The sequence below is a fragment of the Colias philodice genome, chromosome 9, assembly GCF_061535455.1.
Source record: "Colias philodice isolate Cphi_HAF_F1 chromosome 9, ilColPhil1 Martin Lab GWU primary, whole genome shotgun sequence".
Taxonomy (NCBI): Eukaryota; Metazoa; Arthropoda; class Insecta; order Lepidoptera; family Pieridae; genus Colias; species Colias philodice.
This window is the reverse complement of record NC_143094.1, coordinates 10,560,567-10,819,687: the sequence shown is the minus strand read 5'-3', so window position 1 is coordinate 10,819,687 and position 259,121 is coordinate 10,560,567. Positions and strand designations below refer to the sequence as shown.

General features: G+C 34.1%; 6 protein-coding genes and 1 long non-coding RNA gene across 9 annotated transcripts; 3 read left to right on the top strand and 4 right to left on the bottom strand.

The window, feature by feature from the left end:
* Positions 1 to 10,905: 10,905 nt before the first annotated feature.
* Positions 10,906 to 30,681, bottom strand: LOC149486122 (integrin alpha-PS3-like). Its single transcript, XM_089699454.1, has 25 exons — positions 30,607 to 30,681; positions 29,759 to 29,897; positions 28,759 to 28,859; positions 28,109 to 28,176; positions 27,904 to 27,955; positions 27,183 to 27,293; positions 26,512 to 26,592; positions 25,775 to 25,867; positions 24,610 to 24,695; positions 23,753 to 23,962; positions 22,466 to 22,565; positions 21,864 to 22,037; positions 20,974 to 21,071; positions 20,179 to 20,266; positions 19,523 to 19,665; positions 18,966 to 19,174; positions 17,966 to 18,182; positions 17,157 to 17,317; positions 16,755 to 16,836; positions 13,649 to 13,744; positions 13,236 to 13,386; positions 12,801 to 12,882; positions 12,299 to 12,410; positions 11,679 to 11,750; positions 10,906 to 11,055 (listed from the first exon to the last, which is right to left on the bottom strand). Exons 1-25 carry the CDS (start codon positions 30,650 to 30,652, stop codon positions 10,954 to 10,956), a joined length of 2,874 nt encoding a protein of 957 aa, XP_089555580.1. The 5' UTR covers positions 30,653 to 30,681; the 3' UTR covers positions 10,906 to 10,953.
* Positions 30,682 to 32,407: 1,726 nt separating this feature from the next.
* LOC149486121 (uncharacterized) lies at positions 32,408 to 51,350 on the top strand. Its single transcript, XM_089699457.1, has 26 exons — positions 32,408 to 32,500; positions 33,547 to 33,702; positions 34,223 to 34,357; positions 34,447 to 34,511; positions 34,778 to 34,946; positions 35,274 to 35,450; positions 35,771 to 35,856; positions 36,102 to 36,335; positions 36,467 to 36,572; positions 36,906 to 37,124; positions 37,564 to 37,661; positions 37,965 to 38,046; positions 38,688 to 38,809; positions 39,099 to 39,171; positions 39,549 to 39,669; positions 39,929 to 40,043; positions 40,717 to 40,794; positions 42,353 to 42,522; positions 43,008 to 43,089; positions 44,379 to 44,459; positions 44,973 to 45,102; positions 45,203 to 45,281; positions 45,854 to 45,977; positions 48,465 to 48,521; positions 49,187 to 49,255; positions 50,918 to 51,350. The coding sequence occupies exons 1-26, from the start codon at positions 32,497 to 32,499 to the stop codon at positions 51,017 to 51,019; spliced, it is 2,934 nt and encodes a 977-aa protein (XP_089555583.1). The 5' UTR covers positions 32,408 to 32,496; the 3' UTR covers positions 51,020 to 51,350.
* Positions 51,351 to 53,823: 2,473 nt separating this feature from the next.
* Positions 53,824 to 74,684, bottom strand: LOC149486120 (zinc carboxypeptidase-like). Its single transcript, XM_089698753.1, has 9 exons — positions 74,541 to 74,684; positions 74,086 to 74,216; positions 73,577 to 73,652; positions 72,403 to 72,568; positions 56,388 to 56,548; positions 55,999 to 56,086; positions 55,430 to 55,632; positions 54,476 to 54,563; positions 53,824 to 54,058 (listed from the first exon to the last, which is right to left on the bottom strand). Exons 1-9 carry the CDS (start codon positions 74,682 to 74,684, stop codon positions 53,874 to 53,876), a joined length of 1,242 nt encoding a protein of 413 aa, XP_089554879.1. The 3' UTR covers positions 53,824 to 53,873.
* Positions 74,685 to 95,336: 20,652 nt separating this feature from the next.
* On the top strand, positions 95,337 to 111,486 carry LOC149486119 (integrin alpha-5-like). The gene is made up of 25 exons (XM_089699453.1): positions 95,337 to 95,411; positions 95,554 to 95,707; positions 96,102 to 96,202; positions 97,107 to 97,171; positions 97,239 to 97,269; positions 97,516 to 97,590; positions 97,852 to 97,929; positions 98,069 to 98,158; positions 98,331 to 98,419; positions 99,948 to 100,148; positions 101,354 to 101,453; positions 101,768 to 101,947; positions 103,221 to 103,318; positions 103,417 to 103,498; positions 103,667 to 103,806; positions 104,963 to 105,165; positions 105,715 to 105,916; positions 106,190 to 106,350; positions 106,746 to 106,824; positions 108,677 to 108,772; positions 108,877 to 109,027; positions 109,619 to 109,694; positions 110,129 to 110,240; positions 110,790 to 110,861; positions 111,331 to 111,486. Exons 1-25 carry the CDS (start codon positions 95,405 to 95,407, stop codon positions 111,430 to 111,432), a joined length of 2,745 nt encoding a protein of 914 aa, XP_089555579.1. The 5' UTR covers positions 95,337 to 95,404; the 3' UTR covers positions 111,433 to 111,486.
* A 584-nt stretch (positions 111,487 to 112,070) lies between these two features.
* On the bottom strand, positions 112,071 to 223,175 carry nmo (serine/threonine-protein kinase nemo). 3 transcript variants are annotated; one of them, XR_016316101.1, is made up of 10 exons: positions 222,621 to 223,175; positions 165,228 to 165,357; positions 162,912 to 162,967; positions 137,142 to 137,248; positions 127,282 to 127,450; positions 121,223 to 121,349; positions 119,322 to 119,492; positions 118,764 to 118,983; positions 118,159 to 118,306; positions 112,071 to 116,265 (listed from the first exon to the last, which is right to left on the bottom strand). XR_016316101.1 is itself a non-coding variant. In XM_089699459.1 (10 exons), exons 1-10 carry the CDS (start codon positions 222,815 to 222,817, stop codon positions 116,211 to 116,213), a joined length of 1,326 nt encoding a protein of 441 aa, XP_089555585.1. In that variant the 5' UTR covers positions 222,818 to 223,175; the 3' UTR covers positions 112,071 to 116,210. The 3 variants fall into 3 exon arrangements, 2 of the variants coding, with proteins under 2 accessions (XP_089555585.1, XP_089555586.1); XM_089699459.1 differs by having other exon boundaries at positions 118,213 to 118,306; XM_089699460.1 differs by lacking the exon at positions 112,071 to 116,265 and adding an exon at positions 116,294 to 117,426 and having other exon boundaries at positions 118,213 to 118,306.
* Positions 174,777 to 176,676, top strand: LOC149486118 (uncharacterized). Its single transcript, XR_016316030.1, has 3 exons — positions 174,777 to 175,351; positions 175,464 to 175,525; positions 175,600 to 176,676. It is a non-coding gene; the product is annotated as an uncharacterized LOC149486118 (long non-coding RNA).
* Positions 223,176 to 227,406: 4,231 nt separating the features above from the next.
* Positions 227,407 to 239,734, bottom strand: LOC149486116 (ubiquitin-protein ligase E3B). Its single transcript, XM_089699452.1, has 19 exons — positions 239,318 to 239,734; positions 238,854 to 239,090; positions 237,832 to 238,084; positions 237,183 to 237,371; positions 236,684 to 236,875; positions 235,883 to 236,208; positions 235,434 to 235,558; positions 235,031 to 235,202; positions 233,736 to 233,854; positions 233,289 to 233,461; positions 232,943 to 233,023; positions 232,441 to 232,639; positions 231,279 to 231,442; positions 230,901 to 231,047; positions 230,485 to 230,600; positions 229,893 to 230,022; positions 229,117 to 229,281; positions 228,484 to 228,595; positions 227,407 to 228,248 (listed from the first exon to the last, which is right to left on the bottom strand). Exons 1-19 carry the CDS (start codon positions 239,476 to 239,478, stop codon positions 228,076 to 228,078), a joined length of 3,234 nt encoding a protein of 1,077 aa, XP_089555578.1. The 5' UTR covers positions 239,479 to 239,734; the 3' UTR covers positions 227,407 to 228,075.
* Positions 239,735 to 259,121: the final 19,387 nt, after the last annotated feature.

Sequence of the window (259,121 nt, the reverse complement as noted above, 5' to 3'; positions counted from 1 at the left end):
CAAAAGCTCGTTATGTCGCCACTGCTCATTTACATTGTCGTTTACATAATACATATTAATATGTATGGGCTTACATCTGCCAGTCATATTATCCGCTAACATTATTTTACACTAGATTTCCGCCTGCGGCTTCGCCCGTGTTTTCAAAGGAAAACCCGCATAGCTCCCATTCCCGTGGGATTTCCGGGATAAAACCTATCCTATGTGTTAATCCAAGTTACCTTCTATATGTGTACTAAATTTCATTGTTATCGGTTCAGTAGTTTATGCGTGAAAACCATACATACATACATACAAACCTTTCCTCTTTATAATATTAGTATAGATAAATACAGGGTGTAATCGTTAAGTGTGCACAGGCGATTATTCCGTAACTATTACAGATATCAAAAAACTTTAAACTGATATCGAAAGTACTTAACCTAATGAGTAAAATGGCCATAATAAATTTTTAAAAATAATACGAGAAATATCTAAAAAATTAACTTTAAACCCTCCCATACATTTAGTATGAGATATGAATATCCCATGTACATGGGTTGATCCAAAAGTAATGATAATCAATATTAAACAAGGTCATTACAGTTAAAATAATTATGTATTTCTCTAGATAGTCTTCTAACTAGATAATATACTTCGATATTTTTTTTTCCTTAACTTAGAAAAAAAAAACTTTGACTTCATCTACAAAAACCCCTCAAAATCGGCCATCACTTCGCTGTCGTCTTAAAATTTCTTGTATCGACGGTGTTTCTTGTGCCGAGGTAAGAGATAGAATTAACTAGGAGCTAGATCTTACAAACAGGGTGGGTGTTCAAGCATTTTCAATGCCGATTTTTGATTGGCAGCCATCGCAACTGACGCTTTGTGATCTGGTGCGTTGTCTTGGTGAACCAACATTCAAGTCGAAGTTTGCCATGTCTCTTTTTCTTACTAACCTACCCGCAATCTTTTAATTTGGTCTGTGTAGTAAGAGCCCTGTGTAGTAGTGGCTACCTTCTTAAAATATTCCACATTTCTTCAGCGTCCCAAAAAACTACTGCTTTAATCTATCCCACTAATTTTCACTTTGAAAATCTTCACCGTCACTTTGGAAGCTCGCATCCAGGCCATTGATTGTTTTTTGGTTTCAGCATAAACATGGTGAACCCAGGTAACGCCCATGGTCACAAATCGTGACAAAAAATTATCCTGATCTCATTAAAAATTTAGAAATTCACACTCTAAATGTCGAATCGTTGTTTCTTCTTTTCGTCGGGAAACATTCTGGCTCGCACTGTTCACATTAAAATTAATGTTAATACTTGGAAACGTGGCCTGTAGATATAATTTTTTTGTGATAACTTAGTGATTACATGAGCAAGCATAAAACATTTATTTTATATTTTTATGTGCACAGGAAATACCCAATTATCATTACTTTTGGATCAACCTATACATTTAATATGAAAGATTTTAGCTTTTTTTTTGTTTTTTTGGTTTTCTGCTTTAATTACTTCGCAAATTTGGAGGGAAGTTCATTTAGAAACTGTAAATAGACCTCCTCATTGTATTGCACAATAAGGACGTCACTTCGAAAATCTACTATGAATACAAAATGTATGGGAAATAAATTGTATGGGAGCGTTTAATGTAACATTTTTGGTTATTTCTCGTTTTATTTTTAAAAATTTATTATGGCCATTTTACTCATTAGGTTAAGTACTTTCGATATCAGTTTAAAGTTTTTTGATATCTGCAATAGTTACGGAATAATCGCTTGTGCACACTTAACGATTACACCCTGTATAATTGGTTACAAGATATCAATCCTGACAATCTTCACTTCTCAGGAACACATTTCTACATATATATTTTATAAAATAAATACATGGATTTTATACAAATAAACCAGTTATAGATTCAGTTACACAGATGAAAAATTACACAAACGATGTAAATTTTTTTCTCGAATATTTTACGTAAAGTCGAGCTCCAGTTACATTTGCCGACGATTGTTATTCGCGTAATAAGAAAAATACGTTTCCTCCCGACCTATTCAGAAAAGTTACCCGAAAGAGAAATTTTTGAGAATTTCACACTAGAATGACGGTAGAATAATAGAAGGAGCATATTTCCATATTTATGAGGGAACAGTAACTAAGTTTGTATTAAACGTTATTGTTTAAGGTTCGTCAAGGCTCTTCGCTGTTTATCAAATTATGGTACATCCTTCGCATTCGAAGTGATTTGCATACAATTTGGCCTTTTTCATGGAGTGTTATTGAAGTGAATTGAAAATAGTTTTTAGAGGAAAAATAGAAATTTATTATTCATGGAAAATATTTTAAATTTCAGTTTATTTTTTGTGTCAAATGTAAGAAACTAATAGCTTCTTTATTATACATATACCTACCAGCGACAAGCTATGTGAAACGACTATGATTAGTAAGAAGCATGTAAGTTTATTAAATAATCTTGATTTGAACTAAAAAAAAACATAAATAATAATAATGTTAAATCTAAATTAAAATTGCATTTTATAAACAACCTGTATAATTTGTAGATGTAATTGTCTTTACCTTGTCGCGAGCACACGAGCGCGCTGTGCATCAAATTTGTCGTGGATGGATTGCTTTGCATGCCGGACAAATCTTTGTGGTTTTTGGCATGTTCAATTATGTTAAATGTATTTTTTATTGATAAATAAATTTAAAAAAAGTAGGTTCCAAATAATAGCAAGTAGGTATTTAATATGACGATAAATTCATTGTAAATATTCATCAATGGAATAAGAAGTAATAATGTATTTGAAAGATTTCCAGAGAAGTGTTTATATTACAAGTTAGTGTTTAAATTCTTCGAATAATTTATTTTCGTTGCACGTTTCAGTCATATCGGTTATTCACCTTTTGTGATAACGAACTAAAAATCACGAAATCCTTCTGTATAAATTTCTGGGGATTTATTAAATATTAACTAATAAAAGCAGCAATTATTTTCAAACATCATTAATAATTATAAATAAAGAAAATTCTATAAACTAAGTACCTACCTTTCTGTAGAGATAAACGCTAGATCATTTGGTTTATAACAGTGAAAGAAACAGGGCTTCTTACCTACCTTGCTGGCTAGTTACTTCCTAAGAAACCCTTTCAACTAAGTTTATCAGATATTAGATATGTCTGCACCCGACTCTGAACACTATCCGCTTTATTAATGTAAAACTAGTCTCAAACACACCGACTAAAACATACAACAATTTATACAGTTCAACGATTATTTTCCAGAATATTCTAGAACATACTTGAATTCTATACTATTTCGTAAACATTGTATAAAGTTCAACGGTTATTTTCCAGAATATTCTAGAACATTCTAGAACGATATTCTCATACATTCCATTGATAGTGTAGGTGAAGACGCCAGCAGTCCACCGCATCCGATGTCTATTGATGCTATAGAAATGTTTCCTTTCAATACAAAGTACATGTTAGGATCACAGCTATCAATGCTTTAACTTTTGAATTTTAAAGCTAGAAACGTTCACAGGCTTAAAATATCAGTTCTTTTGCGTGTATTTGATATACAATGCGATGGGATTTGTGTATTTTATACATATTTTTTACACCTAGTGATAATGAGATACTATGTGACAATACAATAAATTATTGTGCTTGAAGTATTTGTAAATGAAGTCAATTGAAATGTAGATATTTCAAAGTAGAGCAATATCGAAGTACTGAAATTGTTTTGAAAAATTCAAATTAAAATCAAACACGCCTTTACATTGATAATATCAAATGCGACTCTAAAAGATAATGCATAAAATAGACAATATTACGTAGTAAGTATCTTTAGATATAAGCTATATGTATACATATAGATATATTATAAACATAAATACTCATGTGCCACAGTTTTATTTTTCATTTATGCGTACAATAGACTTCATCATATGCATAAAACGTAACACAATATTTCTATAAAGATACACAAAGCAACCACTTATGTATATTATCTTCGAAATATACTTTTAAAGGCAAAAGCTGCCATATTTTTTACTCGGATCACGAAATATATCCGATACGCCTATCCCTTAGAGAAATACGGTATCTCATGAGCAAATACAAATTTTACCCAAATATAACGATATTTGGGTAACATTCGTCGCGTTGTATGACTGTATAATGATCAAACAATACATTTCCGTATTGAGTTCTCGTTTAATTAAGAGTTTGTTTGTGTTGGAAATTATAAATTTTTATATAGTAACGATTACAAATAGTATTGTTTACATGATATCAAGATCGGAGTGTGCGGAAATGAGGATTTCTTATAATTAAGTATTATAAAGTTTTGAGTTTGTTTGTTTGAACGCGCTAATCTCAGGAACTACTGGTCCTATTTGAAAAATTCGTTCTGTGTTAGATAGCCCATTTATCGAAGAAGCTATATAGTATATGGTCCGGGAGCCAGCAGCAGATTTTATGACCAAGTTCCTCTCAAGCGGTAATTAGTAAAATGCATCAAAGTATAGTATTATGAAGCCTCGTGAACGTCAGCTGGAGCTCGGTTGGGGGGAAGAGCGGTTGTAGCCTCCCGTATCAGCTGACGGTTTTTCCACCAAGATACAGCCAGCTGACATATATATTTATCCACAGTTACATATAAGCTATCATCAGGTAAATTTTTGTTTGAGAGGAAATAACGGAAAATAAATTTTTCTTTAAATTTAACTTTCATGTTCGAGACACCAGCTGACGTATAATACACCATGTTGTAACCAGCTGACTATTTTTTTTCGTTGAGATATTGGGTTAGCTACAATTTGACAAATTTTTAGCTGAGAGGAAATGAATGAATGAATGTATTTTTTTCCCTATGTGCGTGGGAGGCTACAACCGCTCACCCCCCCAACCGTGCGCCAGCTGACGTTCACGAGGCTTTATAATACTATACTCTCATGCGTCTGACGAATTATCTCTTGAGAGGAAATAGTTAACCAAATTTGCACCTGGCTCCCTAACCAATATATACTATCACCCTAAGACCAACAGGAGCGGAGCACTGCGGGTGAAACCGCGGGGCACAGCTAGTAATGTATATACCGCCTCTGTTACCGGATCCTTATAAACTTTTTTTAAGTTCTATTTATTTTTTATTTTTTAACAAACCTTGTCCTGTCACACACAAAAAGTATTATCCAATTTGGAGCAGACGTTCACAAGTATGCATGTATATTTCGGCTTTTTGTAAGTATTATCACAGATAATATTATAATACTTTATTATGTAACAGCAAACGAATGTTTCTTTCAAGGAAAATGCTAATACCCAAGCAAACTTATTGGAAATAAACTTCGTAGGTAATTAAAGATGTATTGCCTATCGCTAGGGGATCGATTGGATTCATAAAGAATTAATGCCTTGGAACTAACGCGAGGTGTGATAATTGAGGAAAATAAGACATATTTAGTAGGGAAAAGTTTCACATTTCTTCGTGGCTTTGGTTAATTATAAGCGTATTTTCCTTATTTTTTGACATATAGTCGAGTTATTTATATCCAAAAATTTATATCATACAGATATGATGCTGATAAGAATAGATAAGTTATGAGTCATTATAAAAATATGTTTATTTCAAAACTGTTCACTGGCGCCGAATTTTCCGAGTTGGTATTGAGCAAAAATAGCAAATGACTCAAAGTATAATGTAAATTCCTATTGATAAAATAACTTTACTCAATCCAGAGATTAATAATACAAACTCACAAAACTGTTTATAATAATAGTAAATATCATTTCAATTATTTAATTTTAGCTTTATCTGCTGCAGGCAGGAAGGCAAGGAAGGAAGTGCCAAACAAACTACGTAGAAAATTGTTTCAACATTGTCAATGGAGAGGGATCTTGAACGTGGTCAATCCATATGTGAACAATTAATTTATAATTTTTTATTGAAGAAACAGTTACCTATCTAGAATCTAGATGGATAAGCTAATTTTTAAAGCTAGCAGCATTTTTATCATAAGGTCAAAGTATAAACAAAGATTTTAATTACAAAGATTTAATTTATATTATGTACATATAAATTTGAAATACCTTTACAAATATATTCCTATTAGATCTTTATTTAATTAAAGAAAACATAGAATTACTGTAGGCGTACCCTTAATGAAACTTAGCTCCAAAGAAATATCAAATTTAGTACCTTTCATCTTATTTTGTGTCAAATTATTCCTTAGCTCTAATTTTAATTATTTATTTGCCAGAGTATTGTATACACTATACACGTGTATCATTTTCGTTGATTATAAAGAAACCACATATCAAGTTGCTTTTACCTGTGTGACATTTATAAAATTATTTATAGTATACTTACGTAGGATTACGAATATATTATGGGATAAAAAAACATATAAATTGCTACCTATTTATAAATATGTTTAAGCACAGGTTTAAGTATCACTTTTAAAATGCTGTCCCTATGTATGCTTAGACCTTTAAACTAGGCAACGGATTTTGATGCGGTTTCTTTTATAGATTGGCTGATTCAAAAAGAAGGTTATAGTACCTATATAATAATTTATAAAGTTTTAGATAAAGCGGGCGAAACCGCGGGCGGAAAGCTAGTACAGAATAAAACAGAAAATATAAGCATTAGATTGCGATTTAACTCGAATAATTTGTACAAATCAAGCACAAAGCTAAGTCACGTTAAAACAAATTAACAATGACACAATCAGTGGTTTAATATAATTATATACGAGGAATTTTCACCAAAATGTTGATGTGGCCGACTAAATTAATTTAACTTGGCAACTATCGATCTTATATGCTAAACTAGCCGCTCCGCGCGGTTTCACCCCCGTGGCTCCTCTCCTGTTAGTCGTAGCGTGATGGTATATAGCCTATAGCCTTCCTCAATAAATGAGCTATCTAACACCGAAAGAATTTTTCAAATCGGACCAGTAGTTCCCGAGATTAGCGCGTTCAAACAAACAAACAAACAAACAAACTCTTCAGCTTTATAATATTAGTATAGATAAAGAAATTAAAACGTCGATATATTTAGCTCCACCTGCATGTTAGTATAAACTCGTTACCGACTCCTTTACTCGAATTTGACCCACTTTTAACGGACATATTTAATTCAAACTTTCTACACTTATCAAGGACCGGTGACAATACAATAGTTTCATGAAAAATAAATAGTGATAAAATTGTTTTTTTTCTTTTAGTTGCGTGAATCGCCTACCGCTTTTTAGTTTTTTATTTTTTTTTTTATTTAATTTTAGACTTGAGATTTTGTTCCACATAACCGTGTAGTTTGAGCTAACTTTAATTCATTTTTGCTTCTTCCAACCATTCTTCCGTGTAAGCCTACAGTATTTTGAATTTTTGAATTAATTTGATATCACTACATAGTATACCTAAAACAAAGTCGCTTTCTCTGTCCCTATGTCAATATGTATGCTTAAATATTTAAAACTACGCAACGGATTTTGATGCGGTTTTTTGTAATAGAGTGATTCAAGAGGAAGGTTTAAGTATATAATTTATTAGGTTTTAGACAAAGCGGGCGAAGCCGCGGGCGGAAAGCTAGTCGGATATAAACGGAGATTATAACTTAGAAGACATTAAAAAGTGGTAAAGACGATAATGAAATTTTAAGCGTGCGTATCCTGAATCTACTAAAATCTGGATCATCCATGAATATTTTACAGAAAGCTTTACCTACAAATACCTATTATAAAGGTTTCTTACGTAGTAAATCAAGATTTTAATATCATAGAGCACTCCATATAATAAATAAAAAAAATGTGTGCATGTACTAGTGTACACACGTAAGAAGTGAAACTTCTTTAAGACCTTATTTTTCAAAAAATAATTTACTATATGCAGCTTTACAGAAATACTTCAATCACGCGTATAAGGGGTAAAAACAAGATGGCGCGTAACGAAAAAATGTTACACTAAATTTTTTTCCAACCCCGATAAAGAAGTTTCACTTCAATAATAAATAAATAAATATATCAGGACAATTTTCACACAAGGCACAATCTGATCCCTTAATAAGCTTTCGCTTGTATATGTATGCTATATAATTTTAAAATAAATACTTTATATACCTAAGTATTTATTTAAAAATTACCTCATGTGTTACCTCAGGTGTTAATTACCATATAGGTAATTAAGACCCAGACAGAGAGCAAACATCTATGTGCATCACACAAATATTTGCCCCGTGTGGGAATCGAACCTGACTTGGAAGGCAGGGCCACTACCAACCAAGCCAACCGGTCAGTCAAATTTTTATAAATTACTAGCGGTCCGCTCCGGCTTCGCCCGTGGTACATATGAAAAATAGATGTTGGCCGATTCTCAGACTTACCCGATATGCACAGAAAATTTCATGAGAATCGGTCCACCCGTTTCGGAGGAGTATGCAGACTAACATTGTGACACGAGAATTTTATATATAAGAGAATTATAAGTTATAATAATTTCATAAAGTATATAAGAAATAGTGCGATTTTAATAACTACCTTTTCCATTACATACAAAATATATTGTTACTTAAACGTTATAAATTCCACGTGATAATATATTGTCTCTATTTTTAAGTTTTTAAATTTTAAGAAACTTTGGACAATTCTCCACGCGGGGCTTCTTGTGATTTGTGACCAACTTAAATTAATTTCAACTTTACAGTGTTTGGGAGTTTGTTAATAAATTATGCTTTAATAACTGCTTTTTGGTAACAGAGATAAAACAATTATATTTGTAACATTAAGTGAATTAAAAAGTTGTTTCCATTAACTCATTATTATCGTTAAACAAAAATATAAATGGCAAGTTGACACCGGAATAATGGTGTCGATTCCGTTTAAAAATTAAACTGGCAAAACAATAGTCAAATAAGTGGGTATTATAATCAAATTCTACTAAAAATATACATAAGTTCGCTGTGGATATAGTTAAAATAAAATATTTGAATTCCCCACTTCATTGCTTATTTTAATGATATTTCATTACTTACCAAAATAAGATTATATTAAAAAATGCACAATTACCTTATTAATATACAGATAAAATATATAAATTATAATAAATGATAATAAATTCCCTCAATTTCTATTTTTATTTATAAAAAATGACATGCAAAAGATACATTAAATACAGCTAAAATAAAGCAAATGTAGAACCGCGAATAAAATATAGTTTTGTCATTGACATTGATGCGAGTGTCACACGTGTAGACACAGCTTAAAATATTTTATATACCGTTTATTATTTCAAAATTCACTCACGAACAACTCTAAAAATAACTTCTGTTAAAATGATTAAATGCGAACACTTTTTTTAAACATCGAATTTAAATTTTTATATCAACACAGAAAGGAAGTTTTTGATAATTCTATTATGAAAATGGGAGGTCCGGTGTTCGATCCTCAACGAAAACATTATGTTAAATTATATCTCACCTGTTTAGCTGTTTACTTAACTATCTAGTGAAATATGTAGTTACGAAATCATCTGTGTAATGTAGAGCACACAGACTGAAATCAACTAATTTTTTTTTCCTCATTTAGATGTTTGAAAGGCATCTTCTTTATACCTTATCGTGTGTAATTCACTCTTTAGATATAATCTATACTAATATTATTAAGCTGAAGAGTTTGTTTGTTTGTTTGTTTGAACGCGCTAATCTCAGGAACTACTGGTCCGATTAGAAAAATGATATCGGTGTTAGATAGCCCATTTATTGAGGAAGGTTATAGGCTATATATATCATCACGGTAAGACCAACAGCTAGTAAAGTATAAGTATACAGTAAAATAATTTCTTATTAATCCATACTTAATATTATAAATGCGAAAGTAACTCTGTCTGTCTGTCTGTTACTCAATCACGCCTAAACTACTGACCCAATTTGCATGAAATTTGGTATGGAGATATTTTGATACCCGAGAAAGGACATAGGCTATCTTTTATTGCGAAATATGTACCACGGGCGAAGCCGGGGCGGACCTCTAGTACACTATAAACCTCAAAGTCCGTAATTTCTAAAGTTATTAAGCTAACAAAATCCATCACAAAAATATAAAAACAGCATCGCTAGTTAAGAAGCTCGATGCAATATTCTTAAAGTTTTATTCATTAATTTTCTTTTGAACAATGTTGTGTTATACCGCGCTGGCTTTGTTTTGTGCGCAACTTTTAATAAACTAGTTTATGTTGGATTCATTTAGTTTATTACTTATTAAAAATGTACGTAGTGAGACAATATATCACGGGTGTTAGTGGCAGCCTGCGACTTTGACTATGTTTTTTTAAATTGAATGTAGGTCTTCCGTACAAATTATGTTTCCTTGAGGTTATGATGAAGGTAAAGATAACTAACTATTCCGGACTAAAAATTCAATAATTTGACTTGATTCCTTTCTTTTACTTGCCTAATACTAGGAAAACACTAGATTTTGACCAATAACTTGCTTGAAATGATATAGTAAAAGCTTAGGTAAAATTTATTACCTAAGTATAAGTAATTAGGTATCAGCTCAAACCGGAATGCCTCGAGATTAGAACTTTAATTTTAATTTTAAGTATCAAGTAGATAAAATTGAACTTAGTAGCATCAATACTGTGTCTGTTACTGTTGATAAAACATATAACTCAAACTCAAACATTTATTTATTCAATTAGACTTCTTCGAGAAGCACTTTTGAAACGCCATATTTATTACATATTTTTAACATTTACCACCGATTCGGAAAGCAGTATCTATGGAGAAGAATCGGCAAGAAACTCCACAGTTGCTCTTTTTAATAATGTCAGTATAACAATAATTTAATTACAAAATATGTAACTGTGATATATGACAAAGAACTAAAGGAATAGAAAAAGCACGATAGAATTATGAAATAAAAAAAAATGTCATTACATAAATATTTTATTAAAACTAAATCTATGAAGAATGTTCTTTATTTTCCTGATCATTTTCTTCATGTTGCATCAAGATATCATGATCTCCTGTGTTCATTCTAGAAGCACGCATTGATTGTCGTAACTGTAACATAAAATTATAATCAAATTTGTTACTTAATAAATTTCTAACTATTGTAATTACTAGTTATTTGTTTTATTATATCAAAAAATGTTTTGAAGGTCGGTAAGGTAAAGCTCAAAAGCAGACACTATTTGCTCATTTAAAAGAGTATTTTGATCATACAATGTCTACCGCTTTACATGTTTCAAAGAATTCATACTATTATTAAAAACGCGAAAATATGTGTTCTTCTTTATTTATAACTAGGTTTCCGCCCGTGGCTTCGCCCGCGCAGTCAAAGAAAAACCCGTTCCCGTGGGATTTCGGGGATTGCGTCATTTTTCCGGGATAAAAAGTAGCCTATGTCCTTTCTCGGGTATCAAAATATCTCCATACCAAATTTCATGCAAATTGGTTCAGTAGTTTAGGCGTGATTGAGTAACAGACAGACAGACAGACAGAGTTACTTTCGCATTTATAATATTAGTATGGATTTAAATATGCTCTCAAGATAAAACAATTGTACCTATCGATTTTTTTTTAATTTGAAATTAAATTAGTTTGAGATCTAACTCTCTTTTTTTTATAAATAGCATAAAATATAAGCAAAGCCTGGAGTGACTACATAGTCTTATAATTCTTACCATACTCCGTCTATGGTACTCTTTCTTCAATATTTTCAGTTCACCTTTTTTCTTTCGCCGCAGAAAACCGCACTGTGCCGGGAACAGAGATTAATTAATATTGTCATCGTTATAAGATATTGAACATTTAATTAACAATTTGATGAAATACCGCACTGCTTTTAATTTAAAATAAATTTTGTCTTCTGCGTTATATATGACAGAATTGTTTTACAATACGCGATGCTGTTTATTGGGATAATTAATTTAAAGAATGTGTAATCATTATAAATGAAGTACGTTGAATTTTAATAAACCATTTAGATTTTATAAATGTGTGAGTACTGAGTAAGTATATGAAATAAAATGAGATATTTAATATTTTGTTCAGTTCTTGAGATATCATTACAAATAATGGAAGCCTTATCTTAAATTTTATGATCTACGTTGATAAGAAAATGTTTATTGACTGAACATTCATTAAATGGATACTAAAATATTACTACAGAAAAGATTTCGGACCATATATTAGTATTAAAATTTCAGTTCATATAGTATAGGTAATAACGTATTAGAAGAATTTAGTTTTGTTGTAACAATATAGGAGATAATATTATTTTTAATCATTTTATAGAGCTTACCTTATAGAGCACATACGCTATAATACCAAGCAAGATCAAACTAAATACAACAGCAAGGATAATAATCCACAGAGCTACAGACGGCGTTTGACAGAGTAATATGGTCTCGAGCCTGAAAATAATGTTTAATACATAAATTCAATTATTATCTGCCTTTTATAAAGATTCAAAAGGAAAAAAAGGAGCGAATGTGCCGAGCAAACGTGACAGAAGTGAAACTACTTTGACAAGATTCCAAGATACCATAATACTCGCCTTACTCCACGACGTGACGGTATTGCCATGACGCGACCTTGAAATTTTACTCTCAAGGCGCCTAAAGAAGTTTTAATTTAAAAAAATTATGATTATATTGATTTCTTGTAATTTAGATAACTTCCAAAAAAGATGACTTGGCCAGAGCCAACTTGTTTGTATAAAGTAGGTATATTACGTTTTTTGGGAACTCGTATCAGGACAAATTATTATAAAATACAACATTTGCAATTATAAATTTCCTTACCCTATACTTAGCCATGAACTGTGTACATCTATCAAATGTATTGCAGTTGATATTGATATGTTTTTAACATCATTCGATTCTTCTGTAAGGAAAGAAGATAATTATTAAAAATGATAACTAATTTAAAATAGACAATAGATATATAATAATTCATTTTAGAGATTAATTTTGTCCATCAAATATTTTTTTGTCGTTTAAATCATGTAAATGATGACAAAGAAAAATGAAAAAAGAGCGTGTGTGCCGACCCGAGCACACGACGTGTCAGAAGTGAAACTTCTTTGGTAAGATTCAGTGATACCAAAATCGTCGCCTTACTCTATGACGTGACGGTATTTCCAAGACGCGTCTTTGAAATTTTACTCTCAACGCGCCTAAAGAACATTCACTTAAAACATAAAAAAGACCTTAAAAATGTGGATATATTTCACTAACCAAAAGATCCAATTTTCGTCACGATACTGATATATATCGTTATTTTCTGATTCGGTCTCATATCACCAATATTGCAAATAAATTTGTTCTCATAGTTTGAATTACTTCCTTCACTTACAGGACATTCAATGGCACCCCATTCGGGATACGCCTAGAAAATTACAAGAAAAGCGGGAAATGTATTCTTTTATCTTCAAATTAAAGACTGTTTAACTGATTTTAAACGTGATTTATTCATCATATTAATTAACCCGATATTTCGAACACTACAACGAGACGGGGAAACATAGTTAAACAATCAACATACAAAAAAGGTTGTTTGTGAACAACATTTTAACTTATTTCACTTTGTAACCAATCTTCACCAAAACTAATTACTTATATGAATAAATATTGAAAAATAATTAGCTTACATATATTGTAGTGTTGAGGAAATCGATGTAGAAACTATTATTGAATACAATCTCGCTTTGCATCCCCACCCAATTTGTTTTTCCTCTATTCGTTATCTGAAAAAAAAACAGATTTAAAAAAATTAAACAATGAAGTATAAACACAAACTGTATACATAAAAATAAATATTTATATCTGTATGTTCTGTATAGAATTACAAACTATACATCTGATAATGTGATAATCTTCAGCAAAACTGTCTTATCGCTTACGACCAATTTTGGCGTATTACCCGTGGTCCCCCCGCTATGTCCCACTGTGGGTCTACGGGTAATAATTTTTCCCCGTGGACCCACTGCTATAGTTTAAACTAGAATATCTTTGAACTGTCATTTTCAGTGGGACCACGGGTAATTAATCTCATAATTTCTTTCCCCGTAGTCCCAATGTAGAAGTATACACCAGTTGGGTATTTACAAGCATTTTTATCCCCACTTTTGCCATTTATTACACATATTTGGTCTACGAGCTATTGTTTTACCTGATAGAAAATTGAATATAAATCTATAAATTACTCATTAAATTTTTAATTTTTAAAATATTTTTTTAACCCTGAATGCATTTTCTAATGGACTGTCCTTTTTTGTTTGAAAATTGGATAAATATATTAATATTGTAACTAATCAATGTGAATGATTATAATAAAAAAATAATTAGAAATAAAACCAAATTTTTATTATTTTTATAATTTTATTTTAATTTATCCGAACAAACGGATATTCCAAAATAAAAAATCACATATTCGTAACCGTTATAGAACTCGATATAATTTTATTGATTTTATTAGAGCAATGAAAAAACATTTAGCCCTTCTGAATTGTATACATTCCATAGTAATACCATCTTACAATATAGTCCATACTTTATTAATAGCTTTCCGCCAGCGGTTTCGCCCAAAGAAAAATCCGCATAGTTTCCGTTCCCGTGGGATTTCCGGGATAAAACCTATCCTATGTCCTTCCTTAGGTCTCAAGCCAAATTTTGTACTTTTTGAGTTTAGCCCGGACATACATACAGACAAAAATTCTAAAAACTATATTTTTGGCTTCGGTATCTATCTTAGATCACGCCCCAAGTATTCTTTTAAAAAATATTAAAATATGTACAGTTTTGACTTTCCTATGAATTTTTATATGTATGTATAGATTCTTCTTAAACACGCGTAGAAAGTGTGAGCAACAAATTGTAATGTTTGAAAAGATTTTCATCGCAATTTTTCCAACGCATTGCCAACCGTTATATCGCCTGCAATAAGCTCCTTTAAAACTTTTCCTATAAAATCGTCATTCTCAACGGCGATGCTAGATCTTGATTTTACTCGGGAATTATTTTGGAAGGTAGTCAATTTCTTTAATTCATTTAACAGTCTTAATAGGTTAGTTTTCTTTTTGTTCAAATTTTTATTAATTTTTGCGTGCCAGGATTCGGAAACATTATTTGTGCGGTGTCTGTTTGCAAAAACACTGAGAACATTAGAGACATCCCTTGTCAGCCATTGAGATTCAACATAGCGTAAAAACTTTTGGATTTTCTTATTATCTGTGTGATTGTATTGTAATCTTATGTAGTCCCAGCCACTATGGAGATAGTCTTTGGGAAGTAATGCTATTGCGCTAACCAAACCAACTAATCTTTTTGCTGGTTTTGATTTTCTTAGCCCAAACATTTTCTTCCCTTTTCTCCACATAGCTTGGGACCAGTGATAATAACAACCAACAACACTAATATCGGGAAATAGGATTTTAATAGCATTAAGTGCAGCAAGCTCAAAATCACAATGGTATTTTATAGGTTCAAAATTGGGAAATTGCGATTTAATTAAGTGAAAAAGCGTCACATATGTTTCGCTAGTTTTATCGCTAAGCAAAGCATATAGCAAGGGCCTAACGTTGGTTGTAGTACTTGTACTCCCAAATTCACCGTGAATGATAAATAATTGAGCAAAAGGAGATGGAGTACACTTGAAAGTTGCGTCGCCAAATATTTCTTTTACGTTATTAATAAAGTGTCTATATTCTTCCATACAAAAGATTATTATTTTGGTGTGCCCATCGAAGTAATCTGCCACTACATATTGCGAGTGCTGCTGTGGTATCTGCACTTCTTCAAGAAATTTAAAATTTAATTTAATCATGCCTGTAGATTTGTTTCGAGCGTTGTAAATACTGTGTTTGGCATTTTGAAATTTGGGTAGTGGCATAATAAGATTATACCCTTTCTGTTGCCAGTTATTTAAGGCCTCATCATAAATTTCGGGTATAGGCCTATCGGTGTTATGTGCAACTTCTCTTATTTCATTAATTGCAAGGGCGGTTTCGTTTTGAAGTAATTTCGGGACACATTTGTGTGTGCGTTCCTTGATAACCTCCATTCTCTGTAAGATTGTAAATAAACTTAAACTCAAATACATTTAACTAGACTTCCTTCATAAGCGCTTTTACAACAGGTTAAAAATGCAGTTTCTACAAAGAGGCGGACATAAACTCTTTTAAAACTATGTAAACTTTACATTTTAATTTTTCATAATGATGATTCCAAAGCCCTATACTTAAGTGACAACATTTCAATAATATATATGATATTTAAATAGAGGAAAATTAAGATTATATACAAGAATATTAATAACAATAGGAATAGAAAATATATTACGTCATCATTCACAGTAACAGAACCACGACATTTTTCCTTTCGTTTATTGATGCAGGTCCATAAAGATTTTCTATTATATATAAGGTTGACGTTAAAACACAGGACGATCAACCGGCCAATATAAAAAAAATAATCATCGTGCAAAGAGATTCTAATAATAATCCAACCTCTATAATGTTCAAACTTCAAAGCATGACAGCGGGGGACCACGGGTAAAAAATTCTTTTATTTCATTTACCCGTAGTCCCACTCTATAGTAGTGGGTCCACGGGGAAAAATTATTCCCCGTAGACCCACAGTGGGTCATAGCGGGGGGACCACGGGTAATACGCCCCAATTTTCACCACTGTACAGGTAAAGCCGGGGTCGATAGCTTGTTAATACTATAAATATTAATAAAACTTGATAGGTACTTACAGTATAAACGTGTTCAAATTTCTTCTCAATCGTGTTTAACTCGTCTACAGTTGTATTAATCATATTATTTGGATTTGTTACTCTGTAAATTTAGAAAATATGTCTCATCTTTTTTTCAGACCAATTATCTACTAGTAGGTAAAACCTCTATTTTTTATTATTTTTCAGGTGACTTTATGGACACTTTTTTATTTTTAATAATAAATATTGCATGTGCTTTGTGTATGCATATAAAGCATATAATATATGTTTGTTACTATAAGAATAAACTTCTATTTTGAATACATAGAAATACAAAGCGTTTTATGTAAAAAAATATAAATCTTAATAATCTAACACACAGAACAGAAATAAAAATATATTTATAAAATACATAATATTATATTATGTAAATAAAATTACCCATTCAACTGAATATTAGAGTCGGGATACAACATAACAGTGTTTTCATAATATTGTTTTTCAGAAGCGTTGCCGCAGTGACTGTACACTTCGTTGATTATTTTTATGTACTTATCCTTACTATTCAATAGTCCTGTTTCTATTACAAAATCTTCTATATTCTGTAATAATTTTTAATAAATTATTTTTAAGCGAAAATATTTACAGTTTAACGATGCCTTAAACTCATGCATGACTATAATTTCAATAGCAGCTTCGCCTGTGTTCTTCGGATCGGATTTCCAGGATAAAATCCTTCCTCAGGGCTCAAATAATCTCTATTCCAAATTTTATCCAAATCGGTTCCATGGTTTAGGCGTGAAGAAAGGACAGACAGAGTAGCTTGCGCATTTTATAATATTAGTTAGATTTTTAATGTAATGTTTACAAAAAGAGAAGGGAGAAGGGATATAATATGTATAACCCAAATAGGTTGTCTCTAACACAGACTTATTCCTAGTTTAGGCGAATACCTTATCTAATCGACGCGGTTGGCGCAGTGGTAAAGTAACTGCCTACTGAGCCGACGATCCCGGGTTCGATCCCCGGTCAGGGCAAATATTTGTGTGATTAACTTAATTATTTGTTCTTGGGTCTGGGTGTTATTATCTATATATGTATTTATTAAATATTATATTTATCGTCGCCTAGTACCCACAACACAAGCCTTAATTGAGCTTACTGTGGGACTAGGTCGATTTGTGTAATAATGTCTAATAATAAAAAAAAAAATCGATTGACGATTTTAAATTATTTATTTCTATACATACCCAAATATCACCGCTCTGCAAAGGTAAACGGGGTTTGCAGATAAAGATCGTATCGTCCTTACTACAACTTCGGGGATGAGTCAGAACATTGGCCCCTTTAATCTGTATGTGAGTACAGGACGAATACGCCGGGTCACCTTTATTTTGTAAAGAAATAGCGAAATTTTCCCTTTCACTACTCCCTAGCCAATATTCAAATGTTGATGAATTGAGTGATCTGAAAATAAATTGAATTGTAATAGAAATTAGAATTGTTTCGGTTTGATTGTTTTATGGAAAACATCGTTTTATTAAAAATGTTTCAAAATTCTCATCGTTTTAGGTAAAATTTTTAAGTAAATTTAAACCACACCCCGGACACTCCATACAAAATTATCGTTTTGACAGTCACACTGTAGAGACTGCAAATGTGTGTGTTAACGCTTTATGGTTGGCACATTTGTGACTAGCGTAAAAAAAAATTCGCGTTTTTCTGATGAAATACATCCGTAAACAGCACAATATCTAACCATTTTCTACGAAAAACGATAATCACAAATCCAAAATAATAAAATTACTTTAAGTCAATTTGATTAATGTTGTCAATCTTCGTTGCGTATCGTCCTTGCAGAAAAATATGGCCCATTTTAATCACGATCGCGCGGGGTGAGGTAAGTTTAATTTTGGCGGGAGGCGGAGAGTGTCCGTTCTGTAGCGTTTAGCTACTATTAGGTATTCTGTGCTTAAACTTAACTGAAAGGTTCCTCATTTGTTTAGAGACTAATAAAAATAATTACAAAATTATATTGATGCATAACCCAAAACTGTACTAATTATAATTGCCTTAAATTTATCAAGTATGAAACGATTTTTAGCCTTCAACTAAACAATATTTCTCATTGCAACTCATAATATGATATAATTATTAATAAGATTTAAATTAATAAGACAACAATTTAAAACCGTCTATTTGTCTAGAACATCACTGGTCTATCTATGTTAGTACCAGCACAATACTTACTTCATAGAAGACGTAACTGTAGGCACAAGGTTGGGCACACAAACAGATTTAGCAGCTCCACACGTCGATACCGACTCCTTGCCTCGTATTGACAACCGACTTCTCTCGCTCAAGAGAACTCGCGTTGGATCATAATTTGCGTACTCTTCGGGACTATTTAGAAGAGCTGCTGTTATATTGTACTCGATCACTTGGAAGAACTCACTTTTCTGTAAATATAGGGCTTATAGGTGACTGAATTATTTTAATACTAAGATTACAAGTTTTTCATGACTGAACGGTTTTGAAACCAAGACACTTACAAAATTTACCGTAATTGCAATAGTTAAATAATTAATTAAACTAATACACATCTTTTTGTCTTCTAAAGACGAAGTATTAAGAATAAAATATGCAGATCTAGTAGGAGAGTATCTTGTTTATAAATAAATAAATCCTTTATTTTTGCCTTAACAACTTATTACTATTAGAAAGAAAGAACGAAAGAAAAGAACGTCTAGTTTTGAAATTTTGTCTTCTACAGAATTACTTAAGAATTTTGATATATAAAGACTCACCGGTATTTTCACTTGCACTCCCAGTTTGCGACAATAAAACGGTTCTGTTTTATTCAAAGCTACAACGTAAGAAAAAATACCGTTGTCGGTTCCCTCTTTTAACTTCGAATATATAGTCGATAATTCAATTTTGATTTCTACAGCTGTGAACGAACATAATGAAATTGGTAAGGTTTTTCATCAAAAATTTTATTAATAATTCACGGTATTGGCGCTCATTGTTTTTTATTACTGTTATCGATGGTTTATAATAATAAGCATGTTTTTCTTTGAACTTAGCTATCTATAATCTAAATATCAGTAATAATATATTTTATAGATTTAATTGAGATTGGGATATCTCAACATTTTTTTCAGACATGACTGTGTAATTGTGTATTTCCCTTCTTTGTATAACATTAATCTATACAAAGTCTTCATGATAATCAAATTACCTATACATATATTCAATAATTGTATTAAAAACTAGCGGTCCACCCCGGCTTCGCCCGTGGTACATAATATTTACGTTTTCTCTACATAAGAACCATCCTCGTACTTCAAGGAATATAATAAAAAAAGAATTATCGAAATCGGTTCAGCCGTTCTCGAGTTATGCGCTTACCAACACATTTTGCGATTCATTTTTATATATAAAGATAAGAAGATTAAATTACCTGCATCAATTTCCTTTGGCTTTTCAGGATACGTTACATCCAAGCATACTTCCATGTCAAAGTTTTCCAATTTATCAGCATGCGCAAACTAGAAAATAAGAAAAGAGTCACAAACTAAACATTACAATAAAAAAGCAATTATATTATTAGAACTAGCTGTTGCCCGCAGCTTCGCCTGCGTGGAAATAATTTTTCATGGTACAAACTTCTATCCCCTGTTTTACCCCTTTAGGGGATGAATTTTCTAAAATCCTTTCTTAGGGGACGCCTACGTTATGACCTGCATGCCAAATTTCAGCCCGATACGTCCTGTGGTTTGGGCTGTGCGTTGATAGATCACTATATCAGTCACCTTTGAGTTTTATATATATATAGATATGATCGTAACAACATGGAATGTAAATTAAATAGCTTTCAATAATCTATACTTATATTATAAAGCTGAAGAGTTTGTTTGTTTGAACGCGCTAATCTCAGGAACTACTGATCTCCGATTTGAAAAATTATTTCGGTGTTAGCCCATTTATCGAGGGAGGCTATAGGCTATAATATATCATCACGCTAAGACCGAAGGAGCAACGCGGGTAAAACCGCGGGGCACAGTTAGTAAACTTATAAATTGCGTAATTATACAATCAATGAATTTAATGTAGGTCGTAATGTCTCTAGTAAATTTGAAGGGATTTTAAAGGGAGAGTCGAAATTATGACAATGGATGAAATTCAATTATTAATGTAATGATAATTGCTTCATATAATTTTAATCGTAAAAGCGTATAGAGTATTTTTTTTTTACCTGAAAGCTTGGAAGTATTGCTCTTAATTGGACTGTCACAGAAGCCATGCATTGAAAAAGAAACACGCTGTTACTGTACGGAGCTCCGATGGATAAATCTACAAATTAAGGAACTTTAATTAAGTCAATTAATTGCAATTTATCTTAACACCAAATTGTAATTCATTAATCAATTATATTAATTAGAGCAATGGAGAAAGTGTTAAGATCACTTATATATACCATAACTGAAAGAGAAATAATGGTTTTAATAATAAATCCATACTAATATTATAAATGCAAAAGTAACTCTGTCTGTCTGTCTGTTACTCAATTGACGCCTTAACTACTGAACCAATTTGCATGAAATTTGGTATAGAGATATTTTGATACCCGAGAAAGGACATAGGCTACTTTTTATCCCGGGAAAATGACGCAATCCCGGAAATCCCACGGGAACGGGAACTATGCGGGTTTTTCTTTGACTGCGCGGGTGAAGCTGCGGGTGGAAAGCTAGTAAAGTATATAAAAAAGTGAAGTCCTAATGGGGTAAAGGGCAGATGATGAGATTATACATCTGTTTCACTGATCCATTTCCTTTAGGGACAAGTAGGTGATCAGCCTTCTATGTCCTGCCAGAACGAGACATTTTTTTTTCTTCGTCTCCACCGGGAATCGAACCCAGGACCCCTCGGTGCTACGCTCACGCGTCAACCACTGTACCATGGAGGCGGTCAAAGCATTATAATAAATAAATAAAATCTATGGTCTATATTAACACGGCGCGGCGTCCCTAAAAAAGCATTAAGAATAGGTAACATGTTTTTTTGCTTGAGTCTGTTCATACTAATTTAACTTTAAAAGTGCCATAAAATTCCTCTTATACACTGATGAATAAGAATCAAGCTTACCATTGCATCCGTTTTCTTGATTTTCAACGGGTGTCATACTGAAGCCAAACGAGCGAAATCCTTCTGGCTTTATCCTAACCCGATAGGTAGTTGGTTGATTCAAGAGCGAATGGCCTGAATAAATATACACAGCCCCCGCGCCGTTGTCTTCGTATGGAGCTGCTATTGCCACTTCTGAAGAATAAACATTCGAAACATCGGGAAAAGAATATAATGAATAAATCGCGTTTAAAATCTGTTAAAAGGTCTGTAATTTCTAAACATTCAGAAAGTCAAGAATATAAATTATATTCCTTGGAATGTGTGGAGAAATATGTCCAGCTGACAGAAGGTAGGTATTAAAGTAATAAGAGTTGATTCGATCGTAGTAGAATGTATACAAGTATATATAACTATGGTGATGTAAAATTATGAATTGTGTGTAAATCCCAATTATGTATTTTGGGATTTAGCTTACTTTTAATTTACATAGTTTATGTTTTGATAGGTAGCTACTAGCTAGTTAAAATAATAATATTGTAATTTTATAAAATCAACTCCTAAAATTCTATAAGATAATGTTCTTGTTAATATAGATGTTGATTTTTCCTTGTTTTACTTACCATCTTTTCCATCTCCATCCATATCACCCAAATTAAGTATCGAATTGCCAAAATAGCCTCCGGGTTCCGTAGCTTTTATTATCTTCTTAAAAACTAATCTCTGCAAAACAAATAAATACCTACTGATATAAACAACCAATTTTTCTTTGACAATCATAATGATACTAGCTTTCGCCCACGACTTTGTACGTGCATCCCCGTTTTTCCCCGTTCCCGCAAGAATTTCGGTAAATCCTTTCTTAGCGGATGCCTACGTCCTAACATCTACCTGCATGCCAAATTTCAGCCCGATACGTCCAGTGGTTTGGGCTGTGCGTTGATAGATCACTATATCAGTCACCTTTGAGTTATATATATATATATATATATATATATATATATATATATATATATATATATATATATATATATATATATATATATATATATATATATATATATATAGAGATTACCGAGTTCAATAAATACGATAACAATAATTCTGTCTATATTTTCTCTTGTATACCCTACAATAAATCGTATCATCCGATGCCCTTAAAAGTAATATTCCCTGATTTGTACTATTTGTTAATAACTTCAAATAATATAAACGCGATATTAATAAGTAATATAGAGAGACTTAGAGTACTCTATCCAACGCAAAATTCGTTTGAACTGTCCCTGTAATTCTTGATGAAACCAACAAACTCAAATCCAACGCAAAATTCGTTTGAACTGTCCCTATAATTCTTGATGAAACCAACAAACTCAAACATTTCTTTTATAATATTAAGTAAAGTCCTCGATAAATGGGCTATATTACACCGAATTTTTTTTCAAATCGGACCAGTAGTTCCTGAGATTAGCGCGTTCATACAAAAGAATAAACTCTTCGGTATTATAATCTGTAGTATACTAATATTATAAAACCCATTTATCGAGGAAGGCAACCCATTTATCATCACGCTTTTTTTTATAGTGGGGAAATCTTCCAAAGATACCCACGGCCCCCGGGGATGGAGCCAAGGGTTATGTCGGATTATTACCGACTAAAACCCCACTGTGTTCCGTCGAGCCGCGCAGTTAGCCGGGGCCGCGGGTACTCTTAGAAATCGTCCACGACCCTGGCAGCGGACGCCCGGTTACGGGCCCACCTCCGATGTATCATCACGCTTAGACAAACAGAAGCGGAGCCACGCGGGTGAAACGGTGGGGCGCAGCTGGTATTAATATGTATATTAATAGTATAGATAGCTAGCTACTAGTTATTATTCTGTGGTATAGATATTAACTAATCATTTTACTCACATTAGCGTTATAGTCTGAATCGGGTACATAAACATACACTGCTCCTGCGTCATTACGATCTATATTCTCAGCATATGTTGGAGCACCAATGAGTAGCGAATCATAGTTAACGTTCAACCTTAGAGCACATAGCGCGGCACCAAACATGATACCCACTTGGTCGTTTATTATCGTCTGAATGTTGGTGTATTTCTTGTTGAAGAAAAATACCTGAAATTACGTAATTACGTTTATTGTAAGAAATGTAAAATCGAAGGAAACATTGTTTCTCTCGTTTCTCTATTGTTCAAGTAAATTGTTTTAACTATTTTGATTGTTAAAATTTTCCGATGGCCCATATCTTTCTTTTTGATTTTCGTTATGATTTCCATAATTTCCATATTTTATCACCCCAGTACTAAATGAAAATTTAAACCAAAAATAAACAATATACATATGTATACACTTTGTCCGATTATAAGTTTTATAGAAAAGTGTAGGTACTTAGGAATTTTCAATAGAAAGAAATCTATTATGATCATAGCAGTTTCTAAACTCTGATTTGATATTCAGATTTGACTTATATTGATAACTAGGTTTCCGCCCGCGGCTTCGCTCGCGTAGTTAAAAAAAAACACCCGCAGAGTTCCCGTGGGATTTCCGGGATAAAAAGTAGCCTATGTCCTTTTTCGAGTATCAAAATATCTCCATACCAAATTTCATCAAAATTGGTTCAGTAGTTTAGGCGTGATTGAGTAACAGACAGACAGACAGAGTTACTTTCGCATTTATAATATTAGTATGGATGTAATTTTCTAAAGGACGAACCGCAACTTCCTGAAATTTCGTATTCATATCTTTGTCAAGGAAAATCTTACCTTTCCAATTCCGATATCTCCAAACGTTGAACTTATTGCAAACAACGATTCATTTGTAAAGAATCTTCCAGTTGTTATGCCATAACCTGAAAAACTTATTGAAATGATTATTAAATTTTAAATATGGTTCTAAGGGTTATCATTCTTAAAATTTTAGAAATACCCACATCATGTTTAAAATTATCTCTAGGTACATAAAGAAGAAAAGCCGGTTGAAGTATCTATTTAAAAACCATAACAGTTTCATAAATAAATCCAAGGAAAGTCCGCAAATTTCATTCATCGTTAATATTTTTAAGACAAAATTTATAAAAACAATAAGACAACCTTGCGATGGGCCATATTGTTATTAAAATTCATTTGAATTTTATTTTTATTATTTTATTTTTAGGTTTTAAAAATTGTTATGAAATCAGTCTTGTCTACCATGCTAAATAGTGTCAATTTTTACCATCCGAAAAGAATTCTGCGCGGATTGTAATTATTAGTTATTGGATCATGATGAGGGGTGAATAAACGAGGCTAAATTCCCCATTCATCTTTACGCAAACTATTCTTAAGTACGAGTAATACATACAAGTAACCTCATACAAATTAAAATATTTTCTTGATATATAAAAAATTATATATAATTATATATTGACTGACCGTTTGGCTTGGCTGCCTTCCAGGCCAGAGGTCGTGGATTCGATTCCCACCTGAGGCAAATATTTATGTAATGAACATAGATAATTTATTTAGAATATAAGATGAACAAGTTAATTATCTATATAAGTATTTATTTAAAATTATATATGTACTAGGTTTCCGCCCGCTGCTTGGCCCGCGCAGTCAAAGAAAAACCCGCATAGTTCCCGTTCCCGTGGGATTTCCGGGATTACATCATTTTCCCAGGATAAAAAGTAGCCTATGTAGTAGTCTCGGGTATCAAAATATCTCCATACCAAATTTCATGAAAATGGGTTCAGTAGTTTAGGCGTGATTGAGTAACAGACAGAGTTACTTTCGCATTTATAATATTATATATATATGTATGTTTATCAGCCATCTGGTTTCCATAACACAAGCGAAAGCTTAGTATGGGATTAGATCGTGCCGTGTGTGAAAATTGTCCTGAAATATTTAAAATACTTATTTATTTTATTTTAAATTTAGATATTCATACCATAATTGTGATCAACTGCATCCCTTGGCTGTGTTTTCGATATTAGTTTAGGATTGTCTGCACTTAGAGGATTTTTATAAATTAACACTTGACCTGCAATTTTTAATCAGAGTAGTATGATAGACATTTCTTAGACATACATTGGTAATATAACTAGTTTTCTGAAATACTTCTTAAAGCTATTTTAATTTGAACAATAGCGAATGTAGCACCCTGTATTTGTGATGTATACAATGCATAGTGAGGGAAGAGGCCCGCTTTCAGCTTTGACGTTCTACAAATAGGGAAACGAACCGAATGTGCCAACCAGCTTATGTGTATAGCAGATTGTTCAATATGCAACAAACTTACCTAGAATTGTATAAGATGTCCTGTATTGAATTTTGTAGCGTCAAATTAAATATTATATAGAAAACTAACTGTCCCGGAAAACTTTTTTCGTACTCTTGTCACAGGGGTAAGAAAAATAGATTTTGGCTGATTCTTAGATCTATCCAATAGGCATATATAAGACTTCATGGGAATAGGTCCAGCCGTTTTGGAGGAGTAGGTACGGAAACTTACATTGTGAGACGAGAATTTTATAAATATAGAGATTATAAGTTTTGATTATATATTATTTATCTCTTTAAAAGAAACACGAAAGGAGTCGAATAAAATTGAGTAAATTATATGTTTTATTTGTCTAGCAACACGTCTTTTAGAAACAATTAAAATAATCATAATTTTGTGTATACCTCGTTGGATAGGACTTCCCAAAATAACTTCCATTTCCTTGTCTAATTGAATTTCCCAACCAAATGAGTCCATTCTGTACTCTGAAAAATAAATATTTAAATGAAACAAGAATACAGGATTCCAATAATTGAAAGGCATTGTATTTGTGATTTTGAATTGACATTTATTTGTTTGCACTTTTGCTACGTCTTTATGTAATTAAGTAATGAGTATAAAATATAAATAAATAATAATAAATAAATTATTTTTTAATTCCAGATATTCATCCATATTTGTGTTAGTGTCTATGTTATTAATACGTATTATAAAATTACATTCAATACAATTAAATTCATACAATTAAAAAACATTAAATTCATACATATAAAAAAATATTTTTTGTCACATAGTGGAATATTATAGTGGACGATATATTTTAAAATTGCTATGGAAATACTTTGGCTTTCTTGCTCGTAGTTTTTGCCCTATAGACTCTAGAGGAAAAATCAGTAGAATTTTCTAGAATATTGTCTTCTCGGTAAAGAAAACAGTATAGATATAGCTTAAATGATACTTACAGAATACTGCTATGCCTAGATTATCTAGTTTCTGCAGACCCTAGATACCAGCCAAATTCCATAAAACTATAGCTTTTAATAATCATTAAGATAAGTATGCCAAATATACGTACCAAATTTGTTACCAAACGTTGCTCTGTCTTTTGTTTGAACACTTTTCAATCTGTGCATATCAGCATTAACAGCTTGTATGAAGCATATCCCCAAAGTGGCCATAGATCTCTCTATGTTTTGGAAAAAATACCTTTTTTAAAAGCAATATACCTTCTAGAAAAATGATTGAAAAATAAGGGTGTGAATTTATAATTTAAGCCGCCTAACCAATACATGCAATTTTACAAATCTTGTTTCGTAGTACTTACACTAAGTACTACGAATCATGACCAAATAGTACAGCATTACAAACATTCTTATTTCAATTAAGGGCCGATTTTTCAATGCTTGGATAGAACATATCCGTCCAATAAAGTATTACACGATAATATTAAAATGTCACGTAAACTGTCATTTAAAACAGGCAATTAGAATACGTTTTTAAAATGGTAGTTTTATACATTATTCGACGAATAAGTTTTATCCAAGCATTGAAAAATCGGCCCTAAGAATGTTTTTAGTAGCTAATGTTAGGGTGCTTTTCCACAAATAATGTGCGAGGATGTGTATTAAGGAATATAATATTTGTAAATAACCAATAGTATCGATTCCAACGCTAAACGCTTCAAACTTCAAAATAAATGAAGCGATATGATTGGTTCAACAAAAACACATTCATCAAATATTATTGGTGCTTCCCTTAGAGTGAAAAAAAAACTTGACAGCTTATTCTTTCTTTACCTTTATCTTTCCATGATGGATACTTCATTTCCATATATCGTGGTGCGCATGTCTGAAAAATTATTAATGTTATGAAAAATCGGAAACAACATCACAATATATTTTAAGAGAGATAAAATACATTATGAACAATTATTTCAAACCGAAAGCATAATTACTCTATGTACAATTTATATTTTATAAATAAAAAAAAACATATATTTACCACAAAGAAAGCGTTCGTAGCCCTCACAGTCGCACCAAGCCAGAGGTTTTGTTTCGTAGAAATGTTCACTAAAAATAAACAACCAAATGAACAAAATCGTATAAAATATAATAAGAAAACCATTAAAAGTGGATTCGAAACAGAATGAGAACAGAATTATCATAGATTTTACGGAAATCCTTCTGATATTATAAATGCGAAAGTTTATGAGGATGGTTGGATGAATGGATGAATGTTTGTTACTTTTTTACGCAATTACTACTGGACCGATTACATTAAAATTTGGTTTGTCGGTAGCTGAACACCCAGAATAAGACATTGGCTACTTTTTATCCCGGAAATCACACAAGAACGGGAACTATATGGGTTTTTCTTTGAAAACGCGGGCGACGCCTCGGCCGGAAATCTAGTAATTAACTAGTGGTCCGCCCCGGCTTCGCCCGGGGTACCTACATGTTTAAACTATCCTATCTCTCAAGTTGGATCGAACTACACATGGTCTGGGAATTTTATTATAATCGGTTAAGTGGTTTAGCAGTCCATTGAGGACAAACATTGTGACACGAGATTTATATACATATATTAACTTATTAAGATAACGGATAATAGGCCAAATACGGTATAAAATATCTGAAATATGTACTACTTACTTTTTTCTATAATGTTAAATGAGATTTTAGTCATATTTCCATTTTCATCCATGGTAAATACTTTTCCAATGTGGTCTGCTCTTGGAGCACTTATAAACAACCTGAAAGATAACTTTATTGTTTATTTTAATAACTTCATTCCATCAGGCCCCGGAATCACAGACACAATAGAAAGGGCGGGGGCACACGATGCGTTGCGGCGGCGGTGCGGCGCCGGAGCGGTGTCGCTGCGTCGTCTTACATAGAAATATCTGTGGCATGTCACACGATGCGCTCCGGCGCCGCACCGGACTTGCAACCACCAAGACGAGGCGGGGAGGGGTGAATGCGGTGCGACGTCGGAGCGGCACCGCTCAGTTATTTTGCATCACAAGGAAGGACACGCTGTGCAACGCTGCTACGACGCCGCTGCGACATACTGACACGGTGAAATCTTTGCGGTGCGGCGCCGCAACGCATCGTGTGCCCCCGCTCAAAATCTATTGTTTCGCGGCCGGATCTGGCCGTTCGGGGCTCAATGGGTTATCTCACATTATTGTTTATTTTAATAATAGTAGAATATGTTAACTAATAATCCATATACCTACATTTAAAACTTCCACACTACCAAAACCATACCAAAAGAACTCATCGTCGGTACGGTCATAAAATTAATTATTCTAATATTTTTCCGGTTATTATGTAATGCGGTTTAAATACATTCAAATAAGAATATTATTGCCCCATGGAATGTTATAGATTCTATATAGATGATCAATAACACCCTCAATAATTAATCAGTGTCTATAAAAGTATCGGAAAGTAAACAATCTATACTTCTATACTAATATTATAAAGAACGCGCTAATCTCAGGAAATTCTGGTCCGGTTTGAAAAATTATTTCGGTTTTAGATAGCCCATTTATCGAGGAAGGCTATATATCATCAGGCTAAGACCAACAGGGTTAAACCGCGGGGCATAGCCAAGTACTATATAAAACATAACATTCCTTATTGTTACCTTTTGGTAGAAGCTTGGTAAGCTATACTGTATCCAAAAAGAGCATCTTCCTTCAATGGTATTTGCGGACGGAACTGTTTCATAGATGGAATGTGGTAGAAACAATGAACCATCGATATTATAGCTAAAAGAATTATATCTGAAACACATGAAATAATTATAGGTAAGCTTACATCATTGCTTTGCCAGGTTTTCATAGAGATAGAAAAAATATAAAATATAGTCAGGACTGTGTGCAAATAGAGAATTAGTATAAGTATATTATCTTATATTTTCCGCAGGTTTAAAATTGAATGTGTAAGTAGTTTTCTTTTCAAATTAATAATTATTGTAAGTATTATATTTTCATATTGTACCTACCTAAACATTACGTATAACAATTTCTTAATAATATGTGGTAACATGTAAAAAATTACACAACAAAATATGTATATTAATATGTAACATTTCGCGCTTTTCATAGTTCATTAAAATTAATAATCTTTAATGATTTTTTATTTTCTTCCTTATAGAACTTAATCACAGCTTTTTAGTAATTTCCTTTATAATTCAAAGCTCTTTTATTAAACACTAGCGGTCCGCCCCGGCTTCGCCCGTGGTACATATATATGTTTTCTCTACGTAAGAACCATCCTGGTACTTAAAGGAATATAATAAAAAAAGAATTATCGAAATCGGTCCACCCGTTCTCGAGTTATGCGCTTACCAACACATTTTGCGATTCATTTTTATATATAAGAGATTACTAAGGAACGAATCCTTTGTTTGCGCCTTAATTTATAAACATAAAGTACATTTCACATAGAAATAGAATTATAGCGTTTTTTATAAGAATTCACAGTACTCACTCAGTTTCGTCATTTTTCTATATAAGTATAAAATGCGTAAAAGCATCCAAAATGTTTCACATCACGTAAATAATTGACGTACATGAGGAAACATTTAAGTTGATATTGTTTTGAAGCAATGTTCTATAATTTATATGGTATTTTCCTTGTAATATTGATAACTAATCCTAACATAATTAAAGCATGAGATTCCACAGTAATAAAATTAATATTAGGATTGAGGAAGTAAGTATCACCATTAAATATATCTGATTTGTGTATATTTAAATTAAACAAAAATCTATATATATATAAAACTCAATGGTGACTGATATAGTGATCTATCAACGCACAGCCCAAACCACTGGACGTATCGGGCTGAAATTTGGCATGCAGGTAGATGTTAGGACGTAGGCATCCGCTAAGAAAGGATTTCCCGAAATTCTTGCGGGAACGGGGAAAAACGGGGATGCACGTACAAAGTCGTGGGCGGAAGCTAGTCATAGTATAAAATAACTTTATACTATGCAAAAAGCGCAGAATTTTGCGCACAGAATCCGCAAATTAAATAAATCAATTATATTTTATTTTATCCCTAATTATTATTAATATAGATACAATGAGGACTGGAAAAATTATTTACCTAGCTTAAATTTTGTAGTATGTACATTAAATATTATTTTTATGACATTATTGAATTATTTTAAAGTAGGTACATATACACAATAATTATTATAAATTACCGACATTTTAAACAGTAGCATATTATAAACTGCCATTTGGAAATCTCTCGAGTTAAGCGGGTGATCCACTGGCGAGCCGACGAGCCGACGGTTTAGATCGTTGACTCGTTGGCTCGTCGACTCGCGTTGGTGATCCATTAGCGTACCAAACAGTTTACTCTCATCGTTGGCGAAGTCATGGCGTGTTACTTGGGGGTACTTTTAAATCAGGAGAAAGAACAAAAAAAGAAGAAAAGACGCAGATATTGAATGGTGTTTTTAATATCAGATATTGTACCGTTGGGATCATTTTTTTGGTAGATCTCTAAAAGTTTATTGTACGCGGAAGTTTTTAGCAATTTATTTTTATAGTCTCTGCTGATGTACTTCCATAGACAATCATGTTCCTAAAAACATTTTATAAATTCCGACACAAACTCGCGACGAAACGAGCGTAAATCCATTTTTGTAGCTAGACGCAGCGCGTGCGGTCTACACGAAAGTCGCAAAAAGACTGTAGGCTCGCCGGCTCGCCTGATCCACTGGCGGTTTTCTGGACCGCGGACTTAGAATTTCAAGCATGCACAACGAGCCAGCGAGCAAATTCGCCGTTCTTTAAGTCCGCAGACTTTTATTCACGCTCCATTGGCGGTTTAGACCTTTGGCTCGCGAGTTCGTTAGCGTACCAGCGGTTTTGCTCGCCAGTGGATCACCCGCTTCAGATTATATGAAATCTAACGGTTTTTAATATGTAACAGTGACATTAAATATATTATTTTGTATATTCAGGACCAATTTTCTATACTAATCGACTTTGAAGAAATCACTGCATAGTATAAAACCATAAAACAAAGTCGCTTTCTCTGTCCCTATGTCCCTTTGTATGCTTAAATCTTTAAAACTACGCAACGGGTTTTGATGCATTTTTTTTAATAGATAGAGTGATTGAAGAGGAAGCTTTTAGTATATAATTTATTAGGTTTTAGACAAAGCGGGCGAAGCCGCGGGCGGTAAGCTAGTAATTTCTAAATTGAACTTCCCTAATTCAACTTTGAAATGCTTGAAGTATAACGTCACACGAGGAATAAATTTAATAAAATGTTATTTTGCATTGTTATTTCAAATATAACAGTTGCCTTTAATATTGTGTTGTATTTTCCTGTGCTATTTAAAAAAAAATATATTTATTATGAGTAAGTATGCGTGGAATTTCTTCTTCTATTTCTTTTTTCATCTTCATTGATAACATCTGATAGAACATTTAAATGCTAATAGTTTTGGACCTAATTTAATATTTGATAAACTGTTTCATTGATGTACTTTATTTTTAATAGTTATTTAGTATGATTTGTTATCCTTATGCATTGATCGTATATTTTTTGCAATATGTAGGTACTATTTCCATATACACTAGTTTTAAATATATTATATTTAGTCTGTGTTAGTTCATTGCTTTAGTTCATTGACCCTCAAAATCCCAATGCTGCGGTCTGCCTGAAATAGATATAACTACTAGTCAACTGATAGGCTAGCAAATTCTTTTAATTTTTTATAATATTTTAAATTTAGTTTTTTACTTTTTTTGGAATTATCGGACTACACGGCGACGCTATATAGTTTATATTTAATTTTAAAGTATTAATCTACTTGTGCTACTGTACCTATATCGTCTTGTTCCATCTCAATTATTGTCCATATTTACTTAACCAATGAGTAAATACTCAAAGTTAATTAACTGACAACTATCTGGATGTCCTTGTTTGTTATTGCAGGAATATAATTAGGTATACATTCGATATACACATACGTCTAACGAGTGTTTTTTTCCCAATGTATAAAGTTCTATACATCTTAAACAAAATCTTTGAAATTGATGATGAAAGTTATTTGAAGACGAATTAAAGTTATTTCATTGCGATAATTACAGTTTAAATGTTGAGATAAGATATAAGTAAAGATTAAGTAAGTTAAATGTTGATATAAGTAAAGGGACTGAAAGTTAAGTTAAGAAAGGACGTTTATACTTCAAAAATATTAGACAAAATGAAGGTAGTTTAATATTTTTTAATGTTGTGTTTTAGTACAAAGTCCCGATCAGAATTTTTGCCAGAAAAGTGCAACAAACAGACATACCAGCATTTTATTGATATTAGTATGTGTTTTTATGATAACACTACACTATTCAATAAATAATAATCCTTAGATTAATAATCTATGTCACAAATTCTATGCTTTTTAGGGCTGTCATCAGTCAGATATATAATCTTTATTGGAATGCAATGCATCTCAGCTTTTTTCTTCCATGAGCCATCGTATGTAGTGTTCTTACCTGAACATAAGAAAACATTTGACTTCGGATTTTCTCTTGCGTATTTGGAGAAAAACAGAACGTTAGGTAAGTCATTCATCGATTTTCTGGTATAATCTAATATCTACCACATGTTTTAAAAATTTGAAAATGAACACTCGGTCTTGTATTGATAATAATTGATATTCAACATGTCAATACTAAACTTCCGTGTGGCTTTTGTTCATAATCGTACCCAAATTACAACTCCATGTTTTACCAATGTATTCGTCTTTTGTCAATTTGGTCTGCAATGCTCAATCATAATGGTACGTTTAGACGCGTGGCAAGCAGCCTGGCAAGCAGCCTGGTAAGCAGCCTGGTAAGCAGCCTGGCAAGCAGCCTGGCAAGCAGCCCGTCAAGTAGCCCGGCAGGCAGCCCCAAACAAATAAACACGGGCGCATGCACAAACAACATGTTTACATGCTTGTGCTCGTTGAATGTCACTTTGAACGCAAGCGTCTGAACCCACCATAATTTAATGATCAAGATGAACATTAAAGAAAATCATGAATCCAGATCAGACAATATTTTTTAAGAAAGGTCCTTAATTATTTTTTATTTTTAGTATCCGGGGCTCCACATGCCGATATTAATGGCGCTGTCTATTATTGTCCTGTCGAGGAAAGCGTACACAAAGATTCAGTTATTTGCTCAAAAAATGAAATAAATATTGACATTTTAGCGCAGAATTATAGCAGAGGTAAGTAAAGGGACTGAAAGTTACGTTTATACTTCAAAAATATTAGACAAAATGAAGGTAGTTTAATATTTTTTAATGTTGTGTTTTAGTACAAAGTCCCGATCAGAATTTTTGCCTTGGTGCTTCATTGGCCGTGTCAGATTCGTATGTTTTCGTAAGTACCTATTATTTATTTAGTATCTGAGAAATTGTTTATGTATTTTTTACGATAAAATATTTTTTTTATTTAAAGTCGCTATCTTACTGAAACATTTATTTTCAAAATTAACGCGTCAAACAATTATTATTATGCGTAGCAATCCTAAGTAATAGTTATTTTAATAATATCAAACAACTGTACACTTGCTTTTCTTACATCTTTATAATTACCTTTTAGATTCATTACTTATGAAAATAATAAAAATACTATTTTTATTTCAGACATGTGCACCTCTATGGTCAAAGGAGGTCACCACGCTCAATAACACGCAAAAATATGGTGCATTTGGCACGTGTTTTATATCAGATGAAAGTTCTAGAAGGTATAAGGGCTTGCTTGAACAATATGAGAGGAGAGACTTTAATAATGTCGAAATATCACCGACGTTTGGTAAGATTTTTTATAACTATGTTTTTAAAAAAATAAACGAAATAAGGGTCAGAAAATTGTGTTGTTAATAACGTAGTCTCCCCAATCTGTACCCGTTATATATCTTTTAAAATAAATAGCTTTCACTTCCTATATTGATTCTATCAACAGTTAATAATTTTGAATTAGTTAAAATTTATAAATTCGTGTGACTTGATTATTAATAAAAGGAACATGAAAAAAGCAAAACAAAATATCCTTATAGCACAGATAAAAGTATACTTATAGCTTACGAACTTCTAAAGTTATTGTTTTCATGTATTTACATTGTTCTTGATTTATTTTCAGACAACATATATGGGGGTGTTGGATGGAGTACTCTAGTGGACAAAGAAAACGATTTAATCATAATCGCCAAACCAGCTCTGATAAGCAGTATCAGTTATATGTCTGCTTCAAAATTGGAAACATACGCAAAGGTCGTACCGCTTCATGTATCTGGTCTTCTCGAGTACTTGTATAAAGGTAAGCCTTTTTATTTTTATAGGAATTGTAAACAAATTACATTTTTATAAAGATATACAATATACATCAAAGAATGCTGTTGTTACGGGCCGTCAATTGAACTAGTAAATCGGAAGGTAAATGAAAGATACGGTTTGAATCTAGAGGGTATTCATCAGGGAGAAACTTCAATACCTCATTTAGTATTAATATAACGTAATTTTTTACCAATCTGGGTTGTACTAAAAAAGCTTAATTTAATTTAGAGAATTTCAATACATTCGATCCTTTCCTCCTTCTGATCTACAATTCTGATACAAAATCTGATTTTTATTTTTCAGGGCGTGCGTTTGCGGCTGGTACCTACTTCAGTAACTTTACCACATTATATGCCTTTAGCATGGAAAAGAATAAACGAACTGGGGCTGTTAGTAATGATTTACTTTAAAATTTTAGATGTAGACTAATAGCAGTATATTTATCTTACATTCTGGATAGCTTTTTATGTAAATAACTAACAAGTCAACTGTTTCAAAACAAATACAAAGAATGGCTGTAATTTAATTTTAACTTTTAAGATCTTCGACAGTTTTTAAATCAGTAATAGCAATTTATCATTTAACAAAGATATTTTCACAATACACATTAAAACGAGACTCACATCTTTAACAGGTAGGCTTCCTCCAGTACGACAAAAAATCAGAAAAATTAAGAGTACTCACAAAAAGGAACCGTACCGTATTATTCGAGAACAGGGTGGTTGGAGCCATGTTTGGTGCTGCCCTTCACAGTGTGGACATGACTGGTGATAAATTCTCAGAGCTGGTGGTTGGAGCTCCTGGAGAACCCTGCTGGGAGAATGGCCTTGAAGTTGGCGCTATATACATTTACTTGGGAGGTGATAAGGTAAGTCATAACTTTGTTAGTTATGTGGTTTTATATGCCCAAAAAACATTTTCCAATCTTCACAATCATACAAACTTTCAATAGAATTAATAGTATTGTATAGCATAAACAATAATAGCAATTTATTCCAGGCGAAATCAAAAAGAGAAGCAACTCTTCGCATTTGTGGAAATGAAGACAATTCCCGTCTCGGTACAGCTGTAAGTTCACTCGATTTAAACGAAGATAACTATCCAGGTAACTAAATTTCTTATACTTCTTACAATACGGAATGCCACTATTTATCTACATATCTATCTATTTATCTATGTCTTCTCATATTATAATGCTGAAGAGTTTGTTTGTAAGCGCTTTCAGTTTAATAGCCCATTTATCGAAGATGGCTTATGCTGTATATTATGATCACGCCAAGTCCAATTGGAGCCGACCAATGCGGGTAAAACCGCGGGGCATAGCTAGTATAACATAGTCTTAAATTCTTAATGTCTAGGATTCATTGAAAAACGCCTTGGAAAGCACACAAAGGAGTCTACATTAAAAACAAAAAGTGAAATATATAAACATTTTCAGAAATATTCATAAGCGCACCATATGAAGAAAATGGATACGGAGTTCTTTACGTTTTATCTGGTTATGAAATTTACAAGAAATATTTGAAAACACATCGAAGTTCTCAAAAAGTATTCGTCTCCGAACTGACATACGTCCAAAGAATTAGCAACAATCGCTTCTCTAATTTTGGATATAGTCTCCAAGCATTACCCGACTTCAATAGAGAAGGGGCAAATGGTATCGTATTTTTATAAGAAATTATCTTAACAGAATTAAACATGCTTTCAGTACGAATAATATACTTACTTTTTACTTTATTTTTGTAGTGAAACTTCTTTATCGGGGTTGGAAAAAAATTTAGTGTAACATTTTTCCGTTACGCGCCATCTTTTTCTTATCCCTACCACGCGTGATTCGATGTATTTCTGTAAAGTTGCATATATGTAGTAAATTATTTTTTGAAAAATAAGGCCATAAAGAAGTTTCACTTCTTACGTGTGTACACTTGTACACGCACACATTTTTATACCTATTCAAGTGTAGTTTGAAAAATACAAAATCTGTACGATACGAAGTTCTATAAAATAAAAACATTCCTATAACGTAAATATTTTATCATGCTTCTAGCAATTCCTCTATCTGTGTAGTATTAATCTAAATCCTAAATGATTTTCAGCTTTAGCGATTGGAAGTCCGACGAGCGAACGTGTTATCCTGTACCGAAGTATTCCATTTATAACTGTGACGGTCTCAGCTAAACTTTTGGGCAAAGAGGTATAATATTATAAGTTTAAAGGTATAGATAGATTATGAGTGCTCTAGAAGTGACTAAATGTGGCTAATTGGCTTCAATTTACTTAGCTATCTTTCTTATTCCCGATATAATTTAATCATGCTTTCTTGCTTTAACTTCTAATCGTGTGTGCGTTAGTGTGCCGTTTGTGAAGATCGAATGTTGTGTTCGTATCCTCTCTACCTACATCTCTTTATTTACAATACCATCGGGTATAATATTCTATTTCATAAAGAAACACGAACATATTCATATTTTTCAAACAATATTAATTTATTTTGCAGACGGTACACGAATTAGATACAAATTTCACCGTCCGTGTGGAAACAAGAGTGACATACCCAAAAAGAGTTAATATTAAAGCAAGTGAGTATTCGAATAATTTCGTTATCATTAACACTTTTGTATTCAATAAAGGTTCCACTGGTTGTAATTGGCTAAACAAATATTTCTCCTGATTATTTATTGTGTATTTTTTTTTATAAATACGTTTATTTTAAGCATTTTTAAGTGTCTCTTGGCTGATGATTAGTTTCAGTTATTTTTGAAAGTATTATTTCCTTAGTAGCTGCGCTCCGCGGTTTCACCCGCGTGGCTCCGGTCCTGTTGCTCTTAGCGTGATGATATATAGCCTATAGCCTTCCTCGATGAATGGGCTATCTAGCACCGAAAGAATTTTTCAAATCGGACCAGTAGTTCCTGAGATTAGTGCGTTCAAACAAACAAACAAACTTTTCAGCTTTATAATATTAGTATCCTACTACTATTATAAAGGCGAAAGTTTTTAAGTATGGATGTATGGATGTTTGTTACTCTTTCACGCAAATACTACTGAACCGATTACAATGAAATTTAGCACACATATATAGGGTAACTTGGATTAACACATAGGATAGGTTTTATCCCGGAAATCCCACGGGAACGGGAACTATGCGGGTTTTTCTTTGAAAACGCGGGCGAAGCCGCGGGCGGAAAGCTAGTAGATAATATAATCGTTCTTCTTTCAGAATTGCTACAATCTGTAAGTCTAACTGCGAATGCTGCTAAGTCTTTTGATTCTGATGACTTCGTAATCAATCTATCCAATTCCAATCAGACTGTTTTCACAAATGACGTAACAGTTACTTTGGTAAGTCAAAAGTCCTTTGGATAAATTAAATAATTATAAAATAATCTTTTATTATCGCTACTTTAATTAGATATACATAGTTATTTAGATTTCTATGGATATAGTATTTCGGCGATGACGTCATGGTAACAATGTGTCCGGATGAAATTATTTCTTTTTCCCATCTCGAGTGACGTAAAAACAGTTATTATATATACTTTTTTATAATAATTATAGATTTTTAACGGATTTAAAACACGAATTTAACCACTTTCGTTGTGGGTTCTGAAATGATTTATTTAAATTTCAGTATGACCAGCAACCGGGACTTTTTAAATTTCAAGCAGAAGTTAAAATTGATGAAGCAACTTTACATAAGAAAGGTGAATATTAAAAAAATGGTTGTTGAATTCAATTTATTCATTTATTTATGAAAATTAATTTGAATCAAGGATCAACAAAATTTGTGGGTAGTTAGAAGTGGGATCGATTTGTAACATGGCTGAAAAGTTAATAAACGCTTTCCTCGGCTGTAATATAAAAAATTAACATATATAAGTCTGTTAATAAATCAATAAAGAATTTATGAATATATAGTATAATAGTAGACTAATTAATACGAAAAAAATTTTAATAAGTTACAATCATGCAGTAATGTGGGTAGTCTTTAAACATCCTTCCATGTAATCACAAACAAACACGTTCCATAGCATGGTTAGAAATAATAAAATATATTTTACATAATTCTTTTTTTTTTCAGTTTTTGACAGCGCATTGGTGAGTTTCAGTGAGCAAAGCAAGACGAAAACCGTTCTCGATATAACACGAATAAGTAACGCCAGTGAACCTAATTTATCCATCGTCTACGATTGGTCTGGCCGGTTAGTTTTTATTTTTTTGTTTGTCCTTACTGTACTTCTATATATTTATATATATAAGTTATAAGTTAAGCTTGTCATGTCTGTATAATCTTTGTAGGTATACAGAATAATTTTGAATCAAGTTACAACTACTTATCTACACCTAAAATATTACGCATGCGTAATTTTTTGCGAAATAAAGATTTTTTTGTCGAACCTAAGATATCATATACTTAGATAGCGTTGTCTAAAACACAATTTTTATTAATATTTATCACAGAGAAGAGCAATACGTGCTGGGGTCATCAACGTCAGAGGTCATGACAGTTGTAGTACAGAATGATGGAACAAATTCGGATTGGTCTTGCGCATGGATACGAGTTTCTGGTGCCCCCGTACGTATCTAATCTTTTTTTACTAATATTAGTAGTATTGTACAGGGTTTCCCAAGAATGGTAGATAGTTACGTACCAACGTGCGTCCTCTCGCCCAGAAAATTCTTCACCAAACGACTCGCGATCTAAGCCATTTTTTTTGTAGGTACGTCAAATTGGCACAACAGGTACCTAAAGTATAAACAATAACAATGATTATTTTATAAAATTAAAGCTTTTGTTTGTTTGGTTGGACGCGTTTATCTCAGAAATTACTGCTATTTTAAAACAGCGCTGTTTAATACAAAGCCTAGGCTATAAATGAACTGTTTAACCAGTTGGCTGCGATATTCAAACATTTAATTAACCTGTTTTTGTTTTATTTAGAACTTGCCAGAAAAACAATATTGGATTAGACAATGAAATTCTATTTTAATAGACGTAACAAAGCAATAATCTGATATGGGTATAATCTCTTAATTCCTTAGACTAATTAGGAAACGCTTATAGATATACAAGAGTATTATAAAAACGTTATTTGGATTTATTTTAACAACGAATATAGAAATAGTAGAATTACCTAGTGAATTGAAATAAACTCAATTTATAATACCACAGGAAACATTTTAAATTATTGATTAACTATTTATTATAATTAATTGCTTCCTTGGCCATAATTATTTATTTTTCTCAGGTTACATTACTAGAGTGTGATCAACCTCAAGATTCGTGGTACAAATGTAATTTCTTTAATCTAGACAGACGTGAAAAGGTAAGTTGAATATAATAATACTAGCGGTCCGCCGCGGCTTCGCCCGTGGTACATATTTCGCAATAAAAGGTAGCCTATGTTCTTTCTCAGGGTCTAAAGATTATCTGTGCCAAATTTCATCAAAATCGGTCCAGTAGTTTATGCGTGAAAACCATACATACATACATACATACAAACCTTTCCTCTTTATAATATTAGTATAGATTAATTTCTCCTCGCATTCATATGAGTATTAATTTCATTTTCGATGGTTTTAATACATTTTATTTATGAGCTCAAAAGAAGACGAGCGGGCCAAGACCACGCTCGCTGTGCTGTTTTAAAAATTTTGATACTAAAAATAAATATATTTTATACATTGAGATACTATTACTACGTATGGAGACGACACCGCCTACATCACTGTTCCGCTCAACATAGGTCAAATGGCCTCTCTGCACTCAGTCGCTTTAGCGCGATGGTCGCGTTCATGTCTTGTTTGTTATATAAAGCAAAAAACCATGAAACTCATCAAATATGCCCTCGATTGTGTAACGATATTGCACTAATAATTCAAGTAATGCGGCAAAGTACAAAGAAATAACTTTTCATCGGTAATTAACAAGATAATCATTTTTAAAACTTGGTTCGTGCAAAATTTTTGGCGGGCGCCATTTTGCGTCATTTGTCATAGACTCAAAATTTAAGAAATGGTATTTGGTATGAAAGATGTTTAATTAGTCATATTATATGACGTAAATTTTTATAGTGGAAAATAATAATTTTACACATTTAGAAAATATTGTACTGTGGATATTATGTGAAAAAAGGTTAAAACATGAAAATATGAAAATAAATTAGTTACCAACGTATCAATTTTTTTGTTACATTGATTGATTAATATATTTATGGGCGGATGGCCATAATCATCAGAATCACCCATATCTTCAGTAAATTATAATGTTGGTGGAAACAAATGAATCATCGATGTTACAACAAATGTTATGTAATCGCACAAATCTATGCGCTAGTAATTAGGGAATCACTTGATCAATCGCTTTTAATTAGTTTTGAAACAACAATACACAAGATTACTCGGAACAATAGCGATTCGTCGCAAACGTGGTGCTCTAGCCGTTCTTCGTTTGTAACCAAGCAACGTCTCCAGCCGACCATCGACGCGACGCTCCGCTAGATCGACAGTTGTCAAATCTCGTTCCGATGTAATTCTCATCAGCCAGTAATACTTCTACCATCCAGTAATACTCCTACATATTTATTAGATTAATTATAATTTTTTTTTTACATTAATTGTTCATAATTGGTAATAGGCAAAATATTTACGAAGTTTCGCCTCTATGGCGGTGAGTCGATGACATCACTAGCCGCCCCGCGCCGCCGCGCTTGGCGCACAGATTTTCTTCGTGGTGTCTCCTCTATACGTAGTAATAATAGCTCAATGATTTTATATGGACTAATTGCCTGGTTTTATTAATGATATAACTTTATTTGTGCAGAAAATGATAAAATTTTCGTCATATTGATTAATACTTAATTAATAAATAAATAATTCTCCCAGCGTCTATTAGATATTATCTTGGATATGAGCACATTATCAAACAAAGATGAAAAACTGCAAGTTGAAGTATTGCTGTTCAATACATGTGAATCGTCACGAAGCAATGCCACATCGAGCAGTTTCAAGGAAATAAAATATAAACTTAATCCTAGTGATATAATCGTTGATGGGTAAGTAAGAATGAAGAAAACAAATTGTTTAGTAATAATATCTTAATAAAAAAAAGTTTATTTTAGTTTGTCTAGTAATTCTAAAATAAGAACGTGTGTGCCGAGTACAGGTGTCAGAAGAGAAACTTATTTGGCAAGATTCAAAGATAACTTCAAATTTTACCCTCAACGCGCCTAAAAAAGTTTCACTTCAATAGTTAATACAGTTTAAAATTTAAATAATAAAAAAAAATATTAAATATATAAGTGTTATTTAAATCACTACATAGTATAAAACAAAGTCGCTTTCTCTGTCCCTATTTCCCTATGTCCCTTTGTATGCTTAAATCTTTAAATCTACGCAACGGATTTTGATGCGGTTTTTTTTAATAGATAGAGTGATTCAAGAGGAAGGTTTTAGTATATACTTATAAGGTTTTAGATAAAGCGGGCGAAGCCGCGGGCGGTAAGCTAGTAAATTATATTTTATTTCTATGAATTTACAGAATGTATCAAGACCAAAACATAACGGCCAGTAAAATACAAAGTGAGGACGATACTGACATCGAAACTTCAGTTTTATATGTGGTAAGATATTCTATCAAATACATTTACTTTTAATTATCAATGATAATATTTTATTTTTAGCCCAAAATTTATCCAAATTTAATGTAAGGATAACCTGATACTGAGTCCACCTCTTTATAAGTTAGAATACAGGTTAATGAATGAGCATGAGAGTCAATGAGCGAAACTAAGGCCCTGGAGAGTAACCATGACGTCCTAAAGCATTAATTTCCAGTTTTAAAAAATGACCTATAATGTAGCTTCATCACTTTCCCATACTGGAATTAATACTGCTACAATACGTCATTTGTAAACCCCCTGTATTAGGTAAAGACAAACAAAAGACAGATTGTTTTGTCCATATAAACTCGATCACTAGAAATGCATCTTACCCTCACAAAAGGATAAAGGATTTCACACAAGCCTGATTCAAGCGGGGAATGAACCATAATGTTTATCTGAAAGCCTATTCATTGGAGGGTTATCAGTACTTATTCAGGTTATTTAAATTAATCGATTTAAAATTGAGTGTAGTTAATAGTTATAGCTCTCAGTACTTATGGGTCAAATAAAACAGAGCATTTTGCACGCCTCATAAGCGAAGCGTTGAGGTGGGTACTACTGTCACTTCGCGCAAAACATCTGATTTTTCAAACTTAAAATGTCTTTATGTATCATACATTCCACTTGTAAGATAAATAAAATACATACACACACATATTAAGAAAAAACACTATTTTTAACATTCATGATATTTTTGATGTCATTTTTGTTATTTAAACTAGTTAAAAAACAGTTTAAAAAAGTTCTGTCTTGGACGTCCGTGTGTCTGTATGTGCGGAGGATTTTCTTGTTAACACGATAGCGACCGAAATACTTTACTAATCGAGTCTTTTTTTTTCTCTTACGCTTGAGTATGCTCAGGAATAGAACCCTTTCATTTTTCAGGGTCTGATTCGATGTGGTTTAATTGTTATTAAATAAACAAAAATAATAATTAATAAATAATTATTAAAAAAAAATTATGAGGCGTGCACTTTTGGATTTTCCAAACTTTATTTTAACACTACAAAGGTAGAAAGAACTAAAATGCAGTGGAATTGAGAACTCAAACCTTTATGACGTCGGTTAAACAACAACGAAAATATAAAAAAAATGTTTACCAAAGATATTCCGTAAATCTACAAAGCGCTCTTTTATACGATATAATTTCAACGAAACGATACTTCACGAAAAAATACACATCAGAAATCTCTTTGAATACGTAAACGATATTATTTGATTTATAATAATACATTTTTCACTCACAGATAACAAACAATGGCTCAGTGTTGTGGGAATCTGTTACCGCCCAATTCTCTGTAAATCCAATATTTATGGACAATTTTACGGTAAGTGTGTTATTATATTCTTTACTGAGATCTGAATTAAGGGACAAGGGTATATGTGTAGAATTTGTCTGAAAGAGAAGGCTATACGATATTTTTTTTTTATTTTTTCAAAATATAACAATTGTCAAATAATAAAAATAGTTTGGCCGTCCACACAATGGGCAGCGTTGGCCTAACAAGCTACTACTGCGATTATGAATAAACATCTACAATGACAGCCAATCATAAACATTTAGGTCTTCTACACTATCGTGATTGCCTCTGCTCGCCCAACGGTGCCCATTGTGTGGAGGGATAAGACGAAACCATTGGGATGTTACATTCCATAAACTGTAATAAAATGATGGTCCTTCATATAGAGGTATAATGTGTGGGAAATTGAATTTAGAGTCTTATTGTATCCCATAATTATTAAAAAAAATATGAGAGTTATATTTGCGTTATTTACATTCACATCAAAAAAATCCTACACGTTTTATTTAGCAATCGTTAATGCATTTTTTTTATTTCTAGATAATTTCTCGATCTATAAATTGTGAGCTTGATAAAGAAACGAATCTCTCATACAGCTGCGTTTTAGATTTAAAACCAAAAAACAATGTTAAGATTGTCGCTTCAACAAAAATTCCGAAGAAAAATATAAGTGAGTAACAATATTATACATAAAAAAATGTTTGCATTATTTTTTTAAATATTTATGATGTCCTTTTATTATCTGTGCTATATGCAATTTTAATTTTCAGTGAACCTTTTTAAAAATAACCGCATATTTGTCGAAACTGTACTAAAATTGTCGCTAAATGGAAATATTGTAACGAAAACGTGAGTACACAAATGTATTACTTACTACATATTTGGGACTAGCTTTCCGCCTGCGGCTTCGCCCGCGTTTTCAAAGAAAAACCCGCATAGTTCCCGTTCCCGTGGGATTTCCGGGATAAAACCTAGCCTATGTTACTCGTGGATAATGTAGCTTTCGAATGGTGAAAGAATTTTTAAAATCGGTCCAGTAGTTTATGAGCCTATTCATTACAATCAAACAAACAAACAAACAAACAAAGTTTTCCTCTTTATAATATTAGTGTAGATAAATTATATTAATAATTATTAAATTATTGTTACCTTTCTAATGGCGCAGACATTCGCACCATTTCCACTATTAATAACAATTATTCTCTCTCCTTAGAAAAAATCTTACAATATTGTTAATATGAAACCTCCAGATATATTATTTCAATTACAATTAAAAGAAAAGCAAAAACTTCGATTCTATATTAATTATGAATGATAAATATTTAAAATCAAATTTAAACAAAGCACCATTTTTTTCTACAAAGTTTATTCACCTCTTGACTGTTCCATTTTTAAAATCGTAATTTTTTTTTTTATTTCAGCTTGAATACAACACTTTTTTATCAGAACGACATAACATTCGGCCAAAATAGAAACCTCGTAATATTGATTGCGAGTATTTTAGCTGCCTTACTGTTAATTGTCGTTATTTTTGGACTGTATAAGGTATGTGATTTTTATAATCTATTAACCATGGACGTATAAAAAAAGACGGACGGTATATCGCCTAAGTGACATATCACACTAGCGGATTGCGAGCGGTTTCAAAGCGGAGCGGGTGCGCAACGAATACGTTGCGGTTGCGCAGCGAATTCGTTGCGGACGCGTGGCAGATGCGCAACGTTTACGTCGCAGTCATGTACACTCATTAACAAAATGGAATCCGTGCTGGTTGTTACTTATAACTTGTGATAGTATAATAATTATGAGATCATTATTTTTTACGAGTTTCATAACATGTTAATGTTTAGGGTATTGTTTTATCTATTAAATCTTGGTCGAAATGCAATCAGATAACTTAATTGCTCATTAAGAAAGTTCATTAGTGAAATAAATGTTAAAGCTCCTTAACTAAAACAGGGCTATCTTATTATTAGATAAATAGCAGTGAATAGAAAATTTTATCAAGCAACCAGCAACTCACTATCACTTTGCTCATAATTAGGTTCACAAAATCTCTTTATAACATACGTTGCTATGGGAGAGATTATACTGGTCAGTCGTTACATACTTTTGGAATGTATGGTACATTCTAAAAGTCCTAGTAATTCAATTTTATAGCACCTTTTTTTAACAACTCCAGTTGTTATTACATCTTTAGTTAACTGTTAAGTAAGTGCATTTCCACAGTACGGTTAAAAAATTGAGTGCTACAGAAACGATGGAAATATTGAATGGAAGTTAGGCAAGGCGGAAGGGCTGGCTTTTGTGCGAGAGTATACAAAATGACGCGTCCGCAACGAATTCGCTGCGCAACCGCGGCGTGTTCGTTGCGCGCCCGCAACGTATTCGTTGCGCACCCGCTCCGCTTTGAAACCGCTCGCAATCCGCTAGTGTGATATGGCACTAAACATTGAGTGAAGCCTAGTAATGGCGGCGAAACATCCGTGTGTGTATGCCATGTTGCCATGGCAACAGCTGTCCTGATGACAATGGCGGCTGTATTTTTTTCTATAAATTTTATCGTAATAATTTTGTAATTAAAACATAAAAGAAATAACTTGCTTCCCTGTGGAATGTAATCCCTTGTGTTTTGTTATTTAAAATTGCACTGTTGCGACACCATTTAACCACGCAAGACGGCATTTTAAATATTTTTTGTGAAACAGTGACGCAGTTAATCAGTCGGTAGTTCACGACGTAATGGCGGCCGACTAGCTTACTATGGTGAGAGTGTGTGCGTGTTTATTGTCTTTACACGATCGCTAGCTTACTATGGTGGCTTCACGTTGTTTGTTCGTAATATGGCGTCCGTCTTTTTTTATACGTCCATGCTATTAACCATGAAAATTTAATGTAGTTTATTTACATTTTAAACCCTGGAATAATTCGTCGAACAATTTGAAATTTGATGTATATTGTTAAGAAGCTAGATAATTTACAATCATTTCAAATAAATAAATACCTACTATATAGTTAATTTTATTTTAATAAACGTAAAATAATTGAATCTATAATAAATATAACTTAAAAAAACTCCTTTTACTTTACATAGAAGATCGACATGGTAAGTATAAATGAAAATCTTTATTTCAGAGTACAAACCTTGTAGTAAATTTTGTCAAAAATAAACTTGCTTCTAGACAAGAAAGGTAGGAAAGGGATAATGTAATAGGATTTTGACCCGCATATTTCGTTCTAGCGATGAACGAAGTAGTGATGAACAAAATTCGACTTTTTTTAATGTATGAAGTATTTGAATAGAGTAAAATAAATAAAATGAAGTACACAAAAGATGTAAAATTAATATTTTTTTTTATTATTGGTTTTAGGTATTTGTAATATTGATGTAGGTAGGTATATTTTTGTCAGTTTATTTTTATCTGCATAAACATGAATAAAATTAGTTTAAAATAAGTTATAAAATCGCTTGTGAAGTGATTTGAAACATTCTCATAAAAATATATATATTCTTACAATTCGATTTATGGGTTCACTGAAAATGCACTCAGACCAAATGCTTGCGAATGAAGGAAAACAGGCATTTTCGTAATAGATTCAGAAAATATTTTCACAATTTATAAAATAAAAAAGACAGATTCTGGAATAAGTACATAAATTATAACTTTATTTAATAGTTATATTATGTCTAAGGTGATCTTGACGTTCATAATATTTGTTTTATCTTTATCTACAACTAGCTGCGCCCCGCGGATTCACCCGCGTGGCTCCGCTCCTGTTGGTCTTAGCGTGATGATATTATATAATAATAGCCTAATGTCTTCCTTAAAATTGGGCTATCTAACACAAATAATTTTTCAAATTCCTGGTATTAGCACGTTCAAACAAACAAACAAACTTCAGGTTTATAACAATGTACCTACCTACTTATTATGACTACTTAACTATTAAATTATGTATTTACTGATTTGCACAGCGAATCTCAAATGAAATGTATTTTTCAACAACAATGATTTTAAATTTCACTTTCAGGCTGGATTTTTCAAGAGAGCTAACAAAAAGAAGTTGAACGACTTACGGGCGAGTGTTGTAAGTTACCTATTATTAATTATTATTATCTGCATCAGTACGTAATCTTTTTTACCTTAGCTTAATAGCAATCTACAATCTACATATTTCTGTAGAGTATTATATTCTTGTCATTTTTTTATCTTATATCTATTATTTAGAGTTCCGTCAAGAGTCAAGATCCTTTTTCTCAGGAACGCGTGAAAATACCAAGCTGATTTTTAAAAGTAAATTAGGAACCTACTAGTCCTCTTAAGCTTACTAATAGTTCTTATGATTTGTTTCCTAATTTCTTCCAAATAACTTAAAGATATCTATCTATTCATAAAGACAATAATATTATGTATTACGCAGCATTAAATAATTTAATCATTTCATACGAAGAACAAATACTAATATGTGCAAATCGTTAATTAAACCAATCAGTTGGGATTATCAAGCAATTTTACGTCTAGAAATTTCGAGAAACTCATTAATACTTACACGCTGAATCGACTAAATTTGTACCTCGTAAATTTTCTGTATAAGGTTTATTCAAAATTTTGTTTTAAGAATTATAATGGTATTGGAAGCTCAAACGATTCAAAAATGGTCACAAATAATTCAATTCGCCCATTTTAGTTTTATAACACGTATAATTTACTTTATCTAGTTACTAACTCTTTTTCTTTATTTCATAATTTCAGAAAAGACCTCTTCCACCTCTGAGTGCCGGTACCTCAAATTCACAGCAGACTAACAGTAGCGGAGATGATGTAAGTTTAAATACTTTTGTTGTAGAATTTTAATACATACCTAAATAACTTCTTCCAATAAGTATCTATGCATAGCGGTCGTAGATATAAATATATAAACAGATAAATATTTAAGAACAATTTTCACACATGGCACGATCTGATCCCATACTAAGCTTTCGCTTGTTATGGAAACCAGAAGGCAGATTGTTGTTATCTTGTTGGTATAGTCAATAAAAACCCAGGTGCACGTTTTACAAGAAAAACTTTATTAAGATGAAAAATATACGTGTTACACGAGCAATGTCCGCAGAGAAAAGGAAGTACAAAACAAAATGTTGCCATTACATAAAAAGTGACCACAGATTATTGAAGGCGCAAATTTATTACAACACAGATAAACATACATATTATATAATTATAAATAAATACTTATATAGATAATCAACACCTAGACACAGAACATGTATGTTCATCACACAAATATTTACCCCGGGTGGGAAACGAACTCCAACGAAGCCAACCGGTCAGTCAATATATAGGTATATAAGTTTAAAAAATATCTATATATTTATTAAACTGTGGTGATTGAGTTTGAGATCGATTATTTCCATGTATGAAGATTTATCTATATATTATATCGTGTTTAAATCTATACTTTAATTATTGACTGACCGGTTGGCTTGGTTGGTAGTGGCCCTGCCGTCCAAGCCAGAGGTCGTGGGTTCGATTCCCACCCGGGGCAAATATTTGTGTCATGAACATAGATGTTTGCTCTGTGTCTGGGTGTTAATTATCTATATAAGTATTTATTTAAAAATTATATATGTATGTTTATCAGCCATCTGGTTTCCATAACACAAGCGAAAGCTTAGTATGGGTCAGATCGTGCCGTGTGTGAAAATTGTCCTGAAATATTTATATTTTATTTTATATTTTTTATATTTTATACCTATGCCATATTATGTACTACAAAAAACGAGACTATAATATATTCCAGGTAAATGCAATACTTTCAATAATATTTTCCAGAAAGCAGCCGATCGCAAGAGTAAAATTGAATCGATGCGTGAAGATTCAGACTTAGTGTAAGTGTTTTGAAATTAAATACTTTATAGCGGATGAAAATGATTCTATTTATTCATTTATAATACAATAGATAACTCATAATTCTATTAAAATTATATTAACAATCGTTAATTATATGAGAAATTACGTTTATAACGATTTCCATATGCCACGGTACATACAACATTTTAGTATTAAGGTCCTGATTGCCTCTTGAACACTTTAAAACCGTTAAAAAGCGTTTAATTTCAAAATAACTTGCACAAAAATAATAATTAAAAAGCATCAAACGCTGCCTATAAGATAAGCTTGTATATCAACTTGAAATTCTGAGTAATTTCTGTAATTTTACATTGACATTTTCGGTTTAGTTTTGATTTTGGATAATTAAAACAACGTAATTCTTGTATATTATGTATATTCTATTTGGATTTATATACATATTATATAATTATTGAAATTCCTTTCTTAAAAAGTTAAAAGCTTCCTTCTGCAGTAGCATAAAAAGGTATCGAAACTATGAATTCCGCCCTAGTATCGTTTCCAAATTGCTTCAGTGTGTCCTTTTTGGTACATTAACTATATTTATTTTTTTAACAAATATTTTCTCTTTAGACAGAGTTTGCAGTGATTGAGGCGGTAGAAGAATATATGATGGTGGACTTTAATCAGACTGAAACGCAAGATAAAGCCACGCTTATTGGAGAAGACCAATAGTTTTCTAGATACAGTCAAAAACCTCTACCTAACGTTTCGAAGAGATCGCTGTTTTAGCGATAAGGCCAGCATTTTGCGTGTATTTAACTGACTTCAAAAAAAAGGAAGAGGTTCAATTCAGCCAGTTTTTTTTTTGTATTGTTTGTGTCCTTTCGTATTGTTTTAGTTACTGGTGTGAATAAAGTTAAAATATATTTGCGTAATATTGTAGGTATACCTAAGTACTAAAATGGTCAGGTTGTGAAAATTTTACAAATCTTGACTTGGTCGTATTTTTACTCAGTATTATTTTATCTTAAGCTTATTATACTGTACTTTTAGTAAGATAGATTTATTTTATAATACCTAATATTAAAAGTAAAAGCTTAATACAATCTATACCATCTATATTTTAAACCCATTCATCCCATATAAAATGTACAGGGTGTCCCACTATCAGTAAACTAAGCGCGAAGGTTCTTGTAGACTTGCATACACTGATCACGTAAAAAATACATAAACAACAAAATTACGCCAAAAAATTTTTGCCAAATTTTTCCTTAAAATTCATGTTTTCTTCTCTAGCTTCGCACAGCCGGCATACACCGCTTCGCTAATCTGAGCATTTTGTCTATAAAAACATAATCTTAAACGATAGCTCACGTGCGGGTGGCAAAGTTGGCGGGTTGCTTGTTAGGGGTGTACACAAAGAGTTAAGAATTCAACTGTTTGAAAAAAAAATGCATCTGGAATTTTATAAGTATTTTTTAAGTACTCAGCGTGTGCAAAACTATAACCTCCATAGTCCATTGAGCTTAGCATACAAACGGTAGGACACTCTGTATATCTCGATGAGTATAATAATCTACGATTGTTGGATTGGACACACGCGTCCATTCATCAAAAATAAACCATATCTCTATTTATAGATGCGGGCGGAAGGTTACTACCTTCCGCCCGCGGTTTTGCCCGCGTGGTGTTTTGATAAAAGGTAGCCTATGTTCTTTCTCAGGGTCTTAAGATTGTCTGTGCCAAATTTCATCAAAATCGGTTGAGAGGTTTAAGCGGGAAAGCGTAACAGACAGACAGAGTTACTTTCACATTTATAATATTAATAGGGATAGCAAAAGGACACATTTGGATACATTTGTATTGTGCATATTAAATGATATATTGTACTTCCCGTATTATAAAATGATGGTCAATAAATATAAAACAATGGAACAGCAGTGGAATGAAACAATCAGTAAATAGGTATGACGTCACGATATTCAGAATATTTATTGGAACGGCATAATACCTTTTCCTTGTACATCTGTTTTCTGTCCCTAAGAGGTTTGCTAATGTACAGTGTGTGAAACAGCGTAATTGGTTTGAGTAAATGTTATTAACAGCTCACATGTAATTCTGAGAATCTTATCGTGTTGTTGCAAATTGCCATCAAAACAAACGAAGATAATATAAGAGCTTTTAGACTATTTATTTTGTACTATTGATCTTATATAAATAATTTAATGATATTAAATCATTAATTTATAGTTGCAGTTATTTAATATGTTGCCATTTCGTAGGTACATCCTCCGTAGCTTGTGTTTAAGCAGTATTATTTCCAGTATGGAAAACTGACAGCACTATATCTAGTTCGTCTAGCGCCATCTTTTGCCTATTCTGCAAATAATACTGCTATAACACATCATGGTAACCCCTGAGGTATGTTAAAACATAAAATTAAAATAACTACAATATATCAATGGAGAATGTTCACTAATTTTGATTATTAGCACTCCATATTCTCTGTCAAAAATAAATAATACTAGTGAAAAAATTACTTCGATACGTCAATTAGTTTCCGATTTAGAAGTAAAACAAGTTGTAAACGCCCGGTGATGGTGTGACGTCACACCACAACACGCTCAATCTGGCTCACTCAGTCCGCTAGCGATCGCGCGCCCGTGCCGTCGAAATTATAATTAAATACTTTTAAAAATGTCCAATCCAAATACCAGAAAATCATGTGTTGTTCCTAAATGTAAAAATACAACTACCAATTCGCCGGATAAGTTGTTTTTTATAGTTGCAAAGGACGTAAACTACATATTATAATATTTTGAGAACATTGCAGCTGTTTTGCGTTATCCTTTGTTTTCTATACAAGTTTTAATCTATACTAGACTGTGCTTCTGCTCTGCTCGTATGGGCTAAGTATAGGTAGATGGCTAGTAAGATTTTTTCTTGTTTTAAGTTGAGAATGATATGGAGAACTATACTAAAATATAAGTTGGTCGGGGGAAGAATTAAACAAAAACAGGGTATAGTTCCACACAAATTCAAATGTCAACAGGAAAATGAAGATAAACCTCAGAGATCAGCAGTGCAAAAACGCAATCGTATAGAATATTTTGAGAAACTATTAAATAAAGATGAAACTTTGGCATGACTGTTATTTTATTAAACGAATAATAATTACTATTATTGGACTATTAACGAAATTCGCGGACGAAAACCCATCAAAATACTGCGCAAGCTATAACACCTACTACAGCGCTGCCGACTTGATACTAAGCGCGGAGGCGCGGCCGCGCGGTGCGTTGTGACGTGACGTCACAAGCGGTCACGTGACTATTAGCGGGACTCGATATTTTTCGAAACTTTGAATGCGTATAAAATCAAAACTACTTGGTATTTTTGACTACGACAAAAACTAGTGTATTTGTATACATACAGGCTTTACTGAGACACAATTTCAAGGGATTTGGCATACCTAGTAACATTCTTCATTATTTCACTCTATAACTACAGGAATAATAAGTCAAATAAAAAACGGATCACATTTAAACTATATATTACTCTTAGAACACAACCCCACCCCATTCATTTAAAAGTACCCTAGTTCCTGAGCACCATCAGCGAGGCCCATCATCATCAGGGTCACCTCATCTCCCTGCTCGCTGATCCTCTCCGCCGGCCAGTGGAAGGAGGACCCCCGGAGCTCGTAGGTATACACCAGCCTGGTGTTGAGGGCATGACGCACCCAGTCCATACTACCACCCGAGGCTTTATCTATAAGACATTTCCGTAATAAAATATTTCAATGAGTGGTGAAGCTCGAGAGAGATTATAATATCGCCAGTTTAAGAAAACAAGAATTGTAAAACAAGAATTGTAAATAAATAAAATTAAAGGTAAGAAACTGTATTCATAAATTTTATTCGAAGGTAAGAAAGAGGAAATGAGTCTGTCTGCTGACAATGCTGACATCTACATGACATCTACCACTTAACTAGTTGGAATCTACAAATTATTTCATAATATAAAATGCACAAAATTAAACTGACAAAAGAAGAAATCTTTCGTCAGAACCACACAAAACCAATTAAAATTCAATAAACACACAGAACCAATTAAAATTCACCAAATTCATTTTTATATGAAAGAAAATGAACAGAGATGTAACGCTAATTACAATTGAAAACTTACACAAAGTGGCGGCTGCTGTGTCAGGCCCGTCATACAAATCGCTGTTAATTCTACTTCCGTATTCAATAGATTTTCTGCCTATCTGCACCTAAAAGAAAGAATGAATCTATTCAGAACTGCGATCATTTTGAATTAAATTTACAAGTCGTAATATGTAAGTTCGAATCGCTTTTCAACTACTAATAATAGTGTTATATTATCTTTTAATATAACTAAATAGTTAGTTGTCTTGATTTCATAGAATTTATTTGATAGCTAATTTGTATGTAATATACTCGTATGTAGGTACGTCATATTATTTATATAATTCTATTATATAAATAATATAATATTCTATTATATAAATAATATGACGTACACACACATGCCCATGGTAGAATTCTCTCTGATTTATACTTTTACTTATTTCAATTGAGAAAAGAATCATCATTACCTGCATTGAATTTTAAAATAATTTGGAAAATCCAAAAGAGCACGCCTCATAATTTTTTTTTAATAAATATTTATTAATTATTATTTTTGTTTATTTAATAACAATTAAACCACATCGAATCAGACCCTGAAAAATGAAAGGGTTCTATTCCTGAGCATACTCAAGCGTAAGAGAAAAAAAAAGACTCGATTAGTAAAGTATTTCGGTCGCTATCGTGTTAACAAGAAAAAGGATCCGCACATACAGACACACGGACGTCCAAGACAGAACTTTTTTAAACTGTTTTTTAACTAGTTTAAATAACAAAAATGACATCAAAAATATCATGAACGTTAAAAATAGTGTTTTTTCTTAATATGTGTGTGTATGTATTATCTTACAAGTGCAATGTATGATACATAAAGACATTTTAAGTTTGAAAAATCAGATGTTTTGCGCGAAGTGACAGTAGTACCCACCTCAACGCTTCGCTTATGAGGCGTGCAAAAGAATTTACAAAGTACGTTAAGATAAGATCTTACCAATTCATCATAATTATCAACGTGCTCAAAAGAGTCGGAATATGGCACTAATAAAACAGATGCGTAGGAGTGGAAAGCCACATAGAACAATAAATTGTCTATGGTTGAAATGTACTTGGACAAGGATCTGGTTTCGACCTCAGAAAATGGGCGGGAACCGGCATACAGCTGATAGTCGCAGGGTTTTGTTGATGACGAGTGTTCTAGAAAAATCAAGAAATATAAAAAGGTAAAAGATAATTTAGAAGTTGTAATGTCCTCGAGATTTGCATTACGTAACACACAGATTTTAACTAACTCATTGTCTTTATTGTAATATATATCTCACTAAGCATTATATGTATATGCCAGTAGAAAAAAAGACAAGAAAGGCTGAAATTCCACAAATAAGAGCTAAGCTAAGCTAAGAGTAATTTTAAAATGATCAACTATTTCAGTATTTTTATTTATTAAGAATTGAGTTTCCTTCCATCCATTTGTAAAATTTAACTATAATAAAGACTTGTCAGTATGAAGTACTTCTATTATTCTATATTTAGACAAAAAAAATACAGAAAAAGTGAACTTACGTCCCCAGTTATAATCCCAGTTACGGTTGGGGTCAGCACCTCGGCACCCGTTTAACGAGCGAGACCGTGTCTTTCTCCAATATCTATCCTAGAAGTACATTTTCAATAACCATTACTATAATTATTCTATTTGCTTTTCATAAATTTAAACCATCATAATCATAATCTATTTCCAAAATATAATTACGTACGGTTACCCCAGCTGCAGCGGCCAGTCCCTAATTAATGAAATCAGTAAACATTTATGTTGGACTCCCCGCGGTTTAATCCGCATTGCAACTCTTCAGCTTTATAATATTAGTATAGATTAGTTACCCCACTTAACACAAAATCATTCTCAGGCCTTACAATAAACAACGACAACAATTTCCCATACATCAATCACTTACAACAGTATAGCTGTAATGGTATCCGTCAGGATTAACCGTGGGGAAGATGCGCCAGTCGAACTGATCCCGAAGTCTTGTTACATTGGGATCGCGACTCGTGAGTAGTTGATTGATGAAGTAGGTCGTCACTGCTGGGGCTATCCATTCACGCGCGTGGATGCCTGTAATATGAAGGTGTGAATGGGCGTCACAGAGTTAGGTGATTTATGTTTTAAAATAAATAATAGTTTAAAAAAACTAAAAAACACGCTTTTTATAGAAAACCGAACTAAAAAATAGAAAATAAATTTAAATGAATTTAAATTAAGAAAATAGTGTTAAAAATTTCAATGAATATAAATTAATAATAGTGTGAGTAAAAAAAATATTTTATTTAAAAAAAAGCGTGGGGTGCTTCTTAAGATACTATCGAAATGATAATCACTCTACTCATATCTGCCAATAAAATATCTATAACCATTGACACCATGCACCCCTGCCTTGCCTTGCCTGCCTGCCTTGTTAGTTAAAGGAATCAAGATATTTTGCATATAACTATAATTGTCGAGATAACATATGATTTTTAATTTTTTTATAAAACTATTATTTGATTTGTAGAATTAAAATTCTCTTTAGTATACAAAAATTTTTCAATATTAGAGAAAACGGCTAATATAAAGATAATTATTGTAAATAAAAATGAACATCGAGTCCTGGCTTATCGACTGTAGAGAAAAATTATAGAAAATTTTAATTATTTTCTTACTTTATCGACTATAATCGATGAAAATTATATAAATTAACAAGAAACATATTTTGCAAATTGAAAAATGGAATAATTTTATCAAATTAGTGTATTGTCATCGGTCCTCAATAAATCTCCAAAGATTGAACGAAATCTGGCCGTTTAAAGTGGGTCAAAATCGCGCCCAAAGAAGTCGGTTACAAACAAACATAGAAAACGGCTAAAGATAATTTGTGTTGCGTGTTCGTGTTCGTGTTCGTGTTTGAGTTTGAGTTTGAGTTTGAGTTCGTGTTCGTGTTCGTGTTTGTGTTTGAGTTTGAGTTTGTTTGAAATTGTTTGAGTTTGAGTTTGTGTTTGAGTTCGTGTTTGTTCGTGTTCGTGTTCGTGTTCGTGTTTGAGTTTGAGTTTGTTTAAAATTGTTTGAGTTTGAGTTTGTGTTTGAGTTCGTGTTCGTGTTCGTGTTCATGTTCGTGTTCGTGTTCGTGTTCGTGTTCGTGTTCGTGTTCGTGTTCGTGTTCGTGTTCGTGTTCGTGTTCGTGTTCGTGTTCGTGTTCGTGTTCGTGTTCGTGTTCGTGTTCGTGTTCGTGTTCGTGTTCGTGTTCGTGTTCGTGTTCGTGTTCGTGTTCGTGTTCGTGTTCGTGTTCGTGTTCGTGTTCGTTGTTCGTTGTTCGTTGTTCGTTGTTCGTTGTTCGTTGTTCGTTGTTCGTTGTTCGTTGTTCGTTGTTCGTTGTTCGTTGTTCGTTGTTCGTTGTTCGTTGTTCGTTGTTCGTTGTTCGTTGTTCGTTGTTCGTTGTTCGTTGTTCGTTGTTCGTTGTTCGTTGTTCGTTGTTCGTTGATCGTTGTTCGTTGTTCGTTGTTCGTTGTTCGTTGTTCGTTGTTCGTTGTTCGTTGTTCGTTGTTCGTTGTTCGTTGTTCGTTGTTCGATGTTCGTTGTTCGTGTTTGTGTTTGTGTTTGTGTTCGAATTAAAATTCGAGTTTGTGTTTGAGTTCGTGTTCGTGTTCGTGTTCGTGTTCGTATTCGTGTTCGTTGTTCGTTGTTCGTTGTTCGTTGTTCGTTGTTCGTTGTTCGTTGTTCGTTGTTCGTTGTTCGTTGTTCGTTGTTCGTTGTTCGTTGTTCGTTGTTCGTTGTTCGTTGTTCGCTGTTCGCTGTTCGCTGTTCGCTGTTCGCTGTTCGCTGTTCGCTGTTCGCTGTTCGCTGTTCGCTGTTCGCTGTTCGCTGTTCGCTGTTCGCTGTTCGCTGTTCGCTGTTCGCTGTTCGCTGTTCGCTGTTCGCTGTTCGCTGTTCGCTGTTCGCTGTTCGCTGTTCGCTGTTCGCTGTTCGCTGTTCGCTGTTCGCTGTTCGCTGTTCGCTGTTCGCTGTTCGCTGTTCGCTGTTCGCTGTTCGCTGTTCGCTGTTCGCTGTTCGCTGTTCGCTGTTCGCTGTTCGCTGTTCGCTGTTCGCTGTTCGCTGTTCGCTGTTCGCTGTTCGCTGTTCGCTGTTCGCTGTTCGCTGTTCGCTGTTCGCTGTTCGCTGTTCGCTGTTCGCTGTTCGCTGTTCGCTGTTCGCTGTTCGCTGTTCGCTGTTCGTTGTTCGTTGTTCGTTGTTCGTTGTTCGTTGTTCGTTGTTCGATGTTCGTTGTTCGTGTTTGTGTTTGTGTTTGTGTTTGTGTTTGTGTTCGAATTAAAATTCGAGTTTGTGTTTGAGTTCGTGTTCGTGTTCGTGTTCGTGTTCGTATTCGTGTTCGTTGTTCGTTGTTCGTTTTTCGTTGTTCGTTGTTCGTTGTTCGTTGTTCGCTGTTCGCTGTTCGCTGTTCGCTGTTCGCTGTTCGCTGTTCGCTGTTCGCTGTTCGCTGTTCGCTGTTCGCTGTTCGCTGTTCGCTGTTCGCTGTTCGCTGTTCGCTGTTCGCTGTTCGCTGTTCGCTGTTCGCTGTTCGCTGTTCGCTGTTCGCTGTTCGCTGTTCGCTGTTCGCTGTTCGCTGTTCGCTGTTCGCTGTTCGCTGTTCGCTGTTCGCTGTTCGCTGTTCGCTGTTCGCTGTTCGCTGTTCGCTGTTCGCTGTTCGCTGTTCGCTGTTCGCTGTTCGCTGTTCGCTGTTCGCTGTTCGCTGTTCGCTGTTCGCTGTTCGCTGTTCGCTGTTCGCTGTTCGCTGTTCGCTGTTCGCTGTTCGCTGTTCGCTGTTCGCTGTTCGCTGTTCGCTGTTCGCTGTTCGCTGTTCGCTGTTCGCTGTTCGCTGTTCGCTGTTCGCTGTTCGCTGTTCGCTGTTCGCTGTTCGCTGTTCGCTGTTCGCTGTTCGCTGTTCGCTGTTCGCTGTTCGCTGTTCGCTGTTCGCTGTTCGCTGTTCGCTGTTCGCTGTTCGCTGTTCGCTGTTCGCTGTTCGCTGTTCGCTGTTCGCTGTTCGCTGTTCGCTGTTCGCTGTTCGTGTTTGTGTTTGTATTTGTGTTTGTGTTCGAATTAAAATTCGAGTTTGTGTTTGAGTTCGTGTTCGTGTTCGTGTTCGTGTTCGTATTCGTGTTCGTTGTTCGTTGTTCGTTGTTCGTTGTTCGTTGTTCGTTGTTCGTTTTTCGTTTTTCGTTTTTCGTTTTTCGTTGTTCGTTGTTCGTTGTTGTTCGTTGTTCGTTGTTCGTTGTTCGTTGTTCGCTGTTCGCTGTTCGCTGTTCGCTGTTCGCTGTTCGCTGTTCGCTGTTCGCTGTTCGCTGTTCGCTGTTCGCTGTTCGCTGTTCGCTGTTCGCTGTTCGCTGTTCGCTGTTCGCTGTTCGCTGTTCGCTGTTCGCTGTTCGCTGTTCGCTGTTCGCTGTTCGCTGTTCGCTGTTCGCTGTTCGCTGTTCGCTGTTCGCTGTTCGCTGTTCGCTGTTCGCTGTTCGCTGTTCGCTGTTCGCTGTTCGCTGTTCGCTGTTCGCTGTTCGCTGTTCGCTGTTCGCTGTTCGCTGTTCGCTGTTCGCTGTTCGCTGTTCGCTGTTCGCTGTTCGCTGTTCGCTGTTCGCTGTTCGCTGTTCGCTGTTCGCTGTTCGCTGTTCGCTGTTCGCTGTTCGCTGTTCGCTGTTCGCTGTTCGCTGTTCGCTGTTCGCTGTTCGCTGTTCGCTGTTCGCTGTTCGCTGTTCGCTGTTCGCTGTTCGCTGTTCGCTGTTCGCTGTTCGCTGTTCGCTGTTCGCTGTTCGCTGTTCGCTGTTCGCTGTTCGCTGTTCGCTGTTCGCTGTTCGCTGTTCGCTGTTCGCTGTTCGCTGTTCGCTGTTCGCTGTTCGCTGTTCGCTGTTCGTGTTTGTGTTTGTATTTGTGTTTGTGTTCGAATTAAAATTCGAGTTTGTGTTTGAGTTCGTGTTCGTGTTCGTGTTCGTGTTCGTATTCGTGTTCGTTGTTCGTTGTTCGTTGTTCGTTGTTCGTTGTTCGTTGTTCGTTGTTCGTTGTTCGTTGTTCGTTGTTCGTTGTTCGTTGTTCGTTGTTCGTTGTTCGTTGTTCGTTGTTCGTTGTTCGTTGTTCGTTGTTCGTTGTTCGTTGTTCGTTGTTCGTTGTTCGTTGTTCGTTGTACGTTGTTCGTGTTCGTGTTTGTGTTCGTGTTCGTGTTCGTGTTCGTGTTCGTGTTCTTCTTCGTGTTCGTGTTCGTGTTCGTGTTCGTGTTCGTTGTTCGTTGTTCGTTGTTCGTTGTTCGTTGTTCTGTAGTGGTATTGTATCTTACTTCCCATGTTGCCACCACCGCTGCTAAGCTCAGCTCAGCTGCATATGCAGTTCGAAGAATAAGGCATCTCACCGATGAAGATACGGCTAGATTGGTTTATTTTAGTTACTTTCATAGCATTATGTCCTATGGAATTCTACTATGGGGCAGGGCTGCAGATATAGAAACTATATTTATATTACAGAAAAGAGCCATACGCTCTATATATAATTTACGTGCTCGGGACTCACTAAGAGATCTCTTTAAGAATATTGGTATCCTCACTGTACCATCACAGTATATATTTAATAATGTTTTACATGTACACAAAAACGCGGACTTACACACAAAAGTAGGAGATAGACACTGTTATGGCACAAGGAATAGAAATAAAATTGAAATGCCATTTTATAGGTTAGCTAAAGTTAAAAATTCATTTATGGGCCAAGGTATACGTTTTTACAATAGAATTCCTCATAGTATTAAAGAATTTAGTAGTGTTAAATTTAAAACTTATTTAAAAAATGTATTAGTTCAGAGAGCCTACTACAGCATTAAGGAATATATGGAAGATGAAAATCCATGGAGGGTTGTCGCGTAAGAATAACAGGACAGTTCTTTGGCATATTATGATAATATATAATATTATGTAGTTAGATGTAAGTAACATGTAATGTAAAATTATATTGTATATGGACATGACTTTAAAAGAGCAACTATGGAGTTTCTTGCCGGTTCTTCTCCATAGATGCTGCTTTCCGAATCGGTGGTAAATTTAAAGAATGTAATGACGATTCAAAAGTGCTTCTGGAAGAAGTCTAATTGAATAAATAAATGTTTGAGTTTGAGTTTGAGTTTGAGTTTACTAAGACAGAATAAATCATAAGTTCAACCGAGACGGTCGTATTATTTCATTTGCACCAGCTCCCCTCACCTCATGGCGACCCTGCCATACCGTGGCGTGGGCGAGTGTCGGGTGACCGGCGACTCGGCGAATTTCGCCAACGCGGCGGATTCCTGTGTGCCTCGGTGCTCGTAGATAGCCAAGTTTACAGTTGTCGTTATAAAAACTTTGACTTTAGTGCGTCACTTTGGAGCCGAGTGGTGACAAACGTGTGTAAAGAGACAGTAAAAGTGCTTGAACATAGTGGGAAAATCGTACTCAAAAACCGAAGACAAGGAAATCCAGATAAACCAAAATGCGGCAGGTTCCAACAAGGCACAAATTTTCGAAGAAAATGACGTCCAACACCAGATCGTAACAAATAACATTCTACTAGCTGTAATTTTAGTCGTGGTTATTGCTACCGTGATCTACTTCTTGCTAACCAAGTGGAGGCGCAGTGAAAGGAAGTGGATGCAGAGGAAAATGCAGCAGCAGTTTTTCTTGCGAATGCGGCAACGGCTGTCCGGAAGATTCGGCGGAGCAGACGAGGGAGCTGACCCAGCCTGATGACAGAAGCTAAAATAAAAGTGCGCGGCCCCTTCCCCAAATTATTTTAATTAATTTTGTTTCGTTCGTCCAAATTATTTTTAACGTAATTTTGCCCTCTTGCCCCTGTGAAAATCCTCCTCTTTCTTTTTTTTTTTTTCGTATATAATACGTGCAATCTTGGAGCATCGATCTTCACTTTCAAGAAAAGAAAATGAACAATTTTATTTAAGTGACTTTAAGTGACATAGTTAGTTTATGGAACATAATTTGGAAATAATTCTGAGTAAGTTGAATGACATAAGTAGTAATTTAAGAAAATTAGGTCCTACTAGAAGGGAAAAATATGCATGTAATGTTAAGAAAAAAATTTTAGAAGCTGATGAATTATATTTAGAGTATAACAATATAATTAATATTTTTAAAAGTAATTTAGAACTTTCAGAATATGTCTTTGAAATATTAATAGACCGTATAGAATTAGCATATAAGCAAATTTTAACATATAAAATTAGTACTAGTGAAAACACAGTTGCAAATTCCATCACACACTCCCACTCGCACACTCCATCTCTGCTAGATCTATTTCTAACTTCCTCTCCAGACAATTACAAAGTGAGCGTCGCAGCCCCTCTTGGATCCTCCGATCATTGTCTTATACAGAGTACAGTGCCCCTCACATATCAATCTCGGTCTCGCCCAGCTACTACCCGACGTGTCTGGCACTATGGGTCGGCGGACTGGGATGGGATGCGCACGTTCTTTTCCTCCTACCCATGGAGACAGGTCTGCTTTGCAGATGAGGATCCCGATGCTTGTGCTGACTGTGTCGCTGATGTTGTGCTACAGGGCATGGAGCTTTTCATCCCGAACTCTGTGGTACCTGTCGGCGGCAAGTCACAGCCCTGGTTTGGGCAATCTTGCAGAAAAGCATCTCGAACGAAGCAAGATTGTTATCGAAATTTGGCAGAAGCTCTTGCTGCGCAAGATCCTCAAGCTAAGCATCTCAAGAAACTGTACAACTCTGCCTCCAGATCACTAAAGAGGAAAATTGCTGAAGCAAAGTCAAGCTTCATCAACAGAATTGGTAAAAAGCTGACACATTACCCTTCAGGCACACGGGCTTTTTGGTCTCTTGCTAAGGCTATCCTGGGAAACTTCTGCCGGTCGTCACTTCCACCACTACGCAGGGCCGACGACTCTTTAGCTCACACAGCTAAAGAAAAAGCTGATACTTTGGCGACTCTTTTCGCATTAAATTCGTCGCTGGATGATGAGGGAAAAACACCACCGTCCATCTCAGACTGCAATAGCACGATGCCCGAAGTGAAATTCACGCAATCTGCAGTGCGTAAAGCACTTCGTTCTCTTATCATTCATAAGTCAAATGGGCCTGACGGCATCCCTGCTGTAGTTCTAAAGACCTGCGCTCCCGAGCTGGCTCCGGTCTTAACACATCTCTTTCGATACTCATATGCCACTGGTATTGTCCCTAGATCCTGGAAGACCTCCTTGATACATCCGATCCCTAAGAAAGGCACACGCTCCGATCCATCTAACTATAGGCCAATTGCAGTCACCTCCTTATTCTCTAAAGTGATGGAGTCCATCATTAACAGTCAGCTCTTGCGATATCTTGAGGACAACCAACTGTTAAGTGACCATCAATATGGCTTTCGTCATGGTCGCTCTGCAGGTGACCTCTTAGCATTTCTGACTCACCGATGGGCAAAAACAGTGGAGAATAAGGGGGAAGCGCTGGCTGTAAGTTTAGATGTAGCGAAGGCCTTTGATCGGGTGTGGCACAGGGGGCTCCTTTCCAAACTTCCATCTTATGGACTACCGGAGAGGTTATGCAATTGGGTAGCTAGCTTTCTCCAGGCACGTAGCATCCAAGTCGTCGTCGACGGAGCATGCTCTGCATCTATGCCTATTAGCGCTGGTGTCCCACAAGGCTGTGTGTTGTCGCCTACGTTGTTCCTTCTGCATTTCAATGATATGTTGCGAATACGTAGCATTCATTGTTATGCGGACGACAGCACTGGTGACACGCATTATGCCGGCCAAGCAAAAACCTCTCTGGAACTAACAAACCAGCATCGAAACGAGCTTGTATCGAACATTGAGCATACACTCGAGGAAATTTCTGCGTGGGGCCAATCCAACCTTGTCGAGTTCAACCCAGGGAAGACACAGGTCTGTGCATTTACAACAAAGAAAAGTCCCTTTGTCGTACCACTTACCTTCCAGAACAGTCCCCTGACTATCAAACCAAGCATCAGCATTCTCGGCGTTGAGATTACGTCTGACGTGCAGTTCCGTGGATTCTTGGAGGACAAAGCCAAGATTGCTTCGAAGAAGTTAGGGGTGCTCGCCAGAGCGAGACGGTACTTCACACCCGCCCACCTATTGCAACTTTATAAAGCTCAAGTCCGGCCCCATATGGAGTACTGCTCGCACCTCTGGGCCGGAGCACCCCAATACCAGCTCGTACCACTAGACCGCGTTCAGCGTCGAGCAATCCGCATCATTGACGACACCGAGATTGCCAAATCGCTTGATGCTTTGTCGCTGCGGAGAGACGTCTCCTCTCTCTGTGTGTTTTACAAAATTTATAATGGGGAATGTTCTGAGGAACTCTTCGACTTGATTCCAGCCGCCGATTTCCACAACCGCACATCGCGTCACAAGCTAAAGTATCATCCTCACCATCTGGATGCATGGCGCTCTACCACAGTGCGATTCTCCCGTAATTTTTTGCCTAGAACAACATCGTTGTGGAACGAATTACCATCTGAGGTGTTTCCAAGCGTCTTTGACAAAGAAACCTTCAAAAAAAGGGCATACAAATTTCTTAAAGGCCGGCAACACATTCGCGGTGCCCCTGACAACGCGAATGCTTATGGGCGGCGGGCATCACTTTCCATCAGGTGACCCGCCTGCTCGCTTGCCCGCTTAAGTATAAAAAAAAAAAAAAAAAAAATAGTCGAAATATTTGTTCAGTACAAGTCGAAAATCCCCAAGATGTAGAATCTCAGGACCGGAGTCAGTTTTTTCGGACCTAAACAATATAATATTTTAACTTGTGACAATAACGTAAAATATATATACTTAAATATAGGTACTCAAAAGTGTTCATGGTTATTAGACACAGGCGCTTCATTATCAGCGATTCGTAGTAACTCTTTATCGGAACGTATACCAATACATCGAGACCCTATAGTTATAAATGGTATAGGCGGTAAAACTTATTCAGAAGGTTATGTTTATTTAACTTTACAAGCATCCGATGGAACTAATTTTGAACATAAGTTTTATTTATTTGACAGTTTGCCTTGTAAATCAGATGGAATAATTGGGTTAGATTTTCTTAATAATTTTAATTCTACTATTGACTTAGAAAAAAATATTTTAATCTTAAATAGTGAAAAACAAAGTTTGTTGCCTTTATATACTTCACCTAAACTGTGTACCGATTATATATCAATACCAGCGAGATGTGAATCTATTCATTACATAAAATTAAATTCAGATGTGAGAGAAGATTGTGTGATTATACCGAAAGAGTTACAAGAAAATTTATTTTTAGCTGGATTAATAGTAAAACCTAAAAATAACATAATTCCTATTAGATTATTGAATACTAGTGAAAAAGAAATAGTCATTTCTGTATTTGAGCCCGAATTAGTATCTTTAAATTATTATAATATATGTTCATTTGACAAGTGTACTTCTAATTCCACACGTGCAAAAATATTGTTGCAATCTTTGAAACTTGATCACTTAGGTACAAGTGAACGGCATAGCATAGAAAGCATTTGTTCGAAGTATGCTGACATATTTCATTTGCCCGGCGATAAACTTACTACCACGAACTTAGGTGAACAAACAATTCAATTGAAACAAAATGTAAATCCGGTATATGTTAAACCATACAGATTGCCACATAGTTTAAAACCAGAAATAGAGAAACAAATTAAACAAATGTTAGATGATGATGTAATTGAACCATCTCAAAGTGAATGGTCCAGTCCGATTTTATTGGTACCTAAAAAATCAGATAGTAAAAATAATAAAAATTGGCGTTTAGTGATTGATTACAGAAAATTAAACGAGATAACACAAGATGACAAATTTCCACTTCCAAACATTACAGAAATTTTAGATTCGTTGTCTGGTGCTATTTATTATTCACATTTAGATCTTAGTCAATCTTATTATCAGTGTTCATTAAAACCAGATTCAAGACCAATTACAGCGTTTACTACCAGTACAGGACAATATCAAATGAAACGCCTACCAATGGGATTGAAGACAAGTCCCAGTGCTTTCTCTAGAGTCATGTCTATAGCTATGTCTGGACTAAACTTTATAAATTGTTTTATCTACTTAGATGATCTTATTTGCTTTGGTAGAAATTTAGAGTCCCATAACAAAAATTTAATCGAAATTTTTGAACGTTTACGTCAAGTGAATCTTAAACTGAATCCAAGTAAATGTCAATTTTTAAAAACTGAATTATTATACTTAGGTCATACTATATCGGCTGATGGCATTCGACCTGACAAAGAAAAAATTAAGTGTATTCAAAATTATCCTAGACCGACGAATATTGATGAAGTCAAACGTTTTGTTGCTATGTGTAACTATTACAGAAAGTTCATAGAAAATTTTGCAGATATAACTAATTGTTTAAATAAATTATGTAGAAAAAATATTAAATTTGATTGGACGGAACAGTGCGAAAACTCATTTAAAATTTTGAAAAATGCTCTTATTTCACCACCTATTCTACAATATCCAGATTTTTCTAACGAATTCGTATTGCAAACAGATGCTTCTGGAACGGCGATAGGTTCAGTACTTTGTAACAGTAATATGAAACCAGTAGCTTATGCTAGTAGACCTTTGAATAAAGCAGAGTTAAATTACCCTACTATTCAGAAAGAACTTCTTGCTATTGTCTGGAGTGTTAAATATTTTCGACCATATCTATACGGACGTAGTTTTACTATAGTAACTGACCATAAGCCACTAATTTATCTATTTGGAATGAAGGATCCATCAAGTAGACTTTTAAAATTTCGTTTAGCATTAGAAGAGTATAATTTCAAAATATCTTATGTTAAAGGCAAAGAAAATGTACTAGCAGATGCTTTGTCACGAATTGTTGTAACGTCAGAAGATTTAAAGGGTATGAATGATAAAATAGTAGCTGTAACAACAAGAGCTCAAGCTAGAAAAATGAAAGAGATGAATGAACACAAGAATGAAAGTGGTAATGATAGTGAGAAAAGCGGTGTACCAAGTATCAACTCTAACGATTGGCCTGATCAACCAAAAGTTGTGGAGATACTTAGGATACCGAACGGATCAGTTGAGTTATGTTTGATTGAGGGAGAATTGTTAAAGAAAATGAGAAAAAATAAAAGCATAGATGTCGAATCTGAATGCTTCGCATTTGTTGCTAATAAAAAAGTATTATATGTAAATCTCGATTTTAAAGCACAATACACGCGAGACGTTTTTGTGGAAAAATTGAGAAAATTATGTGAAAAATTAGAAATAAAAGAGATTTGTATGATAAAAAGTGAAGATAACGCGTTATTCATTAAAAATATGATAGAAGAAATAAAGAGTATTAAAAAGTGGTCCGGACCACGCATTTGTATTTTAAGAGGAATAAAAAGAATAGATAATGACGAAGAAAAACAATTTATCTTAAATGACTTTCATTTGCTACCAACAAGCGGACATGCTGGGGTACGCAGAATGATTAATAATATAAAACGTAAATTCTACTGGCCAGGAATTGAAAATGACGTCAAAAATTTTGTTCATAAATGTGAGAAGTGTCAAAAAATGAAACACTCTAGGTATATAAGAGAACCGATGGTTATAACAACCACGGCAAGTTTTGCTTTTGAAAAAGTATTTTTAGATATAGTGGGTCCCTTAGATTTAGATTTAGAACATAATAAATATATCTTAACAATTCAGTGCGAGTTAAGCAAATTTGTCGAGGCTTATCCTCTTAGAAGTAAAGATACGGTAAGTGTAGCTAGGAGTTTTGTGAACAATTTCATTTTAAGGTTTGGCATTCCAAAAGTCATCACTACAGATCGTGGAACAGAGTTCATTTCGGAGACGATGGAAGAGGTATGTAAATTACTTAACAAAGAAAAACTTAGCTCTACAGCATACCATCACCAAACTATTGGTTCACTTGAAAATACGCATAAACATCTAGGTTCATTTTTACGTATACAATGCGATAGTCACCCTGAAACATGGAGCCACTGGCTACCATTTTGGTGTTTCTCGTACAATAATACTGTTCATTCAAGTACAAAATATGCCCCATATGAATTAGTTTTTGGCAAACCGTGCGAAATTCCCAGTAGAATTTCTTCTAATATAGAACCATTGTATAATCCAGATAACTATAGTTTAGAGTTAAGATACAGGTTGCAAGTAGCTAATAGAGACGCAAGAGAAAATTTGTTAAAGTGTAAAGAAAACCGAAAGCTGAAGTATGATAAGAATGTTAATAAAGTAAAATACAATCCAAACGATTTATTATTAGTGAAAAATGAGACAGGAAATAAATTAGAAACTTTGTATAATGGTCCATATATTGTAATAGAAGAACAGGAACCAAATGTGAAAATTATGAAAAATGGGAAAATTGATGTTGTTCACAAAGATAGAACGAAACCTTTTGTTAAGGATAATTAATGTTATCGTACGTACTACGTGTTACGTATTAAGAAAATTTAAGTTACTTATTGTTAATTAATTAATATTATAATTAAAAAAAAATAATTTGTATTAATTACTTTTTTTTCGTTATTTTGCCCCGGAGGTGTAGTGGTATTGTATCTTACTAAGACAGAATAAATCATAAGTTCAACCGAGACGGTCGTATTATTTCATTTACACCAGCTCCCCTCACCTCAGTTCGTTGTTCGTTGTTCGTTGTTCGTTGTTCGTTGTTCGTTGTTCGTTGTTCGTTGTTCGTTGTTCGTTGTTCGTTGTTCGTTGTTCGCTGTTCGCTGTTCGCTGTTCGCTGTTCGCTGTTCGCTGTTCGCTGTTCGCTGTTCGCTGTTCGCTGTTCGCTGTTCGCTGTTCGCTGTTCGCTGTTCGCTGTTCGCTGTTCGCTGTTCGCTGTTCGCTGTTCGCTGTTCGCTGTTCGCTGTTCGCTGTTCGCTGTTCGCTGTTCGCTGTTCGCTGTTCGCTGTTCGCTGTTCGCTGTTCGCTGTTCGCTGTTCGCTGTTCGCTGTTCGCTGTTCGCTGTTCGCTGTTCGCTGTTCGCTGTTCGCTGTTCGCTGTTCGCTGTTCGCTGTTCGCTGTTCGCTGTTCGCTGTTCGCTGTTCGCTGTTCGCTGTTCGCTGTTCGCTGTTCGCTGTTCGCTGTTCGCTGTTCGCTGTTCGCTGTTCGCTGTTCGCTGTTCGCTGTTCGCTGTTCGCTGTTCGCTGTTCGCTGTTCGCTGTTCGCTGTTCGCTGTTCGCTGTTCGCTGTTCGCTGTTCGCTGTTCGCTGTTCGCTGTTCGCTGTTCGCTGTTCGCTGTTCGCTGTTCGCTGTTCGCTGTTCGCTGTTCGCTGTTCGCTGTTCGCTGTTCGCTGTTCGCTGTTCGCTGTTCGCTGTTCGCTGTTCGCTGTTCGCTGTTCGCTGTTCGCTGTTCGCTGTTCGCTGTTCGCTGTTCGCTGTTCGCTGTTCGCTGTTCGCTGTTCGCTGTTCGCTGTTCGCTGTTCGCTGTTCGCTGTTCGCTGTTCGCTGTTCGCTGTTCGCTGTTCGTGTTTGTGTTTGTGTTCGAATTAAAATTCGATTTTGTGTTTGAGTTCGTGTTCGTGTTCGTGTTCGTGTTCGTATTCGTGTTCGTTGTTCGTTGTTCGTTGTTCGTTGTTCGTTGTTCGTTTTTCGTTTTTCGTTGTTCGTTGTTCGTTGTTGTTCGTTGTTCGTTGTTCGTTGTTCGTTGTTCGTTGTTCGTTGTTCGTTGTTCGTTGTTCGTTGTTCGTTGTTCGTTGTTCGTTGTTCGTTGTTTGTTGTTCGATGTACGTTGTTCGTGTTTGTGTTTGTGTTTGTGTTTGTGTTCGAATTAAAATTCGAGTTTGTGTTTGAGTTCGTGTTCGTGTTCGTGTTCGTGTTCGTATTCGTGTTCGTTGTTCGTTGTTCGTTGTTCGTTGTTCGTTGTTCGTTGTTCGTTGTTCGTTGTACGTTGTTCGTTGTTCGTTGTTCGTTGTTCGTTGTTCGTTGTGCGTTGTTCGTTGTTCGTTGTTCGTTGTTCGTTGTTCGTTGTTCGTTGTTCGTTGTTCGTTGTTCGTTGTTCGTTGTTCGTTGTTCGTTGTTCGTTGTTCGTTGTTTGTTGTTCGATGTTCGTTGTTCGTGTTTGTGTTTGTGTTTGTGTTTGTGTTCGAATTAAAATTCGAGTTTGTGTTTGAGTTCGTGTTCGTGTTCGTGTTCGTGTTCGTATTCGTGTTCGTTGTTCGTTGTTCGTTGTTCGTTGTTCGTTGTTCGTTGTTCGTTGTTCGTTGTTCGTTGTTCGTTGTTCGTTGTTCGTTGTTCGTTGTTCGTTGTTCGTTGTTCGTTGTTCGTTGTTCGTTGTTCGTTGTTCGTTGTTCGTTGTTCGTTGTTCGTTGTTCGTTGTTCGTTGTTCGTTGTTCGTTGTTCGTTGTTCGTTGTTCGTTGTTCGTTGTTCGTTGTTCGTTGTTCGTTGTTCGTTGTTCGTTGATCGTTGTTCGTTTTTCGTTGTTCGTTGTTCGTTGTTCGTTGTTCGTTGTTCGTTTTTCGTTGTTCGTTGTTTGTGTTTGTTTGTGTTTGTTTGTGTTTGTTTGTGTTTGTGTGTTTGTGTTTGTGTTCGTGTTTGTGTTCGTGTTCGTGTTCGTGTTCGTGTTCGTGTTCGTGTTCGTGTTCGTGTTCGTGTTCGTGTTCGTGTTCGTGTTCGTGTTCGTGTTCGTGTTCGTGTTCGTGTTCGTGTTCGTGTTCGTGTTCGTGTTCGTGTTCGTGTTCGTGTTCGTGTTCGTGTTCGTGTTCGTGTTCGTGTTCGTGTTCGTGTTCGTGTTCGTGTTCGTGTTCGTGTTCGTGTTCGTGTTCGTGTTCGTGTTCGTGTTCGTGTTCGTGTGTTTGTGTTTGGGTTTGTGTTCGTGTTCGTGTTCGTGTTTGAGTTAGAGTTTGTTTGAGTTTGAGTTTGAGTTTGAGTTCGTGTTCGTGTTCGTGTTCGTGTTCGTGTTCGTGTTCGTGTTCGTGTTATTGGAAATAAAAATTAACATCGAGTCCTACCTTATCGACTGTAGAAAAAAATTATAGAAAATTTTAATTATTTTCTTACCTTATCGACTATAGATGAAAATGATACAAATAATTAACAAAAATCATATTTTGCAAATTGAAAAATGGAATAATTTTATCAGATTAGTGTATTGTCATCGGTCCTCAATAAATCTACAAAGTTTGAACGAAATCTGGCCGTTTAAAGTGGGTCAAAATCGCGCCCAAAGAAGTCGGTTACAAACAAACATACAAACATACAGGTGAAGCTAATAAAAAGCGTGTAATGAGATTTATACAACTAATATTATTGGCTATGTACATGTTATATTAGTTGTATAAATGAAGCTTATGTATCAGAATAAAACAAAAGGTATAGATAGTTGTACACATACTTGGTTACGCCCAAGGTTTCGCCTGCGAGTGAAAACGGGCAGCACAATTATATTTTAAACTTTGTGAAGGAGTTTTAGGTAATACAGCGCATAGCTCATTTCATTCAGATTGTCAATTAAACGGCGCTGTTTTATGTTTAATAAACAGCCTAGGCCTTGGTGAATAAATATCGCGTTTTATATTTGTGTACCTAACTAAATTATTTAACTTTTAAGTTAACAATACCAACACTGATATAAAACTGTAACACCAATAATAATAGTTAAAAAAAACTAAAAAACACGCTTTTTATAGAAAACCGAAAACTAAAAAATAGAAAATTTTATCAAATTAGTGTATTGTCATCGGTCCTCAATAAATCTACAAAGTTTGAACGAAATCTGGCCGTTTAAAGTGGGTCAAAATCGCGCCCAAAGAAGTCGGTTACAAACAAACATACAGGTGAAGCTAATATAAAGCGTGTAAAAAGACAGAGTAAAGGTATACAAAACTTGATGCTTATTAAATTTATATGTAGGTACCCACTACACTATATTATTAATATATTAATATGTACATCACGAAACTCACCAGATTCAATAAAAAACACGGGTTTCCCAGTCTCCCGCTGTTCCTTCTCGTAACGAGTATTTATACGGAGTCCCAATATTTTGCGCCCCTCATAACTTTCGCCTGCTTCTATTACTTCTGTCCATTCGCTGAACGATTTGCTTGTGTCGTAAATGTATTTGTGAATCTAAGAAAAAAATAAAAATATATTTTTTTAATTTTCCTTATATATACTATATTATAAGGATAATATAGGTAACAGCGCGCCTACTATAATATCATCTTATAATGTGAAATCGTGAAAGAGCAACTATGGAGTTTCTTGCCGGTTCTTCTCCATAGATACTGCGCTTTCCGAATCGGTGGTTAATGTTAAAAATATGTTATGGAGATTCAAAAGTGCTTCCAGAAGAAGCGAATTTAATAAATACATGTTTGAGTTTGAGTTTAAAAAATACTAGAGATTGATTTAATCAGGCAAGTGTATAAAAGCAACAATGTAAATCTGACTTAACTCAGTTACATTTTATAATTAAAAGGTTTTGTACGTAAAATAAAAGTATCAAAGGTAGTATAGAAAATATTTTAACGTTAGAAAATTGTACCTAGTTCCTAAGTTAGGTTCCTAAGTTTTATCCCGATAAGCTGCTTATCCAAATCACATTAAAAAAATATATAAACTAAAATAGGTATTTTGGAGTATTCAGAGGCTTACTCTCGACACTCGACAGTATCGAGATCTAATTCAATCGAGTTCAATTCGAATGAAATATATTGAATATTCGAGATGGCTACTATTGAAAACTTGGACAGCCCACGTTCGTGCTTTGGTTTAAGATGAAATTAATCTCGAAAATTTAGCTCTACTTCAATAAAACGATTTGATATGGATGTAAATCTCGAATTGGGTGTAAAGTAAAAATTTTAGATCGAGTATGAACTATGAATCAACATTGTAATCGATTTGAAAACAAAATCGAATTTCGGTAGCGGTAGTAGGTACCTAAGGCTTTTTTTCGAAATTTTCGAAATTCGAAATTAGGATATCTTAGATAATATATTATCTCTATTTTATGAAGTTGCTTTTGATTATTTTAGTGACGAAAAAATTTATTAAATATGTCTAAATTAGCATACTTTACAAAATACCGCTCATGTGCAGTAAGAATTAAGATAAATATAAAAGTGAACTTACGTCGTCGACGTCATAGTACGCATCCCACGAGAATTTATTAAAACGACGATGTGGTACTTTTTCCGACTGAATTATTCTGGAAATTTAGAAATACTTAGGCTATATTTGGCATTTCGTTTTATACGCCTAAACACTTAAATTTTCATAATGTCAGAGGTCACGTTTATTTTTAACCGTGTTAATAAACCTATTAAGTATATTCTCGGTATCCTAAATTTATTTAGAAATTAAAAACAAAAATATATTACGTATACATATAACATCCTTTTATATAGTGTAATATATAAGCTTGGTATCCTACAACAAAATCTTATTACAACTCGCAGTAAGTAGAAACAAAATAATAATTTATCTGCCAGACCATTAACTTTACGTCATCGAAAATCATTTGGAATTCTCAGTCACCAAAAATATAGGAAATTTGTTCCTTGATTCCATTACGATAAAGTATCAGTACAAAACACAAGACAATTAAACATAACTTTATTATAATTATGTTTTCAACTTACTCCGAAACGTCGCGATGCAAAAGTTTCACTCTCAAATTCTCCTCTGTAGCGATCGCTTCTAAAACAGACGCTAAATGGGGAGACAAAATTATTTCCGATGAGTTTCTTGAATCTGAATGTATTAAAGACTCCTGAAATATGATAAAGTATAAACAAATTATTCCTATAATTTTCATACATTGTGAAATGTAGAGTTTTTGAGAAAAGTAAGAAATTATCGAATCTTTGATTATTACCATAGACAAATATATATTTGTCCATGTTATTACTATAGATACCTACTCGTATATTTAAAGAAAAAACTTACATTTTCCCTACGTGTTTATGAAATATCCGCTTTTAAAATTTCATGAAATAAGAGTTTTATAGCAATTTATATACCTATTCAAATAAGATGTGTATATAATGAAGACAACACCTACAATAATTGCACAGTTAATTTACAAACAACTTACATCTTTTTGCAAAAGCAGATTTTTCAAATGCTCCAGTCCCTCCCGGGGCCCTTGCACTTCATAATGCTTATAATATTTATAATTCTTTGACGTTTCCGAAAAAACTGGTGCAACAACCAAACAATACACCAATAGTAAATACATTTTCACAACAATGTTACATTTGTTCAAATAATCGCATTTATATAAAGAAATTATCAAGTACCACACTTAGGTTATGTTTGGAATTCTCTCATCATTAAGGTATATAATCCACTTCAAGAGATAACAGTTTAATATTAGCAAGCGATTGTTTATTTTGCAATCAATGAATTTGGAACATCGTACAGGTAAACAATTCTGGACAAGTGAGATTAAGAAATTGAAACTATAAAATTGATATATTTCCAAACAACAGAGTTTCTTGGCGGCCATTCTCTGAAAAAAAAAACTCTTCGAATTCCGACAGTAAAAAAATTATTTTAGTATGACGCAAAAGCGCTGTTAAAAGAAGTCAAGTTGAATAAATAAATGTTTGAACTTACGTTCGATTCGCATAAGAATTTTGCACATCTAGTCGACCTATAAGGTGACGTGTGTGTCTCAAATATCGGTTCGAAGTATAGCCTTCTGATAGACCTGAATAATAGGCTTTCGTTGTCTCCCTCAGAATACGAAACCCCAAACTAACTAGTCTATTTTAGTAACTTTTACAGGTAAATTCCAGAATTTAGTAAAATAAGGTAAGTAAATACTTTTTGTTATTTTTACGTTCATCTCGTACTAAAAACCACTAAAAACTTATAAAAATTATGATGAACTACAAAAATCTGTTATTGTCTTCTTTGCCACAAAATATATTATCGACGCGTATAAGTTCGCAAGCTTAAGCTGTTAACAATTTTTTAAGTGCGTTTGTTTAAATGTCAGAAATATTTTCAATAAATTCATTTGTTAAGGTATACATTTGTTGTATATACCTACATAGTAAATGCCGTAATATATCACGTAAATACTGTAAATACATAGTAAGTGTGTATTATCTTGAAATTCCACTCATAAGTTAAATAAATATATTTTATAGTCGGAAAATTTTATATTCCTCATTTAACTTTATATCAGTCAATTTGTTAAATGTCAATTTGTTTCATTCTTATCAAGAAAATATGCAAACAAAGTCGTGTTTACAAGCTAGTGTCATTAAAAGTGCATCTAATATTTTCATCACATAATGCTTAAAGGCCTTGAACTCAAATACTTACCTACTAGTGCGGGTGTTTAATATTTACAGATACAAATGTGTAAACAGTGTCTATGTCACCATTATCGTATGAATCGTAAAATTGCACCTTATAAGATACTAGCTTTCCGCCCGCGGCTTCGCCCGCTTTGTCTAAAACATAATAAATTATATACTAAAACCTTCCTCTTGAATCACTGTATCTAATAAAAAAAACCGCATCAAAATCTGTTGCGTAGTTTTAAAGATTTAAGCATACATAGGGACATAGGGAAATAGGGACAGAGAAAGCGACTTTGTTTTATTTCAAACTAGCGACCCGCCCCGGCTTCGCACGGGTGCAATGCTGATACTAAATACACTACAGAAAAATTGTGAACGTTGTATAGGTATAAAAATATAGCGGCCCGCTCCGGCCTCCGGCATCGCACGGGTATAAAATACATAGCCGGGCGGCCGCAAACGCTACGTCCTGCAATTTTTAAATCTGTAATATCTTCGAAAATATTCACTTAAATCATACGGTGTATAGGGCCATATAGATCTATATTAAATGAACAATGTATCCATGGTATTTAATTGGTTAAGGATTAATGCTGTATTGGTTAAAATCGCTTCGAAAATTAGCCATTATTTGTCGTAAAAAGTAAATGACAAAAAAAAGTTATTGTGGGTTATCCATAAGAGATAGACATATACCATCGCGGACTTTTCTGTAGACCTTTTCAATGTGTATAATACTTAGTACATTATTTTGATAAAACTCGTAGGGTTCAGCCTGCGTTTGCAATGTAAGCGGAATAAATGTAATTTTTTACGACATCACATTAGAAACCTCAAAAATAACAGTACTTCTCCACTACTTAATGGATCTTATTATACATATAAACCTTCCTCTTGAATCACTCTATCTATTAAAAAAAACCGCATCAAAATCCGTTGCGTAGTTTCAAAGATTTAAGCGTACAAAGGGACATAGGGACATAGGGACATAGGGACAGGGAAAGCGACTTTGTTTTATACTATGTAGTGATAGTGACTAGCTTTCAGCGAGCGGCTTCGCCAGCGTAGTCAAGAAAAAGCCGCATGATTCACGTTCCCGTGGGATTTACGGGTTATATATATTTCCTATCCTATATTTTTAATTAAACATAGCCAAAATTGGCTTCGGTATTTATTAAAGATCTGATCACGCCCCAAGTATTATTAAAAAAAATTCACTGTGCAGTTCGACTCGCTTTTCATACGATTTTATTGTATGTATGTATTGTATAGATAATAAAGAAATTATTTGGTATTTATGGTCATTTTATGTTGTTGCGTAAATTTTCATTACTTGCGTATTACTACAAAATACCTAATCCGTTACATAGAATTAGTGCACAAACATTATAAATATGTATAGGTATATAAATAAATAAATATAAATAAATAATATAGTAAATAATAAATATAGTAAATAATATATGTATAATAAATAATTTTAAATTAAATAATTGCCTTGGCATTCGCGTGTAGATGATTTAATGGATATTTGGATGAATAGATTCATTTCATACATTATTTCCATATTTGTATTAATTATTTATTTCAGTCGCAGAAAGTTTTTCAATCAAACTTAACATAAATTTTATCGTTGAGTAGTGAGCTAAATTGGTAATTTTCCAAACGACATTTGCAGGTTTGCAGATTTTTTAAATATATTGAATGTATTCTCCGAAACTCAATTAATCTCAATTATATAAAACCACAGAGTTAGCTAATTGTTTGAAGTTTCAAAAGTACTTTTGAATGAAGCGAAATTGGATGAATATTTGAATTTGAGTTTGAGTTGGAAGGATAGGAACGTTACAACAATGCTAACATATCGTCAGGTAATAATTAATTGACTCTCTAAGTTTTTTGATTGATTTCTTCGGTCATAGACCCACAATTTTAGATCTTAGTCTGTCGGTCTATATTAATATAGTTAAAAAAGAACTTAAAAAACGCTCATGAAATTATTGTATTGTTACCGATAAGTGTACAAAGTTTGAATTAATTCTGTCCGTTCAAAAAGTGACAAAATTGACTCAGGAGTCGGTAACAAGCATATTGATGAAGGTAATAAAAGGTTGAAAAATATATATATATCACTCACAAAAGTCAGTAAATGATTTCAGAATAATCGACTACAAATTGTAAAGCAATAATATAATATACAAGGATTAACGAACGTAAGCGAATAACATTTAAACTTGAAAACAAACATTTTCGTGATCTTAAAAGGAAAGTTCGGCATCGGTATCGCTAGTATACCTACTCGTATTGTGATTTTAAACGAATTCTCGAAGTTTCCAAACTTTGACTCTTAACTCTCCATTAATTCTTGTTTCATGTAAATACGTTAAGATTTATCTGCTGACCTTGTAACTATTGTTATCGTTAATTTAAAATAATTTAACGGCCGTCTAAGGACTTTAATTTTACTTCTTTTTTAATTGATTTGTTTGTAGTTTTCATTAATTTACACGACATTTAATCAAATTACAAAATATTCGGATTTTTTACTTATTTTTCTGAATTATAAATTTCTCAAGTATTTAAAGTAAATACTCCAAACCTTTTAGCACAATGGCAATTTCAAAGCAGATAAAACAAACTGGCAACTGTTAAACTTAAATATAAAATGTTACATCCTCTTTAAATATTCTAATTTATAAGACAAAACGTGTTTTAGGTACCAATAAACGAACCGTATAAACTTATCTAATGTTCAAATAATATCTGCCACGAAGTTCAGAATTTTAAAATGCCTACTATTTTCAAGCCCAATCAGGATCAATACGCCCACTGAACCAATCTTTTTGAAATTTGCCATGCCATTTATAATGCTTATCTTACGAAAGTAAACACAGATTTTGGATGTTGAATGCCTCTTGGCATCTGACTCTGGCATATCCATCTTACTGAATATCCTAAATCCTCATCATTAACGAAGAAAGATAGTTTTTCTTGCCTGAATTTATATCAGTATTAGGATGAAAATATTTCTATTAAAAGTCCTAGGTAGTTTATATGATTGAGTGATTGTAATGTAGGTAATATAATTATTTTCCTCAAGGCCTAAAACATTTTTAAATAAAAGAGATTATGTTTGATAAAACAGCAATAACGATAAATAATTAATTAAGTACAGAAGAGACGAGAAGCGTAGTTACCTTAAAAATGTCAATGTTTCAGTCATTTTAACACCACGAGATATACACATAAAATATACGAGAAAATCCTTCAAAGCTGAATTCCAAAACTTAAAGGATGGTTACAATGACTTGCGCTTGTGTCATAAGACCAATCCCGTCGAGTCAGGATTCCTTACTCTATACCAGTGACGTAGCCAGGTAACCAAGGGCCCTGGGCAAATATAACGAAATAGTAGTGAAGTCCCGTGTTCCCTAGCGGGGTAAGGGGCAGATGCCCGTGGGTTTTGTTTATTTTGTGCCCAAAAAGTAAAGACGTCGTTTATTGCAAGTTTTCGTCTATATTAATCAATTGTTGTCTGTTTTCAATCAGGTAAGTGTTAATCTTCCAGATAATTATTGTACTTTTGATATGTAGAGAGGTTCTGGGTATAACTCTTACGATTTTTTTATAACCTCACTTTTGTTCTAAAATTCCGGGTTGGGGTTAGTTGAGCTATAGTTGCTCAACTTACCCCACGACTCAAACAACTGGAAATAGTACGACCATACCCAAAGGCTGGCCCTAAAAAAGCAGCTAAAACTAACAGAAGAAAGAGGAAAGCTGCAATACTAACAGACACTCCCGAAAAGAACGCTTTAGAAGAACAGCAAAATAAAACCACAAAAAAAATTAAGAAGCCAAAGAAGAACATGGGTAAGAAAAGGAAGAAGGGTGTCTGTAAAAAAATACTCCAGTCAAGTGAAGAAAGTGATGATAATGATTATTCCTGTCTGATTTGTTGCGAAGGCTATGCTGAAAGTTTACCAGGAGAAAATTGGATCCAGTGTCAAGCTTGCAGGGAATGGGCACATACAAAATGTGTTCCAGGTGCTGGTCTTACTTTCGTTTGTGTCAATTGCAACAGTGACAATGACGATTAAGTTGCTAAGATCTTATTAATATATTTTTTTAAGATATTAAGTGACATATCACACTAGCGGATTGCGAGCGGTTTCAAAGCGGAGCGGGTGCGCAACGAATACGTTGCGGGCGCGCAACGAACACGCCGCGGTTGCGCAGCGAATTCGTTTCGGACGCGTGGCAGATGCGCAACGTTTACGTCGCAGTCATGTACACTCATTAACAAAATGGAATCCGTGCTGGTTGTTACTTAAAACTTGTGATAGTATAATGATTATGAGATCATTATTTTTTACGAGTTTCATAACATGTTAATGTTTAGGGTATTTTTTTATCCATTAAATCTTGGTCGAAATGCAATCAGATAACTTAATTGCTCATAAAGAAAGTTCATTAGTGAAATAAATGTTAAAGCTCCTTAACTAAAACAGGTCTATCTTATTATTAGGTAAATAGGTAGCAGTGAGTAGAAAATTTTATCAAGCAACCAGCAACTCACTAGTCCTAGTAATTCAATTTTATAGCACCTTTTTTAACAACTCCAGTTGTTACTATTACATCTTTAGTTAAGTAAGTGCATTTCCACAGTACGGTTAAAAAATTGAGTGCTACAGAAACGATGGAAATATTGAATGGAAGTTAGGCAAGGCGGAAGAGCTGGCTTTTGTGCGAGAGTATACAAAATGGCGTCGACGCTTCTATTCCGCGACGTGTTCGCTGCGCATCCGCGGCGTGTTCGTTGCGCGCCCGCAACGTATTCGTTGCGCACCCGCTCCGCTTTGAAACCGCTCGCAATCCGCTAGTGTGATATGTCACTTAAGTCTGATTTTAAACAGAAAGACTGAATCTAATCCTAAAGTTAGTCTTAAGATACGTTGATGTTTTGTTTATTCTATTTTCAGTTAATTATCCAAAGAAAATTATTTTAAGTTTTGTTTTTCTGTCACTAAAAGACTATAAATAAAGAACTGATTGTCGAACACATATTTCACTTCTCTAGTCAACATTGAACCCATGGTTTGGTTAGACATTCTTAGTGCTCAACTTGCCCCATACCCTTGCTCAACTTACCTCACCTATGGGGTACATTGAGCGTACTTGACTTTCTGCATTTAAACAGCTGTAGCTCTTAAATTCGACTTGTTACAAAAAATTACTATGGACACTTTTGCTAAGGGATAAATTACTAATCCATCAAGCCGCATAACGACTCATTAAGACTTATTATTGAGGAGCTATATCCGCTCAAGTGAAAAATTGCTCAACTAGCCCCGCCCTACCCTACATCTGTTTCAATGATCGCGATTTTCTTTAGGCACAAGTAGGAGATCAGCCTTCTGTGTCCTGCCAGACCGCGACATTTTTATTTTCTTAGCCTCCACCGGGAATCGAACCCAGTACCCCTTGGTACTACGCTCACGCATCAACTACTGTTCTCTCAATGACCTCTTAAAATGCTATCACCTAATTCGCAACATGTTATATTTCTTTTGAAAATTAGGAACATTTTTCGAATGTTCAATTCGAACAACATTTTCTGGTAGGATTCGAGGGCCCCCTGAGCTCGAGAGCCCTGGGGCATTGCCCTATCTGATCCTTGCGTAGCTACACTACTGCTATACTTTGGCTAAAGAGTCAGAAGCCGCGAGTCACAACTATAAATTCAATTTCTAACTGTAAGCAAACTAAGGCAGAGGTAAGTTCGCTCTATAGATTGGCATAACTTTAAGGAATGTCCTTAATCGAATTAAATTTAGTATATAATATTTCTTCAGAGAAATTGAGAGAGAAATGAGAGATTAATAAAGGCATATTTTCGGACGCTTCACGTAAAACCACCTCGTTCCAAATCATGAAACCAAAGACTATGGTTACGGAAATTAAAACAAATAACGCGGGGGTTGTGTTTAAAATTTCTTTTTAATATAATATTTTGTCTTGAATTCGAGGCCCAGCTTACAAAAAACGATCTTGAATGCATAAGTATATTATGAAGAATGCATTAACCATTGCAGACAGGTTTTTACAACAAGAAAATTGATTTAAAACAAAAATGTACATGGCTAATAACTTACACTAATTTTAATAAATCACACAGCAAACAGTACAAGATTGTATTAAAATCATGAGATGAACTTACATACCTAAAAACGCCCAGACCATACGAAAATATAATAGAAAACGTGACAATAAAATTAATTCGAATGCTACAAAGGGCTCGGCCTGAATTCCCGCAATTTGTATTCAAAGACACGTCGCTCCGGTCTGTTCGTAAAAATCTTAATAAAAGGTTTCAAGGTGTTTAAATTTGGTAATAACGCCTCAGTTAGTTTCTGAAATTATGTCTGTCTAATTTGCTTTCATAACGTTCTTAATATAATAATTTAGTATGATTTATGCATTAAACTAAAATATATTTCTAATAAACTAGTTTTTAAGCCTCACAGTAGCAAAGAAATATCACACAGTATTAAGTGCGTAAACTTTTGAATTAATAATACTTATCGATTCTTATTCAAGATATGGGAAGTACCTATCTGGATATTTAATAGATTATTAATTGTATTCAGATCCTTTAGAAATTCGAATATTGAATTTTACTTCAATACAAAAAGTACTATAATTTCACATATATATACATTCCTAATAAATCGCTAGACTTCCTTGAGCAATAATTCGTAAAATTCCTGCTAAAGACTGAATTCACATCACAGTGTTTGAGTACACTTAATTATTTACAGAAAAGAATTAGGTTTTTGTATCTTTTCTTTCATTGTTCACTTCACAATGTGACGCAATAAACAATCATTCAAAATGAAGCTAAAACATTGTTAATAAAGAATAAATGGACATCTTCTCGAATCTTATAGGTTCAGTAATGACTTGGTGTATAAAGCGCTGCTCTGTTTTCATAATATATTTCCATAATATTTTCTCCACGCGCCATCTTTTTTGTTTTATTTTACGCTCGGGAGATCTTGATTCAAATTGCTCGGAGACAGTTTTTTACGTTTCGTGAAAATTTTGTTTAATCCAAGAAAACTTGCGGGTTTATTCAGAGTGGAGTAAAGTAAAGTAATGAAATAATTTTCAATTTTAAAAAATGTAACTACTTATAGTCGGAATTTTAGAGCCTTATGGCTTAATACTATACTTAACATTTTGTAAAAAATATGATAATTAACTTCTAGAATTAAGTAAATATAATAAATAGAAGTAAAGAATTTGGTGGCTGGATATTTGAGCAAAAATAATCGATAATCATTCATCTCTACTATTAAAAGAACCGACAAGAAAAACTATTAACTAACAAAAACTGTAAGTAAGTAGGTACTGTAAACCAGAAATATCAGATAAACTGCATTTTTTGCTAAATGAAAAACCTCTACCGATACGATGTGTATGCATTTCAGTCATGAACGTGAATATTCATCGAATTCTTGTTATAAAACCTTACAAAATCCTCTCATATTGACTGGTTAATAAATTCCAAACAGAAAGAAACAATACAAAGTATTAACTTCATCATAGAGGTGTATGAAGTCACTTTAACTCGGTTTAGCGTCACCTTCTTGTGCGTTCATTAGAGAATTCCGTTTTATCTTAGATAATCATGTCTAATTAAACGTAGAATTATGCTGAATGTCTTTTTCTACAATTCATTTTAGTATTTCGGTTTGATACTGATTTTCATAAAGATATAATTTATTTAGACTTTAGACTCTACATAAGTATTTAATAGGTAGGTAAATCTAAAGTTGAGAGGATTATGTACATAATATCTAAGATACAGATAGATATAGATTGAGTACTGAAATTATGTGGTAATATTAATCATTAATCAATGTTCTAACATGCCTCAGTTTGATGATGAGCAAATTAGATGTAAATTATAAAAATAATAGAAACAATACATATTGACTGTTTGAATGATTCTGCATATTATTATAATATACTTAATTATACATTTTCAAATAAAGAACATATGTTCTAGTATAATCTATAACCTATCTATTATTAGTTTATGCTTTTATTGCAATTTATACCCTTATAGATATTACCATGGTATTACCTAACAAAACGAATCACAGTCTATGCTAACCAAACTATTTATAGACAAGGGATACAAACAATCAATCTGCAAACGCTTAACCGCGTTCCAACATTTCACTTTGCCTTTAAAGAATCTTTGAAAGGTATTAATTTCACAAAGGCGTTGGGAATAAAGGCAAAGAACGTTTATTTAGCTTGCGGGTGTATTGTGGGATATCCCGAAATACCGATAGCGAAACATTTTGAGCGTTAAAATGGACGTCCTTTGAAGCAAGGGAATCCATTGTTTTGGAAATTAAATACAAATTTGCGACTGCTTTAATAAGTTTTCATGCTTACAAAGCTGTATAGACGTAGCTACGTAAAAATAAGCTTATAATAAATAAACTTTGGCCAAACTTTATTGTATGTTTGGTACCTATTGGTATCAAAATGTGCCTTTTTTTTTACGTGAGGAAATTCATCATGAATACCGACTGCTTCGGGGGCAGCAGCACGGTTATGTCAGACTCCTACTGACTAAAACCTCACGGTGGCCTACTTCCGCGCAAGTAAAGAGGGGATCCCGGGATCTCCGGTGGGAACGCTCACGGTACCCCTCGCGCGCCTGCCATTGGCAATTCACTCGTTTGTAGTCGCGACTACCCCACGCATCAAAATGCCTGGATTATATATTAGGAACTAGATAGAAGATACCAATTCAATGACATTGAAGTAAACCCTTATCATCAGTTGATATTAAGAGTATATTCATGTTACTACTCCCTTATCATCAGTTGATATTAAGAGTATTCAATATTCATTTTACTACTATTTATTTATTTATTTATTTATTTCTTTGTAATCATACAGCATTACAATAAGTAACAATTTTTAATATATTAGTACAGAACTAAGAGCCAATTAAGATTACTACTTAGTTAAGTTAATTTTTTAAATGACATATTATCAGAAAAGAGTGTATTACATGTTTTGGTGAATTATATAATATCTTAGGAAAGGTTAATGAATAACAGTTAAATCTGAAATCTCCCTTTGTGTGCGTGTGTGTATGTGTGTGTGAGTGTTAGTGTGATGTGAATGTGTGGTTGTCTGGACTTGCATGTTAGTACTAAAGCCGAATTGTATGTGAATTTTGTTAATTTCTTTTATAAATCTTTGCTTTGATAAAAGGAAAACATCTAGTTCTCTATAGTCTTTATTGTATATATGAGAAATTCGACACATAATTCGATTCTTTGCGTAATTACTACTAGAATTAGGAGTGTAAAATAATGCTGTGTGACGAGTTCTAAACTGAGGGGTGTTGAAATACACTAGTTCTAGGAGTTCCGAAGAATCAATTCTTTCATTGCATAAAGCATGAAGAAATAATAAGTCATTTTTAATACGTCTAAGTTGTAATGGTTCTAATTTAAAATATAAGCAAACATCCGTATATGTGTTGAAGCAGTGTTTAGCTTTAAAACACAAAAACCTTAAAAACCTTTTTTGGATAGATTCTATTCTATTTACGTGTTTAGCGTAATATGGAGACCAAATATTTGAGGCATAATCGAGTATACTCCTGACAAATGTAGAATACAAAACTTTGATACAACTAATATTTTTGAAACTTTTACAAGTGCGTTTGATAAACCCAAGTTGTTTAAGCGCCTTATTCACGACTACGTCCATATGCTGTGTCATACTTAATTTTTGATCGATAATTACACCAAGATCTTTCACCCAGTTGACTTCTTTTATTGGATCGTCATTTAATGTATATGTGAATGAAATGGGTGCCTTTTTTCTAGTAATTGATATTTTTTGGCATTTTTTAATATTGACAGTAATTCTATTTTTTCTATAATAGGCTTCTAAATTAGTAAGGTCGCTTTGAATATTTTTACAATCATTAATAGATTCAACAGCAAGATAGATTTTTTTATCATCCGCATACATTAGATATTTAGAGTGGATACTAGGTATATTTAGTGCTCCAAATTATGAAATTTATGACTGATAACAAAAGAAGCAAATGTTTTAATAGAAAATCGTAATAAATGACCACATTGAAACTGATACCACAGTATTACAATATTATTTCCTACAGTAAGGAATCGCCTTTGATGTCGCGCGATGCCGCCGCCAGCGTAGGTACTTACGCTGCCACACGAAAATACGCTAGGGTTGCAACAAATGGGAAATAAAACAATTTTGATTATTAATATTATGATGAAATCATTTATTCATATGTACATTCAAAATAATTGCGATTATTAAATCTGGTGTAATTATTTGTTCATAAATATATAATTACAGATATTGCACTGCTAAATATTATTTACGTGGACACTTTATTTTTGGATGTTCTTAATTGTATATTATACCATTTAACTAAGTAATGCATTCGCATTGGGATGTACAATCTGATTAGAAAATAATGAGGACAACATATACATAGCTTTGATTTTAATTCAACAGATACAATTATTTTTTTATTTTTATTTTATTTTATTAGTTTCCAAACAGCTTATACAACAATATAACAAACAAATTATTCAAGTACAATTAATAACGTTCTATGTATAAGCCTATTCTATGGATACACAAATGTTTAGAGTGTGAAAGATGTAAAAACAATTAAAAATACTGTTACCACAACAATAAAAAAAAAATACAATAAAAGATATACAGGCTAACAAGATTCGACATAAATCCGTATGCTTCAGGTGCTACGCAGAGCAGTAAGTACTAGGCGACGAAAACTGGCTAGACTATTTGAAAAAATGTCAATAGTGTTATCTTTATTAACTATTTCGTTATATAGTCGGCATAACCTATATACTGGGTTATTATAAGAAATATATAAGCGAGTGGCGGGTATATAGAAGGGTTTAGCGTTCCGAGTGACACGAGCGTTACAATATAAAGAGAATTTACAAAGCATATCAGTGTGAATTAGGTTATTGATAATTTTATACATATAAGTTAAATCAATGAATTTACGTCGCATTTCAAGTGAATCCAAATTGAAATATTTAAGCCGAATGTCATAGGTGGGCAAGGATCTTCTAAGGTGTTCACGATTGCATAGAGAACGTAAAAATCGTTTTTGTACCGATTCGAGCTTGTCGATATGTGTTTTGTAGAATGGAGACCACACTGAGGAGCCATATTCAAGGGTGCTACGGACCAGAGATTTATAAAGAATTAGGGCACTATTTTTATTTTTAAAAGATCTGGACATTCGTAATATAAAGCCTAAATTTTGATTGGCTTTTTTGACAGTAGATTCGACATGATCGATAAATGATAAACTTTTATCGAATGTCACCCCTAGATCTCGTATGAATTCTTTACGACCTAAGATAATATTTGAAATTTGATACGAAAAGTTAATACTGTTTACTTTATTAGTAAATGTGACAACATGACACTTAGAGGTATTTAATTTCATTAAATTTCTCTTACACCAGGCATGAGGAGCAATTAAGTCTTCTTGAAGCAACTGACAGTCAGCAATATTATCGACTTTTCTATATAGTTTCAGATCATCCGCATAAAGTAGACATTTACTACCTATATTAAATCGTAAGGGTGCATCATTTATAAAAACCGCGAACAAAAGAGGGCCAAGATGGGAACCTTGGGGAACACCGGAAGGAACAGAATAGGGTTCAGATAGGTAGCCGTTGAGAGCAACTATTTGAGTGCGGTTTTTAATGTACGAGATGATCCAACGCAATAAGTTCCCATGTATGCCACAAATCATCAGCTTTTTAATCAGGAGCTCATGGTTGACTTTATCGAACGCCTTCTGAAAGTCGGTGTAAATGACATCCACTTGTCCTTTGTTGTCCAAAGTTTCTAGGAGATAGTCAGCATATTCAGTTAAATTAGATGTTGTTGATTTACGCGCGACAAATCCATGTTGTTCAGAAATAAGTAAAGGTTTAACAAAATTGTAAATTTGATTGTAAATAACACGTTCAAATATTTTAGCAAAGCAATTTAGTATGCAGATAGGTCTGTAATTACAACAGTCCGATCTATCGCCGGATTTGAATATTGGAATTACGTGAGCGATCTTCCAAAAGTCAGGAAAGATGCCTGTAGATAGAGATCTATTAAAAATTATATAAAGTGGTAAGGTGAGTTCGTTATAGCAAGATTTAACAAAATGAGATGGAATACCGTCCGGTCCAGGACCCTTGTTCGGATCCAATTGTTTAAGAAGTTTTTTAACATCATGCGCTTCAATTACTACTTTGTTAAGACAATTAGACCAATTGTTGTGGATGGGATCCTCAACAATGGCATTATTTTCATATACAGAATGGAAATATTTAGCAAAAGTTTGACAGATATCACTACCCTTAGTAGCAACAATGTTATTATATTTAACTAGTTGGGGAAAACTTGAACATTTATTTTTACTCTTTACGTAATTCCAGAATAATTTAATGTTACCTTTATGTAGACACGATTCAACATCTTTTAAATAATTGTTATAACACTCCTTCATCATCTTTTTAGACCTTTTACGCAAAAGAGAGAAAGTGTCATAATCACGTGGGTTTTTATACATTTTAAATTTATGATGAAATTTCTCTTTTTCCCGTAGGCATTTGATTAGAGAGTTACTAAACCAAATAGGTATTGATGAATTTCTTTGTTGCTTATAAGGTGTATTATTTTTAATGATGAGATTTAGAGTGTCATAAAACTGTGTCAGATTTTCATTTATATCCGCGGAGGAAAGGAGAACCTTCCAATCAATATTCCTAAGTTCATCTTTACATTTATTTATATCACATTTTCTAAAATTTAAGATTTTATTATTCTTACATGGTTCGAGGGACGGGACGCGAATGTCATTCACACACACTTCAAAAGGTGGATGATGAACGTCCATTTTACTAAGTGCGATTGAGGGTTCAAGTGATACCGGAATCAAACGGGCAAAAAATAAATCCAGAGTGCGATTATTGTCATTTTTGATAAAATTGTACTGGTTAAGGTTGCCATAAGTCATCAAGTCTAAAATTAAGTTGACTTTAACGTCATTAAACAAAGGTCTAGGAGTAGCAGTTTTCGTCGCGTTACAATTAATCCAATCTAAGTTAGGAGTATTGAAATCCCCCAGTAAAATAAAAGAATCATCGGATCCTGACAAAATCTCAGTAGTATTATTATAGAAAGCTTTCAGTTTATCAATGGAAAGATCCGGTGGTAAGTACACTAGACATATTTTTATAATTTTGCTAATGTGTTTATTTTTAAAGTTAATTAAGCTTAGCCAAATACATTCCACATTAGTTTCCCATTCGAAAACTCTATTAACTATGTAATCTTTTTTTACTGCAATTAAAACACCTCCACCAGAAATTTTATGACTAGTGCACTTATCCCGATCTCTCCTGAAAATTCTATAGCGATTATCCAATATTTCACTATCTTTAATTGAAGGATCAAGATTAGTTTCTGTTAAACAGATAATATCGTAATTGCAGTTTAATACATTTAAAAAGAAATCCTGAAGCTTACTTCTAATTCTGTTTACATTCTGGTAAAAAATTAGCATAATGCAGCGGTTTAAAAAAAAAAAAAAATAATAATAAAAATTAAATGTAGATGCAGATAATTATGTAAAGACTAAGGCAGATTTTTAATCTTATCTAGACTATTAATGATTACAGCTGGAGAATGTTCGTTTTTTCTCATATAGACCTTCCCAAACTTAACCCACACGAACTTGTAATCAAGTGTCTTAGAAGCTTGTCTAGCCTCCATGAAAATATGTCTCATTTCTGGTGTGAGATTTTCAGCTACATAAACTTGTTTAACTTCACCTACAACACCGAGGTCAAGCGAGTTCAATACATTCCTGGAGTTAGATTTGTTGTAGCGATGCACTGCTGATAATATCATATCGCGATGCCTAGGAGTCATCAATGTAACCAAAATAGTGCGCGGGCGGTCGGTACTTTTCACCCGTTTGGCCACACGATAGCAAGAAATAACAGCATCGTTGGGAAGCGAGACAGATATTTTATCCAACAAGTTAGACACAATTGAATTTAAGTTCTCATCCTTTTTTTCAGGGACGCCATGTAATTCAAAATTATGTCTTCTGGATATTTGTTCCAATTGGTTCACCTTATTTTGAAGAGTTTTCAAATTATTGTCAATAGTAGAAGTACTGACTTTTAATTCAGTTGTAGTTAATGTCTGTGACGAGGAATCAGCTTGCATATCGTCGAACTTCTTCGAGAGAAATTCTAGTGAGCTTTCATGTTCAACTAGTTTGTTTTTAATGTCCACAATTGAGTTCTTCGTACACTTCAGAGCGGCCTCATTACGATTGCTTATATCTTTTAATTTACTGGAGCATTCCATTACAGAGTCTAGATCGGTGCGAAGTGACTGAAAGCACTTTTTCATTTCGATTATTTCAGATTGTAAACAATCAAGAGCCCCACTGAAAGTGTCTTTTCTGAAATTAATACAATCTTTCTGAAATATTGTTTCCTTCTGGGATTTCAATGTAGATTTACATCCGTAAACGGAACAGTTTTTGCGCGTCATAATAGAATATGTAAGTACCTATGTATAATAAAATTATTACACAAAAAATACGACTGCGTCGTCCTTTCGCGATAGTTAATGCAAACTCAGCGTGATTGCATTAAGCGGCCCGCGTCGCCCGACCCCCCGCCAGTTCCCCTCCGTTTCTCTGCACAAGTACATTCGTCGCCATACTGTAGGATGGTAATACTGTGCTGATACTGCATATTGAAAGAGATTTTATTTGCGTCCAAAGCTACTAAATCTGCTGGCTATAAAACGACCCAATCATTTATATAAGACCTAAGGCCTTCTGGAAAGATCTCCAGATACTATCGGACAATTTATTGTACTTTTCCCAATTTATTACCTATTATTAGCATATAATATATAATATACTTCTTATTTGAAGAGTGAACACTTTTTTTAGGTAATGGAAACTGTAAACTGTAAACTTTTTTAAATGAAAAACTCTCTATTAATTAGTTTTTTTTTATGGAAAAATAATCTCGAAACAGGATATAGATTTTTTTAATTGAAAACATTCTAAAAGTTATTTTTGGTGGTACATAATCGGAGTTCACCTCCAAAATCAGTGCAGAAATTGTAATTACAAAAATATTGATTTTCACTGAATGTTTATGAACGTATCTAAATATACACTGTAGGTTCATTAATTAAAATAATTAGGTATGTTTTAATTAACACAGATAACAATATACTTTGACTGTTAGAGTAAATTTTCCTCATCATCATGACAAAAATTATTTGTTTTGATATATATACTAATATGGAGTTTATTTTACCTTGATTACTTCCCTGACCTAGTAATAAATCTTATAATAGAGTCAAAAGCACTAAACTCGCGTTTTACGTGTTTTTTTGAAGTGAAACTTGGGTTGGAAATAAATTTAGTGTAACATTTTTTCGTTACGCGTGCGACATTTTTCCGTTACGCGCCATCTTTTTCTTATCCCTACCAAGCGTGATTCGACGTATTTCTGTAAAGTTGCATTTAGTAAATTATTTTTTGAAAAATAAGGTCATAAAGAAGTTTCACTTCTTACGTGTGTACAGTAGTGCACGCACACATTTTTTTTTCTTATTTCGGTCTAGATATTATGGTCTCTAAAATTATTATTCTAAGGAAATTCGACAAGTCATAAAATTTTGTTTAATTGCTTTTGTGTTATGACACACTTAACACATCACTATTATTAAGGCTGCAGTCTAGCAAAATTGCGTTTTCAACAAGTTATTTGACAATTTTTTCCCGGCTAATGAAATGATAAACTGAATTTTTTTTTCTTGTTTATCAATTAGTGTTATATACGCAATGCGCGTGAATTTTTTCACATTTATAAAGTTACTTTATGTTACCTTAATCAGGCCTTCAAGATAAGTCTCTTTCCCCCAAAGACATTTCGAGCTAAGTTTGTGCACTCACTACGTTGCAACCGATTACAATTTACACAATCTGATCAGCGCATTATTATCCTTATATAGTCGTTATTAAAAACTGCTGAATACAATTGCCGAAAAACGTATGATTTTCTTAATTAGAACGTTATAAATTCATTAAATTTCCCATTTTTTGCCTTACAAAATCTATTGATAAATACTTCTAAAAGTTATTTTTTCCATTAATTTATTCGAGTTGGTTGAAGACCAATGAGTATTAATCCTTTAAAAAATTTTTTTTTTGAATTTTGATAATTCTTAAATATTAAAAAAATATTTAAAATAATTAGGAAAAATCCTAGCGAATTTCTTTAGTCGCGCTCCTTGGGCCGGAGCGTTCTGACGTGTGCTCTACGCTCGATTTTCCTTCATACCGAAGTGAAAGTTGCTCTACTTCATTAAATTTAATATTTTTGTTAATTGATTATTTTTATCTTAGTTTTGTGCAAATATTCGTATTTTTAAACATTTGATTTCGATATGGAAAATAAACGAAAAAAATACGCGTGTAACTACTAGAAAAAAAATTATCTTCGAACATAAAGTTAATGAAACCAAATAGATTGCAAAGGTGATTGGCAACAATTTCTTTATTTTACGGGGTGTCAGTAAAGGGATTAAAACTAAAGTAAGGTCATAAATTTTCTTATAATATAATTTTTTTGAAGTTCCAAAAATGTTTATTTTTCGTTTGAGAAATACGAAATATAATATAAACTTGTATTGAGAACTTGAACTTCCCAAGTTCATCCGGGGAAATCCCCATACGGGGAAAATGATTTGTTTACTCCAAAATTGATCCGAGGTGTTTGAATTTTTTCTTCTAGTCATTTTCAACGTAGCGGCATGTTGTTTGATTATTAATTTTGTAACTTAAATACAGGATGTTGGTTTTATATTCTTATCTTACAGACGCGCTGACAAATTTAGTCCGCCATTTCTAGTTTAGTCTACCAACTCTAAGTACCAATATTAAAACGAATGGATTATCATCACATCATCAAAACTCAGATGTAATGGAAGATCACAATAACATAGAAAATTCAGTGGGTGTTGAGAACTAAACAAACAGAAGTAACAGAGACGCGAAGAATAAAAAAAGAGGACGAAAACGATAATTCGTTGATGCTTTCCCTTTTCGACGTATTGTTAGGGTACATCACCAATCTGCAAAAAACTGATGATTCCCAATTGCTGATTAAAAATGAAAAACAAATAATCGACAACAGTGGTGAAAATTTGCTGATCACAATGAAACATCCTTCAGTGGTAGCAGATTTACTCATTTCAAATGTATCGGTGAACAGCGTAAAGGAGAGGAGGACAGGAAAACATTATGAATGTGGATGGTGGATTGTATACAGGGTGTAATCGATAAGTATGTGCAGGCGATTATGACGTTATTATTGCAGGTATCAAAAAACTTAAAACTGATATCGAAATTACTTTACCTAATGAGCAAAATGACAATAATAACTTTTTAAAAGTATAACGAGAAATATCTAAAAAATTTACTTTATACACTCCCATATCAAAAAGGGAAAATGGGACTAGTAGAAGTTAAATGTCTAATTCCGGCAAAAGACATGAATGCGGAAGATGCGGTTAAAAAAAAATTAATATTTGAAATACAATGCAAAAAATAACACTTTTGTCATAGATAAGAATCATGACTATTTTTTCTAAATTCAGGGACAACTAAACGTTGCAGAAGCAGAAGTCTGCTTATTTGCTGTTTGGACTGGAGTGAATAATTCGTTAAAAATAGAATATATAAAAAAGTATGTAACGTTTAGGCAAAATAAAATGGATGGACCATTATCAAGATTTTACATAAATTGCCTACTGTCAGAATTGATTGATTCGAGACTTCAGCATTCGATGCCCATCAAGGACCCATCCTATATCATTCAAGCGATTGAAAAAAAAGAGATAAATCCAGTGCAACCGATAAAACATCAGAATGCTAGCAAAAGATTTATTAGGTTTATCAATATAAATCTATATATTACACATAATATAATAAATCTGTAGAAGACGCGAAGACTGACATCCGCGCGGACGGAGTCGCGGGCGGAAGCTAGTCAGAAATAAATATCTTTTGTTTTCATTTGCGTATTTTTCTATTTTATAATTTTTTAACACAAACATTACATTTTTTTTATTATATACAAAATTTGTTTATCCGTTTTATTAGTTAAACTGAACAACTTTCACTAAGAAACTTAGGTCGAAAAAAATGTATAGAGTTATGCATTTTGTATGGAAAGCTTATTTTTTTTTTATATTTCGTCCAAATTTCTTTGTAAAAGTTGATCAGTTATATAAACATGAAGTTGAAGATATCAATAGAAAGTATTCGCAAATTTTGTGTACTGATAAAAAAAAATCACCCGGTGTAATTTTCACGAAAATTGTTTCAAATTGTCATTTTTGGTACTTATTACGAATATTAAATTATGCATACGAATGATTTAATTTTTAAAAATTAAGTGGAGCAACTTTCCCTTAGTACATTTGTATTATTTACATATAGGATGACAGGATGCATTTGTTTGCACTACTAGACCAAGCCCTTAAACAAAAATAAATAAATAAAATCATTGTTTAGTAGGTAATTTTCGTGAAACATCCTGTTATTTCGACTGTCTGTACTTTGGTCTAAACTTATACTTGATAACTTCACGAATTCTCTTACAAATAAGTCAGAACTAGGTACTTATTTATATTATTAATATTGATGTCATTGCCAACGAAATGTGTCGAAATAAATACAGTGCCGGCGTTAAGAGCCAAAATAACAAATATTTAAAACTAGCTGTGTTCCGCGGTTTCACCCGCGTGGCTTTCTGTCTGGTCCTGGTCCTGGTCTTATCGTGATGATATATATATAGCCTTCCTTGATAAAGGGGCTATCTAACAGCGAAACAATTTTCAAATCGGACCAGTACCTAGTTCCTGAGATTAGCGCGTTCAAACAAACAAAGTCTTCAGCTTTATAATATTAGTATAGATTTTAGATAATAAAATATACATGTGTTAATGTCAATAAAAAAAATAAACTTTAATTTATAAAAAAAATCTTGGAAAAATGTATTTATAAATATCATATACTAGCTTTCCGCCCACGACTTCGCCCGCTTTGTGCTTTAAAGTTTAAGCTATCCTATCTCTCAAGTTGGATCGAACTGCACATGGTGTGCGATCTTTATTATAATCGGTTAAGTGGTTTAGGAGTCCATTGAGGACAAACATTGTGACACGAGATTTATATATATTAAGATGTATAAGCAAAATAACAATGACACAATTTAAGGACATCAAATTAATGTATGTACTTAAATCATCTTCCCTTACGCCTGCACTGGTAATTCCGTTAAGGAAAATATTAATAAACTAAATACCTAATTACTTCAGTTCTATATAAGGATTAATACAAATAAGCGAAGAATAAGTTATTATAAAACCATAATAAAACATTATTAAGCTTTTTAAGATGAAATGTAAGTTTTCTTTCTACTTGTACCGTAAATAATAATAACTCTATATTATTTAAAAGTGCACTAAGATATATAATATTATATTATAATATTTATTATTTAATAAAGTGCACTAAAATTATGACTATTGTGTATCTATTTTCAGCCATATTATTATATTTAGTGTCATGTATATTTATACAAATCAACGGATACTTTCACAAGCCCAGTGTACGTATTCTATCTCCACCAAAGGAAATGACATTACCAGCAGACTCTCTCTTTGGATACAGTATTGCATACCAGAAGAGTATGAGACAGTAAGTGTTATTTTATTTCGTCTTAAAGACTTTGGTGTAGAGCTTGTGTATTTTTTTTAATTATGTCTCCTCTATGAGATAACAATATTTATGTTACTAATATTAATGTCGATTTAATTTCTAAATTTTAAAATTTTAATTGAGAAAACAATTAATACAGAATATTATGATTTTTCTTTATTATGATATGAATTAGCTATATCCAATAACGAAATATGTATTGGCGTAAAAAAAAGATTACACACTATGACGTAAAAATTACTTATCCATCAGTTATACAATTTTATTATTTAAATTGATCGTATTTAAAATTGTAGGTATGTATTAATCGTATTTCTAAATTAAACCTACCTAAATTTGACCGATTACTAATATTTTTCACTATGTATTCCAGTTTAATAATAAGTGCACCAACAGCAGATAACATTGGGCAAATATTTAGAGCCGAATTAGATGATGGGGTTGTAAGACCACTACCTGTTCCTCTGACACATGGTAATTTGTTTCATTGTTATTATTTGAAATTATAATTTAGCGTACGTACATAACTTAGTTACTTCTCCTTTGAAAATCCATACTAATATTATAAATGCGAAAGTAACTCTGTCTGTCTGTCTGTTACTCAATCACGCCTTAACTACTGAACCAATTTGCATGAAATTTTGTATAGAGATATTTTGATACTCGAGAAAGGACATAGGATAGGTTTTATCCCGGAAATCCTACGGGAACGGGTTTTTCTTTGAAAACACGGGCGAAGCCGCGGGCGGAAAGCTAGTATACCATACAGCTTTTAGCATGAAACTAAATAATTAAAACCAATGATATTGAATAAGATAGAGACCCTGGATTTAATAGAATATAATAAATAAGTAAATAATAAAAAAATATTTCAGGACAATTTTCTCACACGGCAAAAACTGAACCCATACTAAGCTTTCACTAGTGTAATGGAAACCAGATGGCTCATAAACATACATATAACATAACATACAGGGTGTAATCGTTAAGTGTGCACAGGCGATTATTCCGTAGATATCAAAAAACTTTAAACTGATATCGATATGATATCTAATGAGTAAAATGACAATAATAACATTTAAAAAATAAAACGAGAAATATCCAAAAAAGTTACAATAAACACTCCCATACATTTAGTAGTACACAAATATTTGATCCGGGTGGGATTCGAAGCCTTGGCCTCTGGCTTGGTAGGCAGGCCCACTACCAACCAACCTTTTAAATAAATAACTTTTAATAAACATATTCGTCATTACAAAGTTACGTCGAACTGAAAAAGTAACATCTGTAAAAAAGTCAAGCTGAATATACAATTTTTATTTATAATATAAATATAATTGAGTAATATAGTATAATTTCGCCATCAATTTTGTTACAGATTACAGCAGCCAAGACTACTATTGGTTGGGAGCTAGCGTTCAAACGAATTCTACGAATTTTATAGTGAGTCAATATTAACCTTCACGAAGTACAATTTTTATGAGGTTCTAATTCTTAATATATATTTCAGACCTGTGCTCCTCGATCAACCGACTATTTAAGTAAGTTTGTTTTCTTTATAATAAGTTCAGACTTCAGAAGCATTACAGAACAAATTTATTCATTCATAATTATTAATATTTTTAATTTGTTTATTAATATTTTGGCGATATAGTAATTATTATTAAGGGAAGGGATGGCTCTCTACACAGGCTATGCCTATGCTATGCAAGAGAGACAGAGCCTTATATCTAAAATTTTACAACAAAAGATCAAATAAAGATTTTTTTCTAATTGTTGTTTTTTAGATACTCGGATAAGCAAGTGTATCTTTGAGTCACAAAACCAAATGTACTTCGTAACTCTTCAGCCATCCGCTAAAAGTGAGTACAAACAATTTTATTAAAAACTTTAATGAAACTTCTTATTGATCCGATTTAAATCCTTTTCTATTTATTTTTTGCGACGATGGACGTTTAAGAAAGAGGACAAAGTAGTTTTTATTAACATAACTGTTAAGTTATATATGTATGGAATGACACATGAGCTATAAAAATACCTGATTTTGTACGCGGGGAAACCGAGTGGCAAAACTAGTTAATATAATTATAATGTTTTTACCTATTAATAATTATTATTTTTAGACACAGGTCTTGATAGCTACGGCTGGAGCATTTATATGGACGAAGATATAATATACGTAAACAATCCTGTTTTATACGGTTAGTAAACAAATACATATTTGGATTAAATGAACTTTTCTGAACACAATGAATTAATTAATTTTTTATTATTTTTGTAATAATTTTAACTGCTCCATATTTATACAACGCTTTAGTAACCAAGAACATTTTGTTATAGGTAACATACTAGCTCTTTCCATTGAAGAAAATAGTTTTTTCCAACAGATGTACCGACTCTATGATATCGAAGAAACGGCTCTTAATTTTGGTAAGTTTTGACGGGAAAAGATATAAGTAGATACTATTAATATATTTTATACCTATTTAAAACAACGTTTCGTTCTGTTACGTTTTTTTTTAATAATTAAGTTTTTTAATAAAATTAAGTTTTTTTGTAGTATTTTTTCCATTTTGTATCTAGTATAACCTTTGTTTTTTAGGGTACAGTATAGTAAATGGTAAATTCTTCTCAAACGAATTTTCGTCACTTGCAGTAAGCTCTACGTATGGAGAATACGGTCAAGGAAAGGTATGACTTTAATTAATTATTTCATCACCACATAGTATAAAACAATTTTTTTATCATACACTAGCGCTTCGCGGTTTCACCGGCGGTGGCTCCACTTCTGTTGGTCTTAGTATGGTCATAAACCTTCCTCGATAAATGGGCTATCCAACACCGAAAGAATTTTTCAAATCGAACCAGTAGTTCCTGAGATTAGAACATTCAAACAAACAAACTCTTCAGCTTTATAATATTAGTATAGATTTACTTCCGTTAACCCTTATTTCGACAGAGAAGGTGATAGTAAACTTATTAAAATTTTATTGTATAACCTAGTTTCCATGGTTTTTCTAAACCTCCAAAAAATGAAAAAAAAAATCTACCCCCCACCCTTATGGAGAAAAGCGATGTCCGCCACACCGGACATTATCGAATCTTAGTAAAAATGACTTGTCCGTCCTAGCGGACTTAATCGAATACGTGAAAGAAGTTGCATAGTATAAAGTAAAAGAATATTATAGTAAAAGAGCCTTTATTTTTTATAAAAGTACAAAGAAACTGTGAAAAAAAGTAATCTAAAGGTGAACGTACTACGGGAGGATCTTCAACTACTGCAGTATCTTCTATCTGGGCTCTATACAAAAAGGTACTCTGTTTCCATTTGTAAGAGAGGGAAAGCTTTTGAATTTGCTTGGGTCTCTTTTTTGTCACAACTGATGGTTCTCTGAGTCTTCTTTTTCTATGCACAGGTGTTGGCAACGAGGGTAAAGACGATATAGAAGGTAAGTTTGCAAAATTGAGTTCCTGCGACTGGTTCGGGAAAACTTGCTCTATATTTGGACTCAAAGGCGTCGGGAAGTCGTATGTAAAGGTTAGGTAGATAAGAAGTATCTAACAAGTTGATAGGTACTGAGAATAGATGTAATGTTTTGGTAATACCGACAACTCAAATCTTTTACCTTTCATACCATATTTCGACAAGGTCCGCCGTGACGGACAAGCTGTAAGACACAATAAATACAGGTGTTTCGACGAAGTCCGGTGTGGCGGACAAGTGAAAAACTCGATAATTATTAAGAATAACGTAAGCAAAAGCTATGAAATCGTATTATTTGAACGTTAGTAGACTAAATTCACAAAAAACAAATAAAAAAATCTACGCAACATAGGCAAAAAATAATATTTTTTAATAAATTACTTGAAAGACTTTCTTAGTGCGCAGTTTCGCCGACATTTTTTCGCCAACTGTCAATCTCTGGGTTATTACACGCAAAATTTATTTTTCTACTAAAATTTGATCGACCTCCCAATAGCTTAGTAGTTTTTTTGTTGCAAAAATAGAATTAGACGGGGCGGTGGATTTTTTTAAAGTACTTGTCCGGTGGTACGGACAAATTCGAAATAAGGGTTAATAAACATATAAAAGCACAGAATAGTTAATAGTACGGGTTGGTTCATACAATCCATGCTAAAATTTTATACAAGTTTTATAAAAGTTTTGCTATGTTAAAACTTAAACGTTACATGTTATATGTTTTGTCGCGTCTTCCAGATATTTTTCTTCGAAGGCATTTTAGAAGTGTGGTTGATCTCTGACGGCGAAGTGGGGTCGATGTTTGGCGCGGTCCTGGCAGTAGCCAACCTCGGAGGACCACGGTCGTCCTTGCTGGTTGGCGCGCCGACACACACGACCAAGACAAGAAGCTATGATGTTGGGGCCGTGTATTTGTATACACCGGAGTATCGTACAGACGTAAGTAGCGTATTATATTACATTATCTGCGGTAAACCTAAATATGTAGTATAAATATAGATAGTATTATTGTGAAAGATTAATGATATATTATGTATAGGTATGACCGCCTCCTTAGTACAGTGGTTGACGCGTGAGCGTAGAACCGAGGGGTCCTGGGTTCGATTCCCGGTGGAGACGAAGAAAAAAAAATGTCTCGGTCTGGCAGGACACAGAAGGCTGATCACCTACTTGTCCCTAAAGAAAATCGATCAGTGAAACAGATGTATGAATAATGCGTCTGCCCCTTACCCCACTAGGGGACACGGGACTTCACTTTTACACTTTTTATGTATAGGTACAGTGATTTTTTATTTTCAAAAATTTGCTGTTACATATAAAGAATATTTGTGTGTAGCACGCGTACGTTAATAAGAATTTTTTTTTAATATTTTCTTCGTTGGAGATTAATATAAAAGCACTATCACTACAGGGAAAATAAATTTGATTCCTATTGATGAGATGTCAATTCTAAGATAAGAAATACGATCCTGTATTTTTGTTGAATAAATAATGCATTCCAAAAAATAACTTTGATGGCTAGTTACAAGATAAACTAAATATAAAATAGCTGAAGTTTATACGTATTGGAAAGTAGGGAACCTCTTGAACTCAAGGGATCTAGCGTTAGAGTTGAGAGCCTATTGAATGGCCGAGAAAAATCATACTCCATTCAAGACGTATGAAAATCAAAGATATTGATATTATGTTACAGAATATGAAGGTTTTTTTGACGGCAACACGTAAAAGATAATTCTTATTACAACATGGGTTGGAATGTAAGTTGTTGTATATAATAGTAAATATTGTATTGCCTAGAAGTCTTCGGAATTTTATTATTTAGCAGTTGATTAAAACCAGGATAACATAGATAGTGATGTTACGTTTCCATTATTGATGTTAGATAAATGTGTCTATTAGAAGCTGTATTTGTTTAATTACAAATTCTTGACGTTGAATCTTCTGCTTCTTCCAATTTTTATAAGAAAATTTAACTAGATAACTTTTTAGTAGCGCAAAAAAATCATGCTAAGATCAATATGAGCGAAGCAATGAGTAGATAATGTTTAAAAATGCCGGAAAACCGCTTAATACCGACACAAAAACGTAATCGTGGGTTAATTAACAACACAGTAACATATTTGATATATTTGTAATGATTTCAGATATTGAAGTTACATAGAATTATAACAGGAGTGTCGAATGCAGGCTACTTCGGAGCAGCAATAGCTAGTGTAGGAGATATGGACGACGACGGACTTGATGGTATGGTTTCAATATAAATAATGCCGATGATTTTCAAATTTTAAAAACGTGTTTTTAATGTATGTCTTAATAATAAAGAAATACAGAAGTGGCCCTTATTTTGAGCACATAATATTACTTATATTAAAGTTACTTTACGATGTAATATAACATACATTACCTATTACAAAAAAAATCTTATGACATGAAAATCTATCTATGATGTCAAGTCATATTATCAAACCCTTCACAGGCTTTACCGATTTTTGTGAAATGTTTGTATTCCTAATCTTCAGGACTGTCCTAGTTATAATTATAAATTTCTTAACAAACAGAAGTGGCGATCTCAGCTCCATATGAAAACGATGGGAAAGGCGCAGTATACATATACACTGGCGCAGGTTTACTCGCCGGCCACTCGTGGGCGCAAAGGATAGAACCACCTGCAGACACCATGTACACTTTTGGTTTGAGTCTCTCTGCGTTAGATGATTTTACATTGAACGGGTGTGATGGTATGTTTTAAAATTTTACTTACCTACCATATTATTAATTTATAAATGCTTTATAGTGAAATACTGAAAATTAATACAATAATTTTTGAGACTTTCTTACCCAACCTAAGCTACGTAGTTAATTTAAAATTCTAAAAATAAACTAGCAAAATGAAGCTAGATGTTATAAAAACAAGACATCCAATTTTATAAAAATTCAAGTATCTAGAATAGACTACAGGCCCATGTTGAAAAATTTATGGGTCATTTGAACCACCATGTGACCTATCTAGAACGATATAAGAGCATAAAATAATAAGATTCAGCACTATGCTGCCACTTGTAATCTGTCCACCTGAGTGCAGATGAGAATTCGAAAGTACAGGTACCTAGAGATTTTTTCAATGTTGACCATAAATTTTTCAACACGGCTTACCTTCCAGTAACTTTATTAATCAAGTCAATATTTTATATGTGCGTGGTTTAAATATGATAAAGACAAAGTAGATGATTTCTATCGAAAATAAAGTTATAAAAATAATTTGGAAAATCCAAAAGTGCACGCCTCATAATTTTTTTTTAATAAATATTTATTAATTATTATTTTTGTTTATTTAATAACAATTAAACCACATCGAATCAGACCCTGAAAAATGAAAGGGTTCTATTCCTGAGCATACTCAAGCGTAAGAGAAAAAAAAAGACTCGATTAGTAAAGTATTTCGGTCGCTATCGTGTTAACAAGAAAAAGGATCCGCACATACAGACACACGGACGTCCAAGACAGAACTTTTTTAAACTGTTTTTTAACTAGTTTAAATAACAAAAATGACATCAAAAATATCATGAACGTTAAAAATAGTGTTTTTTCTTAATATGTGTGTGTATGTATTATCTTACAAGTGCAATGTATGATACATAAAGACATTTTAAGTTTGAAAAATCAGATGTTTTGCGCGAAGTGACAGTAGTACCCACCTCAACGCTTCGCATATGAGGCGTGCAATATACGTGTGACAAGAGAATTTAAAACACTATATATAAATTTAATTTATCAATGATGTAAGTATATTTTATTCCGCTGCATTTTTATGAGTTTTTTTATTTATTTATTTTTAATTTTAAATGCTCTACGTAGCGTAGCACGTAGCACGTGCAGCGTAGGTAAATTTCATAAAAATGATATATTTGTCATATTGCTTATATTGTGTGTGTTTAATTGAATATTTTTTCTTCTTCTTTCTTATTATGCCGTCTAAAAAGGATATGATATGGATATGCCCTTTCTGTTAAGGTTTGGCGATTGGAGCCCCTCGTAGTAATATGGTTGCACTATATAGAGGCATACCATTAATAACAGTCGTCTTATCTACAAACTATACACTTGCAAAGGTAATATATTAAATGATGTATGAAGGTTAGGTATATGATGTAATCATAGAAGATGAATTTAAATTTTAAAAATATTAATTGTGTTATTTTTTTTTCAGAGACCTAAAGATGCAAATTCCTTTGACATTGAAGTTAAATTAAATGTGAACTATTCTCGTAATTTGGGACGAATTGACGCTGGTGGGTGATATTTTTTTATATAGAAATCCCAATTACTCTAACTAAATATAATAAAATCATAGGGTTAAATCAGATATATAATATAAGAGTCACTCTTATTTTGAACAAGCCAAAAAAGAAACTATATTCAAGATTGTTCAGATTTCAAATTTTATTTTATTATTTTAGTTCTAGCAGTGAAAGTAGAGATAATGCACCCAAATGCAAAGTTAGCAGATGCGGGCGCGGACGGAACATACACATATAACGTGGCTTTGGCTTCTAATGACACTGAGATGTCGAGAAGAATCAAAATCTTAACTCCAGCTGTAAGTACATATATCATTAGCATACTTCTAATTTCCTAAAACCTTTGTATTGTATTATATGATAGAAAATAAAGATATTTTGATAATTTGAAAAAATAAAATACGTGTTGTATTTCATTTTTATCAAATGTGACGTAATGTTGGAAATGTTTCATTAATAATTTATTTGACATCATATAAATTAAGCGGCACCTATATTACCATACATGGTAACCTCATTAATAATTCTTACTTAATTTCATAATGTCCAATTGACGCATCGTAGATATAAGCTCTCACTGGAAATGGATGCCTATTAATTTAATTCAATTTAAAAATTAGATACATAACTAGAGGTAAACATCCTTCATTTTCTTGTCTTAAGGCCGTGTACGCGGTCCGTGCGCTGTTTGGCTCAAATATGTGATTTTTCAAACCAGATTGTCCATCAACCACTTATCTTACAAACATATGAATTACTAATAATTTTAGGAAATTTTATTGTCTATGTAGTTAGTTAAGAGTTTTTTTCAATTAATACAGTATTTCTGAATACCATCAAGATAACTGAGCCGATGATTGCTTGATTTCACTTTTAGTGTCAATTTCGAAGCTAAAAATATCTGAAATTGCTCACAGATCTAACACACAATTATTTTTAACTAACTGCAAAAATCCTTATTAAAATAGTTAGTTAAAAGATTTTTTTATTTTGGACTCCTAACTTACGAAATTAAAATCCGAACAATGTGAATTTTTTTAGAAATTATAGTCGACAAAATGATTATTTTCACCAAGATATTTGACTTTATTGAATATAATTTATACATATTGCAATAAAAGAATGTCTTACTTATAAGATAAAATTTAAAAAATCAACTAAGGTACCTCTATTATTTTTCTACAATTTTTTTTAAAGTACTATAAAACACTGCGCGCGACCCGATTAAAATCAGTCGGCAGCGAGCCTTTCCAGAGAGAGGACATGTTGCTCGTCGCTCTCCTGTGGACCTATGCTGTTCATAGTAAAAGGATAGCGCAAGCCGCGATCTATCGTAATAGATCGCGGAGTTTTTGACTTGCGTTAAATAGAATATGCGCTCTTAAACTTTACGCGCGTCTCTTTAAAATTAAATCGTTTAAAAGTCATTCATTTCTAAATAGAGGTTCTTAACAGGAAGGTGACTACGAGCAAGTGATATCTTACAAAGTATCAGCTGAACTGGTCAACGATCCAATGTCAGCGAAGCACTACAGAACATCTCAAGTGATGCTGAGTGATCGCAGCATCCTCCTCTCACTAGGATCTATATGGGCGGCAGACTGCGGCAGTATGGAATGCAACCCGAAGCTTACTGCAAAATTGACGTCATCGATGCCGTAAGATGCCTTACAGACATTATAAATGCAACTTGCAAGTGTTTATTTGTGTTTTTAGTTCTGACAATTTGTAGATGATTTTTAGTTTTAGAATACACGTCGTACAGAGCGATTCTAAGGTATAATTTTCGTGTCTGGATAATATAGGTTAGAGAGTGGTATAGGCTACTTTTTACTGCGGTGAAACATCTCACTCCCATGGGAATTTCCTTTGACTGTGTGGACGAAAAGCTACTTAGAATAGAAAGATAGATAATATAGATAATTATTAGTAATTTTTCAGTGATTTAATGCTAAAAACTATTAACATAGGTATGTATAAGTACAAATTTGTTCTAGTTAAGTGTTATCAATAATATTTTTTTAAAGCATTTTCGAACTGATAATATCTCTACCTCTAAGCTCTACCGACATTAAAATAATTTCTTCGGTGCAGTTTACTACTCCTTTCTAGCCTTTTATCATTGTGGGCTTTCGGCTACAGAAATAATACAGAAATAAAATATGAATATGAAATAATGAACATTTATACGATTCGTAATTTAACAGGAAAACCTATACACCTTGGACATCAGACAACGAGACAGTATCGATATATCTTCACAATGACGGCGAAACTGCGTACTCAGCGTGTGTCAAGTTACGGGTACATACTGCTCGTATACTCCAACCTTCGTCTAGTTGTGTAAGAATGGATGACGATGTTCTCATTTGTAAGCCGAAGACGCTCCTGCGAAATGGTGATTTCTGGGTATGTCTTGAAATGTTTGATTATTATTTTTTTTTTATTCTATGAAGACATGTGAATTGTTTTCTCTTTATGATAGCCACATTTTAACACTAGTAAATCAATTTCTCATAAAAATAGACTTTAGTATATTATTATTAAAAATTTATCTATCTCAGATTTCTCATTTAGTATTTTTTTTTTAATTTGTAAGTAGGTAGGTAATGTAGATATGTTAAAAGAGTCATTTATAAAAGATACTTTAAATTATGGTACATATATTTTTAACTATTCCAGAATATCACCAACATTTATTTGGAGACAAGCGACTTGACGAGCAATGATAAAACCATTCAGATCGATTACGATGTGTACAACCACTGCAACAAGGACGAGAAAACGCATTACGAAGAAGTATTCGTTCTCGAGTCAGTTAGTACTGGGATCATTGTACAAAGGTACCTTTTATGAATTTGATTTTGTTATTATGTAGCCACAATCACTCTCAAAATAAGTCAAAAAAACTTTAGTTATGCGTACGTACCTGTATCAGGTTTTATTACGAACGTATGCAGACTGAAAATTAGGTATTGTCGTATTGTGCATTTTCCAGCATATTTCAGTTAAATAATAAGCTTCCTCCTGTTAAGTATGACTATCGGATATTAACTAAGACTTATTATGATTATGATTTAATTATTATCATGCGCGATTTTACGTAAATAAAATATGTATATAAATTTAAATTTTTCGAATTGTGAGAGTACCTAGATATTAAATGTTTAATTGATTTCGTATACTTAATATGTACTTGTAAGTATTTATATACATACCTATCTTTTTGCTTTACCAGAGCTTCAAACATCGAAGGGGCAGTTAATATAACGAAGTTGGAAATTGAAGAGGGGAAGCGCCTACAACACTCATATACGGTAAGCGTCTGTCGTTTTATATTATTATTACGTAATTTAAATGTTTAACGTGTCCAGAATATAAATTGGGTGAAGAATTTTGTAGTGAAATTAGGTCATGCTTGCGGAAAAATAAAGTTATTGCTTCGAAAAAATATTATTATAAATTGTCTGTTATCACTTAGTCGGTAGGTACCTAGGTATTATTTTATCAAATAGGTAAGGAGCGGTGGCTAACTGAATTTACGTAATGGTTAGGATCTCAGTTTTCGAAAGTCGAAAGATCGGGACTAGAGGATGTTATTTTTCAACTTAGCTACACAGTAGGGTAGGGCGAGGCTAGTTGAGCATAGGGGCAAGTTGGGCAATCGAAATATCTCGCAAACTATTCACCATACGTATAGGCATCGTATGGCGGAAAGAAGGAGTCGCGGGAGGGGTAATCACCACGCGATCACTAGCGGCGGCTGGACGAACGAGTGAAGCGCCCGTGGGTTTTGTTTATTTTGTGCCCAAAAAGTAAAAACGTCGTTTATTGCAAGTTTTCGTCTATATTAATCAATTGTTGTCTGTTTTCAATCAGGTAAGTGTTAATCTTCCAGATAATTATTGTACTTTTGATATGTAGAGAGGTTCTGGGTATAACTCTTACAATTTTTTTATAACCTCACTTTTGTTCTAAAATTCCGGGTTGGGGTTAGTTGAGCTATAGTTGCTCAACTTACCCCACGACTCAAACAACTGGAAATAGTACGACCATACCCAAAGGCTGGCCCTAAAAAAGCAGCTAAAACTAACAGAAGAAAGAGGAAAGCTGCAATACTAACAGACATTCCCGAAAAGAACGCTTAAGAAGAACAGCAAAATAAAACCACAAAAAAAAATTAAGAAGCCAAGGAAGAACATGGGTAAGAAAAGGAAGAAGGGTGTCTGTAAAAAAATACTCCAGTCAAGTGAAGAAAGTGATGATAATGATTATTCCTGTCTGATTTGTTGCGAAGGCTATGCTGAAAGTTTACCAGGAGAAAATTGGATCCAGTGTCAAGCTTGCAGGGAATGGGCACATACAAAATGTGTTCCAGGTGCTGGTCTTACTTTCGTTTGTGTCAATTGCAACAGTGACAATTAAGTTGCTAAGATCTTATTAATATATTTTTTTAAGATATTTAAGTCTGATTTTAAACAGAAAGACTGAATCTAATCCTAAAGTTAGTCTTAAGATACGTTGATGTTTTGTTTATTCTATTTTCAATTAATTATCCAAAGAAAATTATTTTAAGTTTTGTTTTTCTGTCACTAAAAGACTATAAATAAAGAACTGATTGTCGAACACATATTTCACTTCTCTAGTCAACATTGAACCCATGGTTTGGTTAGACATTCTTAGTGCTCAACTTGCCCCATACCCTTGCTCAACTTACCTCACCTATGGGGTACATTGAGCGTACTTGACTTTCTGCATTTAAACAGCTGTAGCTCTTAAATTCGACTTGTTACAAAAATATTACTATGGTCACTTTTGCTAAGGGATAAATTACTAATCCATCAAGCCGCATAACGACTCATTGAGACTTATTATTGAGGAGCTATATCCGCTCCAGTGAAAAATTGCTCAACTAGCCCCGCCCTACCCTATCAAAAATCACACCTTCTTAATCGGTGAAATAAAACATCGTGTGATAATCGCTTATTATAATATCCAAAGTTCGACGGCATGTCAGCAAACCCGATTTTGGCCAGAGTAGTGTATTATGGCCTGATACCTCATAGGAGAAGCCATAAAGCTGACTTCCATTTGGTCGTTGATATCAATTAGGTACCTACTAATCGATTCATTTTAATCTTAATAACCCAAAAATCAATATTGTTACAGATCAGTAATTTAGGACCAACAAACTGGGTTTCCGTTAAATGTGAAGTAGTATTACCGAGAAGAAAATATTTAGAAGTTATGGAAAATCCAATTGAGGTAAAATATTTTAACTATTATTACAATAATAATAACGAGTTTTACCTGGTTCTTTTATCTCTTTATTTAAGCATGAAACTACAATAAATATTACAATATTTCAGATAAATACCGAGAAATCTGTAATAAAATGTGACGTAAATGCGAATGAAGGTACTGAAGATGTTATAAAAGCATTGTGTAATATTGGAGACCTGCGGAGGAATAAAGCGACTAAAATTTTCATAAGCATGTTTGTTCTGCCAAAAGGATTAGGTATGAGAACCTTTTAAGGAAAATAAAAATTTTTCGATGCGATGGTTAAAAGCCCAACCAACAAGAATTATTACTTAGCCCCCATTTATTACCTTTACCATAGGTAATATATATAATACCAGTATTATATTATCTATGATAATATTATACTAGTACAGTATATTATTATTAGTCTGTGCTAGTACCTATATCTGTATAATATACCTAATTAAAGGAAAATTTAATTACCTACATATACGGTTAAATGGTGGGTTGAATATGAAACTAGTTTTTCTTTCTTCCTTGGTTTGGAAGCTTTCTATGTACATAAACCAAGTTTAGTACCTAGTAGTAGATTTGTAGTACATAATTTTAACTTAAATTTGTTTTCCCTTTAATTAAATAAATGTGCTCATATAACCTGCGTCTGTATGGTTCGTTAAATAATACCTAACGTCAGCGCTTTTACATGAATATTAAAATTAATAAAAAAGCTCTATTTTGTCTCAAAAAAGCTCTATTTGGTGTCTAGGGGTCTATGCAATTATTGTTAACCTATGTTTCTGTAGATTCTTGATTAAAAATACTGTTATTAAATTTATTATTTCTCAGAAAACATAATATATAAAGAAAACGTGGAATTAACGACTAAAATAACTTTGATGTTTAATGAGCCAGAAACTTACAGGTAAGCGAAAAATTATTTGAAGTTTTTAAATATTAATATGTATGTAGTTTATAAATTTATAATGCTTACATGCCTAAATATAAAAAAAATGTGTGCGTGTACTAGTGTACACACGTAAGAAGTGAAACTTCTTTATGACCTTAAAAATGTCACGAGTATGGCGTAACGCAAAAATGTCACGCGTACGGCGTAACGCAAAAATGTTACACAAAATTTTTGTCCAACCCCGATAAAGAAGTTTCACTTCAATAAATATTCATAAGTATACATAATATAGGCTGTACCTACGTACTTACTTATCTGAATAGTTACTATCCTTAAAAATCCCTAATATAATAGTCGGTCTAGTAAATAATAAATATACATAAATCTAGTTCTTAATAATAAGGACAGTGACATTTACAAATTTGTAAATTTAATTATATATTTTTCAGCATAACAAACACGCTCTGCTACTACCGTGAAACTGTATCATTCTGGATCATATTACTGGCCATTCTATTTGGTCTGATTATAATAATCATTATAGGCTATGTACTTTATAGGGTAAGTAACTATGCAAATAGATTTATATCTTATATATAAAATTCTCGTGTCACAATGTTAGTCTGCATACTCCTCCGAAACGGGTGGACCGATTCACATGAAATTTTCTGTGCATATCGGGTAAGTCTGAGAATCGGCCAACATCTATTTTTCATATGTACCACGGGCGAAGCCGGGGCGGACCTCTAGTATATGTATATAAATTGAATGAATGAGATTTTGTGCTCCAATCTCCATAGTCTATCATAGTATGTTAGAGAAATTTTTGAAGTGAAACTTCTTTATCGGGGGTGGACAAAAATTGAGTGAACAATTTTGCGTTACGCCGTACGCGTGACATTTTTGCGTTACGCCGTACGCGTGACATTTTTGCGTTACGCCATACTCGTGACATTTTTAAGGTCATAAAGAAGTTTCACTACTTACGTGTGTACTCTAGTACACGCATACATTTTTTTTTTATCTGGTAATATATACCTAATTATAGTCTTTTATTTTTTTAAGTAGATAGGTAGGGTCTTTATTTTGATATACCTAAAATCGTTCCAGTGTGGTTTCCTGCAAAGGAAGAAGAAGCAACGTCTTGACAATCTAAAGAAGTCCATCAGAAAGCAAAACTCAGTAAGTACTAAGTACCAATATGTTTTCAACGCGCAGTCATTTTCTACTGAAGAAAGCTTTACAAAAGCAATTAAAATCTAGCGTTTGAATCTATCTATTTAAAATAATTTAACATAAACGAAAATAAAAATGTGTGACGGAAGAGAATGAAACTAAAAACTTTACTTTACTGTATTCCAAGAGCTATCTCGATTTTTAACTAGATGGCAGTAGTTGCCATATAAATCAGTGACTCGTTTGCAATTCAATCTTGCGATAATAATTAAATGCACTAGGTATTACATTATACCGATATTATGTTTAAATTTATTATTAATAGTTAACAGTGCCATTGTATCAAACAGATATAGTAAATTTATTTATCAGGAGTTTTAACTGTCATACTATTTTAGCTTTTCCGATAAAAATATCTCTAAATCCAAGGTACCTCTTAAATTTCTCAAATTTATATCTTGAACATTATTTACAGGACAGACAAAAGGTCAGAACATCAGGCGCAGAAAGCATTCAATGTGACGAAGAATATTTAGTGCCCGAAGAAGATTCGGTACAACATCATACTGATGAATAATTTTTAAGGGTTATTTGTGTTTTTGGATTTAAATTCAGATCTCAATCTTTGTTATATGCTTATATTTGTATACGTAGTATATTATTATTAGTCTGTGCTTATATTATGAATGTGTGCTTGTGTGCTTATTAACTGAATATTATTAAAAAAAAAATACAAAACTATTTTGAATTTACTTAGTTATTTTTTACTTCTATCAAAGCCCATTAAAAAGTATGTATTATAATTTATAATTAAAGCTGTATACCAGATGACTTTTTTAGCTAAAAATACTTTGCCATAAAATATTAGAAACTATAAATTTATAAAGAATAAAAAAAAATCGATCACAAGGTGGGACTCGAACCCGCATCCTTTCACGCCATTCCCGGGCGGATGCCTAAGTCCTAACCAACTCAGTCACCCGTGACCCGTGATTAGAAACTATATTTTCTATTCTTAACTGTATCTAGTAAGGTAGTTTTGTATATTCGTGTAATTTTGTAATTCGAAGACTAAATGTATATTTCTGTTATGTAATCCCAAAAAAGTGTTCAGCAATTTTACGTCAACTTTAAACTTTAACATAAAAAAAGTTTGCCTGTACCCCACCCTGTAATCAACATCTAAAATAGGAAGGCAATAAATAAAACAAAATATAATTATGCAATAGTTTTATTGTTAGAACGGGTCCAATGGTGGAGCTACGCCCGCTACACTACCGCTACACAGATAACTACCAACTCTCACTGCTCATCTCTTACCTTCCCGGAAGTCTCATTTACACATCATTTACACTCAATTAACACTACAATTACATTTATTAGAGTAGATATTAAGCACGTCACGTTTTAATGCTCTTACTCCCGGTACCTATGTAGCTTCACAATCTAATACATTTATACTCTGCATTACAAATCTAGTTAGAAAAATGTACCTTATTGTTACTGTGTTACGGTCTATACTTGTTTGACACACTAAAGCTGTATTCACATTGAGCGACGAAATGAAATGATATTTTCTAACTAGGTTTGTACTGAGCGACACATATTGGCTAGTACACGAAATAGTCGACTGAGTACAAGTGAGACATTGCTATTATCCGTGTGTCCGGTACAAGACGCTAAAAAATTATTACAATAGTTTTGGCAGTTCGCAACAATGGTAAAATGCAACTAACTCGACAGTAATACAAATATATTTACAATCGTCCTGTCACCTTCCAACTAAATCACAATCCTAAAAGTGTGACGTAACTAATCGAATATAGGAAATCGATAGGTCCCTATCGCAAATAAAAGCAACTCCGACTATTTGTCTAACTTCCGCAAAATGACATTGGATGGTTCCTTATAAAAATTCTCATAATACATTCAAATTTCAAACGCTTTATAATCTTCATTTTTTGTTTCGTTTGTAACACGACAAATTTATAAAAGCTCCTCAAAATTTGAGTATATTTCGAGCATTTAGAAATTAAGTATTCCTACTTTATCACGGAACCACTGTCACTTGCGGAAAGGGCCGATACACAGAATGCATTTACAGAATCAAAATCGACGCCAGATGACGCTACTTATGCTCCTGTGTGAAACGGCCCTATACATAAGGGCATTACGTACAATTAATATACAGCCATTTTGAATAATTCTAAAATTAGATCAACTTAAACACGTCTATCAGTGCACGAATATATTTACAACACGACTGGTAAGTGAAAATAAAACGTCTTAAATACGAAAAAATCTTACTAACTTCCGGACAACTGTATTTTTGAGACACGTAATATCGACTGTTTTCATTCTGTATTCGAGTCTAAGTCACATGTCTCAAACATTCAGCCGAGCGGGGATTTTTTTTTTATCATTTTATAATTATAAGAAGAATCTTAAGTAATAGAAATTAAAGTAAAAATATGCGACTAAGAGCAGAGGCAGTTTGTTATTAACATAAAATCTAAAGTCTTATCTTTTTACTGTCTAATATTTACATGAATCGTGCCTCGCTTGCCTCTGTAAGCATTCAAGTGATAAAACTTACGGCTACAAGAAAAAAATAAATGACTGACCAACATACAAACTAATACGTCAATTCGTGCCGAGTTTTTATGTAATCGCCGCTAGGTGGAGCCACATGTTCGTGAACTACCCTCCAGTAGCAATTACACACAAAATCAGCTCATTACCTAAACTAAAGATCACTTGTGTGCTAAATGGAAAGAAACGTGTACTTAAAACAACAAACGAGATCTCTAACAGTCTGGAAACGAATTATTTACAATTACACATTAGTAATAATATGTAGAATTAAAAGCGTGTTGAAATACGAATCGAATTCACTTATATGTACAGCAGTTATCGATTATCTAAAACTATTTCGGGTAATAGTCCTCGACTGGGAGAGCGGTCGAAGTTTCCAGGCGTTTCTCGAAGCTTCGACCGCTTTTTGTATACTATTTGGAAGCGACTACGTACAATCTATATACAGGTCATACGCGGCAGCATGGAGGCTGTATTTTTGATCACAGTAACAGTTATCTGTATAAGGCAAGGTGGGGTCCGTTGTCCAATACACTATTATGACGCACGTGCACGCATTTTGCGTACTTTCTTTTTTTTACTTTAAATTTACAGGAATATATCTAGAATGTTTTTTTCTGTTTCAAGTTTCTGTCAACACGTGTGATAATAGTATTTTGGGCAGACTCTATTTTGTACCATCTAGGCGTTTATCTGTACTAATACGCAAAATATAAATTGAAACAGACATTACATCTTTAAAATTATTGCGTATTCGAACAGAAAACCCGCCAACCTATTGGATTTCTATATCGGTTTACATCCCATACCAAACTAATTAATACTACACAATTTATTTACACATTTTTTTAATTATTTTTTAATCAGTAATATAGTTTTGAACTAGATTAAGGCTACGTCCGTTGACACTCGCACAAATCTATGTATTACATGTTAGCAGCGTGATACATAACTACACAAAATAAGGAGAACATCAATTTTGAAACGTATACATATTAAGATTATATCAATGGCCAATAAAGACAAATTACACGCACACTATCACACATCAGAATTATTACATCACTAATAATAAATGCTTGAAATAAACGTTACACACTACCACATGTATATTACCGTAGTATAGACCAAAAGCAGTATATTTATTTTTCATATCTACACCATATTATGTAGACGTATCGATCACTTTTTAATATGAACTAATTTTTATTTTTATACAGGCTTAATAGTTGAATCTACTCAACTTTAAAAAATAATCAACAAATATCTTTGCATTTAAGTATTAAATTGTGATATATAAAATATTTTACACAATAATTTCTGACGCTCACAATAAAAATGCTGCTTTTCCTCCATCCAGCGATATTAATAATAAAAATTGTAATTACTGAAATATGTCAATTTACTTCTATATCTATCTAACCTAACTACATAAAAATGTCAGTCGATGTTACATACAATGGTGTTTAGGGAAACACAAAACAGGCCGAGTACAGACGGCCGACACGTCGAGATTCATTAGTTGCTTCGACATAAGCGCGTCGCCATCTGAACGCGGCCTTAACGAACACAAAAATCATTATATATTTTTTTTTTTCATTTTTCATAAAACTAAATTTACCGCTAAGACGTTTAATAATATATTGCAACGTTTATTGCTTGCAATCCACATAACGTTCAGGCACACACCAAAAATCTACCCTCACATACACAACTATCTGATGGAATAGCGAATAAAATGATGTAACTATCCCTAACAAGCATGGCCCTTTAAATACGAGGTATGCAAGTTCTATACCGTCCGCTCTAGACTATCTTTGTCCTTCACCATTCTTTGTACACCACATTGAAACATCCATTTGAATAATTCAGGCCAGTTTCGTGACCGCATTTCAAAGGAACTTATCATAACCTTTCATTACCCTACCCATTGACTGCTCTCTACGATACCAATCTATACTAATCTACAAACATACACCCAACGCTATAATATATAATATAAGTGAAAATATAAAATATTTGGTAAATATATAAGTTTTTTTATTTATTTTCTCTATCGCAAATGAGAAGGAATCTCGTAGTCTTTTACTTGTATATTTAGAACACGGTTGCGTCGTAAATGCGAAAAATTAGCATGTCATGAATGTGGTGTATTTTATCGACTTTTCCTAAGATCAGATCATTATCAGAATTATATCTATAAACACTTCAATATATCTCATAGTACACATATAATCCGTAATATATAAACTAAGTGAAATGTAAACATCGATTGGTGTTATCAATTGTACATTGGTGAATTTTACATCTATTATTATTATTCATTATTGACAAAACCGAAATTTAAAATTAAAATTATCATACAATCTTATACATAGAATACTTCATTTCACTACCAAAATATATACGAAACGTTAGTTACATCAATAAAAATAAGTGTGACCCTCGTCACTATAGCTTTGAAGTTAATGAAACATGTAAAGCGCTCTTGTCATTTTTTTATAATTTTTCATTTTTATCGTAGTGTTGATCACCGTCATCCTACCATCCGTACAAACAAAGAGACAGACGCGAAACAGCGTTCGCTCACAAACACATTGAGATCAAAATTGCTTGCGCGTTCGAAACAAAAATTCCCGTTCGGCGTTTGCGTTTTTTTTCGTCGTTAGCGAGGGAGATAGCGCCCAAAGCCCTTGAACAGAGTCTCAGCGAGTATATTTAATATAGGGCGCGCTTGTCGAAGCCGCGCTTAGACTCGCGTCATTCCCACTGGTGCGGCGACGGCGGCAGCTCCGACGGGTGCGCGACTGTCGAGCTGCAAGTCGCGAGTCGCATGGATTAGTCGCAAGTCTGTGTCGTGCTTTACCCACACCCAGGCCACTGGACTTGTGTTGGAATCAAACTTTACTTTGCAAAGCAATATGACAATTTTATTTTATGTTTAATTTAAATGATATCTTTATAAATAATGATCCCAACATACGTCCCAAAATTGTTCGACCATGCATTGTTTTGAAATTAATGATTAAATTTAATTTTTTTTGTCAAAATATCAGAACTGTAAAATTGCATTGCAAATCAAATCTACTGAAAGTCTACTACTTATAGAAAAAGACAAAATCACCACAACCGAGTGCTTGGCACTTTGCTCACTGCCTACTCATGCACTAAATACTTTTCGGGACAAACATTTTTCTGAACCATGATCACAGACCTGCTTCCGAAATTAATTATTTTTTTTACTATTTTTTTCAATAAATTTTAAGTGAAAAAAAGATCATCACACATTTTATTCTAATTACATTATTTTAGTTTATAATAATTTTGTATCATTTTATAAAAATATTTCGGAAACAGGTCAAATAAAACTCCCAACGTGACCGCATAGTAACTGCATTCAAAACCTTTATTTCTTCTGGTTGCTCAACTGATAAATGCATTTTAGCGATCGCTTGTAAATATATTTTTAATAAAGGGATAGTAAAGTAAAAGGGGATATTTATTACTAAAATAAATGTGTAATATATTATATTATAAAACATTTCACTAAAAAGTTTAAAGTAAATGATCGCCAAAATGCTAAAAAAATCATCAGATAATCGAAAGAAAACGCATGCATATCATTCGGAACGGGAAAGATAAACTATCCAACGATCAACCCTTTTGAAATTACGATTGACGTTTTCTCGTAAAGGCAACACTAAAACCATGGACTTGTTAAACGATTTTAGCTCTTAACATGACACCAATAAGACTTAATTTGTGTTAACACAGTTTTGTTTTTTTAGTTCAGGGTTGCCTCTTCGATAAACGCCCGCGTATATACGGACAACACAATATAACGTGCGGTGACGCTTACTGTACTTGGGCACTACGCCATTACGCAGCGCACAGAAATATCACAGGCGAGAGCAGAAGTATTTTTGCCGCTGTCTTGAAAGGGGAACAAACTTTTGCTTTCGTACTCGCTCTAGGGCTGCCGCAAACACAGAAAAACCAATTATTAAAATCGGCAGCGTTAGCACCACCATTTCAAGAGGGTTGACGTAACTGCGGTGGCTGACGCTCGGAAGCGAAAGGAAATAGAAAAAAAAATCCATGCACAGGTCGGACTGTAGTGCCGTGAGGCTGGTAAAAAAAAAGGAAAAAAATACCTACGAAACTTAACTACATAGGCGGGAATGGGACGGGATTGCGGGACTAACTTCTGCGACCACCTTCATACTATACTATGGGTACCTAACCTGATCTCGGTTCGGACACAGATTGCTTGGTTCCACACTTAGTTGTGATGATCTAATCTCATATAAAACGTAACGTGTTGACAACACTTTGAACTTAGCAAGACTACTAGAACAAAATAATAATACTTGAATATAGCCAAAATCGCTAGTATACGCATCTATGTGGTAAGAAGGAATATTTAACCCAATGTTGTCGACACGTTGAGAAATTGCGTGGCCGTATGTAGTTGGGTGCGGGTGGTCGCTAATAGCTCAGTGATTGGTGCCTATTGACTGTGATGATTGGCCCCCAAAACCAAAACAATAAAAAATATCTACAACAAGAAATACTAGTAATATAAAATAAACATTTCAATCCAAAAAAAAAATTACAAAAATTTATGACTACCCTCAAAAAAAATTCTACAAAGAGCCAATCAGCACGCCGCCAGGCACCAAGCGGTTAGGTATCGCAAAGAAATCACCTAGTGTCTGGTTGGTTGGTTGGTTGTTTGCGGTGGTTGGTTGCGTCGCCTTACCTTGCGAAGCTCTTGAACGCGGCCGACTGCGGGTTGATGCACAGCGGCACGCGCGACGTCTGCAGCTGCTCCGCTATGAATTTGTGGATCTCCTCTGCGGAGATAGTGGGGGTGGGTCGTTAGCGGTTAGGTTAGTTGGGTAGATATTATAATGTATGGTCAGTACGGTACGTAATGTGATAAAATATTTTCGAAAAATTTTTAATTTGTCCATTTTTGCACAAAAATGAAATTAAAGTACAAAAAGTAGTTATTTTTTTTTCATAATAATCACACTAATGAATGTCAAAATAAACCGAACCAACTAAATAAAACCTCAAAAAGTTCCAAAATTTAACAGAATATTTAAGTTAAAATTACATAACAAGTCAATTCGTAATAAATCATCGAATAACATCACAAAGGAACATATATTACAACAAAGAAATATGACAAATTTCCAGTCAGACTTTCTGAATAACCCCCCTCCTTTTTTCAATAAGTCTATTCACAATCCCTGCCCAACTCCCTACAACGTACACGGCCCGTACACCCCAGCACGCAGCACTCACCCTTGACTTGGTGCACCGACGTGAGCTTCCTCTCCCAGCCGTCGTGGAACGCGTGCGGCGCGACCGGCTCCAGGTCCGGCGAGTAGTGGCGCGCGGCGGGCGGCGCGCTGTAGCAGCACTTGCACATGCACGAGTGGTAGCGGAGCCGCCCTTCTTCCAAGTATGGGTGTGCGAGTGCGTCTACCACGGAGATTCGTTTCGCCGGGTCGAAGACTAGCATCTGAAGTGTTTAATGGAGATGTCAAACTCAAATTCACACATTGATTTATTCAACTTGACTTCCTTTAGAAGTTTTTTAGTCCGTCAAAATACAATAAATAGTAATTCACCACCGGTTCGGAAAGAAATTTCTGCAGAGAAATATTTTTATATTAATAATAATTAATTTAAGAGTCTAGACAACGTAAGATTTGTATTGCGTTTGATGATACATCGTATTTAGAGCGTCAAGTGTGTGTAAGTAATTTTTGTGAGGGTAATATATTTTCAGTTAGTAGGATATGGTATGGATATTGGATAATTTAACTTTTTACCAAATTTACACAAACAAACAAATACCTGAGCGAGCAGGTGCACCGCCTCGTGCGTGGCCTGCACGGAGAGCGTGTAGAGCGCGGCGAGCGCGGGCGGGCGGGGCGCGCGCCGCAGCATGTGCGCCCGCGCGCCCGCGCACGCGTACCGCATGTCTTCCAGCGACGGCGTGCCGAGGAGTTCGGTGATCAGCTCCAGCTGGAAATTGTTATGTGTCTTTTGTAGAATAGAGTTTTTAAGCTATTGCCACACCCCGGACACTCCATACAAAATTATCGTTTTGACAGTCACACTGCAGAGACTGCAAATGTGTGTGTTAACGCTTTATGGTTGGCACATTTGTGACTAGCGTAAAAAAATTCGCGTTTTTCTGATGAAATACATCCGTAAACAGCACAATATCTAACTATTTTCTACGAAAAACGGTAATCACAAATCCAAAATAATAAATTACTTTAAGTCAATTTGATTAATGTTGTCAATCTTCGTTGCGTATCGTCCTTGCAGAAATATGCGGACCATTTTTAGGTTGATCGTGCGGGGTGAGGTAAGTGTTTAATTTTGGCGGGAGGCGGAGAGTGTCCGTTCTGTAGCGTTTAGCTACTATTATGTATTCTGTGCTATTGCATAGCTTATATCGCGGGCCTTCGAGCGCGGCGACTGAATGTAAAAAAATCCGTAACGAAATAACCTAACACCCCCCACTCCGACCGGCAAAGCGGTGAAACTTTTTATGCTATGCAATAGCTTTACCGCGGCAGTCTCTGAGTGCCACACGTCTTTTTTTGTTTTGTTATTTAAAAATAACGAGGTACATGCATTCTTCTATTTATTTTATACGTAAGCATGCACGCACACGGATGCGTAGGTACGGCATTTCCTCGAGCGATGAAAACTTTCTATGCAATACGTCCAGTGACAAAATAAAATAACTATTTATACCATACGTCAAAACTCATGCACATCGGCAAATTATGTGATAATTCTTTTTTTTGATTATTTAAGTTATTTTCGTGAATATGTTTCCGTGTTTGTGAAACAAAATTTAAAAAAAAACGTAGTAGAAAAATGATTCTCAATGAAGTCCCATATCGTCAATTTTGATCGAAGTAGGTTCATAATCGCTTGAACGACATTAAAAATGAACATTTCCAACCAAATTTTTCCCATTGATAGGATATAAAGAAGTTGTTTACTCTACTCTACTTAACGATTATTTATTTTTTAGGATAAACAAATGCATACATAATGCCGTTGCTTAATGTAATATTATATTCATATTTATTCCAACTTCCTTAAGATGTTGGTACTTAATAAATAACTCAAGAAAAATACGAGACAAATAAGTACGTTTAACATTAATAACATTTCTGTTCGTGGCATCTCGGTTCTGCCGTCAATTTCAATCGCTATTATAATAAAAAGACAACCCACGCGATTTTCCTCTACAGGAAGTAAATACAATTTGAATATAAATTATATTTTGTGACGTCACAAGGAAGAAACGTTGAGAATATTCTAAAATTCTCTTGTCACATTGTTTGTAACCAAACACCTCCGAACCGACTTGATCAATTTTTATCTATTTATGCGGTTTTTTGTGTTTTTTTTTAATCCCCTAAAAACGTTCTGCTTACACAGCTTGTGTAAGCAGAACGTTTGCCAGCTCAGTTAGCATGAACATAATAAAACCCTGTAAGCTTCATTATATGTATATAATGGTCATTATATTTTATCATTTATTTATTTATGCTTTATTGTACAAACATACCAGGACCAACAAACTTAGACAATAATTTAATTACAATAATTATACACAGTCACATATGTACGAAAGGCGGCCTATTACAATCTCTAATATAATAATAAAATATTAAAAGGTACAAATAAAATAGGTATATTAATAAAAAAATACATTAATAAATTACCTGCTGCACAGGACTCTGTGCCTGGAAGAGAATGCGCCTGCCGAGCAGCTCGCCGAATATACAACCCACGGACCACACGTCGACCGCCGCCGTGTAGTGGTTCGCGCCCATCAGGATCTCTGGTGCCCTGGAATGTTAGGTTGTTCATTAGTAATCAATAATTACAAGAATTGTTAAATAATAGACCCCGTGTTCCCCGACGAGTATTTGGAGGTCTTCAAGAGGAGAGTGAACAGGTACATTTTAGGGTTGCTTCTTTATAGAAAAACCAACAAACACACATAATTTTATTACATGAGAATTAAAATATTATTAGAAATTATTAATATCATGAATTAATGTTAAATGACCTATTTGAAGCAGTGTTTACGACCCTATAGCGCCAAGTGGGTTGCTTTTCATCCTCATTGCTCGCAATGTTTATTTGTTCTGAGACTAGATGGCGTTACGGGCAATGTTCATTGCAAAATATATTTCTCTTCATATAATTTAATATTTAACCATTGCTTTCTAGATTTATAAAGATATCTAGTATACATGATATAATTATTTCATTTATCACAATTATTCTGTTATTGTAATACAACTATTAAACATAGTAAGTATCCTTTCGCCTTTCTAATATTGGTAGATAAATACCCAATAGCAATTGCAAATATTAAACAATACATAAAATATATATAAATACACATAAGCCATAGTCTTTAATATTTAAAAAAATATCTCAATTAAATGCTGAAAATCACAAAACAGGTAAAGAAGACCGTACTCAAAAGGTCAAGTTTCTCACATTTCCATAACTGACTTATTTACATATTTGTCACTTGATAATGTATTTAACCCTTCCGGGACATGCCTCATGAATAAAAATAATTATATTTTATGAAGGTTCATTCGAAAAAGGTTAGATTCATCGTTAAATATATTAACATATGTAATGGATGTCCAAACTTTAAACAGCGCAAATCATGAGATTGACGTAGAAAGAAGCGATAAAAAAACTTTACATAATACATACCTAGGTATATCTACGTTCATTTGCGAATAATATTGATTTTGTGTATATCATTCCACACTAAATATTACCCATTAATGCGAACAATGCCTGGTGTAAGAACAACTAAGTAGAACATGGCAATCACATTGGTTTCTAATTGTATATAATTCACCACAAATTAAGCCAATAATGTATAAATGCTCTGAAACAGGTCTATTGTTATGACAAAAGACCTGCGGCTATGGCCCCGAAACTATTGGAATATTAAACACAACACGGGCAAAAACATTTTTGACTTCTACAACAAGGAAACTTGATCAAATCAAACACTTTGTGCACCAAAATGTTCACAATAAAGTTAAAACATTATGACCTCTAAAACAATAACATGAACTAAGCTTGAAAATTTTCACCATAATAATTGTACCTACAGTTAATGTACCTACAGTGATGATCACAATCATCTCTGTCTTTATTAATGCTCCAAAAAGCGTACAGATTGGTTTAACCGACTTAGCTTAGAACCATGATCAAAATTGAGAACCTACATCTGAATATTGTTGCTGCAAAACAATATTCAATTCCTACTACGTATTTTAAATGCGAAAGTTTGTAAAGATGGTTGGATGTATGTATGTTTGCTAATTTTTGACGAAAAATCTACGGGACGGATTTGGATGAAACTTTATATACATCAGAATAACACATGAGCTATACTTAATTTTAACTTTAATTTTACCTGCGAATTCGTTTGCGGGTGAAACCGCGCGACACAGCTAGTAATCTATCTGTATGGTAGAGTTCAAAGTTTTTATTAAATATATAAACAACTTGGCTGAAAATATATAAACAAAAAACATGCACAAGACGGCAGCCGTGGCATACTTTCGAGTTTCAATAGCGGTCATTGGCGCAAAGGTCACTCATTCATAGGCGATCGTGAATTCGCAATCCTTCATCGTGACTGTTTGCTGGCTGTGTATCGGATTGTTCATGTAGGGTAAAAGTGGGATAGATGCCCCACTTTTTGAAATAGCCTCATAATTTTAAAAACATGAATCTTATACGAACACTTTGTATGAATATAGCTAGGTTAATTATCTGTTTTGAATTACTATATATATTTTTTATCCTATCATTTATAGATAATGTGTAATAAATATTTTTGTAGAACACCTTTTTTGAGGATAGATGCCTACCTAGTTGGATAGTTGCCCCACCATGAAAATACTAAGGAGGATAGATGCCTGCAGAGTGGGATAGATGCCTTACATACTCTATAAACGCGAAATCTAATAAAATTTATATGATAAACCAGCAAATGTCATGTTCACATAGTTGTTCTGTTGTCCAAGAATATACTTGCGCTCGCCCTCCTTCATTTCGTTTGTATTTTCGTGGTGTGGTTCTCCTACAATCAGTATAAGGGCAGATCATTAATAAGTAAGTAAACATAACAAAAAAAGCAAATTAAACGAGTAAAATCGGTTAACATAGAGAAAACCTCTGACGCAATCAGGTAAAAATATAAACAGTACCTGTGATTATCGATAATAACATGTACATATGTATTGAGGGATAGGTGCCCTTAGAGGCCCCTAAGGGCATCTATCCCTCGAAAAAAAAGGGGCAACTATACTCTTTGATAAGGATAGCTGCCCCAGTATTTTTTTTTATTAAATAAAAACAAAAGAGCCACTATTTTTACTTAGATTTGTACTTAATGAACCAGTGTATAGACATAATAAGAAATATAGTGAAATTTATTAATACTTATAAAGTTATGCAAAGGCAAATATCAACCTTTTTAAATTTTAACGTGTTCGTGAAGTTCGCCGCCGATATTATAACACGCACTAGCGAAACACGTCTTCACCAAACAACAGCTCATGCGTACACGAGGTTCGGGGTGATATGAGCTCCTATTTAAATCATTAATTCGTAGTCAGGACTCTGGGAAGTGAGGTTTTTTGAAAATGGGGCATCTATCCTAGTGCGGCATCTATCCCACTTTTACCCTATTTAGTGCCTACATATAAGTGTAGTTTAATTAGTTTGAGATGCACTTAGGCAAGATAAATGTGTCCTGGAGATAATTTTGCCGTTGTTTTGTGACATTGGGACTATTTTAATCGGATTGCTCATTTGTTTCGTGCCTACATATAACTTTATAAGTATTGTTTCACTAATTTTAGGAGATGGATAGTTGCATTTAGGTAAGGCAAATATATCTATACGTATAATATAAAGAGGTTAATACATAGACGTTGGATTGATTTGTATCGGATTACTCATTTATTTCGTGCCTACATATAAGCGTACTTTGATTAATATGAGATGCATCCCGCATTTAAGTTCGAAGCAAACATATCCTGGACACGAGTCGGCTATTTTTAATTTTTATTCAGAAATTATAATAGCATATCAAAAATCTCTGTTTCTGTGTTGGATTTTGGATTGAATTTTCTTCGAGATTCTCTCACATTCCTCAACTTCTCTATTGTGAATTTCGATGTCATTCATAACTCATAATACGCATCAGGTGCAGTGTACTATTTTATCCTCACATGAAATCCTATTATGCATTTTATTGCCTACGGCTGACAAATTTCAAAATAATACCATTGCAAATTCATAAATTTAATTAAAATCTGAAACGCTTAACGCGAAATCTCTTTTTTATGACAGTGCAAAGGATATTCGTCATGTTTAACGAGTGAACCGTATATAAAATTGACAATAAAATGTCAGCTCGCTCTTATTGCCATACTGCCTACATTTTTATGGAATCCACGGCGTTCTAGAGAGGCTTTTTAGAATTCACAATCCGTAGCAAATACGTAAACTTATTCGGTCAATACAAGCCTTGCATCGCGTTCAAAAAGTTATTTATAGCAGGAATATCTTATCTATACTAATATTATAAAGCTGAAGAGTTTGTTTGTTTTTGTTTGAACGCGCTAATCTCGGGAAATACTGGTACGATTTGAAAAATTATTTCGGTGTTAGATAGCCCATTTATCGATGAAGGCAGGCTATATATCATCACGCTAAGACCAGCAGGAGCGGAGCAATGCGGGTAAAACCGCGGGGAACATCTAGTCCTTTATAATTGTAACAAACGTATGCCAGGGAAGTATCAGACAAAAAAAGCGTTAAAAATAATTGAAGTTATTCTTCATTTTGAATGCATATTATAGGACCTTAGACTTTCCGAAAAACATCAGATGACGTATTTTCTTGATATAATAATTATAGCCTGTTTCAGCAACGTAGCCATCTCCACATTAAATTCATAATGAAGCAAACCGAAACTGTACTACATAACACACCGTATAATTATGATAACCCACCTAAATGTCGAGGTCGTTCCGAACTTTATATAGCCTATATAACATGTACCATAACCTTATCGACTTAAGCCAAGATAAATACAAAATTAAAATCCCGTGTGGGGTATTGAGCAGATACATAAGGTATACAACTGATTCACAGATCCATTTATCTTTAGGGAGAAATAAGTAAGGGATGTGTCCTGCCAGACCTTGATGTTATTTTTTATGCCACACCACAAATCGAGCCCTATTTCGACTTAACCACTGTACCAAGGAAGTCTGGGTACAATATAGTGGTACATAATTAATACTCCGGTTACAAGTTGAGCGCGAGCCAAGTAGCGGCCGGAGGGATAATCTTTGCATGTCCAACTTGAACTTCCTGAATATACGATAGCATCCGTACACTAGGCTGATCAATATAACTAAAGAGGCCTTGTTAATCTGCAGTTTGTTGTAGTTGTATCGAACTTTTATGGTATGAGAGTTTCTGTTCACTATTTTTAAAACAGTAAAGTTTTAAGCTGATTACATTTGATGTCCTTCTCGAAAATAAATTGAAAACATTTTAATACAATAATTAAGATGACAAATACAATTAATTACCTCTTACTTAAACGTAGGTATTGACCCATTTTTTATTAATTAGATTTACCTATCACTATTTCAGTATAAAAATATGAGATATTGTTTACTAAATTAAAACTATGCTTAAAAGAGTAATTTACTCTCAAACAATCACCTTCTATTTTAACCTTACGACCCAAATTAGTTCTAAAAGAAATTAGATTCGCTACCTATTGTTTCACGCAAAAAATAAGCCTACTCTTACTTAGATTCTTGAATTTAATTACGCCTCATAGACCCTTTTAGTACTATTAGGTATTCTTAAAGCTAAACGGTTCCCATAAAGTTTTAAAACTTTTATGTTACATTTTCATAGATATTTTCCATATATACATTCACATACTAGAACCACTATTAAAGCTCTGGTTTCCTAGGATAACGTGGCAGTAATAAAGCGGCCGCAATTAAGCCTCGAATGACGTCAGTAAAACGGCATACATAACCACAGTATATCTACTGAAGAATATTTTTGCCACATATTCACCACAGTATGTATAAGGCTACCAGATAATATTTTTGTCATATATTCTACAAATCGTTAGGCTTTGATGTTTATCTATCTGTCTGTGATTGACAGGCCTCTTGGATCATTAGAAACTTCTAATTTCGGTTTTGAATATTTCTCTGGATTTAAGTTGATCGTTACCCAATTTCTGTAAACTTCTGAACAGATTTGAAATCTTTCGAATTATTGACTGTCTGTCTAGTTTAACACAAAACATTATTCATCCCTGTTTAATCTTGTTCAATTCAAATATTTGTTATTCCAATTTGCCTAAAATTCAATGAAACAATCGGTCAAGTATATAAAAATATCCCATCAATTACAAAAGGTAATAATTATTACGATAAGGCTACTAATCTTTGTACGTAATAAATAATTCTTCTGTGCGTTTTTTTGTCACCGGTTAAACCAATTGGACCAAGCCAATTTTAATGACATGTTTGTTGTGTTTTCAGGCTATTCTAGATTTCTGAAATGTTTTGATTACAATTGCAAAACGTGACTGTTTTGCAGGATAAACCTATGACTATACCTATGACTGAGAAATATAATGGCATGTCCACTAAACCATTACTAATATGACAAATAGACCCACCTATAATACTGCGTAACAACCTCCTGCGTCATGTTCTTCGTGGAGTCTGGCTCCTCGACCCTTGCGAGGCCGAAGTCGCAGATCTTGAGCACGCAGTTGCTGTTCACCAGCAGGTTGCCGGGTTTGATGTCCCTGTGCAGGATGCGCGCGGAGTGCAGGTACTTTAAGCCTGGGGAGAATAAGTTTTTTAGTATTGATTTTAAATCTAATTTAGAGCAAGAAAGGTGATTAGGCAACAAAAATTATAAGAATTGTGAGTCTTTTCACACACATTTTTTTGGACACCATTTGGCATTGAAAGTTTTACAATATTTCACATAACGAACAAAACTACGTAGATCTTGCAACGTTATTATTGTGCCATTTTTATTTCAATGTAAGATTTTTTTGCAACTATTGTGGTAATTTTACAATCAACATTCAAAGGAGAAATAAACTGTTTTATTTCCTTCAACAACACATTTCTCTTTACCCACATACACCGTTGGCATAGCACCAACTATACTCATAACTATTCTGCACATACAAAACATTGTCCAACTGTCTAAAACATTAATTTATAGCAAACGCACCAGTATAAGAACACGCTAATACCAAACGAAACCGCTTCTCGGCCGCCGCGGGTGGAATTAATAAAAATCCTATTTCCTCAAACGGTTCTGGAATATTCTGGGGCCAGCGGGACGGCACTGGCCTGTGATATAGCGAGGACATTTTCAGAGCAATAACGTTTCCCTAAGGCCCGGTGCGGACAAAGTTCCGCTCAACTGCGCGTGATAGTAATTGCAAAGCCGCAGAAAATGGAACCAGACTTATTAAAATATAGCCCGAGTTGCTGAGCTCGGTAATCCTGGCCGTTTCTAAAACAGTGTAGAGGAAGCGTTGAACACTATTTATTATTAGTTGTTAGTAGCTCGCAAATGCGCTGCACTTATTGACTGCTCTGAGATACTTTGTTGTTTCAGACACTAACTTAATGGAAACGAATTACCGCTATATCAATGTTCATAGAGCGAACAACTAGTTAATTACTTCTTCAGTATTCATCAAAAGTTAAAGAAGGATTAACGTAGTTGCTTTCGGCAATCATTCAAGCTAGGATTATTTTATATGATAAAGGGAAGTGTCTCCTTTTGGGCTTTGGGATGATGATTTCACATTTGTGTCATACGTGCTACGTAGTACGTGCCTTAGGTAGCAAACCGAGATATTCATAATCTTATTTATAGAACCCGAAACCTCGGTCCTACACTCGCGTACCCGGATTGTCATTTCATATAAATATTAGTTGATCCGGGAAACGCTGTTTTGCTAGGAAACACTTATCACTAAGGATCTTATGTAAGTAAGCATGCATATATAGTGTCATAGAATTATTTGATATCTGTCTGTAGCCACGATGCAAATAAAAAAAACACAGTTCACTATTGATTTACGAAGCTATGTTATCACAACTGAAAGTCCACACCACAAATGTAGGTACCTACATCCCATGCCATACGGTGCAGCTGCTTAAATAGCGCCAGGCTCATTAAACATCGATGTTTACGTTAAATATTCCCATGTTATCACTATTGCGCCTGTCGAAACAGAAATCCAGTCACGCACGGCATGGCGATAGCTTTGAATGAAATATCAACATTTGACCTCATAGGCTATGTATGTACCTATGATTAAAACATCCGTATTATGTGTCATCTAAAGTCTAGTATATTATTCAGAGTTTTTTTTACCGAAGTAATAAACTCAAAAACTAAATAAAACATAAGAATGCTACACCTTTACCCAATAACTTTTTCCAAGGCTATTGTTTTACCTAGGGTCAACCCGGGCAAAGCTATAACATCAATGAATTCTGAGTGCATCAACAAATTACTTTATGACTAAACTTTTTAGATTTTTCTAGAACATTCCCCAACATTTCACTAAGAGAAGCACATTTTATACCTAACATTTGAAACTACACAAGTAGGTACCCCGGATATTCTGTCGGCGCCGTTCGCCAGATTTCCCGCCCATAAATATTAGATGCCAACGTCGCTATATTGTATTTATCAAAATCCGATACTCTCCAAGTTACCGTCGAGTGTGATAAAAATCTTCCAATGATATTTCCCAGTAAATAGGTGATATCCCGACGTCACCGCGTGTGATGCTTTTATGGTGAAATATTTTACATGTCAGGTATATCTTGAAGTGCACATTATTAACATATTTATTTTTAAACCCCCAAGATACGTTGTGTTTGTTTAAACATGACTTCTTATAACAAGATTTTATACTGACTTCTTATAACCTAAAGCATTTGGCCATTTTAACAAACACAGCTGTAATTTCAATAACTCATTCATTATGCTCCATAAAAACCGGTTCGTTTTGTACTTATCATGTACCGTTCTTTCACTATAGGTATGCCATTCTCGCCTATTTCGCAATCCGCAAATGGGATGCGATTAAAACATCAACCACCATTGTAATGCAAAACATCGGACCGCACTCGTTGGCTCCATTTAAATTCGGTTGACTGCAATCAAAACAAACTACGCTCTGCCGATGAATTGTTTGAAATACGCAACATTCTATTTATTTAATCTTGTACGATCTAGGACGCGGTACAAAAACTCATTGTTGCACAAACTAACCATAACAATGTTTAAATGTATGAGAAAGGTGAAAGGTCCAGTTTATGTCTATTTCGACTAGTCTAAACGGTAAGGGCCAGATTAAGCATTTGCTGATGAAGTCACTGATAGCCTATTTAACAATTTGAACGTTCATTTTCATTTATGACTTATCATTTTATTAGACAGATAAGTTAAACAGAACACATCCAGAAAATATGAAACTGACCCATCCTTGTAAGATAGTTATATCCTATTCACATACATTACACACAACTTTTACGGACATGAATACTTTAGTTGCTATACCACACAAAACTGACAAAATTTCTAGGATATCTTTTACCCGGATATCACGACATAGTGCTTATTTATGTACTTTTATTGTTTGTATTATGTATTTCATTGACGGAAAGATTCTGAAGTGATGGAAAACTGTATCCCTAGAGCACTAGTAATTAGTACTATAATATTACAATTTATTGCCTTTTTAATCTGATCACTTTAATATAGAAATCGCAATACAGCAAATACGCATCAACACATCATAACCCCTTGATTCTTTTCCACCATTCCAACTCCTAATGAACTTAGGACCAATAGTTTCAAATTGTTCCCTTGTTCTCAAGAACGGCACGAGCTATGCTTGGAATGTTATCGCGGGGGCAAGAAACACTGCGGTCTGTATACAGTATACAGGTTCACCTGCAAACTGCACTGGGTCCAGTCATTCTACACGGAATGTGGAGCACGCGCCGCTTGTTAATACTTGGAGTACTGTTGGAACAATTTTAAGCATCCGAGCTAATGCTGGTGCCATTAATCGTCTGTGCTTTGCGACGTTGTATGTAGCTGCATGACAAGCTGAGCACGTAGCTTACATCGGATGTCAAATAATATAAGATGCAAAATTTGGCATAACTGTAGCATTGGAAATTATTGAAATATTGTTATGGATATCGTGACGTGATCGTACATTGTAATAAATAAGATCTCTTTACAATCGTAAGAATCCTGCTAATGTCAGAAAATACACATGACAGATAGATATGGACAGATAGAGATACAAACGACAATTCTATGTTTAATCTACCCAGCATTTTATCTATATCGAGACTCCCTTACACTGTCAACATCATCCCTTCTCCATTTATCTGTAACACGTTAGAACGTTTCAAAACAATAACCTCAAAAGGCCGGGCTCCAGTGAGCACGTCGAAACAAATTAACGACAAGTCGGTGCCTTGCGAGTTGCGAGTTTAATTTCCCACCGGGCGTCGGTTTTCACCGCGCGACTTTGAGCCAGACATGCCGCGTTCAGCTGTCCCTACTCCCTTCGTCGCTGACCGAATTTCTAATGAAACGTGTAATGGTATTCCGTTTGCCTTTCGTGACGTTCTACTTCTCTTGATACAGAATACAAATGTAAAAATATTTCTCCGAGTAAAAAGAAGGCATTCGATCCTGTTATATTTGAGCAAACAAAACTAAACGACAGCTGAATTTATATTTAGTGGAATCACTCAAAAAGTACCAAATTTGATTATCCAATTTTCAAGGAAATAATCCTTGCAAAATTATTGAAACTATTTAAAATTAACCAAAATGAATGCCAATAGCATATTATACGCCATGTACACACTGGATGAAATCAAACATCCCCTAACCTAACAGAAAAAGCATCCTAGCATATTTCCACGCATAACGCTGGAGGAACACAAAAAGCCTAGTATATGGGACAATAAGAACCGTCGCATAGCAATACAAGCTGGTTGGCTGGTTGGCTGCGCAGGTGAACGGCCGCGTGCAGCCGACCACGACGTCAGGACTCCACTGAGGACAATGCACTACTAATCATGTATCTCTACTTATAAGGCCGGTGCTACACTCGTGTGTCAAACACCTAATTTAAAGCTGATGGACATCGGGATTAGACTACGATACCAGAGCGAGTATTCTATCGCCACTGTTAAAATCACATTAACTGAATGGTAGCAGCACAGTAGTACGAATCAAGCTTCTATCATTGATTGGTTTCGTTAGTAATCACTAAACATGTTACTTATTAAGTATGGAAATATTTCTCAAGTTATTTATTTACTTAAAAGAATCAAAGTGCATACCTACCGAATATCTTAAAATGTTTATCATTCCTGCAGTCTAGACGTCTTATACAAACGTTACGACCCCAAACTTCAGCACTTGCTGACAAACAATTCCTTCCAAGATACAGACTTTTGTCAACAGAATAAACCTATATAGACTCAACATTTTCGTTTAAGGTGTACCTAAAAGTCGCCTGTTATCAAACAACTTCTTAATTTACTATACCTATGCCTATATAGATAGGTAATTAAGAAGTTCGCCATTTTCAAAACTTGGTACACAAGTAAAGAGTTTCGGTTTGTATAATTTTATGTTATATACTTAAATAGGGTATAAGTATATAACATAAAATTAATATGTGGTGGAATGGTGTATTTAATGTTAGTATTTATTTCTTAGGCATTAGGCGGATTCGAAAGGTTGCTCGCTCTGTATGGATCCGCCTATTAGCTTTTAAAATATTGGCTCTATACATTGAAAGCTTTAGCTTTCGATTGACTGTAAAATAGTTTATTATTATTTACAGATTATCTATCTAATGTACTCAAATACTTTACCTAGGTTTTATTTTTATTTTCAGTGATATCATGCAAAGTCGAACACTACCATTCCGTTTCCCGAAACTAAAACCTCGTGTCGTGAGTGCTATAGCACCGTCATATTACATCGCAGCAAATATTTATCGATACTGCAGCACTCAATACGTCCGTACCGATCAAATCAAATCAATTATCAGCATCACCTGGGCAAAGGAACGATTTTACGCTTCAATATTTTGCCGTCAAACATTTGAGGTAAACAGAGTCATGCACACCAACCCATAGTTTGAGGGACAGCTATGAAAATAACAAATACAAAATATTTATTTAACAAGATATCGATTTCACTGTAACTTGAGACCTTTTTTCATTTTCTCGCAATTTCTAAAAATATACCTTGATAAAATGTCCATACACTTACCATGTACATTTTATAATACCTATACAGTACGTACAATTATATGAAAGCTTTACATTTCATATTATTATATTAGAGGATTTAGAGGTAATTCTCGGGAATTTTCACATTCTCAGGAATTTTAGCAAATCTCTATAAAATTTAACTAAGTCTACCAAAAATGGTTGCTAAAGTTAATCATTTTTTAACATACAAACATTTATTTTTATTACCTCTCCCACCATATTTCTTATTATTTTAATATAATCTATTTCCAATACCTAACAAACACTTCCAAACTAACAAACATAAAACAACAATATCCTCAGTTAAACTTTCATAATTAACGCCCTGCTGCATCAACACCGTTAGGAGAAGCAGTGCCCATCTCTCGTGCAGTTGCACATTATTTCGCTCACTTATGTGATACCGTTATATATTTTTATTTGCCAATTCATTTACATCTCATTTCAATTACATTAACGGTAATCAACAATGTTGCCGAACTTTTATATGTAGGTGTTTTTGGTTGGTATTGTAACTAATGTTTCTTTACTTAGTTTACAAAAAGCTACGAGTATTGTATGCTATCAATTACTTACCAGACTTCAATAATTAAAGAGCGACATATAAATAAATACAACTCTTTTATTATACGTCGTCAATCATCGTACTTCGTAACAAAAAGCGCGATGTAAAATTACAACTTCTAACCATATTACATAGCTTACCGTATTCCCTGAAGTTCATGTTAAAGTTTCGCGAATACGGGACAAGCTAATTGCCATCAGAGCCTAGTTTGTTACTGGTAACTCCCTATAATATAGTTATAAGGTCTATATGGGTCATCGAAGCACTACTGTCATATTTGGAAGTTAATTCAATAATGTATCAATAAGTTAAACAACGTCCTTAGCCTGCGGAGATCACTGCTTAATGATAAAGCCGCATAATAAAATATACTGTTTTTTTACATAATTTTAACAAATTTCCATCATGTATAGTATAGTTATATTGAAGAGGTAAATACATAAACATAGTAATTAAATATTTCCCAGGATTTGACGTATCCTGGGAGATACCAATCTTTTTGCCATGTTATATTCTATTAAAACATGAATCATAAATCATCGTCCATGTTAGAGTATAAAACATAAACACAATATTTGCAATGCGAACAAGCGTGCTACATTGCCATAATTTCGCCCGTCACCCGAGCAAGCTTTCGATAACATCTACATTTTACCGAATAAACTCGATTAAAGCCATAATTTACAAGTTGCTAAGTCAATACTCTACTTTCACGTGCCGTTGTAGAAAGGTTATTTAAATTTCTGTGAAATTCACAATTCAACTACAAAATTGTATTAATTCGAACATTAAAATATCATCTTTTATTAAACCAAGACACACATATACATATTTGCGTAATTAATAAGATATCTGATTCAACTGCTCATTGCCCATTAACATATCCAAAACGACCTAAGTTCATAAATCAATAGAATTAAGGACGCCATTCACGCAACGTTGTTCTCAAAGGATGTGACAGAACACGCTGAGCGCGATAAAGGCCAGCGCACATCATTAACGTCCAACCGAGCGAGCCCATTACCATACCTATTACAGTGCATTTACATCATACGAACATAGAGCTAGAGCTAGAGCAAGTACATTATTTCGTGATCCTTTAGTGTATACGAAGTTTTGTATTCAGTGTTGTACAGTATTAGAACATTGCATTGAAAAGATTCATCGAACGCACCAAGAACAACGAAAGAATGCTCTACGCCTGTTTACACTAAAATAATTGGACATAATGGGGTTAGAATGAGCATTCGCTCGTTTGATGTAAATGCACCATCATAGGCCATAGCATGAGAAAAGAGATGAAAAAGTCCACCATTCACTAGACTACAACCGTAAAGAATATATTGGTGTTTCACTACTACGAGTTTTTGCTAAAGGCACATTTCTATGTGTCGTTTTAGTTTAATGACTTCGTTTGTACGGTGCGGACATGAAAAACGTAATTACTATAAGCAGTATTCTGTCTGAGTTAATTGAATAATTCATCGTTCGTTTACAAATGTTTCCTCGTCTCTAAAATACAGCAAAAAATGTTTAATATCTGCTCTACAGGCATTTTCTGCATGCAGGGTAGCTCTAATAAACATCGAGAAATTTCAAGATTATGTCAATGTTGATACGGCCTTTGAAGCTAAGCAGTGGAGAGAGTAAAAACATAAAATGTTATCTTTAGCCAGGATTATAAGAAGCCCTTAATTTCACGGTATTCATGCGTTACAAATAATTCCATATAATTGCATACACTACAGGGACGACAAATGAGCTATTCGTTAGCACGCATCAAGTACGACCAAATTGCTCACAACAATTTTGCTGAAATTATCGAGCCAAATATGGACGTATGATTAAAACGTTTCATTTAAAATTCATGCATTGCAAACTGTTTAAAACCAAACCGGCGATAAGCAGCGTTGCGGTTTTGTGTGTAATTGGTATTTAAATGATTAGAGACACGTCACTTATTGTATTTAATAAAATATTAAATGATGGATTGATGGACGATTATAGGAAGCATCCATATTGGTATATATTACATTTGATATTTGTTATAAATTCAAAACTAGTATAATAAGATCTGATTCTGACTACATACTCCTTACTTTTTAATTCCTGCCTCTAGCTCGATACAGTGCCAACATACGTATCCAGAAAAAAAAGCAAGTAAAAATGCTCTTAAACTCGTAGGTTTAAGCCGATAGCGCAAGGCGATGCATCCATAAACTTTTTAATTAAACGTTGCAAGTCGTTTTATGAACGCTTCTTTTTCTCCCTTTCCCCTGGGAAGGGGGAAATCTTGGCACGGCGGGAATAATTGCTACAATTAATATTACGGAATCGGGAGTCGACAGGACACTGTGTGACGCTATTCTTTTATCCCCGCTACGGATTACATTAGCATGCACACTGCTGTCGTAGCTTAATGTTGGGCGAAATTAGTTTTTGTTAATGTGTGCTCTGGATGGTTTTAGGGTGTGCATAAAAACTTTTTAAAAACAGTCACATACTCGGTGATAAATATTTTTTAAATCACGTTAAAAACAGGCGCTATAACTTAATTTCACTGAGAGATGGCTATAAAAAAAAAAAAAAAACCTTCTAATGTAGGACTTTAACTTTTATACGCGAATCGATAAATTGATATACCTACGTATGGAATATAATACTGAATGGTAGTTCATCCAAATTTGATAGCACTCTCAGATATATTGCTTCCAGAAACTACCACAGCATAGTTGAAACATTAAGGTTTTAGTGCCCTACGTTTGCAGTATCGGGTACTATAAAACGTGTGTCGAAAGCATCTGAAGCTACTCGCCCATATCAACAGAAAGAAACGTTTCATTTCGTCCGTCGTTATTGAGCAAAACTTCCCTTGTATATATGAATTGTACAAGTATGTGCATGCGTAATGAAAAAACTTTACATCATAAGTACGCGTTATTAATCATCTTTACCTAGAATCGACATTAAATCCACTTCACGTTATAAACACGAATCTAATAACGCTATCTGAATAATTTCTTAGGCAAGATTTATTACCGTTATATTGGTTTGCTCGAGTAATATTAGTTTCACGCGCATAAATAATTATACATATTACGATTAACTCATAAACCAAGTTTGTACTTTCTTAAATTCTATGTGATCGGCATTCGTTGATATTACAACATGTGCAGTATTATGGCTCGCTGGGCGCTAACCAATATTGATTTTTAATCACAGTTCATTATTTCTTTACCTACTTAGAAACAAACCCTTAATTTTATGTCTCATATTCCTAGTGTTATTCTCCAATGATTCGCTCAAAAAATAATCGATTGCGACTTAGCGAGCGACACTGTTCAATATTAGTTGTTAGCTAGTTGAAGCTTATAAAAACACATCACATTCAACATTGATACACGAATAATTATTTTTTACGAACATAGGCAGGTACTTAATCTACATACAAAATCAAATAAAATTACACATTACATTTACACTCGTTCTACAGAAGCTGAAAAATTCGTGTGCGCGTCAAGATTTGCATGCCAAAAAATGAATTCAAAGAAATGAGACTAACTTAAAAGGGGAGACCGGGCAAAAAAGCACCCTCTCGGCTCTTACCTCTGAGTATTTGGTACAGGAAGACTTTGATGTGGTCGGCTGAGAGATGTTGCGGGGACACGATGATCTTGTGCAGGTCGCTTTGCAGTAGCTCCGTGATTACGTAACTGTATGCGCTGGTTAAGGAAACTCTGGTGTGTAGTTCATTATTAAACTAATTGTGATAATGCTTTCGTTTATAACTGGTGCGTTGACGCGGTGGTTACTTAAGGTTTGAATTAAATCAATCATAAGAAATACAAATTTCGATAAAAAAAACATCAAAGGGTATCAAATTTTTTATACCTACTATTGCTTAAAATAGAGTAAACAAAAGACAAACAAAACATATAAGCTTATTACAAGAAAACTTTAAAATGTGATGTCAAAACGGCTTTATATTTGAAGACGTATACAAATTAAAAAATAAAAAACATTGATGTAGAATGAATTTGAAATTCGGATTCATTCCAAGTTTACAATTAGTATTACGTAGTATTAGTATTACAATTAGTAACCCTAACCTCGTCTAACGAAAAGCGTAACATAAAATTACATTTAGAGGCGAAACGAAAAGGCTTTGAGACTAAAAATAATTATTTTCTAGGGCTCTCTGCAGTGCGGCAGTTTAACCTGTGCGTACTGGCCGGCGGCGGCGCTAATGAGTATAAAACCGACCAAATTTAGTTAGTATCGAGCGGGCTTTACAAACGCCGTGGTAATTTACGCCCGCGCGGCTGACGGCACCCGACATCCCCTCCGAACGGCACAGATATGGAATGTTAAATAGCGTTCTAGAACATGATGGAACGCTTTTGAAAAACCGTTTAAAATTTTCAACCATTCGATTCGAGCTATTAACTCATTTGCGTATAGTTTTTAGTTTCGAATCGATTTATTATTAAAAGAGCACTTTCAAAAGGGAATAGAGTATTATATTATTGCATTTTGAAAACAGAATCATATATTCTATTTCATATGCGAATTCTGTGTGTAGTCGAGCCTTTATGACATCTTTGTTTCTTTTTGGTGCACTTGAAACAGAAAGCCAAGAAACTTACAAAGACACAGGGAATTATTTAGTTGTTTCTAATTTGATGTGCCGTGAATGTCTCTGCTAGTAATAGGACACAATATGTATTCAAGTTCATTCATTAATTATGAATTTGTTAATAATGGACTTTTCGGTATTTCGGGAGTTCCAAATGTAGCACGTTATAAAATAATATATTAAAAAAATAGGCTGGCCGGTGTGGCAGTTACTTCATGCATTTTTTGTACATAATGACACAAATATATATTGGTAAAAGAATCGTAGGCATCAAGTTATCGTATAAAATATATTCAATAATTGAAATCATGTATTTCCATACATGTTTTTAAGTACATTTCCCAAACACCATTCAAAGACCATTTTTATTCACAGTACTTCAAATAATAAAAATAAACAAGATTAACCTACAATAAACGTAAATAATTTCGGTCCGCAATTTCCTTAAACATCAACGAATATAAAAAATAGCTGGAGGGCACATAAAAATGTTGCGGGTAGAAATAAAAATGGTTCGCCGCTTGAACATACATCAGAGGTCGGGTCCCGCGAGGCGGTCCGTCACGGCGTGACGCAAGAAGTGGCCGTTGTTACGCTGTTAACACTCCAGTGTTTGTTGAGATTCTTAAACTAAGTGTGATTGTTTATACATAATATGTAATTCCCTTTATAGCCTCATGTAACGCTGATTTCAGCACAATCATATAGTTATGAAGTAGAAGTCAAATATCATAATATATTTACATCAATAAAACCCTTTGATAGACAAATTATTAGGTATCCAAAGGATTATATCCTAAAGTAACGTATACAAAACTAATCATGAATAAATAGCGTACCTACTTGTTTCATTTCAGAGAAATAAACTACCACCAAGACACAATAAGAACTTCAAATAAAAAATAAATAAATAAAATTATCATTACAAATAGTGCGTCAACAGGACCTTCTACAGATTTCTACAGATAAACGCTAAGTCCCCATAAAATCTTGATAATACTACAAATAAGCCAGCGCGCAAACTTTCACAATTACATTCAGGACACGTTCAATGTAAACTCCTGTTGAAATATTATAGTATAAGTACCCGCTAGTACCTATAGTATTAAATTATCTGTGGTATAAGGATCTCCCGCGGCGCCGGCCAGCTTTACCCAGTTAATAATTTACTAATGTGCCCACTGCCCATTTCGAAACATAACAAACAAACATATAACTTTTAGATTCAATTGCAACTCATCTGCATATATACGCGTCTATGAATTTTAATCGTGGGATGGGATACGTGTAACATATTAGTATTTAATAATTAAACGCTTTACTTATAACGGTTTAAAGTCGCAATTTAACTAAGTGCGTATTAAAACTCTGGCAAACCTAGAAAACCATGCTAATAATACCAAGAAAGTGTTTGAAAAGTATAACCTTAGGGTAAATAATTAATATACGATTTATTATTAAGTCTACTTAAAATACCATTAGGAAAAGATATTCGTCTTTGCATATATTCATACTGCAAAAAATAAAGGTATAGACCCAAGTATTATAAGTGTAATTAATCACACCACATGGATCCAGTCAAATAAATATATTAAAAACATGTCCCTTATGTCAACCATATCGACAGGAACATTTATTAAACTACTTTATTACCTACAACGTTGTTTTTATTATAAGAAATAATATAAATGAAGTACTTAAGTACTTATACATGCTAAAAAAAATCGCATTCCACACAACATTTTCAGGGTCAACATACAACATACAAAAAATATCAAAAACGACAAAAATGAAATATTCGACGTAGAAATAAATAAATAAACAAAAAACAACGTGAAACTGTGACTAACCAAATAGGGAAAAACACGTTTGGCAAACGAAAGCGTGCGTCGTAAATGTTTACTGTGCTATATTTCAGCATTTAACCCACATCCTGATATATTTAACTCGTTTATAACACAAAAATAGGGATACTGCTTCTAATGAAACAGTTGCTTTATGAACTTTATCTAGGATGTAATCATTTTCAAAGTTTATCTATTGACAAAGTTTATATATTGTTGTAGGATCGAAATAGGACAAAGGCTACGAATTTATTTTAACGAAAGAACAGATATGAATAATAACAACAAAGTAAACCATTTCCGTTGTTTATTGACATATTTTCGTACAAACATAAAACATTTGCACATAAACAACTGAATGAAATATACTAGATAATAATAAATACGTTATTCTCGAAATAGATTTAATTACGAACGAAACATTTAAACCTGCATCTGTATAATCTTAATACTATTATAAAGGCGAAAGTTTGTATGGATGTATGTATGTATGGATGTATGGATGTTTGTTACTCTTTCACGTAAAAACTACTGAAACCGATTACAATGAAATTTAGCACACATATAGAGGGTAACTTGGATTAACACATAGGATAGGTTTTATCCCGGAAATCCCACGGGAACGGGAACTATGCGGGTTTTCCTTTGAAAATGCGGGCGAAGCCGCGGGCGGAAATCTAGTAAAATTATAATTGTTAAGACGTTTTACCCATTCGCTATCCTTTCAAGAAAGAAAAACAAAGACCTTAATCCCCTGACCATAGCACTAAACCCAAAGACATTATGACGATTAAAAAATGCCGTAACAACTAGCAAGTCGCAAGAGAGGGAGAGGCGAATAAAAGCAATTGTCTTGATTCACGAGCACCGTCAGACGCGGGGACTGCGACAGTTTCCGAAAAGCAAAGAAAACCTGAGTACTTGTAACTGTAAGCGTCTAGGGGATGCGCCGATGGGGGTACCTCGGTAATTATTTACAGAGGGGACCCTCCCACCGCCCGTGCTCCAAAGGGTACAACTATTTGAGAGCATTTGTGACTTGTTGCGTTCACTTTATAATTGTTGCTGGAGCGGCTCGAGCAGTTTTAGTATTAACCACTTCACATAAACTACGACTATTACGACATCTGCTGAATAACTTTATGTTGGAAGAATACAACAAAGAATTGAATTCGCAAAATTCTTGTTTCGTCATTGATTGGATAGATAGCCACAAACAAATACCCAGTTTCAAATACGTAAATATTTTTACCAAAACTATAGACCCTATTGGTTAATAAATACTTCACACATAAATTTCAATTTGGTTAATGCTGCTCTTTGACCATGAAGTTAGTTCTATACTGCATTATTGTGACAAATTTCCGACAACCATGTACCAACCATATCAGAACAAAATACTTTTAAAATTCCTACAAACTAAAGCTCTCACATCCCTTTCCCCTCTACACCCACACCACATCTATAGATTTTTTCATACCGTTTCCTCCATTCGAGGCACACTTGTATACGCCGAGGATATTACGACCGGATACGTCGCAGCTGTGCACCGGCATCACATCGCTCGACACGTCAGCCGACAAAAAGTCCTCCTACAAGCTTAGTTTACTGACAGAATAGTGCATTTAATTGTAACAGAACATCGAGCATTCGCAGTTTTGAAATTGTGTCGAATTGTAATAACCAACGAGCATAATATTAGGTACCATTTTACCAATCAATTGTGAATGCAAGGTACAACGAAATGTTAGAGTTGCAACTTGCAAATGGGCATTCACTTTGAGGAACAGCGAAAAGAGCGTTGAGCATTCGTATAGTAAACTAAAACATTTATTCAACGATTAGATTTCGTTTAAAAGCGCTTTTGAATAGTCTAAATCCAGAAAATAATAATTTACCGGTAACCTTAGATTACATAGAAATGTTCGACAAAATTCTCTAGTTTAAACCCGCCCTTATGTAAACTTGATCCTCCTTTCTATGACAAGCAAGTCAATGACGTAGCGCGTGATGAATTATATAACAAAGGCAGGGAAAGGTCAGGCGGAAAGGAAAAGGAATTGTACGTTGCGAATCATTGTTAATGAGAAGTAATCATATCAAATGAGCTTACTTAAAATTAATTTATATTTTTCTTGGTTTACTTAAAGCGGAAATATAAGACGATATGAACATTGAAAAACCTACAAGGCAAAGCACAGAAAGGCAAGGAAATCTATCGATTTCAATACAAGGTCGTAAAAGGATAAAAATCAATTATAATAATCTATTTTCTCATGATAAAGCTGAACAGTTAATACCAGGAATACTGTATCAATCTTGATATGATAACATATTATTACACATGAGCGACCAAAACTAGTTCAAGAGAAAATTGGCCAAAATACTTATGAAAGTCATTAACGGACCTCTTATCAGTCAGTCACAGTTATAACCGATAAATTCTGAATGTTATATGAGAATATTACGCTCTAAATAAAATCTATTTTTAAATCGTAAGTATACATATTTGGAAATGTGAATGCAAATACAACGGTTTAACAAAGTTAGTATCGCAGAATATCTAAAATGATGCTAGAAATATACTTTAAAAAAATTAAGATGAGATGCCTTCTATTAGAATTCGGTTGTTGCAAACTTTAGCGTTAGCGATGCGAAAGAAATTATAATTTCACAAAAACATTGTGCTCGTTACGGCAAAGTTAAAATATTTATATCCGAGTGCAAAAACAAAGAAACCGTTTTCAGAATTGCGTTACTTATATCCGTAGTCCGTACCTACTATGTACATCCTTAAGAAACTTCTAAACGGAAACTTCGCGGACTCGAAGCTGCGCATAAATTTGAAAACTCTTTGTGAAGGATCCTCACTGATGACTGAAATTGTTGCTAAAAGTAAACTCGATTTGAGCGAAACAAATTCCAACTGTGACTCACTTTCGAACCGAGTCCAAAAAGACTACAAAATGAAGGGCTTGAGAGACAAGTGTAGGCATCCATATGTGCCTATGTTTCACAAAGGAATATTACATGAATGAATATGAATCGAAACAAGCGACCTGGAAAAATTCGTTTAGCCGATACGAAAGATTTCAAACATACACAAAAGCCCCGCAGAATCATTTTATTCGAAGCTTATCCTATTATGTCCACTTTAATAAAATAAAATATTTTTTCTTCAAAAAAATTCCGCGCGGCAATACATTTAATACGAACAAACCTTTAGAAACTTAATACATTAAATCCTACATATACAGAACAAAAACCTATTAAAACATGTTTTTGTTATTCCATGGCCTATCTTGATTTACGGGTCACAGTATTGGCGATAGAGGCAATTTCCACAAGCCCTTAACGCAGCAAGGTTTCAGATCTCATTTAAAAGGAAAATTATTGTTCCAACTACAATAGGTAGCATTGCATCAGAGCATGAGCTCGTAAGTTAACGTTTCATGAATATTCTCTTAACATGCATGTCGTAAAATGTAGCATCTCGGCTTTCTTGTCAACATTCTGAACGAAGAATGCGCCACATAGAGCAAACACGTAAAAGATGACATTGACGGATCATCGCCCCCGCGCTTCGCTACCAGTCGACCACGGGTTCGATGGATCGATGGCACCTGTTTAGTGATATCGGTCAATCTAATACAAGATAGGCAAGATTGAGAACGTTACCGTGTTTTCTAATGGTCAGATATTTACATATTCATATGATTGCAATAACTTCAGCTGTAGATATCAAAATGCATACTGATACGAATTTTCAATAGTTAAGATTTTTGTGTGAGTTTGTTGTGTTTATGAGTCATTCAATTTATATCCTAAAATGTGTGTTTGAGCTTTCTTAATATTGCGATTAATACGTGTCTAAAGAGTTTTATATGAATAAAGTCGTCAGCCTTTTCTATAGGAGATTTTTTACATAGTACGAGCGTCTGTTATGAATAGTAGGCACGCACACAATGGACAAAGCGTGTGTAAATACCCCATATCGAGAGAAATCTATTACAGTAATCGATTGTGTCATTTTTCAACTGTGACGCGCATTATTAAAGTGAATATATGCAATATTTCACAATGTGGTTTCAATTCAATAGATTGGTTATCACTAATTTGTTATCACATAAACAATACTCATCGATTTGTCTTATAGTTTTAATATAATCGGTACGTACATTATGATATATTTTACATTCTACATCAATGTTATCATGGATTTATTTTCAGACTGCGCAAAAAACAGTTAATTTCATTGAACCAAACACGGGGTAACATCGACCTACACGTACCTATTCCTACGACCTATATACATACATTTCTACGTATAAACCTATACATATATAATCCCGTCTTATCGTACGTGCGGATTTACGAAAGCGCGAACGGACAAAGGCACTACGACAGTGACGGATCAGCCGTGTGACTCACTGGTCAGGAAATGTGCGGACGCCGAAACGTATCCGCACCAGCGCTTACATGCACCGGGCACAAACTGTGCACGTTTAAATACAATTTCCATGTCTAGGATACACTGTTTATATGCATAAATGTGTATCTATTTGAATATAGGTACATATGGTTGTATTGCATAAATGTGTAACGTAGACTATTGTAATAATAATTCAGGTGTATAAAGCGTTTCAAATTGAAACAGCAATATGAATATTATGTTAACACTGAAATAGTTAGTAATATACGGCAACGGAATATGTTTACTTGGAGGCGATTAATTTTAAGTGATAGGGTCGTTCCGTGAAGTTGTTTATCAAATGCATTTGTTATAATATCTTTTGTACTATCGCCACTAATATGACAAAAAACGCTATCCAATAGCACTAATTAAACAACATACAACGAACTCAAACAGAATTTCAGACAAAAACCATACAATACGTATACATCATCATTACTCAATACTTTATCCGAACAGTACGCCCATCACACAAGTATGAGGTTTAAACAGCGGGTTTAAATAAAAAACCACTTTACTGAGTTACATACATATCAATACAGTACAATTTAAAATGCGGTTCTGTCTTCGCTGGCTAGGAAAATCCTGGTACCTCAAACTAAGGTAAAAACATGGTCTACGTGTGTTGGCACTTGGCAGGTTTATTTGATAGAATCAATCAATGTCGCGTCTCGCAAAGGAAACTCATTCGACGCGATGCCAATCGGGAGGCAGAACCGATATTGTAATCTTTATATTATAAATCATCTACGTAATTACTGTGTACTCGTGTTAACGATGATTGCTATTTCCTTGCGTTCAATTATACGGAACTATATATGGTGAATGTGATTTTTTATCTACAATAAAACAAGCCTTTTGTAAGTAAGGATGGCAGTATTTAATTTCCTAGCAGGTAGTGTGCACACATAATATATTAAAAACCTACAAAAGAACTGAGAAATCTTTCAACTCATAAGATCGTCAGTCACATAGGAAACTTCTTACTAATTTCATACCACAAACTTATTCTATACACACAACAAAATGTTCGACAACTAAGCAGCCGTCCCATCAGGAACTGGAAACAAGTAACAATTTCCTAGCCATTTTTCCATCGCAGTAATAAATTATAGAATAAGTACGCGTCTATCTACAAAGACGCCCGCCACCGACGCCGCGGAGAGACAAATTTCCGCCTCAGAATTATCAGGATGCTAATCTAGACAATGGAAATTCACTTAAGGGGAAATAAAAACACATTCTGCATCACCATCTGCATTCATAAATTTTCGAGCAGCTAGAACTGCGACGCAGTTATGACATATTTTTAAATTGTGCTCTAAGCTCGGGGATTTCAGTTCAGATTTGCTAGTTGCATTCTGGGTAAAAGTTCACGTAGGTATAACATGTAAGATTCGTTACGTAATTGCAGATATGTAGTAACAAAAGAGGCCAATAAAAGTTACAGTAAAATCTTTAACAATAAATAATATTTACATCTTAACCTTTACCTATTTTAGGATGTATTGTGACTAGTTAAGCTTACAAATAAATAATTATCGATAATTAAACTTGTCCATCCAAATACAGCCATAATAAAATAGGATCCCGATTCATTAAAACCGCTGCTATAAATTATAGCCGTCCAGCCAAGCGAGACAAGATATTTAAATGAACAAAACCACCTCGTATTTAACATTAAACAATATCGACGGTACAATATTGAAAACGTTTCGTGTCCACTTCATTATGCGCGTCTTACCGTCGTAAACAACCCGACTCGTGTTTAATTATCAATGTAAATTACAATCAGAATAGGCAGGAAAAGTCCGCCTTTGAAATGGCCGGGTGAAATTGGTCACCGGTCTCTTGGACCGCAATAATTTCATCCAAGTTCGGGGAAAGGCTCGACCAACATTAGGGTCCAAGAGCGAAATACCAGTTTCCGTTCCACTGGCATGATGTATAGAGATAGATATTTTAGGGGTTCTGTTAACCCACTTTGCGACTTCAACGTGATCCCTTTCGGTACGAGTGCGATGTTTACATGACACACGACTTATTTTTTCGACGGATAAAGGTTTTTTTGAGATACATTTAACATCAAAGAGCTTTATGATTATTAAATGTGCGTGACAACACGTATCTTTCAAATGAGAAATTATTAAGCTACATATGTGATCCTACAAATCACAATAACATTTTCCCTGTTTAAAACATGTCATTCGATTTACAACTGAAAGCACAGACAAAATAGAGGCTAATCCAAGCAACTGAATAAACATTTCATCCTCCCGCGCTAATGAGACTAAAATAGCAAATACACAACCTTCGCGAGCCGCAATGAAGTCACATCAGGGACGTTTATCTACAGCCTATCGGGCAAATTTCCAAGGCAAGTGAGGGGGCAAGTGAGGGGGCAGCTGCGGGGGCAGGGGGGCAGGGGAAACTTTAGAGGCGCGCCAAGATGCCTCTCCGGTCATCTTGTGCCAAGTACTGTATAAGCCGCTTACAGATTTATTTATTTACACAACCATCTTGCAAACTGACGACGCACGCACTATTCTATAACCACATAATAACTCAACCTCACAAGTCACAAATGAACATAATCTGTTTTGTCTTATCTGGAAAATTAACATTTTACTATAATAAAACGTACCTACAAATTTGCATTAAGTATTGTTGCAGGAGCAGATTGAAAAATGCATTAAATTCAAAGATTTTCATCACAAACTACCAATATTCCCACCAATCTATACCTATCACAAATTTCGCAACAAATCCAATAAATTACTTTAATATAATCCGTCGAAACGCACCTCACCAATGCGATATTAAATTATGCCCAATTCTGACAAACTCGATCCGTTCGAACGTTTTCCCATTTCATTAAATTTCGCAAATATTGTAATAACACGTCCGAGCTCGGTAATCCGGATGCAAATTGGACCAATTTAATGAGGAAATTTGAATGTGTGTTGCGCTAAATTAATCGATTATCGATTGTTGACATTGTTTAAAAGTGCTCGATTGTTTTATGTATCCAGCTGATGTCGGTTCGTTGCAGTTTGGAGGACGATGAAACACGTACGTTACAGAAATCGAGCTAATTTTACGAAACTATTTATTACTACTACTACTTATGATCTTTTGAAAAATTACTTTATTTTCAAAATAATAACCTTTTTATGATAACTATAAACAACAGTCAAGTACCTACAGTCGTCAGTTTTAAAATCATTGTACAATGCAAATAGGTTTTAAAACGTTTAAATTTCTGAAACTCTAGCATTTAACAAACCATACAATAACCAGAATTATATTGATATTTAATAAATTTCTACTCTTACAATTTCTTAACTCCAACAAATTCTACCCACGCGTATTTAACCTCATCCAGTAAAAGTATTCATTAAAATAAAATTACATTTACCCCATGTTCAAGAGTATTGTAACTTGTTATAAATAATTTCGCTCAAAGATATTACTAATTTTCAAAGAAATTATACCTTGTTATTATGATATTAGTCTATAATTTATGAATAAATTCAGTATAAATTAGTCAAGAATCGGTGATGGCTTAAACAAAATTACTGGTAAGCTTTTCATTATATTCCATCATCACTTAATTCAAATAACACTTAGTATTAAATGATACTAAGATAAAATTACCTACAACATTTATCTTGCTAATTTGTTTTAAAGACACGTTTATTTCAACTGCTCCGTGTGTAAATCTTTCAAATAATGAAATTAGCTTGAACATGAACAACTATTTCCCGCGCTTTAACTCATGTTTCTTATGTGTTTCTTATATCAGTCTAGTGGGAGATGAATTTCCTCTACCTATTCCTATATAGGTACTCAGATTCAGATATCATACAACTGGTGTTTGCGTTACTGGAGAAATATGTACGCATAAACTGAACAATATATGACTATTATATCAAGGACAGTTAAGTTTTGTCTTTCATTTCGTATACCAATTAGTTTTACAAAACTTTTCTTCTCCATAGATACTGCTTTCCGAATCGGTGGTAAATGTTAAAAATACTATGTAATGACGATTCGAAAGTGCTACTAAATAGTAGTCTAATTGAATAAATGAATGTTTGAGTTTGATTTTGAAAACATTTTTGTATCTTCTATCTTATCTACACCAAGAAGAAGCTCAACATTTCTGCAATATTTTTTGTAAAGCTTAACCCCGTTTATGGAATTACTCCTTAACCTTTTAGGAGGCGCGAGGTCATTTGAAATGGTTTTTCCGCGTAAATGTTAAAACCCAACGTACATTTTACTAAGTAAATAGACTAATTGACATTTAAACGCCTGTACTCTCTATTTAGATAAGATAGAAGGCGGATATTAATTTTAAAAACGTAACTAATAAAATCATCTATAATTTTCCTTTGTCTTACTATTCTTATGAATCTGGGTTTGGTCGAATGTATGTAAACAATTTTTCGAGTTCATAGTAAAGCCAGGAAAACAAAAATATAAAACTATTTATTGGATTATGAGCAGATTATGAGCAAAACGCAGACTTTAATCATAACAATAAGAACGTAGATGTAAATACGTAGCGCAGAACGAAGTAGCAATTCATAAGTTTGGCTCTACCTAACGCGCCTAACCACGTATAGGTTTCTACCTAAAGTCAGCAAATAAACTAATCGCAGTTTCAGCCAACCAGACATTTCAGTTAACAAACTGAACTTAGCACGAGCGCACAAAAACAATACACATCTGTCGGTAACGGCCTTTGGAAAAAAGAGTAAATCCAAAACGATTTGCAGCACTTTTTCCGGCTACAGTGGTTCACTTTTTGCGAACAAAAACTTGGAAATGGCCAATATATGAGTATCGTGAACGCTATAGTTTTGGTTATCAATATATTAATACGTGAAGCAAAAATTTTGTCGATATACAAAAAATTCGTGGACAAACGAGTATGATGGTTTTGACCGAATTTCAACAATTGGTTCATTGCTGTATGGGCGAACACCAGTTTAAATTACTAAAAAGTAAAATAATAAATTTCTGATTCTTAGATACACGTGACTTATAATTGAGGAAATATATTCCTCCTCTTTTGCAATAAGGACAAGCTTAACAATTAATTAATTGTTAGAATTTTATTGCTTAGTGATAAGCATATAAGGACAATTATTTAGCTTGAATAATTCAATTGAAATAATAACAATTAATAAGTTATTTCATAGATCTCAATGTTCATAGGAAATTAAGATTTATTTACGTTTCAAATACTTAAAAAAATTGTCTTACAACCACATTCATTTATTATCAGTAGGTACGCATTTTACTAAGGGCCGATTTTTCAATCCATAGTTAAAACTTATCCGGCCAATAAAATATTACACGATAATATTAAAAAGTCACCCGTAAACTGTCAAAGGCGGCCAAAGAATACATTTTTGAAATGGTAGTTTAGTACGTTATTCGACGAATAAGTATTAACCAAGGATTGCAAAATCAGCCCTTAATATACTTTCAGGGGCAAAATTGAATAAAGTTTAGTACAAAAGAAATAACATCATAAGGTATGGCACGCAAGCTGAGCAAGAAAGCATCTCAAATTTAATCTAAGCTAGACCTTCAGCGTAGTCTGAATCCCGTGACACAAACGCGTTAGTAAAATAACTTGAATATATTCGGAGGCTACACTGTTCTACTTTATGCTTGAACCGTCTCACAGAATGTTACAATTAATAATAATTAATGAACATAGTTTAAAAAACACGCTTAAACTCATGAAATTGTTGGATTGACACGGATCCTTGTTAAGTTTACAAAGTTTGAGTTAAATCTGTCCGTTTAATGTGGATTAAAATCGACTCAAAAGAAGAAGGTTATATATACAAACATACAAATGAAGGTAATAAAAGCGTGTTAAAAGGCATGTCCCTTAATAAATTAGAATGTCTCTAGATCTCGAGAAAAACCATGAAATTCGCATGTAATGTAATAGCATAGTAAATCAAACTAACGCATAAACTCTTGAATAAAACACGGCAATAAAACGCACTAATATCCATAAATAACGTCGATGCAATGGACGGATATGCGATAAAGTTCATGGTGCCATTACTAATAGTATATATATAGTATTATATTATCTGTGCTATAACGAAGGACTCGAGAAATAACATAAATGTTATTTACCCGATTCTTTCACCTTAAACGCTCATGCGGTAAATAAAGCCAAGGTTTAATGGTCCGCAAAAGGTCTTAGTACCTACGCTATTGACGTAGTATTTTTAAATTAAAAAGGAAAATGGCGGCACGTGTTTTCTTAATGACCGTCAGCTTTGAGCATGTTATTTAGATCATTTATAAGGAAGCCTCATGAAAATTGTTTAATTTGAAATTTATATTATGTATCGTCGAATGGCTGTAACAAGCTTATAAAATAAGAATATAGCTGCACACTTCAAACATTCCCGACAAAAATAATACGTATAAAATAAAGTTTAAGATTTCAAGATAACAATACTCAATAGCCTTTTTAAATTTCCCTTTGCTTTCCTTGAATTTTAAAAACATGCGATATAATTAATTTGACATTACCTACTGCTGCTGGAATATTCATAAGATTCATACTTTAATAATAGAAATGTCCATTATTTATACTTACAATGTTTTATTCTGTGTCGTAACATGAATGGATAAATTAACGCGATTAATATACTACAACAAATAATATGGATTATAATAGACTAGCATTCCGCCCGCGGCTTCGCCCGCTTTGTCTAAAATGTAATAAATTATATACTAAAACCTTCCTCTTGAATCATTCGATTCGATCTTACATAGGGACATAAGGACAGAGAAAGCGACTTTGTTTTATATTATGTAGTGAAGCTTTGTATAATTTGGGCCTAAAATAGCTTTAATATTTTACGGGATTTCATGTAACTTTTTAACGAATATTTTGGGCCATAAGTGTCGAAATTTTTACACTTTTATAGATATGAAACTAAATATTTAATAAGAAGCACCTATGTTGAATAAGTATGTAACTGAAATTCCATTTATACAAGAACAAAAAGAAACTTTAAAAGAATAATACAAGGATTTTAAAAGTTATGCCAATTCAGGTTGAAACAAAAGACATTATGTAATCAGAGGTCATGACTAATATGTAAATTAGGTTTTTATCAATTCCTAAAAATAAATAATTTACTGTTAATATTAGCACAAGTATTAATAATATTAAAATAAACACATACGTAACTCTTAACTTAAATGATAATTACCTACAGCCCGTTTCAAAACTTCTGGATATGCTTCATTTAGCTTATCTATGACTGAATATCTATCAGGCTATCAGCGACTTTATCAGCAAGAAATACTGGCCATTAGACTGTCTCAAATTATAAGAAACATTTCTAGGTATACAATATACATATGACGTTACCTACTATCCAAAAATTCAGAACTTTTGAATGCATCTTTCTTAAAATGAGTGAAACCTCTTTGCAATTAATTCCAATTAATTAGTGCACGTACAAAGTAAACGGACTTGAATTCATATGCAAATGTTTACCTCTTATATTTAATTTCGTTAAGTGCAAGGCCTGTAGTTACCTACGAACGCAAAAGTCCTGTTTAATATTCCATACGGAATGGAACTTTTACCTAATGTGAATTTGTATAGTTTTATTGTTTACTAGCTTACCGCCCGCGGCTTCGCCCGTTTTGTTTAAAACCTAAAATTATAAAATATTATAGTCTTAGATCATTAAAACCTTCCTCTTGAAACACTCTATCTATTTAAAAAAAACCGCATCAAAATACACAAGATTTAAGCATATAAAGGGACTTAGGGATAGAGAAAGCGACTTTGTTTTATACTATGTACCTACCTAGTAATTAACTGCAAATGTAGTTTTAGATCAATAAATCTATTATGTAGGAATGATACATCCATATGTAATTTGAACATGCAACATATACACGTGGGAAGAACATCAAATGAGACGAAGGCGAAGAAAACAAAACGATTCATTTAATTACTATTTGACGCGATATCTTGGTCACACTGAGATTTGTCATTTGACACACTCAATGAAAAGAGTATATTTAATATTTATCTTAGTAATCACAACTCAACAACCGAACGAAAAAATTACACCCAAGCTTAAAGACATCAATTCCTCCTTGACATCACAACGAATAAAGACATATAATTTAGCAATAGACAGTAGCAGACTAATATTTTAAGCGGCCCACCCTTGAAATCACGGCAGACATGGGGGCCCCGCTATCGCCGGTAATTACTTCGAGGTAATGCTATAGGGGACTCTCAGACAATATATTACCCACATAATTCAGCAAAAACTTTTTCATTTTACCTAGCCTATTGTCGAGTGACACTTAATTACGTGAAACAGACGAATGACTACGAACTATTTTCATATACTGTCTGCTTCATGATTGTAAAAGGGACGTCAATACAAAATCATTAGGTAAAAGAGAAAGACAACAAATGTTACTTACTATTTGCTAGTTGAACAGCGTCTTCACAAAATCTCGCGAGAATAAAATATAAACTTTAACACTATCTGTTTTATTTTAATTGTTTTACACTGTCTCTGAATGTTGACATCATTCAACATATTATATTCAATCAATGTAATATATTTTCGATAGTCAGAAGGGCAAACGGTCAACGAACTCTAGGTACCTATACAGTATACACCTACCTACAGCACGACAGCAGATATTATGTCAACAAATCATAAAAATATATCGCTTCGATTGCAGCCGATGAATCATCGAAGTGTCGCGGACCTTGCGTGATAAATTTTACGGCTTTTTAACCGCGAAAAAATAATGAAATTAATTATAATAGTCATATAACTACTATGATAATTGAAACAAAGAAACAAGCAAAAAACAATCATAAAACAAACAATAATATGCATTAACAAAACATAAAACTTTCTATATGGCTACCTATTTTTATGTGTATTTATTGCTACCCTTTTTAATAATTACAGTACCTATAGTAATAGACAAAAAAATTTTTATATAAAAAAGGCATTGGCTCCGTTATTTGAAAAACGATCGACACGACAAAAAAGTTGAACCAATTAAGCCAAGAAAAGATTGAAGAAGACTATTATTATAAAAAAATGATCGTATACAATGTTAACAATAGACTTTAGTAAAATAGCTGTATATTATGCACGCTATTTTCAATTTAAAAAAAATATTCTAAATACTAATTCTATTCGACATGACAACTTAAACCGGCTACCTACTCACATAGCTGCAGCAGGGGCAATTTTGAAATTGGACTCTTAATTGGCTCCTTAATTTTGATGTAAGCAGGGGCAATTAAGAGAACAACTGAAATTGTTCCGACCGCCGACCAACCGAGATTATTCCAATATTGCCCATGCGGCAGGTACGTGAGTAGCCGGCCTTAGGAGCCCCTCTGTATCTCGTTTAGTTTTAGCTGCCTCGATGTAGTTGCGTCCTATTTTATTCGACAGATTAGATCTGGCCAATTAGTGCATTTGATACAAGTACTAAATGTATCCATTTTATGTATGTTAAAAGCTATTCAAACCAAAACAACATTTTATCTTTAATATATCGCCGTTACATATCTACCAAATCTTCTATAAAATAACCGTAGAACAGATATAAAGACGTAAATTTTACCCGTGAACTTTCTTAAAAACTACACTAAATTATCCATTTCTATATCAAAAAACACTTCTTTTAGGAAACTCAATATACATATTCCTCATCAGTCCTAGAGTCACACATCGTAAATATGAATGGAGTTCCGTACATCATTTATGAAACTTCTCCCTAAGAGCTCGTAGAAAAGACAAAGTATTTACAAAATAAACACTTCCCACCTCCTCAAGCAATCCCTAATTAATATTTCACAAACGGTCATAACACGTGAGAATAACTCTAACATTAGCTTCATAGTTCGTGTAAATGGCCCGCAATGATGGGCCATAAACGAGCCGGTTGCTAGGCAACAGTGTATCTGAGACTCGCGTGGGTGTGTTCCAATTATGTAATCAATATCCATGTTTACACACACACACACCCACTCGGCTTCCCTGCTGCGATGGGATTGAAGGGTATAAGTAATAAAAGCCAATTTTTTTGAAATTACAGAGTTTTGGTAATCCGGGATCGTCTATAGGTAATTGTTGCCGTAGCTAATGTGATCTTCTATAATTGAACAGTCTAGACCATCTAGACATTATGCTTGCAATCTAAAACCTGATTGTCCTTGTCGTCGTATTAACATTATTTCGAGTAGAGCAAGTGCATGTCATTTATGGCCTATGGGAATTTAAAATAGGTAAGTACGTTCAATAATAGCTTAGTCTTTTCACTTATTCAATAAAAATGTGTCGAACAATTTAACAAAGTAAAGAATTGTAATTGAAAATCTAACATCCTATTTCATGAATCTAAAAAAATATCATAGATGCGATGTGGAAACATTACACTTATGTAAAGTCGTAACCTCTTCATAGTTGTAGTCGACGCAAATGGTACAGTAATGATACGTCATAAAATGCGTTATGCGACGGTTGCTAGGCAACGGCATAAGAGCATAGAGTAAACGTTCTACCAAGGGCAATACTCGATATGAAATCATACGTTGCCATGCAGAATCGTAGCGTGCCTTTGCGGGGCCCCGTATAAAAATTTGTTTGGGGGCCCTTAGGAAGGGTAAAGATTTCTCGCAAAAGCGCACGTTGGGGGCCCCCTTGGCGCGGGGGCCCCGTATAATTGATACGGCAGATACGGCGGTAGCTACGCCCCTGTTGCCATGTAATATAAAGCTACGTAATATAGCGCCTATAAAACTATGTATAGATACCTACATAAACCTACAAAATATACTACGTTAATATTTTGCAAGACTTTACCGACTACAAGAATTGCCATGATTTTGAAATTGCGTAAATATAGGTTACTAGGTTTCTAACTAACTGCTAAGCCTAGCCCGCGGCAAAGCTTGCGAAAGTTTCCCGCCATCGAGCGGTATTCCTTAATTACTTCTAAGTTCTAACCCATATAGTTTACAAATATACTCCTTATATCTTTGGGCTTAAAAGGTTTATAAGTGTTCGATGTAGCTCTTTGTGAAGATTCATCCTAATATTATATAATAACTGGAAAATATGAGAAAATTTTGCTGAATAACACAGAGGCAGAATTAAGTATTAAAAGTACATACTTAATGTAATCGTGTAGATTTCAGCCATGGTAAGGACATTTGAAATCTAACTGTAATCGTATATTGAATTTTTCCCAATCAACTTAGACATCACCTATGCCAATCTTCAATCACGCGTCATCACCGACCTTTGCCCTCTTGTCCTATTAAAAACTAAACACCACGTACCACCTTCTTATCAAGTCATACCCTTTCGTTAATGAGCCATTATGCAGACATCAATACAATTTGATTGTCCATACAGAGGTCACTATTACATCCATTATAGTGAATTGATAACTGAATCACTGTCGAACCTTTCTTACTCGTCATACGCCTGACCTCTTGACATACACGTCCACCCATATTGCGTTGATAGAATTATAGCTGTTCTATTTTATTCACCCACGGGTTTCATTGGCGATGTACACACTATTATAATATATTTGATTTTTATGGCAAGGAGTTTTCATTTCGTTCGTTTCAAAACAAAGTGTTTACGTTTATATTTGCATGATCATTAATTTAACTTCTCTAACTCCTTTGCTTATTAATGGATGGTGCAAGAAACAACGTAGATTGTTTTTGCTTTTATAAAACTTAAATTTAGAAAAAAATATAAAAAGTTAAAATTATCTTATTGCTCCCCTAAGACTAGCTTAAATATATATTACTTGAAACTATAGCTTGAAACTATACAAAGATTAACATCTTCCATTATTTAATTAGGTAGGTCAGCAAAAACAAAACACAATTAGTCGTGACGTGGCGAGGTCAAACGCTCGCGCCTTCTAATTACTGCGACAAAGACGAAACACTTCGATGGCAGCGATACAAAAAGAAATGTCATGTGGAACAATGGAGTCGAGGAGCACGTTTGGCGGAAACAAAGGGAAGCGCAGTTGCAGTGACCCCCGTTGCAATGGCCGAGAATATCGTGGACATGACGCCGCGTCAGCTTGCTTCCGCGACGCTTGGCGCTGTGTGCCCGTTCGCGCGAATTCATTATCCAACTACATAAATACATAATATATGTGCATTATATCTTTGTTATAACGTATGTTTAAATCTATCTACCTAATCTAGAGGTTAAATCTAATATTACCTAGTGTAATAGAAAAATAGTGTCCTCTAAACAAAATTATATTCATTCGGAAAAATATAACGTGTTAGAATCACGAACGATGTTGAGTAAGATAGATAAATCTTAATTTCAACACCGCGTATAAACACGACGTAAAATACAACACTCAACTTATTTTAAGTGTAACTTCATAAAATACTGTTTTCGTACCTACCCACTTATAGACTATAAACGGCAAAAACATGAATAACGCCCAGTGCCTAATATTATCCAGCATATCCATAAAGCGCCACGAACAAAGAGATGTTAAAATAAAATATTGACGTCTTCAAGAACAGTGGGAAACTAAGAATGGCCATTGAGCCCCAATAAAGGAATATTTCAAAAGCGCTGAGAGGCGTCCGTTAGCCGTTGCTCAACGTTTTTAAATGGCAATTTTGAATTTTCCATTATTGTTTTCTGAATTCATTCGAATTAGAGCTTTGCGTTTAGAAGGGAACGTTCCTTGATAACTGTCAAGACGTAAAGCCCTTGTTCCAATGGGATCCAGAAATAAAACTGATTTGAATACTCGGAAAGGTCGTCGCTACGTGAGGCGGGAGAATGTAAATCTTGTCGGAAAATTGGTTCCTATTCATAAAAATTATCTATTTTTAAAATTACGCTTGTTATTTCGGTTTGGTTTTATGTGGTTAATTTTACGATATTACCAAGACATCAAAGGATACATTATCAATTTTGAAATCAAGCAGGTACTAGACAATTATAATACTACTTATAGAAGGTAATTTTATTAAATATCATATTGTCATCAAGGTTAGTTTCATCCTCTAGGTATAAAAAATGCCTTACTAAAGAAGAGACCTATCCCATTACGGTTTTAATTAAAAATTATACGCGTTTCTAAATTATAAGCGTCTTTAAAAACGTTTATCAAAAAAACTGTCTTCCACAGTGGCTGCAAACGACAGCTATTTATAAACTCGAGAGCGTATTTCGCGTCTCAGCTCGCGTTACCAAGAAACCTGACATGGCTAATTTTCGTCAACTAATTGCTTAAGCTCCCTCGCTATGGGTTCTGTATTAAGATCGAATTTGTACGTGCACGGAATAGTTTTATTAGAACCCATTCTTATGCGTTTAATGGTATAGAAATAAGGAGTACGTGTACAAACACAATATTTAAATTAGAAGTAATCAATTGTCAAAAATATTCTAACAAAACAATAGAAAAAAATACAGATAACAATGAAATCCACGGAAACGAAAGTCTTAAAAACTTACAACTAACATTCAATGTCACATCAAAGCGTGAAAATCGTTCACGAAACCGAATAAAGATTGCTCTTAAAATGTACAAAAAAAATGCATCCACTCCACAACAAATAAATCAGTTGTATGCCGTCGCAAATATTTCTCTGTCACACACACAGCAGAGGGGAAATGAATGGACGCCACTGCACTATATAAAACGGGAAACACTTATTTCTATTTCGGCTCCGATGGGAATGAATATAAACATGTCATCGGTACACTTTGTATAATTTCCAAGATGCAATACGAGTGGCTTTGGTTCTCTATAATAGTTAATCGTGTGTACACGCGATCAACTTTGTTGCCCATATGCAAGAACGATGAATCAGCTATATAAAGAAGACAAAGCTATATGCGCTAGCTTTATGCAGGGCAAATTTCGGTGTCTGAAGTCATATTATGATGTTTTTATTTTAATACTGAAACACGCAGGAAAGGATTCAAAAGTTTTGAAATGATATAATTAAATGATGTAAATCTATTCTATTAATTGTAATATTAAATGAAATCTGTATTGTTCTTACAACAACAAAAAAAAAACAAATAACATAAGTGCCCAATACGATCTACACTTGATGAAACCCAGTACCGTAACTAAAAGTTCGCGAGTGAACCAACTCCCAACTCCCAATGCACGCAAGTTGGATATGATGATTGGTTGTTATTTTCTTTGTGTAACGTCACTAACGTTAGATAAAGAGCTTTTGTTTTACACTTGCAGCTGACATTTATATTTATAACGCTCTCACGCGTTTATGACTAATATTTACGTTCGTGTGCATTACTTTCGATTATATCGCGGATATGGCCATAAAATATCTGTCGGAATGTGTATGATGAATTCCAGGAAATAATGTTAAATTTTATATTGTTTATAGTGCTCGTAACTCGAACGACATTAGATAATGTATTGTAAAAGATTTCCGGTATTTTTTTTCAAAGCCCATAAAACTGTTCTTCACTCTTCGGAACTACTTTTCTCTTTGGAACAGGTTACTAACTTACTACCTATTGTAATAATTAACATGGCGAGTTATTTTTAGCCCTTCAAATAAATAATTCATATTGCAGAGTATTTATTATTAATTCACACCAAGTTTGAAGGTCAAATGAGTAATTTGAACAAGGTCTACGCAACCGAATACGTGACTATATTAATTCATTAGAAACTTCAAATATTTGTATGCCCTTTAGCATTACCTAAAGCAAAGAATATGTTAATTTATTCCATTTGACGACGAACTAAAATCGTATAACTATACTGATAAAATTATATGATTACTGATTAGATATTTATCATAATTTTAAACCATAACGTAGTTATTATATGACGTTTATAAAACAATAGTTTTAAACAAGTTGTAACCAATACGGAAGATCTAAAGTTATCAATAAAAACCTCAAATACATAAGAAGAAAAAAAGAGCCTTGTGTACTGAGCACACGTGGCAGAAGTAAAACTTCTTTGGCAAGTTTCAAAGATACCAAAATCGTCGCCTTGCTCCATGACGTGACAGTATTGCCATGATGCGACCTTGAAATTGTAATCTCAACGTGCCTAAAGAAGTTTCACGGACGTTCAAGCACCTATACAACATTATCTACAGCTGATATAATATAAACTACAACTATAAAGGAGAAAAGTGTTCATAATCCACGAACTTACATTGTATCGCTGTGAACACATTAAGTTCCCCTTTTGTTGCCCTTAACGGATAATAAATCATGTTATTCATTAAATGCGTCTTAAATATTGTACTCGCGAAAAACAACTGCTGAGTCATTGCTTTGTTCACACACAGCGCTTATTAAAACTTTGATTTATAGTTTATTTCATTTCAAAATAGAAACAAAGAAAGTTCTTAGAATGTAACAATTTCATGTAAATAAATTGTGATGAGGAAATCAACCCTTACGTTGCCTACGTACAGATTTAAGGTAGGTACGAATTTAGAAAGACAATAAATGCATGTAGGTACCTACCTAAACTTATATTTTTGAAAAGATTTGGTAACATTTTAGTACAACGAAATCCTTTGTGAATGTTTTATTTCCAATTTATTTTATTCAAAGTTATTTCGTTCAAAAACTAATAACACACATTCGTCTCCCATATGCGCCTATAATTTCGGTTTTATGATTTTAACCAATAAACCACACATTTTCGAAGGGAGTTCAATAAAATGTTCGTAAAACTGTTTCCCTTGCGGCCATATGAGTGGCGTTTGAAATGAAATAAAATTTCAAGGGGAAACAACAGCGGGGTGGATTTTATTGAAAAGCTGCACCCTACACAGTGGGGTAAAGGGAAAAATAATAAATACTATAATTGTTTTAATTGCACTCCTCCATACGTCGTTATGTATGTTATCTCGTACGTAGTAGTTTCCTAAATTATGATGAAAATCAACAAACGTCAGAAATAATATTTATTGAGTCCATATAAAGCAGAAACAGCGTGCGTATGTTAGGTCTCTGTAATATTTCGCTTACATTTGGTAAGTAAAAAATTTCCTATATTTATATATGTATTTATTCCATAGGCTACTTGACCATATTATACGATTTAAGAGTTTCGTGTTCAATTTTCACACGGATGTCATACATTTAACTGGCATATCTAAGACGATATCCACAACAACATGTTTAACCAAATTAATTCCGGTTTTAAGGGATCTCGTTCCATTCGACTTCCTTCCTTTTCTACCCAATATACCTACCTAGTTAATAGTCACCTAGTACGCAGTACGCATCGCGTAGGCGTTAGTTCGTAAGTAAATCAATGACGCGTGTTATCAATTGCTCGAGTTAATTCCGCTGCTCATTGATCACTGTTTGTGCTGTTATCTGATTAGAGTTGCGCTGAGCATTGCAATTATTCCGTTCACACGTATCGATTATTCATTATCGATATTAGACTTTGGTTCGTGGTTTCCCATTGTACGGATTTCTATAAACTTGTTTAGGATAAAACATGTATGAAACGGTTGAAGATTCCGATATTTTATTATAAGTATGTGTGTGCCCTTTGCCGTTGATGAATAATCTTATCTTAGTAGCTGAAACGATCATTTTATTCTATTTAGAAAACCAATTTAATGTATTCATAGCTACTACAGTAATGAAGAGAAAATTCATGAATAATGTACGCAAATACACGTACGTACTTTTAATTTAAAAACACCAAAACAATCATAATATCATTACCCCAAACTGCCTGCAGTTAAAGCATTAAAACGCTAAGCGCATCCACAATTAATCCCCACTCAATGTGACATAGCAAAAAAATCAATTTCAGCACCGCTCTCTGCTGTGTGCAAATGCAAAAATCTATTCAATAACCGTCGGCCGATAGCCGTTCGTATGGACGCAATAAATCGCGGTGTTGTCGAAACTATGACAGTATTGGACGTGACCCGCGCCCGAAAATGACGTAAGTGCAAAAAGGACGCGTGATCCCTCGCCGTGAAATTGTAAATAAACGCGGGCTAAACCCGCGCCTACGTGCATTTTTTCTTTTTGTCCTTTTTTGTTGGTCTCGTTTTGAACGACCTGCCGATGTTCGTAAACTGACGTCGCGCGGTAAAATAAAAAATAACTAATAGCTTAAAATATTTGAATAGGGCGTTTCAACTCGCTCTGGACGTTTATAGAATTATAAGTTAAATAGCATATGTATTTATTTAAATTTTAAATGTTTGAATGTTTTTCAAATTCTCTGCCTACTCTGAAAGTCAGAAAACGTATCACGTGTCTGTCCCCGTGTTTTATTGCGATCTATGTTAGGAGTTAGGACATTGTTAAACTGCGTCAAAGCGCTTTAATTTTTGGCAGAATAAAACTATTGACTATTAAGTACTTTTTGTTTCGTGATCTTAATAATTTCTTGTTTAGCAACTATACGTTGAAGTAACATAAATCCTCAAGTAAGTCTACATTTGGGCACTGGGTTTCTATATGATCAATGCGACAAAGATTTTATTTTACGAATAAAAAGCAATCCTTCCTTATAAACCAATACACACCGTTCAAAAATAATCCAGTTATTTATATAGAACGTACAAATATATTCGCTACCGGAATAAATTCAACAGCTACAATATAGAGGAAATATTTCTAACGTCGGGTGAATATTCGTCAAGGCCAGCTTGGAACAAAGGGATGCCTGAAGGAAGGGAACGTCCCCGGAGCGACTCGATCGTGTCCTTGCGGGTGTCATTAACACTAATGTACACACGTATACATGCCCATGTATATACATGTATACACGTGCCTGCGTATGTGTTCTACATACATAGGACATTGGCATTTTCTTTATTTAGACTACATTAATGTATTCATGTAGTAGGGAACAAAGTAACGCATTCCTATAAAATATATAGAAGATATCGTAACAAGTAGTTAGTAGTGGTATCTTTTTACGATAGATTGTACAATATTTGTCGCGACGGCACAAGCATGAAGTGTCATGTTAATATTTGCAATTAATTTCAGGTAAGCTATTATATAGGAACGTCTAAAATTGATATTTGCAAATGATATACATTAATCATGTTTATATTTCAAATTACGTTAACTAGAAAACAGCAAGTTTCAACATTTCTCTGTTAATTTTATAAGAAAATATACGCAATTCCATAATATTTATATGTCAGGAGTACAACGTAAGTACCAGGACGGCAGAATATTATAGGAGTTAGAACAAGCGGGAACAACGGGACTCGGACGCCTCCAACCGTTAGTGGGGTCAACGCACCAGTTAAACTTGAAACGACCTAGAATAAAACCTATCTAGATATAATAAAAGGATACATTTCTTGGAAGAAGTCGAGGCTTGGCGGCTGAAGGATGTCTAACGCCGACAGTACCTGCAACAAAATTGCGATCATAATTCTATGAATCGTGCCTTCAAACAATATCAATAAGTTTACAAAACTAAAATACTGGTACTTTTAAAGCACTTTTTTGAAATGTTGTGGAATGTTAAGTAATACTTTAATTATTGAATTCGGGTTTCCTCTCAGGCGCTCCAGATTAAAATCTAGCCTAATATGTACTTTTTAATTGCCGGTTTTGAAGTTCATCTGGTCTTCAATCAGTGAATGATGTAATACAGACAGACATTAGACAGTAGGTACAATTAAAACTTATCGTTTTATGAAGAAAACTGTTTCATTTCGAAATCGGTAACTTTCAATGAAGATAAAATAATTTTATTTAACAGAATTAAATTTAACTATAATATATCAATGAGTATGTCTAGTACATGTTCTTTAGTGATATCTAAACATAGAAACGTATACATACACTTACATACCTAGTTATAGTTAGGCATAGTACATAATATCTAGAATTGAAGGTGGTTTCGCGGTTTTAGTTAGTTGTACATGTTTGTGTAAATGATATGTCTCTGTAGAGATAAACTACATTTGATGAGGATTAATTGTACAGGCTCAAATTAACTTATAACCCGATTTACGGTGATAAATGGCAATAATAAAAGCAATAACGGAAACAATTTATTAATACATGTCGTTATACGTAATAGATATAATTTTACGGAAAAAATACATCATATTATACACTATCAACTCAAAGTATATAAATATATAATACTAATACAGACATTAACATCAGTATTTGTATACAAGGGTCCCACGCTCGCAGCACGCGTGGCTCTGACGAGGCACTTACCACGTTCGCACCGAATCGCACGCATGCACACAACCATTCAATTCTGTTTGTTGGCGAGTGACAAATGCGAGATTACCGCAAACAATTCGATGATCGATAGAGCACACATTGAATTGAATAAATTACGCACCGACCGCAATTATTATTATGCCATAATGAATAAGCGACGATCGGATTAAAAATTAAACACTAATGTGATTAACAAATATACACGTATCGTATTTAAATTGAACTAGCCAGTTTAAATGAATGATGATAAAATGCCAGTCAATGTTTTTCGTTTATAAATATTTGATATGAAACATACATTTTGAATCAAAATTATACAAGTTGATGATGAAGTAATTAATTGGTACACCAGCGAATAACAAAATGTACGATATCAATTATTAGTTCATATGAGCAGTTTAGTTTTTATTAACAATACAACATATATTGTAAGTATCCTTGTATGATGAAATAGTTTTAATTTTCAATCATTTGTAGGTACCTCCTTCGGAAATCTTAAAAATGTCTTATAACTATAAAGCAATACATGCAAATACACTTAAAACGATAATAAATATTTCCTGAAAGTCGAGCTGCCATAGAAATTGAATTTATAAATTTAACTTTGATAACACAAAAGTTTCTTGTTCATCCCACTCCAACTTCAAGGGGAACTCGAGTAAAATTAGATTATGCAAAGCTTACGGTAATTAAGTAGGAATTAATGCTTTCACACGTTCTATTAAATATTATAATTTATTTTCGTGAAAGCCAGAGTAAGATATATCTAAATCAAAATAAAAAAAAATTTGAGACGAGATTATTACCCATTTCAAACTCGCATTTTTTTAACGCCAAAATCATAAAATATATCTAGAAAAAGGTTTAGACCTAGTACACAAGTGGATAGCCAAAGAAAAGGATCAGCCCTTGTTTAACCGCCATTACTATGGGTTCGGCCCGTCGATACATTAACATAAAACATGTTATAGGCATCGTTGGAGCCTTATGTGCGCATACATTGTGCGTAAAATACAATGTTCTCTACAGTTTTTCAACATCTGTCGATTTTCGTACATACTACATATTATTTTGTTAAAATGCATGCAGAAATACAAAAACGAAATACGCTTTTGAAATATGAATAAATAAATATCAAACTGGATAGTACAACTCGTATAGGCTTGTAAGCTTTACAAGTGGGTATGCATCATATAAAAGATAAAACATACCTGCATAATACCAAAAGTGAATTTAAGTTTTACCAACAGTATTCTTCTATCAATATGATAATTCTTAAATACACTGTTACACATAGGTCTATCGCTTTTTGGTAAACATATGTTTTTCTTCTCACCCTATCATGTATCCCTACCTACCTAGTACCTATTCGCCTACCTGAGCTAGTTATAGGTAATATTTTGTAAGATGAAACCACCAACTCACGTTTTCATGTTTGAAGAAGCAGAGCATCTTGAGCTCGCGGAAGACGCGCTTGGAGGAGACCAGCGACTGGAACACGTTGGGCAGCTTCTTGAGAGCCACGCGCCGCCCGTCGCGAGGGTCCGTCACTGCCCTGTGAACAAGGAAAATAATATTTAGACACCGGAATACATGTAGAACATAAAAAATATACCATAGATAAAGAAAGTATATACGGGAAGATTCATCGGTGAAAAAAAAAAATATATTTTAAAACTTTCTTTACATAATTCGCATAGTAAAGGAAATGCACATAATATATAATCGTGAAATGTTTGTTGAAAAACACAAGAATTTTTTTTTTATTTTGTAGGAATTCTAAACGTTAACATATTATTATCTTTGTAACAAGCTCTTTCATTTTACCGACGATAAAGTCGCACAAACTACAACAATTTGTATGTTATAGCCATTGAGATAATATTAATATGGAGACGACACCGCCTACATCACTTATGTTCCACTCAACATACGCCATGTGGCGTATGTTGAGCGGTTTTTTTTAATGGTTTTAAAGTGAAACGCATCAAATATGCCTTCGTGTGTGTTACGATATTGCACAAATAATACAAATAATACGGAAAAGTGGAAAGGAATAACTTTCATCGGTAAGTACATAATAAGTATATAATAATTTTTAAAACTTAGTTAGAGCAAAAAAATGGCGCACAGATTTTGTTCGTGGTGTCTCCTCCATACGTAGTAATAATTATTATCTCAATGGTTATAGCTTATCGTGATAAACTTTTCCTCCCCACTGACTTCACACGAATTTCGCCCCACAAATCGAAAAGCCAATCAAATATTCGCAATATGAATAAGGCCGTATGCACATCACACATGTCTGCAAGCCCATATACAGAACCCACCGAAGGGTCCCGTTTCGGCGACAGATCGTGTAACAATCGCCGGAAACGCTCAGGTCAAAACAGCTTTAAGTTCAACAACACCTGAATTCATTCAATGCTAATTAGTAATTACATTTATTACGTACCTAAAGGTGTGTTTAATTATTTTAACGACCGCGCTGTAAGGATATTACGCCTACAGGTGACGCTTGATATTTAAAATTTAATCATCGTACCCACTTATATTATTGCATTCGTTTTGAGATACGTTTTAAATTATTGCAATAAGGTTTCGCATCATTTGCATAATGGAACAAAATGTATTTTAATTTTTACCTGGTGCGTCGGTGTACAAGGCATAAATTATAATAGTGATTAAAGTTTAATGGGCGCTTTGCTAACTAAATGGAATATGATAACAAGCTAGTAAAACATTTTAATAGATTCTTTAACATTTCAATCGACTGAACATTCAGACACCCTCTATTTTTCTCTGCAATCTAGCATCGAACTACTCAAAGAGTCTGTTAACTGATCTAATTTAGCAGACCTTTAATCAAATTCTTGTTCAAATAAATATGAATGTTTGTGCGATATATTTGAATTGATTTCGATTAACTTATTACCTGAAAATTTCACGTTCATTGCAAGCCCACAACAATTAATACCTGCCTTTTATCATTTACCAAACAAAAACGCTAACCCAATGAGCGGGCACAATAAATCGAGTGAAAAATAAAACTTTATTGTAAAGGAAATTGTTTGTTAATCGACAATACTGAGCGTCTCTTTTATTGGAGTTTATTTGAGCGTGAGAAGGGGCAAAAAAAAAGGACATCGTCGAGTTACCGTGAAAAGAAAAGACAGGAGCCATCGCATTGTTCAGTAAGGTGTTAACGGGCACAATGAATGCTTTTATAGCTCGTTATTGATAAAGAGAAACAGTGGCTCGATGTTAGCAGTTAGACTAGCCGGAGAACTATTTTTCGTTTTTTTTTTATCGTATCAATTAAATACAGCGTGCGATTCACGATCGGGCAATAGCGGATGCTATGTGTTATGTGTATTTTCAATTGCTCTAATGATTGTATGTTACTTTCATAAAGTTTTGGCGTTCAAATTCCAAATACCTACTTTATGCGAAAAGGTAAATGATATTGTGGTGTTGTGTATTCCCAAATATAAGCGAAATTATACATGGCCCTTGAGACATGAGTGACATTAATAAGAATAACTTCATGAACCGTATTTCCACTTTGTATTATAATTCATTTCAGTCTTAGTACTGTACCACAATACTTGAATATAGATTTAGTACACGATAACCATACATCCTTCTCCATTTCCCTTCAATCCTACTTATTAAGCAGATATAACGGTTTTCGTATAAATTTAACATTACCTTATAGATATTTCGATCTGAGCATCCATTGCCTCAGTCCAAGTTGTTTATTCGACGTATTGAAATAATAGGTAAGGACAAAAGTATCATTGATATGTACCATCAATTTTATTACGAAATATGTGTATTAAAATAATTATTATTATTATCTAGCGGATAAACCAACATGATACATGTTTTCACTTATATTTATTTATTCTAGACTTACTTTACTACATATACACTTTATCACTTTCCATAATTACATACCATAGCCTATTTTTTGATTCATCTATCAAATATCATCAAGGAGAACAAAACAAACGATTTATCGTTCGAGCCAAATAAGAACAAATCATTAGTACGAAATGTACATAACTTCTTAGACTACATATCTATATAACACAGTTTTCGCGATAAACTATGTCAAATATTTGCAAAAAAAAGTATATAAATAACACATGAACCTTCAGCAAAGCTTTCCACGGATTCCCGGGGCTTCGGAGCCCTCATTCGGATACGATAAGCTAACCTTCCGTAAACAGAAAGGATATGCCTGATAGTTGGGAGGAGCTAATATCCTGTACACAAACGATCTACTTGGTGGAAATTAAAGCAATTTGAAACACAATGCCCTTTGTTTATACGACTGTAATGTGATTACTGATTGGGTACAACATGTTTCATAATGGGTAATGAATTGAAAAAACAATAACTAATTTATAACTTGATATGTACAAGAAAATCTATGAAAATAAATCCCATTACAATTTAGTGTAAAAATATACTTATTAAAAATAAGAACGTAACGAGTGACAAAAATGTTAAAATAACCGATAGATAGTCAGAGTCCTATATCACGCTACAGATACCACCAAATATATTGCATGTTGTGACAGCGTATTTTAGATATCTCCGGTTTCAAACCCTCGTAGGAATTTACTCGGTCCTGTCCATCTAGACAATTGAACGTATTATAATCTAATATTTACATATACATATGTATTATAGCTACCATTTCATTCGGAAGTTTTAGTTAGAAAAATATTTTATGTTTAACCTATAAATTGCTATGATAATTTTACTAACAATATGAAAGCATTTACGTAACAGGCGTTTTAAGCCTCACATTTCCAAACACATTCTACCAAGTTCACAAAATAAATAAACCGCTAAAGATAACAGTATTACAAATTTGGAACACCGTCTTAACTTTAACCACATCCAAGGTTTTCCTATATTAATCTCATTAACCACACTCCCACGTCGGTGAAACCTGACGCTCGCACGCAATGCGTTATCTCGCAAATACATTTTCCTCTTTCCTTTTTAATTTCCTTTCTTGGAATATTGCTTCTAGAAACGGTAAAGATATATACATATATAATATGGTGTGAAGGATAATGATCGAGTGGCGTAAGCCAACTGAGCAACGAAAATTTAGTTTCTATATTTGTTAATTTATATGTTTTGTATAATACTTCAAAATACGTAGGCTTTTCTTGTTATACAGCATTTTTTCCCAAAACGAAATTGAAATAAAACTTAGATATCTGTATTAAAATACCTACTCTATTGGCTGATCTTATTTTGAATTATAAATTACAATTCAACCATCGCAACTAAAAATTGACTCAAAAATCCAACATACATCAGTCGGATTTCTAGATTACACATACGACGCTTAAAGCTTCTCTGCGGAACCCTAAAATTAAATCACTCATCCAAATACCAACCTAGTGACGTTCCTCCTTATCACATACAACACACGCAAAAAAACCCATACAAAAATAGCAAAACAAAAAGGTATTTGTGACAGGAAGCTGGGAAGTGTGTCAATGCCGGACTATCGGTGTTTCTGACACATTTTTCAGCTCCCGCCTCTCTCGGCAATGACAACGTAGCACCTAGCCTCGGTGTGTGTACGCGACTTATTTTCGTGGTATGTATATTGTTAGGGGGCATGTGACGTTGTATGTGTGGCTATTTCATTTGGTGTCTTGTTGCCTATGCCTATGTATAGGTATTAGGTACAGGCTTTCAGAGGTTTAGTACATGTTACCTACAAATTTTTTAAAGAGGAGCTTCAAACTCAAATGGGATTGGTAGTTTAAAATTGAAAAACATATCTGCTAGATAAATGTGTTTGCTAGTTTACAACTGATTTAGCGATAAAATAAAAACGTAAATTGAATAAATAAATATCTTATCTGTTCCTTTCGATCGTTTTGAATGATATTTAAATGAAATTAAATAGTAAATAGCGTTTTAGTTATCTTTGAAATAACTCATATAATGTACATAGTTCAACATTGAAACATCTTTATTATTTACTAGCTTTCCACCCGCGGCTTCGTCCGCGCAGTTAAAGAAAAACCCGCATAGCTCTTGTTCCAGTGGGATTTCCGGGATAAAACCTATCCAATGTCCCGGGGTAAAAAGTAGCCTATGTCCTTTCTCGGATATCAAAATATCTCCATACCAAATTTCATGCAAATTGGTTCAGTAGTTAAGGCGTGATTGAGTAACAGACAGAGAGACAGAGTTACTTTCGCATTTATAATATTAGTATGGATGTAAATAAACGTACATTAGCAAATACGTTAGAGATGTAGAAACTTATAACCAGTCTCTTTCCAAATACATACATTTATCAACAATTGCTTACAAATATAACAGCAAATCAATCATCACCTTTAATTGTATACTTAACACCAAACTATTGAATTAGTATTTAGTACAATATAATAATTAATAACCACATGCTTAAACCCAAGTGACTCTTGACTAGGCGTTAGTTAGTAATGGAATAATATCACAAACTAATGCATTACATTTGAAATTGACTACAATTTTGGTTACAAAACCGTTATCTGTCTTGCGATAACCTATGAATAAACTTTTATAATTATAACTAGCAAACCCGGCGAACTCCGTTTCGCCACCAGAGACACCTTTTCTTTGTTATTAGCCTCACGGAGCCCGAGACCTTTCCAACGAATGCAAAACCGTGGAAATCGGTTCGTGCGTTCTGGAGTTATAGCGTCAGGAAGGAAAACCCGACTTATTTTTATATACTTAGTAGAAGTAGATATTTTTTACTAAAAAATAAATTTAAAAAAACAGGAAAACCTTCTCATTAAACTGTATAAGAAACATTACTAAATCAAAAGTGATAATAAGGATGATATTACAAAATTGTATTGCAAATTCACTTCAACATTCATTTAATGAGAAACATAAATCTCATTTCCCTTAAAATTGATCAACTTACAACTTCCCTGTATTTACAATTTATAATTGAACGCGCTTCAAAGCATTTTGACTCCTGACAAATTTAATTAATATGACAAATCGTTCTTAAATGAATATAGCGTGTTCAACATTTAAGAGGTTGAGGAAACGTAACTGGTGAAGCCTTAAAAGGTGCCAAAAGCCTTGAGAACTGAAACGAGATATTCCGTCAGTCGAAGTTGATAAAACAAAATTAATAATATGATGGGATGGGATATTTAGCTTTTATAAATCGACCAATTTGCTGGTACATTTTTTTATTCTGATTCATAAGCAATTATTGATGAAATATCGACAAGATGAAAACAAATTGTGATTAATCGAAAACGAAAAAATACTATAATATTGCTATCAATTAGATACATGGATAGGAAATGCAGAATTTTCTCTATAATATTGATTTCACCACTGATTCAAAACATTGGTCGTAAATACATATTTAGGTGTGTCATTTGTGTGTACAAGTTTTCAAGAACAAAGTAAGTCAATGACCTCGTTTTTTAAGCTTTTTACCTCATTACAGTACACTCAATAAATCAATACACACGTGACTGCTGACTGGTTCATATTTTTATACGCAAAAGACATCATAAAGCACGCTACACCATGTCGCGAACGTGACCGTGTCCCGTCCGGGGCGCGAACAAACATTATTGTTTACTGTTGAAATTGATATTTATTGTTTTATGGCATTCAAATGCTTTATAAATATAAATTTATAAATATTGGATGGATTATATTGGATGCCTGACCAATTCAGCCACTCGTGACCCGCCCCGGAATGGCGCGAAAGGATGCGGGTTCGAGTCCCGCCTCGTGATCGAATTTTTTCTATTCTTTATAAATTTATATTATTGTTTACTTTTTGTATGAAGTGATTCTTGCCTGACCGTGGTTCGACCGAGCACGGACGGGGTACGGAGTTGAAATGTCAATGGATTCTTTGGTTTCATGTGTTTCCCGGCTCCAGAAAGGCCCGGTCCCAGTACGGTGTAGGTGAATCATTATTAATACGTGAAACAAATAAAACGTTGTGCTTTATTCCGCCTTTTATATTACACCTGACACTGCCGGGAAGTCGCTTCAGTGCAATTAGAGGCTTTTGACCCACTATAACAATATTGTACGCAAACTGTGACGTCATCGATACTTTATGTGCGCTAAAATTATAATGATTTAAGTTTAGAGCGCTTGAAAGGGCTTCTATGTATTCATCTATACTAATATTATAGAGCTGTCGAGTTTGCTTCCTTGAAAGCGTTAATTTCAGGAACCACGGGTCCGATATGAAAAATTATTTCACCGTTAGATAGTCCGTTTATCGAGGAAGGCTACAGGCTATATTATATCATCACGCTTAGACTAATAGAACCTGAGCAATGCGGGTAAAACCGCGGGGCACAGTGGGTCATTTATAAGTACCTACTAATTGTTTAAAATAATCATGAAATAAGATAACAAAGAAAAGCTATCCATCAATTATAGTCAACGAAACAAAATTTTGTTTGCAAATATCTTAAAAGTTTCTTACGTCAAGAGAATTAATTAAGCAAATAGACTGAAATCAGATGCATTTTGCGTATTTAGGATGTTAATTGGGTTTTATCTATAGATTTACATTTAAATTATTCTATACCTATCTACATTTTGTGCTGACTTATAGATAAAAAATGTGATAAATTATTTCAAAAAACAAATGTATGTGAAATATACATTCGACTATAAGAGAAAATTATACAACTTATTTATTGTAATTAATGTTATGTTGTCAATATTACAATTTAATTACTTGCGTGTAGGCCGTACAATAATTATTTTAACATAAGTGTCAAGTGAATAACTTTCGCTTGCAATAATAGGTAATAATTAAATAAATCACGCTGTGATAATATAGTTTTGCACGGTTTTGTAACGGTGCATTTACATCATACGAACACAGAGCTAGAGCTAGAGCAAGTGAATTATTTCGTGATCTTTTAGTGTAAACGAAAACTCGAACTCAGTGTTGTTCATCATTAGAACATTGCATATTATAATCTTTCCAAACGTACTAAGAATTTGACATAGTGGGGTTAGGATGAGCATTCGCTCGTTTGATGTAAATGCACCGTACCTAAGGCGATCCTCACACTGCCCCGCATCACGCTGCATGTTGCATGTCGAAGCACCTACGCGCGTTCCTGCGGGAGTGCAGATCTGCATCATCGTGCGGGTTTTTTGCGCACTCACGCGCGTAGGTGCGTTTGTAGATTCACGCACGGCGGCTCTCATTTATTCGCCGTTCTAGTGGTGGTCGTACAATACTGAGCATCACGACGCGCGGCACTGCGGGATTCGGTGTGCCATACCATGCGTCTCGCCCCGCACCTACGCGCGGGGATGCATGTTTCTCCGCGTGTATGTGCGTGATCCGCATGTACGCGCGTGGTTGCATTTTCAGTGTGTTGGACTGTGCGTGTTTTCTATACAAACGGAGATACTTACAAGTAACGTTAAACACGCAGTCACGCAACATGCAGCGTGGTGCGTGGCAGTGTGATAATCGCCTATTACGTTCGCGTAGTGGTACATATGTAGTAAGAATAATATATTTAAATAAATTAAGATTAGATACTTCGTTTTTTCTTCGTCTAATTAAACACATACAATTTTAGTATCAAATAAACATTTTGAAAGTTGAAACATTATAATTAAAACTCTCATTTAATTAGTACTTTTATTACCTGCATACCAATCTTATCGTGATAATTGTACTTGTTTTATTGTTAATTAAAATGTGTATCTACCTATAAAACTTTTCTACAAATCGTTGATTTTACTTACGTATTTTCTATCGTATCCTTTTATCAGAGTACAATTTTCACTCTCATTTTACTATTGTCACTTTTGTAGTCGCATCCAAAACTATATCTTAAGCACGATTTTTTTAACTTGCTAAGATAGGATTTTTGTAAATAAATGATTTACAATGCAGAAAAAGTGTTCGTGCGATACTATTTAAATTTTAAAAATAAAACCATAGGTAACTAACTACCTAAGTACTTCAACTTTTTCTTCTTTCTTCTTCAACTCTATCTCATAATAGCGCTAAATTAACTTCTTAAATTATAAAATATAAATATCCATCACACTTTTATGATATAATCCATTAAAACTGTTTACATCACACAGCTCTGAACCTAACTTAACCCACATGTGTTCCTAGTGTCCTCATTCCGTATGTGGGGCTTCTTACATTGCGAAACTAATTACTTAGGCCAAAATTCAGTCTTACCTCTATATAAATAGAGATGAAATTGAAATGTAGATGTGACTATAATAATCGAGGCATCTAATTCCAATCTAAGAGTCTTAAGTACTTTTTAGTATAGAAGATACCTACTTTTTGTTGAGACACGTGCAAAAGCGAATCTTTTATTGGTAACTATGTGGCTTCTAACTTAATATCATATTTCTTCAATATCAACCAGCGTCTTGTCTTACGGATTTGAAAACAATAGATTTATTCTCTACTATAGATTTCCGCCTGAGGCTTCGCCCGCGTTTTCAAAGAAAAACCAGCATAATCGCGTTCCTGTGGGATTTCCAGGATAAACAGTAGCCTATGCCTTATTCTTGATCTTCAGCTACCTACAAAAAAACCTACAAACCAAATTTCATTGTAATCGATTCGGTCGTATTAACGTGAAAGAGTAACAAACATCCATCCATCCTCACTAACTTCAGCATTTATAATATAAGTTCTAAACCTGTCTATTATAAAATTCTAGAAGACTATTCAATATACCATTACTTTTATGGGCATAACCCTTCTAGAAACATCGCCATCTTTCTAGAAGGTTCGTTAAGACTCCAGCACCTGCTTGTGAAATGACTCAGTCCACTAACAGCCTGTTACAAACGAGCCAACACTCAATTGACCCATATAGTTATATTGCACTTCCTGCAATTAATAACGCTGATAGATTTATAGTCACAATATGTGCGTTAAGGTGATGAATTAATTTTTCTAACATTTACGGCCCTTTTTAAACCTTCGTAATTTTTATATTATTAAAGTTGACGTGATGAAAATTCTTGACAAGAAAGTTCAATAGTAACACAATACGTCTACCGTTTTAGAAACATGATTCCATGATATTTTCTCGATAGAAAAAAAATACAAAGTTCTCATTGTTATTTTTTTTTAATCTCTGGCATCTTCAAAATAACAAACGTAAAGTTACGACTTTTTGGATATTAACTATAAAATATACAACCTATACTTCTACCGTGTTAGAATTTTGAAATATGCGATGGTTTTGAAATAAACAAGAAATACTTGAAATTAGCGCCTGACCAGCCAATATAGCGAGAGCCGCCCTGTACCTTCCTACCCCGATCGCTGCACGAGTCATTCCCGCTACGGCCGTCACACGGGGAACTTGTGTCGCTTGTGCAATCGTAAAAAAGGGTGACAACACGATAAGACAAAATGAGACAAATGGGGACAATAAAGAAAATAAGAAGAAGAAACATAAAGGTTGGAGGAAAAAGAATGCTTACAATTGGAACAAATTAATGAGGTAAGTTGGTTTTATTTTAAATTTGATGATAATTGTATTATAGACACCCCTGTTTTAAGTACATAACGAATGTGTAAGATTTTTTCATTTATAGCATAAATAATCTTTTCAGAAATCCGGAATCCAGAAGGAAAATAAACCCACTGATTGTTCACAATGTGAACCCACTCCTTCGTAAGTACCTTTATTCAGTCAAAAATGTATGTTATCAACGCTCTACTGGTTTTATCGCATGATTCCATTTTTAGCAAAAAGCAACAAAGTGCAAAGAAATAAAAAATCATGGTGAACTTAGTGGAAGTATGGTGGACGTAATATGGAATTATGGAACAGGAGCTCGTTGGAGTAGTATTATATTTTAAAAAAATACGAAAAAATTTCAAGAATTTCTTAGTAGGTGGTAGATAAGTATGTTGTATAAAGAATTTGATGTTGATATTTATTTCATTTATACTTACTACACCTGAGCGGGAAATTGCTTAGTACTAAAACCGGTTTATATTCATATTTACATAGTAATGTGAGTTTTCATTTCGAAAAATTTTGTGTAAGTATATTAAATTGAGTTCCTGGGTGATCTGGAAACACAATTGGGCCCGGAGGATGGCGCTGCAGTCACTCCTCCTAATCACATGAACCGATTTGGATGAATATTTGTGTGCACATTTCATTGTTGTGGGATGATTGGTGGATTCGTTTTCACATTAGCTAATATTATGTATTTTTGTGGTTAGAAAGTAAACTTAATTTAATGTTTATAATACATTATTATTGGTCTAAATAAGCCAGTGTTCGTCTCAAATTGCTGTACCTGCCTACCTATCCTACCAGGGCCTAACTTTGTTCTGGCTATTTTATTTTGATTATTTGTAATGAATAATTACAATTATAATAGAGTGCAAAAAATAAATACATGCGTCAATATATTTTGTGTTTTTTTTAAACAAGTTTTTTATTTAAAAAAATATCATTCCGACCGCGGCTTTGCCCGCGTGGAATTAGGTTATATCGTGAATCCTGTTTTATCCCACAGAAGTGTTCAGTTCGGATAAAAAGTATCCTATGTGTAAATCCAGGCAATTAGCTATATTTTATCAAAATTGGTAATGTAGTCTTGACGTGATTAAGTAACAACTAACAAAAAAATATACAAATTAACATCCAAAGTTTCGCATCAGTTTTACTGTATTAGCGATATCTTCCACTCTTGACTTTGACTGAGAAGAATTAGGGTTTATAACTTCTTTCAGAAATAGTACCTTTCATTTCTGGGCATGATGTAATATCTACGTCAGCATCAAATTCTATCTAAATCAATTCAGTAGTCCGCGTAATTAGGTACCATTTCATTTTTTCAGAGTAACAATATTTTTTGTTATTTTAAAGATTATTTATAACCTGTATTATTTTGTAATAAAGTAAACATTACGAAATAATAATAATTAATAATTATTAATAATGTCTAAGTAGTTGTTAAAAAGAAGATAATTTTGTGTTTATAAGCAAGAAAATAAAACCAATAAATCAACAATTAAATATATGTATAACAATATTATAACTGTATGACGACTCCATACATGTTTGTCCCGAGTCGGCCAGCGGCAGCGCGGCGAGTATGCAAGAATGTCTTCGCGCACACCCGCGTTCGCGATAGCGAGCTATTAGACTCCGCCCGCCAAGCAGTGGATTTTTTTTTGTGTATCGTCTTAAGGGAGTTACCATGATGTCTTATAGCAGTATTATTTCCAGTGTGAGAAAGTGATGGCGCTAGATGACCTATATGGCGCTATCATTCTTCCGCACTGGATTTATAATACTGTTCTAAGACTTGGAAGTGGCTAATTGACCCTCTTCTCCATGGGCAGCGTAGTACCAACATAATAATATGATAGTCGATGGTCGCCGCTAGTACGGCTATTATGAAGAAACTACTACAATGACGGCCCATAATAGACATTTAGAGCCTCTACACTATCATGATTGCCTCTACTCGCCATCACTAGCCTCATTGTGAAGAGGGCAAATTAGACATCATGGTACGTGGCCAGCATTAACATACACGTCAACGTCAATTAATTAAGAATAACACCCTATATAAAGAATTAATCGTGTATGAAACTCTTTCCTGTTCGTGCATAAACTTATAGGATCGTTCCATTAATCAAATGGAAATTAGTTAATTATGCGTTGCTCTTGTAAAAAGTTTTCAATAACTATGAGAAATATGAGGCTTGTTTTACTTCATTGTATGTAAACTAGAGATATTTGATTATTATTCACATAAAGATTCTATACTGCGGTATTGAACCAGATAATAACTTGTCTTTATTCGCAATTATAAACGCAAAAGTTGGTAAGAATGTATCGCTGTATATTAGTAATTCTTTAACGCGACAACGGACAACCACTGAACGGATTTTGATGATACTAAACAGTGATGTAGCTTATATACCAGTATTAAACATAAGCTATAGCATTACTCGATTTTGCCCACTCGGTTGAGACCGCGCGGCACAGCTAGTACCTACGTTTAAGTCTATAAAGTCTCCCACGATCAACGCAAAGCGCTCACAGTCACACATAATACCATACCGCTCAGTATAAACTATAATCACTATACTGTGCCGGCGGGCGAGTCTCTGACGCGCGCCCACGTCACCACAGCTGATCACGTAAACGTAGTAACTGGTGCGATCCCACGCCGCCGGCACCACTCATTAATATTTATCTAACACGCGATAACTTTTAATACGACTCAGAATAGTGCTGTGAATCGACGCTTCTCTTTCGTTAGCTAATTGTAATCTCAAGTTTGATGCTTCGATAGCTACAAATGAACTCTAAATAATAAAGATATTATTAGTGAAATGTCGTAAATAGCTATCTTATAGAGCGGTAATACGAAAGATATTTTTCCAAGATGTGTATCAATACTTTCTATTTTCCGTACAGGAAATATACGATTCATATACGACCTTGGCTTAACCATAATTTATAGAATATCACAATAATTCGAACGAGGACAGCACTTGAATAGGTTACGCGATACAGGCTCTCAATTCCCACATTCATCGTTATTCAATATAAAAAGTGTATAGATTAAGGACATCAAAATCGAAAGCGAACTGCAAACTATACAGAAATAGTCCCTACAACGGTAAGTATTCAAAACCGGCCGTGGCTTTAATTGACTGACAAAAATGGCGACGTTTGGCTCGTTAATAACGGGGCCGATCCGACCGGCTGACCGCAGACTGAATTACGGCCGTGCTGCCGATTACTGAAAATATTTATTCAAATTAAGACTTAAATAAACTATGTAGAGCCTAAACCACGCCCCAATATACATAGTTCATTTATTTTCAATGTAAAACGCCCATAAACACCTAATGAATAAGTACACATCTATACAAAAAGTATTGTAATATCACATTTGCAATATAATAAACATTTCTCATTATATTGTCAGGACTCAGGATAGAATCAAAAGAAAGACCGCTTAAATACGAGTACAGCGTACCACCTGCTGCTACAAAAAAGAAACCAATAATTATATATCACTCGGAATAAATAAAATCGCTAAAGCAATATAAAGCTATTTGCTTTCAAGCCTGAATGATTATATAAATTTAATAACGCAGCTTTTAAAGGAATCGTCCAAAGCTCTAACTGCAAAGATATAAAATCGCATACCATAATTTACTGCGCACTTATAAAGAACTACGCGAGCGTTCACGTTAAATAATGTTTGAGAAAGACAGGGCGATAGGAGGAGAAATATAACCGGGGAAGGTTCTCAACTATCTGCCATCTGCAGGGGCTGGATGGCCTTCTTGGGCTTATCTAGCTCGTTCCCTTTAGAGAAACTGCGTATACGGCGAACAAAGAAATTGCACTCGGAGATAAGCAACTGGACCGTGTCATTGTTATGAATGTCTCAAATTACATTAAACAACGCTATGAAACATGTACATGCATACCTATTATGGATGAACTATTATTACTTCGATGCAAGACCGCAAACCAATCCATCAACAAGTTACACATAATCTATATGGAATATTACTTTAAAAATTCAATATCGTCAGACGTTAAATAGTATTTGCATATTATTTCTAAAACACATTGTAATATCGAGACTGTAGATATTAACACAAAGCGGAGATAAAAGCGATAAGACAAGCGTTCAGATATCGCCGGGACGGGGGTAAAAAATATTCCGACGTTCGCAACAAAGGGGCGAATGATTTAAGTTTCGTAATCCACAAGCCGCTGGCCGTCAGAGATAGGGGCGGTTCGACGAGGGTTCGGGGGCTCTTTGCGAATCGACTGAAAGGGAGGCTTAGGCGAGAGTGAAAAGAATGTCCCTAAATATACGTGTATTAGACAACCCGATACATTTAAACAATATAAAGCTACGTTACCGACGCCACGCTCACGTTCGCATACATTATGCCGAATTGGCCATTACCAATATTTCATCGTTTGCAAAAGCGATGCGCTCGCGAATCCATTGTTTGTAAATCAGAATGAGCACGTTGACCTCAACGAATCCATTGGAGATGTGACATATCTGAATATCCCAGATTCCCTGGCGCTCAAGAAAATAAAATGCAGAATATCGATGAAAATAGCGGGCCCTCAAGTCGACCTCTCGCGTTTCAGCGATATCGAAATGCGCGAGTTATTCGGGCCTTTGAGGGAAATCATTTGACATCCGACGCTTCGGTGACACGCCAGAGTGAAATTCATATCCCGTTCCGAAAGACGAATAGTTTCTAGCCGGCTGACGGGAAAATCAGTGTCACGTTACAATTGAAACATTATTATTGTCGAGCCAATTTAATAGGCAACATTTGACGTCTATCAATTTTATCTTCGAAGAGAGGTAACCTGCTTAAAAACATCGATTAAAGTGAATTAATCGATACGGATTTGAAACATTTGTCAATCGAATTTATTAATTTATGATAATTTTTATTCACAAGTAATCAATGCATTCGATTCTAGATGTCATATTTCGATTTTTAGAGTAACGTCTCTAGTATTTAAAAAGAAAAAAGGTTTATTGACACAAAATTGTAGTGACGTCAGTTCTTCAATTCAGAAATTGTTTATTATGTTTAAAATGGTTTATCAGTAAAATGAAATCTTAAAATTACTTGTATCGGTCATTGTTATTATAAATATGTAGTTGTAATTGAAAAAAGTCAAGCAAATGTGCAGTTCTAACAAAACGAAATATCATGTTATTCTATGTCGTCGTTACTAGGTTACGTTCTTGAATTTTGTTGAACTGTCAAATGTTGCCTATTAAAATGGCTCTACTATAGTTTACGACAGTCGTGCCGTACTCGTCAACATTAACGTTGCACCATAAAAACGTGTTATTGAAACTTGACGACACCTGAACCAATGGTGACAGCGAACCTGCGGCGTTAATGATAGCTTCACAAAGGAGGCGTTTGCCTCTTAAAGCTATATCGAGTTACGGGGAGAAGAGCACGTAGGGGCAATGGGGCTTGACAGTCGAGGGTAGGGCATGCAGAACCGGATCCGGTTCCAAGTTTCTGAAACCCGGTTCCAAATCGAGCTCAGAACCGGGTAGAACCGGGTTACCCGGTTCTTTTAAATAATACTTCGGAAAAAATACGAAATTAAACAAAAGTACCTAACTGTAAAAGTACCTGATAGGCCTTTTATTTTACGCGGTTTGTGTCTTATTTGATTAAATTAATAAAGAAACAAAATTTCAATACTTCTCTTTATTTATCAGTCTTATAAAAGTACCTTGGCCCTTAGTCAAACGTCAGTATCGCCAAGGAATAGAAATTGCTAAAGCTAATTATTGACATAAGCTCATGATATTTTGGTAATGGTTCGGCCACACTACCAACGACGATGACGACCACGACCAAAATTCAAATCTTGCCAAAATTTATTCAAAATAAAATATTTAAATCTCCCGTCATGACGGTACTCGGAAAAAAATTAATTCGAGGTCAATTAATAAAAAAATAGTTTTTTTTGCGATTTTCGCCGAGACGGTAAGTTTATCATACAATCACCTGGAACCAAAATTGTACATCATAAAATTATCTATAAAAAAGGTTAAATACATTTTTTCCTAGGAGCTACCGTTTCTATGAAAAACCTATTTTTTTATCCATTGATCTCGAAAAAATTGTTTTAATTGTGTTTTGCACAATTTATTTAATTTCGACTGGATGAAAATTTTGTTCGTGGTCGTCGTCGTCGTTGGTAGTGTGACCGAATCCTTAGGCAAAACATCATACGCTTATGTCAATTTGTATCGATAGCGTATTCTATTCCTTAGCGTTTTGACGGTTGTCTCGGCGCTCTTGTTATCATAATATCACATAAAAACATGAAAAGTACCCAGCTGTAGGTTTTGAGTCCCACGCGAATGTCGAAATTTGCGAAAATTTTCAGCATTTACGGCTGTATCTTTTGATGCGTTGGCTTGTGAGTTCGACTTTTTCACATAAAAGGGACCGAAGACTTGAGTATTCGATATAAATTTCAGCTTGATACCAAAAACAAAAACATGACTCGATCATTATATGAATCAGTAAAATTAACAGCTTTTCAAATTCACGAGAAATCTAATAAAAATATTTCTGTAGCCTAATTTTTGTCATTTTCGAAGCCTAATTTTTTTTGGCAATACAACCGTAGGAAACTTATAGCATCTAAGGTTAGACAACCAATCGGAGCCACGCTTGAGGCGTGGCACGAAAATTCGCGATGCACGTGAGTCTGACGTTGCCAGATACAATAAATTTGTTAAAATAATGCAGCAAAATATAAATAATACTTTATATTTTAATATTTTGGTCGGAACCGGGAGAACCGGGTTTCATACTATTCAGACCCGGTTCTCAAGATCATCAAAAAACCCGGGTTTACCCGGGTTTTTCGGAACCGGGTAAACCCGGGTGCATGCCCTAGTCGAGGGGGAGGGGGCGGGACGCTCGGCAACGTGACATTCTCGCAAACAAGCCTGGAGTAGCGGGCGCCGGGAAATTTGCAATCTCGGCGCCGACCCTCGTTCGCCCGCGACGCACTCGCGTAATATGTACGTAATCGATAAATAAGAACAATCAGTTTTGGCATTCACAATAATTCGTATGTAACATTTTTATTTTTTACATACCAAATAACATCTCTACAAATTGTTAATCAAAATTGTTATTACAGCGAGTTTGCAATCTCGTGCGCTACAATATGCAAATGTTCTCTCGCAACTCGCTCTTATAGTGTAGTTTTAAAGGTTGAATGCTAATTAAAAGTAATATGTACGTAACTTCGGTAAAATTCAAGTTGGTCTTCGTGAGTTCACTAACGATCAGGGTCGCGACAGAGTTGATTATGCAGATGCAATAACTACCATCAACTCGTAAATAAATAGCTCGGTAAATACAATTATTATTTGCGATTTGATTGAAATTGGTTTCTTAATAGCAATATACAATTATTAATTATAGCACAAAAGAAATAATATTATTTGATAGACAATCATTAATCAACTTCACGTGTCCTATTGCGAAATTAAAGGTCAAATTTTGATGATCAGAATATAATTTAAGTACATAATAACATTTATATCTATAGGTATGTGAAATAAAATTGTATAACCTTTATTGAACAAAGAGTGAAAATTTCGATAAATTCCCACCGCGCCTCATCCAATAGAATAAATTATTTATTATATTCGTCGTATTACGGTTTTTAGCAGACAATCAAATAAATATAGGTACGATCGGTGGGTAATAGGTATGTTATAAATACATATATATGTTTATGTACCTAAACTTATAAAATAAAATGTAAAAGAATTATAGTCGCATTGCGGAAAAGGTGATTAGTAGCTTATAAAGATAAAAATAACGTTTTATTTATACTCCTATACTGTGTGAGAGTTTATACTACACTTGGTAAGGTCATATTTTGTACTTATTTATCTGACAGTACAACTACAATTAACAAATCTCAATTTCGCCACGGAGTTTTATGCAAACTATTATTTAAAATGTGGATAACTCGATTTAACGCTTCAACTTTCAATATATCGCATAAAATCTATTAATTTCCACGGTTGCATAACCACAACACGGCGATCATGTTCCAAAATTCGCATTTCCACCGGAATTATCCCGTGACGTCACAGCCAATCTGTCGACCATCATCCCTTTAACGCCACGCACCGAGGCAAGCGGCTTAAAGCGACGTAACGATCCACATCGAATAAACGTTTGCAGGATTACCCATTTAGCAAAATACCTGGACGGGACGCTAAGCCGGCATTAACGTAGTCTACGTAAAGGAAATTACTTTTTATTGTAACCTACACGTTCTGGAGACTGGAGGGTCAATTGAAAAACGCAAAAAAACACACTTCGACTCGGTTAAGTATTGGAGACAAAACGCATGAACGACGATAATTTTTATAACGGTATTGCAAAACGCTTATCCTTCAGAAAAAAAAGAATGACAAAACCTCTATTTCTTAAACAGCAATTTATTGCTTCTAGTGATTTTATATAAATTCAATAGAAGCAATACTGGGAACACATAAATGTTTATCAAGCTTTTAATCTAGTGTTAACATTAAATCGAAATGACTCAGATTTCTCGAAACAGTGTGAATCAAAACTCGAGCCAGCGTGCCCAAAGTTTACCAACTCAGAACGGCGACCATAATGCCGTGTTGATTAAATGCAATAAAGAAAAACGTGCAGTCATTCGAGCTCCGTTCAAACAGTGGGTTAAAATGATTCATTCAGTTAATGCATGTGCCTTGAGCAACATGGCACCGCCTGGGGATTCCGATTCGTGGCAAGGAAACCGTAGCGAGCAAAATCGATTTCGAGTCTGGCTCCCTCGGCGATTTCTCGACAAATATTCCTCGGCGTTAGACCGGCTGCATCGGAGTCAACGACTTTGGAATTTTTGCGAGCTACACACACTCTCTACAAAAACGCTAATGTCATTTTAGGGGCAGCGCGGGCGATAAAATACATCGCACGGCGCATCCGGAATGCTTAATTAGGGTACAAAAGCTTTGGAAATTCAAACCTCTAATCTCGCTGATATTTATGCCGTGATAATAACACGTCTGGACAATAATTCTGCTATAAGAGCATAGTATTAAATTGTTTAATAGACTATTATTCAAAATGTCGAGCGTAAGAATAAACATTAATTTCAATGTACCTACGTCATTTATAATAATATTAACATCATAATATATGGCTTATAAATTGTAATTAAATAAGAATTGCATGTTTTACAATCATAATGTTCTTAACCTTCGACATAATTCCAATTCCAATTCCATCTTCAGCAACTAGCCTCTTAATTACACGCACGTGAGAATTACGGCTGTCGCTTTGACATCGGACACTACATGTGCACGTCAATTTAATCGTTTATTCGCATACATGAGAACCGAACATTCGCGTATAAGCGGATCCACACAGAACGAACAGTCTCGCAAAGCAAATGCTGCTCAGAATGTGTGGACGTGGCTTAAATGCGTGTGCAACGTTTACCTCGGCCAAACCATGTCCAAATAGAACTAGCTGCTTCGCGCAGCAATTACTTCGTAGGGCTGCTCGTGTGGATCCACCCCTAACTTCATTCGCATACACGAGAAACTTCTATTCGCATATAGGAAGATCCACACAGCGAAGAGCCTCGCGAAGCAGCTAGGTTTGTGTTGAAGTGCCTACAGCGCGCGTGCCGCCGTTTTCCTCGGCCGAGCCACGTCCACATAAAACGCGTTGCTTCACGAGGCTGCTCGCTCTGTAGAGACACGCCATACTTCATTCGTATATATGAGAACCGACCATTCGCGTATCAGATAGCATTGCAAAATGCGCGCTTTCCAAACCCGCGGCCGCTGTGGAAACGGCGAGGGCGACCTCGTTTGTTATCAGATTCATCATTAACATTGATATTGAATTTCAAACTCGAATGTATAATTGTGCGCTCGAATTTAGACGCAGATTATGCGATTATAACGATTCCTGTGGAATCTATAAACTAATACAATGATGTGTTTATCTACTTACTATAGATTATACATCTCAATCCTAATACAAATTCATTTGATGGTAGGCGGGCTAATCTAATATTAGGCATATAACCGTACCTATACTTAATGCTAATGACATGACGGTAATGTATTCCTCATTAGATCTAATTATTATCAAACTTCATAACACTAACAAGTAACAATATTGATTTTCATCCACTCAGTCTAATGTAAAATGAAGTAGCTTCACGATTCTTTCTTCACAATGCTGAATGCATTATTTTATAACCATCACTTTTCCATAATTGATTACATTAATTTATTATAACAAAAGGTTACCTTCTCGCTATAACACGAATATTCATTAACTCATTTACATCAAAACAAACGTAGAAACACATCCGTACGTATATTTGTGTTGCAAAACACAAGATTCAACGGACCATCTCTAATGAAACTGTGAGCTACCGCGATACAAAACAGAAACCTAGCCAAGCAGAAAGGTAATGTGCAATTAATTATCCAGCCAGCTATTATTCAATATAAATAACAAATTCATATCTAGAATCTATATCTATATTAATCTTATAAAGCTGAAGAGTATGTTTGTTGGTTTTAACGCGGTAATCTCAGGAACTACTGGTCCGATTTGAAAAATTATTTCGGTGTTAGATAGCCCATTTTCGAGGAAGGCTTGGCTATAGGTACTATATCATCACGCTAAGACCAACAGGAGCGGAGCACTACGGTTGAAACCGCGGAGCACAGCTAGTTCAATATAAATAGCAAATTCATATCTAGAATTCAAATATAAGTTTAGCCACTGAAATGCTTGTCATCCTCAACTATTTTAGTGGTGGTTTGAATAGTTTTGTTCCGAATAGATTGGTCCAGTGACCGAACTGGTTATATCGATAGATTTAATACGAACCTGTATATATATTGGTTATTGTGTCTAGATTTCAGTAGCTATCTACTGAGGGAATATGGCCACATATTTCAGCTATTATCAAAATTTATGATGTCACATTGACATTGGCCGAGTTCGGCTTGACATATTATATACGTACCTACCTATCATCCTGTGCTACCTACCTACTCAAAGTAGATATAACATAATTCTTCAACTAAAAATGTAGGTAGATACTTAAAGTTTTTATATAACATACAAAGGCTAGTTACTTTAAAATCTAGTTTTACACTTAAATTCATGCCATCAAACAATCAATTCATTATTCCAAGACACTTCGTGAACTAACTAACCAGACATCGAGTCACCTCAGCACTTACAAATAACATTGCAAGTGTAATGTTCTTCAAACAATCCTGTACTTAATCGCAAAAACATAAGGCTGACAAGTTGTTAGACATTAAAAAGAATGTTGATTGTATGCAGGTGTTTGTTTTTCTAGCTCTTAAGAATACGCCCTCGTGTCGCTTCAATTGAAAGTAAGAAAAATGTCGTTAAACGTAACCGGTAAAGGTAGACCCACATATACCTTAAAACAAATAAATATAGCTCATATATCTAGTAGCTTCATTTATCTCCTTCAGATGTTAGCCTTATACGAAGCAATTCTATACAGAAAACCACATCCTTTTCTATCTGTGTTAAACCATCGTCCCGCATATCGAGTTACGAATCGACACGTTAATCCGAAATTTTCTCACGCCTTAACGAACTTACATCTTTGGTACTAAATTGACTAGAATAAAATTTAAAACAACATCCATAAAGGACGTTCCTTAGTGCAAAAGAATGTTAAACTGCGCGTTTAAACGAAAGCTTTTGGTGGGTCATTTAGTGCAGGAAACACGTAATGTGGTTTCGCCATTAAGCTCCCCCGGGTCTCGGCAGATGTGCAGGTGGGTCGAATACCAGCTGTGCTCGAGAATAATTCACTAGAGTTTATTTTTTCTATAAATTTAAATAAAAACACTATGTGTACACGAGCGTGATAATGTGAGACGCGAATCCGACATGACGTTAATGGAATCCAAATTGGACGATTATAATTGTTTATGATATAATGAATATCATTTGAGAGGTCAAAGGCGTTGATGAAAAAATATTAAACGTGTGATCGTATATATTTTTTAGTAAATATAAATATTAATTACCTTTAGGTATGATACAATTTGTGTATGGTACAAATCACATACAGGGTGTTTGGAGTCGCTAATAAAATCAGAATGCTAATCAATATGAATGTTTCGTTAAAAAATTCAATAAGTATTAGAAGTATTAATTTTTCACCAAACAATTCCACTTACGATTAAATATCAATAGAAGTCCATCTCAGTGAGTAAAATATAATTACCTGAAACAAAAAGAACAACAAATTTAATATGATGATTATTTCGTATAATTAAGTCTCATGGATACATTATATCTTTTGTTAACATGCACACAATAAATGTAAAGAATAAATTTATAAGAATAAATCAATAATTTAAAACGCAGAGTAGGTAAGTAATAAGAAATCAGAAGGCGAACAGGGTTTTTGTAATCAGACACCGATAAATCGACTCTGACATAAATTAAAGGTAACTCAGGCTTTTCTCAACTCACTTTTAATGAAGTAAAGAACTTAAAATAAAATAAATATAAATATATATAAATCTTGTTTAATTCCTTTGGAGATATGCTCAAAATAATAAACCTATTAATAAGCTAGTACTCTATTTATTGAGGGTTCATTTAAAACAGTCAATAATAACAATATAATAAATTTTGACTTATGTTTTTTATTTTCTTGTACTTGATTTTATGCGAGTATTATACGTTTGCAAATACATATCGGTCAATTAGGGAAAGCTGGCATGTTCACAGTACTCACACTTATGCAATTTCACTTACAGTATGTTCAAAAATAAATGCGACTCTAGTTTCATTTTAGACTTGAATTGTAAAATGGGTGCGTTGTAGATATATATATGCAAATATAATTACTTATGAAAGCTCTCATAATTTACCTGTAAAATTATAATTTAAAAGCAAATCAATTGATGAAGTTAATTATTTATTCTAATAATAATCAATTGGATAAAAGTATTAATAATCATTCAATTATCAAATAATAATTAAATTCCTGACTTTGGTCGAGTAAAGATATCTAAGAAATATTATATTTGTAGTAAGTACGTAATACCTACCAATACGCGCTAACAAATATGTGTTACATGTTTATTGTATAATTTTCACACTATTGGTTTTAAACTCAAACTCAAACATTTATACAATTAGACTTCTTCTAGAAGCACTTTTGAATCGTCATAACAGTTTAACAGTTTTAACATTTACCACCAATTCAGAAAGCAGTATCTATAGAGAAGAAGAAGAATCTATTTAATCATAATCGTAATCTTCTACTTCACTGTAACTTTCATCGCTCGAAGAACTCGATGTTTCGTCGTAGTCGGAATTTCTTAATGTTATTATAAATGAGTCAGTGTAATTATCTACTTTTGGTTCTAATTGAATATATTTTTCCTCATGTTCTCGCGTCTTTCTCCAAACGTCACTAAACATATCCAGACTAATAGCATTTGCTTCCTTTCTAAATAATTCTTCCACAGTTTTCAAGTTAAAGTTCACATTTTGTGATGCTACTTTCCCTTTAATTATGCCCCATAGTAACTCTATTGGGTTGAGTTCTGGATGGTATGGTGGAAGGCGCAATACACTATGTCCATGATCTTTGAGGATTGCATCAAGTAGGTAAAAATTGTGTATAGTTTGGCTTATTTTTTTTAATGATGTGATAACTCTGATTATTAACTAGTAATTTGATTTTTGAAAAAAAAAATGCCGATTTTAGTCAAAATTTATATTTTTCTAACAAGATCCTTATCATCCAAATTTCCACCTTGGTGAGTAAAATTGACATTTCTAATGAAAATGAACAAAAAATTAAATGATTTTATTAAATACTGTAAAATAGTCTATAATTCTTCCATTTACTGTATCACAAAATTCTTCATAGATTTTTAGATATTCGTACTACACCAATTACATCACCCTGTATTTATAAACAACTAGATTTCCGCCCGCGGCTTCGCCCGCGTTTGCAAAGGAAAATCCGCATAGTTCCCGTTCCCGTGGGATTTCCGGGATAAAAACTATCCTATGTGTTAATCCAAGTTACCCTCTATATGTGTGCTAAATTTCATTGTAATCGGTTCAGTAGTTTTTACGTGAAAGAGTAACAAACATCCATACATCCATACATCCATACATCCATACATCCATACATCCTTACAAACTTTCGCCTTTATAATATGTATTAGATTGCAAAATATGACACATACATAGGCCGGGAGATACTGACACAAAATTTCGGGTCATTTGTAACAGAATGGCGGTTCTACAGAGGTCTTATTACGCAATGACTAAAAGAAAAATGATGGTCACAACTCAGAACGCTGGTACCGGCGGACTAGTTGCGTGGGTGGCGAGAAAAAAAAATTCAAAAATTTGCAGATTTTCCGCGGTATGGCGACCATTTGGAATCGTCCGAAAAGTATGGCATGGCGATTTTAGTAAATGGCTGCACGACGATGGTTACCTGTGCAAAAGTGAGCCCGGTACAAATGGTTGAATTGTTTTTTTTAAATCAACGCATTCACGTCGGTATGGCGGACTGTAAGTCACATCGTAACTGTATGGCATGACACTACCGCCTACATCTTTTTTAAGGGCTATCGGTAAATTCTAAAATTTTTGTGTTACAAATCGTTGGACTTTCGCTATTTATCCGACGAGTGTGACTAAAGCCCACGCCACTAGTCCGCCGGTACCAGCGTTCTGACCATCATTTTTATTTTTGTCATTGCGTACTAAGACCCCTCTAGACCGCCATCCTGTTACAAATGACCCGAAATTTTGTGTCAGTATCTCCCGGCCTAACATGTGCAATGTGTAAATGTGTTGACGTTCCAGCTCTTCTTAATATACCTATATCATCGTATGAAGGTTTTAACAGATTTAAGCGCGTGACACACGGTGAAGATACTTTAATATTTTATCTTAAGATACTGTTATATTTTATATTACAGTATCTTAAGGTATCCGGTATCAGCGTTCTGACCATCATTTTTCTTTTTGTCATTGCGTACTAAGACCCCTGTAGAACCGCCATCCTGTTACAAATGACCCACAAAATTTCGGGTCATCAGACGCGATGTTTTCAACATTTATCAGCGATTGATATAAATAAAGGAAAATCTCGCGTTTTAAATGTACGTGTTGGTATATCTAAACAATTTTGTCATAAATTGACTACAATCTAAACATTCGAATCTGAAAAAAACACCAATACAAGATAAATTCTCGCCATCGTTGCAGAGGTAAACAGCGATAAATAATCGCTAATCATTTATTCCATCCTCAGTGAAACAAATCCAAAAAAATATAAAGACATTAAACCATATGAATATGCAACAACTTGCTCAAAGGCATGGAAAGAGGTCAGGGCACGTGATATGCCGGCAAATAAGAACATCCTGTGTATGTTAGCCAATTTTTATTTAATTATAAACGACTATACAACTGAAGGTTCCCGTTTTGCTAATTGTGTATAGGCTATTATTGCAACTGTATCGATATAAATTAATCATACGACCTTGCTACAAATAGGTGGTTTAAATGTTTACCTACTTATTAATACAACAGTTTGAAATGAAATTAGTAATGAAAATGCTAGCAATAATATTAATACGTTATTCTAAGCAGCGCATGACGGCAGCAATTAAATTCGAATGCATTTCGAACATCGCCACAACCCACACAAATACAATGCAATTAAACATTTCAATGCACCATTTAAGGCGGAAGGCAATTGCCTTTTTAGCTATCCTAAGTTAAAACAGTCCACGTGAAACAAAGGCGCATTGTTTAATTTCCCTAATAGTTTACACAAGCGGTTGCATGTTTCACAGTCGTATCAGTAAAGGCATAGTAAAGGTGAAGTTTAGTAACGCGTCGGTAGCGAGGTCATCGGCCTCGCGCCGGCAGAGGGCGCCCTACCAAACAGGTAACTCCCGACTAAATGTGGGACCTTTAACTGGAGCGGCATGCCTTAAATAGCGATATACTTTATACGCGGGGCAAGGAATGTAAACATATTGGCATTTATAACCTCATTCCACGCTGTGCTATTTGTTTTGTGTTTAGTTTTTGCTGTCGTAAACGTTTGCTGCGCGGATTGTATTTCTCAATTGAACAAGTTAGGTAAATCAATTGAATACCGTTGGTAATACCTACAGGCTACAACATAATTAGGTATCTCAAAATGTTAAGAATTTGTAATTTGTATAGGTAGCATATTTAGCGTATCTTAATCGATTTAATTTGATTAGCTTCCATTCAATTATATCTAACCTAATCATCCATATTACAAACAACTTATACACGAATCTACCACCCAAAACACATGTACCTATTCAGTTAATCCTATTTGTATAACAAAACAATACAGCAAGCCAGGTAGATTCCTCACACCATACCTACGATCTCAGTAAAAAAAACACGTACCTAAACGTCTCACAAATCAATACAGCAGTTCCCATACGTTAACCAGAGATAGGATCAGCCTGTAACATAGCACGGCCGCTTGATTGACAGTTATAATCCCATAATGGAAAATATTCTTGTGAGAAATGGAGCGTCACGTAAAATCTCGTTACTGACGAATAAGCCAACGGTTATCGATGATACACATTCACATGATAACGGGCGAAGGCGGAATATCGTAGGCAGCGTTGATGTAGCGAATATTGTTCTATTGGGAGAACTTTAGTTAGAACCTCAAGGTACTGATAGAAAAAAATGTATGAAAAACAAAATTAATAACGAAACCCGTTCACGGTGCAATCAATTATCATCGGTGACATTACATCATCAGTTTATAGAAGGTAATTGAAATAACAGTTCTAAACTGACCACCGCACCGACCACTTACATTAATCTTTACAATTCTTAAAATATATAACAGTTTATTTATACTATAGTCTACCGACACTGACCTCTCTCACGTTAGTACCTAATTATTTTTTAATATTTACAATGTCAACTTGACACACCGACCCACCTGCCTCTCGACAACGGATTGACGTCCTTCTGACAGATTGGCTGTTTAAAAATAAATCGCAGAAATAAATTTAAAAAAATATAGAAATAACTGCGTCAGTCGCAAGTGGAATGGGTTAGCGACAAGGTCAAATGGCAATGTCAGAACGAGCTGGCTTGTACAATATCACGCGGGAGTGCAAGAAAACTGGAGAGATGAAGTCGAGGGGCATTCGTGGTGCTACTTGACGGACTTTTTTTATTGTTTAATTTAATTGTATTTCTTGTTTAAACTGATGAAATACACCATTGTTGAAATGCGAATAGAATGTGTTTGGTGGAAGAATATGTGCAAATACTGTAATAGTTAAGAATTAACCAAAATAAATGTTACATAGGTATTTCTCCCCGGTAACAAATGATACAATATGTATTTATTGTATTTTATTAAAGTTAATCTGGGGTCAAACGCTTTTTGTAACGCAAAAGGCTTTTTGTAACAATAGAAGTAACAAATAGAATCATCAACGAATTGGAAAAAGACAATAGATATTCAAAGCGAATAAAGCCTAGATGAGAACAAATTTATAGACCCGTCCCAAGAATTTTGCGTAGGTTCGATATCCTATCAACTTTTATTATGGAAATACCCAACATACGATTGTAAAAACCACATTGCAACCAGGTAGATGCATTACCTACTCTACCCATTCCAAAGAACATCTCATACATAACGGTAATATTTAATAAATGGACGTAATTAAAATACCAGGAAAGCCTTAACTTCCAGTGTGCTATTCCACAATTGTACAGTGAAAACATATAAAAATAAAAAATATTTGAAAAACGTATATATATCGCCGATCACGCGAGCAGTTGTCGCACGATTTTGTTAAAAAAATCAATAAATAACAAATTCTAATTTTAATGTGTACATAATGCGATTTTTATTCAAACGTGTGTAATGATAATAATAATTGTGTGTAATATTTCATACCAAATACTTAATCATGCATTAATTGATTTACAGATTAACCGTACAAGCGTATACCAGGTGAAAGGTAAGACATTAGACAAATTTAGACAGGAGCTTCTACTCATGAAACTGAACAACTTTTGTTCTACAACTTTGCTGAATTCGTAGAAAAAAAATTTGGACTTTGTATGGAAATCGGTCAGCTGATTAGCGAAGTTTCCTTACAAAGTCCAATTTTTTTGTTTACGAATTCAGCAAAGTTGTAGAACAAAAGTTGTTCAGTTTCATGAGTAGAAGCTCCTGTCTAAATTCGTCTAATGTCTTACCTTTCACCTTGTATTTTATAATAAATACATCTGAAAAAATTGAATGCTTCGACACGTTACATATTGGACATTGGTGTATAAGGATTTATTAAAATCACACATTTACTGTCTCGTAAATAGTTTGAATGAGAGTAAGTTTTAAATGATAATATTTTTGCATTCTAAAAATGTGCAAAAATTTCAAGACACCTATGTTACCTACTTTATTCAACCAATTGACAAACTTTTTGCACTACCAAGAATTCCACTTACCAACCTAGTACCTACCTAACCGTGTACCAACCTACCTAACTAAAACAGTTTCCAAAAATGTGTAGTGCGAAATTGTTCATAACGATCGGAAGTAACCCCGGCTATCAATCATCTCCCCAGTCCCCTCCCGTCCCGAGACCCTACGAGCCTCGGTCTCCCCTCACAAATGTGCGCTCGTTCCAACCGTGCCCCGCCACTCTTGTGCTCGCGAAAACAATAATTAATGTATGAAAAGTTAATTAACTTCTGCTTACGGATGTTGAAATTGTTTTGATGGATTCCACACTTACTGGTGTTGCAAAAATGCCGCGATGGTGTTGTTTATTTACATGTGTAGTTAAATAACTTTCGAATATTGTCGGTGAAGCGAACAATATAGTATACTAGAGGTCCGCCCTGGCCCTGGCTTCGCCCGTGGTACATATTTCACAATAAAAGGTAGCCTATGTCCTTTCTCGGGTATCAAAATATCTCCATACCAAATTTCATGCAAATTGGTTCAGTAGTTTAGGCATGATTGAGTAACAGACAGACGACAGAGTTACTTTCGCATTTATAATATTAGTATGGATGAAGCAATGTAAAGAAACTCAAATACATATGTATATACCACTTTGTCAATAAGTATGGAATATGGACATCATGACACTGAAAAAGTTATTTAAACTTAGCATAACTATTTGTATAACATAAGAGTACAAGTCACAAACGTGACAATGTTAATGATTTCCTAAAAATAACATGTGTATTTAGAATTACTATTTATGGTACGTGTCTGCTCCAGAAGGCGGGTTATTTGTTATTCTTTCAACCCTTCTCACTCTAAATATAGTTTTAAATATCAACATTTTTAGAATGAATAAAAAAAAAAACAAAATTTGATAACTAAACTATTAGCCACTATTAAGTATTCTGTGACTAAACATCAACACAAAACAACGCATATTCCATACAGTATGATTTATTAAAACAGTAGTATAAATAAATATTACAGACAATAATTTATACATATTGTATTGTTCATTTAAACATTTCCAACTTTATGTTCAAATGTACAATAGAGAGTACTATTTTAACATTTGCATAAAGTTTGCACACTCAAAGCTGTTCAAAACCATACGGTTACCGCTTTTGCAGTATTATTTACATCGACAGTACATACGTACCTATATGTTATTTCGTTTTTGTTTACATTAAACAGCTTGTTGTGTTATGTTGTATAAAAACAACATCGTAACAAGGACCATGTTAAACTCGTTATAATCTGGTATGCATATTTTATTTATAACAATTGTAGAAGAAAACATTTTTTTTTTTTTTTAATATATTTCTTAGAAAATTAGCCCCATGTATCTACCAGTAACGAACATACATTTTGCATTATTAACAAAACATAGAGTTTAACTATCATGATATAATTTATATAAGACACAAAAAAAAGCAAAAGCACACGAATAATTCAAGATAATAAAATTTCAAATTTAATAGTCTTCTCTTAAAAATCTGTGCATCCAAATATAAACAAATGACTGCTATAAAATACCATTTCTTACCCACCCAGTTTACCACAACACATTTAACCATTTACCAACAAAAATTCTAGAACATTCCATTTCACATGACGAAAAAAATTCAAGAATCGAACGCGCCGTCACTCCGTCAACGGGCAGCGCGAGCGCCTAGATAGTCCGCACTCCGCTCAGACCCACTTGTATCTAAGTGGGTCGAGTGCTGTCGCCAAGTGCGCTCAGCTGATCGCACGCAAAGGTCTCTGTGTTAATCGTTCGCTGCACTAAATATACCGCATTACTGGCGGATTACGGGAAGGTACACGAATAATGCCGTAATGTGATTATTAGTTATTACCAGAACGACGTGTATGGGAAACGAGGTAGCTTGTGTGAAGTGAAGGAGTTATATCTGCCTTATAATTTTCTGGCTCCAAGTATCGAGGTATTTTGAAGACTTTTTACATTGAGTTAATATGTATGACTTTTTATTGCTACTTTTTCCTAAGACCTATATCCCTTATCAGGAAAAACTATCTTTCAGAATCAAGCCAAAACGAGATATTTTCACTCGATACTTCAAAATTCTTGAATCGGTAACTTTAATTCAGCATTACAAAGAAAATCTTTGCAAGTCTCGGTTATTAAAACAGCTATCGTTCTTTATAACATTATGCGTCTCCTTATCTCGCTCGACAAAAACTTCTACACCTACAGCAATAATAATATGGAACTGCAAGATTCGTTAACAATCTGCAAATCGCGCTCGCCGTAAGTGCAAATTTTATAGATGTCGTAAAATGAAGCCGGTGAAAACGTTCACTGGAACGAAAACTAACAAAGAAAGGGGTTTATTTTGAAAGCGGCAGTTCAGGCGATAGAACTTAGCGCAGGAGCTGGAAACTTAAGAACTTAGTTCAAATGCTTTTTTTTAAACTGAACGTTGGGATTTTTAAGAAGTTTTTAATAGAATGTCCGGTATAATCAGCTTCTACCTATGCATAAAAGCAACCCGAAAAATAGATTTCTTAGGTTTTTTCTAGGGACAATTATTTTCATGAAGTGAATAATGAAAACGATCGCCAACTGCCAATTACAATACGAAAAAGAAAGTTACACATGTTGAAGCAAACAATACATTTCTAGTGTAAAATTCTCTGTAAGTCGCTAAGGAATTGAAAATAAAAGCATATAATATAAACAAGTCACACAAGATAAATCCACTAAGAATATCCGATATACGATAATACAGTTATAGAAAAATGTACATCACACATTTTTTATATCAATTTATCAAGTCATCAATTAAAATTGAAGCGCATTCGCGACTTTTTGTAAAATTCCATGTATTTATTTACTGTAAAAACTTCACATTCAAGATCATTGTTCTTATTTTGAATATCGTCAACTTTTACAAAACCTCTGTTCAAGCATAAACAATACCTACATTGGCCCTTATATAAGCAACCTTTTAATTCGCCTCATAAAAATATTAGAAGTAGCAGACACAAAGGCAACATTGTATCCCGGGCCCCGGCCTACGTCCGAACGGTGCCAGACTGCCAGCTTAGCGGCAGTTAACCTACTTCGTTTGCCAGCTCCTTACCCGGAAGCTATCGGAGACAATGGCCCTATATTAATTGTACATTACGTGTCGTTACGTAACTGCTGAACAAACTGGCACAAATGTGGCCCTTTCTGTCGACGGAGGAGGACGTATGAACTTGCTCTATTTGTCTAGGTGGGTATTTGTGTTGACTATTATATAACAATTGGAAATTCTATTTGCGCTTTTTCGTGCACTTTCTTGTCGACTTATCGAGACACTGTGTTTTCAAAAACATTTAATTTAAAATTAACTTTTAACAATTCAATCAAAATTTCAAAAACTCAAGTGACGAATATAACATTTATATCTAAGTTAGGAACTCCACCCATTCTTCCGGTATAAACTTTCGCATTAGCAGTAGTAAAACCAAAAACAACATAACTTCATGTCACTTTTTCCAAGTCAGAAGTTTATTTTCTTATGTACAATACGCATTTAAAAATCTAACAGTTATCAAACACTTGGCTATCATACAACACCCAAATCTAAACAGCATCAATTCGATAAACAGTTGATCCCGTGCAATCACGACGCCAATAATTCACTGTACACAATCGACAATAACTCCATCAATTCCGTTTAATCGCTTAATTGTATTCACTGACGTAGTTTCGGCTCACAGAAATGCAGCGTCATAAAGGGAAGGAATTAAATCGATATTACTTTATTGGCTCCGTTCAATCAGCGTTCGGAAATGTGACATTGTGCCCAGTGACTTCGTAACACGATTTCGATCTCTCGAATAGTTTATGGTGCCGCTTCGCATCGGGAATGAATAAATGAATATATTGAGCATCATAAAATATGTTTTAACATGTGTATGCGGATTATGAAGCTCAAGTGTGACGGGTCTGCGTGGGCGACTTACATCTCTATGAAGTTTATCTCTTCTTTAAGTATGTATATTTAAAATATACCTTCACAAATTACTGGAAGTACAATTTTCATGTAACTTCAATAAAAATATATTCTTCAATTTAAAGTTCACGTCAATCTTTAAAATTGACTGTCGACAAAAGACACCATCATTTAAATCCAAATAAAAAACAACACTGACGCGGGTACCCACATTCGACCCTATAATAAAAATTCCTTTGAGACCTAGCGGCTAACATGAATCACATGTATGACTCAACCGATAATTTCGTGTGACCAATCAATTGTTCCTTCTCAATTAAAAACCACTCTTACTGCTCTCCACACCGTTTATAATTCGTAGTATCGAATATCGATTGGAACCAGCATCCTTTTTAAAAAGTACCCACCCAGTAATATATTATTTTTCTTTAATCTTTCATCTTAAATCAACACTGCACCGTACTGAGCTCAGACAACCAATAAAAGCTGACAAGAAAAATGAACAGTGTGTGGGTTGCTGTTTGCTATACCTATACAGGTCTTGATAAATAATAAATTCTTAGTATATAATATATAATATAAACTGAGACATGACAAGATAATTAAAATTTTTACTAGCAATAGAATTAATGAAATATAATTTCCCAGATTCTAATTACACATCACATAGAAATTCTATTAAAGGTTGTTCTATTTATGATTTCATCCATAGAAATTCATCCATCCAATCATTAATGATTTTTAATAGTTTGGCCATTAAAAATTTCTAAGTGCCCGCGTAAAAACAAACACCTAGAACTGTAATAATAATGGTATAATCTTAATGACTCGCAATTCTATTAACACAGGCCATAAAACAATATCTCGGCACTTCCAAGCATTCGCGTCGTAAACATATCCGTCACTGCACCACTAACACGAAGAAAGGAACTATTAAAAGTTTTACAGCCCACCCGAATTACAATGGTACCCTGAAAGGAATCCAGGTCATTTTTGTACTTTACACTTTTTCCCTTTAATGAAACACAAACACGCAGCAACAAAGGTCCACAAACATAAAGGTATAGCTGAATAAGCCTAATTGTGAAACCGTTGCTGAAATTCGTTTTATCCGTCCAACCTGAACGATGGCGCATACTGAACAGTATTAATGCGGTATCCCTGTTTGAAATTCTCCACGTAAATATTATATTTTAGTAAACCTGGCGGGTTCGTGGGTTGGCGGAGATATTGATATAGGCTGCGGACATGAAACGAAATATTTTATTCATCTCTTCACTAACAGCACTAGTTGCAACTGGAATAATGATGGGCGCTCACTTTTTCTATCGCGAATTGAATTATTCAATGACGAAGGTGAGGTAACCAGACGGAATTTTTTAACATAAAAATTTTAAATATGAAAACATTTTAGCAACTCAAAGACTAACTTCAATGAGATCTCACTTTGTACAAGTAACGACATGTTTCTTTCCTAAAAAGAAATGACAGTCAAAAAAGGTAATGGATTTCTCAACGAAACTACTAAACTTGACAGAAGTACATTCAATTACCCAATTGCTTGTTAATAGTAACATCACGGAATCGCCTATGGACTTACGTAATAGCATTACATATAAAAAATCGCAAAGGAAATCGAAGGACAACACCATTACGGACCTCATCCACGTCCAATAGCTATTTGTCCTTCCTTTGATATTTGGTAAAGGTCGCGAACTTGCGAAGGGCGCTGTGAATGAGGTGGAGTCCCGGGCGGGGCCTGAAGTGAGGGGCGGGATCTCACCCCAGCAGATCAACAACCCCGAAACCTTATTTGAGATAAGCCACCGGGAAGAGAAAATATTTTTGGAAATTCTTAATAAACTAAATGTGGCTCCAAGGCTGCGGCAGCTTAAAGATCGCAAACTGCCAATATATTTTATCAAAAATTTTTTTCTTCATTACGTACTAACCAGATGATTAAATAGATTGTGTCTTTCATAAGAAAATCAGGTTTGGTTTGTTTTTTATTATACTGCCTTTGTTTTCTTCAAGCGCTTCGCGGTTGCAAGATAAGATATAACTTGCTGTAAAGGACCAAAACATAAAACTTTTTTATATTCTCTGAAGCTTTTCCGTGGACATATTTTAAAACGGAAAGCTTGGTAATAAATTTATGTAGATGTTTTCTTTTTCGGTACAGTATTGAATGAAAAAGGAAATGCCAAACATAGACTTGGCCAGCCAACAGTGATTGATTAACCAAATTTTCTCCCCGATACAGCTTGAGCATAAACCGTATAAATAATTCGGGGTGTAGTATTCGGTGAGATGTGGAACACGTTTTATATGAGTGTTATAGAAATAGTTATTTTATACGACATAATGACTCCCGCTAACGTTTCCATTTAATTCCCCTGCTCGGAGCCCGGTCGGAGCGGAGTTACCTGCGGTTTCCGGTATAAATTCCATTAGTTCGACGCTCTTTTATCCAAACTTCGTGATCGATACGTAGATTAGGACTTCTTCGAAACTTGGATTGAACTAGTTTTCGGTATTTATTCGGGAAACTTTAAATATACCTATTAGTATGCGCGGCGCATGGTCATTTATTTTTATGTTCCGAAATTGTGATTTAAAACATTGTATTTTAAGAATATATATATCATAAATTTTCAAGCAGGTATCAATGTTTATCTGGTGTCATTTTAAATGCGCACTAATATTTAACTGTGTATAAATAAAATAAAATACAATCAAAACACCTTTGCTATCTAAATTTGACATTGGGCAATAACGCTCATTATCTTCTTCTTCTTATATATAAAAATGAATCGCAAAATGTGTTGGTAAGCGCATAACTCGAGAACGGCTGAACCGATTTCGATAATTCTTTTTTTATTATATTCCTTGAAGTACGAGGATGGTTTTTATGTAGAGAAAACGTAAATATGTACCACGGGCGAAGCCGGGGCGGACCGCTAGTCTAAAATAAAATTATTGTACATATTAACTTTTCGTATATTATTAAAGCGTATATTCTAAACGTAGCGTATCTCACGAAGTGGTAAAATGTATATAAAGAAAAGTGACATCAAAATGTATGAGGAGGGTTAGATGTGGTGTGACTGGGTGGAGTCTTTTGCTTTAAATTATTTAAGTACGATAGCGTGTATGTCGTCTCAATTAGAGTAATTATAATGAAACGATAAAATAATTAGCCCACTAATGAATCATAGTTTCTAACTCCATAATACAAATTAGACAATACCGTTAAATTCAGATTTCATTGAAATTACATAGGGGGTCAAGGGACAAGTTGAAGCACCCCAGCAAATCATAATTACATCATTAAATTCTAAATGCACTCCAGTTCAAATGAGAGCTATCGAATATCGGGGCGAACCGTGAGAAGTAATTTAGGATCGAGCGTGAAATAAACGTTATAAAGAATGCCAAACTTTCAACAAAACTCGTTTAACGGTCTACAGAAATAGACAAAGAGTTTTCGAAATAATGAACAAGTGGTATATAACTATTATACTTATATGCTTTTATGCAGCTGACGTTCTAATTTGACTCGTTTGAAATGCATATATGATATCATGACACTAACGTAACTAGATAAGGCTCAAACAAATATTGTGTATTCAAAGGAGATACGAAGCGTGACCGGCGAACCACGACGAAAGTCTTATCGATTCTATACATCGAAACCTTATAGCTGAAGGCACAGCGGCTATAATGTAATTTAATGAATACTTAAATTCAAGACACACAATGATCTGCCGAAATAAATTCGCTCGAACCGGCATTAAAGCCCGAGGACATTTCGCAAAGCCTTCTCATTATTACTTCAGGACAATTTCCGAAATGCTCTTTTATGTTGAGTGACGCGCAATCGAAATGCAGCATTGTTAACAAATGACACCCAAATTGGTCTTCGGGACGGACCGTTTTGTCTATGTAGATATCATTTAGAGCGTTTACCTGTACAAACCTGTTTGCGCTGAGAATCTTTCGTATAGAAATTCGGCGGACCGTTTTATCGAGCAAAATAACAACTCCAGTGAAGCTATTGTATAAACCTTTACAAATAGTAATTTTAATGCATAGGTACTATTGAATTTTATCAACAATATTGAATGTGTGAACACGAACCGAGGTATTTAATAGCGTGAGATTTAAAATTGGTGAAACGTAGTCATGTATTGGATTGCGATTGTACGCACCGCAAAACCACATACATTTCGAAAATTAAAGCGAAATCATATTCGTGTGAAATTTCTTTAGCGAAATGGGAGAAAAAGGCTTGTATTTAGCCGCCGTGTTGTATTATTCTTTTTCATTAAATTAGCATTAAAACGACGATATGTCTGTATAATTAAATGAAAACAGTCTGTACCGGGTCGGTCCCTCTGGTGTGGCACGAGGATCGATCGCGTGCGGTGAATGTACCCGAAACTCGGAGCGGCGCTCCCTACGACACGGGGTGAGCTTTTCAAACTGAAATCCCCTTTAAATATTGTAAGTATCTCCCTGGAAATAACGTTTCGTTACAATCCTCGAGCCGTCAATTAAAGACGTCGCTCGAGTTCATCATAAATAACAAAAGACTTACGAACCTCGCATCGTTAGTCATAAAAATCATAAAGCATAAAGGCGAGCATACAGGTATGCGTATATAGCTAATGGAGGTGCGACAATGTCCCCGTCTCCGGGAACTAATGACCACTTAGAACAGGAAAATTACACCACGCGACCGTTCGTTTGGATGGGCCAAGTCACGAAGCGACTGCTCCGATTATAGATAAAGTGACAACAAACATTCATAACAAACTATAATGGTCGGAGAAAGGTCTTTTCCTCTAGAATAATAATAACATAAGGTTACACATGAGAGAAACAAATTAGAAAAATAAATAATAATAGTTTAAAAAAACAAAAAACACGCTTTTAGGTCGGTTTTCTATAAAAAGCGTGTTTTTAATTTTTTTTACCTATTATTTATTTTATCAAATTAGTGTATTGTCATCGGTCCTCAATAAATCTACAAAGTTTGAACGAAATCTGGCCGTTTAAAGTGGGTCAAAATCGCGCCCAAAGAAGTCGGTTACAAACATACAGGTGAAGCTAATATAAAGCGTGTAATAATTAACTTCCACGAACATATCATAATGATAATATTATGTAATATTGAAGTTTCCGTTTTTCAACAACGTCGTTATCCTTTTCATCAATTTATCCAACATAAATCAAACGTATTTCTCTTTCATCCTCCGAACCTATTATTAGTTCGAACTTCGAACACCAAAGAACCATGAAGTGCTCGCACACACGACCCCGGCGTTCTAGTCATCTAGTGTCGAATGTCACATAAGAACTGCAGCACTAAAGCGATAAGGGGGAACAAAAAAGCTAGTCTTAATTCCAGCTGCGTGGTATCGAGGGCGCTGACCTTAGCCGCATCTGCCGTGCCCGCTTCACGTGTGTCGACTAATGCTAAAAAATTGCCTATCACACTTTCGCGTCAACCCTCGCACGGCTGTACGACGCAGGCAATAAGGATAACTTTGGCCTATTCAGTCACAATTACAACAAATAATAAATTGTACTTTAACCAACATGTTTATCGTAGCATTTGTTTAAATATTTTAGGTTTTCGCTTATGATAAACGTAATCAGAGATATACTCAAAACTTCTCAACTATTTGACATCTCTGACGTATCTATGACTGCGTCACATTAACTCTAATGTCACTGTTATCTAGTCTTTCGCACTTTCAATTCCAACGCTTCAAGAGTCGTTAAAAAAAATTCCTGGCGAGCTATGTGAAATAAAAAATAGTTAAAACTCTATCTCACACAACGTTGTGTGCGTCTCTATGTGTCTCTATGTGTTCATAGAGACGCTCTGATTAACCGCAGCGGGTCCACGAGCGCGGCTCTATCATTAGACCCGCAGTGCCCCGCTCCGAGCGCGCCACTCCACCATCTTGATTAATGCATGCAGGTCCTTGTTTTGTGAGCTTTTATTTTGTATCACAAGCCTTGCATCCAGGGTCTTATAAAATGAAGGCCGCGTTTTTATTCGTATTGTTTAAGAGATGAAAAAATGTTATGTTTTAAATCCACGGACGTTTTATTACAGCTGCGTTTGGAGCGTTGCAGTTGCAACTGCTTTGGTAATTTATTTTCTCCTGTTTTTCTTCGTCTTATTTCATCACTAGCACGTAAAACTAGAACTTAGGTTATGACTGCTTCCTATAAAATTCAAAGTTCGGTAAAATTTTTCAATTGAATTAGAAGAATAAATTTATTATGCCGCCTATTTAACATGTTAATATGATTTTCTTTTTTTTGTTCTTTTATTTTTGTGTATATTCTTTTTTTCTGTGTGTGTTAAATAAAGAATTTAAATAAAAATAAAATAAAATTGGCAAGTCTTAAGTCAAATATCTGCAATCTACAATCTACAAACAGCACAAATAGATTGTATTTGCACACCATACGAAGAACCCAACGAAGATCGATCTTTCAACAGTATCTCCAATACATTTACCATAACACATACCCTTAACAATCCAGTGAAGCAACAACACACACGTCTCAAGCCAAACCAGTGTCTCCTGGTATACATTACATCTGTCGCGACAAGGCGAGTTTCCTTTGAGCCCACCGAAACCCTACACCCTGTAACGTTAGACACTGGATAGACGTGGTCTGAGCGCAGACCAGTTGTCGAGATGCGGAATGTAATTGAAGCCAGCATTGTTCGCTTAATAGATTCTAGCTATGAAGATTGTGGAACCAGACCGGCTAGAGGTTGCGTTTAATACTTTTTAAGAGCACTTTGTGCGCTTGCAAACGTCGATATACGGTTTCATGTGATAATTATTCATTTAACTACTTCAAAAAAGGGGGAAGTTCTATGTTCTACTGTCTATTTTGTATATGACAATATATTGTCTAGTTACATTTGCATAGTTAAAAGATCCTTTAAGCAAAATATATACGTTTTATGTAACTGATTTTATTTTTAAACGCGGCAATCTTTGCAGCGCAAATAGGATTATGTCGTTCGCATTTGTAATAAAAAAATATTACCTACGCATAAGCCTTGGGTTTATTTCACATTAAAACAAATCGCAGCTTAAATGCGATGTTTGGAGTTAATATAAACGTTGAAGTAATCGCACGGTAATGTCGGTAATGTTTGTTTTACCTTTTTATCCGAATTCGAAGGAAGTTCATGTTTCAGCGTGTGTATATACATATATGTATTTAGTATTTACGTGATATATATTTTTACCAAATTGTAATTAAAACTGCATATTCTAAAGCGCCAATTCCAGTATTTTACATATTTTTAGTTATAGTGTACATTTACGAATAAAAATAAGTTAAGAATCTCCCAATTAAGGAGATTATGATTCAGTAAGATGATTCCTTACATTTACGTTACAATATTGAGAGCGATCTAAACTCTAAAGGTATTTAAGGTATGACTAACATCTCAACTGAACGCAATTAACATCGTGGCGTGATGAAGGCAGCAACAATTAATTAAACACCTGCTCATCCAAAACAACCGTGTCAGAGGAATCAAGGAACTTCGAAAAATAACCATTATTCTAATTAGTTGCAGCTACGCCGAGAACTTTGATTAAAATCGTTTCAAACTTACCCCGGTGAATAATTTAATAGTGTTATAGCATCCACTTACCTGAAAAGTAGAAAGTTTTTTTTTAAAAGTTGCATAATGTTTGACTAAATCGCATTGACTAAACAACATTTTTTATTGAGTTCACTCAACTATAACTAAAGCAATAATCGTATTTTGGTTCTTCTTGATATATTATGTCAATGAATAATAAAATGTTCCCCTGTTTAATTGTACTTATTATACCCAATTAACGACATAAAATTGCCGATAATTATTCAGGCGGGAATATTATCAAAAGAGCGCTTAAATCACAGCTGACTCGTGCGGAATTATTATTTACTAGCTACCCGCCCCGGCTTCGCTCGGGTGCAATGCTGATACTAAATACACTACAGAAAAACTGTGAACGTTGTAGGTATATAAAAACATAGCGGCCCGGCCGGCCGGTACCGCCGCAAACGCTACGTCCCGCAATTTTTAAATCTGTAATAACTTCGAAAATAATCACGTGTAAAGTGCCATATAGATCTATATTAAATGAACAATGTATTCAAGGTATTTAATTGGTTAAGGATTAATGCTGTATTGGTGAAAATCGCTTCGAAAATTAGCTATTATTTGTCGTAAAAAGTAAATGACAAAAAAATGTTAACTATTGTGGCTTATCCATAAGAGATAGACATATACCATCGCGGACTTTTCTGTAGACCTTTTCAATGTGTATAATACTTAGTACATTATTTTGATAAAACTCGTAGGGTTCAGCCTGCGTTTGCAATATAAGCGGAAACAATGTAATTTTTTACGACATCACATTAGAAACCTCAAAAATAACAGTACTTCTCCACTATTTAATGGATGTTATTATACATATAAACCTTCCTCTTGAATCACTCTATCTATTAAAAAAAACCGCATCAAAATCCGTTGCGTAGTTTCAAAGATTTAAGCGTACAAAGGGACATAGGGACATAGGGACATAGGGACAGGGAAAGCCACTTTGTTTTATACTATGTAGTGATTATAAATCCACGGGATATTGTTCGCAATGGTGTTAAGTTTATTTTGTATCCAAAACAATAATGTAATACGCAGGTACTGTTACTCAGAATGTATTCTTGTCCCACCGAACAATGGTATTTTAAAAAGCGATGGGATTTAATGTTTAAAAAACATTTTACTCGAAGAATTCTGTGGTTTGAGAAAGCTTTGGTCTCACACACTCGACTCTTCTTCAATAAACGATCTTAATGTTACATCATTCTCCTTACCCACATGAACCTAAGTTATCTATATCTAAAGCCAGGATAAATGCGGCCCAATTAAGCCGCGTACTTGGACGTCGATGACTTCATTTACAAGCGTGCATTAAGACGATAAGCCGAGCCTATAAGATGTGACGTTAATTCCGAAGCACGGAGCGCAATCAGAGGGAGTCGCCCGCCGCATCTCCGGATGTATGCAGTTAAATTAAGGATTCAGCTCTCGCGTTGATCATGTATACAGTATACAACGCCAGCGGGAAACATGAAATGGCCGACTAATGAAAAAATAACATTCACACGCTACGAAATTTCGTTCAAAATACTATTTCATAATTCACTAAGTCGCGAATTTGCGCGACTGTTATTTTTAATTGAATTTTCACGGCATGTGTTATAAATACGAGAGGAGTTTATTATGCGGAATATATAATATTTGAACAGAAAACTCCCATGTTTTCTTAACATACCGTTTATGTTTGAATACGTTTATACGCCGGTATACATAAAAATATACACAAAGATAAAACTTTATGATTACAACAATATACGAGATATTTCATAGCCCATTGGTATACAGATGCTGTTAAACGTTGCTGGTAAATATCGGATGATTTAGATTCAATAACTTTTTACTAACAGTTAAAAGGAGTAATGATATTAAACCGAAACATAAATGTGTCAACTTATAAATTTTGAATATTATTCGAGAAGAAGAAGGAATAGAGAGAAAGAGCTTCTAGCACATTTAAATCGGGATTAAAATATGCAGTTATAACTAAATCTAATGACTTGTCCTATAATCAAAACTTACCAAGAACTATTAGGTACCTACTATTGAAATCAAATTCAGATATTGATTTCGTAGAACACGCTCCAATACGAATTGCATCATTTTCCATTTCGTACCTACAATGAGTCAACTATGTCTCCAAGATCACGACCCAATATTACTAAATCCAATAAATTAGATCAAAGACACAACGGATAATCTTTATTTAATAACCTTCTCATATATAGTTTATTCGCTCACGAATTTCGTAGTAGCAAATCAACCTCCCACACACATAAGATCTACTAAAACTGCAATCATTGGCGCCACACGTCCAACTCAATTAGTTCCTTCATTCGGAAAAGTAACGTATAACTACTAAAGACTACTACAGGCTATAGAGTATAGACTCCAGTCCATCTGCCTTATGTATTCCGCGCCAGATGCAATTATCAAAGATTCGATCTCGCCCTCAGATGTGCTCCGCTTGGCTCCGGCGTTATTCATTTAACTTGAGCGAGCTGATCGCATCGCTAATGTAATTCCTTCGTTCTAGATGTATGGCTATGGACGGAAAATAAAATTACACGCGGGTATCGTGCGAAAGTGTATCGCTACACATCAATACATGCGCGTTTAACCTTAATTACATATAAACTTTATTCTATCGTCTTCGGTTCTTAAATAAAATATCATACTATAAAATTATTATGCCAGTAAACTTCTGATACAGAACTACTTTAGCAGATTTTAGAAACGTTACCGTTTGTCACTGCTTCTCACGCATAAAACCTGAATAGCGACTAATCCAAAATGGATAGAATTCTTGAAAATTTAATTTGAAATAGTCGATAGCCAATACTACAGAACAAGTAATATTGGAAGCTTTAAAGTTGCTAAAAATAAATGCGATTAACGGTAATCATACTTTTTAGTCATATTAAAATTCACCTTAACACGGTAGTCGCATCAAGGCTACGCTAAAGGATCCTTTGCGACACGTGACTGGTGCAGCAATCGAGGTCAAGAAATTTTAACGCCACTAAGAAATCCGGATAAGTGCACTTTTATAGTTCCGCAAGTAAAAGAGAGCCGTGTCGTGAGTTGAATAGTCAAACGTGACTTGCACCTAGCCACTGTTATAACGATCGAATGCAGACATTGTGAATATCTGCTCATTATAATATCCCCATATGAGCTGCGAAAAGCTCTTAGGCACAAATCCAGCCTTTATTAAAACCAAGTAAAAAGAAATAACATTCAAAACCAGTTAGCTTCAAGCACAAAAGCCCACCGAATTATACGCCGATTTCGCTTCAATTAGTTGTATAAATACACCAAAAGAGAGTACACATTTAAACGCGACGTATTAAAATAACTCAGGTCGAAGCACGTTTTACGGCGCCACGTTACCAACAATCACACGTGCTGAAGACGAGCAGTTCGTGTTTCATTTCGTTCAGGAAAATATTATGTGGGTCGATGGCCTCACCACTGTAATCCGCAGTACCGTAGCGCCAAGTTTTGACCGGATTTCAACAGTTAACGGATGCATCGCTGATTTGACAATTCTATACAATGCGAATACGAATCGCTCGAACGAAGCAAGTTTACCAACAGAACTGTGAAATTTGTTTACGTTGTAAACAATACCCACCTAGATTTCGTAAAATATTCGAGGAAACATGCGCTCATGCCGATAATGTTAAGTCCACTTAACATAATTACCTAATTACGATATTCATTTGCAAAACCAGATTTAATAATATTAACTAGTTACATCTCCAAATGAAATTACACTGCATATAATACCAGCAATATATTCGGAGAAAAATCCTATACGGCAATGTAGTTAAATAATGGTGAAGCCTCAAGCAGGTACAAGGATTGGAGCCCTAAGTACAGTTATCTTCCTTATTAGCCGAGCGCTATTAGAAACTGGTCGGGTCCGCTCGAGGGACGAGGAGAGGGTTTCGCAACGCAGGTAGGCAATTCGACATTGTGTAAATCGTTTTCACATGGGGTCCCAAACGGAAACTTGGTCACGCTCCCCGCATACAAATATATCTGACAACTAGACACAGAATATAATTCTGCTTGTCGTGATTGGGAGTAACATTAGCATTCGTGATTACGTCACGTTAACGAAAAGGACCACGGGCGCGTAGAATTTTATATTTCTACCAAACATTTTTCGACGCTCAATCTTTTAAATCTTAACAATTGTCGTCTTGATAAGTATCTCAAACGCGAGCTACTTCAAGCTGTCCAGGGGCATAGGCCAGTCTTTCGACCTTACCTTTGTTGTGTACAAAGATAAGATACCATCTGCGGTAAAAGAAATGAATGCGAACGTTTCAAAGGGTTTTCTTAGTGAAATAATAATGGTTGTGTCGTGTTAGCTGTTTTTTTTAGTAGCATCGTTACCGGCGATAAATTTCAAAGTGGATCACTTACGTAATTATTCATAGCGAAACAATACCAGTTCCGCGGCGCGATCACAAAAAATAAAATAGAGAAACAAGAGCGTCTATTATAAAGCTATTTTGTTGAGCTCGCTTTCCCTGAATGACCCGGCGTCAATTGTAAACAATAACATTATTCGTTCTACTAAATTTTAATGACGATTAAGTAATATAGCACCGAAAAAATCTAACTTACTTAATCTTTTAATTGTTAAAATCGTGTGCCAATGTTTGGTGGCGAAAATTATCAAGGTACCTACATTATTAATCTATACTAATATTATAAAACTAAAGAGTTTGTTTGTTTGAACTCGCAAATCTCAGGAACTACTGGTCCGATTTGAAAAATACCTTCGGTGTTAGATAGCCCATGTATCGAGGGAGGCTATAGGCTATATATCATCACGCTAAGACCAAGAAGCTGCGCTGAGAGCAAGAGAGCTGAGCAATGCGGGTGAAACCGCGGAGCACAGCTAGTATCAAATAAACAACAATATCTGCGTTTGCGCTGAAATATAGTTGCAATTTGCAAACACAGCATTAAAATCTAGCAATTATAAATATTTAACCTAGTTACTACTCATTAAGTACTTTTTGCCTACGTTTAGATGTTAATTAACGGCATACACATAAAATTACAAACTATTTATGCAACGAAATTTAAACTCATAAATCCTGTAAGAGCTAGCGCGCACGAGCAATTTTGTCTCCGCAACTATTTTGTCTCTCCCATCAATTTGTATGGGGAGTTGCGTCGCTACGTGCGCGCACTTTCATACTAGCCCATGGGTGGAGAGACAAAATAGTTGCGGAGACAAAATAGTTGCGGAGACAAAGTTGCTCGTGCGCGCTAGCTCTAACGCATGTAATTTTTCATAAACTCACCCACAATTTTCTTGAAGCACGTCAATCTACCAAAACCATCATAAGCAGGCGAACAGAACTTGTCATTCTAATACATTTACCTACGAACGTAACTGTATACCTACCTATACTGCCGTCCTTTAACTAGAAAGCCGTTAAGCCCACGAAGTGAGTTTCGAGTAAATGGCAAAAAACACGGAAATCGTTATTTCTTAAAAATTATGACACTTAGAATAATTATTGTGAGATACATCGATCGAAATTTAATTATATTATATATAAATAATAGTTTTTACCCAGAAACTGTTATAATTTATTTTTAAATTCAATTTTTCTCGTTTAGTTCAGCATATAATCTGAAAATTTTAACTATTTACTGGACAAGACGGCCGTTAACATACCATAGCGACTTTTTAGCTAAGTAATTTAGTATTTTTATTTTCATTTTGGGATTTTTTTTTATTTAGTAATAAAATGCTTACCTAAAACGTCGTTAAGCTACTATAACTACTTTTAAGCTATGACTTTCGCTTTAATTTAAATTTCAAAAACTTAATAATCAACAGTTAAGGGCTTTTAGATGCTTTTGTACTATGATTCTATATAGTTGTACTAAATTTTAATCTTACTAATGTTAAAAATTTGCTGCTGTCTGAGGCTTTGCTCTCGGGAATTACATCCTCTAGGTCAACCAATGGAAAGGAAAAGGATCAAAAGCTTTTAGGTTTAAGTATTAAGGATTTAAACACTATCTAAATTAATGGTTTTTGCGTCTGTTTGTGAGTAACAAGTATTTTAACTCTTTTACTAAATGACTCTTTTAAGTTGTTGATAAAATTAACCTTTATAGTTTATTTCTCGTCATGTTCACGTTTATTTCATTACAGAGGCTCATTAAGGGATTAAGATTATAGATAAATCTTCTCGCTTTTCTTTTTGGAACCGTATTTTCATTTAGAATTGCAATTATAACGTTATTTTATAAATACTCTTCTGCGAAGCCATCATACGAGTCACGGATATGTGAGTACATAATATAGAACCACAAACAATGTAAACATAAACTGAAAAAAAAAATTAAGACTTGTGCAAGAGGTTTTTAAAAAAAAAACACCCTGGTTTCAATAGGGCTTCAAGCTCTTACATGTGGGATGCTCTTAATAAATAAGGTAGAACCGCTTATCAAATGATTAGAAGACTCTTTGTCTTTCATCCACATTTAGAAAATATAATATACCAGAATATGTGGAAAATAGCAGGAGGTAGAAAACTTTTTATTTGCTACCATGTAAAAAAATACAAATCTTAATAATCTAATACAAAGAAAAGAAAAAATAGTACTCATAACAATTTTTGTATTACCATCTCTTGTACATTGCTTGACAGTCGATTACTTATTCCACCCAAGGGGTAAATTACATAATTAATAAATCGTTTTAAAAATTAAATACATAGTATAGACTGCCTATGTATTCTTTCTCGGTTACAGAGACAAATCAGAGTCTAAACAGAGAAGTACGATTGAAAGTTCGCACTGTCGTGACCATTACCTACCAAATTTTCGTAACTTTGACTTGTTATATTTTCCGTAATTTAGCTGCTAGATTGTTTAAAACTTAGTAAACTTGATCAGAAATAATACGTCTTGTAAAAGAACATCAATAGCAATCGGTACTCTGCTTGGGGGCGACATTATTTCATCCTCACTCTCATCCCCAAAACTGATGCATCACCAGAATCGGATAACTGCCTTTTAGCTAAAAAATGAGGGTTAGCTGCTTTGTAGCTAAGCAAAAAAGTGTTATTAGAATTTGTCCTAAATAAAATTACTTAACTAAAAAAGCGTTAAGGGCGAGTAACTGCAAATAAGGTAAGGATTTCCATTGGAATAGTTATATGAAAGCTTATCATAAAGCAGTTATAGTCCATTTGCGTCCCTATAGTCAAGTATAATCTGATAACGTACTTTTAGTCAAGTAAAAAGCTAAAAAATAATTATTAAATCTGGCGGTTAAGGTACTTTAAAGGAAATTTAGCGAAGTAGTGTTGGTTAGACGCTTTCAAGTTATGGAATCGCTGAAAATTGTGTTATTTAACGGCTTACAATATTTTCATATCTCTTTAACTATTAATGCTAGAGAAATGATTCTTAGACAGAAAGATAGAGAATTTTGAACTCTGTCACCCTACATTTAAAACTGAAAATTGACCATTTGTTGGTTAACGGCTTTTTAGTTAAAGGACGGCAGTATAGGTATCCAATTCCATACCCTTAAAAGGTTACCAAATACGATATCTTCGTGACTGTTATAAATTATACATAGATATGATTGATACGCTGCAAGGTCCTTCGAGACCCCCACAGTGGAGACCGGCCTGCGTGATAGAGCTGCGTGCGATGGATGAAGACTTTTGATGCTTTCGTAAATTGAATTAGTAGTGGAGAATTGTTTATTAGACGATACAGTAGGTATGTAATAATTACTAGTAGAAAGACAAGACCTACTGGTGTTTTTCTATGTTCAACAATATGTATAAAAAAACCATAGAAAAATATTTTATTTTGAGTTGTAGACACAAAAATACAAACTAAATAATATCATGAAGATAAGCTTGTAGTGACAATAGTCAAAAAAATATTCTTACCTATTTCCGTGTTTGAAAATGGGCACATTTATAGCCAATATATTTAGAGAAAGTATATTCTTTTATTTATTATTAATGTGTATCCGCGTTACAAGCAATTTTGTCAAGTATTAAATCAAATAAAACGTGAAAGTATGTGACTATAGACTATACAGAAACGAGTCGTTACCATAGCATCATAAAGTACATACCTATTTAATTTAGTTACAAAAATAAGTATGAACAAAACGGTAATATAAAATTTTAGGACAAGTCAGGGTATTCTTATATCTGTCAATTGTGATTACCCATGTGCGTGAGCCAAATCGAACGCGTTGTATGAAGTTTCCCTACTGGTTGAATCTGTATATTGTGGTTCTATGTTTATACATACAGATTGGAAGAACAAAGATCCATTATTTTAATTTAACATAAAACATCCCATACCAACAATGGAAATTAAAAAGCATACACGATCTCGCACTAAAGCTTATACGTCGGTGTTCTATTACGAAAAGAGGCTATCGCCCAAACCTATCGACTTGTTAAATGTAATTTATTTTAAACACCGCATCGGAGCCGGTCGGCATATCACATTACGGTAATTTACAACAGCCTTCACACGTCATTATGTTTCCCAGTAGTTACACAGCGTGATATCGTTCGCCTCGTACCTCTACACTCTACAGTATTATATAGCTCTGGCCGGGTAAGTCGTAGCAAGGCTGGAATGCCCCCGGGTGGGACTGAGGACAAAAATTATTGCGTCGTCCTCCCGCCCACGCCTCCCCGCGCCCGCTGGATACAAAACAAAACCCCACGGAACTAATTTACGAAAAACCGAATTAGACAAATTCTGAACACGTTAAATTGAGCGTACGTTTGTCGAATACTGCGTTACGTAAAAATTAAGTTGACAGTCGTCACTAGGCGCGTGGAAGGTACATACCTAGCTTTAATTAGGTTCAGTGGCATCATAAGTTAATTCTATTTAATTAGACAAGTCACATCAATGATGTAACACTAACCTAATTGCCAGTTAGATACGAGGTCATTATGTATTTCGAAACGAACCGACATCTAAAGCTGCGTTTGAAGATTAATGTGCATTTTGAATCCTTACACGTGTATGCTTTTGACATCATGCCTGATTGCTGTGGCTAATTTAAATGCCATGATTGGGCATGCGTAACAATCAGACAATAGTTTTGCTGGTTTCTTTAACTATTAAATGAGAAAAATAAGAATTTAAAGTCCGCTACAGTGAGCTTATAAATAAATGAATACAAAGAAATGTCTGCTGCGTCGCAACAAATGGTTTATTCAATTTAATATGTTTTTTTTTGTACAGAATACATATCCGCAATTACCAAACTTACAATTCCTTCTAATAGCCACTTTAAAGTTAATTAGAGCATCAAGCCATAATTACATGGGTCAATAACACGAAGACCTCAAATTGGAGTCAATATTTCGGAAACTTTATTAAAAAAACATTTCTGGGGCTCAGATTTAGTTGAAAATTGATTCCATTATTCATAAATATTGTGAATCAGCAAAACAAACATCAATAACGAACCCGTGGGGCAAAGCTGTCGGCAAATGTAACTTGTTATTGCAATAATCGTAAAGTATTTTGATATTTTGATATTCTGAAATTTTGAAATCGCTTTTGATTAAACAATGATATGGAAACTTTTTATTTATGAAAATAAAACGACAAAGCTTTGTGAAGATTTTGACATGGTCCTTTTAATTTTATTGTTCTTATTTAAATATATATGTAGATGGATATACCTACACAGAAATGTCTCGAATAAAAATATAAAATTAAATTAGTTTCCATTGGAAATGTATAAAGTATAAAGGTCGTCAGTTCAGCCGAGACACAAGGGTCAAGTCTCTTTTTATTGATATGGAGAAACATTACTCCTTCATTTTGTTTTCATGTTTTGATTTAATATTTTTTTATTAAATGTTAGGCTTATAAAATAAAACTGTATCAAAAAAAATAAGTTGAAGGCAATTCAATTTTGTGTTGATAAATATTGGCCATGTTGGCCACTGTGGCGTGGTCAATAGTGGTTGCTATTTAGTATATTTACTCTCTATTAGGTATTTAGGTACATGAGGTGTAATATGTATCAACGTATTGATTAATTCAATAACTGTTTATCAGTAACTTCAAACGAAAGCCTAACCTAGTATAAAAAACACGAAATATTAAGAAAGTTTATTTAATTTCTTGTATTTTTATGATAAAAGTGTTATTTCTACTAAATATTAGAAACAAACTTTTCTAGAATACTCAAGTGGGTCAAAGTTAAGATAAAATATAACTTTGGTATCAAGTTATTACCTCGATCATTTTACAGCATAAAGTTAACATTGGCGAGGAATCACCGTGACAACTTAACAATGTCTATTTTCAGAACAAGCATTTCAATCTAGATTTTAATTAATATTGCCCGTTTAATTCCCACCTTAATTATGTTTACTGTAGACATGAATAAATTTCAATATATATTTCTGTACAAATACAAAAACAACACTTCACCAAGGTTTAAATTAATCTTATTCTGCCTGTACTACTGAACCTAACCTGCTACAAAGTTGCATCTAATAACATGCCAACAGCCAACCAAATCACAAGTGCGAACGTTCAACATATAATAATTTTAATACTCATCGTATACGATCCGTGATATGCCAATAAACATACAAGCGATGGGCAGATGTAAACTGAAATTCAGCGACCGCTACATCAAACAGTAGGAAATATAAATACGCGAATGTCAATGGCACGATAACGATCCGCGAATTACGCACATCCGCCATGTTTTATAGAAAATAATATTGTTAATTACTTGGTAAACTTTTTTGCCCAGTCGACGGCGGTTCCGTTATGTTTGTGATATGGCTGGCGATTGTTTTGACTTTGAGTTCAATAATGACACTAGAAATTAATTCAGATAGATTGTTGTTACAATATTTTTACAATAAACTATATAATTTCTAAGTACGTTCAGCTAAAAAGTAGCGTATACCAAAGTAAGTAGGAACAGCTTTTTAGCCCTTTAGAAAACTTTTTGTAGGCCCTTGTGTGTTAGTGGGGTCTTAAATATGGTCTACAAAACTATTGTTTACTACAAAATTCATTGCCTGACATCCTTAGCCAAAAACTCATTCAGAGTAAACCACTTCAAGTTGCAACTACCTGACCTGTCCCATGCAGAGGCGCAATTAAAATTCCCATACTTATTCCATACACTGTAAGGACACGCATCTTTTTGTGGTCGAACAAAAACATTGGCAATTCATCGTGCCGACGAACTCTGATCATGCAAGCGAGAGTGACGAGCTGCGAGATAAAATCTTTACAACTCTTTACCATGCCGTATCTGCTTTCACACGGCCAATTATCGACAGTGACGACGCTGCGAACCGTTTATTGTATCAGATATGGATTGTGGCTCAATTTGCGAGGCAAAGTGCAGTATGTAGGCAGCGGAGCACTATAACATAAGTGACGATTATTTGTATAGAGATCTTTACTTTGCTCATAATATCCTGTTGATCCCAAAGCTGTGGTATGCCGTCAAGAACGACAATTGTGCGCTAAAACTTGTTTGAAGACGGTACCGACTACCGATTAACTAATTGATTTGAAACAAAGTTGAGTGCAAAATCGCTAATGCTTCATACATTATCATACAGAATGCAATATTTATTTTTCATTCGCATTTCATTATACGACACACGCACTAAGCTAGGACTATTTCACAATCTCAATGCGTACCACAATTATTCTATGCGCTACAGAATATACGAACGTAACGTATCGCTTTCTTTCCTAGCCTCTACAAAATGCACTGCACATTTAATTATTAACGAGCGTATCTTATCTATCTACTATCTACACTGTACTACGGTATATCCCAAACATCTACAATCTACATTTGTGTCACGTCAAGCCGGTGTGACCCCGTTGCGAGCGGCGCAATGCTTCCGCCACACGCACGTTCCCAGTTTCATATCCTAGCCATAAATTTGTTATTGATAACGCTTATTGATAGCCAGCGGTGCTAAAACCGGTTCGGGTTATTAGTTTCATTAGTTATTAGTACCTACAACGTACTACATATTAATTCATATTTGGCCGTGGTCGGTGGTATGGTTCTTAGGTAGATTACAGTGCAAATAATCGTTGGCCATTTATATCCAGGTTAAAATAATAAATGCGAAAATAACTATCGTTTGTCTAAACATTTATAATATTCATTTTCATTTCTAAACCACTGGAGATGATGTTTTCGTAAATTATTGACAGATGGGCAGTTACATATTAATTTGTTCCACGAGAATGTTTGAATGCTCAAAGGATGTGAAATAAGGAATTAAAATTTCGTAAAGTGAAACTGCTGTTCTGTGAATAGGTAGTTAGTTATTTGAAATGCACAAGAGCTAAAACGCGGGCGAAACAAGTGAATAATTATTAAAGTCATTATACTCGCTACAGATGGGGTCATATGAGCTTATTATAGCTGCAACGCTATATTATTAACGTCATAATACTAAACATAACGGTTTCTAGAAATTAAAACAATTATAAATACGAATTCTGCATACCATCCACCAGAATCTAAACTTTACAAAAAATCTCAAGAGAGTCAGGTAGAAATTCCTGTGAGAGATTAAAAAAGATTTCAAACGAACCTTCAACGGTGTTTTTTTGTAATTCAAGTTACGGCTGAAGCAAATAAGACTTTGATCCAACTAAGCGACGGCTCAATTGTGAAGGCATCAGGGAAAATTGGAGTGCACAAATAGTAATCAAGTGCTTCGTAAGGAATCCCGAAACTTAGATTGAATGAATTCATCGGCTTAAAGTAAATAATACAGTGCTATTTTGCGAAATAACTACATGAACTAAAAGTAAGAATCTCTAAAGAAGATGAATGTAAAATATTTGAGGAGAAAATTCCAAGTGTATTTTTACCCACTTCAGAAGTTCCGTTTAAAATTTTCTACGTAAAACATTATTGAAACGAGGAACGATGATAATTTAATCAGACGAAATGGAAATGAAAAACACACACGATCCAGTTTACGTATTATTCTTTCTGCATAATATTTTACATTTGCAGTATCGATGCTACGATAACATACAACTTCCTTTAACATTATTTATTGTTGCCAGATCTTTATAGTTTACTAGCGGTCCGCCCCGGCTTCGCCCGTGGTACATGTTTACGTTTTCTCTACATAAGAACCATCCTCGTACTTCAAGGAATATAATAAAAAAAGAATTATCGAAATCGGTTCAGCCGTTCTTGAGTTATGCGCTTACCAACACATTTTGCGATTCATTTTTATATATAAGACTAGCGGCCCGCTCCGGCTTCGCCGGTGGTACATATGAAAAATAGATGTTGGCCGATTCTCAGACTTACCCGATATGCACAGAAAATTTCATGAGAATCGGTCCACCCGTTTCGGAGGAGTATGCAGACTAACATTGTGACACGAGAATTTTATATATAAGAAGATATTCAGTAAGCATTTACGATTAAAGCAATAATAATGATTAACGAGAACAATTAATCTTCGCAACCTTTTGAAACCTAGCTTTGGCGTTTTAATTTATATCTTCCAATCCAATATTTATTATTCATGAGCTGTTTATTCACAAATTACTGGTGTTAAACTCAAATTAATTCAGAATTGTTTGCAAAACGATTAAGTTATTACTGACAAGTTATTAGTTTATGGCCATTCATTACTAACCAACTTCAAAAAGGGATACATACGTTCTATGCTCCACTTTATAAATTATACAATATTTTTTACACTAAATCTTGTCTTAGCTCCGTCTCAATATGTCTGACTGGCAATATTTTATCCGCAAATGGCAGTACCCCGGTCGATCGATTAAGATCCAAGGCGTAGGCATCAGTCGAGCTGGGTGCAGTGTGCCGAGCCCAATCAATCAGCCCATCCTCTCCTAATTAATGTACTCGACCCATCCCACCGTGCCCTGGGTATTTCACACGCGACGATCGACGAATCGTACTTTTTTCTTTAGTTATGTAGTTATTTGAACCAGTTAGGGCCGTTTTCGCAACGCCCTTGAGCTTGTCTGTCAGTTATCTTGACAAATAATGTATGAAAATGTTAAAATAAGCTATCAGGGACATAATATAACGAGCGACGGAACCGGCCCTTACCGTTTCCAAGTAAAGGGACTAGTAATAGTAAATTGGCAATACAAAACAGAAGGTTATTCTAAGAGATTCCGATACAAAGACTTTCTTCCGGAAACTATCAATGGCATAGTATAAAAATATAAGCTGGAAAAAGTTCCATAATATGGCAGTTATCGTTCCGCCCTCGGTGAAATTCTCAGAAATATGTTGCGTCTAGTAGAGATATCAGATTTTATCAGAACAGAAATTATAAGTTAACTACTAACAACGGAATATTCGAAGTGAAAAGAAATTTGTTTGCAATACTTCGGATAAATGGGTTGATTTTACACGTTTTTGTATTATGCAGGAATGTAAACAACTCAACCTTACCCAACCCAAACTAATAACATATTTAAATCGCATTTTCCATATAAACCGTGTCCACCAGGTTATCTAAATAAAAAGCTTTATTAACATATTTTTTAATGAAATAAAACTAAAGATAAATTTTAATATTCGAACAAGTAAAAGGTAGAGTGTAGGAGTCAATAAAATTGATTCTTTTAATAAGGCCGTTTCTCAAGTTTATTGCGCTGTAAAAGTTGCATTTCCTCTAGCTTTTTCAAAACCAGCATAAATAACTTAGTAGGTCATAAATAAATATTGTTCACAAATGTTTCCAATGCTTTTTTATAACCTTAGTTAAATATTTGCTTAACATAGCACAAATGCGATAATACTAGAATTCTTAGGAAGAAGTTCGCATTTAGATTACCGTTCGAGAAACGGCTCAAAATTTCTTGGGATTGAGGGAAAAAAAACTTAGAAAATAAGTCGAAAAGCTAGAGGGTCCTTATTCGCATTCAACGAGCAGACGTGAGCGTTGTGCAGACTCCGGGCAGGATTTTAGGGCCCTCGACCGGCGATCGACGCGGTCTCGGAATAATCAAGTACGCCTCCCTACTCGCGGTCGTTCACACAATCAACGAGCGCCCTCGCTGCCTCGGTCCTACAGCTACGTACGCACAACGAATCTACACAAAGCATCCACCTATACTCAACAACCCTCGCAATACACTAGACCGCAATACTTATCACGGCCAAAATTAAACCTTAACACAACAACCGTTGGGTCGTTTTAACAATACACGCGGTGACTGCATTTCGTCAACAGCCAGCCCGCAGTCGAATGAAAAGCGAGCTAAATTTATGGTAGTAAGGCGCAAAATCGAACGACGTCTTCACAGATTGTGACGTGCATTCGATAGCAAGATACATGAATATTGAAAATCACTCTTATGCCTTCCACGCTGATTCGAATACGCCTCGACAGGTAGACACAAACACCACGTGTTTACAGAGGGCTGCAGTTAGAAACGGCGAACGCTAACTTGGCGCACATGTTGTAAACTGTTCAACTTTTAAATGCTTGTAACTACATAATTTAATGATGCCATAACTTATGGCATGAACTTGAAAATATATTGTAGATGTCTGAATTTTTTACATTGAAATTTTTGTGACTTCTGAATGTCATAATAACACAGTTACATAACTTTAGTTTCAGAAATTACACATAGTTTTCAATAAAATTACAATAAAAAATTACTTAAACAACAAAAGAACAACACCAAAAATATAAAGCATTATAAACATCATAGAAACAATAATATTAGATAGAAATAAAACAAATATTCAACAAATTTCCCAAACAGAACCTAGCTGTAGTTATAACGAGTAGCAGTGACCATAGTTTTGTTTGCAATCAAGTTTCAATAGGCACACATTAAGTAATTGTTACTTTCAATGTGTTTGTGATGAGAAGCATTGTGAGTTAATGACAATAGCCAATGTTATTCCCACTTGCCTTATCACTTCGAGCCAGGTGTCCATACTTATTGCAAACTCAGGTAATTTTTACACAAATAATTTTTCAATTTATCACTCAGCTCAGGTATTTCATTTGCTTAAATATGTTTTTCATTGATCAGAAATTGAGTTACTCCACAATGATTGACAAAATTGTAGAATTCATAGATAAATAGCCCCTTCAACTTGTTTGTAAGATTTATTTAGATACTAGCGGTCCGCCCCGGCTTCGCCCGTGGTAAATAATATTTACGTTTTCTTTACATAAAAACCATCCTCGTACTTTAAGGAATATAATAAAAAAAGAATTATCGAAATCGGTTCAGCCGTTCTCGAGTTATGCGCTTACCAACACATTTTGCGATTCATTTTTATATATAAGAAGATTTCATAAATTTAACATGAGAAAAATAATATGTTCAATGATTTTTCATCTCATCAAGATTTCATCATCTCTCATAGGTATCTTATAACTGGGAGTTATTGAATATTGAAAAGATAATCATCAGCTGATGTGATAAACAGAAAAGTTTTACAATTGGCAAGATCAATGAAAAATAATGTCTTAAATTCAATAAATATGCATTTTGCTGTTCGCCTGTTCAGGTCTATTATTAGAAACCATAACCATCCATGATAATTTGTGTAGAAAAAGAATTTGAAAATGCTCACTAAATTTCAATGAAATTGGTAAAATTAAATTTATTGATAAAGCGATTTATTTAAAAAAAAGGTGTGATGTGATGAATAATTCAAAACATAATTATTGCTGTTGTCTATTAATTTGTTGTTATTTTGTTTTATTTTATCTATATTTCAATGACTCAGTCTGTCAAAATTTCCTGCTGATTTTTAAATGAAAATATTAAAACAAACTATAACATTCCACACTAGGCTTTGTTTGAAAGCAACATGACTTACCATACGACTCCAAAGGCGCCGTAGCCTATAGGCCTGTCGGGCTGCACGTCGGTCGGGATGGCCGGCGTTTGGTAGTAGGGCGCCGCCGCCGCCAGGATGGCGCCCTGGGGCGCACTCTGCGTACCGCCCTGCATCAGCGACATGGACACACTCATCGAGACGCGAGAGTGCCGCGCTGGTCCGCTTACAGCCGCCATCCAACCGCCGTCACCGCAGACTCATCACACGCTCAACGCTTTAACCCCGACACTGCTCTATCACCAAGCCTCTCCCGGTTGACACGCGACGCTGTTACCGGTTGCTTCTATATTATTCATGCTCGAACGACTATGCGGGAATCACTAACTGATTACTGAGCGCACACTACACGAACGGTCACCTGTCAATTTCACCAGTTATTTGTACGAACGGTAGGTTATTTTAACTAAATATTTAGTACACGCTACGCGTGTATTTGTTACGAACTATATTTTAATATTTCAGGACAAAGGATAACACGGTAATGGTTTCTTAAAAGATACACGCAAAACGTCCACACGTAGCGAGAATCGAGCGCGACTGATGGGGCGGCAGGCGGGTGGGGGTCGGGGGAAGAAGCAATGAATGAGCGAGATAGAAAACAACAATGGCGACGACGCAATGAACAGCTGCTTTGCTAAGTTGGCTTTGCTTTTGACTTCGCTTGTTTTTGCACGCCTCATAAGCGAAGCGTTGAGGTGGGTACTACTGTCACTTCGCGCAAAACATCTGATTTTTCAAACTTAAAATGTCTTTATGTATCATACATTGCACTTGTAAGATAATACATACACACACATATTAAGAAAAAACACTATTTTTAACGTTCATGATATTTTTGATGTCATTTTTGTTATTTAAACTAGTTAATAAAACCGGCCAAGTGCGAGTCGGGCTCGCGCACAAAGGGTTCCGTAGCAGCAAATATAATAAATTACAGTTAAATCAACCTATCTCAAAAACTATAAGAGATACTTTGATCAAACCAAAAATCGTTGAAAGAGTTAATTAGCATGCATCACCTCTATTTTTTTTAGAATTTTATACCCCGTAGTTATAAAAATAGAGGGGGGGGGACATACTTTTTACGACTTTGAGAGCTGATATCTCAAAAACCGTTCACTTTAAGAAAAATGTTTTTTAGAAAACTTTATATCATTTTAAAAGACCTTTCCATTGATACCCCACACGGGTATGTACATCGAAAAAAAAAATTTCATCCCTCAGTTACATGTATGGGGGGCCCCACCCCCAATTCTTTTTTTTACTATTTAGTGTCATATTTTTGTAGCGGTTCATACAACACATATTCCCATCAAATTTCATCACTGTAGTACTTATAGTTTCCGAGTAAATCGGCTGTGACAGACGGACAGACGGACAGACGGACAGACGGACATGACGAAACTATAAGGGTTCCGTTTTTGCCATTTTGGCTACGGAACCCTAAAAAACAGTTTAAAAAAGTTCTGTCTTGGACGTCCGTGTGTCTGTATGTGCGGATCCTTTTTCTTGTTAACACGATAGCGACCGAAATACTTTACTAATCGAGTCTTTTTTTTTCTCTTACGCTTGAGTATGCTCAGGAATAGAACCCTTTCATTTGTCAGGGTCTGATTCGATGTGGTTTAATTGTTATTAAATAAACAAAAATAATAATTAATAAATATTTATTAAAAAAAATTATGAGGCGTGCACTTTTGGATTTTCCAAATTTTTTTTACTCATTTTAGTTTAAGTTTACTTTATAAGGATTTATTTTCCATGTGTTTCTAAAAACCATAGGTAAATAAAATAAATTTTTGATTCTATTCACAACATTCTTGTATAAGGTAAAAACAAATTGCAAATGACAATAATTACCTACCTAAGTACTAATTAAAAAAAATAAAAAATTAAAAATTGTCACATTTTTCAAAATTGCACCTGTTTACTTTATTTAGATGATGATGCAAGTTGCAACACAGACATAAAGATGAATATTAAATATATACCTCACAAATAAAATAATTTGGTTACGTAGTTAATTGAATCGATTTTTATCAAATGTTGATACTGATTTTTTTGAATATTGACCAAACTGCATACATTCAAGGGAAGGAAAGAGGGAATTAGAGGGTAATATCTTGGTAATATATATAAATTGTTGTTATGAGTATGAAGTTCTATGCCTCATATTCTTTTATTTGATTTTTCGGATCGAGAATTCGGGAAAATAAAACAAAAAAATAATAAATATTAATTATTTTATCACAGAGAATCACATTGTGTTATACAACATTTACGTGGCTAGTACAAAATATACCTTACAACGATCCACAAAGATATATGTTCACTATATGAAGTACCTTAAATATTGAAACATACCTACAAAATACATCATTTGTAAATCTAACAACGTGCCTCGTAATATAAAACATATTAATTATAAAATCATAAGATTTCAAAATGGGGTTGACATATCCTTGCAATACGATTACAATACAGAAAAAAAAATTTTTTTTCCATTTTTTTCAACAAAATTATTTTTGGATATTTTTTATGATTTAATGGATTTTATATAAATGAATTCCATCCCTAATTAAAAATAATGAATATCGAAATCCGTACAACCGTTTCATACGAAGAAAAAATCCTTAAGTTCGCTATTTTTAGGACCTAATAAACCAACTCACAAAATAACTACCGATTTTTCTAATTCACACTCCAAAAATATATCCGAAACACGTTGTAATACAATATTATATGGCATGAGAAGATTGCACTTTAGTTCTTGTAACAAAAGGTATAAGGGCCGATTTTTCAATGCTTGGATAAAACTTATTCGTCGAATAATGTATAAAACTACCATTTTAAAAACGTATTCTAATTGCCCGTATTTGACAGTATACGTGACATTTTAATATTATCGTGTAATACTTTATTGGACGGATAAGTTTTATTCAAGCATTGAAAAATCGGCCCTAAGTATAATAAGTTCAATAAAATATAAAATACAAGGGTTTTACAATAACTAGACATATAAACAAGAGTTTTTACAGACATTTAAAATCAACTAAGTTAACATGCAACATAAAACTTATGTAAGGATAAAAATGAATGCTATTTAGGTTATATTGGAAGCTTTAAACTACAGTAATTATTTCACAACAAAGTTAATCATTCGTAATATTAACACAACCGAAATACAGCGAAATACGTTCCAAAGAAGAATAGTTGTATTGCTTTTTTGTGACGTCATTGGGTGATTTTTACAAACAATTTTAATCTATATCTTATTTGGAACGTATGTTTGGAAGGAAAAGCTATGAAAAACTTAGCTATTGAAAACAGGTAGAGGGGGTATAGTAACAAAGACATATTGCTTTTTTGATTCCAATTATTACATTATGGCATAATAATATTCTGCAGTAATTAAAATAAATAAAATAAAAACTGCTTTTCCATATTAGTCTAGCACAAAAAAGACTTGCAATAATATCAGCATAATAAATAATTATATTAGAATATTATAATACAGGAAATATTTAAAAAAGACATTGGTTAGATATCATACAAAGAAAAAAATATACAGTTAATAACATATAGTGCTTACGGCTCATGTATTGTTACGCGAGTATTGTACATTTAGGAATTAAACACTTTATCATAGCTTTAAAATATTTTTCGTTCGAATAAATGGATAGCGATTAGTATTCATAAATTTTTTTAAAACAATCTTATATATCATAATACGGTTACAACAAAAACACATTAAAAAAAACGTATTTTATTGAGCTCAATCTGTATATATAGAAGTAAATTCATGATAAAGTGTTCAATTCAAAAATATTTTAGTAAAAAACGAGTCCGACTATTCATTATTCATATTATAGTATACTAAGTGATTATTATTGTCTATGTACATTTTATCATATTTTAGACCTGAAATGGACTGGCTCAATTTATGCGGGCTACTCACATACCTGCAGCAGGGGCAATATTGGAATTGCACCTTTAATTGGCCTCTTAATTGGGAGTTGTATAGGCAAGCAGGGGCAATTTAGAGAACAGCTGAAATTGCTCCAACCGAGATTGTTCCAATATTGCCCCTGCGACAAGGTGTGTGAGTACCCCGCTTTAGATAATGATTATTAATACATATATACTTACTACTTCCAAAACATTTATACAAAACCCCATAACCTAAGTATCAAAATTGCAATCTCAAATCTCCATCGTGTTTTTTACGATCTAGTAAATTATGTACAGACGGTGAAAAGAAAACTAAAATAATTTTAAAAACGCTATCAATTCGATTTCTAATTCGTGTTATTTTTAAATCTAATCCCAATTGTTATAGATCTAAATATTAATTTTATTTACAGGATTATTTGCTTGCCAAAACACCGACAGGCATTCCGATAATATACTGGCCACGTAAGATTTCACACAAAAGTGCTTGGTGCGGGTAGTTTTAAAAATAAGAAATACACCAAGAATATAAAGGTGCATGCGTATTGAATTTAAAAGCTTTAAAGACTTATTCGAGTCTCACTCTTTCTCTGTTAATATTATGATGACTTCTATTTTTCTTTTTTTTTATATTTTGTCAAGGTTAATTTCCAAGCCAATTCTAAATATCAAAATAAATGTAATTCTCAAATAAACTTTTATATTCTTATCATTTATATTGAAGATTTTTTGAGCATGTAATTTTTCATGAGTGTTTATAAACTCTTATTATTTGAAGCAACCACATTTATTACCACATTTACACATTTATTTTGTATTTTATAAAATTAATATATTACACTTAAAATTTAGATTGTTACATTTATTTTCTTGATTGACACTATCAAACAAAAATCAATCATTTTTAATTATTAAAAATAACCACCTATTTAAAAAAAAGTAATAATGTTTCATTTTCCGCCAATTGAATTAAAATAAAAACGTCCTAAGCAATTTAATTCAAACTATTCAACTACTGAATGGTTTTCAGAGATCATTCAAAATTCTTTCGGAATAAAATAATATTCGTTTAAATTCTTTGGAATATTAGCAACTATGGATACATCAATAACTCATAAAAAAACCCAAATGTCCAATATTAATTATACCGTCCTATCTTTTAAGAAAATCGCACACAATTTTAATCAACAAATAAATGATTAAAATAAAATCAAATTGCACAACTTTCGAGTCTAAAATTAGGGAAAGACAACCAAAATTTCAATTTTCCAAGCAACGGATTGAATCTATGCCTTAAATACATTGGAACATGGTCTAATTTTCCTTGAATTATTTTTTTAAGACAATTCAAAACCACTGTTGCTATTAACAGCGTATTTAGTTTGTCTCGTAGCGTACTTCTTTTTTGATAGTCGGATAATTTATTAATCAAATCAATGCCTTAATACATTGAAATACGGCCTAATTTTCTGTGACCTAAAATTTACGACAATTCAAAACCAGTGTTGCTATTAACAGCGTATCTTAGTTTATCCCGTAGCGTACTCCTTTTTTGATAGTTGGGTAATTTGAGTAGGTTGAAACACGTAGACGAAGTTGGTAAACGGTTGAGCGGATCTTTCTTTCGTATTGTGAAAAAGCCTCTTATTACACTCCCTGGAAAATAATTATATTTACAGTATACCTATGTCATTTATAAAATGAAGGAAAAGTCGAACTCAAAAATAACTGATTGCGAATTAGGAAATTTGATAAAATGTATTTGAGGGTAGGCAGAAAAATACAAAAAATATTGTATTGAAAAAAAATGTTAAAGTGGCAAATGCAGATAGAATTTGTAAAGGAATTTGTTTTTACATTTGTATAATTATTCATTATGTTTTATATTTACCTATAGTATCTCCGGTATCTTCATCATCGCCTACTTCGACGCAGCGAATAGAGAATGGCGGTTTGAGATGCGCAAAGCCCAGCACTGGTGGCTTAGAGCACGATGTCACGAACTGTGAATAAAATATAAAACTTTGTATAAATGTCCAACTGGATTGCGTCATGCGTGTAACGGCGGAGAACACGTGAACGTATCAAGAGAATCAGCTCTACACACTGACGAGTCTCTATATCCACACAAACCACGCTCTACATAACTATTCGGCTAGTTTCAACACCCATACAGACGCGCTCTACATTACTACATAACTGGCTAGTCTCTATCTCCATACGACCGCCTCCTTGGTACAGTGGTTGACGCGTGAGCGTAGCACCGAGGGGTCCTGGGTTCGATTCCCGGTGGAGACGAAGAAAAAAAAAAGGCCTCGGTCTGGTAGGACACAGAAGGCTGATCACCTACTTGTCCCTAAAAGAAAATCGATCAGTGAAACAGATGTATAATGCATCTGCCCCTTACCCCACTAGGGGACATGGGACTTCACTTTTTTCTATCTCCATACAGTCTGGCTCTACATATCCTGCTCTACGTAACTCTACATAGCTCTACACAACACCTCTACCGGTCTCTACGCACCTTGAGGAACATGGCGCGCTCGTGCTCCGAGAAGTCCCGCTGCAGCACGTCCCACAGCCAGCACACGACGCGGTGCGAGTCGTGGAACCCGCCGTAGTATTGTGTGTGACGCCGCAAGTCGCGTAAGTCGAGCGGCACGTTGTCGCCGCTTATTAGACGTTGAAGCTGCAAGTAGAATAAACACGTGTTTCTAGCCGTGGCACATGGCTTCACCCGTGGAAAAAAACATCATCGCGTGGCTTTCGGTAACTGCCGCGGTAAAGCTATTGCATGGCATAAAAAGTATCACCTGTAACGGTCAAAGTGGGGGGTGTTAGATTATTTTCGTTACGGAATTTCTGGATTCGGTCTCCACGCTCAAAGCCCGCGATAGAAGCTATGCAATAGCTTAAAAAAAACTAAGTAACAGTGCATACAAATCCAAATACAATGCCAATGTGATGGTAAACAAAATAAATCAAAAAGACTAATGTTTAAAAAATGGAAAATAATTAATTATTAGTGAGCGACATCCCTAAGAATATTAAAAAAGACAGATGTAACGCGCCGAATTCGCGATAGCAAACACTAACTCGCGCTATACGTTGTCTGACGCAATGCGTAACCAAGGGTACGCATAATGAAGTGGCTTTTTATGCACACATAACTAAAAAAATAGTATGTATTTTATTCAATATAACTATAGAATATATCGAGTATTCGGTACGCTCCTTTCCCCTTTTCTATCATAATGTGAACTAATCTATAAACATATATTATAGTAAATTATCACATACCTCCGGCGTAGAGAACAACGAAAGCCACTCAGGATTAATAATAGCACGGAATCCCTTTATAAAAGCGTTCGTTTGGTCCTTGATCTGCGTGTGCATTCGGAAGTGAGCCATCAAATGTATGTAATTGATTCTGTAAAACGAACATTTTTATTTTAGTCTATAGACTGGAATGAACTTATTTGAAAACTTTTTTGAGGAGCACAGAATTTATTTATTTATTACTAGCGGTCCGCCCCGGCTTCGCCCGTGGTACCTACATGTTTAAACTATCCTATCTCTCAAGTTGGATCGAACTGCACATGGTGTGCGAATTTTATTTCGGTTAAGTGGTTTAGGAGTCCATTGAGGACAAACATTGTGACACGAGATTTATATATATTAAGATTTATTATGTGTCAACGATAACGAGCCAAGACTGATAATGATCTCCTAACCACGCACAATTTATTTAAGTTATTGCTTTTTTAATTTACGTAAAAAGTCAACTAATAAAAAAGATCTTTTAAAAATTTATTTTTGAGAATGTTTACGGCTTGCATTAAATAAAAAAATAAACTTTTCAATTCCATCATTACTCAAAATGAAAACTTACTTATTTTCATTGGTGACAGGTATAGCTTTGCCTCCAGGCACCAGCTCGTGGGTAACTATTTCGCCCAGGCGTTCTTCGTCCACTGAGAATGTTAGCTCCAAACTTGATATATCTCCCTGCGACATATATGTAATTTTGCAGAAGTATTATATGATTTTTTAAAATTATTTTTTTCAGTAATAAAAAAAATATTAAATAACTGCATGAAGTGAACAAATGTACACCAAATAACATGAATGCTATTTTTTTTCTTGCAAACTGTATTTTTCTGTACTGTTATTATTTTTTTTCAATTATATTTGATTTAACCCATTGAGCCCCAAGCGGCCCGATCGGTCCCAGACACAATAGATTTTCTATTGTGTCTGTGGTTCCGGGGCCTGAGTTATTAATGCACTAAACGCAAAAATACGCACCTGAAAATGTTTAATATACGTGAGACTCCTATACAGGTCCCTATCGAGCGAGGGCAGTTCGTCTATCCAGCTGTATAACGCTTGCTGCGTTTGTCCTAGCACTTGGCTTAGGAAGAAAGACGCGAATGGCACGTCTACTACTATACCCTGTGAAAATGGTGATAAGGTATATTGTTTGTGGAATTTTCAACCTTATATGACATACAATAAAGTTCACTTTTTGATGGGAAGAAGGACGCGCATATCCATATAGTTTACCACTATACCATATAAATGTATGGTAGTGTGGTAAAGTATGTGGGAATTTCAACCTTAACGAGGTAAAATTTTCTTAAAACTATTGAAAAGCAAAAAATAAATAATAAATATCCTTCTTACCTCATACACTGCTTTGCCAAGCATTCTTCCGATAAATTCAAACAATTGCAAATGATTTTCTTGTAAGCAAGAAGTCGGCGATGGGTACAATCTCTCCTCGCTCGTCACACGGAATAAATTCAGCGAGGGGTCAAATACTCGCTTAATAGTTTCTTCTAAAAATTCTGTGAAAATAGAAATAACTTAGTAAAACGATTGTTGAAATAAAGTTTGGACGGTAAAATTAGATATTTGAAAATTGATAATTTTAAAGTGATAGTAAAATTCCAAATCAAAATCTAAACCATCTGACTGTATAAGCTAATTGCACGGAAGCACGTTATTATGCGCAGTACTACCATCTGCTACTGAACATATGATAGATCGGATATTGTGACGACATTGACAATTGAAGACGCCGCCCTCCACGAAATGCATATCACTACCACCAATCAGTGCGCTCCTCTATGACCGCACGAGTCTCGTCTATCGCGCATCTCGGCTTCCTGTTAGTGCATGATTACGCAGCAGTACGACCGTGTCGTGTGACGTCACTGCCGGCAGCCGTCCTCCTGCCGCGTGTGACGTCACTGACCCTTGAACACGCCGTCCTGGTCGATGCCCGCCTCGTCCAGCCCCTGCTCGTTGACGAAGCGCACGCGCACGACGGCCCGCAGCGCGCGGCTCGGCAGCGCGGCCAGCTGCCGGTAGCCGTCCTCCTGCCGCGTGTGACGTCACTGACCCTTGAACACGCCGTCCTGGTCGATGCCCGCCTCGTCCAGCCCCTGCTCGTTGACGAAGCGCACGCGCACGACGGCCCGCAGCGCGCGGCTCGGCAGCGCGGCCAGCTGCCGGTAGCCGTCCTCCTGCCGCGTGTGACGTCACTGACCCTTGAACACGCCGTCCTGGTCGATGCCCGCCTCGTCCAGCCCCTGCTCGTTGACGAAGCGCACGCGCACGACGGCCCGCAGCGCGCGGCTCGGCAGCGCGGCCAGCTGCCGGTAGCCGTCCTCCTGCCGCGTGTGACGTCACTGACCCTTGAACACGCCGTCCTGGTCGATGCCCGCCTCGTCCAGCCCCTGCTCGTTGACGAAGCGCACGCGCACGACGGCCCGCAGCGCGCGGCTCGGCAGCGCGGCCAGCTGCCGGTAGCCGTCCTCCTGCCGCGTGTGACGTCACTGACCCTTGAACACGCCGTCCTGGTCGATGCCCGCCTCGTCCAGCCCCTGCTCGTTGACGAAGCGCACGCGCACGACGGCCCGCAGCGCGCGGCTCGGCAGCGCGGCCAGCTGCCGGTAGCCGTCCTCCACCAGCCGCGCGCGCCGCACCGTCACCAGCGTCGAGCGCCCGCCGCACGCGCGCTCCGTCAGACCGAGCACCACCTGCGCATTGATACAACTTTACACATATATGTACATGCAATTTAATCACACACACGTCGGTGTGTGTGATTAAATTGCAACGCTCGTTGCAATTGCACGTCCAAATACACGCTCGCACGCACACGCACGCTCGCACGTACACATGCACGCACGTTCACACAGGTACACTCACGCTCGCTCGCACACGCACGCTCGTACGCACACATACGCGCCTGCGCACACATATTACAAATATTTTTTGATTATATGACATAGTATTTACATTTCTAAACAGAAAATGGTTAGATATCAACAGAAAATTACCTTCTCATCAGCCACGGCTCTTCTGAACAATCTCACTCTTTCACCGTGAGCGATCATGTGTGGAGTCTTTTGCACCAGAACCTGCAAAGGATGAATACATTATGATTAACATAATATATAATGTTTTAAATAATTTTCTGTTTTAAAATATTTGCGTTGTGAAATCCCAAATACTTTTTCCGGCTTTTATTTTTTTTACTTATTTACGGAGTTTTCCGCACCGACAAATATATAATATTCAATATTTTTTCCTATAAACTTATATCTTATGATATCTTTGAACTTGCCAAAGAAGTTTCACTTCTAACACGTGTGCTCAGCACACACGCTGTTTATTTATATTCACCTGTTGCGGTTTCTTCCCTTTCTCCAGATCGGCCATAAAGTGCGAATCCCTTATTTCTCTAACAAGCCAGTGTCCCGCGGGCGTGTACGAGCGTCTACAGTCGCGGCGGTACAACACTAGCAGGAGTGTGTGAAGCGACCTGAATACTTCGTTGCTTTGGATGTTTTTGAGATCTGAAAAGAATTGATATGTGTATTAAAATTAAAAAATATTGTTATATATATAGAGTTTTTTGATGTGGGTAATAACTTTTTTCTATGTCACGGAATTTGGTAGTAATTGGTACCTATTGAATTTAAAAATATGAAGAGCATTTAGGAGTAAAATTTAATTATAGATGGAATAATTTGCTTTGATAATAATTTGCTTTAAAAGATCAGACAATTTAAAAATTCTATTTTAAAACAGACACCATAGTTTATGATATTGTGATACACTAAAACTTACCAAAAAGTTGTCCAATGATGGATTTGTATATAAACATGTTCAAAAACAATGACATGTTGACATAGTCTTGTAGCTTAAAAGGTTCTTGCTTTTCATACATTTCCATATCATCGAGTATTCTGAAAATTTGTTTATTTTTTATTTTTCTATGATAAATTTATTTATAAAAATTTTACTTTAATTTAAATTTTTATTTATTGTTCATGATTAATAGTTAAATTTTATTATTTAGATTTTAACATTAAAATTACTTCTATAATTAAAATTTTTTTCAAATGAATAGATTTCAGAATGAATCATTCAACAGATATAGCTTTTATATTATTATGAGGAAAGGCGTCATAATAAATGTACACACCAAAATATGTAGTTTCCATAATTTATGTGCTAATACAGTAGCACCTCGTTAAGTCGAACCTCGATAAGTCAAAAACCTCCAAATCTCGAAAAAATGTCTTGTTCCCTTCCCTTCAAACCCGAAAACCTCCGTAACTTGAAATCTTGGCCCTCTGTTAGTCGAAATAATCACCGAGTCCCTCCAAGCCATTTTGGTACATATTTTCACTCTATAACTCGAAAAATTAAATTTGACCTCTGTATCTCGAACATGGCAACATTTTATTTTACAATCTTTATAACTTGATCATTTGGACTTTAACAACTTGCCCACAGTGCAGTACACTATAATAAATTGTTTCTTAGAAAACATTTTAGGAGTATGCGATAATAAATTTATGACTCACGTAAACACGTGTTTGCATTAAGTAGGTATCTGATGACGAAATTATCGATTCAGTAGCTCAGAAAACCGATACTAATGATTAAGATGACATAGAAGACGTGAATAGTACATGCGCTCCATGGGTTTCCATCAAAGAGGCAAGAACCACATTGAATACCTTACGAAATTTTATAAAGCAAACCAGTACTATCTTTGAAAAAGAAGAATTTTCTGCTCTTTATAGATTATAAAATTCTAGAGAACAACCAAATTATCTAAAGCAAAAAAAATACTGACTTTTTTAATGCCATATTTTTTATTTTAAAATGATTTGAAATAATGTTGATTTCTAATAAATAAAAACATGTTTGTGACCTCTGCAAGTTGAATTTTAATTTATTTTACCTCTGTAACTCAAAATTTATAAGAATAAACCTCAAACTCTTTATGTCGAATCAAAATCCGCCTAAGTCGAAATCCTCCATAAGTTGAAAACTCTATAACTCGAATTTTTTGGCGTCTCCCTTGATATTCGACTTATAGAGGTGCTACTGTATCTCATAATATAACTTACGTAACATAATGCGTCATACAATCAGCAAACAATATGAGCATTTGAAACTCAGGCGCAGACGATTTAGTATTAACGGCCAATAGATCGAGGAATGCTTTCAAGCCACTATTTGGTCCCAATGTACATAGGAATTGCCATAGCGAGTATAATATTTCGTCTTGATTGCATAGGCCTGTAAATTACAAAAAATATTATTTATTAAACATAATATAGATTTTTTAATAGAAGATCGTAATCTTAATAATATATACGGGAAAAATTGTGGAAATTGATAAATGTTTGTTTCCCATTACTAAAGTGACTGAACCAATTTGGATAAAATTTTGGGCACATAATAACCCAAACATTTATTATTCATTATACAAGAATACAGAGAAAAAATATGTGTAGAAAATTTTTTTACCCGTCAATATATCCAGTTTGACTTGCGTCATAGTCTGTAAAGCTGTATGATACATTGAGCAAATCAAGGCGACTTTTGTGCAGTCCGGCGAACCCAGCTTCCTGTAGCTTTTATTTGAGCTACCTCTGAAATAGAATAAGAAAAAATTACAAAAAAGTTAACTTGCTGTTGTAGAGTTTTAAATAAATACTACTACATAATTGTTTTATGTATTAAAAGTAACACAAAATGCAGGAAATTCTTCAAAGAAGCTCTAAATTTTTCTTTAGTACATTATTCACAATTTTTTTGGCATTACATATTTAGATACTAAATAGCTTATGTTGTCGTTATAATAATAACTGTTATCCCATTAGTTCAAAGACACATCAAAATATTTTAAAAATGTCTGTATTCATCAATATATTAAAAACCCTCATATATCTATGAGTGTATTACGTAATCCTTACCTATTAGTCCTAGCCTCAATAGCTCTCCGTATAAACGCAGCTGGGTTATTTAATTGCACAGGCGACGATTGTTGAGAGGGCCCCGCGCCCTCCTCCACAGAGATCCCACCTTCTAGCATTTCCTTTAACGGTATAGCCAATAACTTCTTCAATAACGGAGCACCCCATAGTAAGGATAGCTGGGTTCGTAGATTGCCCATAGTGGGGGGTAGATATGCATCGAAACCTTGGGAGAACCAGCCAAGTACGGGATGCCAGTTGCTAAGGTTACCTTTTTTGCATACTACGTATTGTTGACAGCTGTCTAGGAAGCGGGTTGTGACGAGCTAAAAGAATTTTAATATGAATGAAAGGGATATTCTAGAACCATAACACAGAGAATATAACAAAAAAAAATGTGTGCGTGTACTAGTGTACACACGTAAGAAGTGAAACTTCTTCTTGATTTTTCAAAAAATAATTTACTATATGCAACTTTACAGAAATATACGTCAATCACGCGTGTAAGGGATAAAAACAAGATGGCGCGTAACGGAAAAATGTTACATTAAATTTTTTTCCGACCCCGATAAAGAAGTTTCACTTCAAAAAAATTTTTAATACAATTATAATAAAAGAATGGAAATAAATTGATAATAGGGTGGGATTTTCAAGTTTTACAATGTCATAAAACTAAAAATTATATGTTTAGTCCTTTTATTTTAATTTGAATGCTGAATGTAGGAAGGTAAAACGAAAGTGTTTTTCAAATTTCATACTAAAACATTCTTGAATATGTTTATTGGTAAATATCAGACTCACCACAAAAGTAGGATAAAAAGTTTCACTCTGAGTATGGTCCCGTTCAATGTGCGCCAACTGTATAAGGTTTCCCAACAAGCACAGAGCATAGTTTCCCTCTAAAGTATTGAACACGATTCGCATATTCTGATCTGCGCTTAGAAATTCGATGGATTTATCGAATAGCGCGTGTGTGCGGAATGTGGAAATTGACTGAAATCATAATAGAACATTTATTCATTTAATGGGAAAATAAAATAATACGTAAAGCCATTAAATCTAATATTCACGTGTTTGTTTCAAGAATATTATGAAAATGTCACCAATAATAAGCAAATACTTAGAAAAGCAAAAATTTGATCATTACTGCCCAATATGTAAAGCCCAAGACCAAATCTAAATGCTAAGTTAACATTTGTATCCATTAATAATTTATACAAAATAAAACCACTTTTTAACCTACTTTCACACAAACAATGATGGTTTTCAATTCATAGCTTATTTTCAATACTTTTCTTACCTCTGGTGATATAAGTTGCATATGATACACCAATGTCGGTACGGAGAGTATTTGTATGATGAACATTGTGAGTAGTTTCTCAGAAAACTGTGCAGAGATCAGAGGGCGCAGCGCAAGCGCAACAATCGCCGATAATGCTATGTTCTTAAGACTGACTTTCTCGCGGCATAGCCCTCGCAGGAGAAGTGACTGAAACAATGTTTACAAAAAGATTTTAGTTTGTTGAAAACAGTGATATAGAGAATTTTATTTTATACTTATACAACAAATCTTCTTATATATAAAAATGAATCGCAAAATGTGTTGGTAAGCGCATAACTCGAGAACGGCTGAACCGATTTCGATAATTCTTTTTTTATTATATTCCTTGAAGTACGAGGATGGTTCTTATGTAGAGAAAACGTAAATATTATGTACCACGGGCGAAGCCGGGGCGGACCGCTAGTACCATATAAATATAACAATTTTATTAGATTTAACAAAGAAGAGAGATACTAGGATTAAACTCTGTAGTTAAAGCCCATCATGCTTTTACTGTAAAATGCAGAATGGAAATCCTTTTAGCGTGTGAGCATTATTTAGTAGTATGTTAACATATAGATATTAGTGTACACGTTAATAAAAACTTATGTTATTATTAATATCTAACCTTTAACGTCAAATAATATCCTTTATGAAACAGCGAACCCATCACATTAGCACACAGTTGAGTCATACCGCCTCTGAGCTTATCAAAGTTTTTCAATCTTGTAAGAGCCCATGTATTTATAGCAGTAAATTCTAATAGTGTGTGCAAATGAATTAGTATACTTTGCATGTCTATTGGAGACTCTGGTTTCAATTCTTCGAGATACTGGCAACATTTAAACAGGAGATCCTTTATGTGTTGTATCCAGCATAAACTGTAAATAAAAATGTTAATGTCTTGATCAGAAATATGTCGTGCAATAACTGTAGGGTAAAATTAATTATAATTAGCAAAGTTAAGTTCTATTTATTACAAGATCACTTATTTGCCATATAAAAACTTGAATAAAAGCTTTTTAATATGAAATCGTTAAAATATTTGCAAACAAGAAAAAACAAGGAGTCAATAATTTGATTTATTATTGAAATATAAAAATAAAGTATCTCCGTATTGTACATTAATCCATCAGTCCCCGGAATCACAGACACAATAGAAAATCTATTGTGTCGCGCCCCGATCGTGGCGCTCGGTGGTCAATGGGTTAAATAACATTTTCAAAATACATTACAGCAGAATTTCCATGATGATGAAACAATATAATGTTTATACAAAAATAGTGCACACAACCAATAATAATATGTGTTGTGTAATAGTGCCAAGAATGCACCGGAAAACTAATAAAACAATGTAACTAAACATTACATTTGAAATATGTATTATGCATAGTGTTAAAATTATATTGAGTCACTGGAGTTCACTGGAGTCACTATAACCTAGTACATTTGTATGATACCCTTTACACTTTAATGTTGTACAATTTTCTATATTGACTGGCCATAAACATATAATAATACTTAAATACATATTATACTGTTAAAGAAATATTCAGAAATGAATTAGCTAGTGGTAACGGATTACAATCTACCAGGAAAAACTTTGACAACGATCTAGATCTTTAAGATATAATATTTATATTTGCTCACCTGTATTCTTTGTTGAGGAATACTCCCACATAAGATATTTTAACAGATTCCGAATGCAAACTCTGAACAATATATTTGCAGAGTTTTTCAAATCTCTTTCTGTCCCTTTGTGGTTTAAATACTAAAAATAAATGGCAAGTAACTTTGTATACATCCAGCGCTTGAACAAACTCTGGTTGTTGGCCTTCTTCTTGAGATCCATGGTTCGTTTCAGGTAACAATTGGTCGAATTCATTTCTGAAACCAAGTCTTTCTTATCAACTAGTAATACAAATGTTTCATAACCAAAGGTCTAATAAATAATTAATAATGTATAATATAGCGTAAGCATGTTATGTATACAGTATCACTTATCAGCAGTAACAAAAACAACATTTAAACATAAAATCACGAAATACGATTTTATGCAATGTTCTAGAAATAAGAAATAGATCTCAGTATGAATGAAGATTTAGAAAACTTACAAAATAAGCTTGATAAACTTTTGTCTCGCTAACCAGCCGCGAACTATTGCCTGTATTTTTATGGCAGACTGTTCCCTTTTCTTTTCGAGCGCGCGTTCTTCTCTCGCCGCTTTCATCTGCTCTAGGAACGAGTCCTTAGTAGTTAAATTCTTTGAAAACATCTTTAAAAGCTGATTTTAATAATAATTTGTACACAAATAGGCTTTGTTTTCTGTTTTTAGTTTAAACTGTCACGATAAGGGGGCATTATTGCGATGCGTATTTTTTGCCCTATATCACGACAGACATATTTTCTTCATCATATTTTATTTGTGTAGCAATTTACGTTCCACATTTCTTGCTGTAATAAAGATATTCAAGATAATTTTTGAGTGAGCTTGTAACTTGTTACAAATCGAATCGGAGATAATTTTAGTTTGACTTTGACAATTGACATTCCATTAATTTTGTTTAACTTTTTAAAATTATTACTGCGTTAGATACTAAAACTTTGGGCGTTAGTTCGAATGAGAGAATGTGATGATAGATGTGTGAGCCGCTAATATAGTTTAGTTCTATGATAGGCAAATTTTGGCGTAGTTTCACGGCTTTTATCCGTGATTGACTTGTACGAATCCATGTTTTAAAATCAGACGTGGACAAAAACCATAGTGAAGCCGCTTGTACATATTCGTTTCGTTCAAGCGGTTAAAAACCGCGGCAATTTACCGTAGGAAAGCCTATGCCTTCATTCTTTTTTTTGTAATCTTTTTGAAAAATAAAGGCTCTTTTTTGTAATATTTGACCTACAGTGGCTTTTCTCTAGAAAAATCGGATAAGTGCGATTGCGAGTGATATTCACGGCACTGCGAGGACTATACAAGTAAGCTAGTTTTATAAATGACTTTATAAAGTCACAATAATAAGGTACAGTGCGACACAAAAGAGATGAAAATAAATGAGGGCGCCACCGTCGCTCATATAGCAACACTGATACTGCGACGCAAGCGATCTTGATACTATAGAATAAAAATCCAAAAATCTATATAATACTAGCGGTCCGCCCCGGCTTCGCCCGTGGTACATGTTTACGTTTTCTCTACATAAGAACCATCCTCGTACTTCAAGGAATATAATAAAAAAAGAATTATCGAAATCGGTTCAGCCGTTCTCGAGTTATGCGCTTACCAACACATTTTGCGATTCATTTTTATATATAAGAAGAAGATAATCTAACATAAATACCGCGATTTAAACCGTTATAATTGTTTCATTGTAGCAATAGTGTAATTTAAGACAAAAATACATTAGTATTTTAATTGACCTTAGACCTAGGTCAAATTTTACTTAAATGTATTTGGAATTAGTTATTTTATAAAAATCGGTCAAGTGTTTAGACTGCAGAGGCGCACATAGAATCAAACATACAAACAAACAAGCATACATGCAGCTCAAACACATTACCCTCTTTCTGGGTCCGTCGGGTAGAAAAAAACAAGGCGATTTGAAAACCACATATTTTTATTTTTTTTGTAGATAAATTTTGTACATTAATATAATTCATCAAAATCTAAATATTCTACTCCTTCAAAGGACTGATCATCACTCTGTTTCGAAGTACTGGCAAGAGGGTACGGGGCATCTTCAGTATCTGTAAATATGATACAGTAAATATGTTTTTTTTTCTTATCGTTTGATTGATTAATATATATAGATAGCTGTATGAAAACAGTTATCACTATACTATGTAGTAAAATCTAAACTAGGTACTTTATTTGAGGCTGGTTGGATTGGATATAACTTCTTGACTCAAATTGTGCTGGTCGCACTATAAAATCTAGTTTTTGTTTACATACAAATAACCTCAAATTAAATTGCGAAAACGTAATAATCGCCATACATACATACATTAAACACTCGTTACTAATGGAATATTCTATTTTACGTAGTACTGAGCAAAAATAAATGGAATCTCACCGGTATATTCAGCTGTACGTTTGTAAACGTTTTCCAAATCAGTCAATAAATTTCCAGCTTGAAATTCGGACAAACACCGAATAAAAACTTTATACACCACATCACGGACACCGCTACGTTTAACCTTTTTCATGATGTCTCCTTTTTTATTTAAATTTCTTGTTCTAAATAACAATTTTATCTCAATAATTCTCCACTTCACGAAAAAAACAACAAATTTTTATTCAACTTGACAGCTACATTGCCAATTCAGGGTTGCCAGGTAATGAAAAACGAATTAGTTCCAAAATAATTAATTTCATCTCTTTTATGTCGTACTATATTAATAATATTATGAATACATCCTGTTTTATTCTTGACTTTGGTGGTAGTATAGCTATTGGATGTAGTGATCATTTGTGATAATTATTAGATATTAGGTATCTATATGTATGTACCTACACTAGGATCTACGTACCATAGCATAAAGATAACGTACTGAGTAAGTTTGAACAATGGGTTTCAACCTAAGGTTTCAACTGATAAAGCCGTTCTTAACTTCAGTTACTAAGTAACGCTGCAATCTAAGGCTGCAATCTGCATAAAATAAATTGCTAATTAAACCATAAAATATTAAGTACCTAGGTACATGGACGTATAAAAAAAGACGGACGGTATATCGCCTAAACATTGAGTGAAGCCTAGTAATGGCGGTGAAACATCCATGTGTGTGTGCCATGTTGCCATGGCAACAGCTGTCCTGATGACAATGGCGGCTGTATTTTTTTCTATAAATTTTGCCGTAATAATTTTGTCATTAAAACATAAAAGAAATAACTTGCTTCCCTGTGGAATGTAATCCCTTTTGTTTTGTTATTTAAAATTGTACTGTTGCGACACCATTTAACCACGCAAGATGGCATTTTAAATATTTTTGTGAAACAGTGACGCAGTTAATCAGTCGGTACTCGGTAGTTCACGACGTAATGGCGGCCGACTAGCTTACTATGGTGAGAGTGTGTGCGTGTTTATTGTCTTTACACGATCGCTAGCTTACTATGGTGGCTTCACGTTGTTTGTTCGTAATACGGCGTCCGTCTTTTTTTATACGTCCATGCCTAGGTATAAAAAAATCAAAAGACTGTCCTGACTCCTTAATGCACAATGTTCAGGATCTCATATCATTTTGGTAAATTTCATGATGAGGTTCTATAAAGAATAGACATTTTATAATTCTAATAAGGATATCTTTGAATACATTAAAAATGAATTTAAAGCTTGTATATGACAAATTTAGTGATAATAATATTATGAACAATATAGAAGTTTTGTTATAACTCAGGCCCCGGAATCACAGACACAATAGAAAATCTATTGTGTCGTGGACCGATCGGGCCGTTCGGGGCTCAATGGGTTAAAACTTTCATTTGGGAAAGAAAATACAATAATATAGGTACCTAATATTATTCACACGACGAAATTTTGTTTTGAACGTCGCGTCGCGTGATGTTGTAAATATGATTTTCTTTTTATTTTCTTTTATGTTTACGAGCTTTATACATATTCGATTCGATTGACGAGTATTATATTAAAATATTCACTGTGCTGTACAATATGTTTAGGTATATTTAATTTATCTAAGAGTAGGTAAGAAGAAATGAATACGATAGATAGTAATAAAAAATAACATTTTATTTAAAAATGTAGAGTGTTGCGCTACCACAAACATAAATAGATTTTTAATGCTTCTCTAGAATGTGATATTTTTTTTATGAATAGGTAACCAATGATGGACCGTATCTATTAAATAATTTAACGTAGCTATACCTACGTATAATTATGAACTGTGTTTGGTCTTATACCCAATCGTTTATAAACTTTACAAAGGAATCAATATAGGTAGGCTAGGTACCTACTTAGGTTATTTTCACATACCAATCCTACTAATATTATAAATGCGAAAGTTTGTGAGGATGTGTGTGTGTTTGTTACTCTTTCACGCAAATACCTACTACTGAACATCAGTTCAGTTATCAACAATGAAATTTAGCACACATATAGAAGGTAACTTCGAATAACACATAGGATAGTTATTATTCCGGAAATCCCACGGGAACGGGAACTATGCGGGTTTTTCTTTGAAAATGCGAGCGAAGCCGCGGGTGGAAAGCTAGTCTTAAATAAATTGATGTTCTAGTATGTAGGTATTGTATAGGACATAGGTAGACACGTCTTTTTGTACTTTTTGTAATTTGTAGACAGACAAAGAATTGTTTAATGATTGTTTATTAATAATTTATATCCATAACAAAATAAATCTCAAAATATATACACGTACCTATAATTAGTATAGATAGATGTGAAATAGCACAGCTCTGCAAAGTAATTAATCTAACAAAATGCAGGTATTTTTTCTTAGAAACAAGAAAGCGGAGCATGCATGCACAACGAATAGATGCCTGATAAAATTGAACGTGATATATTTCCGTGCCAAATTCGAGTTAATTATTTATTAATCAATAATTTATTGCAAACTCTAAGGCATTTTTTTGATTTACATTATCTACCTGGAGAGGTTATTAATAAATTAAAATATAAGTAACTAGCTTTCCGCCCGCGGCTTCGCCCGCGTTTTCAGAGAAAAACCCGTTCCCGTAGGATTTCCGGGATAAAACCTATCCTATGTCCTTTCTCGGGTATCAAAATATATCTATACCAAATTTCATGCAAATTGGTTCAGTAGTTCAGGCGTGATTGAGTAACAGACAGACAGAGTTACTTTCGCATTTATAATATTAGTATGGATGATTTTATAAGGAATCGCTATCAACTATAAATAATAACAAATATAATATAATTATAGTCACCTAATAGTCACCTATAGTAGAGCCATTTTAATAGAGGAAAGTAACCAAATATGGAATACCATTTTGTTTTTGGGATATAAAAATAAAACTTTACATAAATTAAATCAGTTTATTGTTTTTTCTGGTCAGTCATACATCTATAATAGACTACAAGCCCGCATAGGACAAAAATATGGGTCAAATGAACCACCAGGGGACATATCTAGAACGATAGCAGAGCAAAAAATAATAAGATTCATCACTATGCCGTCACTTGTAAGCTGTCCAACTGAGTGCAGATGAGAATTGAAAAGTACAGGTAGACTCGGTAAATTTTGGTCATATATTTTTGTACGGCATTCTTAACCATCGATAGATCCATTAAAAATAATAAGAAACCGCTCAGTGCCGTACAAAAATGGTGGTCCACCAAGTCGGAATTTTTATTTAATTTCCGAGAGTTACCGGGGGTAAATTTGGTCATTTGACCATGTACGGCATCTGTGTCATACTATTGCTATACTGCTTTTAATCCATTATTCCGCAACGCCGTACAAAAATTATGGGGACAAGGGGAAAAAATCGAGAGTTGTAATCCCCTCTCTTTCCCCACTCCAGGGGGTCATTTGACACAACACGAAATAAATTTATTTTTAAAGTATTTTATGCATAGATAATATTTTTTCATGTGCCGTACATTTTCGTTGGTTCAAAGGGGAAAAATCTGAAAAAGAAAAAAATCCATATAACGAAATGTTTGCTGTATATTTTTATAATAAAATATAAATATACATTAATATTAAGAAGCTCGAGGTGGTTAATTATCACCTTGGAAAGTCGGAGTCAGGTGGAATGGACTCCGTTAAATTGATGAACTAATAAAAAAGCTATGAACGAAAAGATGTGAATTATATGCAATCAGTCCATGAATACAGGTAAATTCACAAGCAAATGCTAGTAATATATACATATTCAAAATGTACAAGTAAAGCGCTTTCAAATGATACCAAACACTGCATATTTATCTTAACTTTATTTTTTTACTCTGTATGTTTTGTCCGCTAGAGGACGCCACATTAGATTTTGTGAAACCCCATATAGCCTTTAGCTAGCTGGTCGCTGGTTATCCAGTGAACAATTCAGACGCTTCTAATGATATGTCATTTGTCGAATTCTGATTAGTAGTTTAGAAGTTACGAGGGAATAGATGAACATACATACATGACCTGTAAACAACCATAACCCTCCTTTTGCTTTGCCGTAGTTGGGTAAAAATATGTTAATGCCGTACTGTATCAAATGGCCATAAAGCACCCTTAAAATTGTAGCTTTCGTCGCTTTCATCAGCCTAAAAGATGTGGTCTGCACAAAAATGTACGGCATCGTTTTTTCCTAATTTATCTATGTTAATACTATTTAAAACAACGGATAAAGTGTAGAAAACTATTATATTTCATTAATCTACGATGTTTAAACTTTAACAAAATTTCTGGTTTTGCATTTCTCTATAACTTTTTTTAGAACGGTTTCTTTTGAACGGCAATACTATACAACAATTGAATTTTACAATATCATGTTAAAAAAAAAGTTCCCGTACAGGGTCAAATGACCTTACAGCTCTTTATATCAAGAATTCGATGAAATTAAGATGATTATTGGTATACATTTAAAAGAACAATTATTTTTTGACGGCATTGCTTTTAATAGTACTTTTGAGTGCTAGATAATGTTTTGGAACCGAAGCCGTACTTAGTCAAATGACCCCCTGGAGTGGGGAAAGAGAGGAGATTGCAACTCTCGATTTTTTCCCCTTGTCCCAATGATTTTTGTACGGCGTTGCGGAATAATGGATTAAAAGCAGTATAGCAATAGTATGACACAGATGCCGTACATGGTCAAATGACCAAATTTACCCCCGGTAACTCTCGGAAATTAAATAAAAATTCCGACTTGGTGGACCACCATTTTTGTACGGCACTGAGCGGTTTCTTATTATTTTTAATGGATCTATCGATGGTTAAGAATGCCGTACAAAAATATATGACCAAAATTTACCGAGTCTACCTGTACTTTTCAATTCTCATCTGCACTCAGTTGGACAGCTTACAAGTGACGGCATAGTGATGAATCTTATTATTTTTTGCTCTGCTATCGTTCTAGATATGTCCCCTGGTGGTTCATTTGACCCATATTTTTGTCCTATGCGGGCTTGTAGTCTATAAGTAGTAATTAACAGCCTTTAACGAAATATATCAGTAATCAAATTAAAATCTTATACAAAAAACAAAATCCCAAATGCGTAACCAAATATGGAATAGGTACCCATATATGGAATATAAGCATAAAACAACATAACAATAACAAATATGTAATGAATATCTTTGAGATCAATTAAATGAATGTTACATATTGTGATAAATGAAAGAAGTTACGTAATTACTTGCAAAAGTCACAAATCCAGATCCATCTGGACCAGCACATCATAATGTGTTCAGAGCCCATACATCAAGCATCCTCCTGACTCTGCTGATGCATGTATGTTACATTCTGCATTTGCAGAGTCAGAAGGCCCATCAAGGTCCATCAACTCATCATGTCCACTACCTTCATCAAACTGGATAACGTCTAGTTCTTCAGAGTCTTTCTTCTTCACTATCATCCTTATTTTTCTTCGATTGTTTGTTTCTCTTAATAAAGATAATAACGTTGAAAGAAGAAATAAAAATATAATGATGAAATAAAGTTGTCCTAGGGACTTGGAAATCCTGTGCCGCTTTCAAATACCCCATTTTCTTTTCCCGGACGAATTTTATAGATTGTGCCGTTTTTTCTTCATTCCAGATTTTTCGTTAGGTTGATTGTGAACCGGGCATTCTAAAAACAAACATTACATACAGTTTTTAAAGAAATAATAGCAAGTTTATAGTATTCCATAATTAGACACCGACGACTGTCCATATTTGGATTTTTATACTCATTCAAACTCTTCTAAATATTTTTTCAATTCACAATATTTTAAAGACAAAAGATCACAAAATGGTGAAATAAACATAATACCGATATACTAAATAGTATAACACTTATGTAAACAAACATAATAGCCGGTAAATACTCATTTATTACTTACCTTAAAAAATTTCTGCATGGCAACAAAACAAAACACGCCTGATATACGTAAACCGTTCACGCAACTAACTCGATGGTGTTAGTGCGATAATTAGTACACCAAATGAAACAGAAGATGGTCGAATGTTGCAATTCATACTTATAGTCTTAGAGAAATGAAGGAATTCCATATTAGGATACTATTCCATATTTGGTGACTTTCCTCTAGGCAACATTTGACAGTTCAACAAAATTCAACAACGTAACCTAGTAACGACAACATAGAATAACATGATATTTCTTTCTGTTAGATCTGCACTTTTGCTTAACTTTTTTCAATAACAATTACATATCTTATATATAAAAATGAATTGCAAAATGTGTTGGTAAGCGCATAACTCGAGAACGGCTGAACCGATTTCGATAATTCTTTTTTTATTATATTCCTTGAAGTACGAGGATGGTTTTTATGTAGAGAAAACGTAAATATGTACCACGGGCGAAGCCGGGGCGGACCGCTAGTCTTATATATAAAAATGAATCGCAAAATGTGTTGGTAAGCGCATAACTCGAGAACGGCTGAACCGATTTCGATAATTCTTTTTTTATTATATTCCTTGAAGTACGAGGATGGTTTTTATGTAGAGAAAACGTAAATATGTACCACGGGCGAAGCCGGGGCGGACCGCTAGTTTATAATAATAATGACCGATACAAGTAATTTTAAGATTTCATTTTACTGATGAACCATTCTAAACATAATAAACAATTTCTGAATTGAAGAACTGACGTCGCTACAATTTTGTGTCAATAAACCTTTTTTCTTTTTAAATACCAGAGAATGTTACTCTAAAAATCGAGATCTGACATCTAGAATCGAATGCATTAATTACTTGTGAACAAAAATCATCATAAATTAATAAATTCGATTAACAAATGTTTCAAATCCGTATCGATTAATTCACTTTAATCGATGTTTTTAAGCAGGTTACCTCTCTTGGAAGATAAAATTGATAGACGTCAAATGTTGCCTATTAAATTGGCTCGACTATAGGCCTAGCTGATTTGTATAGTTAGCTATAGGCTATTCATACTATGCTTCGTGGTGGTATCTCATCTATACATATCTACTTATATAAGTTTGTTTGAACGCGCTAATCTCAGGAACTACTGGCACAGCTACTGGTACCATTAAAAAAATTCTTTCGGTGTAAGCCCATTTACCGAGGAAGACTCTGTAAGCTACCTACATAATATATATTTATTACCACGCTAAGACCAACAGGAGCGAGCGGAGCAATGCGGGTAAACCTGCGCACAGCTAGCGGTATAATATACCTATTACCTAAGTATTACGACTTTATCTCCTTTCATCAATTATTTTGAACTAATCACCAAAAGAAAATGACAATATTATGTGAGATGCATAATGGTAGCTAGGATAGAAGCGATAAAACTGATTGAATGTGTATCATCATCATATAGTTAATTCATGTGATCCGAGGTCCCACGCAGTTCAAATAATAATTATGGAACGGATCGTGGTTGGTTCCTCTTGTAAATGTATCGTAATTTTTTAGTGTTGTGGGAATAGTGGCAAAGAGTTATTAGTCTTTGGTTTTATAGGCTATTAAATTTTTCTCAATCAATACCTACACCAACTTGTAAAAAAGGGATTTTAAAAGTAAACTAATGTTATACTCATGGAATGAACATCAGAATTTCTGTCACGGCCGCGGCGGTAACTCAAATTCAAACATTTATTTATTGAATTTACCACTCCCGTAGGTATTTAGAGTAGACTTGAAAAATCTACTCTAAATACTTACGGGAAAAATCTATAGGTAAGTACTAGGTACTAATAATATTATAAAGAGGAAAGGTTTGTAATTATGTATGTATGTATGTATGGTTTTCACGCATAAACTACTGGACCGATTTCAAAAATTCTTTCACCATTAGAAAGCTGCATCTTCAATTCTTCACTGAGCAACATAGGCTATATTGCATTTTCAAAAAAAAAATAGAGATCCTTACCTACCAAAAATGGTATAATGTAACCCGAGGTGTAAAAAATTCCTTAATAAAAATTCTGTCATTGCGTGCGTTGCGGAATCTATTCCTTGAAGTACGAGGATGGTTCTTATGAAAAAAAACGTAAACATGTAGGTACCACGGGCGAAGCCGGGGCGGACCGCTATAAGTAAACAATAATTAATAACCAAATATCTATCAATACAAGTGCAATCATCCTTCTTCTTTTCTAATGCACGGATACGAGATATGTATAAGTAGTTAATTATTAGATAATATCAATTAGGTTTTGTAGACACAGTCTGATTAGGTAGGTACTTAAGGGTCTTTTTTTAATTTTTAACCAAATTCAAAAAGAAAGGAGACGAAATCGGTGACTCAATTAGATTTTTGTCTTTATTTTATAAACAAACAATTTAAAAGTTTTATTTACCTATGTCGTGGAAGCGACGGTGAACGTTATTAATTGTAGAGTGGCTTAAACATGTGTAGATACATTATTAAATGAACTATATTCTTGTACAAAATCTTACAATAATCATTAATAATTGAAACTTAGCCTTTTTAAGAGTTAAATACCTAAATCCTCAATTAGTTAATTTCACTTGAAATGTGACACATCCAGCTATCTGAAGGAATGCTACCTCATTAGGCGTATTTTAAAGCTTCGCACATCCGGTGATAAAGGGTCAGAGGGTGAGTAAGCGGTGATAAGAGTTAAATCAGTAGTGATAAGGTAACAGTAAGAAGTAATCGGAATGACAAATTTTTGGCATTGATAATTTATCAGCTATGATGCATGCATATTATTGTAGTGAGTAAAAGAAAAAAAAAATGTTTATTTATTATGAAAAAATACGTGTTTATTAATAAAAAACTGAACTAATGTAGAATCCATGTACCTATCGCTACTAATATTATAAATGCGAAAATAACTCTGTATGTCTGTCTGTTACGCATTCCCGCTTAAACCTCTCAACCGATTTTGATGAAATTTGGCACAGACAATATCTAGATAAATAAATAAATATTTCAAGACAATTTTCACACACGGCACGATCTCATCCCATAGTCCATACTAAGCTTTCGCTTGTGTTACGGAAACCAGATGGCTGATAAACATACATACCTATATAATTTTAAATAAATACTTATATAGATAATTAACACCCAGACACAGAGCAAACATATAGTAAACATATAACAAACGTTCATCACACAAATATTTGCCCCGGGTTGGAATCAAACCCACGACCTATGGCTTGGAAGGCAGGGCCAATACAATCTTTAGACCCTGAGAAAGAACATAGGCTACCTTATTGCGAAATATATGTACCACGGGTGAAGCCGGGGCGGACCGCTAGTAAAATTAAAATCGTCACGCTAATTACATTCTACGGTACCTACTCATTTTATTTAGGTAATTAAAAAGATTCGTAAATTACAAGCTTTGCAAGTTTTATTGTGATAACGTGTACCTATAGGTACAAGTGTAGAAGTGGTGTGTCGTAAATTAAAATCATGTTTTATTTGTTTAACCTACCTACCTATAATAAAAAATATTTTTTATGATATTTATAACCTGAATATTTAGATCTACTAATTTTATAACTCTAGGTCAACGCCCTCTGTACCTCACAGTTTGTTTATTTAATATTAGGTAGGTATAAACTTTCTGCTTGGCACTGGTTGCTTGGAAGAAATTGCTATTTAGCAATAAAGCCGCCAATTGCTTCTGATGTCCTTGTATTGTAAAATTAAAAATTGTGTGCAATAAAGAATATATAACTATAAATAGATATAAATGCATATCTGCTTGCGTGCTTGACTGCTCGGCTCGCGTAAACTTGAGAGCGCCTATTAGGTACCTATATTTAGCCTAAATTAACCCTAATTCGAGAAAAATATGCTCTTTGTACTAGAGAACTAGTTTTCAATACAAAAATTAAAATTTATTGTAATTAAGAATGGTAGAACTTTACAAAATGTAATAATGTGAGTTTTAATAATAAAATAGATCGTCAGGACTAATGTGGAACTTTGAACGAGTAGGTAAGAGCTTCAGTTATGGAGGTAGGTAAATATTAAAAAAATGTTTTATATATAAACTTTTTACGTACGTAGAGTACTACCACGGACGGAAAGCTCGTGAAGTGAGAACGCTTCACGAGCTTTCCGCCCGTGGCTCATCCGCGTTGACTAAACCTTAACAAATTATATAATATACTAGCGGTCCGCCCCGGCTTCGCCCGTGGTACATGTTTACGTTTTCTCTACATAAGAACCATCCTCGTACTTCAAGGAATATAATAAAAAAAGAATTATCGAAATCGGTTCAGCCGTTCTCGAGTTATGCGCTTACCAACACATTTTGCGATTCATTTTTATATATAAGATAAGAAGAAGATTAAACCGTTCTTCTTAAACCTATATAATTATTAAAAAAACCGTACATCTATTTCCAGTGCGTAACTACTTTTAAAGATCTAAGGATTTGAAAATTGGTAGATAGGAATTTACGCATACCACGCATAGAGATGGGCAACAACTGACAAGTTAATATTATGTTAAAAACTAAAACCGCGTTTAGTCTCATTAAAGTAATAAAATCTTGTTATCATTTTATATTAAGGTTGATGTTCCGACCGTCCCTCCATACATTTTTGATTACCTCTAAACACTTAACACAGACACTATTTCTTTAAAACTAATCATTTTATCACTTCTCTATAATGAAATGTGTGCGCGTTCGACCTTTTTAATCAATAATTTACAATATTTACTTAGAAAAACAACAGTAAAATACCGGAAAAATTTGACACTTCTACAGTAGTGTGCGTGACTTTTGCCAAGCGAAACACGACATAAAGCACGACATCTAGCGCATAGACTATATACTTATTACAGATCTAGCGCGTCAATGTCTAAACGAAAGGCGATGTTTAGACATTGACGCGCTAGATGTCGTGCATTCGCGTTCGTTATCTTATGCATAATGAGCATAATTCTAATAAATCAAAGTTCTGTGTAAAAATTGAGTAATTTCATTTCCAATCGTTCAAAGAAAATAACAATAAAATAAAATAAAACTAATGACCTTAGAAACTATGTTTTTTTTTATTTATTACTCATTATTGTTCGTCCGTCGTAGGTCTGTAAACTGTATTGTACACTGAAGGTAAATGGTACTGTAGGTACTTTAGTTCGGCGTCGTCGCTCGTCGGCTTGATATAAAATTACATTCTTGATTTCATTGACACGCGCTATGATTTGCGCGCGGAATTTCTTGTGTTGTGAATTTATTTTTGTATGCTATGCATTTTAATTGATTCAAATTGCAATGTTTCTCTAGTATGCATTTGAGACTATATTGTAAATTGTAATAATTGATCGTGGGTATAGTAATTAATTATTCTAATAACGCAATTAGTAATATATGTATTTTCGGTGGGATTCAAAACAAAAAATTGGCCCGTGATTTTTATGAAATTTCACCACATTGCAAATCACATCAATCATAGTTCATACACATGTATGACGAAAGTGATTAGTATTGTGGCTAACATTGACTCATCAGTTCATCACTGAAACCAGTGATAAATCAGTACCTATATCATATTGTGTTTGAATATTTTTAAACAATGATATAAGTATACAATTATTATAAATCGGTAAACTATCAAAGTAATCACAAACTTGCAAACATTGGTAAAATGTCCAGTAGTTTATGAGCCTATTCATTACAATCAAACAAACAAACAAAGTTTTCCTCTTTATAATATTAGTGTAGACAAACACTATGAATACGATCACGAATGCAAATTCGGGGATTTTCTAATTATTGCTAAATAATAATTGAATTCGTTTTGAAATACTCTATAATTTTTAGTGTATAAATAGACATTTATAATGTGGTGCTCATTTTTTTTGTACTGCTAACGCTATTGTAGGTACCTATTTTCGTTGTTTTATTTCAAGTGAACACGGCCATACAATTTTGTCACGAGCCGCCTATGATTGTAGGTACTTTTGTTAGGCTCCTTCGTCGTCCGCGTCGGCTCGAAAGTTCTTGATTTCATTGTCACGCGCTATGATTTGCGCGCGGATTTTCTTGTGTTGTGAATTTATTTTTGTATTATTATTATTTTTTATTTATTTTTTTATTTTATTGATTCAAATAAAATATTTCACTAGTATGCATTTGAGACTATATTGTATTATGTATAATTTATCGTAGGTATAGTTATTCTTATAACGCAGTTATATTTTCGGTGGGACAATTTGACCCGTGATTTTTCTGAAATATCACCACGTTGCAAATCACATCAATCATACACACGTATGACGAAAGTATAGTGGCTATAATTGACTCATCAGTTCATCACTGAAACCAGTGATAAATCAGTACATATATCATATTTTATTGTGTTTGAATATTTTTTAAACAACGATATATACAATATTATTATAAATCGGTAAACTACCAAAGTACTTCCGAATTTTCAGACAGACAAACAAGTAGTTTGAACACGCAGTTTTCTTATACTAGTAGCAAAAATCAAAACCATAATATTATGTTTCCCTACTATATTTTACTAAAAGTCGAGTGCGTCGAAATCGTAAATAATAATATGTTTTTCACCTTCCTGGTTATTTTCCCATAGTAAATAGTGTTTTAGGTTTGTTGTTGTAGGTAGGAATAATAATAATTATTCTTACATGTTGGTTATGAAATGTATATTGAAATAATTTACTTTTACAAATCATTAGTGATATAAGTTTTGAGTGAAAATGCTTGGATCAGCATAATATTATATGGTACTTCAAATACATGTTTTGATAAAAAAAACAATAGTGTAATAAAATAAAACTGCGTTTTATTGTAATCAATGTTGACAATTTTAAATTCCAAAATTATTGATCAATAAAATAGTTTACACCAACAAATATAACTTTTATTTTTATAACAATCGTTCATAATATAAACCGTAGCAGGTGGCGTTTTGAAGTTCTGTCTACTCATACAGAAAAATGGAAAACTTGTTTTTTTTGTAAACAATTTATTACTCATGTTGTTTGGCAACTCGAAGCGTGGTCGTCCGTCGTAGGTACTTTTGTTCGGCGTCGCGTCGTCGTCCGCGTCGGCTTGATATAAAACATTCTTGATTTCATTGACACGCGCTATGATTTGCGCGCGGAATTTCTTGTGTTGTGAATTTATTTTTGTATGCTATGCATTTTAATTGAATCAAATTGCAATATTTCTCTAGTATGCATTTGAGACTATATTGTAATAATTGATCGTGGGTAGGTATAGTAATTAATTATTCTAATAACGCAATTATATTTTCGGTGGGATTCAAAACAAAAAATTGGCCCGTGATTTTTATGAAATTTCACCACATTGCAAATTATATATTATACAATTACAATTACAATTATTATAAATCGGTAAACTATCAAAGTAATTACAAACTTGCAAAATATGCTTTTCCGAATTTTCAGACAGACACACAATTTTATTAGTTTGTTTTAGCAAAGTAGGTACCTATACCTATACGCTTACGTCGCGCGTCGCGTCGTCGAAAACGGTGCGCCCAGAAACAAACATACCTAATTCAGTTACAATCCTTTTTTTGTTCCGTAATTTATTGTATTTATTCTAATACGATTTTTTTTATTCGTCGGCCAGTTCTACTAGGTATAAAAAGATAAAATTGAAATATAATTATTGTAGCGACAGCCATATTATGTAACTATGTTTTCGTAAATATGTTTTTCACCTTCCTGGTTATTTTCACATAATCTTATCTTATATATAAAAATGAATCGCAAAATGTGTTGGTAAGCGCATAACTCGAGAACGGCTGAACCGATTTCGATCATTCTTTTTTTATTATATTCCTTGAAGTACGAGGATGGTTTTTATGTAGAGAAAACGTAAATATTATGTACCACGGGCGAAGCCGGGGCGGACCGCTAGTATATATATATAAATGAATCGCAAAATGTGTTGGTAAGCGCATAACTCGAGAACGGCTGAACCGATTTCGATAATTCTTTTTTTATTATATTCCTTGAAGTACTAGGATGGTTCTTATGTAGAGAAAACGTAAACATGTACCACGGGCGAAGCCGGGGCGGACCGCTAGTCTAATATAAAAATGAATCGCAAAATGTGTTGGTAAGCGCATAACTCGAGAACGGCTGAACCGATTTCGATAATTCTTTTTTTATTATATCCCTTGAAGTACGAGGATGGTTCTTATAGCTAGAGAGCTAGTTAGTTTAGTTTTAGTGCAGTGGCAGTGTAAATGTTGTTGTTGAGGTTATGTAAATTTAACACTTTAGTTAACTACCAAGATATAAAGAAATGAGGATAGGACACAATAACTATTGGTTGAGGTATTTATAAACTCATAATATACTTTTAAAAAAATCACGTTTTAATAAATTTCTAGAATTAAATTAGAACAGCTGATTCAAAATAGCCTAAAAAATCTTAATAATAATAATTACGCTTCACAGCAAGAAGAAATGTACCATAATATGTACCCGCACAAAGTCGATATTGTGTTGCCTACCGTTCGACTCAATGGCTAGGGTTGTAACTACCTTTAATAATTATTACCAAACTAATAAACCGAGTGATGCGAAATAACCATAATTCTTTTAGAGTTTGATAAAATGATCAGGCAGGTATTTTCTTTAATCCTCTGAATTCTCGGTTACTAAATTGTATCGTTGAAATTATTCTTAATCGCGTAAATTTAATAAATAATCATATGGAAAACACTTTTCATTTGTTTTTTTACTTTCACGCCCAACTACTATACAATAATTACGTTGTTTCGGTATTTTGACGAGAAAACGCAGGAAACATCCGTTGTATCATTTTAGATAGATTGTATATTTTGTATCTGTAGAATTGAAATCAAAGCTATGTATATGTTGTCTCCATTCTTTTCTTATCGGATTGTTGATCCCAATGCGAATGCGTCACTTAAATTTTATAAAAGACAATTAAGAACATCAAAAATAAAGTGATACGTAAATATTTCACAGTGCAATATATTATGTAATTAATAATAATTATATATTTATGAAAAAATAATTACATCAGATTTAATAATAGCAATTGTTTTGAATGTACATAATATGAATAAATGATTACATCATAATAGTAATAATCACAATTGTTTTATTTCCCATTTGTTGCAACCCTAGCATATTTTCATGTAGCAGCAGAAGTACCTACACTGGCGGCGCGGCGGCATCGTGCGACATCAAAGGCATTGCCTTACTAGGTAAGTTTATAATGACTCATTTCTTTTATTATATAATTTACGTTTTACTTTTACAGAATCCGATTCAATGGATTATGAAGACGAGTCACACAACGCCATACGATAGTGATGATGAATGAACATTTCAATAAATGCATGCGTGTTTTTTTATGTTGTTTTGTAATTGTTAATTGTTTCTTAAATAAAGAAATAAACTAAATATTTAAATGATGATTTGTTATTTGCAACACAACTTTGCATATTTGAGATTCTTTACAAATGTATATTTAGTTTTGTATCATCAAATTTATAAATTTTATTCCATAGTTTTCAAAATTAAATGTAAATGACCATAAAAACATTAATAAAGTAAATCACTGATGTAAGGTCAGGGAACGTAATACATATATACATCTGACCATGTAGAAGCTAAGTCTTGTTGACTGCTGAAGTCTGTAAAGTTTTGTTGTCTGCTGAAGTCTGTACGCAATGAAAATGTCTGCCGTTTCGAAAATAAGTTTTTAAGACCCTAATAAATAAAATATATGAATGGCAGATCTGGTCAAATACTTTCAAAATTGTATTTTTTTCAGCACTTTCATAAGTGTCTGCCAGAATGTTATCCGCGTGATAATGGTCTGCCATTGTTATTTTCCGATAGTAATAATAATCTATTTTCAAATATCAAAATGGCAGACGTGGTCAAATGGTTTCAAAGTTCGCCAAAAATTTCCACCTGTCTTACCTAAGCGCGCGCCTCGTCCACCACTCTGGGCTTAGTGACTCCTCATCTCATGTATAGTAGGTATAGGGGAATCAACACACAAAAATCCAGGTCTGGTCAAATACATACAGGTAGCTTTGCGCTAGCTCTCTAGCTATTACTTCTTATGGAGAGAAAACGTAAACATGTACCACGGGCGAAGCCGGGGCGGACCGCTAGTAAATAATAAAATAATAAATAGTGTATTAGATTTGTTATTGTATCTTGTATACCTACGAATAATTATTCTTACGTCTTGTTGGGAAATGTTCAAATACCTACCTATTGAAATAATTTACTGTTACAAATCATTAGTGTTATTAGTTTTGAGTGAATAGGCATGGATCAGAAATTCAGAATATAATATGCTACTAACTACTCAAATACATACATGTTTACACAACAAACACCACTGACCTCTATAACTATAACTTATAGAGGTCAGTGACCGTCAGTGACAAACACTATGGATACCTACGCTCGCGAATGCAAATTCGGTGATTTACTAATTATTGATACCTAGTCATTGAATTCGTTTTGAAATAGCCTGTACTTTGTAATTTTTAGTGTTATAGACATTTATAAAATGTGGTGCTCATTTTTTTGTAATAAATCATCCCGAACGCTATTGTATTTTCGTTGTTTTATTTCAAGTGAACAGTGAACACCTATACAATTTTGTCACGAGCCGCCTCTGGCCTCTGGGTGAAATAAACAAGTCAAATGATTTTTGTTCTAATTGTATTTTGGTAGTAGTTTGTTTAGAATTTACATTACCATTGTTTAATTTTTATTTTGTATTTGCAGTAAAATAAAAAGATGAAAAACTTCATTAGGTATATTGTACGACACCTCACTCTGAATCGCGCTAGCGAAATTTTTTCGTTACAGAGCACATATACAACTTTCGGACAATCTTCATTGAGGCCGGCCGGCAAATCGAGTATGTCGAGAAACTTTACTTATTCGATGGAGGTATTCTACCTTCCTTCCTCCACAGTTGTGGGACCCCGACGTGCATTGAACACGCAGCTTTCTGATACTAGTAGCTAAAATCAAAACCACAGATATGTCTGTGATCAAAACCATAATAATATTTTTACCTATTATTTTACTAAAAGTCGAGTGCATCGAAATCGTAAATATGTTTTTCACCTTCCTGGTTTTTTTTCCATAGTAAATAGTGTTTTTGATTTGTTGTTGTATGAATAATTATTCTTACTTGTTGGTTATGAAATGTATTTTGAAATAATTTACTTTTACAAATCATTAGTGATATTAGTTTTGAGTGAAAATGCTTGGATCAGCATAATATCATATTTGCTACTTCAAATACATGTTTTGATAAAAAAAAAAACAATAGTGTAATGTAGGTAATAAAATAAAACTGCGTTTTATTGTAGGTAATCAATTTTGACATTATTTATTTCCCAAAATTACAATAAAATAGTTTACGCCAACAAATATAACTTTTATTTTTATAACAATCCTACTTCCTACTAATGCGAAAGTTCATACATGTTTCAAAAGAAAAACTTTTACTTTTACTATTATTTCAATTTATCCGGTTTAATTAAGACTTAATATTGATACATATGATCATTATAAATACAAATAGGAATTAACAATATAACGAATACGTGGCACAACTAAAATTTTACCGATACCACCCGTGGTCATTCTCCTTTGTGGGTCATTTGTAACAGGATGGCGGTTCTACAGCGAAAAAAGAAAAATGATGGTCAGAACGCTGATACCGGATACCTTAAGATACTGTAATATAAAATATTACTAGATTAGATAAAATATTATAGGTAGTATCTTCACCGTGTGTG

Excerpts from the sequence above, each read along its gene's own strand:
- LOC149486119 (XM_089699453.1), top strand. Across the intron at positions 100,149-101,353 it reads CACCGGAGTATCGTACAGAC|ATATTGAAGTTACATAGAAT; the intron begins GTAAGTAGCGTA and ends TAATGATTTCAG. Across the intron at positions 109,695-110,128 it reads AATGAGCCAGAAACTTACAG|CATAACAAACACGCTCTGCT; the intron begins GTAAGCGAAAAA and ends TATATTTTTCAG.
- LOC149486120 (XM_089698753.1), bottom strand. The coding sequence starts at position 74,684 with ATGTATTTACTATTGGTGTATTGTTTGGTTGTTGCACCAGTTTTTTCG. Across the intron at positions 73,653-74,085 it reads TTGCATCGCGACGTTTCGGA|AATAATTCAGTCGGAAAAAG; the intron begins GTAAGTTGAAAA and ends CTAAATTTCCAG. Across the intron at positions 72,569-73,576 it reads CGTACTATGACGTCGACGAC|ATTCACAAATACATTTACGA; the intron begins GTAAGTTCACTT and ends TTTTTTTCTTAG.
- nmo (XM_089699460.1), bottom strand. The coding sequence starts at position 222,817 with ATGGCGGCTGTAAGCGGACCAGCGCGGCACTCTCGCGTCTCGATGAGT. Across the intron at positions 127,451-137,141 it reads CCTGTACCAAATACTCAGAG|GCTTAAAGTACCTGCACTCC; the intron begins GTAAGAGCCGAG and ends TATTCTCCCCAG. Across the intron at positions 121,350-127,281 it reads GTTGTTACGCAGTATTATAG|GGCACCAGAGATCCTGATGG; the intron begins GTGGGTCTATTT and ends CTAACATTCCAG.
- LOC149486121 (XM_089699457.1), top strand. Across the intron at positions 43,090-44,378 it reads AAACTTCAGTTTTATATGTG|ATAACAAACAATGGCTCAGT; the intron begins GTAAGATATTCT and ends TTTCACTCACAG. Across the intron at positions 45,103-45,202 it reads AATTCCGAAGAAAAATATAA|TGAACCTTTTTAAAAATAAC; the intron begins GTGAGTAACAAT and ends TTTAATTTTCAG.
- LOC149486122 (XM_089699454.1), bottom strand. The coding sequence starts at position 30,652 with ATGCTTTTACGCATTTTATACTTATATAGAAAAATGACGAAACTGA. Across the intron at positions 19,666-20,178 it reads GCCAAAGGAAATTGATGCAG|CTGTAGAAATCAAAATTGAA; the intron begins GTAATTTAATCT and ends GTTCGTTCACAG. Across the intron at positions 12,883-13,235 it reads GACGAAAATTGGATCTTTTG|AAGAATCGAATGATGTTAAA; the intron begins GTTAGTGAAATA and ends CTTTCCTTACAG.
- LOC149486116 (XM_089699452.1), bottom strand. The coding sequence starts at position 239,478 with ATGTTTTCAAAGAATTTAACTACTAAGGACTCGTTCCTAGAGCAGATG. Across the intron at positions 235,203-235,433 it reads CAAACTGGATATATTGACGG|GCCTATGCAATCAAGACGAA; the intron begins GTAAAAAAATTT and ends TGTAATTTACAG. Across the intron at positions 230,601-230,900 it reads CGTATATTAAACATTTTCAG|GGAGATATATCAAGTTTGGA; the intron begins GTGCGTATTTTT and ends TATATGTCGCAG.